The following is a 288,358-nucleotide window of genomic DNA, read 5'->3' as shown; positions in this document are numbered from 1 at the left end:
ATGAGTTGAGGTTTAGTATGGGTAAGAATGTCCTGCAATATTTTTTCCCTGTATTAAAAATTCGAAGGGCTACTTCCGGTTAGTTCTAAAACTTCTCCAAAAATGATGTTACATGCGCAATAAATTTTTGTTTGTCATGTAATATGAGTGTAAAAAACATTTTTTTATTTTATAAAAAAAATCGCTTTGTCAATTAAAAAACGAGATAAGATGAAATGGCAAAACGAACCGAGAGAGAGAAAAAGAAAGAATAACTACTTTGGACAAAGAAAAAGAAGAATCTAAACAACAAAATTACATTTTTGGTGATTATAGAAGCAATTTGGACTATTATGAACGCCAAATAATCAAGTATGCCAACCAGCAGTACAAAGAAACAATACCGATCCCCAAGAATCAAGAAAAATTCTTATTAGGTATGGTCTTTCAGTTCGTTCTGCACCAGCATATGGAAATGCATTATTAAGAGATCTGAAGCTAGCTACTCCCCAAAATTTACTTTCAACATCGTAAGTGGTTAGACAAGACAAGAAATATCTAAATAATATTAATCAAATTAATGAGGAAAACAAAGAATTCATTTACATCAAGTTTGATGGTCGCAAAGATCTTACAAAAACCTTGTTCTGGTCTGAAAGACCTGAAATATTTGAGAAGCATAACCTAGTAATTGTAGAACCAGATGGTAAATTTCCCCCTATTTCTGGAACAGCAGAACACATTGCAAGAGATTTATTTTCTTCAATTTCTGAATCTGGAAGTCATCATTATATCAGAGCCATTGGATGCGATGGAACTGCACTAAATACAGGAGACTTTATTCGTTTAGAGAAGTTACATATATAAATAAACATTTTAGTTTATAATTAAATCCCTAAACTAAAGTCAATACAACAATTAATTAGCACGGTGAGTCAAAAGATAATTAAAATACTCCGTAGTCGTTTATCACATTTCATAAAAATCATCAATAAAATTAGTAAAATGATCTGGTAGAAAACAAATGAATAAAAATTATCAAAATCATACAACTAAAAAAAAAGTAGGATGGAGACAAAAAGAACAACATTTAAGCATTAGATGAACAAAACTTTTTAAACCGTCTGTGGATGCGTATTAGACGGCGAAGAAACGCCATATTGTCCTTCGAACCATATGGATAGTAGCGTATCAAATCCCTGTGTACTTCCACGTTAGATTAGAAGAATCCGGAATTTTAATGGCAAAGACAGAGTATCTTGCAGCAGTCGAAATAAAAATAGCTCTAAATTCTTCATTTCGGATAGGGTCGTCTTCTGTCAGCTTCTCTGCTATCCTACTTCTACAGCTCGAGAGAGTTAACTCTATGGTGCGAGTTTTTGTAGGAGCACTCGAAATATTTGAAGTGAGCCCGAATAAAAGAATAGCAGTCACGAATTTATCACTTATTCCTGCTATGTTAAGCAATATGAATTTTTCAGTATATGTAGTGAAGGGCAGTCTGCAAAAGCATGAATAATTGTATTAAACAATTTTCCACAGTCCTTGCAAGGAGCATTGAAGAATATACATCCTGAAGATATTTGAAATTGCGAAGTAAATCGCTTTCCATCTTTTACTTTAGAAATTGAACCCATGATTATCTTCTTCCATGAAATGGGCAGGCCCAATATTTTTAAGAACTTGTCGCAGATTTTGTCAGCTTCCTCCTTATAATTTAATGCAAAAGACATTCTCAAATGCCATGGAATGGGCATCATGTGATTGTCTGCGGCTCTCTTTAGTGGATAAAAAAATTTTTCCCACAGTTGAACATTGAGTCTTTGCTCAAATCATGAAAGGAGATAATACCCCTCGATAAGGCTAACCATTCTAATTGTTTTGGTTCCACGAGGTTTTTAAAATAAAACTTCTTCTTACAGTTCTGTCGCACCACATCAATGGTGGAGGTGGATGAAAATGAGGGTGTTCCTTTCCAAATAATCCTATGTGCTGCCGCTAAAGATGGAGATAATTCCACCAAGTGATCATTTATAAAATCTGTTCCCAGCATAACCCATGTGTACATCGGGTGAGAGGACATAGTGGCTCGCCACTCAGTCTCTGGATGTCTTGAAAGGTCAATTATAACTTTTTGATAGACTTTGGGCAGTATTCTTGAGAGCAGAGATAATCCTCCACCCACAAGAGATCTAGGTCGTTTGATTGAGGGTAAATAGCTCCTATGAAAAAGCATATTAAGCCAGGACTCTTCTTCTTCAATTGCTCTCTCAGCGAGCCAGGGAATAGCTGTTGCCTTATATAGTATATTAGGAATAATTAAGAAATTATATAGGTCAATCCTCTTCTGAAGATTGAAACTTCTCCATTGGTAAATGGAAGAACACACATACTTTTTTAGGAATGTCCAGTTTGAATAAGAGGCACCTTTTGAATCCCATAGAATTCCCAATATTTCCACTGTGTCCTTAATTGAACATCCGGCAATTTGAATAGCCTTACATGGGCTCCATTTACCAATAGGAAGAACAACGGTCTTTTTATAGTTGATTTTCAAACCGGACCTCATTTCATACTTTTTTTTTTTTTCTGAAGTAGTTCAAAATCACTTCAAGTCTTCTAGTTAATTGAGCCTCCGACTTACCTTCTAACAACAATGTGACGTCGTCGGCATACATATCGATTATATGTCTCGAGGTCCCAAAATCCACTCCAAACCCCTTAAATTTCTTTATAATGGAATCTCCAAGATCTTTTAATGCAGCAACGAATAATAGGGGGCTGAAGGACAACCTTGACGGCAACTCTTTCTTAAGGTAATTGGGTCGCTTTCTCCCTCCCCCATCGAAATAGTTGATGTGCCATTAAATAGAAGAGCTCTAATGGGATTAAAGAATTATTTTGCAAGAAGTCTTTTAACTGCTTTCAAAATATGACTGTGTAGGACAGAATCAAATGCTTTGCTAAAGTCCACAGCTATAATTGCACCAAAAACTCCCTTTTTACGTATAATTTCAACAGCAGACTGTACATTTCTTGAAATGTCTGAAATCTTCCTTCCCTTAAAGATGCCTTTTTGTTCTTTCCCAAGTTTGGAGTTCAAAATGGGTTCTATTTTACAGGCATAAACACCCGAAAGAATGCGACAGCTCTCATTGAGTATCGTGATTGGTCTCCAATTGTTGATATCGGTTGCCACCCCCTTTTTTGGGATTATAACTACCTTGGAGGCAGATAATATCCTTTGTTATGGATTTTTGAAAGCTTCCTCCGAATTTCCATAGACTTCCCCAGTTCAACTAAATAGTGAACAACCTCATCTACACATTGGGTGAAAATCTTCCCACCAATGCCATCTGGACCAGAAGCTTTTCCATCCTTAAAATGCTTTGTTATGTAATTTGATATAACATTTTTGTGAAGATTGAATGTTTTCCTAACTTAGAACGAGGAAAATTAGCTCTTTCACCCCCAACAAGCTTTTGGAAGCGCCTATGAAAGAGTTTCAAAATTTCCTGTGTGTCAGTGACAGTTTTTCCCTCGTCAATGATTTTCCTGATTAAGGTAGTTGATCGGCCTTTCGGGAACAATTTTTTTAATCTTTTAGAAGTGTTTGTTTCTGAAAAATTTTTATCCTTAAACTCCATCTCAACAATCTCCGAAGTACGATATAAATTGGCAGTATCTGCTGTAATTGAGCGTAAAAAGAGAGATCCGTTATTCAAAACATCTTCAAAATCCTTTTCAAATGATACTGCTCTCTTCCTTTTTCTTCTAATAAATTGTATTGTTGTGAATTTAAAAGTAGAGTTAAAAATTAGCCATTTTCATTGATTAAAAGAGTCCATGAGTCAAATTTGACTTTAGTTCTTTGATAAAAATGTTATCTATCACTATCCACATTGGGGTCTTAAAACGTTTCCTTGAATGCTATTGTTGAATATCAATTTCAATCATTTTATGATCAGATCCCGGATGAGGGCGATAGAGTGCATTGGTTGTTTTTGACAAGATAGAAGAAGAAGCAAGAGCTAAATCGATCCGTGAGGACTTTTTCCCATTTCTCCAAGACACACTATCCTTTGGGTTAAAAAATCCAATACGTCAAGTTCCATGATAAGTTTGGGTCAATATTTGAAGATTAGGGTATCGAAAATTTGATTTATATAGATCTACATTAAGATCACCAATTAACAGGATAGGATACAAGTCATTTTTGCAGACGTTAATGATTGCCTGAAAGAAGGTAAAACATTTAATATTCGGTCCATAAGCGTTGACTAAATAGAAACCACCACTTACTGTTGAAATAAATATTTTATGCAATTCCCCCCCACTAGAGAATTATTTTACGCAGATGGGATTATTGATAGTCGTTGAGACCAACGAAAGTATTCCCCGATGTGTCCCGTCTCCTGTGAAAAAGTGATGATAGTTTTTTGGAATACAAAATTGGCACTTAAGTGAGCAAGACTTGGAAGTAGGGGACTTCACATCTTGGAGGCAGATAATATCCGGTTTTCTATAACTTTTCATAAGAGAATGTCGATAAATTCGATCTCTTCCCCCCTCGTATTCAGTGACAGTATTTTACCGATTCCCATATTAATATTTTGATCCCTAGAAATAGCTGGCTTGAAGAAATCGATTTTGGTTTGCTCCTTAAAATACATCATTATTATTATTTTATAATAATAAAATTAAGGTAAAATAAATTTTTTTAGCAGCTTATTTGGAGTTTGTTCTTTCTGTGGGGAGAGACCGGAAGTTGAAGAAGATCTTTTTGAAACCGAACCAGACCTTGTCCTAGAAAGTAAGATGAGGTCAGGATTTAGTTGTGGTTTTTTTTGGCTTGCATGCAATGGTTGATGAGTCCATATTATTTTGCTATGAATTTTTTATTCTGTCTTCCTTTTGAACACCCGAAGGTGCTATAATTTCTTCAATTGTATTCCCTGAGGTGGAGTCAATTGAGACAATATTCTCTACCATTACCTCCGAGGGAACAATGTTATTTTCATTAAGTAAAGGACGATTTTTTTTCAACAGTTGATCCTTTTTTAGGGCCTTCCTTGGTTTCTCCACTATATCTTCCTCACATGTCATTTCTGGGACATTATCAGAGTTTTCAATATACGTTTGTACTACTTTTTCGAGACATGATATTTCTTCTCTTGATTCTAATCCAACTGTTGCTTCAGAAATAATCTCCTCTTGAGGAACTTCTTCATCCGGAATAGGTGGTGAACTTAACAGGGAGTCATTTGCCTTGCTTCTTTCAATAGCATGTTTTAGCACATTAACGTACTCTTGAACATTTAACCTGGCATTGTTACAGCCATGTTTTGTATGTCCAAGGCCAAAACAGTTTTGACACAGCAATTTAGCTCCTTTAAATTTCAACTTAATGAGGCATCCTTGCAATGGAACTATCTGTGGTATGGTGACAGGGTCAGTAATAATTTTGAATTTGCGCTCAGCCTCTTCATCGGCTGGATTCTTCTTTGGGTAATGTCCAACTACTTATCCAAGTTTTTTTAACCATTCAACTGCTTTAGCTTCATCAACTCTTTTGAAGGTGTTAACCATTGTGATGATGACCTTTCTTTTTGAAATAACATCAATTTTGTCAATTCCTTTTAATTTGATATTTACATTAACAAGGGTCCCCTCCATATTTTTAACTCTAAATGAGTGCATTTTCTTAACGTCTTCAAGCCTTCCTCTTACATCAATAGGAAACTTTGTATAAAATCCGGCTGATTGAACCCAAATTTTCGGATTCGCTCCGGCAATTTCGTGCTCTTTGAATACAAAGAGTATCACCATATCATAAACATCAATGTGTTTTAATCCTTCTAAACGAAAGGGTTTATCTGCATCATCTTCAAGTAAAACAACAAATGCCTCCCATTTATATCTTCTTTCCCAGTCAATATTAATTTCTTCAATCGCCTTCAAATTATTTCCTTTCCTCACAGCTCTTGAATTAAGTATGCGAGGAGTCTCCCCTTCAGATGGTCTATCAGGCGGGCGCCCTGACATTCTTAGCGTGATTCTTTTGAATATAGATCAAATTATAAGAACTTCTTCTCTCACAACGAGATGTTGTTGCAAATTCATTCAAAGTTAACTCATTCGGTCCACACCCAGAAGCTACACTTTTAGGCACTTTATTTGACTTGGACAAAAATACCAGAAGGACAATATAATCATGAAAGACAGAGAAAAAAGAAAAAAAACTGGATTAGTTAGGCAATATATTCGCCCAACTGATTACATAAACTTCAATGCAAAAAGTTATTTGGAGTTAGTTGATTTATCATCGATTCCAAATAGTTTTTTAGCGGAACCTCCTTTAACTTTTGATATTAAAAAAGAAGAATTTCTGAAGAGCATTGAAGGAGAACTTTTGGATTTACCAGACAACTCGTGCCATTCCCAAAATGTGGAAAGATGTGTCGCATAAACTACTAAAGAAGCTAATATAACAGCGGATGAAAGAACTAGACATCATAGATTATTAACAATTCATCATTCAAGATCTAAAATATCAAATAACTTTCAAAAGTCAGATTTTATAGCTTTAGATAGTGATAACTAATTATCAATGTTACTCTTGAGATCCTTTTTCGATATTTTTATACACATCAAAAATAATATTATCTTATATGTTTTATTATTTTTTAAAAGCTTAGAATAAGAATATAACTTATATTACAAACTTTCTTATATGTGTATTGTAAATAGTTTAGTTTACTACTATTTGTTGAAAATAAGTAAACCAAGGACGAAGAATTGCAAAGCGCTTTATATTTAGTCTGCACTATATTTCTTTGATAAGGTCCACTAGTGTAGAGAAAAACATCGTTTTTTAATTAACAAAGCGATTTTTTTTATAAAATAAAAAATATTTTTTAGACTCTTATTACATTACAAAAAAAAATTATTGTACATGTACCATCATTTTTGGGGAAGTTTTAGAACTAACCGGAAGTGATGACTGGAAGTAGCCCTTCGAATTTTTGCTGCAGGGAAAAAATAGAGCAGGACATTCTTACCCATACTAAACCTCAACTCATGGTGGAAACATATTATGGATTAGTAAAAATTGGTTTGGTAAGACAAACTCTATTCTACATGTTAGCCCACACATCTTCAACAGAGGCCTTTAGAACTTCAACACTTGCATGATGAGTTAAGCAAGCCTTTCTCTCCAAATTGTCCTAGATCCTATTGTGCAAAAGCAAAAAATCTGGAAAAGAAGGTGGCCATATTGACCAAGGAATAAAATCGTCTAAATTCATCTCACACCACTTTTGATTTTTAGCAGCCTTGTGGGCTCGTGCTGAATCTTTTTACAAAACATAACTTCCCTAATGATAAGTTTGATTCAGCCAAGCTTTACAACCTCGTTCATGACCTTCAGATCTGTGTTGATTTTGAGACCCTTAGGGAACTAGTACGGAGGCATTACCTTCCCATCAGATGCCACCACACATGACCCCAAAAACCGGGTGATTTGTCATATTGCAAGGGGGAACCTCTTATGGACTTGTGGCCAAATAACAATTGTTTTTTTGCATTTGTGCCCTGGTCAAACGTCCAAAACTTATCATCACTAAAGATGAGCACAACGTTAGAATTTTTCTTTATCCAGCTCAGAAGTATTTTTCCTTTGGTCACTTCATTGCCATGATTACATTGGGAATGAGCTGCCGATCCCTTCTCTTGTAGCCTTTGAGCCCTAGGTACCTTACTGCATCAATTGTAGTCGTCTTGCACAACCTTGAGGCCTTTCCAAGGTTGGTCATTGATATTTCGGGGTTCTCATGGATTCTGCCCTTGATCTCAGCCAACTTAGGTTCTATCCATTTCCTATTGTGTCCACTACTACCTTTTTTCCTGAGAAGGCAATTTCCAGACTTGACCATAGTCTTGACTTTATAAAGAAAAGTTCTGCAGCACTTCCTCTTGTGAATTATCTTTGAGCTTGACAAATTGGCTCCTAGAAGTGCTGCAACTCTTTCCCTCTTTGCTTTCATATCTCCAGGCTGAAGCTTGATATTAATTAAATTAATAATAACAAAATCAAGGTCTTTACATGATCTAAAAGTTGAAATTAAGTTACCCTTACCAAACTTGTTTTTGTAAAATAATAAAAGTATGGCTCAAGAACTCGAAACTTGATTCTTCCGACCATTTGAACTTAAGTGGAGCTGGTGGCCATATTCTTTTGCCGAAGGAGACAAAAATAGGGGCAATGTTTAGCTAAATTTTTACTTTAAGAGGAGTACTTCTCAGCCAAATACATTACTAACCAAAAAAAAGTAGACTGACTTTGGACAGGAGTTCCTCATTAATAAAACATTCCACATAAGCTTCAAGGCAATATTTAAAAAGCGACTTTTATTTTCAGTTAAAAACATATAAACATTGAATTGTAGCTCTTATGGTTCTATCAAGTAGTTAATATGCTTCTTCCAGGTGATTTATGGAGCTATTTCCAAATTGATATTTTATAATTCATTTATTTCAAGTATCAAAATTAATATAAATTCAGAATTATTAAAAATATTTGGAAGAAGATGTCCATGCGATAACACTTCTATTTTTCTATGCAAATATAGCATGCATAGTATTTTGTATCTTGTTTACAACATTAAACCTGTTTTTATGATGTATTTAGGAATTTTATTGCCATTTTCAAATAGCAGACATGTCGTGGGTAATAACATATTCCAATGTTACTCGCGTTCTTTCAAGGATTATATTTTTATTTAAAAATTAAATCTAATATTGTTGTTAAATAATGAATTAATAATATTTCCACTGAGTGCTATTGCCCCAGAAAGTATTCCAAATACTATTTTCTGACAATATTCATGATATTAATGTTATAATTAAGAGATAGACTCAATCAATTCAATTTTTTTTGGCCCAGTTATATAAAAATAAAACTCTAATTCTCAATATTACATATCTTGATATTATTGTATCGGATTTTTTACAATCTAACAGCAGGCTGCCTTGATTAAGCTATTAAAATGATCCTATTCAAGCTAAGAGTGAATATTTAGAATAATTCCAGTTTTAGTCGCAGCAAATATGAAGTATTTATTTCAAAAGAAAAATACTAAACAAAACTTTTTCACTATTAAGTTTTTTGGATTTTCAAACATTAATGTCATTTATTTATAGTGAATTAAACTAGTTCTACAGATTTCTACATAAATATCAACATTACTTAAAATTTGGTAAGCGTTTCAGTAATTATTATTATTAGTTCATATATTTTTTATTTATTAAATGTTACGATGTTTCCATAAAAACTCAAAAAGTAACTCATATGATAATTTCAACATTTGAATTTTGTAGATTTATTGAAATGACTCATACTACCTCCAATAAAAAGGTAGAAGATACGAAATTCAAATTTGTTAAGGATAATTACTCCAACTTTCCAAATAAAATAAGATCTTTCTATTGGTCATTTTCTTTTTAACTACTTATCTCCAGTAAAAAGAAATCAATGGCAATGTCAAAAGGAATTAAAATAACTTTTTCATTTGAAATATAATGACTTTCCTGTCAGTTTTGACCATTATAATAGAATATTAAAAATGGTTCGAAGATAAGTTTTCCGATATGAGGAGTTGTACATTAATGGAAAATTATTCAAACTGGTTTAAGGAACAAATTTTTACACTTTCTGATTCAGATGATTTAAATATTAAATCCCATGATATTGACGTATCAAATCAAGAAAATTCGAATCTGATGAACAAAAATATAACTAATAAATCTATTGGCACACAGAGCAACATTGTGGATAACTGTGATAAATTAGAAAAATTGATTTAAAAAAAAGTCATTGCAGAATAAACACCGTAAATGATTGACTTGTAAAAAAAATAAGAAATAAAATAATGAAATTCAATATGTTAAACAAGAACCTTTGGATGAAGTTTTAAAAGTTAAAGAATTATAAATAAATTTGATTTAAACTTTAAAATGTGTTGGACCATCGAAGACGGATAAAACTTCCAGTAATACTTATAAGTCTTCAGTCCGTTTAAATTTGTATACGTGTATCATAATTCAAGCTCCTACTGCTAATGTTTCAGAGATTTTAAAATAATTCTTTACACTTAAAGATAACATATGTTTGCCTAAAAGAAATACTGTAGAAAACTTGGTCAGAGAAGTAAGTATTTTGTCAGATTACTTCACTCCCAAATTTTTGATGGAAACAAATAATGTTACCTTGTGATTATGAAAATATCCATACTACTACCATCTATTTCACTAGCATTCTTAAATGTGTATCAGCTGCTATAGATGAATTGCCAAATATTATGCTTAATATATTTTGAACACATAATATCTGCAAACTATATATTTCAATCACAGGTTCAATATACCAACACGTAAGAAGAACGATAATTCATAATATAAAAACACGATGCGGATCGTTGTCCTTCAAACGCATCTGCCATTAAAATTATAAATTTGGTGTGGTGTAAAGCTTTAAATGAATTTAATTGTCATTATGAGAGTTATGAGAAAGCCCATAATGATAGAAAAGTGAATCCAAGAGGATTTATGTCGTTTCTATAAATAAATAAACTCCCTTTAACGTGTATACCTAGATACAGAGACAATTGCCCAAATATCATATTTCATATCGATGATAAACTTATAGTACATATTGATAAATTAAAAACATTATTCAATACAACTTCTGTCTCTACGATCCAAAGAAAAACAATTTCTATTGACTTCAACAATCCAGAAATTATTAACCCTTCGATTAATTGGAAAATTATTTATTGGACCATGGATGAAAAAAATTTATACATTGAAAGACAATTACATAAATCATGTTGACGGCTGATAATAATTGTTCAAAATTTGGTTAAGAGATTGAGTACTCTTACACTATCAAAATGTAATGATAAAAACTTATTGAAAAACAAATTTTACTTTTTTGGGGATTTTTTTTTTTTTTTTTTGACAATGGCACTTATTAAAAACAAAATCCATAACAACTTCAAATATATAATGTTTGATTGCATAGGATCCATTATTGCTGTATTAAATAGACAATATGGAAGTAAATGACACAATTAAACCAGATGTTTCTTGAGCAAAAACCCATAATATGAATGCAGAAGGAATTATTGGCCAGTTTGGAGCACTAAAAAACGTTCTTTGTGCATCAATTATTCAATTTTGAATATTTTAAAACTAATTGGGTGGATGAAAGAGATAAGTTAATGGAAAAAGCGATTAAATTAGGACGGAAAAATATAAACAGATTAATTAAATATCATATTTAGTTCAATCAGAAATTATTGATAGAAGCACGGAAAGACAATATTGCTACTTATGAAAAAGAAAAGAAAAAATGCGAAGCAAAAAAAAAAACATCCTGATATGACTTTATCTGAATTTCCATATCTTAATCATTCGAATAAGGAAGATTTGATTTCAATATTAAATGGGAGATCCATAGGTGAGCAGGGTACACACAAATGGATAAGAGATTGTATAAATCAACCATATAACTTCAAAATACAAGAATTTTGAAGAAATAATATCCATTTATACTGTCGCTTATTGGGGATTAAATGAGGTGTTTGAGAATGCTACAGACTATGAAATTCCCACACATCCATTGGGGTCTTATTTTATGTTCCATGAGTTAGTGCTTAACTCCATATAATAAAAAAATGTCATTCCTATTTAATATTGAAATATAAACCTTCCTTATTTTAATCAATAAGGTGTATTTATCCATAAATGCAAAATATGAATTTATAATTATCCAGACATAATCTGGTCAGCACATCGAATCTATCAATTAATTATTGTTATATTCTTAATTTCTAAAAAGGAGAAGTTATTGCTCCCCTGTAAGCAAGACGCCAATCCCCGTGTATCGATTGCCTCATACAGCCGCTTAGTGTGTTTGGCATCGGTTTCCTTCTTGATGACCCCATAATTTACGCAGCAATTTTGTTTCCTATATTTCAATAAAGGGGAAGGATGTCTTAAATGACAGGGTTCTGGCTTTCTTCTAGCTGCTTTTTCTTTCGATTAAGGAGGATATACTTATTAATTTTTAGCTCGGCTATGCCAAACCGTCCACAGGAAATTTTAGCGTGGAAAAAGTCTCGAGGCACGTCTTTGGGGAGGTTTAACCATTTTCTAATAGCCTTGCGAGGCGAGACGTCTGCAGCCTCAAGGTCTGCCATAAATGCTTTGCCTTGTTGGAGGGTATTAGCCTAACGTGGCAGTAGCATGTCCAGAACTTCCAAGAACTTCTGAAAAGAAGTAAGAGGGGATTCATCGATGTTTTTTTTAACTTTTCGTCTATACCCTTTTGATTTCCACAAGCTCCACGCGAAACGGACTGAGCTTAACGCCAAAGTATTTGTAAAAACCATTAAGTTTAACTTCTTTATTAGAAATCCTTAATGTGGATACCTTGTCTAGAAAAAAGCTGCAGTGGTCGGAGGACATGCGGATATTTATGAAGCTGCACTATACAAAAATAATATTTATATGTTCAAAATAACGTTAATTGAGGTTGATTGAAATTTAGAAGTATATGGAGAGTATTTAAGAAAATACTCAGATTTTTCGAAGAAAATGTTTATTTCAATACTTTAGGACCGTTGAGTTACGTCTAAAAATTCATCAAAACTGTTCAAACTTTTCTTCAATAATTTTTTGTACAATTAGGAACCATTTTTCAACCTAAGTCATTTACTTTCCAAAAAAAGTTGACTCTATTATCACCCTAGTCCTCCTCTTTGCCCTCTTCTCAAAGATTTTAAACTATTCTGTCCAACAAGTTTAGTTTTTTTTTTACCTTTCAAGGGATCATCAATTTCAATATCATGCTTTTTTAAGTGCCTTGCCATGGTCATTTATACAGACTTGCAACTAAATACAGAATTGCAGTAGTTTCAAACTAATTGATTAATAGGTAATAATAGTAAACATAAATAATACTTCCCGCCCCAACCTCTTCCTTCAAAATTATAAAACGTCACATCACATAAGTACGTCATACATAAAGTTATTGTTGTATTATAAAAGTATAAAGTACTGTATGATCACTTCATGTTTTCCTTCTTTATAATAATAAATTTGATTTGATTTAATATCTCTGACAATAGTTGACATGAAATAACGCCATAAAAGCGCCCTTAAGCAATCTATAGTTATCTATGACCTGAACCCCGACATTTTTTAGCCCAATCCACCTCTAGTCCAGGATATATATATGGATTATTCATCACAAACTCCACCTTATAAATGGAATTTATATCAATTCAATAGAGATAAGTTATTTTTGAGTTATATACATCAAGGAAACTGAAGGACTCTCATCAATGAACAGTGAGAGACGTTGCTATGTTGACTTCAGAAGAAAATGACTCCCGAATTTCAATGAAGGATGATAATTCTTTCTGTTCCTCACTTGGGATTTCAGTCGATTTTTCTGTCTTTTTATGTGACTCATTAACTCTGATGTAAGTGCTCATGAGTGAGTTTAGTACGAGACTCATTTTTCACCACATTCATCTCAGAGACAACTGGCTCGCAGAACCGTGTTGATACGAACATTCCACAAACACAAAGATCCGATTGCTTATTCCGATGACTAAATTCATACAACGTTGATGAAATTAATCAAAAATATATTAAAACAATCTATATAGGCAAACCTATATTAAGTATGCTTAAAAATCAATAAGAAATTGACTTACTTCATTATACAGGTTTCTGTAAAATAACATTTTCTATAGACTTTTGGATAAGAGCAATTATGAATCAAAACAACATTTTCGATGGAACCAAAGTCTTGTTTTAATCTGGATTTATTTATATAGGTTGATACATGAGGCATAATATAATAACAAATTCTAAATTGCTTTCCTTCCCCAATTGAAGGAATTTTTGTTTTTTTCTAGAATTGTTTTTGGTCATTCGGGCAAATTATGCAGCAGACCAACATTTAATTTTTGAAATTTTTTGTGAATAAGTGACTTTTTGAAATTTCTTTAAAAAAAAAATCATATTTGAAATGTAGCCCTAAAACAATTCGAATTTTCTTTGAATATCTATGGTTTTCGAAAAAATTTGGAAAGAATTTTATATTTGTAATTTAATTTTTTGTGAGTAGCTAAGGATTTTTGAAAGTTTTTACTAAAATCTAAGCACCAAAATAACATATTTATATAACTATATAATCCTGCTCACATTGTCTCATCATAAAATATAATTTAAAAGATGGTAAAATCACATAAAGAAGAAACTATCATGAAAATGACAACTCTTTTTTTGATAAAATTTTGCTCCTGGACTACTTTGAAAGTTGAATATAACTTAAATAGAACCAATAAATCATTTCGAATCATACATCATCAATTTATATATTGTTTGGAATTGTTAATATTGAGCGATTTACTATTAATCATAAATACGACTTCTTTTAAGAGCTAATTAAATGTTAAATATGTCAGTACTGATTGAACAATACTATAAAAAGGGTGTGCACCTTAATTCATAATTAATATGTACACATCTGGGAAATGAATTTATAACACCCATGAACTCAACAATAACATCAAAAATATACATAACGAATACTAAAATATCGAATCATTTTTCTGCAAAATAATTTTTTGATTTCTTTTCATATTTAATAAAAAGTTAACATGATGATCGGTTTACCAACTATATGTACATTTGATTTGGACATTCGAGATAGGGAAAATTGATTTTTTATTTTCATTTATTTGATATATCATCAAGAAAAAATGATAAAAATGTATCCAAATGATGATTTTTTTTCTAGGTGCAATCTCAGACTAGATTATTATTACTGGTTTTATGTTGTTGTTTTTCTCAATTGAATTGCAATAGTCAATATCTGTAAAAAAGGTACTGTAATATTTATTATAAAATTCTTTTTTTTTTCTGAAAAAATTTAATCCAACCTCCAGTGTATTCATTTAAGCTGAGTAAAAAAAAAAAAATTACTAAACGGTCTTGAATTTTTTTTTCTATGCAAACATAATTTGTATTGCGTCAACTTAAAAAGATCTGGGACAAAAATAAAAAAAAGGAGAAAATCTGAATTATACTACTTATTATATATAATTATAATCTTCATAAACTCAGTCACGGGCAAGTAAACTTATCATTTTACCTAGTTAAGTTAAAGTAACTTCAGAGTAATTTAAGTTAAATTAACTCATGCAACCTTAGTTAAGTTAAAATTAATTTTGATATTAAAAAAATAACTATTTAAGTTATACTAAATTTTCTAGTACAAATCTTATATTCTTTAATTGGGGGACAACAGCCATTTCAGTCAATACAAAAGCAAGCTAAATGGATTTTTCTCAAAACATGCAGCCTGGATTAAATTTGTATTCTTCGACAAATTATTCCCCATTTCTATGAACAAATTACTATTATTAACCCTTTCAGTGTACTGCAAATTGTATTTAAAGTAGCAATAATTCATCGTGAAAATAAAAGAATGAGTAATTGATAGCTTTTATTTAAAAGGTCTAATAAATAAAATGAAGGTTATTAGTAATTAGTAATAAATAAATTGTCAGTTCACAACAATCAACATATATTTTGCTATTTTTAAGTAATAAAGTGATAAATAAACGCAAATTGAGAGTTTAAAACTGTTAATAGCTAAAAAATTTAACCAATTAAATTATCCCATAAATTTGAATTTAAAAGCCTATAATTGATCCAAATATGTCTTAACATTGAAATTGAACCTATTTCCTGCTAATTGGTTTTTGTTCAAGTTTTTTTTTTTGTATTAACTCCCAACATTTATTATTATTTAAGTGCAAAGGAGTCTGCAGTTGGGTTGGGCTAGAGGGCCTTGATTCCTCTCCCATCCTCAAATCAAGATTTTTTTTTAAAGTTTTCTCTTCACAAGTTTGTATACTAATTCTAAATAAAAGTCATTAAAAATTTTAACCCTAGAAAATGTCTTGTCTATTCTAAAAATTAAACCCTCTTTAAAATAAAATCCTGTTTACATAGTACATACGGGATATAGTCATAAAAATTATGTGTATTATGCCCATGTTAAAAAAAAAGAAACCAAAAAACATCCTGGTAACTCTAAAAATTTGAGGAGTGTCTTAGATGAGAGCAGCTTAGCTGTCATAAAGTTTCATTAGATCAACTACAAACAGCTTTTACAAGGAAGGTACATAGTTATATATAGTAGAAAAGAATTTATTTTCTCGGGAATTAAATAATAATGGCAAAAGAAAAGACACAATTCAGTTACTACTCAAAAAAAGAAGAAGAAAAAAAACACTAGGCTCAAAATCCTTATGATTGGCATAACACCTTTGTTAATAAGCTGCATTTTATATCATTTTGGTGGCATAAGAAAATTTTTAATCATTTGTGCATGGGCCTTCATTAACACCTTTGTTAATTTAAGCTGCCTGTTATATGATTTTGGTGGAAAAAAAGAATTACTGTTTTAAAGAGGAGAACCTTCAACATCTAAAAGAGCATTAGTCTGGGACAATATTACGATTATATTTATATTCATATCGATATTTTAAAAAAATTTACACCAAAGACAAGCAATAATTTATACTTCAGGGGTTTACACTTTTGTATTTTATAAAGGTAGAAAAGTTTTTTTTTTTTTTTTTTTAGAAACTACTCAACTCTAAGTATAAGAAAACACGTTTTACAATTAAGTATTAAGCTACTTTATCTGACATAGGAATGGTCTTTGAAGTCCATATAAATAATGTACATATATTTTCTTCCTCTACGAGGGACAGAGTATCGAACCAAAGCACATTGAGTTTAAGAGAATAATTTATCCCGTTGTCGATTAAGCTATGTCACTCTATTTTGTTTTTTCATAATGGAAAAATAGATGCTTCACTTTAAAATCTCTCGTTACTAATGAGGAATTCTAAATGTTCTTAATATTAAAGTTTTAAGAGCTCAAATTCAAAACATATGCAAGAATAATATTAAAAATTAATTTTTTATTCATTCACGTACATAATATTATTTGTGATTTTATCTTAATTTAAAAAAAAAAATACTTCAGATCAACACATAAACCCATTTACAAATGTACTATTCTTGTACATTTATTATTTCTAAGGCTGACAAGGATATTTTTGGGTATCAGAGTTATTAAATTTCATATTTGGTATTATATTTGAAAAGTTTTATTTAAAATAGTTAAATTTTTCTCCTCTTAATAAATTGAAACTCAAATACCAAAGGAAAAAAGAGGACTTCTTGTGAAGAATTACAATCATGAGAATTTTAACCTGCGAATGAGACCACACAAAATAATAGTTTTTTCGAATAAAAAGGGGGACGTTGTGAAATTGTGAACCCCAAACACAATGGAAAAACCTTATATAACTTTGTTTTATTCTTTTGTTGCTATTAAAAAGGTGTCTCACTCTACAGATCCAAATCCCCGAATGGAAGGGCCAAGGAAAAAAAACTTCAGAAAATAAACTAATCTAACAAAAAATTAATCATGGAGCACACTTCCTTCACTCGCAAAGTGGAGTAAGGGAAGGCCGGTAAAAAGTAATTTGAATTGAATTTGAGTATATTAAGAAGAACAAATCTTCAGCAGCTCACCCTCCACTCAAGAGGATAGAGATCCGAAGAGCCTGATGGCCTCTTAACAACTGAAGATACAATATCATTTTTGAAATTAATACACCCCCTCCTTTCCCCGTTACTCATATAAAAACCACGCCTGAGATGTCATCATTATTATTCATAGATGACTATAGTAACTTGTTACAACTACGCTGACAAGCAATGTTACTTATGATCAAATCTTACATGAATTATGAGTCGATGAGTAAAAATGTGAAAGTTGTCTAAGACTTCGTGAGTATAAATCAGAAAGATGCGTGCAGAACTTATGAACGTTTAATGCGTCAAGTATATGGTCCACAAATTGACCGGCGAGGACTCACTCATTGACAATCTCATCTTAGGATGTGCGTTCATTTTAACACTATGTAGATTTGCTGAATTTTTGCTCAGGACTGAGAAGGCTAATCTCAGGGTTAAGGCAACGAAAACAGATTTGTTTACACCTAAGACGAACTTTCTAGGGGACGAGATAGGGGGAAGACACCTTGCTCCGGCTGATAGGTTAATAGAAGCTGTTCAACAATGGCCTGTTCCTGCCAACAAAAGAGATCTCCAAATCTTTTCGAGCAAGACCTCTTATTGTCGAAAATTTATAGCTAATTGTGCTAAATTAGCCAAATCAATTACAAACCTTCTCCGCAAGGAAGTAGAATAGCAATTGTCTAAAAGTCAAGAAGAAGCGTGTAAAGATTTAAAAGAAAATTTATTAATAAAACCTTTATTAAATACTCCTGCCTATTCTAAAGAGTTTATTTTAGAAACATATGCTTCAAATTTTGCCACTCGAACCGTACTAACACAAATAGATCATGATGGTAAAGAACATCCAATTGCGTACGGTAGTAAGTCCCTTAATCAGTCACAAAGTAATTATTCTGCGACGCACAAAGAATTGTTAGCGCTAGTCGAATGTGTTGGAACATTTTAAATATTTTATTATGGGAAGAAAGTTTGAAGTCAGGACTGATCATCAACCTTTACAATGGTTTATGAAGTCAGTGGCTCCTACTGGAATGCTTCACAGATGGAAAGAAAGGTGTATGGAATTTGAATTTGAAATTAAGTATGAGCCGGGAAGAGGAATACGAATGCTGATTATTTAAGCTGAAGACCTGATCATCAAGGAGGAGCATTTGAAGAGAAGAAAGAGCCAAATGAATATGATTTCAAAATAATGGAAGCAATAGGCAAGCCAATTACAAATATTGCGTCAGTAAAAACTCGGCGTAGAAAGAAGGAACTTGATGAAGAAGAAAGGAACAAGGAAATAGAAAAACAAATGGCTCAGATTAATAATAAGGGTGAAAGTGAGACTCCAGGTAAAATTTCTACAGATCCATTTAAAGACATTGATTTTTATAAAGAACAATGTAAGGATAAATACATTAAATATGTTAAGGGTTTATTAAGCAAGAAGAAAGAGTTAAAAGCAATTCAGTTACAAAGAAAGAAATTATTGTCTCAAGATGTAAAGGCTTATCTTAGGATATATGATCAATTATGCATAATTGATGGGAACATTTATATGAAAGATAAGGTGAATAATAATTTAAGAATATGTGTACCAGAAAAAACTGTACGAATGGGTATTCCAGCTATACATTTACATACTTTATCAGCACATCCTGGGATGACAAAGTCAAAATTGTTAGCTAAACAATATTTTCATTGGCCAAATATGGATAGAAATATTGAGTATGAGATTAAAGGATGCAAAAATAAAGATTACTGCCATACCCTATATACAGTTTTCAAATTTTTGTCTTACAATCTGTCCCTGGGAGAATCCAACGTTCCCATTTTGGGAACATACAAAATTCCGATATCAAGAAATATTTTCCGACAAATATTTGATCATTATGTATAATGAGACTGAAATAAACTAATTTACAAAGTTTGAACGAAAAAAATCCATTATTTCAGTCAGCGGATACTAAATGGTTAAATTTCAAATTGTTGTATATTTTAGTTTTATTATAATAACTTTTCATTGTTGTAGTACCTAATTAACAAATTATTATATTTCACATGTAGAACATTATATCTGAATGTACAAGGATCCCGTCATAGTTTCAACCATTGAATATATTCAATGTATATATGGATGGATAGATTCCCACCAAAGGAAAGAGTCGACTCTACTCTCGTGTGAAGCTTAAGGTTTTCTTCTTTTTCTTAATAAAGATCAATCTAAACAAATGAAAAACCCTTTTATATTTATAATTTACTCAAATATTTTTGCAGGTTATTTGCAATATATTATTATTGTAGCTTATATATAATATTCATGTTCTGATAATACCTAATACTTTACTTTATTTATGTCACATCCAGTCTTTTATTTTATTCAATTATAATTGTAGTTTCTAGAAAAGGATGTATGATTTGACATTCAGCATACATATTTTATCGCTTACGAACAACAGTTTCTTTTTTTTTAAACAAAAAATGCATTATTTCCACTGAGCCAATAGTTGATTTGTTATTTATATAACTTGCAAGAGTACTCTTAATGACTATAGATTAATTACAAGCAGCATATAAGAAATTTTATTTTTTAGACAAGTTTGAAGCGAATTCAACATAATATTGTATTTTATATAAATCCTTAATGCAATCATTTGTTCTCTATTAGGTGGAATTGATCTTTCATACATGCTAATAGCATACTCCTTGGATAATGATATCTAAGATATCTTAAAAATAATAACCAATTTTAAATTAGAAAACAGAATAACTAATAATACTTTGTCATGAAATGTACTATTTTTTATTTCCATGGGAAAATATATTAATACTAGCTTTTATATCCTAATATTATAAAATATTGATAGTATAGGTCATTTAAAATCACAATCAAAACTTAAAAATAATTTCCTGGAATACTTTCAAAGTAAGAAGGGCCTTTTTTATTGCCACAACATTCCTGGGCTATTCCTTATCGACCCGATGAAGTGAGGTTATAAATAGATTGCTGAAAGAATAGTCTAAAATGTGTCCTTCAACAATTTAAATATTTTTGGTACCCTTCCAATTGACATTCTGTTATTTTTTCTTAAGTGTATGCAGACATTCAGAAAGTTCTGGGAGTAATTCAGTATGATAAAACTATCTTTGTTGACCTCAAAATGGTGTGTCTCCTTCTAGGCCAACAAATTGGAATCACCAAATATCCCTGTTTTCTTTTTATGGGACAGCAGAGCTAGAGACCAGCATTGGGTTAGAACCAATTTGTCCCCGAGACTAAATTTAAAACCTGGAGATAACAATATTATTAATGAGGCGCTAGTTGACAGGGAGAAAAATATTTTTCCACCTCTCCACATAAAAATAAGACTCATTAAACCATTTATTTAAGTTCTACCCTATGATGGAGGACGCTTCAAACACATAGTCTCGAAATTTCAAAAACTTTCAACTGGGAAAATAAACTTTTATATATTTGATGGGCCAAATATATGAAACTCATCAGGAACGAAGAGTTGGCTAATAAAATGACCAACAAGGAATAAATGTTTGGGTTTCTTTCAAAGATGTGGTGGATAACTTACTGGAGAACCACTAAGTCACAATCTACTAAGATTTAATAAATAGACTGATTGAGGCTACAAAGTCATGGATGTAAAATGAGTATCAAAATGCAGTTTCTTCATAGCCACCTTACAAACTTTCCAGATAATCTTGGTGATGTAAGTGATGAACAAGGGGAAATATTTCATGAAAATTTAATGGTAATGGAAAAACGCTATGGGAGGAAGATGGAATGTCCATATGCTGGCAGGTTATAGCAGAAGAGAACACTTTAGAACTTTAATTTTAGAATCAAAAAGTGATAAAAGAGTTTATAATTAACCCATTAAGACCAAAGGTTTAACATTTTCCCTGATGTTGAACAGCTCCTTCTAATGAACATAAGATAAATTTAAATAAAAATGAATCTGAAAGTCTCAAAAATTACAGACATATTTTTTTGACTATTACTTAACAATTAAGTCTTAACATACAAAAAGTATGCTTGAAAATTTTTATAGAGAAGACTTAAATAGTTCACCAAACAGGAAATAATTTAATAAAGCCTCCACCATATCGAAATCAAGATACTTAGAGACAAGGTAGGTCAGAGACGCTATTTTCATGAAAATTTTATTGATACACACTCCCAATTCTGTGACGTCATATAGATAAAATATCTCTTATAAACATAAACAATCATCTTAACTTATGTAACTTCTCGTGGCAAATTTCCCTCTTTGATTATAATATTAAATATAAGAACATAATATATATTAAAGTACACTGTGAAAATGAGTTACTTAAACTTATCAAAAAATATCTTGGAGACTGAGGATATAACTCTTGTAAGGAATAATTTATTAACGAGTGGATTTGATCTTCCAAAAGGTGGAACCCTAACGAAAGAACTTTTTCAAAATGTTTTAAAAGATCAATCACAATGTGATTTGACGCCATTACATTTCCTTAAGCCTATACATATTCATTGCAAAGGTCACGATCGTCAGCGGGTGTACTTGGCAACTCAATTACTAAGTCATGAAGTTTCCAGCTTCATAAGACTTAAATGGCCAGACTTTGATAAACAACAGGATTTTATCAATTTGATTTTCAGTTGGTACAGTGTTTGCTCATCGAGAAAAAAGTATGACACAGAAAAACTAAAGTGCGCTTATGGTGGATATCATTCCATTGAGCAAAAAAATATTTTAGAAAAAGTAATGGAGAAAGTAAAAAAATGTGACACTGAAAAGCATAGTTGGCCCTTTCAGAGAGGGATGATCATTACTTCTAAAGATCTACTTCTTATGTTTCCCTACTTACAAGATAAATATGAGGTAGAATTTATAATAACGTCTCGATGCAATCAGGATTCGCTAGAAAATTTGTTTTCTCGCTTGCGTCAAATAGGTGGTTCTAATGAGCACATTAGTCCAGTAGAAGCTCTTAATCGCATTCGACTTTTAATACTGGGTTAGCAAGCAGAATTCGCTGTTCCCAATGCTCCTGTTAAATGTAGAAGCACAATTGAAGAAACTCTAAGATATGCCTCCCTTGAATCAATTAGAACCTACATCTATCTCAAAAGAAGAGGAAATTGAACATCATAACTCGGAGGATTGCATATCTTCGTCAATGGCTCTAACTTTTGAAAGGGAATCCTAGATTGAATCTTTTCCTTTAACTCAACCAGATGAGGCCTTAATAGATCTTGAAAAAATAGGTGATTAGATAGTATTAGATTCAGACTTGGAACAAAATTTCATGGAAAGTAGGGTTTTATTTATGTTTGTGGATGGATTGCTCATAAATTTCAAGATAAGTATCCGGAGTTAGGGGGAAAACAGCTAATTTAGAAATGTCTTAAGTATCTCATTGGTTACAAGTTGTTTGCAAAGGCGGGTTAAGGCAACCTTCCGACCTATTAATATATTCTCTTAAAAATTGTAAAAATTATTTTAATTATTTCACGGAGATGCCATAACAAGGGGAAAAAATATAATTAAAAGACTAAATGATATTTTACAATCTTCAAATGCAAAACAAAATACCTACAAGCTTCCAGCCGAAGTTATACTTAAATATGCAAGGATAAGAACTTTCATTCTAATAAAAAAATTAAAGAGAAATATAACGAAGAAAAATCCAAAAACCTATGTAATAAAACTGAGAAATTTTTAAATAAATTATCAATATTTGTAAAAATTATTATTATTCCCGGCCATACATTAATATAATTGTTAATGATATTTTTCCACATTGTAAATATATCTAAAAAAGTAGAAGTATCAGTACAATACTATTATCCCCGTATTTTATTAAGATCGTTGTTGAATCCAGTGCTATTGTTATATGGAAATTGGTTTTTAGGAGGGATGGACTGGGGATAAAGAAGTGGCCCAGGAGCTATTTATGATTCATGGACAGACCTACCAATTTCATATGTGATATATTAATAAACAGAGAAGTCCACATCCTTCCAGAGGTATTCAAAGAGGATATTGGATATCGTTGAAAATATTTTTAAAACTCTTGATGATTGTTATTACTTATTAGCAGCCTTAAGGCTTTATATAGTGAACGTGAGATGAACCAAAGCTATATCCAAATTTTACAAGTCTGAGTGCAAATATTCCAAGGTAATGCGCTTCCAGATTTCATAACAAATTTCCATTGGAGTCCAGTCCATTATATGTTCTTGATAAACTCAGATGCGAATGAACCCTTTCTTCTTCATTCAAGATATCTTCTTATCACGGGAATGAAATATATATGTGATTAGTTATCATGAGTTAAGAACAAGGAGTAAAATTTTTCATCTCTATCACACCCCTGATTGACGACTGTAAGGCTAAATCTATCCCCTAAGTAGTTAATTTACTGAAAAAGAAAGAATATTGGTTTCGGAAGCTTCCTGATCTTCTTAGGAACACCCTTTGGGTCCTCGAAATACGGGTAAATATCACAATTTAGCAAACTATTGCACATATTTGATATAAGGATATTTCTCTTACACCTATTGACTATTGATATTATTAATAATCATAATTTATATGATATATTAATAAGTATAATTATTATTAATGAACTTGTAAACAGAAACAGCTCACTATATTATGATTTATTCAGCTAGGGAGCGCTTTTATTTATCGACTTGACGTCATATCTGCCTGGCGATGTTAAAAAAATGATGACTGACCTACCTTGTCTCTAAGTATCTTGATCGAAATGATATTTTGAAATAAAAAATGGATTTACTAGTCTCAAAATTTGTACATATATCCCTTCGTTATTCGTCTGTTACAGGTCACTAATTGGCAGACCGCAGTCGAGACACAAAGGTAACCGTAATTATAAAAAGGTAACTATAACCGTAATAAGCTAAATTTCCCTTTTCTGACTGAAAAATAGATAGCAATTTATTGTATTTTTTTTTGTTCAAATAAAACACTTTTTAAAGGATGCACATTTTTCAAAAGCTCTTTCTTATGAGTTTTATTTTTAGTTTAGGAAATTTTCTGTAACCGTACATCTCTCGAATTTTAATTGAATACCCTTGTTCGAATATATTGGATAAAAAGGTATGCCTAAAATAAAAGTAAAAAATGTTATCACACTACGTTAAAAATGTTAAGCCCTCCATTTTTGAACTTGCTCTTATGAACATAGCTACAAATATTTATATTGAAAGTACTTCATATCTAAAATATGTATATAAAGGTATTATCACGATCATCATGGGCGTCCTTGGCAAAAACAAAAGTTCAAATAAATGAAATATTCATGGAGAAATTACATGTTTAAACTAGTATAAATATCGATGAAGAAAAATCTACACTTCAATCTTAATTATTTTACTTAGATGCTTCAGCGCGGAGAAATTAAACTTAAATAAAATTAAATTATTTCATAGTAATTATGACACATAACGTAGGAAAGTATAATTAGAAAATAATAGATAAATTAAAAAAGCAGAATATATCATAATTATTCCATCAAAATATACTCTGGGAATTCTGTATTGTTTATATTCTATTTTTCTATATAGTTACTAGATTTGTAATATGTTACTACCCAACACTGGAAATGTACAAATAGGAACAATATAAAAACTACTCAAATATTTAAGCGAAAATGATAAAAATGTCTTACCTGAACTACAGGAGTGTTTTATGTAAAAAAATATGGTTTCGATTAATTAATCATGCTTGAAATGTTGGTTCCTTGGATGCTCCAATGAAGTCCAGGAATTAACTCGATTTATCCTCTTTTTAAAATTAAGTTTTCCACACTTCGATTCATTAAGTCAACTATAGGTAACTGACTCCTTTTCCTAAAATAGCTGATTGTAGACCCCCCACCCCCCTCAACTCTAATAGTTATTTAAAACTGAATAATTATTACAATATAAATTTATAAATTATGACAACATCTTTGATGTGGGTTCTTAACAATCAATTTTTTTAATATATTTGAAAAGGTTCCGTCTGTCATAGGTGTAGTGAATTAGTGTTAGAACGGTCCTTAGAACTGTCAGTACTGACCTAAAACGACGTCATCAGGGACAAAAATTATGGCTTATATGTAGGACTGAACTGGAAGGTCTTCAGTCCTAGGACCGATACCACACTTGTACCCGTTGTAATTTGAGGGAATTAATTAAAATAAATTGGGAACACTTATACAACGACGTGACATATATGCGACATCGTACTTAACGTACTTCATTTTTGCATGCTTTAATTTCTATAAGTTAAGTTAATAATAACCCATGGGGTACCCTATATACAAGGGTGGTCTGAAAAGTTTCCGAACTCAATGTGAAGATAGCAGCACTCGTCAATAAAAGCTTGTCACATCTATCTGGCATCTGTTGACAGTTACTCACCAAAGTTTCAGCCATTTTGAAAGTTCAGTTGTTATGCAACAATCGATTGAGTAGAGTTGATGAGTGTTTATGTGAAAATGGAAAAAATCGAGTATCGAGCTGTCATTAAATATTTGTTTTTGAAAGTGTAACCTTTAAATAAGCAATAGCAGACATATATAGGCTTTTGTGTTAAAAATTGACGCATCTAAGTCAATCTAACATGGAGTAATTGAGCAAGAAAATGTCTCATGAACAATTATATTTCAGAAAAAAATGCCAAGAATGGGTAACAGGGATGTGAGCATCGTGTGGGAAAATGTGTAGAGTTACAAGGAGACTATGTTGAAAAATAAAATAAAAAATTCAGAAAAAAATGACTTTCTTCTCTGTTAAATCGGAAACTTTTCAGACCACCCTATTATATTCGATTTTACAAAAACCGAATTTCACTGTACCTTCAATCAAAGAGTTTTTTAAAAATAGATGGTAAAAAATTATTCTTACATAATATTTTAGATTCATATTTATTCTAATAAAAGGTAAAACTTGATAAATATTATATTTATAGACTTTATGTGACATCTATGCCTAAGCATTACAGTGCCTAGATCAAAGGTTACGAATGTAACACGTCTGAAAATTACGTTGTTGGAAGAAGGAATCCTGCTGCTTCCCCTTCGATCCTCTGTAGCACCGTCTCCCCAGAATCGAGGGATTCTTTTATATAGGGTATAATCAAAGATTCTGAATAACAATTTGTTTTTTACAATTAGATGGGGCACGTCTATATGAAAAATAAGGTAACATTGAAAGGTATGGTTTAAAAGTTTGTCCGCACGCTTATTTTATGTATCTACCTAAAAGTTGGAGACAGTGAAAGCGGAAAGTAGAAATTGAATTATCACAAGCTTTCAGCAGTAAGCGAAGCGACGCGAATCATATTATTTCCATTGCAGAAGGAGGAGAGAGGGATTTAGAATCTTTTAAAGTTATTTGGACAATTACACCTTTCACAGATCGACTCCGAGTCCCTCTTACCTCAACCGGTACTCCATAGGAGACAAACTCACAACTACTCCGGAGATTTATAACTGAAAAGGTTGCGATGGTTGAATCTTAACCTTCCGCTTTCAAGATACAAATAGAAAATGACAAGCGGACAAAGTAATAAATCATCATTCCTACCTTTCCTCAGAAAATAGTTATGATGTCCGTGTGCATATGCCAGTGATTCCCAATCGGAGTACCCAGATGCATTTTTCATGATTCCGTAAGGTTATTAAAAAATGTATTTCCTAAGACTAACAATCCTAGCTCCAAATACTCGGAAAAATTAGTTTCCCCCCTCCCTAAAAAATGAATACTGGGGTCCGCGCTGATGAATACGTCTTGTTACGGAATTCCTTCCACCACACTTGCACATAGACTATAATCACTTAACTCACTAATAAGCCTTAACATAGCACTATATTCGTTAACACACAAATTATATTCGACACAACAAAGCCCAATTATTCACAATAACTATATAGGAGCGTAGCAAACCACCACTAAAAGAACACTAAAAGACGTACTTTGATAAAATGAAGGGAAAAAAGGAAAATAAAGAAACAAGTTGATCTGTAGGAGATTAATTTCACTATTTATAAGCAAAGGAAAGTGATAATTAAATATTAGGCGTATGAAAATTGTCGAAACCCTCGTTAGTATATTTAAAAAAAGTACATGTCGGTGATATATTAATTATTAATCAATTAATAATTATTTCCCTCCAATTTGAAAATTTAAACTTTTAGCGATCAAGGAGCAATAGCTAAGCCTTCAAAAAGTAACTAAATAAAACCACATGTCACATGATCAATATTTGTACAAGGTAGTTCTTGTTGCCACACATTTATTTATTTTTTGTCTGCTAGGGGAGTCAAAGATACTTTAATATTATATAATAATTTTTGTCCACCTTTTTGGAGTTGTTGCTTCATTCAGGGAGAATGTTCCTTAGCTTAAAATATGTTTTTATTTACAAAAGCTGTCATCATTATTCTTGTATTCTTTTTTATCATCACTCCGCCATCATAAAGTCAATGGAGTCCAAAAGTAAACTAGTACTGTCAAAGATTAAGGAAGAACTTGTGAGAAAGGATATCTTGCCATAGACGAGACTACAGGTAGATCCAGACATTAATTATTTTCCCATGGATACGGAGCATGAGGACTTGCACTTGGAACACGAAAAACCCAGTACATGATGACTCTGGACCCGAAAGACCACAAGTATGATAACTCGAACTTGATTTAAACACTGAAACTCTTTACTCTTTTCTTTCATTCTATTTAGTATTTACTATTTAGAATGAGTAATTAATAATTATTTATGGAGTTTGAAGAGGATCTATAATGAAGATGCAAAATACCTAATTGGAATTTTGAATATAGGTAGATACGAGTACATTATTATTTCTTAATATTTGGTTTCTTATATTGGCTGTACTATGTAGGTTTTATTGATGATAACCTCTACAAAAATTGTAGCGGCCTCATTCATAAGTACACATTTAAGTTTAATATTTTTCCTGCCTTAGACGAAAATACATGATGATCCGGACATTGATTGTTCTCCCGTATACCCGAAGCATGAGGACTCGAACTTTGCCTGAACATTGAACAAGTGGACTCAAATACAGCTCTGAATATTGCATCTAATGGATCTTTACTCTTTTTTTTTTTTTTTTTCTTTGGTTTTACTACATAACCGATACAGTTTTTGACTGTATTTAGAATGAATAATTGTTTATGGAATATGAAAAGGATCTAAATGAATATGCAAGATAATTAATGAAAATTACGAATATAGGTAGATACGAGTATAATATTAAAAATATATCTTAATATTTGGTTTCTTATATTTATTGTATTATATAGGTTTTATTGATGATAACCTCGACGAAAATTGAAGAGGCCTCATTCATCAGTTCACATTTAAATTCTGCTTACATGTTTCACTATAAAAAAGGTCTTATATGTCGTGAATGGATAACGTTATTGCTGTTGATTTATTGATTGCATCACTGTCTTCCTCCGTACCATTGAGACTGAATTAAAGTGCTCGGCGTAGTAATCAATCGTTTTCGATCACCAGAATTAAGAAACAAAAATTTTACTTGGTATTTTCGAAGTAACTCGAAGAGAGAGTTGCTATTCTGTTCAGACCATGAGCAAAACAAGTGACATTCGACATCATTTGGAAATTTTGCTTATGGTTTTTGACTGATTTTATACAATAAGCTGTGCCATCGATAATGAAAAACATAAGTAGCTTGCCACAAAAATCTGATTCAAAAATGTTGTTAATACTTTAATTGTTCTATTTTCAGCCTTCTTAACATCTTTCAAGTTTATTAAATAAGGGCAACCTAACAATGACGATATAGAGAAACCATCAATACTGCAGTCATTAATCATAGTTTTGTCCAAAAAAGAAGATTATCATTTCCTACAAGTTCTTTCGTAATCTTTGACTACACTACTTTACTTAGGAACTCCAATTACTTTGTGATGGTGTAGCAAGGAGGAATGGCATTGGCAGTATAAAGTATCATAAATTTTACAAAATGGGATGGCTATCAATATGGAGTGAGACATTGCAGGAGACATGCATCTTGTTCATGTCTTACATAAAATTATATTCTTTCAATAAAGCTTCAAATTAATATCGTCAATACAGTTTTTTTATGGTCTTGAAATTTTCTAAAGGCTTGGATCCCAAAACCACAAAGGCCACGTCACAAAAATCTTAATGCCTTACCAAAAATCTATACTTTTTCTTCTTCTTTATCAGCGAAAAAGGAATTAAAATTATATATAACAATCATTCAATGAAAATTTATGTTTTTTTAATGTCAAAAAATAAAATTTAATAGTTATATTTTCTTGTAACATGCATAATATTATATTTAAAATATGTTAGAATTCTTACATATGAAAAGTATATAATATTGAAATTGTAGGTCCAATGCATCTCAGAATAAATGCACGGAAAAAATTAAACTCCCTATAAGCGCTATATTTTATACAAATCAAAAATTTACATAATGACACGCTATAAAATTAACATAAATTTTTATTTTTAAATTTGACAGCATTTTTATTTAACTTTTAATCTAACTTCGGTAATCCATCACAATTTTACATTTAAAAAAATGCAGTATAATTTTTTGGGGTTTTGATGATGGCCATGGAATTGTTCTTTGACGTCCTCCATAGTATTGAATCCGATTCTTGGCAATGATAATTTTATAATAAAGAAGCTAATATGATAACAATATTTAGATGACATGTCAGTTGAAATTAATTTAATATTAAGGATCAATATTGTCTACTTTTTATCATACCTTTATTGAGAGTTTTACCATTTTAGAATACAAATGATTTAAGACTTGATTTTTTTTTCAAATTTGAACATTTGGTAAGTCATTCAACCTTAATAAAAACTGAGTTCAGTATACGTTATCACAGCTAATCTGTTCTCCTCTCAAACATTCTTCAATTGTCAGGGTACTACGTTAATTTTCGCTTTTTTTAAACACACAGGTGGATAGCATTATTTTCCACTCTGATATATAACTATACAAATAACTAAGAATTCAAGCTTTATCTGAATTAACAAGGTAAATTTTGCCAAGAGAAGAAATATTTAATTTGGTATAGACTTCATCTGCGGTACCATAAAAAGCGACAACTTGCGTGGGGATAAAAATTTAAACTCCACGACGAATTATTCACACTAAGAAGTAGATAGTGTAATGGTTTCACATTCGGTCATCTTGTTAACAGAATTAAATGTGAAGATTCCAATAAACTTAGTTCTTACATTATTATTTTGCTATTTTCTTATCATTTTTTTATGTAATAATGATTGAAATGTTTTAATAGAAAATTATGTTCATATCATTTTTTTAAAATCAATTTTCCCTTTTTAAGGAGGAATATGTAAATAAGAAATATTAGCCGTCTAAAAACTTTTATTTTTCAACATATTATCTATCATAACCATTCATATTAATAAGCATCAGCAGTACCACTAAAAACATATTTTTTTATTAGTTATAACCAGACTATTGAAAAATATTTATGTGTAGACTATATCAACTCTTGAATTACGCCTATGACGACCATTTAAACAAGTTGAACTAATTTTGAAGTTAATCTTGGAAAATAAATAACGAAAACAATTTTTAAATTACAAGTTTCTACCATTCTTAAAAAAATATGATTTTTTTGTCTGACGATTTTTTTAGTGACCAAAAGTGTTGGGATGAGTAACGAGTAAAGCTCGTAATTCCTCGAGTTGTATTTTGTAATGATGAATATCTTTAGATTCAATTCAAAGAAACTTCAAAGAGACATATTAATCAAGTAATCATCCATCATCCCTTCGAACCTCTCTTTCTTAATTCTGTATTAACGTTATATATATATAATTTTAAATCCTTTGGCGAAAGGATGACACCTAACTTTAACGGATAAAATGTTCGATCCAAGGTGTTAGGTGGTGAATGATAAAGGTGCATCTCTCATGTCGTTTATAATTTGACAGAATTAAGTAGGTCCATTTTAATAATGTAACAAATATATGGAAAACGCTGGGCCGTACTTATATTTTACTCTCAGAGACCAAGTTCGATAGGAGCATGGGTTTGAAATCAAATCAAAATCATATCTATCAACTAATTCAATAAGATGAAAAAAATAAAATAATAGAGTACTCATAAATAACGAATTTAAATTTAGAAAAATATAATTAATGTTCTAGTTATTTTTAATTGTTCAATTAATACTCAAACAATGATATTATTATTTGGTTACATTTTAAAAATTGTTTTCAATCAAACAACTTATAATTAGCTCGTATATCACACATATAGTAATTTATTTATTTTGTAAAGATCCTACATCTTCGCAAAAGTGATATTCCAATATGCTAACAAGTAATTTAGCTGTTTAAAAAATGATTCCCGAGTCAATAACATAAAAGTAAATTTTTTTTTTTTTTTTTAAATGTTATTAATAACTTTATATCATTAACATGTTCGATGGGTATTAATCCTGCCTCAGAATTGTACCTTTGTTCAAGAGAAAGTTATGGAGAGCAGTAGAGGTCTTTGTATATTTGACATTTCTACTTGGTTTACTGTTGATTGGAGAACGAAAAATTATCCATCTATTTTCGATTAAATACATTTATTCAAAATTTTGTTATTAAATTATGGAGGTGTTAATAAACCGAAAGCATTCTAAACTATGCGAGAAAAATTGTAAATTGAAGAAACTGAAGAAAGCATCTCATTAATCAAGAAAATTCTAGCCGAGACTCCTGTTCTTGCCCACTACGATCCAGCAAGCCCATTGTTCCTCTCTACTGACGCGTCCCCTCTGGGACTTGGAGCCGTCCTTTTCCATCTCATTAATGGCTTGGATCGTCCCATTGCCTTTGCTACCGAAAAAACTACTCCCAAATTGATAGAGAAGTAGTTAGACTTAATCGTTTCGAACTTTATCTTCTAGGTAGATCCATTAAAAGGGAACCCAAACCACTCCAATACATCTTGAATCCACAGAAAGAATTTGATAAAGTTGATGAAAAATGATTAAAAGACCTATCTTAAGAGGAAGTACTCTACCATCTTTAGGATTAAAAACAAAAGTGACAAAAAGGAATTAAAAAAAAGGGAATTTACAGTCATCGATTGAAAATGTTTACGCAAAACGAAGTCTAATTTTCTTGCTTTTTGATACAGTACACATTTTCAAAAACTGTTACAACAACTTTTTAAAACAGAAAAAATTGCTTTTTACCCGATCTAAATGGTGACATCACAAAAATGCACCTTTTTTGTAAGGTCGGGTAGAATTCGGGAAAAAACCCTTATCTCCTGGCATGAAAAAGTTTAATAACCCTCTTGAAAATTTGACCGAAATATAAAACGATCACAATGATGCTCTTCATCACATTCAACGTAAAAAATTTCTAGGAAATATAGGTTTTCCGCTATTAGTTTAAAAAATTATAATTAGTGAAAATATTATTTTGGATCTTTTTGTTAAAGATATAATTTTTTAATTTATGAAAATATTGAATAACAAAACATAGACACTAAGAAAAGTAAGTCCTATACTGATTTGTTTTTAGATTTCAATGCCTTATTATTGGCATTCTGGAACTTATCAATAAACCTTATACCAATTAGAATAGTCAACAAATTCTTACATTTTTACTACATACCTAGATATTAAGAAGTATATAATTGTAAGATGTGTAAATCGTAGTAAATAAATCAATTACCAAATATTATAAGCCTAAACAATTAAGACAAAATAAAAATATAAACTTAAATCAATGAAGCACATATATAAATATATATTTACATTACACCATTATTTACACTTGATAAATAAGAACATTACAATTGTCAAGGAACATAATCTATTATTTAGTGTCAATGAATATGAAAAATAATAGTTCTTGTATACAGTTTTGTTACATCGTAAGTATTTAGTATAATCTGTAATACATTAATTGAATATTGATGTGGAAATCCTAAATCCTCACGATCGAGTGATATTTAAATACAATGATAAGTGATTTAGTAATTCAGAAAATGATTCACTAACTTTTAAAATATGTTGAAAGAAATTCATATTTTTCAATATAAATCTATTAAAGTTATAAGATCCCCGATAATTTATTAATATATGTATCATGTAAGAGTTCTCATAAACTATTTATACATATAAATATGTAAGAAGAGTTTGATAAAGTTGATGAAAAATGATTAAAAGACCTATCTTAAGAAGAAGTGCTCTACCATCTTTAGGATTAAAAACAAAAGTGACAAAAAGGAATTAAAAAAAAGGGAATTTACAGTCATCGATTGAAAATGTTTACGCAAAACGAAGTCTAATTTTCTTGCTTTTTGATACAGTACACATTTTCAAAAACTGTTACAACAACTTTTTAAAACAGAAAAAATTGCTTTTTACCCGATCTAAATGGTGACATCACAAAAATGCACCTTTTTTGTAAGGTCGGGTAGAATTCGGGAAAAAACCCTTATCTGCCATGACATCATCTCCTGGCATGAAAAAGTTTAATAACCCTGAGTCCATTGTTAAATGAGTATCGGTGACAAGTCCAGTATAACACTTATTAAAAAAAAATTATTAACCCACTAAATTTTCAAAAGTTTCAATTTTGATTTCACTTGCATCAATAATTATGGTAGCATTCGGATAATTTTCTTTAAATTGCTGTGGCATAGTAGCCCGATTTTTTTCTGCAAACAGCCAAAAAATCAATTTTTTCCCGCTTAAAAAAACTACATTAGGCATTATAAAAAAAAATGATATGGTTATCCTATTAATGTTAAACATAGTTGCCAAGAATGTAAACGACATGTTATGCTTCACTTTAACAAGGAAGAGAAGGAGGCGATCAACTAATAGCAAGCCTTCTATTTTTTATAAATTTTGTAAGTTTGTATGGAAACAAAAAAAAATAGAATTATTTAAGGTATAAATTTATAAAAGAAAATCGATGTGAAAGTTCTAGGCCACCCAGGAATCTACTTGGGTACATTTATCTTGCCTATTATTCCATAGAGATGAAATCAAGCACAATAAGTATTAAATATTATCATTGACAATAACAAAATTGCTGGTACAGAAACCAACTTCAACAGTACAACACCTCATCTTGAAGTTGAAGATAATATTGAAAATACGTAATTGTAACTATATAATTTTTTTTTATTAACGTAATAATAATTTCTTAATGGAGAAGAATGTAATTTAATTACCAATTCCCTGAATTGGAGATTGGCAATAATTTATCAAATTTGAAATGGTAAATTGTAGCTCTGTCATTCTGCTACAAATTTGAATGTGGTCAACCCATTTCCTACAACTGAAAATGTATCAACAGTCCAAAATGATAGTAGTACCAAAAGTTCGAGAAATGAAGATACATGTATGATAAAAAGATATCGATTAATAGGAGAGGTAAGTACTTTAATAAAAGGATAATAAGAACAAAAAACAATTAAGATACTTATTAAGAAATCATGTAAATATAAATTGATCTGACTAGTATAAAAATCTGTATAGAAAATTGATAGACCATGCGATCAAGATTAGATCAAGTGTCAGAGGATGAGAGCCCTATAACTGCCGAGCTACGACAAGCTCACAAATTACTTGTCTCAATATATCCAGATTTGGCCAGAATAATAGATTTCAAAAAAGGATTTCAACTTATAAAAAACGGTAAGAAAGACACTCAAAATTGTGTTAAAACTACTTGGAATTTTATCCAAGCTTCTAGGAGGGTGGAAATAATATTAGTATCTAGCAGGAGAGGGGCTCTTTCTTCCAAGCTAGATGCAAATTGTAAAAATACTGTTTTATTGTTAATTTTTTTAAATAAGGAGTCATTCGATTATACAGGACAGAAAGCTTTATTAAAGTAATAAGTCCAATTGATGAAGCAACAAGGCCTTTATTAAATGAGCTAACTTTGACACTTTCTATCATAGCTCCATTGAAGGCAATACTTCTTGAATAAACAAAAGAAAACATGAATGAGATTGGAAACATGAAGAGAGTCATCCACGAAAACTTGAAAAAATGCTAAGTTTTGGAGGGTGAGATTGTTCCATTTAATCTTGCCTGTATGTTGGATCCCAGGTTTAAAGCAGTTCCATTTTTATCTGAAAGTAATTGACAACCTACAATTCAATCAATAAGACTAAATAAATGGTAATTCAAGCAGTAAGTATTTAATTGTATTCCTAATTTCTTTGATATAATAATTAGTCTTTCAAAACACTTATCATGTTATATTTAAGATAGCCTAAATTTTATTTAAGAAAGTTCTTCCAAAATTAATGGCCCCCCTAATTTAAAAAAAAGAGCATATTCTGGACTATTTGAATAGTTTGGATGCAATTACATCGAATTACAAATTATTATCGACAATTAAATCTCCTTTACATATAGCTAAAGAAGAGATAAATAAATACTCAGCGATTGATCCATTACCAGTGTCTGAAGACCCTTTAAACTGGTGGAAAAAAAGATCCCCTGAATTTCCATTCCTGGCAAGACTAGCAAAATTGCAATTATGCATCCTTGCAACAAGTATCTTTACTGAAAAAGTTTTTTCAAGAGCTGGGGATATTGTCAAGGCCCGGAAGAGTAGCCATTTATCCAAGCACATAGATTAGCTCATATTTTAACATAAAAATTATAAATTTACAAAAAAAATTCAATGTTGAGAATATGACATATAGTCTTACACAATTTGTTTAATATATTTAAATGTGTTGGTGTAATGTGTATATGGCATATTTAGCATATATATACTAATTTAATTTTATAAATAATGCACAAATAAATTTGGAAAAAGTAAACTTACGGTATATACCACATTTTCGTAAAGAGACTTGGAGTATTTCAGATCTGGGAACCCAATTTTGTATAGTTTCACGAAATGTAAGATAAACATTATATTACATATATGAATATACAGAAGAAATTAAACATTTATATTATATTTTCTGTCAAATAGAAGATATATGTATTTAACTTCGTCCAAGTCCAAAAATAAATCTACATTGAATGAAAATAAAAATAAATGTAAAAATAAATACATACAAAAAGAAGAAGATAAACTTTCTTTGAAAGATATAATTTTATCATTTAAAAATGATGAATTCACTAGAAAAAACATATTTGAAAACATTTTTTAAAAATTTAATATCATGTTATAAAAATAAGATAGTAATATTTGTTCTCATACTTCCAATATCAACGAAACAACAATTATTGTTGATTATAATTCCTCACATTTTTCATCAACAAAATTCGAGTCTTTAAATTCTTTCAGTACTGATTTAAAGCCTTCAACATCTTCATTTACTCATTATGAATCTCCTTCGTAAAGGACGACTCATATTAATGATTTAAATTCAAATTATGAAAGTATTGTAATTTAATACTATTTTAAATTTAAATAATTATAATTTCTTAATTATTTTAGATTGTGTAGAGTCATTAGGTCCGAGTACTTCTAAACGGAAGATGTTGGTAAGTCAATTTTCTGTTATAGGAAATTTTTTGGACAATAACATACTATTTTTCCAATATTAAGATCTATCGATCCATTATTGTATCAGAGGTATTTGAGGAAGAGTAAAGAAACTTTCGACGTTCTTCTGTCCCGATAATAAATAGAATTATTTAAATAAATAGCCATATATATTTTATTAATTAATTATTAGTTACTCCAAAAATGACAAGTCGGCTTAAAAATAGTGACAATAAGGGCATGTGAAAGTCTTGCTTTGACATTGAGATAACTTGCTATTGCTTCATCACAGGTTTTTATAAATAACAAAAACAAATTTATTTATTAAATAAATATGAATATGTTCATACATTCAAAATTATAGAGTACATGACGATTTTTTAGTTGCTTAAAGTAAGGTAAATTAAACTGGATTGCCACGTGTAGAAGAAAATGATATGTTCTTAAGGTGTTTTATGAATATATTTTATTTTTAAACTTTATTTATAGAGCAAATATGTCAAATTTACCAGTAGTGAAGAAGAATGGAACTTGATTAGTTAAGAGATTTATAATCCTTTCATAACTAAATTGATAAAAATAGGTGCAATTGATGAGGAATACATTACAATTCAAACTCCATGCAAATCGGATTCCATTTAGTATAACTATAGAGGGAGTCATTCGATTGTCGTCATTATACTTTGCAATTAATTAATTATATGTATTATTATATTTTAATCATTGGTTCAAGATCATGGATGTAGGGGATTTAGGTCGTCATAGTGATGGGAGTCTTTTGAGGAACTCAGCACTAAGAATGCCCGCTCAATGGAACTTCACCTTCCCAAGGTTTTTACCAAATATTAATAATAATGCTAGGGCATTAGTATTTGTAGGGGATGAGGGATTTTCATTGATGCTTTCACTTTATTAACAGCTAGGTAATTTAATAATAAAAATTTAAATAAATGTAATTAATATAATGACTACTTTCAAATAGATGGATAATTTTTCTTTCTTCGATAAACAGTAACCCAAGTAGAAATGTCGAATATACAAAGGCAAGAGATATCGGGGTTTCACATCAGACTGTCCAGAGAGCAATAAAAAAAATGGGTGAAAAGAGCCCTGTGAGGATGGAAAGTCTACTTTTAACACCAGCAATGAAAGAAACACATCTCCTCCGCTTATTCTACATAACTTTCTTTTGAAAAAAGAAATTTATCCTCAAAATCATCTTACCGAGACTGAAAGAGTAAATGGGCAAATTGTAGAGGGAACATGGAGAAGGGAAAATTCTGAGGCAGGATTAATAACAATCGAATATGTGAATGATATGAAGTTATTAATAACATTTAAAAAATATATATATATTTTTATAGAAAGAGACCATTCTTGACTCCAAAGTATCCACTATTCTACATATAATAATATATATTAATTATCAATGATTGTATCTACTGCTCAGTTTTATTTTTTTTCAATCCTACAAAAGGACAATTTTTTGTTAATTTTAAGTATATGAACCACATTTTTTAACATTTAAATTATATTATTGTGCCTTTTCGTGTCAGGCATCTGGAAGCACTGCAATCACAAGTCAGCCTTTTCGATCATGTGGAGGATTAATCAACAAGGGGTACACGAAAATATCTTATTTCCATTGCAGAATAAGAGAGAAATCTGGAATCTTTTCAAGTTATTTGGACAATTACCGCATTCCACAAATCGACTCTGAGACACCTTCGCCGATCCTCCATAAGAGACGAACTCACAACTCCTCCAGGTATTTATAACTGAAAGGTTGTGATGATTGAATCTTAACCTTCCGCTTTCGAGATGGAAATAGAAAATGAGAAGCGGCAAAGTTGTAAACCATAACTCATACCCTTCTTCAGAAAATAGTTCTGATGTCTGTGCACATATACCAGTGATTCCCAATCGGAGCTCCCACCTGCATCGTCTATCCGTAAGGAAATGAAAAAATATATTTCCTAAAAATAACAATCCTAGCTCCAAATACTAGGAAAAATTAGTTACATGAAAAAATTTGTCTTGATGAGTATTCCATCTTATATTTTTGTATAAAAAAATTCTCAAATGGAAATTTGCGTAGAAAATTGCAAAAAAAGAAGAATAAGGTTTTGAACAAATTTTGCAAAAATGTAGTAAATAAGTATTTATTAGCATTGTAAAGAGAAAACACAAAACTACTAATATTTTTTTCGTACAACCCAAAACAAAAAAGTTATGGAGAATAATGACGTCCAAATAAACTACCCTCGATAACTGGTTCATTTATGCAAAATTTACAGAAATTATGTAATAAAATTTCCGGAAATTGATTTTTTTTTTTTTTTTACAGTTTGATTCTAAAATTTTATGTACAAAATTGTTGTATTGTGGCATTTCTTCTTAAAAATTGAAGTTTGATAAAAAAAATGGAAAAAGTATTCTGAACATGACAGATATTTCAGTTAAACATTAATTTTTATGTCTCATATTTATATGCAAACATATTTTCACACAAATTTCTACAAACTATATTTAATCTACAAATCCAAAAATAAACAGGAAATCCATTTTTTTTTTTGCACCTGAAAAAAACAACAACAACGAAAATGTAAGTTTCATCGATTTTTTATTTTGCTCATAACTTTTTTGATTTTGAATAAATTTATAAAACATCCTTATTTGCAAAGATTTTTTATTCTTTGATTTAAACCTCTACCCCCTATCTAGTCTCTTTAAACTTTGAAAACAGTTTTTGTGTTTTGGGTATAGAATAAGCCCCCTTTATAAAACCCTCATTCCCGAAAATTGGAGCCCCGTCTTAGCCTGACCAGGTTCAAAAGAGGCACTTCTGCAAAGTCTCCTTGGTACAACAGTTTGGGCACCCATAAATGACACGTGCCCACACAAACTCTATTTCATATATGTACAAATAAACAATACCTATTTATCACACTATCGGTTTAAATTGAATTAAAATACACAATTCCATATATCAATATATTAATTAACATTTTACGTCCAAATGTACCAATGGTCCTTTGTGAATTGTGTGTTCGGCACGTTGTCCTTGGATTTTTTTTTTCTGTCAATAGACAATGACAGAACTCTCAATGAGCGTTTCTTTATCACCCTAAAAATAGCTATATATGTTAATTGTTGTGAACTGAATATTCAATTAACAATTGTCAGTTCATACAATTGCTTATTAGTTATTACTAATAAGTAATTACTATAAGACAAACAAAAATTTTATAAAAGTTTAATAACATTATCAATATATATAATTAAATAAATTATCATTTTATTCCTCACTATTCAATTTTTAATCCTTTTTTACTCTTCATTTTTTTTAAATATAAGTTATTTTTATATCTTTTTGAATATTATTATTTACTTCAAAAAACTAGTTGTCTTGCCATGCACTTGAAAATTTGACCGAAATATAAAACGATCACAATGATGCTCTTCATCACATTCAACGTAAAAAATTTCTAGGAAATATAGGTTTTCCGCTATTAGTTTAAAAAAATTATAATTAGTGAAAATATTATTTTGGATCTTTTTGTTAAAGATATAATTTTTTTAATTTATGAAAATATTGAATAACAAAACATAGCCACTAAGAAAAGTAAGTCCTATACTGATTTGTTTTTAGATTTCGATGCCTTGTAAATATTATGGCATTCTGGAACTTATCAATAAACCTTATACCAATTAGAGTAGTCAACAAATTCTTACATTTTTACTACATACCTAGATATTAAGAAGTATATAATTGTAAGATGTGTAAATCGTAGTAAATAAATCAATTACCAAATATTATAAGCCTAAACAATTAAGACAAAATAAAAATATAAACTTAAATCAATGAAGCACATATATATTTACATTACACCATTATTTACACTTGATAAATAAGAAAATAATTTTAATTGTTAAAATCATATTAATATGCTTTACAATTGTCAAGGAACATAATTTATTATTTAGTGTCAATGAATATGAAAAATAATAGTTCTTGTATACAGTTTTGTTACATCGTAAGTATTTAGTATAATCTGTAATATATTAATTGAATATTGATGTGGAAATCCTAAATCCTCACGATCGAGTGATATTTAAATACAATGATAAGTGATTTAGTAATTCAGAAAATGATTCACTAACTTTTAAAATATGTTGAAAGAAATTCATATTTTTCAATATAAATCTATTAAAGTTATAAGATCCCCGATAATGTATTAACATATGTATCATGTAAGAGTTCTCATGAACTATTTATACATATAAATATGTAAGAAGAGTTTTGTAGCTTTGCTGATAAAGATATCTAGAAAAGGGAACCACATTAAATTCATGCTCCAGGATTGTTTTCTACTTTTTAATGACAGAAGAGACAATTCCGATTAATTTTTTTAGTGTATGAGAGATTTTGTAGTTTGAATATGTGAGAACAGAAGTGACTAAATTTGTAAAAGTCTCAATTTTGATTTCACTAGCACCAATAATGACAGTAGTATTTGGATATTTTTCTTTGAATTGCTGTGGCATAGTAGCCCGAATTTTATCTGCGGTCAGCCCAAAAATCCATTTTTTCCAGATTAAAAAAAATCATGAAGAATTGTAGAAAAAATTATTGAAACGGTTATCCTATGAATGTTAAACATAGTTGCCAAGAATGTAAACGACATGTTATGCTTAAGTTTAACAAGGAAGAGAAGGAGACGAGCAACTAATCGCAAGCCTTGCATTTTTTAAAATTTTGGATTAAATTGAAACAGTAAAAAATCGAAAGACCACATTTCTACTCCACAACATGTTTTAAAGTCTTGTCACTAAATTCTTTATTGAAAAACGATTTTTAAATTTTTCTTCTGTTTTAATATCCACCGAAATTCCCATATTTTTTTAGTGAACCTTGGACATAGTGGTTACCATTTTGGAACTACTGGGCGGGGCGTTGAACTGGTATGATACATTTTTATCATCAAAGTGCAAAAAAAAGAGAGAGAAAAAAAAAAGAAGATGGGTAAATGAGAAATAGATTGAAATTCGCCATCGGTTTGCGTAGTTCTTGAGGATCTCTGAAATTGTAAAGATACACATTATTAATACGTAAATAAAAAATTTCTAACATATCAATTATACCAGTATTAAATACTTTTTAAATTTGTTGCTTTGTCAAATATACGTACACACTTGAAACAACTTTTTTGTTAGTACTTCCAATCTCTTCTTCATTTCTATTCGTTTCAAGAAACGGTCGTGACGCTCTTTATCACTAAAGGTTCTGGGATGGACATTGAAAATAATGTTGGAAAATTGTTAGGATGACCGCGAGTGGGATTGTAATTACTGGTAATAAAATGTTTGGAACATACAATAATGAGTCTTCCACAAAGTCCCATCTTCATTCACCCTTTTAATAGCCTTGAGCCAGAGTTCTCTTTGTCCCATATTACTAAGTGGAAACAAAAAAAAATTACACTTTCAAGCCCTTTTCCATCACCATTATTGCATCCCACGACGGAATAGTAACAATAGGGCTTCTTTTTACAATTCTGAACACTCTTATGATCCGGTTGACTCTTATTACTTAAATAATATTAAATTTTGAGAGGTCAAGATCAAAGTTAAACAAAATGGTTTTATTTTTATAATGGTCACAATTGTTTCTCTATTGTTCAAATTCTTTACTTTTTGTAAAAAATATATTATGGTTTGATTACTAAATCATATAGAGACTGTAAAGCAGCTTTGTGCGCCACTGGATAAATTGTAGTAATGTAATGTTTAATTTCTTACAAATAAATGTTTTTATAGAAAGGTTTTGTTGTTGTTTTAGAAAGTTCCGAGAATTTTGTAAGTACAAATTTGTCAATATTTTATTTATCTATTTAGATTAAATACATATTCAAATTAATTTTCACGTGCAATAAAAGAATATATAAAAAATATTCACGAAATAAGTTAATATAATTTCAATGTTGTCAGTTACTTTGTGAAGGTGTTTTTTTTTACAAAAATGTCAATAAAATGAAAAAAATATAGTTTTTAAATTTTTATAAATTATTTTGATATCTTTTTAAAATTTCTTGTAAAATCCATAAGGTCTATTGAAAAGTTAAATTTCTAAAAAATATATATTATTATTACATTTTCAATGAATCAGTATATTTTGACCATAGAGAAAGAAATACACTTTCAAAGATATTTATAACACATATATTTATAAATATCAAGGATTCTGAAAAAAAAAGAAAAAAAACTACAAATTGTGTCTTTAAAAATTGAATAATATACTTAAAAAAATTGTGGAGTGACTTATTTTTATCAGGGAAGACCATGTGTAAATTTTTGCAACCCTACGCTACAGATTTAGAGAGGTCTATCTTTTTAAATACTCGGATTAAATTTCGAATCTTGTATTTTTCTTCTTCAGAACATTTTTTGACACCCCTACGCCATGGCTAGCATTTTTATTTTTCTCAAATCATAATAGTAGTATGCAAATTTCATTAAATAGCTTCTTTTTAACTAATATTTATAACAAATTATCCTCGGTCTCCTCAAACTATACTTCATAGCAGACCTCACATATTCATTATTACCGAATGCTTTAGTCGTGTGATTTTCTTAGGCCTTAATATTCATTGAATAATACTCAAAATTTGTTTTCTCTAATTGCTACAACCGAAGCATATTTTGAAAGAAATGATAAGTCTTTCTACCAATAAAATGTGTATAAAATTCTTAGAATGGCGTTGTAATAACTGTATCACTCTTAAATACCCTGTTTATTTAGTTTTTTTTCGTCATCCATATATTGACCTAAAAGTAAAAATTTTATTTTGTAGTTCGAGGGAGAATATATATTTATTAAAATTTCGGAAAATAGTTGTAAAGAGGAGGACATGTAAGGCTGATTTTTGTTAATTGTCTATCAAATTATTTTAGAGGAGGAAAAGCTTTCCCTGAAAGGGACAGGGTTATGTTATATTAATATATATATTTATTGCTGATTACTTATAAAACATATTAGTTTTCAATATTTCTGAAAAGTAGATTTTCCTTTAAGAAAATGATGTGATCAAAAATACAATCCTTTTCTTCTCCAAAACCATTATGTTCATCATCTGGAGAGAGAGAAACATAGCAATTTATAAATTTGTTACAAAGATAAATGGCGACTTTCTACACCTTTAACACAATTAGAAAACTATGTTACACATTTTATCTCTTGTATAGATATATACATTTAAAGAGCTACATACATACTTACATATGGATGTAGGCATTATGCATGAAAAGTAAATTAAAAACTATTCTTCAAATGCATACGTATATAAGGTGCGTTTTAAAAAACGCAGTTAATTGGCAATTTCTTGAAAAACCCAAGACATATGACACCAATTCATACTACATGGAATAAAGCTTAAAAATATCTTTAAAATAAGGCCACATTAATTGGGATATGACTTCCAATTGGCTCTTTTTATAAGAATAATGTTAATTTGGTATTATTATGGGATGCAAAGAATATTGCATGCTTTTACCATATAATAGGATGTATCCAGTTGAAACTTTAGTCGGAAGGGAAAGCTGTCAAATGCCATTAATTGAACCATTCTTTGACTACTTGAGTCTAACCCCGATGGCGCTATAAGACCAATAAGGTCCATTTTCTGTAATACGTTTAAAATGCAATTTATGAAAGATAACAGTTCAGCATAACTGTTAAAGTCACGGTATATCAAAGGGAATAATAGCAATGGGTTCAAACGAGGTTAAAACGTGAGCGTGTTGCAACTATTTAAGTTACTTTAAGTTGAGAATGAATTCGCTTTATAGGTCTTAGGGTTTTTAACAAATGACATATTTTCGTACATTGGGAAATCATGAACTTTTATAAACAAGTATATTATTAATAATGAATATTATTACCGTTTTTAATGATTGACTGTTCTTATAGATCATAGATTAATATAATACACAACATACTTATATATAAATTATTCGTATTTCCCTTTGTCTTTTCAGTACTTTACTAATTCATTAAACATTGTTTCAATTTTAATGGTATAGTGCTGTTCAAGGTTGTGTCGCTACGGGTTCAGCGGTTCTATCGGTTCTGGCCTCAGTTCTTTCATTTCAACAGTTTCAGCGTCTCAATTCAGCTTTATCGGTCTTGGTTCTTTTTTATATAGGCTCAGTTTGTTAAAAGGCACATAAAACAATTGGCGTTGCTACAAAATTCGGGCCCAGGAAATCATATTAGATACAAACAGGGCAGTAGCTACCTTATACACAGAGCGCATAGTGCTCAAAGTTCCAGCAAGGGTCACGAAAAGTTATATAAAGGGGGCCTCAGCTTAAAATGTATAAGTGTAGGGGGGAGATGGGCATTTTAAGTCTGGGAAATCCTGGCTATAGATATATTATAGTTATCATATTATAGGGCCCCACAAGCTTAGTAGCAGACCTGGATCCAAATTCTACCTCACCCCTTCCCTCTTGTATTTACACAGTCTGGTGCCTAAAATAGCTTTTCCAGCTCTTTAAGAAGCCCTTACTTATTTGAGACTCAGATACAACACTATCCCCCTGGCGACGTAAAAAAATCACTGAAAAACGCTACAATTGCACAAAAAAAGTCAGAAAAGTGACTTATCTATTAAAGCTAATTTATTTTTTATAATATATATATTCTTTTCTTTATAGGAACAAAAGCACATAAACCGAGACCGATAAGCAATATATAGCGGCCTTGGTTCGACTTTGTAGGTTCCAGCTCTAGCTGTTTAAGAACCGGAACCGCTTAAACCGCAAGACTGCAAAGGACACAACTTTGGTGCTGTTCAATAAAACGCTACTATGTTCTTACGGGCGTACATACTAGGGGTTATCAAAATTTTAAAAATGTTTTTATTTCGTTATGGCGGTATTGCAAAAGTGTTTTAGATTATGAAATAGTTTTGTTGAAATTTCATAAATTTTGCCTTACATTTTTGGGGCCAACATCAATAGTAAAAAATTGGAATATTAAAGGTTTATGTCCATAAACTAGATAAATTAGACAGAAGTAAATAAAATCATAGGAAATATATTTCCAGTTTATACTTTCTTGTACAATACATAGGACATTAAATAGTAATTTAATTTGTCTTCCAGTTTTAATGAAAAAATACTAGAATTTTGTTTTTGGCCGGCCAAAGTCCATAATAAACAAATCAAAGGTAAATATATAATCTACACAGTGATAATCTTCAGAGCTACTCAGGTAGACTCACTATTACAGTAGCTTTTTCTTGTGTAGGTATGTTATCTTCTTCCTCTCTGTTTCTATAACTGGTAAACATTCTGATTTTTTTTTTCTTAATTTAGCAGCTCCAGTAAAGTCCGAGCTTAGTCTCTTTCAGCACTCTTATTATTAGCATTGATCTTTGATTTGGAACACATACAGGACGACAAAATTTATCCACTCGATCTTTTTTTTCGTTAGGTTATTAATATCTAAGCCCATTAGTGTAAAGACGTGCCAAGAATCGCATGAAACTAATTATGCAAGTGTTGTTAATCAGAAAACGTCGTTCCCCAAAACCTTTATCAAAGTATGCATGGCTGACCTGTCTGTCACTGTGTTCATATTTCATTGCTATGAGCCTCTTAACCAAGTTGTGTTTCTCACTTGATGGAGTTAAATCACTGATTAGTTCAAGTGGTGCCATTTCTACGTTTAACTACCACAAATGACGAGATAGAGAATGTATGATACTCTTTCACAGTTGAATTGATTACCTTATATTGTAGGGATTTCTTGTACAGCCACAAATCATTCCAAGGAGCATCTACGGCTGTGGTACATATATTCCACCAACCACTGTAGTTAAAATATAAAAAAATGACAATCACACTTAACTTCTAACTCTGATATTTGGTATAAATAGTTCCAGGTGACAAAATTAAGATAATGTGTTGTAAAATAACAATTTTGATTGAATACATCAATTTGGCTATCCAGCAGGGCATGTGAACTTCACCAGGACGCTTGAGGCTAAAATCCTTATTGCAGAGGCCATATAAATAAAAGATGGACAACTAAGAGAATTCCATATAATCATCACACTGTTTAGATTTTGGCAAACTAAAATGCTTCATTTCTCCATTCCTGTATCACAGTCTTAATTTCATCAATTAAATTGAATCAAAGAGTGTCAGCTTTTCTTTGCTGAGGTAGCTCACACTTTCAAAAATGTTATGAAATTGTTTGAAGACGGATACTTCTGATGATTTCGACGCTTCTATTTTCCGGTCTTTGAATATAGATTTTGCTCAGAGTAATGACCGTCGTAAAGCCTATTGAATATAAATACAAGGAACAGTCTCATGACCTGTGTTGGACATATTTGGGTCAAACTCCATCGAAACAACATATTTTTCACATTTCCATAGTGTCAGCATTTCCATGCTTTTCTAAGTAATAATTTCTTTTGTGCGTTGGTCAGTACCTGTTTTGTAAGATTGGAGCACCATGGAGTGAATTTCCTACGCTTCCACAATCGCTATGGTCAGCTGCTCATCATTGACATTCTTATTTGTCAAAGTAGACATAAGTTTTGAATCCAACTAAAGTGAAGTAATTTCTTTCTCTCAGTTCCCTTAAGCCAATATTTCTAGATTAGTAACCATATATTTCTTACTAACTGAAAGTAAAACAACATATTTTTGAGGAAGTGCAATTTAACAATAATAATATTACACACATAACTCTTGAAAGAAAAAAAAAAAGGAATGTTTTGCGTTGCTTATCAAATAAATATGAGCATATATTATAAAATTGTTTTTTCAAAATGCTTAATGTTGACCCGGTAGAATTTAAAAATATTTCATACGGTTTGTTTTTATTATACCGCCAGGGTAATGTTTTTTACTTGGGGTTTCTGATGCACTCTAGTACAGACGCATTTTAACTGTATTATATTAAACTAATAATAGATACTTTAATTTACAGCTCCACTACGTTATAAAAAAAAAGTAATCAGCCCATAAGGTAATCCCTAATTTTTTTTGACAAAGAAAGTTGTACTTTATAAAAAGCAAGAAAAAAAAATAGTTGATAAAAAAAGTTTCTGGTCTAGTCCTTTCCATAATAAAAATCTACGGACACTCTAGTCATTTGCGACATTTTTATTTTTAGTTGCAATGTACCAAAATACTGATAATTATATTGGAACAAAAATATTGTTATCGTCACACCACTAAAAGCAAATAAATATTTCAAATTACAGGGATATTTGCAAACTATTTTCTTTAAGAATAGATAAAGTAAAATCCAGAAATAAGAAATTTGGATGCAATAAAATACACATATTTCAACGTTCTCATTGACACCAATTTTTTACTAAATAAAATACTTTGCATAGAAGAAACATTACATACAAAATTCACATGACGTCAACTTTTTCTTCCCTTTTTTCGTATCAACTTCATAGGAGTTAATGAATGCTCATGATGATTTTTCTTTTTTATACGTACAAAACATAACGTCAACATTTTTTTTACTGTATGTTTATTTTTAAATTCATGGCACATTCCTTTTCAATCAATACAGATACATATCATGAGTGCCCCCGAAAAATACTTTCTCTGAAAGATAAGCTAAAAATCCTCGATGATCTGTAAACAACAACATCTAATCAAACAATGGTTGCTTCAAAATAGGAAGTTCCAAAGTAACATATTTGCAGAAACATTCAAAAATTGTGGGTTTATACATAGAGGGTAGGGCAGTAAAATTAATTAATGTTTATTTTCTCAATACTATCTTAGTGATCATCACTATTTTTAAAATAGGTAAAATTATTAATGTATTTCTAAACCCATCTTTTGAGTCCACGTTTTGCTTCTCTACCCTTTATATATATATATATACTTTGGATACATTGACAATTCGGATATATTCAACTTGTCATCTAAAAAATAGTAGTTTTCTTTATTCAGATTTGACTCTATTTGCCAAAACTCTCTTAATATTTAGTATGATAATTAAAATATAATACGTATTCGTATATATAATAGTACAACAATTAATCAAAGAGTGAAAACCATTAAGAGAGTAATTACTTTTTTTTTCTGGGCACTACGTTTATTTGTTCCTGATTTTCGTTTATTTGTTTATGTTAAATGAAAATTTCATTTAAAGGTATTGCTTCTATTGTAAATACTATATTACTTTTTTGTTCTGTATTTTTAGGAGCAAATTGGATTTTAATACAGTTTGTAGGTACATAGTATATAGGAATACATATGTAATTGACAATTAAGGTTTAATGTAGAATTCATCAACTGTTAACTGATCACTTTTATTACACTCCCTATTCCTCCTAGATTCACCAATTTCCTTTCTTTGTGAGCGCTTGATATTATGCATTTACCTTCCCTCATGAGTCTAACTATTTCTCTTTCTTCCTTCCTCTGCTCTCTAGCACACTCTCTCCTCACCTCTCCCTCCTTTTATTATAGTACGACCATACGGAAGCTCTCCTTAGAGAACTCACTCCAAAAAACAAAAATAAGTTCATATACATGATATATATATATATTATGATATTTGTCTAAAACCACTAGTTGAGAAGGTTTTCCTGCATTATGAAGAAGACACGGTGTGAACATTCAATCGAGCTTTTTAATCATTTATAAATAATCGCTTCGTTAGGTAAGCAAATATAATGTGATGCCCATCAACGAATTATTTTTCTCAACATTGATTATGCATGTACTTTTGCATTCTTCCACAAATTATTTTGATTAATCCTTTGGGGGCGAAGCAATTTTACTATACAGAGTAAAAGTTCATATGCACTATGCAAAAATTAGAAATTGATATATTCTAATTTTTAGGCCATAAGCTGGGAAAAATTAGTTTTCATAAATCAAATGAAGGTTCTTCCCTATAGCTAAAACTCTTGGATACCTCAAATCATACCCAAAATTTTATTAAAAGCCTATTATTGAACGAAGTTGGTCAATAAATTATTCGGGTGTATATATATATATGTATTTTGTTATTGTTCAATATTGTTTTTCTGTTAACTCAGTATATGCATAAAAAAAATTAATTAATTCTCAATCAGAACTACTCAAATTACAATTAATGGAGTTAACTTCGAATAGATTATTTTGTCCATTGATTAATCATTGTATGATAAGAACGATGTCAAAGAACAAGAGGTTGTACCCGGTTCAGACTCAGCGGCTCTATCGATGCTGGTCTTGGCTCTTTCATTTCAACAGTTTCGGTCTTGGATCTGCTTTATCGGTCTCGGTTCCGGTCTTCGGACTCGGATCTGCTTTATCGGTCTCGGTTCCGGTCTTCCGTCTCGTTTCTTTTTAATACAGGCTCAGTCTGGCAACAGAGACTTAAAACAAGGTGTGTCACTAGAAAATTCAGGCCCAGGAAATTATATTAGATACAAACAGGGCCGTAGCTACCTTATACACAGAGTGCGTAGTGCCCCAAGTTCTAGCAGGGTCCCTGAAAACTAAGGTTGCTTAAGACAATGACTTTTAAATTGAGGTCATGAGGGGAGGTTAGGGAGGGGGCACAGGAAGATGGAGAATTGAGGATTGCTTTCAGTCTACATATATATACAGTTGTTTTGTATAAAGGGGCCTCAGCTTAAAATGTATAAGTGTAGGGGGGAGATGGGCATTTTAAGTCTACGAAATCCTGGCTAAAGAGATATTATAGTTATCATATTATAGGACCCCCGCAAGCTTAGTAGTGGACCTGGATCCAAATTCTACCTCGCCCCTTCCCTCTTGTATTTACACAGTCTGGTGCCTAAAATAGCTTTTCCAGCTCCTTAAGAAGCCCTTACTTATTTGAAACTCAGATACAACTCTATCCCCCTGGTGACGTAAAAAAATAATTGAGAAACGCTACAATTGCACAAAAAAAAGTCAGAAAAGGGACTTATCTTTTAAAGCTAATTTATTTTTTATAATATATATATTCTTTTCTTTATAGGAACAAAGGCACAAGAACCGAGACCGATAAGCAATATATAGTGGTCTCGGTTCGACTTTGTAGGTTCTGATTCTAGCGGTTCAAGAACCGGAACCACTTGACCGATAAAGGCAAAACTTTGAAAGAACATCATCAAAATGAAATTGTATAAACATATATATTATGTAATTAATAGAAAAAGTGAACCTACATAATGAATTTTTTTTGTTCCGAAGCACAAATATATTTTTGTTTATCATAAGAGAAACTGTCTCATATGTAACACTATATAACATGAATGGCATGTATAAAGACATAGTGAAAACAAGTCGTTAAATTTTGATCAAAACTTGGAAAACTTTAAAAAAATGACTTTTTTATCAAAAACTTCAAAGCATATTTATTTAAGCTTTTATCTCTTTTTAAATGTGGTTAATATTTATGTATAATAGTTTATTTACTTAAAAGATAACGTTTGAAATATAAAAAATTTTGAGCTAATTTTCTAAATTATGAAATATATATATATATAAAAGTCTTTTATTGCGCTGATTTATATTATCAATGTTTCAATTGATTTATCATTTGGATTGATTATAGCTTGTATATTGTGCCACAATGTTCAAGGAGGAAAGTGGGGTTAGTTGAATCACTTTGTAGAAGTGATAAATAGATATGATATTTTTTTCCACTCCTCATCTTTTCGGAACATAATTTCATGGCTCATACCTATAGTTAATCGAACTTAAGTTTTAACATCAATTTTAATGTTAGCAATTTCTTGGTCCAAATTGAGCCATACTTGGGAAAAGTTGACGCAGTGGTGAATATCTAAGTAATATTATTTTTCGATGTAGTTGAAACAAAACTATTTTTACGAAGTGTGTTAAAAAAGTAAGGTGACTTTTCAAATTTTGCAGGCAACATACATTTGTTATGCTCGATTTATTAATTTTTTTATGTTAGTACACTCGCTACGATAATATACTTATTATTTCTGCAATAAATATGTTTATTTTGTTAATGAAAGGCATAACAGTTAGAAGTATTTTGCATTTTCAGCGATTTTTTGATATAAATAACATAGATAAAATAATTTTCATCAAATTTTGTGTAAAAAATTTAATTAAGTGCTCCAAAAACACTTGAAATGTTGACAATGACGTACGGTGAAACTGTTCCGCGTAAAAAAATGTTTACACATAGTAAAACTCTTCCAAGATGGCCAGGCAGATGCCAATTACGAGCCTCGCTTTGGAAGCCCTAGTAGATGAAAATAGTTAAGCAGTGAATAAAATTGTTTCTGTAAACCGTCGAATCACTATCAGAACTGTTGCTGAGATTATTGAAATATCAGTTGACGTGAGATATAATTTTTTTTCGAACATTTAGGGTCTGGGACCAATGTCAGCGAAGTTTGTTCCGAAACTGCTTAATTTTTACTAAAAGAATCGTCGCACTTTTTACAAAAAACTACACCACATTAATGCCGAAAATACCGGAAAGTGTTTATGAGTAGTGTTTAGAGGATTGAAAAAGTTTCAGCACAAGTGTTCAGTGTTCTGAAGAGAATTAAATTGAAACAACATAAATATTGATAAAAATAAATACTTTTCCTAAAAAAAAATACAAAGTCCCCTTCTTTTTTGAACACACCTCATATATCAAACTACTAAACTAATAAACATATTATGTTCTTTAGTAAATATATTCTAAATTTTTCAAACTTATCTTCATTATAGTTTTATCACAAATTGGTAATTAAGACTATAGGAATTTTGAATTTTCTTTCTGGCATTTTTCGTTTCATATTTTTTTTTCATTACTAGAATAAACTAATTTGTTCTGAGCTACCCTTTGACTCCAAAGACTTTATCATTGAATACTTAACAGATAAATTCCATTTGATTCTTAAATTAGCCACAAATAGTGTTGTCTCAGTCCTTTTTTTTAATCCAGTCTAGTGTTAGGACTGGTCCTATCAGTCCTTGGGATATGTCCTTTGCACTGACGCAAGGAACTTTTGCTTTACACTATTTTGCCCCAAGAATATTTCACCTTTATATATAAGTACATACGGATCAAACGTCATTGTTGTATATTTTTGGTTGGAATTGATGTTGGGCTTGAACTGTTTAATCAAAATATGTAACTATTATTACTATAAAAAGCATTAAATGAATGTTATAATTGTAGAAAAATGATGGAATTATGACCCAAAATTCCAATACATAAAAACTGTCAAAAGGTAAATTATGTAATACATTCGAAAAAGCTACAAAATAGGTAATCAAGTTCGAATAATATGAAACAATTCAAATATGTAGTAGAAGTATATGTACATCACTTTTTCGTTATCAATATACTATCATTAAAAAATGATGGGTTATCCATATTGGAAAATACTAATGGCTTGACGAATAAGAATGATATGGTGCAAGAGCATAATTCTATTATTATTCCAACAGAAAACAACCATTAAATTCAAAAGTAACATCAGTCTCAACCAAAAATAAACAATACCCACGTATAAATCTCATTTATTTATATATTAAAGCGAAATATTCTTGATGCAAAATAGTTTAAGACAAAGTTACCGGAAACCTTTTAAACTATCAGTACTAAAGAAAAGTAGAATGATTTCATCAAGGACCAAACCTTTATAAGTTTTAAGACTGAAATGAATCGATATGAGACTGAACTAGATGAAAATGCAGTCTTTTTTTGCTTAATAAAGATCAACACAATACTAACCACAAATAATTATTTATCTACAATAAGTATATTATTAAATAATTTAAATTAATATTTTAGTTTGAGAAGAAAATTATTGAACATTAAAAAAATTACTCCGAGATTGTAAATTTAGATAATGAGTCCGGCTTTCCTGTACTTACCAACTTTAAAGAACCGAAGCAAATAGATCACTTATAGGTTATTTATTTCCACTACAGTGCTACAACACAGCTCATTTTAGTAATTGAAGAACGCCTAATTAACGCTCTTCCCCTTTTGAGCAAAGCATTGAAATAATTGTATTTAAGAGAAAAGTGTTTTTGGTAGATAAGTGCTCTTACTTTTTTATGCCTGTCTGAATTATTAAAGAACCAACTTTACTTTTACTGAAATTGTTTTTAAAAAAAAATATTATAAACAAAAAATTCAATTCTCCTACTTCTTTTAGTTTTTCATATTCATATTCATATGTTTATAAATAGAGTTGTAAATTCTAAGGGTTTTTTTAGTGGGCATATTTTGTTGTTTAATATTTTTGAAAGGCTGTTTTCATAATTACTTCGTTATTGAGGAAAGGATATCTTGGTACATATAACTATAGTAATGGGACCAGTCCAAAAAAATATGAATGCCAATGTGATTCTAGTAAAAACTCAATTCTTTAATATTTTAAATAAAAGTTAAAAAATATAATTTTGCAATCAAGGGCGTCCATAGGATTATATTTTGAGGAGGGGGGCTTGTTTTTTTGATTTTTTAAATTTTTTAATCGGAAAATTAAATTTTTTTTCAAAAATCAACAGCTATTAAAAATAATTTTTTTTTTGAAAAAATAGAAAAAAATGTATATAAATTGAAAAATTAAATTTTTGAAAAAATTTTTGAAATTTGGAGAAAAATTTCAAAAATACATACTTATTAATAAAAAATTTAATTTTTTGGAAAATAGAAATTGTGTTCCTGTTCTTTTGGAAACGAAGTATAAGTTTAAAATCAAGTGAGAAAAGGGAATCGACGGCTGAGACCAAAATACATAGCGTATTTTTGTATAAGAGAGGTAACGCCGTCCTATATCCTTGCTTGATCCAAAGTAGGATTTGAGCTTATTTCCTTCATTTAATAAAAATGCTGCTTTCTTCCCAAATATTTTTTAAGTTGTCAGGTTTAACTTGAAGATTTTCGTAATATAATCTTTACGTGCCCAAAAAGCTTTTGACTTACAATTCTGTACGTAAAATATCAGGGGCTTCTACACGGGGTGGGCTGAAGTAGATGTAAATATCCAAATTTCTAAAACAACTAATTTGTTTTAAAAAATGTATTTTTTTGTGTGAATAGTAATGGATTTTTGAATTTTTTTCCTATAAATTAAACATTTGTAATTATTTTTTCAAAAAATTTATTATTTAATTTTTGAATTTTTTTTTTTGAAAAATTAAATATTTTGAATTAGTAATAAATTTTAGAAGTTTTTTACCAAGAAAAATTAATATAATCCTGCAAGTGCCTTTGCATATTATAAATCATAACTTAAAATAGTATACCTATATTAGCCTAATTATCCATCTGTCAGATCAATCATACAATATTTTATATATATTTTTAAAGCATATTATAATTATTTTCTCTCCTCAAAATTTAAAAAAGGTTATAAAGTAAGAAAATTAACTATTTATGTTCATGATACTTAAATTATTTGGCTTTATTTATGAAAAAAAAAAAAAAGAAAAAGAAGAAGAGTATATTATTGATTAAATTTAAAAATAATTGAATTTTATCAACTTTTAAGTTAATGTAATTTTTCACACAGGCAAAATCTAAATATATTTACCTTACATGTATTTTATATCCTTAACATATTGAATACTGAGGAACTACAGGGTTCGTTTGAAAAATCCCTGCAAAGTTCGAAAGATGGCATTTCTGACACGTATCGAGCTTATGTTTAGTTAGTAGCATCTCTTGAAAGAAAAAAACAAACTTTCAGCAGATCGGTCTATTTCTTTTTGTTTGACATTCGATTTAATCGTTCGGAAAGATTAGGGTGCCTCTCTTTTGAATAATCCTCATCGACTATCTAGAAAAGGGTTCATATTATTCATCTTTATTGGACCGTTTGAAAACTGCACCCCAAGAAAAAACTTCAACGATTGGCCCACAAAAAAATCATTTTCCATCTTGACAATGCACCAGCTCACACCTCAGCAGTTGCAATCGCAAAATTAATGAAGATAGGGTTCTAACTCGAGATAACCCTAACACTAGAAATCTCAGGCACATTCATATTTCCGTCATCCAAATCATGGATTTTATGAATGATTTCTGGAGTAGTAACCTCAACAAGGTGCCCATATTCCCACCCATATTTTTTTTGAAACTTACTTATAAACAGTTCTAATCGAAAGTGAAGCGTCCTCATAATGTTTTTCAAGCTTTTTTTAGTCTCCTGAGGCGTTTTGGCTTTCATAAAGTAATGCTTAATCAACATACGAAATTCTTATTCGTCCATTTTTTGAAAATCACTCCAGTCCTTCGATTCAAACGAATGTCAGACAGAAAAAAATTGACCGACCTGGCCGAAAGTTGGCTTGTGTTCTTACACTAGATGCTACTAACAAAACATCATCTCGATATACAACAGTAGGACCAACTCTCGAATCCATCCCTTTCATATTTTATGGACTGTAGGGTGAAGCCGGGGCAAACAATTTCTTAAGTTTTTTCAAATAACACTTTACATTTTTTTTGCACAGAAGGGCTGATTAGGACAATACACAGTACTGTCCTAATCAGCCCTTCTGTGCAACCTCATTGAAATATATTAATATTTACCATGAGCACAAAATCACTGACATTTTGAAAAAATTAAAAACAAACTATAATATCCTTTTTTTTCTCTAAATATATAATTTTAGGACTTACACTACATTTTTTAAGGGTAAGGAGGGCCTAAGTTTTATTTTATCAGTCCCTGACTTTGATCAAAACACCCTTTTTTTAGCAAGGACATAAAAATTGGTTTCCCCCATAAATATTTTTTCTTATAAAGCGATGATTTTTTTTTCATATTTGTTGATTTGGGGGTGGGGGGAGGGTGCTACTTCCCCCGCTGCAAACACCTCTGATTTTAAGTTGAATAATGTTTTAAAACAATTGATTCTTAAACTAAAATATAAACTTACCAAGAAAATTATTAGATAGATTCAAAGAACCAAAAAATGATTTTATAGACTTTTGTCACTTTCTCCAAAATTTCACCGGCTTCTGCTTGAGGTCAATATTCGTATTCATAATTTAATGAAATTGAACAAACGTGTATATTAAAACAAAACACAGTACCAAAAGATACTGCAAAAAAAAATCAATTTAAAAAAAATATATAAAAATATGACACGCTAATTGTTAAATATGAGGGTTAACCATACAATCAAATAATTAAACAAAGAAACAAAAAAAACTTTACTTTTGGCATTAATACAGATGGAATTACTAATGTCATAATTTCCTACAAAAGTATGCTTTATTAATACGTTCCACTTCTATCATTTGTAGTATGTCAAAGTATGAAAATATAGGACAAAATTAATAATTCAAAGGAATTACAACTTTTTTAACTTTGATGATTTAACGTGATCAAATGGTAAAATAAATGTGGATCGTATTTATAATGACTGAACCTCATTTTCTCTCTCAGAGGACAAAATAATGTCCTTCAAACAATATTTATTGATGATATAAGAATTAAAAAAGTAAACAAAACAAATATTTTGAAATAAGTTGATGATTTTTTAAAATCTTTTTTCATAAATATAGTCATGAAGGAAAATATTTCATATCCAAGAGACAATTATTTTGCTGACTTTATACATATTTATGCAAAACGAATATTGATTATACGTATAAAACAAATGTATGTTTCCTCATAAATAGTTATGGCTCACAATTGTTTCCTTTCTAAAACCATTAGGAAAATTAGAAGGGGTTTCTTTTATGATACCCATCATTAGCGCAAGAGGATAATAGGTCATCGCAATTTAGTATAATACATTTGTAGACAAACCTGTATGAAGAGTTATTAGTTACTTTTGTTCTTTGCTTCGAACAAAAAGTCCCTTAGGAATGTTAACTTACATTTGTATATACGTACATGTTTTCCATAAAAATAAATACTAAAAAATAAATTTAAAAAATGTTAAAGCAATATATTATAAAAATATATGTAGGATAAAATGTGTATTTGTTTATTCTTATAAATAAACAAATACATACATTCATAATGTCTAGTAAAGGAAATCGTTTGTATTTTTTAGCTCATCCGTTTATTTTGGAATGGGTAATCCGAAGAATGAATATTCTTTTCCTTACTTGTTATATTAACTACCAATTAGAGAGCCTCCTTACCTACAACATTCAATTATATTCTAAACCAGATTGAGCATTTGTATGCGCTCATAAAGGACGGAGAGTAACCTTGAAGATTTGGTGCAGAGTTATAATTGTAAGCCCTTGTTGGACTCAGAGTAGAATTGGGGATCGACATTGGAGTAGGCATTCTTGCTAATGTCCTTATTAATTTCCTTCTCCCCCTTCTTCATTGCCACAGCTGATTAAATGAAACGTCATGACAGCTAAGCTGTCTCTTTCAAAACATTTTTTCAAATTGTCATGCTTATTTACGGTTTCTTTTTTTAACATACCCAAATACAGACGATTTTCACCACTAATAATATCAATACAAAGTGACAAAGTAAAAATAATATATGTAGAAGTATGAAATCAGTATTCGTATATCCCGATTGGGATACAGACAATGTTTCTTCGATATTATTGAGTTATATCCGATAAATAAGCATCATTTATTGGTATATTTATATACATATAGGTATTACCTAATCTCATTATGTATACAACACATTAGAGTGTATTATACATTTTTTCTTTCTTCTTGGACTATTGGATTTTGTTCTTAGCCCAAAGTTACATTAAATATAAAATAATCGTACTTATTAATAGTTGAAAGGGGGACTTAACATATTTATCAGAGAAAAATACATTTGCTAAAATATTTAAAAAGCGTATCAGAACCTTTTTACAAATTATTTACATTCTCGATTGAATTGCATTTTGTGTTTTATATACATAATGATGATAAAAAGTGAACTACAAGTTATATAAACTGCTTTCAAGTCTCCTTCATTTCACAAAGTTAATTAACTAAAATTAATATTTGGAAAAAGCATTTGTATCATTTTATAAAAATACTATGGGAGCAGATGGTATTACTAAATTAATATTTTTGTTATCTGTTATTGTTTGTTATTTAATTGAACACTTAACACGTATATCGTTCCTTGTGTAATAGAGTTGGTTTTTTTTGAATAAATTACCTATATACAAAGTTTCAAATGCTAAAATTACAGATTTGGATGGATGGAATTTCAAACTTTTAAAACTGCAAATAGTTAATTGTATTGTAGTTATAACTCTCTATCCTAATCGATGTTTTTTATTTGTCATAGTATGCAGTTATGCATAAAACATGTCCTGCTGGTATGCTAATATAAAACAAACTCAAAATGACCATGGTAATCCTGATAATTTGAAGAATATTTGGGTAGAGATAAGCTTATATCTCATGACATTTTATCATATCAGCTGCAAGCTGCCGTGAGAAGAAGGAAATAAACACAAATCCCACCCCGTATTATAGCAAGGACATACCTTAAGCCTGAATTACTCCGATGTGGATTCTCGATTCGACTCCTGGTCTAACAACGACATACATTTTTAACTCCCGAACAAAGTCCCATTCTTGTTTTCCATATTTCAGTAGCATGCGCAGTAGTTATTACTTCATACTTAGATGTTCTCTCTTTTATAATTAAATAATCATAATTTTAATAGCTTTAGAATATACAAAACCTGATCAGATCGCCAACTATAAAAAACCCATCCCGCTCTCTAGGACATATTTTATACACCTCTGGTCATATACATTGTGCGTAAATAAGTTTTAATAGAATCTTAAATACTCTTGTGTTTTTAGGTACATAAGGAAAATTTGAATTGATGAAAAGGATTATGGTTTCATACTTGATAATTGTGTAGAGTAGTACTTGACACGTTGATTACGAGTCTAAAATTTGTTTTTGTCTTGAGTAAGAGGTCAGTTACTCAGTATTATTCCTTTAAATTTTTGTGATTGTTTTTAAACTTGAGACATTAAATCTAATGATATAATTTCTTTGAACAAAAACTTAATAATACGGATCTTAAATCTTGGATTTTACACAACGATAACGTACCATCAATTCAAAGCCAAAAACTCAATAAATACGATCGATCAATCATTATATTCTCCTGATTTAGCTCAGTGTGATTTTTTTTGTTCCTCAAACTCCTTAAATTGCCACTCCTTGGAACTTGTTTCGAGTCTATTGAATCCACAAAACAAATTCGTGGAAGGAGCTAAAAGCCATGCCAATAAGTGCTTATTAAAATGTTTCGAGGACTGGAAAAAACTTTGGCATATATGTATTGCATCTAATGGAGATTACTTTGAAGGCAACAAAATAGATTTTAATGTTTAAATATGAAATTTGTATTTTATTTAACAAAATTCCGGTACTTTTTTAACAACATATATTATTAAAACTACAATAGCTCTACTTCTAACGACACATAAATACTCTGCTGCATTGGAAATTATTATTAGAGTTAGTTTTCAACTAAGAACTGTTATTATGTTCCCAAAAAGATACCTTTGGTTTATTATGTACCATTATAACTTTTTTGCCTTCATTTACTATTCAAAAAAATATAAAGAAATACACATTTTGTCAAAAAATTTGTTTTTATCAGATGGTTGCACTTTTCATTTTGATTAATGGAATAAAATTATTTATAGTAATTTAAACATATTCTTGCATTTCAATATTTTAGAACCGAATGATAATTAATTAATTATTTGTCTAATTATATCCTATGAATATGAGTCGTCAATATGGTCTTAACTATAGTATATGTTGTAAGAATACTGATTAAATAATAATTTAGAAGTGAATTTATAATAATTTTGGAAAATTAAAAAATCTACAATTACTGAGTGGGGACCCAAAACTTTGTGATAGAATGATAAAATTACAACAAACATAATTATTATTAAATCAAAGAAAAATGTTCTACTGATATCTTAATCATAACACATTTCCGTACAAAACAATTTTTTGTGAATTAGGAATGACAGAAATACACTTAAGTTAAATAAAAATACATCAATAAACTCTTGCGTTGAAGAAACTTCTTAGTCATCCCCAAATATAATTGGTTAAATAATTATCAATATTTAATTGTATCCTTTAATCTTTTATAACAAAGAGAGATAGAGAGAAACGATCAAATATTTTGTTGTTCTCTACAAACGTTGCCTTATTATCTTTTTCAATTACAAAGGAATGCACGACTTAATAAAACAAAACTTCTATTCAACGTGCCAACGTTTATTACACTAATAAGTTGACAACTTTTCAAACAAAAAAAATTCAATATAAAAAAAAAATCCTAAGTAAATGTTTTATTTATTTATAATAATCAAAAAATTAAAACTAGAATGCTTAAATGGACAACTTACTACCTACAAGTATGGAACCCAAAAAACTTTCTTTGTTGACTTGTCTAAAATCATTCATATTAATAGTGTTTTGTTGTTTTCAATACTTTTAGGATGACATGCACTTTTATGAAAATACTATATGTGAATACGTTAATTCTTTCGCCTTTTGTATATATCTAATAAAGAAGCATAACGTAAGATCTTTAATAAGTTAAAAGACTGACATAAGAAAATAATGAAGGGAGTGAACAAAATATTAGTCCTCCTTCTATTCAGTAATATTTTGCTATCAAGTATTAAAAAATAAAATCCATGCTTACAATTAATGAATAAAAAACATATTTCACTAATGAAAGAGCTTCGGTTTGGCTTATTTAAAACAAGGAGTTGTCTTAATACCATTATTTCATTAAATTTATTTAATCATCTAACTAATTGAGCATGAGCGTTGTTTGCTTTGATTAATTTGCTTAAATTACGACCGAAAGTGGCACAGCCGTGAGGGAAAATAATACAACTCCCTGAATGATCAAATTATTTAAGACGATCTTTATTCTATCATGCAGCCTTTTCTCCTAAAGAAACAGAAAAAAAAAGCACAAAATCAATTGATAGTTAACCAATTATTTCCAACTAAGGCATTATTTTTAAATCAAATTTGTGAGTTATAAAAAGTTGAAAAGAACTCATTTCAATTCAATCAATCAACGTTAAAAATACAAATTAAAAGAAAAGAAACATCCACATCCACAACCGACATCACAATACAGTGTATATCTATTTATTTCCGAGGTTCTGCCGTGTTAATATATTTATTATTTGTAAATTGAAAATTAAAATTGGGGTACAAGGAAAACATGCTTATTTTATTTGTGTTGCGTACGTACACGGCCTTACCTCACTATCACAAAAATACACTATGTATTTTGTTCTCAGCTGTCAATTCTCTCGTCTCCCTTGATTTCATTCTATAGTCTTTTTAATAAATAAAGTTTTAAGTTATGCTATACTTAGGCTCCGTTTCCAAAAGGACAGGGCTACATTTTTTTGTTGATCCCTCGTTGTTTATATAATATATATACTGACTATTTTCTTATTTGTATGAAGAAATTTTGGCTATCATACCTAAATACAATTGTATAACTACTATTTTAATAAAATATTACTAAGTTATATTATAATACAGTATCGAATAAAATACTATGTAGATTTTAACAATATGTAATTCCTTTTAAAAATGGTAAAGAAACAATATGCCAGTGACAGTCTGGGATTTAATACGAGATAATTGGCAGTTGGTACTATTGACTTATTTGGCTAACTACCAGATGATTTAGAGGCTTTTTTCTGGGTTTTTTTTTGGAGGAAAGGTTGAATGATATAATAAAGGTAATGACATGCATATCATCAATCCACCTGGTGGATCATTTTTTTAGTTTGGTCATGCTCTTTTATCAAAATATCTGGGATGAAAAAATACTTTAATCTAATTTTTTAAAAAGGGTCCCATTTTATGAAAACTTGTGTTGTAAATTACTTGGATATTATTTATAACCCTCCATCCACAAAGTTAATGAGTGAAGATTTATCTTTTAGATTTTATTTATCTTTTAATTGTCTAAATTTTTTGATTGATTAATTTCTTAATATTTCATTATATTTTACAATTTATGCAATTTAGCGATCGAATATTTAATTCGACTGTTAATAATTTATGTATTACATATAAATTACGTTGTAAGAGTGTCTTTATAAATAAAAATTTGAAAAAGAGGGTTTTAGTACCCCTTACTACATTTGGTATGTATATATATCTATTTTCTCTTTAATAACTATTTGGAATCTTCATGTTGAATGTTCAATAATTATTTGTACTTGGTGACGTATTACACTTATTTATAGTGACACACCACTACAAGATATACTCGTATACATATGTCAAATTTTGAATGAAAAATGATTTTGAATCGATACATGACACTTGAATACATGAGAAAAAATATTTTTATTTGTTCCTGAATGTGGACTCTATGGTTATTTCTAAATCATTTAAAATTTAGGACATTAGTGATGAACAAATAATTATTCTATTTAAATTAAGTAACAACTGTATCCACTTTCCCAGATCCATGTCACTTTTTCTATCTTTTTCACTTAATTTTTAATAATTATTCACAACCCATAGGTCTAAGCTTAAGTACACATTCGCAATTGTAACTAAACCCACCAGTGCTAAAATGTTATTTACATGTAGAGGAAAGGGGGGAGGGGATAACGGTAACATATGGTGGTTATTTTTTTATTTCATTTTTTTTTTTTTTGGGGGGAGGGGAAGAGCTTTTTTCACAATTTCGACAAAATATTTTTCATAAACACTATTAGTTCCTTTTTTAGAGGAGAAAAAAATCTTTTTTTTAACTCTAGCGTTACATTTTTTTTGAGCAAATAACCATTTCCCCCCCAAAACATAAGAACATTTTAATTTCTTTATATAAGAGGAAATTTAATACTACGATAACAAAAAAAAGTCTGCAATAGTGGGGGGGGGGGTGTACAAATTTGGCCCTTGTTCCCTTTGGTTCCGACACCTTTGACTTCAATATATAAAAAAATATCGAGTTGAACACAGTAACTATCTCCATGAATGCAATGGTTAAAGATAATATTGCTATTTTGAACAGAAATTAAATTAAACTGTATAATTGTAAATATGAAATTAAAATCATTAAAATAATGTATCGTTTAAAAATTTTGTTTGAAATTATAATTAAAAAAAAAAAAAAAACTCTCTTAATAACTTGATTTAAAGGAAATTACAAGGATAACAGATAAAGAATTAGAGATAAACATAATACTACATCACTTTCTATAAATTAATGGTCCTATAAAAACTAATTGGCTCTAAGATGTTTCTTAATTCAATTATTATTTCACCATAGACAGTCAACTAGCTAAGTTCAATAAAAATGTATTCTTGATATTGCAAAAAAAAAAAAAAAAAAAAGCTTTAAAGGATTTTTAAAGATCTTATACAATCCATATTTTATAGATATTTATCAGTAAAAAACAAAATTTATTTATTTATTGTAATCAGTGCCAAAATATAAAATACTGTTTCATTGGTATTTTTAAAAACATTACATAACAAACTTTAAACTACACAACAATGATCAAATAAGGAGATATTAAAAAAATCCTATATAATATTGCTCAATTTTGAATAAAGGTTTTATAAATTGAATTAGAGTACCAATTTAATTTTGTGATATATTTTAAAATGTTCTACATTGAATTAAATTATAGCTTTGTACGACTGGGGCTACAAAAAACCTTTGGAAGTTGATATGTATTTAAATATCTTCTTTTGCTGTAAATGATTATGGAAGCATTCAAAGGTAAAATAAACACACTTTTATATTTGAATGGTTTTAACTTTAAAAAAAAAAAAAACTATGATTAAGTTTTAAAAGCTGTTCAAATCGTATAAAGACAGGTATATTTTTGTTGAAACTTGAATATGAGTCACGCAATTTACAAATAAAAACTTACAAGTACACTAAATTACATTTATTTCTGAGAAGATGAAATAAAAGTTGGCAAGTATTTTAGAAAGGACAATTTACTTAAGAAAACTTTAGCAAAAATTTAATTGATGAGGTGGAGAACTGATTTGAATAATAAAAATACATAAGTATAACCTTTTATATATTTTAAATGATATTTTGAGAAAGAAGAAAAAAGCAACAAGTTTTCTTGTAATAAATTTCTTGAAACGTTAGGTTTTCATCATTTTTCCTCTTTTTATATGATTTTGGACGAAAATAACAGAAAATGAAGCTTATTAAATTCAAAATAAAATTAAAAGCTGAAATTATGTATGTGTATATTTCATTGAAAGTAAACAATTATGCGAGAAAGGAACTTTAAGGGTATTAAAACCAGCTTTTTCTTTTTTGAAGGCTTTTGTTCGGGGACTAATAAAACCTTTGTTGTTCTTCATTCTTTTGAAAAAAAACCTCTTTTGAAACGTTACCTTACCTTACATTCGAAACGGTATATTTATAAAGAGGAGTCCAACTCAGAAGCAATATACGTAGATTTAATTCCATGGCACAAAATCATTTGAGGTAAACTACTGAATTTCTTAAAATTTCTAAAATCGAATATTAACTGTTAAACTATGGAATTCTTTTAAGTATTTATCAACTTTAAATTCTTTTGTCATAAAAAAATTACAATCAAATCAATTTTGCTGATGTACTTGATTTTTGATGTAGATAGTATATAAACAGCTGCTTTAAATTAAAATTAGGCAGGAATTATCACGATGTTGATCCTCAATTTTACTTTAATTCCAACAAAGACTTACATTTATAACTCTCAACAGCTCCTCAGTGAAACTCATGTGCACATTCACTTTATATTTAAATGTTCTCTCTTAAAGAAAAAATGATAAGAGCCTTGGAAAGTAAAACACAACTGTTTAGGCTGTTACTAAAAAAATATTACATTTTTTTCTTAAAAAAATTTACTCACGAATATCCTTTTTGTTCAATTGTATCAATTATACTCAACCATTAAATGACCTTAAAGTAAACAAACTTTTAAATATATTTCTGTAATTCCCTTAGTCAAAATGTGTCTCAAACCTACAAAATGAAATAAATGGTATAAAGATTCAAATGATCAACCTTTTCAATCTTTTTAATAGGTAATACAAACTTATCAAATTACTTCAGTTGTAACTGGGTTGGTATAAAATTATTTTTAAGGGAATTGGCCAAAAAATAGTACCTCTAAAACTAATTACCCAAAAATGTTAAACTTGAGGTTTGGATTTTAAAAGAAATAATGAAGATTTTAGATGTAGTGTGGTTTGGTAGAAAATGGTTCTATGTATAAAATTAATTACGAAATAAAATATATTTAATTAAGGTAAAATTAAGATAATTTTGCGTTTTTAATTTCTTTAGTGCATTCTTTGTATATCGTATTATTTAATATATTGAATTATTTTAGCAATTAGAGCAACAATTGTTTGATTATTTTTTAATTGGTTTATGAAAGGATATATTTATCTTTAATATAAGAATAAAAGAAATTTTTTAATCTAAAACATCTGCACTTTCAACAATTCACTCAATTTATATAATCTGTTGTGTAATTATTTTAATTATATTAGAATATACATATATGTGGCCCGTCAACACAAAAGTAAGTTGAAATGGTTTTTCTTAAAATTGAGTGTAGATTTACATTTGTGTTCTTCGACGAATATTTTTCCATCTATATTAATAAATTATTATTGGTATTAAATCTGTTGAGATGCTGCAAATCACACTTAAAGTAAACAAAATTGATCATCACATTAAAATAATGAGAAATTGATGGATTTTATTTGAAATTTGTACATATATTAAGTAAGAAACAAATTGGGATTTAATCCTTTGCTTAATTTTTCTTCAGGATTGTTTTTATGTTGACGCACCACATACCTACATTACATCATATTATTATATATGTCCATTTTTTTGAAAAAAAGATAGCAAAATAAAAAGGGTTCGATGCCATACTTGACTAAGCACTGTTGCAAAAATCTGTCTCATAAATCATCTATTTATGACATTGATTTATATTATAGATATTTTCCAATCTATTAATTATGGACAATTTAATTATGTTTATTTTACAAAAAAGGATCTGATATTTGAGATTTGTGTACTTACTAATATATTGGTGTATTAGGTGCAAACCCAATAACGTAGTTGATGATAAAACTTACTAAAGAATAATCCTTATAAACTTTAAGAATTTTTTTTTGTTGGCCTGGAGTTTGGGGGGCAGGGGTTATTATCCTCAAAGTAAAGACACAAAATAAGCAGAATCAAATTTGAAAACAAGCAACTAAACATTCAAAATAATTTAGGTTTCCGAAATAATGTATTTGCATATTTAAAATTTCGTTTATCATTAAAATAGAGAAATTACCATTCATGATCAATAAAACTTCCATCCAGAGCTCTTGATATTGTTTAGTCCATTTTTTCGTAAGCTTTTAATGATTTTAACAAGCATAAATCATTTATATGGTACTTTTACTGCTAAAATACATTGAAGCCTAGGCTTAACGTTTATTGTTACAATAAATAAACATATATCAGATACCACTATTTTATCGTCTTTATTTATTTTAAGCTGAAAACTTAATAAGGATATTTTCAGAGAGTATATTGCTCAGACCATCCAACGAGCTTGGTGCAAGGCATCGGGAGGTCTAAGTTTTTTTTATGATTGTCTCTACCTAAAAATATCATATTATAATGTAATCATCTCTCACATTGTCTTTTGATAATATTCTAATAAATATTCAATTTCCGATACTGAAAGGTTACTTTGTACTAATGATTCAAATGAGTCTATTTTGAAGGAATGTATATTTTTCCCATTGTATTTTAATTTTTGAAAGAGAGGAATATTTTATTTATACAAGTTAACCCATGTTTAAGCGTAAATTAATGTACTCCAATTCATGTGAAATTAGTTTGAACTTGTTTAGATACAAATCAGAAAAAAAATAAAACAGATCGTATATTATCATGGAGCTCCTAGTCTGTAATTGACTTTCAAATGTTAAAATCAAACAAGGTCACAACATTTCTCTAATTTGAAATTTAAAATGTAATTTGTAAAACCTCACTCCCTTCCAAATATACTAAGCCTTATTTGAATCCTATTATGATGAATTAAAAACTATTATGAATGAATTCTGGAAGATAAACTCAACATAATCACTTGATATAGACTAAGGTGGACTGGGAAAGTTGAAAAACCTTTTATTGAATTACTTGAAGATACTTGAAATTAAACAGACCAAAGTTTTACAAAACATACATACATCTATTTTCTAATAGAAAACGAGTTAAAATACATTTATTATAAGAATTTTTATGCATAATCTTCATTTGAATGTAAATTTACTTGTCCACCCTAGGATCAAGTCATCAAATTGACTCTGTTATCGTTGTCTTAGAGAATTTTTTTTCAAATTTGAGTAGCTGTGGTCAATTAGGAAAAATGGGGGGGTATGTATTTTAGATATTTGGGAAAAAAAGTTATGTTATATCTCTTGGGACACCTTAATATACATATACTACATCACCCAAAGAAATCCCCTGTCTGACACATATATGGCAACATTGTTGGCCAATTCAAATAAATTTTTGTTTGTATTACCTTCAAACAGTAGTTGCCTAAATTTGATTGCATTCTGACCGACTTTAGATGTTACAGTCGTTTTAGTATTTTTAAAACACTATTTGATGAATATAGTAAAATTAAATAAACTTTTCAAAATCTGTTAAATTTTTTTTTAACAGATAAATATTTTATTTTTGGTTGTTTTTTATATTTACTAATGTTATGCTATACAAATGAAAACGCAAAAACAAGATTCTAAATAATTTATCTAGCTTATTTACAATTTTTTGACCATACATAAATTTATTTTTATGAGTTTAGAAAAATATACATATATACACTTATTTATATCCCAAAATATGGCAACATAATGGCATAAGAGAAAAATAAAAATGCATTTCTTTACTACTCTAGAAAGCAAATATTTTCAATGTATCTTTCACAATAAGAGTAATGGTATTTTTTGAAGTACAAGTAGAAAAGGATGTTATAATTTCAAATAAAGTCAAATTTGAAAATAATAAAAACACGTTTATAGTCTTAAAATACATCGCATTAAAGAAACATGAAGTAAAAAATCCGCATAAAGTCAAGTTTGTCTTCCATTTTTTGATATCAACTTCATAATAATTCCTTGGAATGAAGAATTCCCATGATGATTTTACCTTTTTATGTAGGTACAAATTGTAGGCTGGCGCCAACATTTTTGTTCTGAATGTTTCTTTTTAAATCCTTTTCATTTTACGTTTTAATCAATACTGATACATATAACGAGTCCCCCCTGAAAAACCCTTTACCTTAAAGATAAGCTAAAAATTCTTAATGAACTGTCAAAAACAGGATCTTACCCAACACAGGAACACAGAGCTTGAAATAGATAGTTTTAAAATTACTTATTTACATAAATATCAACAAATTGTGGTTTCTGATACATTTTTGGATATAAGAAAAATCCAATAGTAATCAGGAAACGACTATTTATTGATTTTTCTAAGACATGAAATATTACACCAATCAACAAAAGTCATATCTAATTTGAACATCACTTGAAGCGTTAATTGCAAATTTATAACTCCTTTTTTTTATCTTGATCAATTATCAAGCCATTTTTAGGCTATAAATTGCTTTAGCTAAGTCATTTTTCTTTTTTTTTCTTTTATAAAATTAAACGGCTTTGTTATAAAAATAGAAATACCTATGTGTCAAATCTTAAACATGTAAATGATAACATTTTATATATTTTCATATCAATCTTAAGTTTTTTTTTAACCAAACATCAAACTCAAATCAATATTGCTATTAAACTAGATCAACTGAAAGTATTGAGAAAAAGGTGGACTATACGTTACGAAATTAAAATCGTAGATATTACTCAGCTTGATAAAGCGATATTGAGATTATATCTTGTCAATTTTTCGTATCAGCTTAACCCACGGATGAGACAAGATGAATAGTATTTACTAATTAATGTTAAAACGAACACATATCTGTTTAGATTAGTCCAAATAACTTTCAGATCTCATATACTTATATATTTAAAAAAAAGGTATTTATTAATATTGTTGATCAAGTACACATAGATTTACAGCAATTTAAAATATTAAAAAGAACTTATTTACTATAAACATAAATAAATATCGGAGCATAAAATTAAACCATCAAATTAAGGCATAACAACAATAAAAGTATCAAAAACGATTAACTTATTAAAACATAATTTTGATAAAATAATAAAACATTGCTGTAAAACTCTACAATTTATGACGTTAGTCTCTTTTATTTTTAATACATACTGCTGGGCAATCCCCTTCAACGTAGAATAGTATCAAAGGGAATCAGATATATGATACGTAATTACATTTAAGACATAGTCCCAGGAGCTTCCTACCATGTTTAGGATTTTGCAGAGGCAGATATAATTATGTCCCTCAGATCTTGTCTGTAAATCGTTAAGTATTAGAGAGCTTTGAAACAATGACATAATTGCCTTTTAACAGCAAATACTTCGTGACTTCTGATCATACCTTGAACATATCTCTCCATAATTATCTCCTATGTGGAAAACTTATCTTGGATTATATTCAGAGCTTCTTCTGTGTCACAATTGTACCTATGAATTTCACCAGCTGTTTTTAATTTTTGTACCTCACTTCAATAGCAGCTAGTAAAGCCTCCCAATCCTCTGTCAATTGATCTTGAATATCCTGAACGTTATTCCTCGACTTTTTTGTAATAATTTTCTCGATGAAACATACAATAAAATTTAGGCTTTTATTTCCCTAAAGTTGTGCTCTTACATATTCAGGCTCAATGACAAAAACTCTTGAAGTATTGTCCCAAAGGGGCATAGAACGAATAAATGATTAACAATATTAAAGAGGTTCCCACTCTATTTGAAAGAATTATTAAAAATGAGGCAATCTGTTTATATTTTACTGAATACAAATTAACAGAATTTAATCCCTGATAATTCTTTAACTGATTATATGTATTAGTAATTCATTGGTAATGCGGCTATAATAGGTAATTACTTATTATTCTTTATAAGTGCTGAAATACAATACAATTATACTTTCCTGATAATTGAAGTATATCAACTTACCTGTCTATTAACTATCCCTACTCCCCTTAATACTATTTTCAAAAAAGAGTTCCGAAGATATGACTTTTTCAAATTGAATATGGACCACAGCTGTTTCTAAAATTACAAAAAAAAGAAGAATAAAAAAATCTTCTCTATGCGCTAAAAAGTCGTGCGCTGAAGGAAGAAGCAAAATTTGCTTTTTCTGCCAAAAGAGTATTAAAACTTTGACACTGTCCTATTCTTCAAATACTTGCAAAGTATTTGAAGACATTCTCAGCAAAATAAAAGAAATAATTTACTTTCCCAGATGTCATCAGGTTCCGATTCCAGAACATTAGAAACTTTCGTAGAAAGGGATCACTTGATTAGTTAGCTAAATATTCTTAAAAGCTATTTTTAAAATAATAATGTATGAATGCATGTCTCAAATTTCAGTAAGGATAAATTCCTGCCTCGTAAACTACCCTTGAATATAAAAATTATACAGACAACAGTTCGTATTTTTAATTGTTTTAAGATAAGTTTTTACGGCACACAGAAAGAACATATAACTAAAAATATATCAATATAATATATTTAAGTTTTTTTCATTTTTTTTATTGGTATATATTTTAGCTTAACAAAAAATTGTAAAATGGATAAACAAAGTTTGGTTAAATGGATATTTAAACTTTTTAACCATAATTATTGAAGAAAAATAACAATTTTCTTTGTCAAGTGTACCTTTCCATTTGACAAATAAATTTTATTTTTTATAGACATAAAACAGACTTAATTTAAATTACTATAAATAACTTTGCTAACTACTTTAATGTAAAGTACGGTAAGGGGTTGAATGAAGAAATCATTACATTACTCCAAAGAAAAAGTAAAATTATGTATTATAGGTTAAATAGACACAATAATTATATTTTTAAATTATATGATATATATATTAAGAAAGCAAAGTTATGTCTTTTTGATTATCAGGGGATTAATCATTTTAAACAACGACCGTGTGTAGATATAGGTCAGTACATCATATTAAAAAAGAATAGGAAGGGTGTAAATATTTTTATTCGTTGTTAATCCTCAGTATTTTTTAGCGGGCAAATTTTGTTGTCGTTGGCTACCTTGATTTTTTAATAAAGTGATATCATTATTATTTCATTCTTGAAGTGATAAAATCTATGTGATAAGTAGCTAGGTGTGAATGAGCTCATGATTAGGGATGAAAATCCTTTGCACTTTTGGTATGTTAAATAAATGAACGGAAAATCAATATGGTAAGCCTGACAATGTCTTTAATTTTTTAGAGGAGAGAAGCTTGACGTTTAATTAGATCAGGCACAATCAGCTGCGACAATGGAGGAGGAGGAAAGGAAATAAACAAGGACGTTAGCAAGAACTACTCCTATGTCGATTCTCTATTCTACTTTGAGTGCAATAAGGACTAACGATTAACAAAGCTCTGAACAAATCCTCAAGGTTACTCTCAGTCTTTTATGAGCACACAAGAATGTTGAATCAGTTTTTGAATATAATTTAATCTAGTAGAAAAGGAAGTATACTACTCAGGAGTTAAATAATAATGTTCACAGTTTCAAGTAAAAAAATTCCTTTTTCAGTCTGTCAAATACAATAAAACAGACTAGCTAAAAAAATGCATCCAATTTTCATCACTACATAGACAGGGAGCAACCTCTATTGAACAACCGAAGATATCTATTTTATTGGATTTTATCCTACACCAATCATCCGATTTTGATAAAAACCAATGCTAAATGAAAGCTGAATAAAAAATATTTATTATTATTCAGTATAGTCGCCTTTGGTGTCAATAATAGTCTCAACTCGACCTTGGAAGTGGGAACAGGTCTTGAGGAAAGTTTTCTTTGGGAGATTCCGGAATTCCTTCCTGATCCTGAAAATCATACTGGAGTTTTGGTTGCAGAGAAATATATTTGTTTGTCACTAAACTGTGCCCCATTTAAAGAAGTGCATGGGGTTGAGGTCTGGTGAGCTTGGAACAATGGTCCAACAAAGTTAAAAAAAAAAAAAAAAAAACGACAACCAGGTCAATGTTCTCTTTGCTGTGTAGCATGGAGAAGAGTCATAATCACCAATTGATATTTAATAATATTTGAGAAATAAAAAAATCCTCAATCATTTTACAAATTCGTAAAAAAAGAGGAAACTAAAAAATACAAACTTGGAAAGTTATATTTTATACCAATAAAGAAAATAAATATTGTTAAAGCAAAGTTTGTAGGTTTGTCGACTCCTAATAACTCCGAGCAATGCCAGGTACTACCGCTAGTAAATATATAAAGTGACTGCTATTTTTATTATTCACATTGTTGTACAAGAAACAAAAATCAGAATTATAAAAGTTAATGCTAAATTTATAACTGATTAAATCTTTTTTCTTACTTTAAAAAAAGTTAACAGATCTCATTAAAATAAGTTTGAATGCATTGCTTAAGTCTTGAAAATAAAAAAGTATACATTTTGTAAATAGTATTAATCAAATATGCAAAATAAGTACAATTCTGTAGGTGGTTTACTACATTTGTTAGGAGTGTACACGTAATTTATGTTGTATTTTAATAATATAGACGAATATTGCAAGAAGAGTTGCTATTTTGAGACTTCTTTGATCAACTAACAAAATATATATAATTAACATATATTAGCTATACATTATATACATATAAGGGCGTTAAAATCAAATCGGTACTTACGTGCACGGGCAATTTGTTTATGATGCAGCTGTCTGATGGCGTCTCTGTTTTCTTTTCTTTTTTGATAAAAATGTTTTTGCATCAATAAACTTTGGTGAACTTTTTGGCATAATAGCGACAGCTACTCCAGGTATAAAGAAGATTGAATTTACAGAGGAAGAACGGTGCTGTACTGTGTTGATGATTTTTGTCTACAACAACAGGGATATTTATAATCGGGAGCTTTCTAGAATGACTAGCGTCCCTTGAACCGTGCAAAAGATTTGTAAGACTTTTCTGCACCTTGTTAAGTCTCCGACAGGTCGCTGAAGTGACTGAGCTATGGCTTCATTGGAAGAAACCCAGCTACGTTGAATCTAAATCAAATCGAACATCACATGCCATCGAGGACTCTCTGATTGGCCTCTATCAAGAAGACAATGACCAACATGACAAGAAACTACCTTGTCAACGTATGTTACTCATTCTGGACCTGGATCCATCTTGTGATTAATGCTGGAAGCAGAAATATCAAATGAGCTCTTCTTTTACATACATATGTCCAATTCCAGCCAATTTTTAAGTCCATCAGTGAAAAATGTGACCTTAGTGACAATTTGAAAAAAATGCGCCCATTTGACCTTAACACGAGTGTTGTGGTAATCCACCTTTAGAGCTCAAATATAGTAATTACAATAATATATTTTTTTTAAACAAATCAAAATAAAATTAAATAACTCTTTTGCTGAGAAAAACTTATTAATTTGTAAATATTGGACTATTGAAGCTTGATAGCTATCCGAGAAATGTTTTATTTTCAATGATGATTTTAGTTTCCTTTAATTCTTGAGAAGAGAGCATTTAATTATAAAGTTACCACGAGTGTGTGAGTCATAAATGACAGAAAGTAACACAGACTATTGTTTGGAAAGTTTTAAAAGGAAGTCTTTATATGAATCAGAGTAGAATTTAGGATTGAGAGTGGATACAGTCGGGTGTTGGATACAGTCTGGGTTTTTTGATTATTCATTTCCTCGTTTAGATAATCATATAAAAAGTCATACCAGCTAAATTTCTCTTTTTCAAAACATAATTCAAATGGGTATGGTGGCCAAATTAAATTTCGATTTGTTTACGCACCAACATGGCAAATTTTATACAAATTTAGTTATACAGATCGAAAACAATTTTTTTAAATTTAATCTCACACTTTTATTCAGTATTTTTTAATTATCTCTAAGTATAGATATCCACATAAATTATTTGTCGTTAGCAAAAAGAAGAAAAAAGGTGTCTCACAAAATGAAGATTAAATATTGTATGTACATCCAAAACTTCTTTGTAATTTACTTTCTCTTGATAAAAATCTAAAAAAATCTTTTGCACTTTTCATTGCTGTCATTTATACTTTTCAAAGTTACTTTGATACACACATACAAGTTTATATATCATTGAATGCACATTTACCATTTTTTATGCATGGCTTTTACTTTCTTTTTTGTGCACTCTAAATTGGGATTTTTAATATTATTTCTTTGAAATAGGTGCAGTTTAAAAATTAAAAAAACATCAAATTCAAAACGGAGAATACTTATAAATAAAACTACATCAACACATGTCCTTTATAGTTATTTAAATACACAAATAGGTTGATATATACGGAATGCAACTATTTTATAAAATAGATCTTTGAGCCTTGCAAAACTTGCATACAAAGTTAGGACGTTCTTTCTTGATTTGGCGGTTACCCAGAAGTGTGAGGCGAAAAAAAAAAAAAAAATGGCGTCGATCAAGAAAGTTGTTAGCTAATCACATAGAAAGATGAATGGAAATGACACCTGTATGAATATAAATGACAATGTAACTTTCTATAGAATATATTTGTATTAGTTTCAATAGAATCGTCTATCAATAGAAACGTCGTAAGTTGGTAACTCAACGTGGCGCAGCCGAAAGAGTAAAGTTCCTTATCCACGAATTAAGGCACTTGAGAACTTTATGGGAGGAGTGGAGGCCTTAACATTAGAGAAAAGGACCCAAGATATGACGAATAAAGTTCAATTCATCATGTCCCAAGTCAAGGATGCCTTACAAGAAATGGAGAGGGGATTCAACTCTGAGTTAGAATGGGATGAAGAGGAGGCCAAGACTGAGGATATTTTTCATGACAAAGTCACTAAAACAGTCAAAGTTTTAAGGTTATCGATTCTAAAACTCTCAAAAGCTTTCATAAAACCAAACGAAAGAAACTCCCCTCACGTCCCAGAAGTGAAAACTTCAAAAATAAATAAAGATTTGAACCCAGAGAAACTCAGGAAAAACTAGACACGTGCAGAATTCAGATGATGGTGGAAAAGTTTCGAGCTCTTCTATTCTACAAATAAAATGGGTCAAATGAGCAAAGTAGAGCAACATGGAAATATAAAAAGTTGTTTAGATTTAAAATTACAAAGTATATTATCATTCACAACAACTCCATGGTCGATTATGATAAAATCTACAATTTTGTCATCAATAAGGCATACGTACTAGGGTTGGGTTTCGATCTAGAAATTTTTGCTTCGTTTGAATAACTATAGTATTTGTTGGGTCGATAAATTCGGTCTGGACTGGTGATATAGATAAAAATAGATCTCAATCGGTCCCATCGAAAAATTGGTCTCATTATAAATTGTGTTCTTGGTCACTTTTAAAGATAAAAGTCGAGGACGTCATGTGCGTTTCCAAGTTTTGATCATCGGTACAATGACATCACACAATACTTTATATGTCCACAACTGGGGATGGCTGATTCAACGAGGCAAAAAGGTAAATTCGTTGCAAATATCCTCATAGGATCATCATTTTCTTTATTAATTAAATGACCTATAAGAAATGCTGCATATAGAGGAGTTTGATACCCAACTTTTTCAATGTTAGGTATCTCAAGTTTGTAATTAATTCCTGGGAGCCGATGTCTAATTGACAGAACCTGTAAAGTATAGAATCATGAAAGAGGCTGAAAAATTTATTTGATTGCATAAGAAGTGATAACAAATAGAAGTCGCTTTCATATTTTTTGGAAAATTGAATAGTTTTCAGCTTTAAGAATTATAGTAAGATAAAAAAAAAAAAAGGGTGTTGAATTAATTGCTTGTTTCCACCTAACTACAATTACTTAGTTGCACATAAAATTAGAATAGGGGAAATAAAATATTGTAAATAAATTTTCAATCATGAATCGTGAAATTCTTCTGATTCCTGAGATAAGCCTTGACATTCTCGAATATAAGATTTTTAAAATGAAAAAAAAGAAAAAAAGAAAAAGAACCCCAGTACCTAATTTCAAGAAAATAGTTTGTGATGGAAAAATCGTAACTAAAACTGATGATATTATAAGCTACTTCCATTCTGGATTCCACTCACTTGTTTGGTCTGGAAGACTGATTTTCCAAAAGGCAAAAAATGGAACTGAAACATGAACAAAAAGTGTTTACTATGGAGAATATCACTCAAAATTATAAAAATAAAAAATAGTAAAGTTTCAAGAGTATTGTCTAAATAAAGCTTGTACTTTTACTAAATATAAGTTTGTCAGAGTACTTATTGCATAATATACCCGTATACATACAATGATATTCAAATTTTTATAAATTAATCCACTGATGATTTGAATTGTTGTTCTATGTTTTAAAAATGATGAAAACTACTTTAAAATTTAATATTTTCAATTTCTATACATAAAGCTATAATATTAGCTATAACAATCTCTAGATATAATATATTTTGTAGAAAAGTTTTGATTGATGTAGAACAGGATTAAAATAAATTTTTCGTATTCTAGAAAATATTTTATATGTAATAGATTTTAAAATAAATATCTTCTGAATCATTGAATGAAAATGCAAATATTATAGACTTCTCAATTTGGCAAAAACAGTCTATCTGCTTAAATGTACTTATTTATCGACATAAATTTAAAAAAAAACTGAAACTAAGGAATGAAATTTATAACTTATGGACCTAAGGAAATTACTTTATAAGAAACCTAATAAAAAGAAGAAAAAAAGTAGTATAAAATTGTTAAATAAAGCTATAAAATAAAGAAGGTAAAATATTAAAATGACAAATTAAAAAGCAAAAAAGTAAAGTTCTAAAAATAGAAAGATCCTTGAGATTTTTCATCTTTAAAAATGCTAATATTATTCTATGAACAAAATACAATCTTGAATTAAACTTTTTTAAGCTATCCAAACAATATTCTTTTTGAGTCTAAATAATAGTTTTTTATAAAAAAGTGAGATATCAACTGGTAAAGTTGAAAAATATATAAATTGATAATTGAACAAGCAATTACATAAGTTTTGAAGATATATATAAAAAATAATTTTTAATAAACTTGAGTATCAGTTATTGGAAAAAATTAGTACTGTTTTAATAAAACTAGTACACGTAGTTTCAATAAGAGAAAAAGTTTACGTGTCAGAAATAAGCTATTACACTGTGTAACATCATTTTCGCCTACCAAATTAAACCCACGTGTTTTTTTTAATTTGTCAGATAGAGTTACACTGATTAAGTATAAGTTAAAATTATAGTATTGAATTAACTCCATCTGACAAAGAAATTTTTATTTGAAGTACATATAGGTATAAGAATTTTCTAGGAAAGACCATGGCGCAAACCTACCTTAGATTATAGTTACGATTCAGAGTATTATTTTGGTGTGAAATAACTATATACATAAAAATTAAATTAAATTATAAAAAATATTTTGACTTTCAAAAGATATATTCATATTATTTATTAAGTTATCTTGAATTCAGATTCCCCACAATGTGTATTAATCATTTAAAATGAAGTATTTTGTTTGGAAGCGAATATTTTTTCAATTGTTTTATATTTTATCTTATACTAAAGAAAAAAACTTTATATCACAAATTAAAAAGATTTGCTGTCATAAAAAAGTTTAATCTTGATTGATTTTTTCAGTTTGACTTTTAATTTTCTTAAAATACTAAATAAATAAGTAATATAAGGTTGCGTGGAATGTTTATAAATAAAATAAAATTTCAAACGAAATTTAAACTGAAAAAATCAATTAAAATCGACTGTTTTCAAAATATACTCAATATAATTATTTTATAGTTTTAGCTATAATATAAAGCAATTGAAAAAATATTAGCTACCGCTAAGTGATATTATATTTTACTTAATTTTGGTAGGACATTTTGTAGGAACTTTATTTAGTATAACTGAATAAATAATTTGTTTTTCGAATTCTGAGATGGTTTTAATTAATTTGTATTTCCATTCATTTTCATCTATATAATTATTTCTCATAATTTTAAAAATATGATTTAAAAAAAGGGCTTTGAAGGCCAAACGTACTACAATTGAAGGGGTTAATGGTCATTTTTGTATTATACGGTTTAAGTAATAATGATATATGTTGGTTTTAGCCATTGGACGTTCCAAGATCTAAGTTTGGTTGCATAGTGTACAATAAATCTCACTCTGTTCAAGGAGGACCTCCGTGCTCAGCCTCAATAAAGCAAATAATTAAAAATGACGAAATCTAACAACTCTAATCCTGTGCATGTTCGTAAACAGCAGATCTTTGATGTCTAAAAGCAATATGTACAAAATATAAAGAATATTGATGAACACGATAACTTTTTAAGTCATCGAATTAATCATACTAGACATGAAAAGTTTAATGTGGTTACATGAAAATATATTATATACTTTTTGAATAATTGTAGAAGAAAATGATCAGTATATATATAATCAAGTTAGTGTGTGTGTCTTTTATGGTTGCTACACGGTTGGGACTAGGAGGGTGAAACTTTGAATGGGTGCATCTTTAGAACTTGTTCAAGTTAAGACGGGAGTGCCGATTTTCAGAGGGATGGTCATACCAGGAGGCTTATTATAAACCCAAAACAAAACAAAAAAAAAAAAAATTTTTTTTTTGGAGCTCAAGGAAAGTATGTAGGGGGTTAAGTTATAAATCAAAAAGTGACTGGTGTCTCCAAAAACAACTATAAAAATTAAGAATTTGTTTAAATTTAAAGTTATTTGAAAAAAATAAGAAATCGTTGAATATTACACTTTCCCTTTTTTTTCAGGTACAAAGAAATGGATTTTCCAATTGAACATTAGATTTGTAAAAAAAATTATTTATACAAATTTGTATGGAAATTTGTTTGCATATACATTTGACACAAAAAATTGATACTTAACTGAAATACTCTTTATTTTCTGAATAATTTTTCAATTTTTTTTGATTTGGCATTTTTTTGAAAAAAAACAAAATGGTCTTTTCATATTTAGAAATTTTTTCATGCATATATGCTGTTATGTTATTTGAAGTTTAAACCATTTAAAAGATATATTCATAGTAACACATTTCATATAATATACAGGGGAGGCATTTTATAATGCCTGTAAGAATCCAATAACACCCTCCCGAGCAATTTTGGGTAACCCATCGCTAGTTATGCATAAAATATATAAGTTATAAGGATGACATTTCAAGGTCTTTTCACAATGATTACATACTGGTAAATAATGGAAAAATAAATATATTTACAACTTTTATTGCGCTTTATTTTATGAACACTTTATATGTTTATTAATTTCAAAATCAATAATCTCACACCAATAGAAACCACAAATATATAAATTATTTTTTTTTTGTTGCATTCTTAAAAACATTTTTTTATGAAAAATTCAACCAAAATATTATATTTGACATTTTTATCTTACACTCCTATATATACAACTAAAAAAACCTTTTTTATAAATTTTATTATATTATTTTTAGCTGTAAAATAAAAGTTATTTAAATTAAATTATCAAATTGTAGATATTTATAACACAATTTTACACTATTATGTATTTGATATATAAAAAAATTTCTATATTCATCACCACTTTAATTACTTTTTTTTTAGAGAAGATACGAAATAGTGCATAAAATTACAAATGACAAATAATTATGATTTCTATCATTATACAGATAGCATATATGCAGTCATATTCAATTATAAGAAATTCATATGGAATAAAAATACGCTTATAGACAACGTTATCTCAAATACCAATTTCTTTAATACAAAAAAAACTTATATGGAAGAAAAATGTGGTATAAAATCACCATAAAGTCAAGTCAGATTCCTCTCCCCCTCCCCCTTTTTTTTTTTTTTTTTTTTTTTGGTATAACTTCAAAGGAATTTTAATGGAAAAAATTAAAATATAGAATTCCCATACGGATTATGCTGTACAAATTTAAAGATCTTTTTTTGTTTCTTTTGAAATTAATTTCACATTGCTTTTCAAGCAATATGAATACATTTCATGAGTTACCTTCAAAAAAACTAATTATAACACAATAAAATTACTAAATATATTAAATAAATATGACATTTTAATAATAAAAACTATGTTGTTTTAGATTATTTACATAAATATCTAAAAATGGTGGTTTTTTATATACTTCAGATATAAGAAAAATCCAGATATAGTTACACTTTTCCTGTAAAATAACAGTTTCCATTTGCCAGATTTTACATTGTTTTCTTATATGAACAATTAACAAAGATCTGATTTTCCTTTACGTAACTACAATTGAGATATTAGCCTAAATTGACTAAGAGCGATAGGAAGGTCAGTTTTAAAGAAAAATAACTTTCTTATAAAATTATTTGTTCGAAATTTACTAATTTAAACTCCACTTGTTAATGAAATGATTTCAAGATACTGAGTCAAAATTAAACCTAGGGTTTTATCACCATTTATATGAACATACGAAATTTTCCGTAAACATAAGTACCATATGAAATTCAATATATTAGTTTACATCCACTCTTAAAGTATACAATAAATATATAGATACAAAAACTTAATGTGATACTCGTAAACAAAAATAATAAATGTATTTTAATGTATATAAATATTTTATAAAACAACACAGCAAATATTTTTGAAAAAAAAAAAAAATGTTATACGTTTCTTTATGTATTAAATATTATAAATATATATAAGATGATAAATGAATATTTTAATACGATGAATTAAATCACTAAGAATAGGTCAGTTATATAGTAACTTTAGTATTCTTTAAAAAATTATAGAATTTAAAAAGCTGTATCTTAAACTTTTATGATAATTGCATAAGAACTCACTTTTTTTTTAAATTGACAATTTTCAAAACTTTGAGGCCGTTGAGCTACCTCTAAATATGCTTTAATTTATCTACAACTTTGCCAATTGTATTTTAGTATAAATAGAAACATATTACGGCAACCCGAACATTTCAAAAAAATAATAAGCACCTTAAATATATAGATATATCATGTGTAATTTGATTATATATCTGACCCAAATATGTTTTTACATTGTTACACAATCTTATTTAAATTGTGTATATGATAAATTAGCTCTCAAAAGGCAAAGATAAGATCCTACTCTTTTATTTACTGATCGATCCAAACTAGAGTTAAATGTACTAATCTAGTCATTCTATAAGTATTTTAATTATGTTATTTTCATTGACTCAAATATTACTGTTTTTCATAGGGATCAAGTAGTATTTATTTACTTGAGGTCTTATTTCATATGATGAAGTAACATCAAGATTTTTGGAAATGCGTCTATTTTACTTAATAATTATATAAATTATGAGTCTTCAATATGGCGTCGATTTCAATTAGGATGCAATTTATGACATATTTGATAAATCTGCTATGAATGGGTATAAATAATAATTTTATAGATTTGTGGATATTTAGAACACAATTTAGCTTGTGCATATTTGTTTAAACACTTATCATTTTTTAAATTTAAAGCATGAATATTAATTTAAAAATGTGTTCAAAATGTAATAATTACTTAATGAAAATAATAGAGTAAAAAAACTTATACCTTTCAATAATTATCACTTTACCAGAATTTTTTTATAGATATACATTATTAATATATATTGATTGTGTAATAATAGAAAATAGTAAATTTTAGATTTAACTTAATAAAACTACTTATAGGTAAGAAGCAGAATGTCTCTAGTTGTGAAGCTCATTGGATTTAATGGCTCTGGTACAGGAGGAGATCGCATTGCAAAGGCAACCTTCCGAGGTAATAATGGTTCTTTTTTTTAATTGGGTATTTATTAGATCATTTTATATTCAATCTATTTTTACGTGAAATTTTAAATAGAGTTTTATCCAATCTAAGATTTATCTATAAAGCCATAGAGTAAAAATATTTAAATTATAATTTATTTTAAGAATAAATGTATTTGACTTCACTCAAAAATTTAATTATTTATCTTTTTGATATAAACAATTTGTTAAAGATAGCCTTTAATTTGGGAACTATATTATGGATGGAAAATGCTAGAAATTATTGTTAAGTTAACTAAATATGTAATATCAATTGCTATTTATAAAAAAAATATTTGTTAAATTTGGACTTGATGGGAAATAATTTTTAATTTTTGAAATTTAAAAATATGACGAAACCCAATTTAAAAAACGTTATTTTTAGATTTTACATACGTTAGGGTGAAACAATTTTTCTTTTAAATACGTATTTGTTCGACATAAAGTAGTCTCTTTTATCAATTAAGTATTTTTATGAAGAATATACAACTAATCATTGAATTGAAAAGAACGCAAATAAAACTTTAAATTCTTTTTACTTTTTCGTTGCTAATTATTGCTTGTATAAAAGTATTATTATAACAGTTGTCAATGAATATTTACCAGCACTAGGAATGACGTTAAATATAGGAATATAACGATGGATAATAATTGAATAATCTAAATCGATCTGTAATAAATAAGGAATCAATGGCAGAAAAAAAAAAAATCAAATCACATTATTTTTACTTTTTATGTATTAGATTTACCCAAACAAATGCGCTCAATAACGTTACTAGAAATACAAAGAAAGAGAGTTATTAAATTAATCTGCTTGTGTGCCCTTCGATTCACTGGTTGCCTAACATGTTATAATAATATTAATGGAGTTACGTGTCGTACCCATTTCACAAATGGCCAAATTGGGAACCCTGTACAACCTGTGTCTCTTTTTTTTATAAGATACAAAAACCTGTTTGTTTTTTTCTGACAAAATTTGTCTTCAAATTGATATGAGTCTTGATTACGCTTACAAAATTTCATTAGAAACTTATTTTCTTTAACTTAATGTTACTTTGAAAGTGTGTTTATCCACTAAAGAGACCTAAATCTCCTTTCTTGTGTATATCATTTTTTGAACAAAATACGGGCAATCTTCCACGGGGAATTTTGCCCAGGCCAGTTTTCCTAGGACCATGTTGTGTGTATCAAATTTTGGCCAAATTCATATTTTACTTTCCGTATACGACTTTTGGAGGGTGAATTTAATAGTTTTTGAGTTATTCAACAATTTTTGAATTAATTACCGAGATTTCAATGTGTGTTCTTTATGCGTTCTTATTATTTTTGAGTCCAACGATGAATATTAGAAAGGTAGAAAGTAGAGAATTAAAATTGTTTTACTTTGTATCGAAAATGTCTTGATTGGTAATAATAATTTTATAATGAAGAAAAATTATATCCTCTAAAGTCTAAAAAATTTAATATTAATTTATCTACTGGCTTAGAATATGAAATACTAGCGGAAGTGCCCTGCATTGCCCGGAGTAATTAGGCGTCGACTAAAAGACACTTTTTAGTAATATTAAAGAAAGTAACTCCACAAAAAATCCTCAGTATTACTCTCCGTTTTTCGTGAGCACACTCACACGTTACTACTCAATATCAATTCATATGACGTGTTCTCTCGTCAAGAATAAAATGAGAACTTTAGTCTTAAGAGCGCTCACTTATAAAAAAACAAACAAAAATTAAAGCATTTTAACATACCAGAGTTTATATTCAATTACAATCTTAACGTATACTGAAAATGCAAATAAAAAAAATATATTAATACAACTACATTATTATTTCTAGTGTCAAAAATATTTATATGATTTACATTATGGGGTACAATATACAGACATTGTACCCTGTATACACGTCCGATGCTATACACACTCGCCTGAAATATTTCATTAATAACAATATATTGTTATTTCTTATAGAGAAATATGTTCATGATATACATCACTATATGCAGTTATACATGTTAGGATATATTCAGACAAACAGTAAGACTAACTTTGCTTTGTTAATATAGAGGGTGGACAAGGTAAATCCAGAATAACTTTAACATCTAATTATGAGACTTGTATAAGAGATAGAAAGATAATTTTAAAAAAATTTGAAAGCCACATTAAATTTAAAATGATTATTTATAATAAAAACCTTCGTTCTACATCACAATCTGTACACTAGTCAATCCTGAGGGCATTTTTGAGGATCCCTTTGATTTCAGTCCTTGGCCAGCCTAGCAATCGGTGTATCTGGATGAGTGTCAATTGATAGTTTCAAGCCAGTTATGAACCTTTTAATTTAAATTTTATTAGATCTTTTTGAATGAGCTGATCTCTTAGTCTTTCCCTCCTCATCTAAGGCTTTAATCACGTCATAAACTGTTGATTTTGGATATTTGAAGAAGGAAATTATCTCCTGTACATTGTGTCTGTGCGTCGAGATTCGATGAAGGAAATTTTCCTGACTATTTCCATGCTTGAACGACGAGATACTCAAAAAAATCTGTCATTAAATTCGACAGCTAACACAATTAGCTTGTAATTTTTTTATAGATATTTCATCACAAAACCTCTCCAATACTCATAATTAGCCGTTAAAGTTATTCCGGATTTACATTGTACACCCTGTCGATAATGATAAAAAAGTGTTCATTTTCTTCACTGATTCGTATAGGTATTATCATATTAAACATCTACAAAGTGCAAAAAATTCTTAACCCTTTACACCCTGAATAACGTTTCATATGGAATTAAAAAAATTAAACAATAGTATAAATAGTTGATATTTGTAAAAAAAAGTAATAATAAAAATTTTTAAACATTTTTTTTCAAAAAAAAAAATTAATTTTCTGTGAATATGTGATTTTTTTCCAAAAATTATTATGTGACGAATTAGTCACATACGAGAGTAAAGGGTTAATATCTATTTTAATGCTGCAGTGACTAGACACTTCAATGAATTACTTTCGTATAGATTTGAAGGGAATTAACAGAGTTTTCAAAAATGAATTAATAAATTAACTTACTTTTTCTCTTTTTAATTTTTGTTTTTAAAGCTGTATGTAATTGTTTTCTGAAGATTTAGTCAGAATTTTACGACGGTACAGTCTTGTAAGTACCGGATCTGAACAGCGATTTTTATTCAAAAGATGTCTCCGATCAGAATTAACGTTATTATTCATATTACCCATCATAACTCATGAACACTCGAGCAAAGATTAATCATTTAACTAAAATGTTAGTACAAGTATTCTATGACATCTTTAGATTACGTATATTTGAAAATAGTCTGTATAAGAATATATATTGGACATACATATGATCGTAACAGTGGATTTTTTGGATAATATTTATATAAATGTGATGTCTCTATCCCATCATTCCTATTACATATTCTCTTATATATAATCATTTGTAGTCTATTCAAAGCATTACAATAAAATTATTTGCATATTGTAAAATAATTTTTTTCTAAATGTAAAGTTGATATAAGGAATAGAATATATTCTTAATACAGAGTTACGTTTGTAAATACATGATTTTTTTTTATAAAATCGTTCTCTAAATATTTGAAAGCTATTTAAAGAAAATGTAGCTATAATTTTTGAGGAAATCGAAATTTTATGCCTCACTTTTTGAGTTGCAATTAGTCAAAAAATAACTTAAAGCTTAGAAAATTTTATAATTACATGACTAAATGATTTTAAAGTTGTTACAAAAAATATTCAGAAACGTAAATTTTATAATGATTTATATAAGTATTTCCGTTGTTGAAATTAGTTAATTTGTAAATAAGTTATTTTTTTAAATAAAAAAACAAGCCTATCAAATTGACTTTTAAAAAAATAAGTTTTGTAGAACTAAATATAACACTATGCAACAAAAATAACTTTTTGGAAATTCCGTCAACTGTAATTAATGTTTATTAATGCTATTCTGGAATGTGTTTATCTATTGTCATTATCTTTTACTTTCATCAAACTCACTTCGGGTTATCACTTTGAATCAGACTTAATGTATACTATAAGAACATGATTTAAAAAAAGTTTCAAAGACCAAACCTATTAAAGTTGAACATTTTAATGATATTTTCGATATCTATGGCTTAAATATCAATATTATATGTTCGTTCTTTCTGTTGCATAGTGTTATCTGTAATAATTATTACCTCCCACAGACAAAGGCTTATGTTTTCACATTGTTTATAATCAGGATTAACAATTCCATTGATATTATAGTATGTAAGTGTTTAGATTTAGAAAATGTTATGACTTTCATTTAAAAAAAAATATATATATGGATATTTTTCAGATCAAATTCCCAAATTCAGAAAACGATCAAAATATATAAAAGGCCATTGAGGCCAAAAAATAAATTATACATCCCCAATTAATTGTAAAATGGTCAAAATATTAATTTTCTTTTCTAGAATAAATGTTTTTAAATTAAAAAAGATGGTATGATACAAAATAACATCAATGAAAATGAATGGATTTAAATTTGATACAAAAACAGTAACCATTTTTTTATTTTTCGTTGATTGGAAAATTGTTTTGTTATAAAAAAAGGAAGTGTTTTTATCAGTGCGAGCTATATTCGTTACAAATACAAAGTCTACATTGTTATTTTCTTTTTTTGAGTAAAAACGAGCCATTTTTTCTGATAACATAAAAATAAACTTTGAGAGATTATGTGAAGTTCCACAAAAGTTATTGTTTCAAATTATATTTGACTTCTTTGTATTTTATCTAAAAAATTACTTTTTAACACAAGGAAAAAACTTTATGTAGAAAATACAAGCAAAAACATTAATAAAATTTACACTTCTAGGTATTTGTTACCTTAAATTCATTCTCGTTACACTCTCCAAATCAATAAATATAAACATCAAGGAAACAGCTTCCAAAAAAAAACAGAAAAGTATTTTGACAAAAACAATTATGTCATTAGAAGTGTGCAGTCCAATAAATAAGAATTAAGAAAACGTAAAAAAAAAAAAAAAAAATCATGTAATAAATAAACAATTTATTTTTATATATTTAAGTCTTTTTATAATTATATATTTTTCAGGGAATACTTGTTTTCTTCTCAGATATGGAATTTATTCAAAAATATATGTTACATATGATTTTCATTTTGAAAGCTTATAGAGTTGTATTGCAACTGTAGCAAGATTAATGAACATGTTGATATATATGTATTTCTATTTTGAATTATTCAATTCACACATATTGTATTTTGCATATATGTGGGCTGATATAAAGAAATATTCACATCGTATATTTATTTTAAAATTTGATTAACTCCACCTATGTATAAATGTAAGTATGTGTAAACAAAAATACCGATAGTTTCAATTTCAATATATACAGATCTAAATTTATTTATACATTTACAAATGTAAATATTTTATTCGCATTTTTTTATATATTTATAAATGTAAATATTTTGTTCGGATTTTTTTGTACTTTTACAAACTTTAATTTTTTAAAGGAAACATGATCTAACAAGTTTGCACTAGTCAAATAATATTGTTTACCAGCGTACAAATATTAATCAAAAAAAAAATAATAATAACAGTTTGAGAAAAAATATTAATATGATTTGGTGTAGTCCTGGTCTTGTGCCCTAGGATGGAGTCCTGTCAGACAATGGTTTTTTGCACCATTGTACTCAAACAACAACACCGAATAATGGGTATTAGATACCCCCCTTTCACTATTTACTTTTTTTTTGATAAGCTAGGGTGTACTTTAGCTCTTTGCTAAACCTTATCTAAAGTAACTTTCCTTATATATATAAAGTAATTCTGTTTTTATCTCTTTTTTAAAATGAGTTTACTTAAACGCCTGTCACATTTTATTTAACATTACATAATGTTCAATACAAATATCAAGTACGTCTTTATTTTATTGACTTCCTCGAAGGGAAAGAAACAAACTCCGGCTCCAGAGTGTTTTTATTGTTTTTCTTATTTTCAGTTGTATAAAAGAATATAAAGTGTAAAGTATAAACTATTAAGTCGTGATTACGGGGTGTGATTATCGTGTCTTTGAAGTTCCAGATGAAATCAGGGCTATGACAGTACTCCCAAAAATCCTCACATCAACTTTTCTAGCAACCAAACTCATATGTCAGACAGTAGCTGACCTTGCCAAGTACATGCTGGACGGAGTGGATGAGGACTTCATCTACGCCTTGCTTGCCATGTTCCCATCAGATAACATCGTAGAAAGATTCAGCAGATACCGACAACTCACCTGAGGAAACTACCTATGTCAGATGAATTCTGAAAGCAGGGAAAAAGATAAAGTATCTTGTAAAATTTGACGGCAGGGCCATCTTAAGTGCTCAAGGAGGTGTTGGCTGATGTTGACATGGAAATTATTCTCACAGATTGGCAGGCTTCAGATCTGGAGACAATGACCACCGAAGTGAAAGGAATGCATTGTATTTCGTTACATTGTACATTGCCTCACTCATTTTTACATTTTTGGATGTTGGAGACTCTCCACTTGACACTGGTATTAGGATCGGGGCAGAGTCTGAAGAAGAACAAGTCGACCTCAGAAAGTATATTGACGTCATGAGCTGATGAGGGCTACCTGCATCAACAGACATGTTCCTCACCTCTATCTAAGCTCAATCTCTGTTCAGCCTCATCAACAGCAAAGAGCAACAAAGGACTGCCTCCTACACCAAACCCAAAAGCTTCTTTTGAAGCAACATTATGTGAGAAAATTCAGGAGAGCTCAGATACTGAAATTGAAGTAATGTTGGACAGAGAGTGTATAAAGGGTCAACTATGGCATAGAATTCTTTGCAAGATTTCACTAGTGCTTTTCAATGCAATGGGAAAGATCTTGGTCGTTCAACTCAAATTGTAAAATATGACAACAGAACCATTTTAGGTCATTATTTAAACCTGCAGTTGGACCATGCTATCCCAAGTACCGGGTAATAAGGTTCATCAAAGCTGCATTGGTATAAATGAAACTAAAATGGTTCATAGTTTTCATTTAGCTACTAATAAGGTAATCATGCATAAATAGGAGTAAATATATGATAAAATGGCAATCATAACGCGAGTTTCAAGAGTTTGTTGGATCCATATAGACTAAACCGCTTACTTTGCAAACTTTGAAAAATCTAGGGAAAAATTCAAAGTTATAAACGGTTTGGATGCACTTCCGACAAATTGAGGATTTGGAAGCCTCGTGACAGTATCAGAAACATCCACAATGCCATGGTCAATATTACCCCAATTAGTGTTTCTCATACAGAGCCATTTTATGTATTTTATTATGTTATTAAAACATTTGTAATTATAAAAAACTAACGATTCTACAACATAATTTTCCACAGTGTATTCGATATTTACAACTTAATCTTTGTTTGCACAACAAATTTCACTCACAAATAGAGATTAATTAAAACATAAATAAAAAATCGTTGAAAAAAGGTGAAAAAAAAATACTTAATCTCTTTTTATGATTAGCAAAATTAGCTTGAATGGAATATGGTTGAAAGATTATGTCAAAACAAAGTAATTAGAGCTAATAGTAAAGTGTATATTAATGTTTATCATTTTACACAAAGTCCCATATTAACCTATACTAATTATTGAATATTTACTAATGATCTTTTTTGCAAATATATCAATAAGCAATAAAACTATTGTCCAACGAAAAAAATTATTGAAATTTTGGCGGTCAAATACAAATAAAGTTAAGCGATGTTTTTAAAACAAGGGGAAACAAATGTTTAAAACTTAAGAAAAATTAGAGTACATAAAATTACATTAAAGAGTATTTCGAATTCACTACACAAGCAAAAACAATGTTGTTGGATCATTTTGAAACTAATTAATCCATGTTTATTTACTTAAGTATTATCCACCAGGGAATTTTGCCTATGATCAATTTCCCCTAAACAATTAGATAAATATCATTATTATCCTTAATATAATCTATATTATTAAAGTAAAGTTTTTTTTTGTATATTTGTTTAGGGAAAACTCATTTTTAACAATATTGTAATATATATTAATAAACAAAGTTTATTATCTGTTTGTTTATTTGTCTGGGGAGCATACATTCCATGAGAAATTTTGAGGAAAAAACAGATTAGACAAAAAAAAATTATGTAATATTTTTGACAGTAGACGAGTTCAGATTTGAAACTTTTAATCTGTGACTAAATCCCACTCTGAGGCTTTAAAGGTCAAGACATTATTATTTTGATGAATATTTGATTTGCAATATATCATAGACCTAAACAATAATGAACAATTCTAATACAGCATGAATAAGCTATTAATTATTAGCTTATGTCACGTGTTTTTTTTTACTTTTGTTATGTAATAAAAGTCAAATTATGACCTTTCTTTTGACCTTAAAATTTTCAAAGTACATGATTTTTGATTTTTTTAACCATGCAACTTATTATAACTTCAACTCTTTTTTTTATACTGTAAAGTGTAAAATTCATGGAATTAGAAGTAATAGTGTGATTTATAAGAATTATAACTTCTTTCTATACTGTATTTTCGTACATATATTATATTTCCATATAAAAGTTTGACCTTCATGGGATTAAAATTTGAAAAAAATGAAAAACGATATAGCTAACTTAAATTTTGATAAGAAAATTCTTAGCTTTTTAATGATGGATTATACTCGCCTATAATTTTTTCAATCTACAATACATTGTTAATCAAATATTCATGAAAATGCTCTAGCTATTTCACATTTGTGGCCTCAGAACTTAGGGTTGAATAGGTTAGATCCAAAATTTCATCTCTAAGCTGTCTTTTGTTGTTAATACAAAATATTACATTTTGTCAAATCCGTTTCCTCGTAAATATTTATTGTGGAAAGATCCATACATAAAGTTGGGGAAAAGTAATTTCGTATTTGGTGCCCCTTTTTTTAAATATATATATCCTGTTTACTATTGGTCATATCGGATCGAAAGATAAGGCGTGGTAAATGTGTACATGTATTCTTCAAACGCTTTGGGGCAGTAATGCACTCGACCAGTTCAGCCGTGAACTGTTGTGCGTGGAGTATGTTGGTCTCAAAGGAAGAAATTCGCTATATTTTAAATTGTAACTACCTGAAAGGGAAAAACGCGTCGAAAGCAATTAAGAAAATTAGTGATGTATATGGGGTCGATACTCTATCAGTTTGTGTTGTACAACAGTGTTTCGAGAGAAAAAAAATCCGCTCAATTCTGTCCTTTACTGTGAACAACTCGACCGTTTGAAGCTGGCGATCGAACGGATGTCGCCTGCATGGTTAAATTGGAGACAGCAAGACATCATCAAGACAAGGCCAGGCAGCACACGTCTTTGATGGCGCCCGAGACTCTCTGGGAGCTCGCACAAGAAGTTCTTATGCATCCACCCTACAGTCTGGAACTGGCACCAAGTGACTACTACCTGTTTCTGTCTACATCCAACGCGCTTGCAGGTACAAATTCGGCCTCAATACAGAAATGTGAATATTGTTGATCGAAGTTTTTTGCCATTAGGGACAATGACTTCTACGAGAAAGGCAACATGAAGTTGGATTCTCTTTGACAACAAATTATCAAAGAGAACGGGGCATATTTGGCATAACAATTCTTTTAAAGCATTGGAATATGTGAAAAATACGAAATTACTTTTTCTCCGACCTAATATATCTTATATTTATAAAGCAAAGGTTGTTAGTTTCTTTATTTGTCATTTTAGAAACAAGTGTGTGTAGTTTAAGCTCAGTACGTCATATTTAAATTAAAATAATAATAATAAATCATGGTCAGTTATACATTGGATAAAAAAGTTGAACTGAGATAGAAAAGCTAGTAGATATTTATAAGTTTATAAGCAAAGTTTTTTTTTCTGTCTGTCTGTTGTTGATGCGTAATAACTCTGAAAAATACCAATAATCCGGCAAATATATGATAAGTTACATGTTTACTTATCAATGATGTGAAATTGATAATGTGATTGAAATGCATTTATTGGAATAGTTTTACGATTGATTTACATTCCTATCTTTTTTTAAATTAACAAATTCACTATGAATTTGCTGTTCAATTCAATACAATATTGGTTATAAAACCATAAATATATATATATGAAAAGAGTATTACATACATGCATTGTAAATATGTAATCATTGCATTGTAATAAATAATTTGTCATTAGTATAATAGTATTATATTTGTATGCATACATAGAGAATTGTTTTATATGGTATATTTTTAAAAGTGTAATATAACATAATTATTATTTAATTCTGTTTTTAGGTGTTTCCCACATATCAAAAACTTTTGAAGATAGGGATGATTGGATTGATATTGATGAGGTAAATAATATTTCAACTTAAATGTACTTTCATTGTAATTATAGGTTTTTTTATAAAAGGAACGAAGCTTTATCAATCACTTGTAATACAGTAACATTCATGTACAAACAATTTCGTTTACTTTATTACATTAATTCCTCCACATTAAGCAATTTATTTTTGTCCATGACTTCAAACTAACTGCCTAAAATGTTGCTTTGAAATTATTTTAGTCTTAAAATACATGTGAGCTGATAGGATGTTGAACTTTTTATTTATTTCATAATAAATTAGTTTTTATTTATTACGCTTAGAGATATCCTTACAAGAACAAAGTAAGAAGTCATTCCTTAGCTATAAATTGTACCTTTTGTTGCATTTTTTCATTGCAAAGTATATGATTTATGCATTTGTATAATTGTATGTTAAATGTAAATGAAAAAAAAAAGTAAATATACAACACAAGCTGCTAACTTGCATAATTTTTGTTAGTTAGGGTATATTCTCTATTGCAATCACAAACGTATTTCAAGGTTGGGAGGTTGGGATCTTCATGAAGATGCTCGGAATTGGAATAGGGCGTGGGAAAAATTGAAAAAGACGGAATTGACTCAACCAACACAATAAAACAAAGATGTTTAGAGGATCAGTAACATTTAATTAATTTTGTCTCCATTGGAGACCTCGTCAGAAATAATAATACAACAAAATTCTTCAATTCCCGAACTTTCATATAAAATAAAAACATTAAAATTTAAAACTAGGAATATTTAAAATAATATAGCTATAATATTTACGAGTACATTCTTAATAAAATATCGGAATATTTTCCTTGTACAAGATCTTAACCTCACATAAATTAATGTTTGGAGAAAAGCTGCTTCGATTTTAGGACTATTGCACGTGGTTTAAGTCATATTTTTCCCATCTCTAGTCTATATATGATAAGTAATTATTATCTCTTCTAGGACCCATATAAAATATGATTAATTACTTGCTACAAATTTTAAATCTAATATCTACAAGACACCTAAATTAGAAGATACATTTTAAATAAGTTAGTCAATCTGTGAATTTGATAAAGTAAGTCCATGAAGTTACTTTTAATTAACTAAACGAAGTAGATTGAATTTTTTGAGCTAAAATGCTACTTTATTCAAGATGTTTGACAAAGCTTTATTAGTAATTACAAAACCCTGCTGTTCGTATTTTTTTCAAAAATTGTCGGTATTTTCAAACACACTATTTAAAGAATTTTTTTTTTCGTTTTTTATACATCATGAATTAAAAATATTTTGAGTTTAAACCGATTTATGTTGTTTTAAGCAATTGGATTGGCCAATTGCAAGTCCACTTCAAAGAGACGAAAACATATCAATACACATCATGGCTTTTAATCGATTTCTTAACAATCGATTACTTGGGAACACAACTTTTAGTTTACACCGTCTTTTGGATCAACCTACAGTTCAACTTGCAGCCTCTCTTTTAGACATGAATGGAATACCTTTAAAAGTAAGTTGACACATATCTTTCTTTCTTTCAAATAACATTTTATTATTTAATTTAACCCTTCATTACAATCCTGGAATCTTTGGAAACCTTAGTTTATAAAAAAGAAGTGTATATTCTCGTTAATTTCGTGTTTTTGACTATCTTTTAATGTGAATTCCTGCTCTCTTTTTATCCTTTTTTATTTAGTTTTTTTTTAATTATCAAGTATTACATAAAATATTATCGATTACAAAATTTTACTTCTTAAAAAAATCCATATTCATTTCTAGTAGTACTTGACAAGCTGATCACGAATCGGTAATGAGTTTTTTTTTTTTTATCAAATCTGGTTTTCGAAAAGTCTCCATTTTAAAACTTAATAGTATTTTTGTACTTTTAATAAGTTTTAGCCAACTTTGTATTATTAAAAAATTCATAGTTCATACAAAAGTTCATTTATACTTTGCAAAATTTTATGTAGATTTTAAATATGTGCTTTTTGCTTGATATGTGATCATCAAATCCTGAGGAAATGCATTTTAAAAGATAAAACTTGCAATAACTAAAAACAACAACAGTACTCTATTAAATAATGGATTATATAGTACATTTTCATGTGACGCCACCAAAGTTAATGTCAGTCATTTTGGAGGCCTAAACAACTAATTTTTATAACAATAAAAACTCTTGCATATTCATAGTAAGGAAAACTATTGGATGTTAAAATGGACCAACAAATACATACCTTACTGTCTATCGAAAAATTATCCCTTTATTGACTAGTCTTATTATATATCTGACCATAAAATTTATTAAAAATATATTATTGCATCGTTATACAATCTAATTTCCATAATGTAGATAAAAATATTATAATAAGAGTTGAAAGAATAAGATATTTTTGCAAATTATTATAACTTTCTCAATCTGAATTGATCAATAAGAAGAAATGTACAAATTAAAAAATTTAATAGGGATTTTTCAGATCTCTATTACTTTGATTATGTTCAAATACTACTGTTTGTTATTGGGATCAAGTAGTATTCAATGCTAGTGTTAAGCTTTGTACATTCTTAAAGACAATAAATGGACTTAAATCCAGATTCTATTGATAATTAGTTCATTTTATGTAGTATAAATATCAACTTTAATCCCCCAAGATGCCATATCCTTCAATTATGATACAATTGATGCCACCTATAAAAATGTTCTACACCCGTGGGAGCTTTATAAAATAATGATGCTATTTATAATTGCTAGCCAAAAAGGGTTAAGTTGAATATTCTGATGATTACGTAATCCCATATAAAATATAAGTACATATTTGATTACAACATAAAATTTAGTAAAATTACAACTAACATTCATGTTAATTAAGGATTTTTTACAAGCTCAAAAGTTGGTTTAAACTAAAAAAAGGTAAAAATAATCAAAAATTATCATAAACCAGATATTTAATATGAAAAAAACTAATTACAGAATCGTGACCAGCTTACCTAGTACTACAATAAATGAATATGCAATTATCGTTATTATTTTTTACTTGTGTTTCTTATTTCTTATTCTCTTGGCTCTTTCTGAAGAAGGTATTCTAAAAAAAAAAAAAAAAGTGTGTAACAAGACACTAAAGAAGCGAAAGAAAAATATTATATACAGAGGAAGTTCTACAAAAACTTTAAATAAATTAAGAAGTTTTTTTAAAATCATTGGTTTATCAAGTCTTGCATGTTTATTTTCCCTTAAAATTTTGTTCAATGAACTTAGTTTAGTTGATATCTATTTATTTAATCAAAAATAGTACAATCAAGGGCATTGTACATATTTGCTAAGGATTACAATATAAAGCTTATCACAATTACCATCATATTTGAAAAACTTAGAAATTGTATATCAATACACATACGTATATTGATGTGGAGTATTTTGTTATGAGTAATCTTTTTCAAAAATTTCTAGGACTTTTTGTTTTGGGTTGTACAAAATTCCAAAGAAAAATTACACGTTAGGATTAAAAGTAAAAAAAGAGGATAATTAATTTGTTTGATTTTTTCCCCATGTGCCTTTGAATAAATATTTCAAAAAACTATTATTTATAAACAGAATTTGTAATCATAACAATAATGATATATTGTTTAACATTTGCCAACACTGTTACATAAGGGTCGAGTTGATAATATTGACATAATATGTCATTAAAAACCCTTAATTGGTCTTAAAGTTTATAAACTATCAACGTGAGTGACAACAAAGTATGTTGTTTTGACATCTAATTATCAAATAACAAAAAAAATTACCTCAATAGATTTTTAGAGGTTTGGAACCTCTAGAAATATTATAATTTGAACAATTCATATAATAAAACCGATCCCCTAACAAAATTTATAGTAAAAAAAAGGAAAATATCAATGTTTAATGTGATAAATAATTTAATAATGTTATAAAGAGTAATGTATATTATTATGTAGAGTTTGTCTACTTTTTAGCAATTTAATTAAAAATATACACAAATAATTGCGTTCCAATAAAATTATATATTTTGGTGTAGGAATGAAAGGAACACAATCCATTTTATTAAAAATTAAATCATATATTTGAAAGATACTGTTATGGTCCAAGAGTTAGCAAAAAAAGTCTGATTGTAAGATAATTTTATTGATAGAAAGTAGAATCAAATTGTAATACAATATTATAAATAAAAATATTTTCCTATCAGACTAAAAATTATAAACATTTCGAAGGTCCTTACTTTATAGAAACATGGATTACTCTTAACTAACTATCTGAAGATGGACTCTAACACCAAATCTTATAAAAGGAAATGACAATATTTATAAATTAATAGAATGAAAAGTGTGTGTTTTTATAGAAATGAGTATAATAAAAGTTTTTGGCTCGGTTTTGTTATACAGATTGGAGACTCAAAACTTGCATTAACATGAATACATTACAAAAAAATGTGATTTTTATGGAATCACGAAAAGATAAGTCCAAACCAATTTTTGATATGATTAAATACCATATTTAGATTTATTTCTATTAAATATGGCCTCCTTCACAAGCAATAACATCCTCAGCACACCGACGAACAGATTGGCAGTTTTTGACGATAAAGGTCGTGTCCATGTCGTACCACGCTGTCATGATAGCAGCTCAGAGTAAATTCAAATTTAGATGCGGCAGACACTTTTCTCCAATACGTTTATACGTTTTAAAGTGCAATGTACAGGAGCTTTGCACATAGAGATAAATCAAAAGGCACCCATGTTGTTTCCAACATGGGTGCCTTTTGCTTTCTTGGCACTGAAAACAACAAAGAAGAGATCGTACACGTATTGTCTTATGCTGTTGATCTGACATTTTTATACTTGGAGAAATGTGATAAAAAGCTAAAATGTTCATGTTTTTCATTTGTCTTTTTGGTTGCAAAATTAAACCTTTTAATTAAAAATAACCTGAATAAAATTGTAATTGATTTCTATTACTAGTTTTGGTACTTCTCTATATAATATGACTTTACTTCGTGCAGATAAATTTAAATAGTAAATTAGTGATTTGTTTGAGACAAATTACACATTTACCTACTCATTACACTTGATTTGGTTTGATTATTACTACCAAAGAAAAACACATGTTAGAAACCATTTGGCATATTATGAAAACTTTAAAAAAATTACACAATATATGGTTCCAATTTCGTTATCTGAATATAACAAGTTTTGTATTCGACATCAACCTAATGTCAGACAAGTTGGGAAATTTTGAAAAGAAGTTATAGACAATATTTCAAAATAAGATACAAACTACAAAGAGATACACTAATATATATCTATGTTCAAGTTTAAAAAAATTGTATTAAATTAATTAATTTGACAAATGCAAACATAATATTGATTTAATTAGATACGAAAAAGTTTTGTTTTATCAAAAATTCAATTTATGCATACTTATTTTTTAACCATAAAAAATTATAAAATCATTAAAGGAGGATATAAGGTTAAAACTGTTTAACAATTCAAGTTTTCGTAAGAATATTTTTTTATTAATGTTTTCCCAAAGGGTTATTTAATTAAAAAATGCATGAAGGAGCCAAAAAGATAATTGTATATTATAAGTATAAATTATAGTAATAATAACGGCACTTCTTATGTAGAGTATCTAATGTATACTTTATAGCAATTTAATTAAATATGTACATGTATAATTGCGCTCCAATAAAACTGTAATAAATACACAAATGTAATTTTAATTGAATATTTTGCTATATTACAAATATACATAGGACAAAACCAATTAAATGAATATGTTAAAATTATTTTCTTTATAAAGACCCACATTGGCAGCCTAACGTTATTAGACATTAGTGTTTAATTGTACATATATGGCAAATAACTAAAATCGACAAAAAATATTTATACGGCTTATTAATTATAGTACAACTCGATTAGTTGATCGAAATCTTTAATTACGTTTTTCGTATCCAATCTGGCTTATTATGAATTTTGGATTCAATTTTTTTTAGTATTTTACAGTTTTATTGGTTTAAGACAACCTTTCAGTATGAAAAAAATCAATAACTAACATAAAAGTGAATTCATTTGGTGAAAATTTTTATGCTGATTGTAAATATCTGCTTATGCCATGCAATTTTAATCTAAGAAAAATACCATATTTTCAGAATTTTGATAATAAGAATTGACATAACAGATTTTTCAATTATTTGTATGTGAAAAGATCTTTTTGGAAGTGTAATTAATTAGTTATGATAAAAGAGACTATTTAGTTCTAGAAAAACAAATTCAGTTGCAATGTTGAATTGTTTCAATTTTATTGATAAGGGAATCAAGTAAAACTTGATGAAATAATAAATAATTATTTACCTAATTATATTTGAATATAAATATAAAAAATTATCATGGAGTTTTAAATGTTTTAACAATTAACCTTGAAATATTTGCGCTTCAAAAAATAAAATCAATATTGCTTCTTAACATTCTAGAAACATTTAAAAAAGAAAAAATCTATATAAGTTTCTTTGGGATAAAGACAATGAAAAAACCAATTAATATTAAAATGGAGTATTTAATTGAATTAAATTTTTTGAAAACTAAAATTTTGTTGATTTGTTTCATTAACAAAGAATATTTTTGGCATATTTTCATTTATTTTTAAAGTGATATTCGTTTCCCAAAGTATATCATTGTTTGTATTTATTAAAACAACTAATGAATAACATTTATATCATTACCAAAGGTTTAACAGTTGTTCTATCATGCATAACTTTCACTTTAAAAGTCTAAGTCTTCCTTTCAAATTACTCAATATTAGTCTTTCAATTATACGTCATCTTCTTTTCTTACAATTTTCAGGCATCTATTAAACTTGAAATGAGTTATTACTCACCTTTCTCTTATGAAGATGATAGCGTTGACGAACTAGAAGCTGAGGACGACGATAACATTAGATCCTATATAAGTGATGACCTTTCTGATAATAAAGCACTCGTCTCCATTGAAAGAAATATCGCCAATATAGAACGGAACTTTAACCGACGTCAGGATGAAGTAAGATTAAGTCGATCTTCGAGTTTAGATCATGGCTCTTTTACTGAACAAAAACGAAAAAAACCTTTTTCCATCATTAAAAAAAGGTATTAAATAGGTATGAGTAATTCATTGGGTATTTACTTATATTTATATTCATAGGTCAAATCCTCTTAAAACTGTCCGAAACGTCATAAGAACCATGGGCGTTGTTAAGGGTTCACATGGAGATGAAGAGTCTCTTATGAATAGAGATAGTGACTCTGTTGGTGTTCCTTCGGATATTGAAGCTAGTTTTTCGGAGGAAGCCCCTCTCTTGGAAAAACCATCCTTCTCTAAGGAAATTATTCAGGAGACAAACAAAAATGAATCTATAAAGCAACGATCGCAATCGAAAAGGTAACTTTACTCATTATAATAGTATTACAAATCATCATGTATTAATGTGCATGATTTAATATCAATTATGATCATCAATTATGTTAGGGGAATATACTATTTTAATGGGGAGAGAGCATTCAAATTTTCCCAAATATTTGTGACGTACATTTTTTTTTCAATAGTGCACTTTTTATCATTAGAAAGATATATAAATATTAAATACAAGGGCATTGTAAATACTAAATGTGATGTTCATATTTGCTGCATAATAATTATTTTAACAATAGTCCAGCTACTACATAAAGCTATGAAAAGACAAACAATGAGACACCAAAAGAAGATAGGTAATAAAACAATCAAAACATTTAAAATAAAAATAGAAGATACATGGAAATCCGCAACTAGTTTAAAAATGATGGTGTGAGTAAACAACATTGTGTAAAGGATTTTTTGCCTTATACTGTTTTGCTTTGTGACATTTTGCTTTAAGCAATGCTTGAAACCATTTACCCATAGGACATTTTGCCTTAAAGCCATTTTGTATCAAAGATATTATGCCTTAATATTTGAAATAATGTGGTTAAAAATGCTGTTATTGTATATTTTTGGTTGAAATTAATGTTTTATTTGCATTTTTTAATCAAAATATGTAATATATATAACTGTAAAACATATTTAATAGTTTTTTCTGTTGGAATAATGATAGAATTATGCTTTTTCTTCATATTATACTTTATCCCATAATGTCTAATGATAAATTGATTAGCACATTTTCTATTCGAATCGTTGTTCTGCTTGTTAATTTAGCTTTTTTCTAATTATACTAAATTTAATTCCTATTTTGTCTCTGGTTCAACCTCATTACATAGCGAGATTTGAATATTATGTATGCATTGAATTTTTTCTACAGAAAACAACCATTTAATTTATTTTATAGTATTATATATAATTTTTTACTCATAAATAAACAATTAGGACGCATAAATCTCATTTATTTATTTATTAAGACGAAGTATCCTTGAGGTGAAATTGTTTAACAAAAAAAAAGTTTAAGGCAAAAGTACCGAGTGCCAGCAATGTTCATTTTTAATATAAAATATCATTTATTCTTTTCCCCTTGTTTTTTTGTTTTTGTTTTATCTCCACTTCCCACTCAAAAAAAAAAAAAAAAAAAAAAAAAAAAATTCTTGGCTTTTTGTAGGATAGACATTCCTTGATGTTCTTTTTTTTTTCTTTAAGAAAAGACGTTTGTTTATTCCATTTTATTAAAACAAAAGTCAAATATAGGTTTATATGACCTTTTTATAAATATATTTTCAAGAGCCCTTTCTGAATTACATTTTTATTTTATTTTTAAATTGCTTTACTATTATTTTATAAAATTTCAAATAAAAGTTATAATTTTTACAAAAATTGTGAACACAATCCGATGAGAAAAAAATAAACAAATAAGAATACAAGATATTATTAAGCAAAGAATATCTCACTATAAAATAATCAGCATAGTCAAATATTTTATTAGAAACTTATTTATAAATGTTTTAGTAATTTAAAAGTACAAAATAGTGTTTGGGGTTGGTTTTTTTTTTCTTGTTTTTTTAAAATTTAGTATTCCATTTTAGCTATTAATACAAAATAAGATATATTTTTAATTGGAATTTCGTTTATATTTCATTGAAACCGCCACGACTACTGTAGTGTCCATTTCTATTCAAGCGAATCGATATCTTGGAAAAGGCTACAAAAAAGTTACTCATATTTTTGAAAAGAATATCTGGTAACAAATATCTAAGAAGTATTCTATCTTTGAATATAAATTACTTTGGATGCTGCTACCAATAGGATGTGTATTAGGTGCTAAGGAGCTTACCTAAGGTTTAGTTATTTACATAGGTATTTAGTGAATAAAGCGAGGAGTGTATATTTTAATACTGTTGGGGGTAATTTAGTGATAACCTTAACATGGACTCAAGTATTTATAGAGTTTGGGTTTAGTACTGGCTTACTTATTATTGTATAGATCATATTCATCCTGTGATACACGATACGCACACATGATAATATGGGCTCTATTCTAGATATAATTCATCAACATGATTATATAAAACCTCTCACTCAGGGATAAAACGGATCCCATTACAGTAGTTAACATATGTATATGTAATACATACAATATTAATAATTTACGATTATAGACGTATTACTGAAATCACTTAGATAATAAGTGTTTCAGCAAAGAAAATTAATACAAGAAAGGTATAAACAACAATATAATATCGATCAGCCCAATCACAACGATCTCGAATGCCACTACTTTTCGATTTCGAATAACCCAAATACTCAAATACAACATCTTTCTTGTCCGAATATTATTAGTTTCTAAAGAATTAGGGGGAATTGCCCTTATCTTTATCGTCTTCTACGCCTACGCTCATGATAAATAAATAGTTTTTTGGGATTGTATTTTGAATGTGCTTTATATATTTGAGGTTAGGAATGAGTATTATATAATGAAATTAGTAAAAACATTGATTATTTTAGGAGTGGAAGATTAATAAAAAAATTGGTTTTTTTAAACCTTTCACGATCAGTTATCTACCAGAGGTAGTACCTGGCATAGCGTATAGTATAAACTATACCTAAAAAACCAAAGGTTCCGTTTTTGCTGGTCTCCTGCTTTATAATTTGATAAATTAGCCCAAAATCTGGTACGCTTAAAATATAAACTCCTGGATGACTAAAAATCAAAATAAGTTGGTATAACCCACCCACCCTCCCCTCCCTCTCATCCTTAGGGTCAAGAAAGGCCAGTTAGAAGCATTTCAATAGCTCCATCGAGCAGAAGTAATTATCGAAATAGTAAAAAAACAGTAATTAATACAAATAAGGGGAATATAGGTATTCACTCTAATAATATCCCCAAGCAACGTATACTAGAAATGGTCCCAATAAATTTAACATCACCTAATAAGGATGAAATCTCCACCAAATGTAGTAAAAAGATTGCAAAATCTCCGATAGCCCTAGAGTGAAAACTCCCAAGGAAAGGGGGAGGGGGGTGTAAACAGTTCAACCAGTCCCTCTCCCTTTTTCTACTAAAGCTTTTATTAAGAATAATCTTAATGAAGGGATAAGGAACCAATATCTCCTGTTATTTAAACGTTCAGAGTAAGTAACCATCAACAAATATTCAGTTCACGACGAATCCTCAGTGTTACTTTGATAATTGTTTAAGCACACTCACCATTAGCTACTCATTACTCATGTGTTCTCTCCTCGAAAATAAGAATAATAGCATGATAAAATAAAAATCATTGCTAAGGCTGCCAGCAACAAAAAAAAAAAAAAAAAAAAACTCGGAGGCTAAAGACTAAATATATGTACTCCCCTTTTTTTCCTCTTTTTTAAATGACGTGATAACCGATGAACTAGGGACTACTTTAGTATCTATTGCAATCCCTGCTTGAGCTTTAGCTATAAACGCTTGTTACTAACTCTTATTCAAAGTTACATTCATTTTTTTTATAATTTACTTCTTTTTTCTTTTCTTGTTCAGCACGGGCCATTTTCTTAAACAACATGCTACAGACTGTCACACAACCTTGTGTACATATATATATACTTTTTGGACCGTGTTCACTTCCTATTGGACATCTTTATTAACATAACATAAAGAAATTGTATTTGTATTTCTGGGATTTATTTATGAGCTACCTCACATAAAATAATCAAACATTTCATTTACAGCAAATACATTTTATTATACCCAAAGAATAAGCTTTCACGAAAAAAAGGAAAAACCAATATGTTACGTTGCATAAAACAAAGAAGGCAGTGCTAATAAGAACTTACATTTGTTTTCTTAGGTAAACATTCCTATATGTGTATTGCATATAGAGGAAGTTAAGGGATCTACTAAGTATGAAAAGTTTGTTCATTTAATAAATATAGGGCATCAAAATCAAATCGTTGCTTGCCTGCACCAGTGATTTTGTAATGATGCAGCTGTCTTACAGTGTCTCTGCTTTTGTTGGCAGAAACGTTGTTGTATAAAAAGTTTTTGTGAAGTTTTGGACATCATAGCAACAGCTGCTCCAGATTTAAAGGAGATTGAATTTATAGAAGAGGAACGGTGTTGCGCCGTGAGGATGGTTTTTGTACACAACAACATGGAGATGTCAAATTAGGAGGTCTCAAATGTCAAATGTAGGCTCTAGAAAATACATTTTTATTTTAATTTTTGCCCTCCAGGACGATGGAGTCGATCAGGGTCTTCTTGGTGGTGTGAGGGCCTCTATTGTCCTTTGACTCAATATAGGTCCACACAAAATAATTCATGGAATGTAGATGTGGGAGTTAGGATGTCAAATATACTTCGGTGTTCAGGTGCATCCTTCCTTGTGGTCACTCCCCTAGGGTCCTTGGTCTCCGCCAGGGCCCTTCTTAACTCTGCAACCCTTTTTCTGTCGATTCCTGTTATCTTTGATACCTCAAGATTGCTAATATCTAAATCATTGTTCACTAAAATCCTCACAATAGCAAGCCTGTATTTTGCTTCTGGAAATGTAATAGGCCTGAAATCTTCTATTATTGACTCTTTCGGCTCTTTCAGCTGCTAAGTGAAACGTTAATTGTGTATATTTCAACACACAAAAATTATTACAAAATTTCGTCATCATATATCCAGGAACAATCGGGAAATATGAAGTGCAGGATTTTGTTTTTACAAACTATACATTAGACTCTTTCAAAATTACAGTCACAATATGATTTTAAATTTAAAAGAACATTTTTTGTTACTTTGGTTAGTTTAAGGTAATTTAGATAAATAATATTTATGAAATGTTGTTTTTGACAGAGCACATAAGAATTTTAGATTTAGGAAATTGGAGATATGAAAACGGTTCTAGATTGATTTATATTTCCTTTATTTGTTGAAGGATTATTACAACTCCAATCTGAAATTGCACAAACTAGATAACAATGATTTCATTCAGAAAAAATAATCAGACAGGTACTTTTTCTACGAAAATGTCATTAAAGTTCAGTTGCAGTTTATCTTCTACGTTGTTTAGAGCAAAATGCTAATGTATTCATATTTCCTTTATTGGTTGACCGATTATTAAAATTCCAAATCGAGATCCAACTCTCACACAAAAGTCTTGTATAAAAATAATACAGTTTAAATTAATAAATATATATTATTTCCTAATTTCACTTGTAAAAAACCATTAATTATTTGCTTTAAGATATGATATAATATGTAAGTAGCTAATATGTTAGATGTAACATATTAAATAGTTAAATATAGTATATGTTTTTGCAATAAAAAGTACCGAATAACAAACATATTCATATTAATTCATAATAATTTGAATATCCCTTTTATCTTAACCCATTATGTTAGAGACTAAAAAATTATTTACACACGTCAACACTATTGAAATGATAATTTTTGTAATACAAATTTATTTATATGTCTCAAAATTTATACACATATTCCTTTACTATTGTAATAGTAGTAAAAACATAAATACATATAACATAGTGAGCCTGTAAAAATAAATTAAAAAACCTGTTGCCCATGTTGGATAAAATTTGATAACAACTCTTTCTATTGAAATGATGTAATTTAAATAAAAAATTGAGCATTAAGTAAAGTATGTCTTAAAAAATAATAAGTTTTCTTATGTGTTGAGGCCCACCGTATTTTTTATTAAAATCCCATGAATAAAGCTACGTATATAAATTTTTAAAGTACTTTATATCTTAAGAGGAATAAAAAAGTATATTATCTCGATCATCATAAGTACAAAAAAAATTGTATATTCATAGATAAGTTTAATGTTTAAACTATCAATAAGTTTTCATACAATTTTTTAGAAATATAACTTTAGATTGTAAGTACACATTATTGAACATACCTTGTTTACCTCCAGGTGTTTTAAACTCACATTTTTCTTTTTCATATAGTACATATGTAAGATTAAGTTGATCAATACTGTTGAATTACCCAATAATCCATTATAAAAACAGCACTGAGAGAATGCAGGAGAACTTCAATATATATATATATATTTCAACGTAATTTTATTACTTTCAATATTTAATTATTTAGTCATGAGTTTCTTAGAAGTATTACTTCAATTTGTAGTATGTTATTCTATCCTTTTCGAGACTTTTTCAACAATCTCTCTACATTTGTATTGGTTTCATAACATATACAGAGTGGGGATTTTAAATCTGGAAATTTTAAGGATAACGTATAAATTAATTTGTTTCCCAAAATTATTTCAGCATTTATTTTGCTCTTAAATATAGTGAAGTGAATCGCTTAAACCAACCCCTTCCAGCTTCAACCACATCCTCGAACCAGGCCCTGAAACTTGCACAACCCTTGACAAGGAGCTCCTTGTCAATGTTGGGGACTGCCTCGACAATAGAGCCCCGTCAAAAGTCAACAGTGTTTTGTGCCCGTTTATTGGACTATCTCTCCAAGATGCCTCACAAGTAGTAGTCCAAAAGGTTCAGATCTGGAGAGCATTTCCTTTGGCCAGAATATAAAGGTCTTTAAAATGTTGGTTTTTTTCTGGAATAAATCCTGTTCCAATTACCCCCAATTTGGACAAATCATACCAATTTAAAATTCTAGCATGACACCGTATCTACTAACATCAGTTTAAGTTCCCTAGAGTTATTATCTCTGGGGTTATTTGCGTCCTTGGGTGTGTTCCTGGTTCAGAGGCACAGAATAATAGCCACACGGTGTTCGTTTTTGGATGATATCACCAGGATTTTGTATTTATACTTAAGCTTTACTTAAACTTGTCCGCTAAATCTGATGAACAAACTTTCTTTAAAAAAATTTTAAGGTTGAAAAAATATTGAGGTATGTGATATGGATATAAAATTTCCAACATGTATGTAGTACTAATAAAAAAATACTTTAAATGAGGATAAATGCTTATATAACCAATCATATGGATAAGAGTATCTCATTAAAAAAGGATACTTCCTTAGCAAAATCAACAACCCCTTACAATTAAAAATTTAACTAGAAAAAATTATGTTCAAATAAACTGACTAGTAGCCCATTTTGTTTATTTAATAACCCTAAAAACTGTAACAAGAACTCATAACTTCTTACCCTAGTTTGGAAGAGGTGTTTTTCTTCTTCTCTGTGATAAACAAAACTTTCACTCTATGTACACACAAATTGGAATAATATTTTCTTCATTTACATATTATGTTTTTATGATAAAATGTTTTTTTGTTTGTGGTACTTTTTTTATATATTGTAAGTTGACAATATATTTCAATACATAAATACAAATTAAAAGATAAATTTTCACTTGAATATAAGTACCTTATACAAACACGATTGAATAGTTCGTATATATGGCAAGATTTCATAAACTTTCATCCAGTTCTACCTATGTACATACTTAAGACATAAAAACACATGGTACAGAATGTATTAATGGCAAGATGATAATATAATAATGACCTTTCAATATAATTTTTTTTTATAATTCCTCATATTTTTTTTGGATATCTACGGATGAGACGGGGAGAATTGAGGCCGCCACAGTTAATTTTTTTCTGCTGATCCAAAGTCATATAAATCCTTCAGCAATAACTCTTATCTGCAATTTCTTCATTTGAAACAAAAGGAGCAAGTACCTTGCTTTTTACAGTCACTACATCTATAGAGATTCGAGTAAAATGATAAGATTTTTGGAGTAATATAAATGTAGACATGGGTTACCTCTCCATTCTCCTGTCTTGACGCAAAACTTTTCATATAACTCTGAATATTATATTCCTTGGCATAGAAGATACTCTTGATGTTTTTTATTCATTCAGCTCTAATTTATAATTTATTTATCTGCCTTCGTTTTTATGGCAATCCTCTTGAATGTCCAGTCTACTATCATTCATCTTTTTTTAACTCATGAGGACAATTTATTTTCTTTCGTTGTAAGAAAATCCGGCAATTATACTTTCGCCACCAAAAAGGATTTTTGAACTTTCCTTGCGTCGGAGGGCCAAGCATGAAGAAAGTGTTTTATTCTCTAGCAAGTATCTGCATTCGTCAATAACTTTTTATATTTCGTTATGATTGGAACTCCAACGTTCCAACACTTTAAGGAGCTTTTTTAAATTTGAACAAGAATATCATCTAGTCTACTTCCCATTTGTTTGCCCAATTTTTTTTAATACTTCATTTATTGATTATTCTTTTTATCGAAAAAACTTTAGTTTTCAAGTCGATACTTAAAAAAACTCCCTCTAGTTCGCGCTTATTTTTAAAATTTCGTAACCATTATAATTAAAGTTGGGACACCTTTAATCATTTAAATGTGTCGAATAACATTTATACCTTATAAAGTTAAGATTGTTTGCTCTTTTATTCCAGAGACTATATTTGAATAAAAGTCAACCCCGTTCTTATTTGTGCCACTTATAGCAAAAAATTATCAAGACTTCCCCTGAAAGGTCAATGTCTACATTTATGTAATCTTCTTTGCTATCGGACACGATAAGTACAAGCAAAAAAGATTTGTTCATTAAAAGTAAAACTACTTGACATCGATGGGATGCATTTGATATGATAGTTGACTAAAAAAAGATTGAGTTTAAGGCAAAAATTAAGATTTTTTTTTTTGAAAATGGGAGCCTCTTATTGGATCCTTACTAGAGTAAGGATACAATTTCAGGAAAGCTTGTAGATTTCAAATGAATTAAGATCGAAGGCGCCCCTTTTGGGAGAAGCAATCGAGTTTACAATTTAGGCTCGACATAACAGTTTTCATTATGAGCTAAAAGGGGGCTGTAGTTGTTTTTTCTTATTAAGTTTATTTTTTTAAAGTTTTCTTTCTCCCCACAGAACAATATTTTTTTAAAGATATGGTCTTTTTTTTATTAACTATTACATAGTACTACAATTACTATTCAATTAATAATTAAATAAATAATCGAATGAATTGAATTATAAAAATATACATAAATATTTTAGTTTAAAATGAAAATTAAATATCCAGATATATACCAGTTCTTCCGTTCTTCTTTACTATGTCTTAATTTCAGAAATTCTATAAAAGTATGAAGTATCCATTCAACAATAATGAAAATTAAAATTTCCTTTATGAGTCCTCTACAGACTTTCTACGGATTCAGTGTCGATGGAGGTATTGCGACTGAATTCTGAGTTTGGGAGCACTGACGAGTTTTATTTTTTTAAGTACTTAAATTATAAGTCTGCACTTTTGTTTGTTTTGGTTTTGTTTGTATCAAGACAGGAACGACAATGTCTTCCGGATCAGATAATCTTTGTCCTTTCAACATCCCTGGATTTTGAGAAACAGTGATATTATTGTTTTTTTTTATTTTTAGAGTATGCGTGTATGATTTTGTGGATTCCCTGTATTCTCTTATCGATACCTTTTTCTTGGTATATAAAATATTCGCATGTTTAAAGCGAAAGTAATTTGAACTTTATTCTCTTCTCTGTCGTGACAAATTTTGATTATCTGACCACGGAATAGAAGAAGGGTCGGTAATTTTGGAAGAATGCCCTTCTCATTCAATTTAACCGTACTATTACCAACCGGTTGAATCAATACTTTTTGTGCTGGGTATTTGCTAAACTGTTCTGATTCGTCTCCAAGCGAACATAGCGTGTCATTTTAATTTCTTCTGTAAATAAGCCAAGAGTATTCTTGAGGCCGTCCTTTGATACTCTTCCCACACCGGAGGGCCTGTATCTGAAATATTTTAGTGCGTTGAAACTCCAAGTTATTTTTAACTGGTTATATCTATAAAGAACATTTTTTTACTGGCCTTTTGAATATACTCTAAAGGCAGCTCTAACCTTTCAAGAATTTTCACAATTTCAATGGTTATTTAACTACTACTATCATTGCTTTTCCCAGAAATATCTCTGATGTAAAGTGGGAAAGATCGTATTCTGGTATCCCTAACTTCATAATTGCTATTTCGACCACATCAAAATCTAGAAATTCATCCTTTGTAGGAAAAGAGTTATCTTCTTCTCCTACGAACAATTGAAAGAATTCCCCAAAACCTAGATCCACCACAAGTTGTATTTACCTCTTTATTGAGATCATCCCTTTTATCATTTTGAAAGGAAACATGCACATTCTCTAAGATCGGAACTTCAGTTGAAGCATGTTAGTCTGCTCTGCCATCTTGGACAAGGACTGAAAATATATCACTCGTATTTTTTGGATAAGCCAATGCTTATAGTGAATCATTACATGGTACTTTGTTTGAAAGTAGAGTGTTGTTAAGGGGTATCATTCCCTGCCCCTGTGTGGAAATCTGACCGATGAGTTGAGACACGCTATCCCAAAAAGCATACTAAGTATTGACAAGTTAAAATTTACATTATAAATAAATTAGTCAGTAACAGAGGCTCTTCAATATTATTTTTTTTTGTTAGTAGAAGTTTGTAACAAAAAATAAAAATCCTTTTTGGCTATCCAAACTTGTATTTAAAGTTCCTAATAACTCATCAAAATGATAAACAAGTGATTTTCATACTTCGAGAAATAAATATTAAATTTTTTTACAAAAAAAAGAACAAGAAAAGAAGAAGGTCTAAGAAGTTCACTCTCACAGAAATAAAAACAAAAACCGACCGAGAGCGTGAGTGGAACATAAAGGAAAAATATCATTTAAAAAATATACCTTCAAGTATTCTAGTTTTCAAAAGCCAAAGACCCAGCCCTAGGTAGTATTTGAGAGGAGCAGAAGATATTCCTTTCTTCACTTTTTGATAACAAGAAAAAAGACAAAAAAAAAAGTCTTTGTAACTTCTGTTGGTTCATGGATTCTTTATTCATGTAAAAGTAAGGTAATATTGATAGGAAACACAAAAACTATATATACATGTACAGTTATTAGAAAGAAGAATAGAAAGGCGAAAAAATATAAAGAAAAATAACAAATAATTTTATATATCTAACATACACATAAACATCTAGTTTCAAGCTGAATACTAAGTAGATCTATTAAATAAGGAAAATAAAAAAAATCATTAAAAATAAATAAATACTTTATTAAATTTCTAGTACTAATCGTTATGAATGGTAGTTAAAAAAATATATATATTGATTGAAAAACATTTTTTATACAAAAAGGAGTATTTTGATGAAATTTTTGGAGAAAGAAGTAGGTCAAATTACACCAGAATTAATTATGATAAAGTACTCTAATGGGTGCCATCTGATAACCTGTCATTTAAGAATTCTAAATTTAGTGTTAAGTTTTTGTATGCTGATATTAAACTGCTTTGAGATCATTATGGTTTCATTTAATTCTGCCAATTTTTTGCTCTGAGCTGATTTCATAGTAAAGTATGATAAAAATCGGCTACATCCGGTCCTAATTTATTTTGTTTATTAAAAAAAATTAGGGAAAGAAACGTTGTTCTTAGACAAGGGAGAAAAAAAAATAATCGGCTAAACCTTTAATTTACGTTGTACTAAATATTAGTCAACATAAATTTCAATTTTCAGTCTTACTTATGGTCTAGTACGAAATATCGGAATAGAAAAAAACATCTCTTAAGAACGAACAAAAAAAAAATTCCTCTCATAATCAAACTGCCTCCTATTGTATTTCATCTTCCTACCAAGTTTTACCAAAATCGGTTAGTAACTTTTCCCGTAATCCTGCTCCCAAACAAACCGACCAAAAACATATCTTCTGTTCAACTTTGTTGGTGGATATACTAACTATATGATGAATATTCATGATTTTGACCAGTGCATTTATAGCTTACAACGTATGTGGAGTTTCCAAGAGAAACTTAAGTAATACAATTTGTTACATTTAATCATGCGAATCAATTATTTTAGAAATTAAGACTGAGAGAATAAAAAAACAACCTCAAGATTACTTAAAATCCTTTGAATTTGCTTAAAAATAAGGTGAGTGGTAAAATTTAAGTTGATTTTGAGTATAGAAATTAGATGTGGTAACAAACATAAGTACATAAAAAAAGTATTATAAATTATCTTGTTTTAGAAAAAATTATCTAGATAACAAAAAATATATAACTTTTGAGATTCGTATCTCATTTCAAATTTATCGTGCCATTACTAGGCTGTAAAAAAATAAGAAAAGTCATTCTTTATTTTATATTATATTTTTTGAATGGGACTTTCTAATATATATCAAATTTGAAGACTGCTTTTTCGATTAGGAAAATCAAAAATAATGTCTCAAAAGTTGTCATTTTCATCTATTATAATGTATCAAAGGAAAATATGACTGTAAATGCATTTCACAGGGGAACAATTATTGCGTCTAAATTTCCACCAATCAAGCCAAGAATATATTATTAATCTTTTAGCTCAGAATTCTAAACTGATTTCAATTTTTATCTACGTTTATTTGCGAATACACCCCCATAAAAACATTGGATAATTTGAAAAATACAAAGTGGAACAAAAATCCTAGGAGATGCTATTATTTAAATAGGTATTTTTTAAAAATAAAACATGGAATCTTTTTCTATAATATAAGCTATGATATTTTTTATGACTATGAATGATAAATAAGTGATAAGGGTCTTAAGAATAAGCTCTATCTTACAAGAACTTTCATAAACAACTTATTTTCACTCAGTAAAATGGAATTTGTATATCATTACAAATCATTGTTGAAAGAATTCGTATATATATGGTATTAACACTTCTTATGAGATGATTAACTATCTTTGAATATAAATTACTTAAATAAGCAGTGAAGCAAAAAAAGTTTATATAAATATTTCTTTCAAAAGTAAGAAAAAAAATACTTAGATATATTAAAGTGTCTTGAATTAACCCCTCTTATCTTTTTATAAAATCATTAAACTAATTTCTTTATAATATTTTCAATTTTCTAAATATTGTAATTTTTATGAGTTTGCGGTTGAAGTATTTATTTTTAGAATTAAAAAAAAAAGACACTCAAGAAATTCATTCATTAAACCTAAGTTGTATGACTATATTTTACTTATAATTATATAAATACTTGCATATTATATGTATGCATAGTTGAAGCCAAATTTTATGTATATATACCTTATTTAAATAGCAAATAATATATAAGAATTATCTAAAAAATTTTGGTGAAGATGTATTTGAAGAAATATAATTAAACATATTAATTTACAATTTCTTAACCAGATTAAGCCTTACAAAAAAAAAAAAAAAAAAAAAAAATACTCAAAGTATGCATAAAATACTAATTGAATAATTATCACTTAAATAAACAAGAAACAAGCTATTAAAATATAAAAATGTAAAAGTAAGAACAAAATTGTTTATAGCTTAACTACTAGCTCGTTTCTTCTAAAAAGTTTTAGTATCTTCTGGAATATACAAAAATGTCCAGATGAGTTTGATGGATCTAATAATAACAGAGGACCAGTCCAAAAAGCCAGTGACAGTCTTAGAAATCTTCTATTTGAACGCTCCGTGTCATACAACCGCCGGAATTAAAATTGTACAAATATTCTCCAGAAGTATGTGTTCCCTTATAGTTATATTTTTGCTAAGTACTCTAACTTTAGTTTTAGAAGTAGGATTTTTATTTTTCAATGACACACCGAACATAATTATTGCCTTAATTATATCAGCATTATTGTCCTCCAGACCCCTCAGGTTTTAACAATAAAAATGATCTCAGAGTATGTGACGAAGGACATTCCGAAAAAGCTTGTTTGATGTTGTTGAATAATTTACCACAATCTTTACATGAAGTGCTGAAAACATCATTCCTGTGCCTATTTAAAATTAAGCAGTTAATTTTCTTCCATCAGTGAAGTTGATTTCGGTCTATCATATTTATATTAAATTAGAATTAACTTCAATCAAAAGTAAAGGATCATATCGTTACCAAATACTCCAAAAACAACAATAAATATTCACATGTGAATACTCAGTACGCACAGAGTCTTCAGATGAGGAGGACTGATCTATTTGCTTTGTGTATGAAGTATGTCTTGTTTGAGCCTTGAAATAAACTCTCTTATTATGTCAACGGAGGAGTCTGACCCATACCCAATGTAGAGGGGGGTTATCCCTTAGTGGTTCGAAGGTCAAGCTTCAGAACCACTTATCACTGGCCTAAAGCAAAGTGTTGTAAAAGCGGAAGGAGCTTTTGCTCTTGTAATGTGCTGAGACTGAATTTCATCGGTTAAGTTTACTCTCTCCTAACAGCATAAGAGGAGAAATGGAATGGAAGGTGAGATGAAGGAAAGTTATTATGTTCTAGAGGGTAGTACTGTGAGAGGAAGATTCATTGACTATTTGGGAGAGTTCAGCAGGTTTTTTTTTGTTTTGTTTTTTAAATGTTCCTTTAGTTGACCAGATGGAGTAGTAATGATTAAGTAAACATTATAGTATTAATAATATCTCCAGAGTACATTGAGATACTTCACTCCTTTTGCTATGTGTCTTTCAGTATTTTATCTACAAAATGACCAATTGTTTGATGAACTCTTTGTTTCTCAGTAGAGGCAAAATGTAAATCTATTCTACGTTTTATTGGTAATTAAAAATAAAAGCAGCAAATGTTGAAAATTTAAAATTTCAGTCAAAAGTTTAAGAGCCATTTGCTCAGCACGTCCTTACCTGTATTATATCAGGCAACTTTTCATCCGAAAAGAAACCCAAAAAAGGCCCGAAATCATATGGTAGTTAGCAAAATAAGTTCATCATATCAACTGCTATATATCTCTTATGTACTTCCATTCCATCACCGTCATTTTAATTATTGACAATTTATAAAATATATGTATATATCGTAATATTAATATCTACAAAGTATTTTATTCTATACTGTATTATAACATTGCTTAAAAATGTACCAATAAAAGCGTAGCTATACAAGGGATCAACTAGAAATTATATTCCTGTTCTTTTGGAAACGGAGCATAAGTATAGAATCACCTATTACTTTATTTATTAAATAGCAATGGCGTATCAACTGAGAATCGACAGCTGACAACAAAATACATAGTGTAGTTTTGTGTGAGCGAGGTAACGCCGCGTCAAATGTTACTTTTTTTAAGCAAATTAATTTATTTTCTTTATTTTTCAATATTTTGAAAAAATCAAAGTCTCTTTTTGTTATTATCACACATGGAATTCGAAATGGTCGAACAGATCAGTCTGAATTTTAGCTAGTAGACGTATTAAATACCCAAGCAAGTTCTTATGATATATTTCTTTGGCCTTTGATGTCATTAAGAGGCTGTTTTTAACCAAAATAAAACCTCTTTTACCTTCTTTTTTTTATATATACACTTCTCTTCTCCCTCTGTCTCTTTCTACAACCATGTCTCTTTCTCTCTTCTTCTACATTATTTCCATTCCACTATATTCAACTATGCAACGTTGGTAATCTCTGCTTGTAAATATGTAAAATAAACCAAATTAAATACATATATAAAAGTGTTGATAATTTTTGGGGCTAAGAAAAAATCAACTCTTAACTTTTAAACATACAAAATTTTGACTAAAAAAATTCGATTAAGACTTAGGAACACCATTATAATGCAAAAATGACAACATTGACATCTTAATTGATCCTTAAAAATCAAACTAACAGATCCCACTAAAAATAGATCACCTTACTAAACACAGTGAAGTAAAAATTCGGAAGAAAACGACCCTTATTTTAACATTTGACATTAAAACTATACGTTATTAAATATAATAATAAAAAGCTATTGCTTCAAGTATAAAAGGACTTTAACGATCACAATATTTGCGATTTTTTTCTAATTATTTTGAAAATAAGTTTAAAAAACCACACATTTATAGTTTAATAAATTTATCTCATAACCTCAAGATTTTTACCATAATGAATATGAAAACAAATTGATGACAAACCAGACCTTTTAAAAGCAAATACTAATTTGAAAAGGGAAAGAAAATTACTTATGCTAAATTTGAACGCCTTTGATTTAAAAACAATTAAAAACTATTTACTATTCATTACAATACTCAGTATTTGATGTTTACATAACACATGGTCTTGCAAAATACCTACGTAAAAACATAAATGGACCTATGTTTTGTTAAATTTGCCTCATTTTTATTTAGTGCCAACCTTCATCAGACGGCTGTCAAAATTTAATGACAATTTGTTCTATAGTTTATGAGTTATTGTGCTAAGTGTGACGCTAGTTTTGTTATTTCCAAAACAATGCATCAAAAACAATTTTGTATTTTAATGTTACACTGCTTCTGGGAAAAATACTGTTTCAGCTAATCAATACCTTTAAAATTGTTAGGGGTACTCCGGTCCATTAAGTGAATAAAAAAAAATAGATAATAATATTAATTTAAAAAAACAAACAATTTTGAACGAAAAATAACGTGTTTTCTTTTTTAAGCCGGAACTTTCTAGTCGATTGTTACATTCAACCCTATATAAGGCGATCGGACAAAGAAAATTTTATTTAAAAAATCACCGATTAGTGCAAGTTACCTCTCAAAGCAGGTTTTTCTTTTTTTAAACTAATCTATATTAGATTACTGGATATGGGATCTTAGATCGATTTCACTTTTTAAAAGACATGCCATTAAGTGTTTATAAAAGTAAATGAAAAAAACTAAAAAATAAATAACTAATAGTAATTTACTAAAAACAGACAATTTAGAAAGAAAAAAAAACATATTTTCTTTGTTCAGCGTTGGACTGTTCAGCCTACATGTTATTAATTAATATAAGTAATTTTTTGGAATTAAAATATAGTTAATTTATAATTTGATTTTGCCTTTTTTCTAACTCAAAAATTGGATTAAAACTTAAAAATTACCTTGTGAACAAATGTGACAACATAATAAGAAAATCAATTAGAGGATCAAATGAGAATTGAATTTGGAATTAAAAAATAACGTGTTTTTTATCAGAGTATTGTGTACTTCTGTTGTATTTTATACGTTAGATTCTAATTATATGTATGGAAAAAATATTATTTAAAAAGTGCTGAAATATGTACAATGTGCAGCCTTTGAAAGCATGCACAGGACATGCCTGAAGTGTTTAGCGGCAGCTAAAATAAATGGCATCGATCAACGAAGTATTTAATTCACAATCGTGGAAAAGGCAGATTGCTATTGCTACAATCCGCACGGAACTAGATAATTTTAAAAATTCTGGAAGATCATGTCAAGCCCTGAATTGAGAAAATTGAAGATGTGACGCAATCTGGAGGAATTCTGGAATCTAATAAGGGAGACTATCATCAAGGCCTACTTTCGTTACTGAGGTCGAATTAAGGCCATTTTTGTTCCCAAGGCATAATATTGACAATAATATATATTTTTTATTCAACTTTCATTATAGGTACATTGGTTTTTATCAAAATAGGATGATAAGCTTAGGAGAAAATGTATTTAAAAAAATTAATTTTTTTTTTTGTTAAATAGATATCTTATCTTGCATATGTATTTTAATTTAAATGAATACTGGTTTATTAAATAAAAGTTATCCTGGGAATTTTACAGAACTAAACATAACTCTGCATAAATAAAAGATTTGAAATAAGGATATTTAATATTTTCTAACATATTCTAAGTGTTTAAATTATCATTTTATGCATGTTTAGTTCATTAACTTAATTTTACTATGTAGATATATGCAAATGATAGCTTAAGATACATGAAAAATGAACAAATATACAAACAATAGATGTAAAGTTGGCATATTTCCTTTATAAAGTCAATCATTCCTTGAAATCCGTGTTGTTATTTATATACATTGATTGTATTAATGTATTTGATCAATTTAAATTGATGAAGATCTAATTGGCACTTTCCATCAACGCTTATAAATAATAATAAAGAAAACTAAAATTAATTTCGGTCTTTTAAAATAATATTTTAGATATAGGGAAATATTTTTCCAAAATGGGCAATCTCAGCTGGTAATCTACATTATAAATACAGTATTCATTTTACGGCCGTTGTTTAACATCGAAATTTTAGAACCAGCAAGAAATGTAGAAGAGCAGGTTGGACGATGCTAGATTCTTTGGCGGTTAGGAATAAGTGTTTCACTTTTAAACTAAACAAAATGTAAGGAACAAGATCCTGTGATGATAAGGCGAAAAACATGACGAAGTCTTCTTTATGCAATGTCTTTGGGTAAACACGATTTATTGAGGGTTTTTCTTTAATATCCGTGATTTTTTTTTCTCATCTTCTTGAAATAAACATTTGATTTGAGATCCTCAAATCTGGAAAAATAACAATGTATTTTAGACTACTTTAAAATGTTAATACGTATTTTCTTTAGTATAACCTTTTAGTTGAAGTAAATAAAGTTGTTGTTCTTTCAGGAAAAGTTTGTTTTCTCAAGTTTTTTGAAATATCCGAAAATACTGTTGGAACACCATCATATTTTAATTTATATCGTTTAAGTGGACTATATATTTTTTGCCGAGTTGAATTTGTATGCGTTCTTTCATTATTAAAAGCTGATATAGGAAAATGCTTGCTACAGATTCTTGAATATTGATTTGACTCCTCGTTTTTTCTTAGATGGAATTGACCCATACTTTAATAAGTTTAGGATCGTTTGGAAACTTATGAAGATAATATTTTTCTTCAACAATTTCTTCCTCACTATGATTTTGATTAGTTTTTTCCTTAGGATAACCAGTCCTACAGCCTGGACAACAGCTAAACATTCTGTATAAAATAATAAATGCAAAATATCAATTTTTTAGATGAAATCGTAAATAAACTCATTAAATAATTCCTATCAAAATGTAATACATATATAGGTCCCTAGAATGGCACACTGTATGTATATTATTCTACAAATTTATAATTACCAAATAAAAGTAGATATATAACAATTAACAATTGTTGAAAACAAAAATACGTTAATAACTTTAACCATGAAGTCTGTAAGTGCACAAAAAAACTAGAATAATCACATGGAATGAGTTATTCATTTCTTCTTTGCAGTGTTTAAAAAATCTTCCATATTCATTTCAGTGTTCCCTGAATAAGACAGCCTTCTTATTTAAAAAATATTTACATCCTGGATTACAAAGTTCAACCTTTATACACGATTGATTCTATATACAGACGCCTCCAATATTTCATTAATACGACTACATTGTTATTTAATAAATCAAAATATGTTAATATGTTTTAATTCTTGGAGCACTATATACTATATTTTTTCTTTTAAATTAAATATATATTCATATTTGACTTTATTTTTATCTTTTCCTCTATGTAAGTTAATCAAAAGCCATTGTTTTATTGTATACACACATCAACAATTCAATTTAGCTTTTAATCTAAATTAAGGATTCTTCAGTTGAGAGAAAAAAAACCAAAAAAACACTATAACGATGGCACGTAAAAAGAAAGTGGATGAAATATTATATTGAAGAAAATGTTATTGCAATTAAGAAAAGTAAAACAATGAAGCAAGTCAAAATTACTTTTTTTTTTAGATATAAGTCTCCAAATTCGTAAAATTAAATATTGTTAGTACTTTAAAAATACACTAAAAAAATACAATTTTATATCTTGAACAAAATGTGTTCTCAAGTAAAAGTTATCTTTTCTATTTGTTTTGTTATCTCTACCAACAAAGTTAAACAGAGGTTATGTAATCGAGGCAAATATTTGTCCGTTTGTGAGAAGGATCACAGAAAAACTACAGACTGATTTGGGTACAACATTGTAAGGAAATTAAATAACTTAAAAATTATCACACGTGATTTTCCTCTTCTTTTTTATAAATAAGAGCTTCTATAACAAAAATAATCATACCTCCATTGGTCGAGAAGCATACATTCTTTTACTATTCTCAAAGTAAGTTTTCCAATAAATAATAATTACAATCAAATCAATATTTGTCATCCATGTGTATAAACCGAAGTTTGTCTGTCTGTCTGTGTAGATGGAAAACAGTCTCAGAGTACAATGTCAATTGTGCCCCTGCTGTACATCGTAAACATACTTTGATCTAATATAATTCGTATTAATGAACTATTGCAGGCGTGTACAGATAGCATTGGACGTGTATACAAGGGGTGCTAAATATAGGTAGTTAAATATGATGTATATCATATTTTACCTATTCAAAAATTTACTTTTTTGAATTTTGACAGGTTTCCGCATTTTTCCCATGCTTTAAGATGTGAGAAGGACGAAACTCATCCAAGTATGCCCTATACCTTGCTTCATCGGCCTGAAAGTTTTTCTAAAACGCCTTTTTTCATGATTTTGCCCAGCTTTTGAACAAAAAATATACATAAATCACAGCATTTAATGTCAAATAAGATATTAAACTAAAATATAACCATTTTTGCATATATATTATTTTATTATCTAAGTGACAAAATTGCCCAGTACAATGAAGTGAAAGAGAAATATCTATGTACACGGGACCGCAGTACTAAAATTATGTACTCCATTCAATCAATGTTATTTTTCTCTTATATTTAGCCATTTTGTACAGAAAATATATAAATATTTTCGAAAGATTATACATAGCTCAATTTCTTATCTAAGAATAATTTTTCTAATACCAATTTGAAAATCAAAATGTCTATTATTTTAAATGAACCTATCAAAATTAAAAAAAAAAAAAAAAAATGAATAGGTCATATACATATTTTTCGTCTATGACAAATTTAGTAGCAGTAATGACATATCGTCGGGGTGGGCATGTAGCATGGAACATCCAAAACTGCTTCTGTTTGTTTTTGTTATTGATCTCTAATATATAAATGCATTTTCAGTACATATTAATATTTGAATAAAATTAAACACTGATATGTAAACAAATTACTTATCACAGGGGTCCTTTAACAATGATACGGGGATGTTTGTTTTTGTTTGTGAGAGTTCGAGAGACTTGAGTACTCATCAGTCATCCCATTATATTATTTATTTTTTTCTCAAACTCTTATTATTACTCTTTCATTCCTTAGGATAGAAAACATTTGAATTACTTTATATATTGAGTAGTTACGTTACATTGAGGATTTCTTGGGGAGTTAACTTCTATATTACTCAAATAAAATTTGTATTTTAACTGATGCCTAATTACTCCGGATAATGACGGTTATTTTCTAACTATAAATTATTAAATCTATTGCATTTCGAAGTCTCTGATTAATCATTATCAAAAATAGGTTTTACGCTTTCCTCAAAAAGCTAAAGAATTAGAAATTATCCTCTTCTTTTTAGTTAGATCATTCATTCTATACTCAATAAAAGTATAAAAGTAAGCATCACTATGATTTCCCTTGATAGCTTTTGAAAGCACAAAAAAAAGTAATCATAAATGGTTTTTTTATAATCTTGTAGTAAGCAGTGATTACCTTGTCACATATAACTGTTCACATTTTTTGTCATTAAATTTACGTGTAATAAAAAAAACAATAATTCAAATTTTTTACAGAGAAAAAAGAAGCTTTCACACTTTTTGAAGCATGGTAATTGCTAAAATGTTGAATTTCAGGTGAATTTATTAATGGGTTAGGCAATAAAAATGTATTTTCATTTTGGCGAGAACTTATATTTTTAATTCACCACGTGAAAAAGAAGGAATAATTAGATTTGTGATTACGAATTGTGCAAACATTTAGAGATGCTATTCTTGAAAGAAAAAAAAATGTTTATGCGGGATAAATATTTTATAATCTAATATTTGTCAGCGAAAAGTTTTATATTCAAATGATTTATTTACGAGTATGTACATAACAATAATTATACAGTAAATCATGCAATGTACATATTATTTGGAAACATTTATTAAAAGTTTTGTTTGAATAAAATATGTAACTATTCAATCCTTAAACTATGAATATTTAAGTATTTGAATTTAATAATAGCAAAAGTTGTTAAACATATTTAAATAATCTTGAGGAAAAAATCAATAATATAAATTTTGTCAATAAAATGTGTTCTTAAATATTTGCTTTCTTCCTTTTATGCAACATCTGCTAGATATTGTCAAAAAAAGTTAAAAAAGTATAAAACCCTTATTTTTTAATCTCAAATCATGGTGCATTAACAATATTCGTGAATTAAAAGTAAGCTATTGATTATTATAATTATTTTCTCATACCCCCCCCATTCCATTCCATTTTTTAAGCTATAATAAAGAAATTACTTTGTTTTTTGAACGAATCAAATAATAAGTATATCAATTGAATTGTTAACATAATAATTATTATTTTTGATATGTTTGATCTATATATAAGTTAAAAATAGACTACATAGATTGTACATACAATTAAAGACTTGAGAATGTCATTGTACAACTCAATTATGTAATAGTATTAGTTGGAATAATATAACAACATGTACCTAAAATAAGAAAGTGTTTATTTGGATATCAAGATCTATATATCTATAACTAATTTTATGTCAATCAATCAAAAGTTTTTTTTAGAGTTACTGTAATTTTATGGAACAATAGCGTCCTTTATTCTTTTTGAACTTCTCTTTATGAAACAGCAAAACGTAGAAAGCCTTCCAATCAAAAATTTATATTATTTCTATGGCATTTGTATGAAAGATTTACATTAATATATTGGATTACAAGATACTTATTTAAATAGTATTTTTTCTTACCACAAATTCTAAATTTCGATATGGAACTGACGAATAATAATGTTTTTGATTGGTGGATATTTTACTCCATAAAGGTCAACTAGTCTTACTTATGAGAGTTCTGACCCAATACTTAACTACCCACCTTATTAAGATGAAATGCAGTGTAATTAAATGGTAGTAGATTTATATTTAACTTTCGGTTTATGAACATCATTTTAATATAACACAATTAGGGAACTGGGTAAAAAAGAAGACCCAAAAATTGAAGGCTTTTAATTATATGATATACAAATTATATGATTATACATTCTCAAGTCTTTAATTGTATGTACAATAAATCTATCCTATTTTTAACTTATATACAGATAATGGTATAATTAATGATTAAAGACAACAAATATTGATATTGATAACAATTGTGTCATTCTAATTTAGCACTCGTAAATATAAATTAAAGTTCGAAAAATAATTGTTTGAATATAAGACATTTAAAAATAAAATCCTATTTTAAAATAATCTTAGGGACATGAGTTAGAGTTTTCAACAAAATATAACTTGTTATTCTTTTAGTAGAAACATTAAATTCTTATTTTTGATAAAAAGTTATATGAAATATTGATTACTTTTATATATATATATATATACTCTTCATTTATTGTAATCCAATATCAATGGAATAAATTAATAAAGAAAATGTAACCAAAAGTGTAATAATGATTAAAAACAACAAATATTGATATTGATTACTTTATACAAATTTTGGGAATCAAAGTAATACTGATCAGTTTTTGATGAGGTTACAAGTATAATACAAAATAGTAGCTACAATATAATGATTTTGCAGCTACATTTATAGGCATCAGTCCTCAGACTGAAAAAAAGAGAATCCAAGAAATCCCAATGAAAAACCAAGAAACGACTTTTGACCAAAAAAAAATATATAAAAAAATCTTAATAAATGTATTATAGTTTCAAAACTAATTTTGTAATTTTCTCTTATTCATCAGACGTTTCATCACTACTATTTTTATATATACTTTATAGTCAAACTTTAATTTTGAATTAATGTCAAATACTTACTTTTATGACAGACAAGAAGTCATTTAGCAAAATTTAGTTCATATATGAGATTAAGACAATACTAAGATTTCAATTAAAAGAATTTTGAATTAAAATAGATTAGTTTTGTAGGATAGAGGTAATTTATTTTGTAATTCGTTCGAAGATTGTCTAAAAATTTCATTATTAATCAGAAAATGATATCACACGTGTTTTTATGCCATATAAACTATTTTAATTATTTTTGTTTAACCTGTTTCTCTTGAAAATATTATGTTTAAATGAAATACAGAAATATTGAATATGCGGTATTGATCACACAACCGTTGCATCTCTCAATAATATAAATATTAAAATGTACAGATTATATACACTTTCAATAATCAAACTAATTACATAAAGTATAACATATTAATTTTTAAATAATAACTCTTTCTCCTTAATGAACAGAAACAAGCAAAGTTCCAATGCTGTATCAACAAGCCTGAGGGCACAGGACTTCCAAGTGTGTATTACAGTAATTGAGGCAAGGCAACTTGCTGGGCTCAATATGGATCCAGTGGTATGTGTTCAAGTTGGAGATCAGAAAAAATATACATCAGTCAAAGAAAGTACAAATTGCCCATACTATAATGAGGTAGGTATTGATGTAATGATGTACATAAAAAGCAGAGTAGGGATTAGTAAGCCATGCATTAAATCTGCTCGAGATAAACTTTTATACTTATATTATTGTTATTTTACATTTGCTGGAAAATAATTTACCCTAGCTATTAAATAGATTCTTTAAATAATACCTATATGAATTCGGAGAAATATTTTTTTAAATTGGTATTTAATTATTTTCCTATTAAAAAAGTAGTATGCAACATTAATAGAATTTTCTAATTTTTAAATAACAAATGATATTTTATTCATCTTCATTTAAAACGCAGGGCATTAACACTAGTCTGACCGTCAACGACAGGCAAAATGTTCTGTCGGACAGGTTAATACATTGTATATGCTGTCCGAACAGATAGTCAATCCTACTTCATGCAAATTAAGTTTGTTTTGAACACAGCACAGTTTTATTATCTTATAATCATTGGTGCTTTATTCAAACCAATTTGCATCAAAAGACATTATTTTCTGTTTATCACTTTTGCCCATGCGTAAAGAACAACTTACACATCTGGCATATTTTCTATGCGTAACAGAAGTGTATACAGTAATCTCAAACTGTTGGACAGGTGCCTTTTGGGTAGGATAGGAAAAGTGTTTTCCTAACTTGTCTTACAATATAGGTTAGGGGAAAAGTTAATGTATAGCCCTGTAAGTTGAGAAATATAACACAATCATGCGTAAAAATATATTTTAACAAACACAAAAACTATAGAGTACATCCAATAGAAAATCGAATGATTAGGAGACATATTTGCTGGAAATGTTAAACAAAAAAGAGAAATTTAAGACGTATCTCTAGGAAACTTCATTTAATGATTTTCAAAATGAAAAAATATACTAATGAACTACAGTCAAACCTATTTTAAGCGATTGGCAAGAAAAACTGAATAAGTGACCACATAGTGCAGGTGATCTCTTAAACCAAGCTATTCTTAATTTAAAAACTGGATATGGTATCTTAGTACAATGTCACGCTTTAAAAAGGAAGTTGTTAGACCACTTTTAACCATATTTTAATGAAACCAATAGTTTTTATTTTTAAGAAATAGTTGTTTATACATTCTAAATGGGTGATTTCTAAAAGGCTGACGTCTCCTGAAAATTATTGAGTAATAATATTAAAATTTATTTTTTTAAATTTTCATAATCCATATGTAGAGAGGTTATAAAATATTTGACATATTTCAACACCTTTTTCTATTGAAATGATATTTTTTTAAACAAAAAAAAATCCTTATGTCTCAAAATTTGTATACGTATTTTCTGACCGTTGTTATAGTAATATAGGTAACATAAAAATATGGTATATTTTGACAAAAAATTAAATAAATTGTTGTCCAAATAAAATTATATTTGATAACAACTCTTTTCATTAAAATGTTGATCAATAAATCCCAAATTTTGTACACATACTCACTAATTGCTGTAATATAAAAATAATATGATAAAAAAAAGTATGCCAAAAATAAAGTATCATTGTGCATTGAGATGTCCCATATTTTTTTATCCCATGAATTAAGTTACAAATATCAATTTTTAAAATACTTCATGTATAAAGAAGAATCAAAGATATATTGTCTAGATCATCAAAAGCTTCAATAGTAAAAAAAAATAACTTAAAAAGATTTATATTTAAACTGATTTAAATACTGAGGTGTTTAAACATTCCCAATGGCGCCAATTTTTATAAATTGCCAATAAACAAATTATTCAAATTTTTGAGCATTTTGATTATTTTTATAATTTCTTTAGGTTTAAAATCATCTTTAAATGTAAAGAAATACAGAAATATCCTTCAAAATAGACTTACATTCTCCAAGTATACTAATTTATTTCAAAAAGAGTTTTTTATGGCATATTATGTGATTCTCCATTATTGCGAAGGATGATATTTGCATTCAACCCTTTCTCTCATAACTTTTCCGAGGAGCAACATTTCAGAAAATAGTCTCTATTATGAAAAAAAAAGGATTACTTACAAAAATTATTGTGTTAATATGTGTTTAAATATAAATATTAATGTATTTCAACATCGAAAATACCGGATTTTACCTGTTTTACTATTGTTTCAATCCTTTCAGTTTTAATAACCATAATATAATTTTGTCTAGGAAACTATAAGTAAATTATTTACATACTAAAATAATCAAAAAACAGTATTTTATTAAATGAAAGTTATTTTTTTATGTAAGTATAATAATGATTATAGAATGTTAAAATATAACTATTTTATTTTTTTAGCAATTAAAGACTTCAACTTCATAATGTTGCTTGAGGGCAACATTTTGTAATTCTTTTCTAAGGTACAATTTTTTTTTCCTTGGGGTATGTTTCTTATACTCAAAACATAGCAAAAAGAAAGATAATTTTTTTTAATAACCTATTTTTAATTCATGAGAGGAAGGGTTAAAATCATCCTTTTTTAAATATTTTTATTCTGGGATAAATTACCAGACTTGGCCCCTCCACACTTTTCAATTAATTTTTTACTAAGTTCATTTTCTGAAAAAATTGGGGTTAAGCACTCATTTTCTTACATTCAGTCGTTGATTCCTCCTAGCTCCCCCAACCTGATTCCCATAAATTATTTTTTCTAAAAATACCTTGAATCATAGTTCAACAAAGCTCTTTACAACACCAAGAAGTCTCTAATCGACTCAATCGTCCTGGAGTTCAAGAATTTAGGTCGGGTTCTAATTTTCAAGGGAGGTACGTGGTTCAAGACTCGAATGGAACCCGTTATTGAAGAAAAAAAACTATATGATAAAATAAACTTTTTTATTTTAAAACGACAATTATATTTCTATTTTTATTCATGCTTATAATGGATAAGAAATAAAACTAGTTTTAACTTTTTTTCAAGTACATATTTGTTAGTTGTAAATTTGCATATTTCAATATAATTTAAATTATATTTATGAGACGACTTATTTCATAATAAATGTAATTTCTTTTGTTTAGATATAATTTCTTATTAATAAAATGTTATTAATAATTTCCTTAAGGAAATTGTGTATACATCTAAGAATTTTAAATTACAAAAGAAAAAAGAAAAAGAGGTTTTCATTAAAAGAGATTATGTTTCATATAAAAAACTTCAAAGTATGTAGATAGTTATACTTACATATTTAGTAGTATAATGTACCTCCAAGGGCTCTATTTTTAAATTATAAAGGTTTTAGAATTTGTACATAACAATATTTTTTTTTGAAAACTAATATATTGATATTTAGCTGAAAGTAGGTACTTTAGAGAAAAGTATTTTGGGATAAACAACTTTATGTAGGAACTTGGAATAAAAAATACAATTCTTCAATATAGACTAGGGGTCTTCTAACCTTATTTTTTCACCCGAGTATCCCTTGAACTAAAATTCTCCGAATAAAGACTTGTAACAAGGTATGCAATTCTTAAAGCTTATAACATTCTAAACCTGGTCAGAAATCAATAACTTCTTTTCATTTAAAGGTAAACTTAGTAACTTTAATCCTCTGCTAGTGAACTCAGATATAGTTAATATTATCCTTAAGACTGCCGGTCCTTTTCCAAGACTAAACTAAACTGGACGGCACTGTAGTTTTCTGTCCTAAATAAGGACTTACACAGTATTAAATTTAATACACCACAAGATTTATAAAAATGCTTCTTCCTCCTTTGAATCTACATTGTATCGCCAATACTTTTGAGTTTACTCCTACAAAAAATAAATCTGATTATATGCAATTCTTTATTTATCCTGATATTGCCTTATTTAGAATTTATTCATATATTTTGTAACTTTAATTAAAGTTGTTGAATTTAATTAAATGTTTGGCTTAAAAGTCGTTCCTTTGTTTTGTCTTTTTGATTTCTTGGATTCTTCTTTTTCCATATGAAGATTGTCATAGCTCATAATTATAATGGTGTAGTAATTTTGTAGTATAACACTATGAAACAAAATGAAGGCCTTGGAGCGCCCACAAGGTGAAACCCACATTTGTTATTATTATTTAAGCCATAGCACACGAATATGACCATTAAAACTTTCAAATAATGTAGATTTGGCCTTTAAAGCCTTTGTTTAAAAAATCATGTTTTTAGGGTACAGCTACAATTTCGTGCCATTTTTTTGGCATGAAATACCTATATAGATGAAAATTAAAGTAAATAAAAAATTGATACTAACATTCAGCATTTGAAAAATGAAATATTTTTTTCATTAATCTTGATTACAATTAATAAAAAATGTATATATATGTATAACCCCTATAAAATCTAGTAAAATGAAGGACCTTACATAGAAACAAATATCTTTTTTATTTTTGCTTTGAGTGTCTTATATCCTCGCTAAAGTTTTAGAATAGACTTTACATTTTAATTTTTTAAAAACTGTATTAAAATAAAGTCCATTTTGATTGATTTTTGGTCTATTTTGTTTTAATATTTATTCAGGAATTTGTATAAAATAAGCAGGTTAGATTTTCTTGAATATCGATTATGATAATATTCTGTGAAAAAAAAAAGTATTCAAGCGTTTTTCAACAATAATATAAACTATAATGATTAAAAATTTCGAGATAAGGGGATTAAAACAAGTTAATAGATATATTACTGATTCAATTTTCCTGTCCGGCATAATATTGTAATATATATTGTCACGCAACCTAAACAGGTTATTTTATACAAAATATTCAATAAAGAGGAAATCAAAATATACCAAAAATCAATATATGTGTTAAACAAAGTAAGTTATGAAGTAATATTCTATGCTCATAGCGGTCAAAGAGTGTTGTTAGCACCAATACAAATATTAATCACGTGTTCTCTGTCTCCCACTAGGCTTATCTGTTATTTATTAGTAATGTAGCATACCGTATCATCCAAAAGTTTTACTACTAAATTGAACAAATTAAACAGTTATATATAATTTTGTAGATATTTTATATTCAAAACATTTTTATTAATTTAATTTATATCAATGACATTAAGTATAAATAATTTTGAATATAATCACCGAAGGCAGGAATAACTTCTTTCATATGATGCCGGAATTTTGTAATTTTGATGTAGGCATCTGACATGTAAGTACACTTCTCATTGATAGAGTCATATATGACCTTACCATGTGGTTGTCAAATTCTGCAGGCTTGGATTTTTATATGCCACCAGATACTATACTCCAGGGGAAAGTCCTATGAAAGTTTATTTTTTCACCATATCTTACTTTTTGAGCTCGTTTACTTTGATGCCCCTTGACACGGTATACTTTAGACATTGATGCCCATGGCCATTTCCGGCTGATATTTAAAGTCTTTGACTACAGCTTCAGTAGTAATATTTCTTGGACGACTACTCCTGCGGATTTTATTCGAGGTCCGATTTATAGGGCCTCATTGACACAATACACGGTTGATTTTGAGTCATATTTAGCAGCAATAACTGTTTTTGAGGACATTCCACCGGCAATGAAGGTTGCAATCTTTCGTCTTTGGTTTTTTCTTGCCATGATAATAAATTTTTATATTTTGACTTAAATATAAGCAAAAAGAGGATATTCCAGGCTCACTGTATATGTGGCAAAACTTTTGTACGACCAAGTACGCATATCATTAATGAATGTTCTTTTCTACGTCTATATTAATTGATCATTATTCTGAGATGTACTTAGTACCTACTTTCGATTGTAGAATTAATCATATCAGAAAAGATTGATTCATTCATTCATTATAATTACAAAATACATTCATAAAAGTGGTACTTAGAATAACTTTTTCATATATTAATAAATATTTTATATCAACATATTTCTATAAAAAGGAAAATATCAAATAATAAAAATAAAACATGAGGAATATCATATTCCTTATTAGTGTTGCCAAAGAAAACAATTTTTTGTACCGGCCCCTGTATCGAAATTGCTATTAGTATTTCCATACTTGAAGTTACCTTTTTTAATAAAAAAATAAAATAAAAAAGTGTAATTCATAAAAGCCTGGGGTTGGCAGGGTTTTTGTTTTCGGTAGTGTAGTTAATAAATAAATATTGCCAAAAAATGGTTGGACAGGATATTTGACAAAATTAAAGTAGTAAAAATATAGCTTTTGAGTTTTTATCTGTGAAATTTATGAAAATCAGTTATTGCTTTCCATTTAAAATATACAAAATTCATTTTCATAATTATTTGAACACAAATAACTCCACTGATAAATTTGTGCTAAATTTGGTTTTATTATATCCGGTGTTATTCAAAAATCTTAAATTAGTGCAATCTATTCAAATCGTATAAAAGAGACTGGATTTTTTTTTATGGAGAAACCAATATATTTATTACGTTTGCAGAAACTCCAATCACTAACTATTTTATCTTTTAATAATTATCAAACAATATATGTTATTATTTAAATTGTGCAATTTTTTCATTAAATAACTATCCCTCTAAAACGTCTCAATGAAAATTTATTTAAAAATGGAACTCTATTTTGGAGAACTTTCACTTCCAATATTGTTAATTATTTTTAAATTTCTGATATAGTGGAGGAGGAAGCTCAAAGGAAAATTGCAGGAAGGATTAAAAGATTGAAATTAAAACAAGCACAAAAACCCTCAAAAGTTAAAAAGATAATTTATAATGTAAGGTTTTGACTAAAGCCGACGATATATTAAAGTGTTTTCAAAAATATTTTCAAGCCATGATGGACGGGCAGAGAACTCGCTTTCCTAATTACTGTAAGAAATCCTAAGCTCCTGTTTTTACTTCTGAAATAATATTAAATTACATTAGAAATAACTTTAAGAACAGCAAAGCTACTGGTCCTGATGGAATTGAAGGGAAAGTTCATTCTCTGTTTAAAGATGATCCTTAATTACTATGGGTTGGTAAATCTATAGAAAAATACAGGAAACTTTTTAGTTCATCCTCAGAAAGAAGAATAGTATATTAATTTAAAAAAACCGAGATGAGATTGACATTGGTCACTGGAGGCCGATAACAGTGCTAAATAAGACATATCGAATTTTATCTGGAGTAATTCCAAATCAGATTCAGCCAATATTGAATGAGAAGATTGATACACATCAGAAAGTTTTTTCTAAAAGGATGACAGGTCTCAGATGTCTCTCGAAATATCAAAAATGCGATCCATTTTGTAAAAAGTAGGAAAAAATATGTGCCCTAATCTCTGATGATTTTCGTAAGGCATTTGATACAGTAAATACACAATCTCTATATAACGCTGAAATGTCTTTCCCAGCGTTTTTACACCCCTTTTCTATGCTTACTTTTTATTGGGACCTCAACAAAAAAAATCTGATAATGTTAAATGGAAACTGTTGTCCAGGATGCCCGACTGCTCCTCTATTGTTCGTTATGCCCATAGAAGAATTAACCATACAAATTAGGCAAAATTATGGTGGCTGTTGTATTTTATTTGATGACAAGCCCCATGTAATTGATCTCTACACCGTGACATTGCTTATAGAAAGCCACCTCATCAACCCAAATCATTATGAGAATTGAGGCTGTTTTTTCTTTTTCAAGAATGTACAAAGAAGTCTGGGTTAGAAATTAATCAAAGAAAACCGAGGATTCTCCCATTAGGTGAATGGAGTCCTGTTATAGGATCAAAGCTTGTGGGTTGAACTATCATAGGAACAACTACTGTATTGAACATTTAGTATGAAAGTCAATGGGAATCTGATTCAAATTGGGTTACACTTAGGGCAAAAATATATAAATCAATCTATTTTCGTCGAAATTTGAATATCCAGACCCGTATTGACTTTTATAATAGATATATAATTCATTTAGTCCTCTACAAGGCATCAGCTCTACCATATTGGCAGATTTGTCAAACAAAGAGGAGAGCAAATTGACATTGCGTTTCTTTCAAAATACTTATATTCCGGCTCTTTAAAGAATCAGAAAATATCTTGTTTTATTGCTTTTTGTAAAAGGAGTTTTGTTGTTAGACCCTGTATTTATAATTCTGCTTTTAATTTTCCATTATCATTTTTTCTCAAAAAGGCCAGTAACCATGTTGATGAAATAATCCATGATATTAACCGAGAGAATTATTTTTTTTTCGTTGGTGACCAAATCTATCATTCGTTAACTCAAACCGTGTATAAACAATTTATTTCTAAAAACTTTACATATTACAATCTTCAAATTTAAAAACAAAAATCAGTTACAAAAAGAAGAGGTTTCGTGGTTTAAAATGTTTTTTGTTTGTAGGAGTGAAAATACTATGATAAACTAAAAAAAATTAGCACAAAATAACTAATGCGACATTTCCTCTCCTCAAACAATAATTTTTTTGAATTACAGAACCTCTTTATTTTAACAGTGTGAGTTTTTGAGGTTTGAAGATAATAGTGTGCAAAGTTCTAAGAAATAAATTGCGTGGACACGCATGATAAATGTGTTAATCCTCCTTTATAAAGTTTTGCATCTTTCATGATGTAATAGAAACAGTATATCTTCGCCGAATATAATTTAATTTATAAGTCTATAAAGTTAGATACAATGTTAAGTTTTATTTGCATAAATATAAAATTAAAAAAAACTTTATCACATAGAAATAATTAATCATTATAAAAAACGGAATTTATTTATAGGCTATTTTTACAATATTCTTTATATATTCAATTCCTTTTCTGTTACTTGCCTTTTCATGATATCAACCCTGTTTTTCATTGTTCATGATAGTTTGTGTTGTGCCAGTCCTTATTAATTCAGTACAGTACAGTCTGACGACCGATCATATAAGTAATAAAGACTATCGGTCTAACGGATGTTTAGTTCTATGACTGATTAAAAAAAAAAAAGATGTAAAGTTGAGTGACGTCATCTAGGATATAACTTTGTAATTTTTGGGACTGATATGCAGGACTGAACTAGACCAGACCTACAACCGAAGAGGAATTGCCCCTTCTGTGGATTAGAAACCGAGACAAGCAGACACATGTTCTACAAGTGCCCATTGATTCCAGGTATTAGGGAGGCCTATAGGAGGAATATTCTTGCGGAGTACAGGGTGAAACTAGACGTCCAAGACTAGCTCATAACGACATCAATACTCTACGTGATCCGGTGCAGAGGGAAGGGGATCCTAGGTTGTTTGAGAAATAAATGGAGCAATCGATCCGTATCCTCGGATACTTCACAGATCCGGCTTGGATAGGGAGAATTGACGGACGAATGTGTATAGGAAAAGATGGATGGATGGTGGGAAACAAAATATGTTATAAAAGTGTTATGTATACTTTACACCAGGGGTCGGCAAACTATGGCACGCGTGCCAATGCTGGCACACAGAGCCATATTCACTGACACGTGCAAATTAGAACATATTCCTGAAGTTTGTCTGTTTTTTTACCAATAGTGTTGATAGTGGCTCACTCATTGATTAGAAATGTTGAAGTTGGCACTCCATGTCTCAAAGGTTACCTACCCCTGCTTTATACTAATTGTTGGCTTTTGAAATGATAGTTTTTATTCATATGCTTACATTGCCTATATACGATCTACCAGATTTCTAAAAGGAAGGGATGAGCGCTCGCTCATCAATTCTCCCTCTTTTCTTTTTTTTCTCCTTTATCTTCTTTGTTTTTCTTACGTCAGAGGAAAGGGGAAATATAAATTGTGTGTATAATGTTTATATTAATTTATATTAGTTGATGTTGTAATAATGGTAATAAATATTATTTTTTTTAAATTGTTAATGCATCATGATCGTTTGTGGAGGCCTCCAATTTATTATATAATTCTTCCGCCATCTTAAAGGGTACTTCATTCTCAATCAATGCTCCTGCCATTTTGTGTACTGATCTATGCATATTTTTACTCAGTAGATATTTTGTAAAAAAATATTAGACTTTTAAAATTACGATTTTATACTTTATAATACTTTTAATAAATAACTTTATATATTAGGATATTTTTATATTAAAAAATTAACAATGCATTGGTTTTTTTAACGTCAATATTTTTTTCAATTTATACTATATCTCTTAGCAATACATATGTGATTTTTTTGTTTTTTTCAAATGGGAAAATATATCTTGAATATAAATCTAAAGAGAATTATTAAATTGTGTTTACTAAAAACTATATTCCGTTGTTTTTTCAATTGGCTTAAAAATAGGGAAAGAAATATAAAGTCAATATTTGACAGTGTACTCCTATTATAATACATTAATATATGCTCATTTCAAGAATCCAATATGAGTTTTTTCGTATCAGATCTTTTTTTATGGATTTTTAATTTGCCTTTTTTTTTTCAATTCAAATCATTTCCTGAACAAAGAAATTCAAAATATTCTAAAGATATTTTTAAGCAGAAATAATACATCATTTTTTCAACTTTTAAGTTGTAAAAAAGGTTCTTATAAAGCAACTATAATACTTTAAATATTTGTATTAAAGTTAAGGATTTTACCTTTATTACGTTTCTAGAAATGCAATACAGTAATAAAAAAAGATCAAAGATTTATAAATATATTAAATTCAATCAATTAATGTATCTTATGTTTGATTATCTTAATTATATTTCAGTATTTCGTTTTTGACTTTCATATGGCTCCAGTCATGCTCTATGACAAGATTATTACACTTTCGGTAAGTTTTCAAAAACTATTTTATGTATTTATATATTTTTGTCTCTACATTGTGTTTTTCTTTTTTAAACACATTTGCAACAAAATATTTTAGAAAAATAGAGAGGAGAATGTTGCATGAGTTTGTTTTCTTCATTTTTTGCATAAGGATATTAACAATATGCATGCTATTTTTCATAGTAGGTGGACATTTTTTGTTCTACGTCCTAACATATGTATTATAAAAGTACTCGTGTACAAAAACGTGCTCAAATTTTACTTCTTAAGAGTAAATTTACTATTAACTGATGCCAATATATTACAAACGTACCCATTTTCCAGTCAGAAATAATTATATCATAGTTCTCAGAGGTGAGAAAAGTTGGCTTTTATTTAGTGATTAAAGCAATGTTTTCTAGGGGCATTTATGAGATAACCAAAACCTTCAGTAACCCAATGAACAATTTTTTTGACTTATTTAAGTAAATATAACAAAAATACAATATTTATGAATTACTTTTAGCACTATTGAGCTGTGGTGTACAGTTTGAGAAACATAGGACTTTAATTTAGGAAATTTCAAGAAGAATAAAGCAGTGTATTGTACAACCTTTTAAAGACTCGAGTACTTTAAATCCAATTATTAAAAGAAGAAGAGAGAGCATTATATATTTTCCACTTGAATTATATGTATTTCTACATCCGTACTTTATACCAAAAATGTAGATTGATACTTTTTCCAAGATTTCATTTTAAAGTAAGATGCATGAAGGCATTGCCCTTTTTGTAAAAAAAATAGTACAAATATAAGAGGTTTATGAATAGATTGGTATATTATAAGACCTTTTGGTAACTGTATGTATATAAAGAAATCGAAAATAAAGATGTTAATCCTTATAGTTTGATAAATGTTTTGAAGGAGAGCAGATCAAGTAATCACGTTTCATTTTATTATCTGCAAGCAGCAATGAGAGGATGCAAATAAACATAAATCCCACTCCATAATATCTAAGAAGGACATAGTCAGAAACTACTCCAATATCGATCCTCAATTCTAATGTGAAACAACGGGGACATACACTTATAACATCTTAAACCTTTAAGACCATAAAGCCCATGATTATATTTTCATCAAACTTTTTAATATTTTATAGTCAATGGGAAATACAAAAAAAATATAAATATATATGTATATTATATCTAGGTTTCCAGACATATTTTAGGGCAAAAAGACGAATAAATAATTTTACACAAAAAAGATTTTTAATTCTTATAATTATTTCCTAGAACATCAACATTTTCTATATTTAAAATACATATAGATAAACTTTCAATCATAATACAAAATAAATAATCAACTTTTTTTTTTGAGCATGACAATCACCTAAACAACATCTTGATTTTTGTCCAGAAACAATAGCTAAAACACTTAGCATGTATTACGTTGAATATGAGTTTTATTTTTTATTTTTTAATGTTACAATGTCTACATTTCACTCTTGTCGATATAATTCTTGGTAGGTGGAGTGGAATAGATTTAGGAATGATTTTTCGGGGTGATGAAATAATTTTGAACTCCAATAAACAACTACATATATCCAAGATGTCAAAAACAGCCTTAAATAATAACAAACTCCCTCCCCCACCCCCTCCCTCGATGATTCTTGATCCAATCAGCAACAGTAACAGTCTTTTGATCCAAAATATCAAAACCTCCACAATCAGAGTTTTTTATGTATATCATGGATGGATATGGGACTAATATTCTAGAATTTTTCCCTTTTTTCTTCTTAGAATAGATTAAACTAGATTGTAAAGTTCTAAACTCGTATCACTTAAAGTCACTCAGGGTTACTCTCCGTCTTTCATAAGCAACCACACTAGGTGTTACAACCACTTATAAGTTTTGTCCTCAAGAATAGAATAAATAATAATTGCAACAGATAAAAAGCATTCTTCAGATTGGCAACTACAAATATCTCACTCACTAGAATAAGCTAAGAATTTACAACTCTACCTATGGTTAATATTGTGTCATACATATGAAGATGGTTTACTCAAAATATTTAATTCTTTCAAATGAACCAAATTGAAATATTTTTCTTAACTTTTATTAGAACATCCTATTTGTTATTAATTAACTGTCATCTATAAAAATATTTATTATCATTTTTATGAAAAATTGTATGTGATGTTTTATTTTTTATGTTCCTAAAAAGCCTTTGCATCAGGACCCCTTAACAAATAATAAAGTTATGTAACGCAAAATATGATTGCTATAAGGGATCTTTTGAGTAAATATTTTTATTCAAATTAATTTTATTTTTTTCATTTTGTACTTTTACATTCACAACTTAAAAATTTTATAGAAAAATGAGTAGTAACTATTTAAAATATGTTAGTCAAAAATAAGAAAAACTTTTTTTCAGAGTTTCAAAGCATATTTGTAGAACCTATTTTTGTAAGTATTATTGAAATACCTCTCTTCAATAATACAAAAGAAAAAAATGTAGTAGGTACTTGACGCAATAATATATTATTTTATAAGTACTACAGCACGTTTTTGTGAATTTTTCATTTTAACTATTACAAAAAAATATATATAGATATATTTATATACAAATAGGTTTTGGGATAATTCTAAATCAAATTGCTTGAAGTTTTCCACCCGATAACCTTTGAAATTTATATAATTTAGTATATATACATATCTATTTTTACCTACAATCTCTAAATCTGTATATTTGTTGAAATCCAATTATTGGTTATAGTAATATGGTTTCCTCTATTATTGCAATTTTAGTAAAAACTGTGGTGTTCATACCCAGAGTTATTTATTATTTGTTTTTTCTATTATCTCATTTTATCTTTGGTCTTGAGTTTGATTTCGTGATACAAGCTTTACCTTGGTCCAATTGGACTTATTTTTTAGCACTAAGTATGAAGAGTATTAAAATTTTCATCTGGTAAATATTTCAATTTGAAATGGGTTGCAGTCTGTTTATGGCTCCCACCAGAAATTCCAATATTTCCCTATGCTCATAATTAGATTACATTACGTCGTAAATGTGTTTGTTTATCGATGATAAAACTGAAAAAAATAGCTAAAATATTTTCAAAATAGAATAGAAATTTATTGGTTGTATGACACATTGCCCAAAAATTTTATTGTCAAAAGGTATTTTTTGAAAGCCATTTTGCCGTACAAACACTGTCAAATGTACACATGGTGAACAGAATGATTTCCGAAAGACCCATTTGCAAAAAGAAAAAAATAATAATATATTTATGATGATTCCCATTCATTTTACTTCAATTTTAAAAGATAAAATATTTAAATATTATCTACAAAGTTGCAAAAATTAAATGTTGATTATTTAATAATTGATTCATTTAATAATGATGATGCTTTAAAAATTGACTCAAATTGCTTTAATACCCGTTGTAACAAAAACATGACAACCGTCCAATTAATAAATAAATTAGAAAGAGAAAACATTCTTATAAATAATTTTCTATTTACAATCTAGAAAATGGAAGATTTTTGCTAAATTGTTTAAGGAAAAAATCAATGGACAGTGGGAATAAATCAATAATTTGGGTCAAATGTTTGAAATATCCTATGAGCCTGATTAAGTCTTGATCGACACTCATCTATTGTCTCTGACTCCATAATTCCCAAGATATTTTGGTCATTGAAGTAAAATCAAACTTACACAACACAAGGAGTATAAGTCCTTGCAAAATGCAATGCAAAAAATATTCAACTTATAAATCTTTTGAAAAAATCCAAATTACTCTGGTTTTTTTTTTTGGTGAATTTTGGAAAATAAGGTTAAACAAACATACCCCATAATAATGTAAATCATTTGAATAATTCATTAATAATTAGTATGTGTATCAAGATTTTTGTATCATTTCATTTCATTTTTTTTACCAAAGCTTCAAGAACAAATGAAAATAAATTCATAATCAGAAAATGTACTAACTTAAGGGATATTAATATTTCCAGTGAATTTTCTAATGCTAAATCCAACATTTTCTCCTTTTTCATCATTATAGTCCATCCAAACAGACTCATTTCATTTAAACTTTTATAAGGTATTCACATCTATACAAAAGAAATGGATTATTATTTTATTGGTTAATGATACTTACTTAGTTCAGGACCTCTCCAACTGTTGAGAACCCATAAGAAGTGCAGAGTATCTATAGAAGAAGGGGATAATTAAATCATCGAAATTGTGATACATTTCTAAAAATTACGTTGTTATTATGAGTCCAAAGTATAATTATATTCTTTAAAAACCAATCCCTAATTGACACTCAATTTTGTCAACAAATTATATATTTCTATGATTTATTTATATAACTTTTTTTTTAAATTTAATGAAAGCACTATTCCTATTTGCTAAGATACTATAGGGTAAAATAATTTTCCTTTAAAAAAAAATAGTAAGGATAAAAAATCGATATGTACACTTGAGCATAACGAAATTTTTTCCTTCAGTAGTATAAGTTATCTCCAAAAAAGATTAAATTTTACAGAATAACTGTTTTTTATGTGCTTTTTTTATATGATGAAAAAAATGTTAATAATTTTTATATCTTTTTTTAAAATAATATCATTTCTATTTCAATTGTCTAAGAACAATTTTATAATTTAAAAAAATAGAAATGCACTTGAAAATAGGATTTTCACCATAAAATGAATTTAAATTCGAAATATATTTCAAATGTAGTGGAAAGGCATCGTAAAAAATACATTATTTTTTTGTTCTGCTATGAATAATTCCTTATTTAATTATTTACAAAGGCTATTCATTTGTTAAAATGTGTTCAAAAATACTAAAAACATTTTAAGATTCGTAATTCAGTGTGAGCTTGTAAAAAACAACAAAGTTCAAGTATCAAATCCTTTTTTGTTAAGTTAAAAAACATATAAAAAAATGTCAAATCAACATATTTGTATTGATATTGCTTAGATTTTTCTACTATGGTCAACTTTTTTTATAATTTGGTATTTTGATAAGAAGCACTGGGTAAATTTCTATCAACAAATGATGTTAATTTGTATATTTGATATCCTAAAACTTACATAATCTGTTGATGAAAATTGCAAAATGAAAGTTGATTCTACTCCTTAACTACTAACAATTTAATCATAATTGAAACCTTACTTCTATTATTTTACCAACTGGGTAAGTAGAAGTTAACAATGTCAAGCATCGTAATACTTTATTATTATTACATAAGGTTATCAGATATCATTTGAACTATGAAGTACATTATCATAGTTCTTTGTTTACTTGAGTTAAATATTGACTTATACATTTAAAAAAAAAGGAAAAGGGCATGGAAATATTAAACAAAATGGAAATTATATTTGTATTGTTTATTAATAAGTTATACTTAAAATGTCGGGGAATGGTACACAGTGCAGAACCTCAGAAAATGTGTAGGCTCTTTTCTTTGTTTCCTTTTTGATTTTTTTTTAATATCAAATTTCCATTTTTAAGGTAATAGAATGCGGAACTCTTTTATTTTATTTTCAAATGACGTTTAAAAAAGAAAAACAAATTCAAACAATTTTTTTTTGACAAATGATATACATTCATATTTCAAAGTGTTTAGAAAGGAATATTTTGAAAAATCAACCTTTTTTTAGAAAATATCAATAATTTATTTATGACTTTTTTCTATTTCTTAGTGTTTGTGTCGGATTTGCTCTCTTTTTAGAAATGTTTTCGATTCCACTTAAATACAATGGATAAAAATTTGTTGGTAGGTAGAGCAAATTTTTGAATACGAGTATATATACTAAATATTATACTTGAGTTTTTGCAATATATCTGCTTCGTTTTTAGCATGTAGTAATTAAGTTGAATCGAAAGAATCTCTAAAAGTTTGTGTATATGTTTATAATATATTACAATTTAAATTAGAAAAATTTGAGTGAAACTAAAATATACATATTTAATTTTTTTAATTCAAAATATTGACCTCGTGACCTTATGGGTAAAAACTCATTTTTTGGCTTATACAATAAAATACAACAAAAGGACAAAACAACTACCTATTAAATGGTTGTTAAAGTAGATCGATATCTTCAAAAACATTCAAAATACATCGATGTAAAAATAAGGTAGACCGCGTGGAAGCCTCTAAATCCTTAACCATAGCACAAAAAAGTCTGAAATTTTGGATTTTTGAGTTTTAAACTAATATTAATATATGTGATCAATTTTGTATGAAATAGAAGATGGTGCATTGAAAAATGTTCTTTTTCGGATTGATTTGACTTAGAATGACCCAATATTGATGAATACATCAATTAGTTCAAATTATATTACAAATAATAATGATATATATTTATAAGGCAAAGTTTTGTTTGTTTGCCCTAAAATCATTTTTGAATATGTGGATAATATAAAAAGGTGGGTTCATTGGATTGATTAAAAATGCATATTTTCTCCTTTTTTGTTACTATTATTATACTTCATTCTTGAAAAAATTTGAGAAAATTAAAAGAATAATAATAACAAAAAAGAAAAACAGTGTAGCAACGAGCATGTATAACTTAATCTCAGCGCGTCATATTAAAAACTTAAAAGGGATTACGGGAGTTTAGATTGAATAAAAGGACATAAAAGACTACTTGTGATAATTATCAAGAGCAAATGGCATACAAAAAACCATTAGCATAATCGAATGTTTTACTCTCGTTGTTAAAATTTTCGGGTGATTTTGAAAAAAAATGAAAAACTTTGGGTAATTTATTTAATGATATAAAACCTTTTATTCCTTTTGAGTTTATGATTTTCTTGTCAACAATTCATAAAATATAAATTATAGAATTAATTTGAATTGCCATTGCAATAATTTATTTAAGGATAATTAAGTGCGTAGTATATTTGTCCTTGAACTCAATTCTATATATATATTACAATTGAAAGAAAAAACGAATTGTTCGTTAGTTTCTAATAATTCTAATTACATATGTTCGCTATTGCTTTCTTATAATAAAACATATCTAATCAAAATTGTAGTTATCGAATTTTCTATATATGAATATATATGGTCTATCATAAAGATAATTATCTTTTTATACATACTTTTTGATCAGTATGTATGATTTATTCTATATTTATCTATTATTTAGATAATCAAAACCGTATATGAATAACTTTGGTGTTCGTGGTAAACTTATAAACAAGCTAACTAATTAACTTGAAAAATTTAGAGACTGAATTTGTGGCTTCCCTTCTGGTAACCTAGTCAAAAATATAAATTTTAATTTTTTTTTGTAATAAGCCCTTAGAATATAAAAATAAATTTGTTTATGTATATTTTAATGTAGTTTTTTTTATTAAGGCTCAAAAACATTTAATTCATTTAAAATATGTAGGTTGAGGAACTGAGTTTTACATAACATAAATAAACATTTTAGTTTAAAATTATTCCCCTCCCGAAGATTCATTCAGTACGTGCTGATATACAGCAATAAAAAATTCAAATAATTAATAAAACATGATCAGATGTGGAAATATAAAATAGTCATAGAATATGACGAGTAAAACGAGCATAAATAATAAAATATTAGAAAAAAAAACCCAGCTAAAACCGAGTCAAAAGTCTAAAATTCACATTCAATACAATTACTTTCCAAAAGTTTCATAAGATAGGTGCATAACTTGTTTGCAATAAGGGCTTTAGCATTAGACAAAGCAAAATCTAATGCCTTACTATTATCAGAGGAAGTCTTGCTATTTGATATTCCAAAGATTATAAAGGCTTTTGTTAAATTTGATTCGATGTTTTGTTCCTCGTTGACATTCAAGGATATGGCCCTCTTTTAAAATCCGAACATAAAAAACAATTAACAAAGGCATGAATGATAGAATTAAAAGTTCTCCCGCAGTCTTTCCATGGAGCGTCGTAAAATATAAGATTTGCCGATATTTGAAGTTGTGCTGTGAACCCCTTGCCATCGTTTATGTGAAACAATGAGCCTTGAATTTTCTAGTGTCAGGGTTTAGGCAAGTCTAAAAGATTCATATAACAGTTTCTAAGCTTATTAACCCCACTTCCTAACTGTTGCTCATAACATATTTTCAAATGCCAGGGAGACGGAGAAATGTGGTATTTTGCGTATCTTTTTAAAAGAAAACTAAATTTACCTCGTATAAAGATTGAAGAGGGTTGTTTATCAAGATCATGAATTGTTATTATATAATCGTATAAGGCTAGATCCTCCAGGAAACGGGGTCCCTCTGTATTTTGGAAGAAATATTTTTTTGATGTGTTCTGGTTAATGATGTCAATCGTTGTATTGAACTCATATATAGGTGTTCCAGACCAAAGGATACGATGAGCAGCGCCCCATGATGTGGATATTTTTCCGACAGCTTCATTAGATAGAATAGTTCCCATCATAAATTATGTGTAGATTGCTGTATTTGATACAATTGCTTTCCGTTCAATATCTGCATTAAGAGTTATATCAATAAATACTTTTCGGTACAATTTTGGAATTATGATGGACAACAAAGTTATTCCCCCACCAATGTATTTCCTCGGTCTTATAAGATTTATGATATTTATAATTGAAAAGGGTTTTTAGCTACACATTTTCTTCCTTAATTGCTTTTTTCAGCCAAGATGGGTAACGAATAAGCTTTGTATAACACTAAGGGAACAATGTGGATATTGTAAAAATCAATCAGTCTGAGAATATTAAACTTCTCCAGAGCTACAATTTTGTCAGAATTGGGACAGCCTTTAATTTTAGTCGACCTATCTGGACACCATGAACCAATCGGGTGGATGACAGTCTTATCTTTATTAATTTTTAAGCCAGATCTGTCTGAGTATTTCTCAAACGCATTCAGAAGAATTACAATTCTCCTGATTAGTTGTCTATCTGAGTTTGCTTCAACAAATAGGGAAATATCATCAGCATACGCATCCAATAAATGGTTATTGTTGTTGAAAGAAATTCTAAAGCCTCAATATTTTCTTTGTAGGGACCTACAATTACTGTTTGTAAATTATAAAAACGAAAATTGATTGTTTGCTACCTAAATAAACTAGAGGTGGATAAATTACGACCCGTTGGATGAATGTGGAGCCGTCAAAAAGCATATATTAAGTGCTATACACGTTAGTCAAGTTAGGTTTTTATTATTTAAATACTTTAAAATGTAAATTAATAAAATAAATAACCATTTTTCAAACCGTTCTCTTCAACTGAGATAATAATATTCATTTAATTGGTCACATATTAACAATAGCAAATATGAATTTAACCATTCCATCTTCAGAACACTAATAAGTAATTATAAAAGTAGGAAACCGACAGCTGAAAAAACCCCACCATTGGACTTGTTGATAAATTAAGCTTACCATAGTGATTTTTCTCTTATTCTAAATATTAGATTTTGGCTATATTACCCTATTAAATATTTTAACTAATATCACTTTAAAATATGTGGGTTTTTTTTAAAGGGTTCTTTTAAAAATTACAATTTCTTTTTTGTGCCCTATTGAATGAAAAGTTTGCCCAAACTTGAAATTCGTTGCAACATTGTATTTCATTTTGAAATGAGTTTGAAAATGCAAAATATAAAAAAATTGATTTGTTTATTAGTAAATACCCTTCTATGCATTTACTTTTGAGTGCAATTTGAATATAACCACATCTGAATATTATACTTTCATTTTTAAACAATAAGACCATATTTTATACCGTTCTGCTAATATACTTAAATAATGTTGATGAATACTATATTCATATAATATCCATTAATACTATATTAAACTTTAACCCAATAATCGTACGTGAGACGGTTTCTGAATACATTACAATTGCTAAAAATAGGAAATTCCTTGGTTATTTTACATTAGAGATCCAGCGACAAAAAGTCAAATGTAAAGAAGATTCTTATAATTCACCTTCCTTGTGATGTGTTTCCTTCATGATAATATATCATGAAATATACTCCCTCAATATTAATAATATATTTTATTCTGTTTGAAAATATAAGTAAGTTTTTATACTCAATCTAATACAAATTGAATTTATGTGCAAAGAAAAAAAGAAATAGAACAAAAGCAAATTTTATTTCTTCGGGCGATTTTATTTTAGTACCAATGAATAGAACCATTTTTTGTATTGAATTAAAAAGAAAAGGCTTAAATTAAGTATTTCGGGATTACGTTGACATACCTCAATTTCCGAGTAAGTTTCTTAGAGTTGCACTTTTGTGGGGTAACCACCTATTATTGCGTCATAACAAAAGGTTTTTTATGGGTGTTGAGGTCTCTCAATCCTCAGTGCAACTCATTTTTTGAATTTATAACCTTGAATTAATTTTTAATCTTTATTAATGTTTTTCTAACATTTAATAGTCTTAAAAAAATTTTAATGTTGTTAATGGTCTTAGAGCTTGATGACTAAGAGTATTTGACACGTATATCGACAGTGGCATATATTTATATGCAGGGCAGTGTTGTTTAATCAGGAACAAGTTTAAACCCCAATATCTTGGCAACCATGACATCTATGTTCTATAAAAGTGTGTTCATCATACTTAGCTGACACGATTATATATGTCACATCATAGGTAGATTATAAAAAAAAATGATAATAAAACCTCCATCTTCTAAATATGTTACTTCAGCAAATGATCACGAAGGATATAAAGAAAGTCTCACTGAGGAAAGTTGAGAAAGACAAAGGAAGTTATTTTTTTCTTAACATGGTATAAGAAATGAAAAAGATCAATATAGGGACCTCTACAAGAGTTCCCCCCCCCCGTATATATCTATTTACCTAATAAATGTTGGTTGATATCTTGAATTTAATTTAAAATTGCATTTTATAATTGTTGTTTAAGCAAACACAAAAACTCTGAGAATCTTTCAAACTTCCACTTAATTATTACTGTACTTTCAAAATCAACGAAAAATACATACCAGAAATACGGTCGGGACCATGTGAATATATCCAATTTGTTTTTAACCAGCAAAATCTACATAACTCTTGGTTAGTGAGTATTTGGGAAGAGAAACACTTCATTGATACATGTTATTATTGATCATATACATGAATATGTTATTGATACATAAAATTAAGTATTTCAAAACACTTGAAATGTTGACAATAGCATATGGTGAACTGTTCTGAGTAAAAAAAAAATGGTTTACAAGCGGTACGAACTCTTCCAAGATGGGCAGAAGATGCTAAGAGCACCACTCTGTACACCAAAGCACGTCAAAAATAGATGAAAACGTTGAAGTAGTAGAGTTTTTTTGTTTTTTTTTCATATAAGTAGTGAAGTTTTTTATTTATCAGATAAGTTTCTGAGGTAATTGACTACAACACTTTTTCTTGTTCCCAAAACTAAAGGGACCTATGAAAGGATGGAGATTTACAATGATTGAGGAGATAAAGACCGTATCAATGGGAGATCTCAAGGCTATACCGAAAACTGCTTTGAGGATTAGAAAAAGTGTTGACCCAAGTGTATTGTATCTAAGGGGGATTACTTTGAAGATGAAAACATAAATATTGATGAATAAATTAATATTATTTCCTCAAAAATACAAATTCACCTTACTTTTTGAACACACCTTGTACTCCTACATTTATGACGTTAATCTCTCCTCAAAAAAATGTTGCAATGCCGGACGATCCTTATCAACGTTGTATAGTATCTGAGGGAATCTGAAACGTTACCAAATTAAGACCCTAGAGCTACCTAACAAACTTGAGATATTTAGGGAAAGAGCAGTATAACTCACAGAGGCAAATATATATTTATTGCCCTCAGATTTTCCGTGCAAATTGTTACACCATTATATATCTTTGAAGAAAGAAAAAAAAAACATTCCTCTACTTTCTTGGGATGATTTTCTTGATGAAATACCGAATAAAATTTTGTCGTTAATTCCCCACATGTCGTGCTCTGCCATATCCATGCTGAATGATTATAACTTTTGAAGTATTTTTAACTAAAGGAAAGACTTTTTTTAAATAATTTTAACAAAATAAAAAATGTATTTTATAAAATACTATATTTCCTTTAAATAAGTAATTTGAAAAAATAAAGCATCTATATGCCTAATCATGTGTTATGTGTGTATATCACTTGAATGTAATATTAGATTTCAGTAATAACTAGCTGAAATAAAGGACTAAATAATAGTACAATAAAGAGTGGTAATTGTAATGCACTCAGACATGCTTTGATAGTTGCAATTAGCACATAAGCAAGGAATCTATTATTTTTATTTATTATTTTACAAAGGAATAAATATTTTTTTTATACTATACATATGTATGTATCTTAATTATATACGCATGAGGAAATAGTATGTATACAAATATGATGATATCGAAAGGTATTCTATTAGTTTTAATTATTTATTGGGTTATTATAGGAGCGCACTAATATTGTCATTCAAACATATATGAAGGAAATATAATAAAAACCCCTATCATTTCTAACAAAGATAATGATAAAATATAAAGCTTTATTTCGGAAGAAAAGATATAGAATAACAAGAGATTAAGGATAGAACGGATTCTATTGAAGGCATGGTTATTATCCAACTTTGATATTTATGTCTCAATGTTTTGAATTAAAGCAACCAATCATTATCTACCTATTGGACCTAAGTTAAAGAGTTTTCTGTATTATAAATAAAGGTTTTAATGACTGGGGAATCTTAGGAATCCTGGAATCCTGGAATTTTAGGGAATCTGGGCTCCCCAATTACTTTTTTAGTAGTAGTATTTATTGGTCTTATGGAGATTCATCTATTCTCAGAATGGATTTACATTAACACTAGTCCGACCGTTCGGGACAAGCAAATTGTTCAGTCAAACAAGTTAATACTGTCCGAACTGACAAGTGATCACAATTGATACCAAATAAGCTCGTTTTGACCTGTGAGATTTTGCTTTATTTTAACACATTTACATCGTGCATTACAATGTCCTGCATATAACTCTTGCACATGTGTGAAGCACAACTGCACATTTACAAAGTGTGATAAAAGTGTATCGTCATACTTTAGAACAATTTTTTTTTGTACCACAGTTAAAATTATTTTTTTAATTAATGTAAGGCCCTAAATCAGGGCTCCAATCAGGCACCCTAAAAACACAGTGATAGACTGCTTAAAAGATGTATATAGGTAGTAGAGTATAAATTAAAAATATTTCAGCAAAGATCTGACTAAGGTATTTTACACATTTCTATCTACATATCGATTCTATGAGCATGTAAAGTATAGTCATCACTTTATGGCATGGCTACCTATTATAGTGGCTATTATCAACCCTAATTTGCCAGTTACTCTTTATATGGTCAAAAATATTACTTTAACTGATAATACTGATTCATTATTATTGTGGGATCATAATGAGATAATTGAGAGGGATAATGTTTCCCGTCAAGCAGCTATATACCTAACTTGGGATGGACACTGTATATGTAGGTGTATCTATGCTTGGCCCATGCCATAAAAATCCTTATCTTTCTTATTTTGTCTTTTAACCTAAATATGTTTGGGATTATTGAATAATATGTTTATATTTGATATCAAAAAATGGAAAAAATAAAAAAGTGCGTTTATAATTGTATCTTCGTATTTGTCACTTTATTGCAATACTTTATAACAAGTATTAACAAGAATCTAAATTCATAATACCCTTTTCGTAGAAGCGCTTGTCCCTATTGAGAAAGTAATCAGACAACCAATATTCACAGGCCTCTATTGAGCCAAAAAAAAATCCTCCAAGCGCGTGGGCCATATACAGAAATAGGTAGTATTAAATTGGTTTCAGGTCTGAACTATAGGCTGAATAAATATGAACTTCCTATCCAAGCTAATGGAGTTTCTTGGGCGTCCTCAAAGATTTGTGCTGCCGGATGTAATCTTGATGATGTCTTGTTGTCTCCTATTTACCAATGCCGGACGCTTCTGTTCGATCGTCAGCTTCAAAAGGTCGAGTTGTTTAGCGTACAGTGCAGAATTGAGCGAAATAGTTTCTCGAACCACAATTGTGCAACACGAACCGAAAGAATATCGCCCCCGTAAACATGGCAAATTTTCTGGGTCGCTTTCGAAGCGTTTTTCCCTTTCAGTTACTAAAAATGTAAGCTATGGCGAATTTTTCCCTTTGAGGCCTCCATACTCGACGCATAATAATTAACGACTGAACCAGTAAAGCACAATAATTTAAAAAATCGTTTGTAGTATCCACTCACATGTGCCCAATCATATAATATAGATCATATATGATCTGATGTGCCCAATAATGAACAAGATATACTTATTCACAAAAAAGGGGTGGGAAATACAAAATTACTTTTTCCCCCACCTAATCACTCAGCGGCCACCAAGGACCACATCCAATTTCGTTTATTTTTTGCATAAAATTGCTACATTTGAGAGAATAAGTACGAAAATTCAAGAACATAAGGGCATTTGATGTATATGTATGTAAATATATACGCTTTCTTAATGGCCATAAAAATACTTTCAGAAAATAAAATAATTTTTTTTTAACATTAACTTCACATGTGAAGATTTTTTTTTTTTTCACAAATGAAATATGGGGGAATCATATTGAATCCTTAACGATGATAAGCATTTATTCTTGAAAAAAAGACATATAAACCTTAATGTATATTAGAGTGATCACTATTTTTAATATGAAATAGTATGAATCTTTAAAATGGCTGTGACAAGTTTTGAAAAAACTAAGAGTTAAGCCAAAAGTATTTTTTAATCCAATCCTGAGACTTGTAATATTCATACTTTAGAGAGTTACCTTCATACCCATCTTTTTTTTATTTCAAAAAAGTGATCACTCAATTTTACAAAATATACATTCATGTACAATGTTACATATTTGTTCTAATGATTTTTACTTTTTTAATCATATTAATTAGTCATACTTAAAGATGCTTTAAGGAATTAGGTTGCAAGACAGTTAAAATAATAAAAAACAAGCAAAAACGTGAATGTTTACTCATTCAAACATCCTTCATGAAAAAATAGAATACAAATGACTAGGACTACGAAATTCTTACTCCTACCAAAGACATGAGACAAAAAATGGACATAGCGCAAATACAAAAATTTAAACTGATATTGCCCATGTTTTTCGTGACTACAAGTAATATGGTGTATAATGTCTGAACACCTCACTCACTTTCTAGGGAGAGGGCCTACCCAAGAATAAAAAAATTATGGCTGTCCGAATTGGATCCAAATCCATTGCAAAATTGCAAAACATGGTTGCAAAGGTCATTTTTGAAAATATTAAACTGCACAAAAATATTCCATATGCTGCTCTTAATGAATTTCACTTTTTATCATGCGTTTTGGGATTGTTCTTTTGTTTTTATTTTTTCATTAGATATTTATTTCAATAATTTGTGGGATCCTATTTTTTGATTATGTTTTATAGGTGAGGTTTTGTTTTCTCGCTTCACTTTTTTCGTTTTCTTTTTAAGATTTTTTTATTTCTAATATGAAGCATATCTTGACGCCGGATCTAGTAACAGGTTTACTCTTTTTCCCGTAACACCCCTGGTTGTTTTTTGTTTTTTTTTGGAGGGGGAAGAAAAATTATTAGTGATGGAGGGATGTACTCCTCGCTTTCTTGCTCAAACGATTACTAGTGATAGATTATTATTTAAAATTGTATATTACTAAATATAATATGTACACAACTGTAATATTTATATCTATGTTTATAAGTACGAGTAATAGTTCCCTTAACGTAACTATTAAATCAGATAAAGCTGTATATATATGAAAGGGAGATAGCGTGTGTACGTACTTTATGCGTGCCTCACCATTGGACCTAGGAGGATGAAATTTTGAATGAATATATATGCTTGGAACCTGGTCAGGCTAAGACAGGGATGTCGATTTTTGGGGGTGTCAAGTAAGAGGGCCTCGCTATACCTAAAATACAAAAACTATTTTTTTAATGTTCAAAAAGACTAGATAAGGGGTTGAGTTGTAATTCAAAAAGTGATTAACGTTTCAAAAAATAACCATACCAATAACCAAGTTTCCTAAATTTGTTCATAATCAAAAAATTTAAGGGCAGCAAAAAAAGAAATCGGTGAAAATTGAAGTTTCGTTTTTTTTAAGTGCAAAAAAATTAGCTTGAAATGAAATGTTGGATTAGTAAATGAAATAAAATTTGTAGAAATTTGTCTTGAAATTCGTTTGTATATAAATTTGACTCATAAAAATTTATGTTAACTTAAATATCTGTCATTTTCTGAAAAAAATTTCAATTTGTCTCATTTTTTCATCAATCGTCAGTTTGGACATAAAATTTTAGGCTCAAACCATAAGATAACGTATTTTCAATTTCTAGAATATTTTATTAAATAATTTTTGCAGTATTTGCAAAAATTAACCAGTTATCAAGGTTATTTTTTCGACAACATTATATTTCATAACTATTTTTTACAAGTAAGAGAAAAATATTGGTAGGTTTGTGTTCCTCTTTAGAGTTCCAATAAATTCTATTAACAACTTATTTTCAAAATTAGTACAAAAAAAAGTTTTTTTCCAATTTTCTTCGCGAATTTCAATTTTGAAATTTTTTGAAGTAAATAAAAATTCTCATTTCTCATTTAGAGGATTTTTTTAAGCATTTTTGCTGGTATGTTATTTTAAGTTTATAACATAATTTTTTTTTAGAAATTGTAAATTCTTTTTACATTGAATTTTCTTGAGTTGATAAAAATTACGTTTTCAGAATTTATTGAGGCTATTGCATATTTTGGGTCCCCATTCTCCATATTTTTTGTACAAATTAACTCAAATATTTAGTTGATATGAATACATTCAACATAATCAAAAACGTTGTTTAACTTCATGATCTTATTTAATGTTTTAATAGTGTTTTATAATATATTTCATATACAAGAATTTTTGTATTTGTAGCTATAAAAACAACAACTCAATTTTTTTTATTAATGTACAATAATCAATTCCATGTCCAACAAAATTGACTCACTAATTTAGAAAAATAATACTACGTGATCTTCATTATTTATTTAGAACAACATAATACGTAAGCCTATAATTCTTGGTATTCTGTTTTTTATCTTATCCAAATAAATAGATTAGTTCGACGAAATTACAAAAAACGTGTTAGGTTTAATGTATTGAGTACGTGTGTCCATTATGATATATATATAGAAGTAAAAATGAATTGTGAAATTTAATTTATTCGTTTATTAAATAAGTATTATATCAGTTCAATTTGAAAGGGCTGTTTAATTAGGTTTGCATGCATTTAATATACTTTCATTAAAGTGTTTTATAACGAGATTTATTTTATACAAAAAGACGCATAATTTCACTGGCAACATATTTGATTTTATAGTTGGGGATAATTAGTTGGTTAAATAATTAGTTATTACCAAGGTTGTGCCCTTAGCGGTCTTGTGATTCTAACGGTTCCAGTTCTTGAACCGCACGAACTGGAACCGACAAAGTCGAACCAAGACCGCAATATATTGCTTATCGGTCTCTTTTCTTGTGCTATTCCTATATAGAATATTATTATATATACATTTGATATCATTGTTTTGCCTCTTGCATATTTTTCAAGTCTCATATTTGTATATTGTATATATATACATTCCCTATCCGCCTTATTTTATAATTTAATATAGATTTTTATCGTTAAAAAGTAACAGAATCCTTTCTTTCTTATCTAAGGAAACAAAATTTAAGGATAAAATATAAAAACATATATATTAAACTTGCATTAGTTATGTCTTTTTTCTGTCAAAAAAGACATACTTTCATATATAAAGACATTTTCGATATTTCTTATTATAAACTTTTTTCGTTAAAATAACCAATATTTTAACCTCATATACAATTGAGTACGTACATACATTAATCTAAAATTTAATATTTAAGGTACTTCAAAGACATTTCCTGAGGACAGGGAAAATATTGGGAAGCTTTAAGTTGGATGTAGCTACGGTTATGTCACAAGAAGGTAATTACAAGATTTTATTTATATTTTCATACGTTTTTTAGCTTTCTATTTTATTTTATTAAAATTGACTTCTTTTTTTTAATTTGAAGGAATTCAAACTAATATTATTTGTATACATCTCTTTCTCAGTTAATATTTACTTGAAATTTCATGTTAGATATTTTCTTACGGTGTCATTCAGCGTCAAAACGATAACAAGGGTTAACCACATATCTAAAAATTAGTTACAGGATATGGATACTACTTATCCATGTTGAAAAACTATTAAAAAGTAATAACAATTGATAAATGAACTCCAGATATGGGGATTGAAAGTTAGCAAAATTAAATATATTTTCCTTTGAACTCTCCGTTAGTGTTCTGGTATATTATACACCCAGAGATTCATAAAAATGTTACTTATTCTATTGCATCTATATTTTAAAGGCAATACCTTACAGTATTCTCCAGATATACATTATATCTAATTAAAATCAATTTTTTATTTATATAGATAATTTTTTCAAGTTTCAAAATTACATTTTAAATCTTGTTGTTAAGATTATTTTAAGATAATATTTCATTTTTTCTCAATGTCTTATACCCATGTATAAAGTATTTTTATTATTTTAATTGATAGTTAGAATGGCCAAATAGATAAAATAGTTTTAGAAAAAAGATACAAAATTTAAATGACATAATTATTATAATCTTTCAACTGTTTAATATGTAAATAAATAAGTTTTTTTTACCCACTTCACAAACTACGCATTAAAAAGGATTTTCCCAAACTGATAATTTAAATACACTCTCACTTCTAACTCGCTGAATTATTATTCAATTATACTCAAAATTTGTGTGTATATTTATAAAAGTATTTTAACTCTATAAATGTAAAATATTTAAGCCTTTAAAATTATGTAATGGAGAGATACAATATTTTTGTTTACGGAATGGATTTTTTTTGCATTTACAGATAGATAGAAATGTATCATGTCGGCGACACTAACGCCATATATTTTATAAATGAAAATAATCTTTGGAAGCAGCAAGGATTTTGGTAAAATTCTAATACCTAAAAAGTTGAGAGTCATTATAAGCCTACAGTAAAAGTACTCCAGACGTTCTTATGAACCCTTTGATCATATTACGAAATCATAAGAAAATATTGCTGATTGAGCTTTTCATTAACTCCATTGATTCGTGTCTTCATTGCAATTAAACAAGCCGACGAAATAGAAAAAATACTTTTCTATAAATTTACCAAGTTCATCATGAGAAAAGCTGTAATGTGTAATTAATCTTCGAATAAAAAAATGAAGTTAGTTTTTGAATTAGAAATTTCTATACTAAAGAAATGGATTGATTTTACTTTATCAAAAAGATTAATAAAGACATCTTGAAAGTGAAACTGTGTTCATTTAAGAGAGAGTGTATGGGTAGAACAAATATTCAAAATGTTTTTTAGTTACTTCATTCTTCTACAGTGTCTGTTCTACTATTTGTTGTGTCTTTGAGCTAACAACTTTCGCTAATACATACTTTTGATCTACTTTACTGACTTCTACTATTAGAATCTATTCAATTGGTTCTTCGATAATTTTGAATTTACTAATAAACAAAGAAAAAGATGTCCAAAGGACAACCATCCATTTTCAAGTATACATTTAACAAATATTATTGTGATTAAACCTAAACTTTACCCCATGTACATTGTTGTGCACATTACAATGACTGAGAATTGTATTATTATGCTTTTTTGCCCATCATCACTGGTATATAAATCCTTCTGAAAAATTTACTTTTATTTAAACTTATATTTGAAGACGCATCTTGAAGTAGGTGAACTTAATCAAAAATAAAAATACAAAAGTTTTTTAATGTTTGAAAAAAGTACCTATCTACCTAGAGATGTCCTTATACTAGACAAATTCCATTAGAATTATTCTTTATACATAAGTAACATATACTAAAAAACTTCTTTCGGTTTTTCATTTATAAATAGAACCTCTAATTTAGTTTCATGTTTAAAAACATAATATTTTTTATTGAATCTTATAACTTATACTTGATATTAAAGTTTTGGCTCACGTAAATAAAAATAAAAAAAAAAAAAACCCTGAAGATATTTAAAATTAGCTTGCAGTAATTTTTTACACACATTTTCAATCCAATTTAAGACATGTGGTAGAGCAGGGTAGAAAGTTAAAAATATTTTTTCTTAACCAATATAAAAGTACTTAGCTACATTATAGTTAAATATTCAAATTAATAATTTAAACAGTTTGACACTGCCTCTACGTCAGGACCCGACGTTTGTTAAAATTAGCCACTAGCCAACAGGGCTAGTAAACAAATAATTTAATACTCTTGTGAAAAAATTACTAGCTCAGAATACCACAAATATTGGATCTTTTTTTAGACTAGTATAGAGGTACTTTTGTTTTAAAATAGGGTATGTTTTGGGACGACAAAAAAAAATTTTTTTTTTTTGTAAAACACAATTTATACAGATAATTAATAAAAAGTACAAACAAAAATTCAACTTGTATTAACAATTATTATTCATGAATCATGTATTTCAGCTTCTTGTTCTTGTGCATGCTGAATATTTGAAACGTGAGAAGCATTTTGAGTAGGCCTTCGCCTTTGTATCCCTCTTGGGAAAATATCAAGATCTCCAAGTACTACATTATGCCCTAACTGAATATACAATAGCTAAGGCTTAACCTTCTTATGATTGGAAAGAGCTCATGTAAAGCAACAGTGTAAATCATACTACAGTTTCAGAACCACTGTCTTTCAGAATAAGTAGTACATTTAGATGTCCTACAAAAAGAAGTAATTAAAAAAAAAAAAACATAAACAGTTGAAACTCTTTAGGTTTTGTTCAATTACTCGGAGATGACTCGGATCAGATATACCCAATCTTTATACAACAAATTTAAATTTATTTACTTAAAGGCTAATTGATTAACTACAACTTAAGATAAGTACTTTTTCTGTCATTTACATTTAACCCATTAGTGCAGAGACTCTAAAGTATTTTACATATTTCAAAATTGTATTTTTTAGATAAGAAATGATTCATATATCTCTCAAAATCTGCACATATTCCTTGACTGTTTAGTAGTAGTAGTCGGTAACATAAAAATATTGTATACCTGAGAAGAAATTTACACAAAATTGTTGTGCAAATTTGACGACAAATCTTTCTATTGAAATGATATTTTTTCAAATAAAAAGTTAATCTATAAGTGTCAAATTCTGTACACATATTCTCTAACTACTCAAAAGCTAAAAAAAGTAAGTTGAATAAAATTAAAATTATCCTTATACGTTCAAGCACTTCATATTTTTTAAGTTAAATCTAATGACTAAAGAAAGAATCTATTTAAAGAAAAAACTAAGTTTACCTATAAGAAAAGGAAAAAAGGATGTTGTTCATTCTTCAATAGGTTTTGGGTCTGTTAACATCTTCCCGTAAAACCAGAATTTTTGTCTATTTTTGGTCTAAATTGATTTTAAATCCATAATTTAGTTAATATTTATAAATTTTAAATATAACTATAACATTTTTTACTGAGATAAAATAGAAACAAAACTAAAGGGTATGGATATTAGACCGTGAAATGCCATGGGATTATAACAAATATAATAATCAGAATAATAAGACATAATTAAATAACTGGTTTATTAGGAGAATGTTTTGTTCTATCCTTAAAACAAAAATAATTCTCAATTTTATATTTTATCATATATGTATATAACAGTGTATATAATATACTCGTATATTATATACATACATCATATATCTATGTATTGTATAATATATGCGTACAGTACTATACAGACCATATATCTTATTGTAGAATCAAATAAATTTTATAAAATTAGATATACTCGTATGTGCATAGTTAGCTTTCAAAAATGATAAATTCACATACATATGATAATATTAAACCAATCTATTACTGTAGATTAGGCTGGCTCTTTAATTTGTATATTTTATAACATTGAGTGGTTAAGGTGTCCGTTTGATAAAAAGTGAAACTAGAATGGGGACCCGGTAGAACCTTCCCCTAAAATTACTTTCTCTAAAAATTAGTATTCCTTTCGTCTGAATTTTATTACTCTAAAGTTCATAATGTTGAACATTATTTGACCTTTTGGGCGATGTGACCTTGATATTTAGTGCCTTTATTATTTCTACAAAATGACATTAATTTGAGTGATGCATCTCAATTTGTAATCAAAGTTATTGTCAATTACATTTTGCAACAAGCACCAACTCTTGTAACGCCCGTTAGATAAAACCCACATTTATTTAAACTATCGAACACAGAAATATTCTTTCAAATTTTCAATTGAAGAAGCTTTAGCCTTTAAAGCCTTTTTATGAAAAATCACATTTTCAGAGTATAATGTCGATTCAGAACCATATTTCAAAGTGAAATAATCATATAGACGAAAATCGAATGAAATAACAATTGATTAAAAACATTCTTGCATTCAAAAGGTAAAATATTTTTTACGTTATTTTAAATACAGTTCATACAAAATCGATCTAAAAATCAAGTAAATGAAGGGTCTTATATTATTCAATTGTATTATAGTATAGATCAAACTAAAGAATATACTTGATATTATAACCTTAAAAGATTTCCCGTATATTTTGCCTCAAAAATATTAATTAATTATTACAATTACTCAAACAATCGAATTATTTATATTTAATTTTGAAACATTTTCACATTACTTTACACTGCTTATTGATTACATATTCTATAAAAAATTTATGAAAATCACCTTCTTTTTTATGACAAGAAATTTTTTGTAGTTGTATAAAAAGGATTATAGCTTATTTTTAGCTATATTAAAGGAATCAAAAATAACATGAAAAAATCTTTCATTCTATATATTATCCTTCATTCTACTAAATAGTGTATGTTATGTTATTGTATTGTAGGGACTGTATTCAAGATAACTTAATAAATAATGTATTTTTTTAATCATGGAATTATTTTTATCAATTATAATTACTTTAAATTTATATATAAATAGTTATCCCATTCCAAAATGTAGCTCATTTTCGAAAATATATTGTAAAAACGTGTTTTTTACAAAAAGGCATTAATGGCTAACTTACTGCGATTGAAAGTTTTAATGGTCATTTTCGTGCTCTATGACTTAAATAACAATCATATATCTGGATTTTAGCCCAGACTTTTAGTTTAATCTCTAAAAAATTATCAAACGAAGTTAAAATAGAGCAATTTATGATAAATAAATATTTTAGATGAATAAACAATCTTATAAAAGAGTTAATATATGTAATTTTCCCCCAAAATAATTTATTATTATTGTTGTTGTACTGCGTATACCGTGTATTGTTTTTGTTTTTTTTTCCTCTTTTTGTATAGCCCTTCTCCATCTCTGAACCTGGATCAACTTGGTTCAAAATATAAATTTCTTAAAAAAGAAAACCACATTCAAGAACCAGTCTAATATCCATTAATTGAAAGTCGAATTCATATGAAATTCTACAATTTAAAGTTATACATAGATAGAAGTATAGAAAAGCAATATGCACGTTGGTATAGAAAACAAGCTGCATAATATATTTCTCTGTATATAAGTGTAGGTTTATACATACTTAGTTTAAAACCAATGATAAAATATGTACATATTTACGGAACAAAAATAGTACTAACATATTGATGAATGACTAAAGTATAAACATCATTTATTGTGAAGATTACTTTTGGGGTAAATATTTAATATAAGTAGGATACAAATAAATATACGAATGTATTGCACATTTATTTTTATTTATATACATATACTTATTATGATTGGGACGTTACGCTAATTACACGGTTTGGTACAAACCACGATAGACCCTTCAAAGTACGGGGTTTGGTACGGTATAATAGTTAAAAAAATAATTAATAGAGTTAATTAAGTTTTTCATATTTTTTTTTTCCTGATATTTGATTCTTTATTAATTTCTTTTATGTTAAAATAAATTATTCCTAAATATAATTAACTTCCCTAAAAAGATAGATGTAAAATATACACGGCTTATAAAATACCATTATTCATGAATTTATAATTTTTTTTGCAACAAGATGAGGCTGTCTACATTATCCAGTAATAAACTAGATCGATTAGCAGTCATAATATTGCCAGCTGTCGGGAAAAAATTGATTGATACATATGTATCTATAGCTGTTAAGCTAAATTGGAAAGATTGGGAAATTTATCTAAATTATCCGTACACCAAGCCATTAAGTTTTCGTTAACTAATATGCATTTTATCATTTTGCTTCATAGAGAAGCTTCATATTTTGCTTCATTTTTTTAAATTCTCACTTAGATTCGTGAATGAAAAAGTACTCAACTCGTTCATTCAGGCTTATTGTACAATCATATGTTAGGTGTAGCAAAAAAAAAATATTATTATTTCAATAGAGGGATTTAGTAATGTGTATCACTCGTTCTATAAGTTTGATCATTTTTCACTAGATGTTGTTAAAAAGATTAGATTTCTTATTAAGAAAACTTGTAAAGCAGTTTGTTTGTCTCCGTAATGTTTGAACATGTGTCAAAGATGGACACCAGCAAAGAGAAAATACGCCGTATTTGATAGTTTCTCTACCATAAAGGCAAAAACACCAGCCAAGAGGCGAAAAATGTGAATAATGATTACAGTCCTGATACTGAAATAGGCAATCACGCGGTATTTTGGTTTCGAGGATTAAGTTCCTGTAATTTTGATATAAATGATGAACGAAGCTCCCGTATAACACATTTTAAGAAAATATTTTCTGAAACTTTATTACATCGAATTTAGTATACATCAATAATTTGACATGGTCCCTACTCTTTTTTTTATTTGGTATGTATTCAATACTTAAATATCTTGAAGAATACGGCAATAAACTATGTATGTACACTTTAAGATAGTATTAAATTCATTATCTACATTCTATATATTTAAATCGTACCATATCTGCTACGTCAAATACCAATAATTCACGCATTATAAATTCCCAATAGTGTATGAACAAACTAAAAAAAAATTCTCTGAAAGATGATGTGAAAGTCTGTAGCTTGTTAGTTATACTAACTTTTTTTTAAATGGGGCATGTGAAGAATGATTTTCAGAGCGCCCCCTATGTGAATAACATACACCTTCTAGAAACTGTATTATTTTGTCGCAAGACGGCGCAACTATTAAACGTTTTCTATACAAATTTATATATGTAAAAAACGCTCATATACCATTCGATATTTCTTTAAAGTTGTTTGTAATAGTATAACATACTTTAATAGCTTAGCAATATTTGATACTGAAGTTTCTGAATCCTATACACTAGAAATTTGACCATTTTTGGGATCAAAAATCCTATAAATGCAATTAAATTTATTTAATCAATGGATAATGGAAAGAAATGCAATTTTATTACATATGGACCTTCTTGTTATGCAAAGGTATTGCATTTTCGAAAGGTGATTCAGCTACTGGTTTTTAAAAAAATTTCTATAATATGTGCTAAATAAAAAAAATTATAGATTTTTTATAAAAACTGTAGAAACAGTTTTTCAGTTGCTTTGAAAAATTAAATTATATTTTCTTAAAAACATCTCCAAAATCTCGATTTTATAACATAAAAATAAAAAATATCAATATACTTTTTTTTTTTGCTTCTTAGAAATTTAAGGGAACTCTGATTTTTAAAAATATGAAATTAATAGGATTGAAAAGTAGTCATCAATATTTATAATACCGTTTGCAAATGGATATAAATTGTGGATGTTTCATATTTACGGCATTTTTTCCTGTTTATTTTGCTATTACATCAATCATAAAATATTTGTAAATTATTATTTAACTGAATACTAATACTAAACTTTATATACAATTTAGCCTAGTATTTCCTTATTTCTCACAAAGTTTTAACCATAAATTATTTTAATTGTTGCTGAACCAAAAAATTTCTCCACATGCCATATCATGCAATGCATTTTAATATATTTAAACTTTTAAACAACTATCTAAAAAAAAAATAGTAAAACCATTCAATTAATTACTTTCTTGTCTTACTAGATCATCAATTTTATCATAAATGGGCTTTGTTGACGGATCCAGACGACATTACAGGTGGACCAAAGGGGTATTTAAAATGTGATATTAATGTTATAACAAAAGGAGATGCAGTGAAAATCCCTCCCAAATCTGAAAGAGATGAAGATGATATTGAAGCGTAGGTTTTGTAACTTTTTTACAGCCCTTATGTAAGAATTATTTCAAATATTTTGATTATGTACAGAAATCTCCTATTGCCTGATGGAGTGCCTGCAGAACGTCAAAGAGCCAAATATATTGTGCGAATTTATAGAGCAGATGGTTTGCCACGTATGAATTCCTCCATAATGGCAAATTTGAAGCATGCCTTTGGAGGTCCGCCAAAGGATTTGGTTGATCCGTATGTGCAAGTCTCTTTTGCTGGATTATGCGTATGACATATTTTTTTATTGTTCAAATACTTGAATAATCTACATATTTATGTTATAATATAGGGTAGAACATCCGTCAAAAAAAATTCTTATAGCCCGGTTTGGAACGAACAAATTGTTTTTACGGAAATGTTTCCTCCTTTGTGTCAAAGAATCAAAATTCAACTCAGAGAAAGTGATACTGTTGGAGACACAGTCATTGGAACTCATTTCCTCGATTTAAGCACAATTTCGCATGATGGAGATAAGGGATTTCTTCCTACCTTTGGTCCAGCTTTTGTCCATCTCTATGGCTCAACGCGAGATTACAGTATTATCGATGAACATTCAACTCTTAATGATGGTCTTGGAGAGGGAGTTTCTTATAGAGGAAAAATTTTGATAGCTCTGAAGGCAGATATATCGGATACAATTGACACTGCACCTTCAGAAGTTGAAGTTGAGCCAACACAAACTATAAATGAGAGCTCTTACGGAAAATTAGATGAGTTCTTTTTATTTGGTTGCATCATGGAAGCTACAATGATAGACAAAAAATTGGCAGACAAACCAATCCAATTTGAAATATCCATGGGAAATGCAGGAAATTCGATTGATGGTCACATTAAATCGAGTAAATCGCGTTCTGATATTGATTCTGACAGTATAAGTCTTCATGAAGAAACAGGTAAATTAATAGATATATAATTACATACCTTGTGTATATATCACATAAAAGTGTATTTTTGTTTTAAGCTGGATCGATGGAATCGTTAAATGTTTCATGGCAAAGTACAACTCCTTCACTGAAGCCACAAACTCATGATCGCTTATATTACTACTTGCCTTATTGGGATGATAAGCCTACCACGTATATACGTTCAGTTTTTCCAGATCATCGAAAAAGAATGTATAATTCGAATGCTATATCGAAAATTGCGGATAAATTGGTGCGTTAAAATATTTATTAACATAGTAAAATTACATATTATATCTTTAAAACTACAAAAAAAATAATTTTGGATGCATTAAAATTAAAAAGTAGCTAAACAGGAAAGTTTCGTGATACCAAATGTGCTTTAAAATTGAAAATGTTGATCTTAGGATACTATAAAGTAATGCGGGAACTGCAACTGATTTTTGGTGATGTAAAATCTGTATAATGTTTCGCAAAAAATTATGTATATCATTAGTTGGATTATTTTTTAACACATTAATTTCTATATCATATCCTACATATTTATCACTTTTTTACTTTTTCTAATAAAAAAAAAAAATTGACAGTATTCAAAAGTAAAAATGTGTTATCACCCTAGTGACATTTCAAGTCTGTACAACTAAAATCCCATCTTCCAATTGCAATTTTTATACTTTAATGAATATCAACAGATCTTTAAAAATATTTTTACATATATCAAAATAGGAAGAAAATCTTCGAGAAGTCCATAACATGATTGAAATGGAAGATCCATGTACGGAAGAAAAATTAAAAAAAATATTAGAACAATTACAACAAGGTGTACAGTTTGTATATATTTAATTTATCCTTTTTTACTCCTTAATTTTCTCTGATAAATAAAAAACTATAACAATTTTTCAATTAGCTTGTACTAAATATGGAAATCTATGTAGAAGTACAAATTCTAGTTTATCAAATCAAGGAAGAACACGACTTGATCGAGAAAGATCTAAATTATGTATCAATGAATTAGTAAGACCAATAAAATGTTTTATATAATAGTAATGAAACTCAAAAGCTGTTCTACACAGGAAAACATTGGGACTCTAGCAAGGCAATATAAAATAGTCAAAAAATCAACAATCAAGGAAAAATACAAAATGACCTATGGACTCTTAGATCGACTTCGACAGCTCATTGATGATGTAAGTTTAATTTTGTTTTATAGATAAATTGATTTATACAAAAATATCAATCCCACTAATTTCATGCTGAAAAAGTTTATGTATTTGATTAAATTATTAATGTTGTTATTATAACATAGTGATATCAAATGGGATACTACTTGAAATAATACAATTTGTTTTTTTATATTTTCTAGCAGACTGGATCAGTATTTATTATCCAAATTCTACATATTTTATGCTTAAAAAGACTGTAATCACATCAATGAATAATTATTATCTGTCAAGGGATATTTATCCCAGAAAAACTTGCAAATTATACAATAATGAGGCGAAAATTGATTCTAGAAAATATATTAAGATTATTATATTAGTAATACCAGTGGGAGTACCCGGGATTACTCCGAGAAATTAGGCGTCAATTAACTTTGATTTAATAACTAGGGATTTTAAATTGATCTAAATCCTCGTGAGTGTAAATCAAAAAGAATACTACATATATGTTGGGAAGTTTGATAGATGACATATCTGCGGACAGAGTTGACTATCAAAGCTATAGTTCCCCTTCCACTTCAATACCTTTGAATTTTCAAAATAGGGAGAAATAATTAATAAAAGAACTAATATACTTTTTTTAAATGTATGCTCGCAAGAATTTTGAGAATTTTCACATCCCTATTAATGATATAGATTTGTAATTCCCTTTTTTTCTTAATAATTAGGATGCGCTTAAATTTACGTCATTTTTTTTTTTTTTTTTTTTTTTTAATTTAATTTAAGTATAGTTACTACTTTTATGAAACATATTTTACAGTCAGAGTAAATGGTTAAAAACTCAATCCTAATTGAATTTGAAGAAACTTTGTTACCATTGTAAATTTTTATCTGCAATGCAGGTTTTAGTAAACAATAAATTGTGTCTTGATCGACCAGTATAATCAGAAAAATTAAAGTAATTTTTTTTTTTTCAAATAAAAAAAAAATGTAATATTTCTTTTCATTCAGATTTATTTTTAGGTACGTTCAGAATTATCCTAATTTATTTAGCTGAAAATTGACTAAAAATTTCCTTTTGTATCTAGAAAACAATATATAAGCATTTGAATAGGTTTTTGTTTCAAACAGATTTTAAATAATCTACATAAATTCAACAAAATTTGTCTTTGGTGACAGCAAATCTGTGTTTTTAATTTTTTTATTTAAAATACAATTTCTGATTGATTGAACCTATTAAAAAGTTATACTTTTCAATATAAAGAATATTCTTTCAAAGAAACACAAATTTAAATTTAAAAGTTAATGACATTTTATCACTAAGTCCTGATTTGAGATCCAATCAATGATTTCTAATCAGTGGTGTATAAAATATGTCCTACTGTATATAAAAATTAATGAAAGGTAAAATGAAATTGGTAGTTATGATAATTTGAAAAGAAGGTTTGTGAGGAGAGAAGCTTAGCTGTCATGACGTTTTATTAGATCAGTTGCATGCAGTCATGAGAGTAAGGAAATAAACACAAATCCTATTGCATGTATAGATTCTACTCCGAGTCAAAAAATGTCTTACTCTTATAGCTATTGATGAAAATTGTGTGTATACCTAATGGGCATATTAAAAAAAGAAAACCGACAATCAACATTTTAACTCTGACAATTTGAAGAATGCTTTGGAGAAAATCAGCTGATCTTCTCCAAAGCACTTTTCTGTTACTTTCCGTCTTTTATTAACACACACGAATGTCCTATCAAGGTCGGAATATAATTGAATCTATTTAGCAAAGGAATTTCACTATTCAGAAATTGAATAATAATGAAAACCGCTAAAGAAAAAAAAAATATTCTTCATATTACCAATTCCAAAAATAAATGGGCAACCTAAGAAATACACACGATTTACATCACTGTTTATAACAGTGTTTGAATAATAATAATAACAGGTTTAGAAAAGAAATAAATATGTTTAGGTAGCAACTACAAAACTAAAACTAAAAAACTACAGCTTAATAAGACATACTTTATAACACCTCTTTAAATAAGTATCACTGAAGAACTGCTAAAACCTTTATAAAATAATTATTCTTTTTTCAATGTACATTCCGTGTAGGATAAAGATAAAAACTTTCAGATGGTAAAAACAAACAAAAACTGCTGGAACATATTTTTTTTAAATCTAAAAAATACAGAAAGTTAGGCTTTTTTGTACTGTAAATGTAATTGTTTTATTTCCATGTACTTACTATGCTCATAGCATATATACTAGGGCAGTTTGTTTTTCAACTTATTTTATAATTTCGATTATGGCTAACTCAGAAAAGTTATTATATAAAATTGCCTATGCAAAATTGAATTTTCTTACGAGGACATCTTTAGGTCACACATTTCGATCAAATTATGAAAAAAGACAATAGACACTAAAAATACATTTTTAGAACTTTTGTCTCCTTTCAAACTTTGAAGGAGATGTGCTGATAAAAGATTACATTGTCCGTAAATTGAACTTTGTATAGGTTTGTAGGTTCTTACCATACCTCAACTTTTACAAACTAGCCGGGTTTTTTTTATTCGAAAAAAATAAAAAATTGAAAAACTAACTACCCTATTATACACCTTTAATTCTTTTAATATCATTACTATCATTTGATTGTAGCCTCAACACGCCATTCCTGATATATTCATTTGGTTGATATCAGGCACAAAACGACTCGCATATCAACGTATTCCATCAAGAAATATAATTTATTCCATGGTGGAGGAAGAAAAGGGAAAAGACTCGGGATGTGTACAAACTCTATTTCTAAAGGTTAGTTTCATTAATTATGAATTTAATGTCCCCCTACCTATATACAAAAACATTTACCAAGTTCTTTTAGAATATACAATTTTTAAACCCCTTTTTTTATGTTCATTTAACATGTACTTATCATAATTACATCAACTATGTGACAATTTGACGATAGTAAATAAAATAGTAACCCGTCCAATAAGATATACTTTTTTACACCTTTTTTTCTGTCATTAATATAAATTAATGTGTAGAAATGAATATCATATGTTTATCATTTATTATTTGACATTTATTGTAAGACAGTAAATGCATGTACATTGAGGATCAAAAATATTGTTATTTTGGAATACTAAAATGAGAAAAAATTGGATGCAAAAACAATGTTACAGAGTTTGATAATTCTAAAATTCAAATATAGTCTATGTACAATATAATACTTCAATCAAATTACTCAAATAGGGTTTCTTTTATAATTTACATTTATATATTATTATACCATTAATTGATAGAAGTATATACAATGTGGACATACTTCTATTATCTTGAAATCTTTTGGCTATAAATGTAATTTGACAGAGTGATAAATAAAATTAAGTAACGTTATTTACACATGGAAAAATATCTTTTTAGTACACAAATAATTTACTTATATGAAGAAAAATACATATAAATTAAATTAGAAATCAATGTTCTAAATCGGCTTAACCTTTTTACTTTAATTCTCCAATTTCAGAGTCTCAATATTCAAAAAAAAATTATTACCTTTTTTTATGTTTCATTTATTTATATAGTTTGTCTTATATATATATATTAACTTTATTAAACAATATATTATATCCTCCACCCTTAGATTAAAGACCAACTTTTCTAAATCATGAACAATGATAATATTTTTGATCAATTAATTACTAACTCTCCATTACTTTTCCTCCTCCAAATCCTCATCTGAAAACTTTCTTTGAGATCTTAACCACCCTGATACAAAAAGTCCTGATTTTTAAAAATATTTTTTCTTTCCAATGTATTTTAAATAGATTTACCAAATAGGTTGTATTTATATACATTTTTTTAAGTTTGACTTTTATTAATATAGATCAAGGTTGTCAAACATACGTCTTGGTTACGTATACGGTCCGGTCCGCCTAGAGGCTTGATACGGACAAGAAATTAATTTTCATTATTAAATTAAATTAATGAATTCAATGTATTTTTTTTTAAATTGGTGATTCCCCTATGGTCTGCAAGGGGCACAGTGTTCTTGTACTCGTAGATAACATGAAAGCAATTATGCGGCAGAACTAACGCCAGTAGGTATTAGCATTTGAGTCTGTTTTACATCCGTTGGTGGCAATAGTATAATTAATTTTTTCTTTCACCTCGCACCCTCATCAGCAAAATATATTTGCTAATAAGGAAAAAAGTAGACCAAACCTTAGGATTTTTCAAGAAAAATTGACATTTTCTTATATGTTCACAGGGGCGAAAGGAAAATCTGCCCAATATTAACACTTATGTATTACGGAATAAGTAAAAATATATTAAAGTCTACCACTACAAAATATGGGTACACAAAATACGAGAATAATATAATTTAAAACAAACAAACAAAAAACAACAACTATATCATCAATGCTCTTGTTTTCATCATCAGCGATCGATTTACTAAACATTTAAGGGTTGAGTAGAACCAACGATTCGTGGAAAAATTTAACATTGTCTTCCGGGTAGTTCATTTCTCTATCCTCTTAACGGGGAATTCATAAGGAAAAGACCTATTGAAGAAGCAATAAAAAATTGCCTCAGAGAGCGAAAGAGATTTTTTTTATTATTATTTAATTATAACATTAGTTATGCTTAGCTAACTAATGACCATTCAAAGATGTATTTTACTTTTCATTGCTTTAGTTTAAGATATATCACTCATCCAAAGATCCATCAAAATGCTAATTTTTTTATTTTGAAGATATCAGAATTGAATTGAGTTACATATCGAGTGTTTCATTTCTTAGTAGGATATCCGTCAATAATACAACATTTTTGGTTCTCTCGAGAAAATATATCAAACTTATACGGAGATGATTTTTCGTTATACAATAGCATGTAATATGTGGAAAACTTCGTAAAAAGTAAAACTAACTTTAAAAGAGTTAATACTAAATATCGACGTATATTACTGAAAATAAATTTTTCAGTAACTTTATATCATTGAGTTTAAACAAAATATACTTTTTCCAATGGTCAACATTTGTCAATTTATAAGCTTTATAGTAATTAAACTATTTTCCAATTCAACCTAACTACTAATATCAGCAATATATGTACATTTTTTTTAGAGAATTGAGCTAATTTGATCAATATACATATTTTTATAAAGAAAATATTTGTTTTTTTAATATGAATAGTGATTTTTTCACAAACACAAAATAAGATCTAAATGTATATATATTTTTAGAATCATATACGTATTGTTTCTATACTATCAAAGTAACTTATCTATTTGATACTAAAAAAATAGAGATTAATTTACTCGTGTTTATTTTGACCCCTTTCATGTCCAATTCCAACATTCAATTATAATTATCTGTGCACGGAAAATTGACCAGTACACAAATTACCAAGGTTGAACCTTGGCTTTGGGGGAAATAGTTCGTCATTTACAAAAAAAAATCAAGTTGGATAGTACTTCAATATATAAACATTGATTAATTAGTTTCAAAGGAATCCAACACTGTATTTGCTTTCGTGGTAAATTTTAAAACGCAAAAATAGATAATATATGTTTTTTATTCAATACCCACTCAAAAGAAAAGGTCTTCAATGTAGTTTTTTGTGTAATTTGAATATAACTTAATATATTTTTTAGACTATCATTTAATACTTATAAATAAAATTAACTTGTTGGCCTAGACATTGAAGATGGTGGACTTTCATCCACATTTCGATGTGGGATTGCATTTTTAATGCTCTCGATGACACTTCACAAAAGTGGTAGATTAAAGAAGCAAAAGGTCATTAGGCCAGAAATCAGCAAAGTTTTGGAAGCACTTCCTTGAGCTCTGGATGTCCCATTCCCAATGTTTTTTTCATTACTTGATATTGCGGACGGTCCTCACATTGACTGCGATGACTTTTTGGGGTTTATGTGCGTCAAGCAAGTCGGATACACGATACCTTTTTGCCTCCTGTTCACAAAAACTGCATAAAAACAAAGCTTATTTATAACACAATCACATGATTTAAAATAATTTTACTCTTTCTTTCCAAATATTACTTCTATTGAATGCTCATATTTTGAAATCCTGTTGGACTCTTATACCAACATTACGTTTACAAGAATATTGTTATTGATAGACACGTATCTAAGAAATTTGTCATTTATCTATTTTATTTTATTTTTCAAATCGAAGATGACTAAACTAAAATCCATGACTAAAATAACTAAAAAAATTATCTGACTTCCTTTAATAATCAATAGAATGTTTTCAGATGAATCCAGTATCATCGGGGCGAAGGAATTCTATTGCTAACAGCGTTTCAGACTTTGTCGATCCATCAAATTGGGTACCTATAATATTATAATCCTTAGTAGTTTACATTGTTTTCATTATTTTCTTCATATTTTTTTTGTTTTTTTTTGTGTGTGGTGTATCTCATTTTTAATTCTTATACAAAAATAAGAAAGCATAAATGAAGCATGATTGTGCACTTAAAAAGTATAGGATCTATAAGTATTTCAACAACCCTCCTTCTTAAATGCTTAGTTTTTAAGTCTAATATAAAAACTCTATTTTAAGTAAGTGATAGTGTTTGAATGAATCTACAGAGTAGATCACATCTAACAGTTGTTAGAATATAGTTTAAAATATGTTCAGGTAATGTAAATTCCTCGATACACATAGATTGCACAAAAACTACAAGAAATATATGTAACTCTACGTTGCAACTTTTTTGTGTATCTTGAAATGTTCAAAATAACTGAAAGGAATCCCACTCAATCATCCCATCTTTATTTAAATAGACACATAAATTAAACTTTTTATAATTTTATAGAATATGAAGTATTGATTAGACTGAATTGATCATTATTGAATATACATTCATTACAATTAGTGCTGGATTGATCTAAAACAAGATTGCAGTCCTATTAATTCAATTCTAATAAAAATTGGACACATTATGTACATATAAGAGATTCAAATCTTAGTATCACTTGACAATTACACTTTTTATTAACTATTTTCGAAGACAGAATGTAACAATGAGGGGGCATCATGATATGTTTGAGAAACTGCTTTTCAATTGAATACTTTATATGGAGGAACACATTCTCATTTTAATCATATCAAGTTCGTCTTCCAAATTCGGTGTATTAAAGAGTGAGATAGATTACTATTGACTACATCAACTGACAATGTTAAATTAAAAATACAAATATGAAATATATTCAAGTCTTGACTCTGTTAGTCTTTTTATTGTTATAATTATCAAATATGAATTACAATCTATGCCACATATTTATCTTTTGAGAATTAAGAGGCGAGCGATTCCTAGTTATGTAACTCGTGTGTATTATTAAGCTGGCCCGTTTTTTTAAAATTGGCAGTCTGAATAATGAATTTTCTTTTCCTCATTAAACATTAAGGACGCAATAATGTAAAAATACTGAGTTACATTAGAGATGAAGAATTAATTATTATATATTTGATTATGTACGTTATGTGTTTTAACCCTTAAATGCTTTTTGTTGCACATAACAGGTGGTCCATTGAAATTTGAATACTTACAAGTTCAATAATAAATGAAGTTTGAGTGATTGAAATTAATTTATATTTCAATTCATCAATGCATAAATAATTAGAGTTACAAAACAAAACAACTTGAGCTCTCTAACTTATGTAAAAGTCGAGAAAATCACCCTTAAACGTTATCGACGAATTTCCATTTACGTACTCCAATCAGTTGGCCGTCTCCAGGACCACCATCTAGTCCGTCAGCAATTCCAAAATGTTGGAGAGATAGAAAGGCTTTGTCTAAAAGAGCCAGCTGGACACGAATGAGTTAAAGAAAACAACCTAGGCCCCTCAAGTCCATGATAGCTCATGCAAGAGATATTGGGATTTCACAAAAGACTGCTTATACAACCATTAAAAAAGTGGGTGAAAAGAGCCTTGTGAGAGGCCCTTTTGACACCATCAACGAAAAAAACACATTTTCTCCGTTACAAGAATCTTTCATGAGTCTTTTTCACACTTTTCCCCTAAACCCCTGACGCCGACCTCCTCTACTACATCTTTTGGGTGCATGTTGAGGGGAAGGACTGCACTGTCTATGATCCAAACACATAGGTCCTCAAAGCCACTATCAGCCAGCACTGGGATGCCATGACAGAGGACAACATCCACAGTGAATGCCAGACCTTCCACCATCGCCTGTAAACCATCAATGCCACTTAAGGCTGCTACATTAATGATAAAGCGAGCTCAAACACATATCTACTTATATTATCAAATTTGTTAACATGGTACTGTTAATTAATAAATCATTTCTTGTTGAATTTTAAAATTCAGTGTTCAGACTTTAATGGACAACTCGGTATGCAACATACCAAAAAAAACTTTTTTCATTTGAAACAACCCTGTTGGTAAATGCTAGTAGATTTTAATTTTACCTTCTATCATATAATACGCTAAGAAAGTAATTAAACACAAAAAAATTTCTTTTTTTTCCCGTGATATTATTTTTATGAAACGTTTTTCCTCTGATAAAATTATTTTCAGGCCAAAAAAATGAATAATAATGATACATTTAAGGGTTAAGTGCTTCTATAAACCTTTGCATTGGCATGAATCTTTTAAAGATTTCAATTTTGTGTCTATTCCTTTAGTTTCTACATGTTATATAAATTAATTTTTTATATTAAATGAAAAAACATCAGAATCGAGATAAACAATAATCCAACTATATATTAATGTTTGTAAACCTAAATTTTTACATCATATTTTAAAAAAATTGTTCAAACAAAATATACACTATATTGCTTAAATACTTTTATCATTTAAATATTGTGCAAGTCTTATTGGTAAAGACTTATGAGGTAGGACAAAAACTTATTCCATTGTCGAGGAACTGAAGATTTGAAAGCATTTTCCTGAGGATGTTCTTAAAAAGAAGCTTGACGTATGGGTGCCACACAAATGGACGCAAAGGAACACTTTTGATCGAATTGATGTTTCCTACTTTTTGCTGAAACATAACTAAATCGATCCATTTTTGAAATACATGATGATTGTCGATGAAAAATGGGTCACATACAAGAACAACAGCCGAAAATGATAGTGGTCGAAGCACGTTGAAGTGGTAGAAACGAGCCGAGCCCGGATTAACATTAAGAATGTTATGCTTTGTGGGTCCGGTAGGATTGTAGGAATCCCGAAATGTGATACTCCCATCGGGCAAAACACTCAATTTGGACTTATATTGTCAACAACTGAAGCAGCAATTGGCCATAAGCGGCCAAAATTGGCCAATATAAAGGGTGTTGTATTGTATCAAGACAACGACATGCCACCCACATATTTAAGGTAGTGCCAGAAGCTCCAAGAGCTTAGATGGGAGGTTCTATATCACCCACCGCGTAGTCCAGTCCTGTCATCAAGTGATTATCACCTTATCGAGATTTTTTTTAATTTTCTTGGTGGCACACAACTGGCCTCAAGAGAGGCTTGTGAAAATGAGCTGGTAAAGTTTTTACCAATAGGGACGAATATTACTTCAATCGCAATATTATGAAATCGCTTTCAAAATGGACAAAAGTTATGCAACAAAACGGCGCATATTTGATCTAAATCGGATTATCCTAACTATGTTCATAAAATAAAGCGAAAAAATAATAAAAAATTTAATTGTGTGTGTGTCCTTTATGAGGTGCCCAACCGTTGAACCTAGGAGGCTGAAATTTTGCATGGGTGTCTCTTTTGAACCTGGCCAGACTAAGACAAGTGTGTTGATTTTTAGCAGTGTCATATAAGGAGGCTTATTCCATACCCAATACACTTTTTTGTGGAGCTCAAGGAAACTAGATAGAGGGTTGAGTTTTGAATGAAAAAGTGAGTGACGTCTCAAAAAACAACTGTACAAACAAGGACGATTCATAAATTTATTCAAAGTAAAAAAAGAAGTAGGTAAAGAAAGAAATCGTTAAAAATTGCAGTTTCGTTTTTTTCACAAGAAAAAAAAAGGATTTCCAATGAAATATTGGATCCTTAGATAAAATAAATGTTGTTAAAATTTGTCCCAAGATTTGTTTGTGTATAAATATGACACATAAAAATTGATGTTTAACTAAAATATCTGTCATTTTCTGAATATTTTATCATTTTTGTCCTTCTCTTTTTTTTTATTTCAACAAGAAATACCACAAAAAAGTACATTTTGGATATAAAATTTCGACATTAGTCTCTATAACTTTTTTTTTTGTAAGTACAAAAATAATCTGGTAGGTTTGTGCTTTCCTTTACAATGTTAATAAATTATATTTTCCATTTTTTTTTTTCCAAATTAGTGAAAAAAAGTTATTTGTAAGTTTCATCATAAATTTCAATTTGAAAATTTTTCGACAAGAATAAAATATGGAATTCTCATCTAGACAAATATTTTCATGAATATATGTTTGTATATTATTTGAAGTTTATAACACACTTATTTTTTTATTCATAACAATACGTTTCATATATATATATAATACATATACAAGCGCTCTGTTTTAGTGTTTTCCCGCACTGAAAGGAATCCATTAAGAATAAATAACATTGACCATTGTCAAAGTCATTTACAGCTCCCGCCTTGATCCGAGCAACGCGTGGTAATCATAAAATATAAGAAGTTAAAGAATGCAAATAAATAATGAAATTCCACATAAAAAATAATGAATAAAAAAAATTACGAGGGTATGAACTCAGAAAAAGTTTCACAGCATTAGTAGTTAAAAGATGAGATGCACTAGAGAGCGTAATGATCAAACTACTTTGGTAGAATTATGTTATCTAGACTGAATTTATTGTTTTCTTATATGATATTTATTTGTTAATTTAGAAAAATTAGTTTTTATTGTTATAGAACATGGAAATACAACACGTAGAAACATGCTAAAAAAAGGAAATATCTTTCCTTAGCACCGTGTCAACTCGCCCCATTCTCTTTTACATACTGTTACAGATGCCCTACTGTAGAAGTATATTTATTTAATTAATTATACTATACGAATATTTGGGATAAGACTTTTTTTTTTTTGTATTTTTTAAATAAAGAATGTAATGATATTAAAAAAAGTAGTGTTAATATGTACATAGAAGATTATTGTAAAAAATCACATTTTATGGCAAAGGCCTCTATTTATATAGAATCAATGGCAAAACATAATTACGTCTTTCTAAATAATCATAAATACCAAAGTTTATCATTGAAATATTAAATATATGCAAAGAACAATAAATAATATACCTCATTCACATTCAAAGTTAATAGAAATACAAGTTTAGACCATCATGTAATTGAGCTTGCTAGAATTTTCAATCTGATGTATCGTACCGACTGCTGAGCAAGACAGGCAGATTTTGACAAAACACACAACCACTCATAGTCTATGACGTCACTATTGCTAGAATTTTCAACTTATTGTATCGTATCGACTGCTGGGCAAGAAAAAAAGATTTTGACAAAACACGCAACCACTCATCTACTATGACGTCAATATTAAAAGCGCGGTGGAAGTCAAGCATCATTCGTACACGCGTTATGGTATAACCTTGTATTTCTGTTAACCTTGATTTAGAATAAGTTTTTATTCACCCCACATAAAAATATACTTATTAAGTTAAATAAAGTACCCAAAAATATATTTTCGTCTCTTTTACAGAGATTTCATAGATATTAATATCCATAACTAAATCAGCAGTAGAATATACATAATATATACTAATTCCACTATTCAACGGTATTTTTTAGGATTTTTTGGTATACGTTTCAGTAGTTTCCGAAGGTATAAATGTAAACATGTATATATATTTCTTTTTTTTTTTTTTTTTTGGGGGATTAAATTTTCTGGATAAAAAATACAAAAACCAGAGGTGTTCACAAAAAATTCAAATTTTAAATATTTTATAAAATTTATTCAAAAATCCATAACAATTCACGGAAAATTAAGCCATAAAACACGAAAATCACCATTAAAATGTTCAAAAACAATAAGATTGTCCTTAAAGCTTTTTTTCAGTAAATGTTTCAGTACGTTTTTAGAGTATAGTTAGAGGTGTGGGCAAGGTTTTTTTTAGGGGCTTGGTTTCTGGAATTTTGTAGAATTTTTTTTTAGACAAATATAAAATATCCATAAATGTTAACACAAAACTATATTTTTTGGAAATTTTTCAAAAATCCACAGTTTTTTCCCAAAAAAATAAATTTTAGGGGAAAGCAAACTTGAAAAATTAAATATTTTTGAAAAAAATTTCATAAATGAAATTTCAAATTTTAATTTTCTTCGAAAAAAAAATTAAGAATCCACTATTTTTCAATAAAAAATTCAAATATTTAACTTTTTGAAAAAACTCATTTTTTTCGAAAAAAAATTCTAAAATCCAAAGCTACTTACAAAAAAAAATCGAATATTAACTTTTTTTAAGACAATAAATCTTTAAAAAAAAAAATTAACACGATTTTCGCGTAAAATTTTTTCATCCTGACCAAAAAAAGTTCTAGTACAATGTAAAAATTTCCTAATTTGGGAGGAGGGGTTTCGATTTAGAGTCATATTCTGGCATACTTTATATTACAGCTAAAACTGAATTATGAAACTTACATTAAAGCTAAAAAAGATTCGCCATCGAATAAAAGTTTGATTTCGATTGATTTATTTCAGTTTAAAATTTAAACTTTTCATGAAGCATTTAACAAATAAGGAATGTAAGGTTACTTGAAAAAATGTTCTGAAATTAAATATAATTAGGACGATTATTTAACAAATTGTAATAAATAATAAATATTTTAGATTCAAGAATATTAGTTCCCATTTAAATATTTTTCATATATCCATTTTATTTGATAAATATTTATTAAAGATTAAGTTATCTAACTTACTTATTTATATTTAATTTTGGAACTTTTATCTCAACTTTTTTTTAAATATTGAATAGGAAAAGTTAAAGTGAAAAATCAATTAAAATCGATCTTTTGTTTACAGCAAATATTTTGAAGCTGTAAAATAATTTATTTTTCGAATGATGGAATGTTATTAATATTTTTTTACCTTTAATTTCCATCTACATAGTTATTTAACGTCAAAATATAACTCTGAATTGTAACTATACCCTTTTTTTAAAAAAAAAAGGCTTGAAAAAGACAAACCTATTATAGTTTATGGTTTTAATGGTCTGCAGCTTACATAATACTAATAATACATGTGGGCTTTAGCCGACAGGCGTTCCAAGACTTGAATTTTGTTGAATACTCTTATTTATTCCGAATTCGTACTGACATGTTCATTAAAAAAGTAGTATACAATAGGAGAAATTCATCACATTAGAATGTAAGAAATGAAATTGCATGATCCTAACAAATCAAAACAATTACATTTTAGCATGTAAAGTGTATGTAGACCTATTAATTTGCATGAAAACACAGATAATAAGATAATTTACAGATATGTTCGAATGGAGTTTTTTTTTTTTTTTTTTCAAAGTGTTTTTTCGACCGAAGAATATCATATATTTTTTTTAATTTTGCTAATCGCTTGCATTTTGGACATGTTAAAAAAAAACAAAAATCAATATGGTAACCCTCACAATTTGAAGAACGTTTTGGAAAAGAGCAGCTTCACTGTCATAATGTTTCATTAAATCAGCTATAAGCAGCTGTGACAACAGGGAGGTTGAAATAAACAAGAACATATGCAAGAAATACTCCGACGCCGATCATCATTTCTACTCTGAGTCCAACAAGGACTTACAATTATAACTCTGACACAAATTTGCAGGGTTATTCTCTGTACTTTATAAGCAAAAACACAAATTCAATCTAGTTTTGTATATATTAGTGATAGCTTGTATGCAGTAGAACAGAAAGTTCACTCTTCAAGAATTAAATAATAATGATAGCAGCTTAGGAAAAGAAAATTTATTCTTCAAGTTGCTAACTCCAAAATAATGGGGTAGCTAAAAATGCAAATGATTGTAGGGGTGTCCCCCCAAATTTGATTTTTGTTTACTAGAAAATTTAATATTTGATTTTTTTTTTCTAAAAATTTAATATTTAACAAAAAAAAAAAAATTCTACAAATAGCTATTAATTTTTGAAGCTTTTCTCGAAAATATTTCATGTTTGAAATGTTTTTTCCAAAAATGGAATATTTGAAATATAATTTTTGAAACTTTTTTCCAAAACCTTTAATTTTTTGTGAAGAATTGTGGATTTTTTTCCAAATAATTTAATATTTCTTTCCCAAAAATTAAATTTTATGTTAACAGCTGTGAGTTTTGAATTTTTTTCCAAAAAAAAAACAGCCCTTCGCAAAATGTAATCATGCGGACGCTCCTGGATTGGCATCACCGTTTATATGCTCAAGTACAAAAACCACTAATTTGATGGAAATATCACCGTGTTCTTTTCATTCCCGAATAGTTCACCTCCTCTTTTAATCCAGAAACAAGTTCATTCAGAAGAAGGCCTATTCTTTGAATGTTCATCCCTCGGAAAATTAACTATGATGGATCATTTTATTTATTAAAAAAGTTAATACAAAGTTTAATCAATCATAATCCTAGAATGAAGTAATTTAAATGAAACCTTGAATTTTTTAAGCTTTACAAACTAATTTATTTGACTCATAACAGCTGACTGCAGTTTATCTGCTATATAGCTATAGGATATTTTTGTTTCACAAAATAAAATATAATCTACTAATATAATTATCACTCCGTCTGACGATTGCCTCGAATTATCTGCACTTTTAATTTTAATTACTTATTTACTAGGATAAAAGATTATATCTAAATGATAGAATAATAATAAAAACCTGACACTAACCGTTTTAAAAAGAAAAAGATTCACTATAGCTTTATTTATTTGGTTATGGTGGATGATAAGACCAAAAAATACTTTATTATATGAATAAAAATTCACTCCAAAAAAGAGGGACAGTCTAAGTATTGAATTCCTTAACAATGTGTCAAGCCAATACAATGTTATATGATGTTCAAAAAAATTGTATTTCTGATTTGATTATGAGTTCCTTGGATTGGAAAATGTGTGTTTTAAGAATGTTTTGGAGTGTCAATGTTTAATTTGGATAAGGGGTAATATCTTGGATTTCTAGCAAGTTTCCTAAAAGGGGGCAGGTGTCAGACACATTCACCTTGTAAATAGACATTGACACAATATTGTATGGATGTAAAATTTCTTATTTTTAGTAACAAACTCTCATATCGTTTTATTTTACGAACATTTGGGATTGCGAGCCTTTTTAAAACATGAATGTTGCACATAATCCAAGTTATAGAGTATTTGAACTATATATTTCTGAACAGCTCATATATTTATATACTTATAAATAAATATTTACAAAAATTATGAGTAATGAAATATTAATAAAAAAGCCCATTAAATATGCATTTCATTTACATAAACGAAAAATACTTTTCTGACAATGAAAATATACATTGAAAGTTATTTTTAAAAGTAAGTTAGTTCAGTGTTACCTATTTAAAAGTATGCCTTCAATAAATTTAGAATTAGTATATAACAGTACCTTACTCACAGTTTTGTTATTGGGGGCTTGGTTGGAATGACTATGGATGACTATGGCCCTTTATAATAATCGAATTATGAGGACACCTTAAAATATTTTATCTTTGGTTATATTAACTAATTTAATGTTATGAAAATCAATTATAAAATTTGAGGTCGGTATTACTTTGTTAGAATTTTTAGATTTAACAATTTTCTAAATTCAAAATTATCTCTTTCTATGCAGTTGAAGAAATGAGTAATAAAGTTGTCATCTTGGCAAATTTATAAAACGTTATTTGTCTTTTCCAAAAAAATTAGGTATTTTTTCAAATGAGAAATTTATAAAAATAAATCTGTCATAATTGCAAAGATTTGTCACCCCCGCCCTCCCCCCAGGGGGTGCTTATTTCTAAATAGAAGGTTCACAACTGAAATGAACATTAAATTTTGCAAAAAAGTAGCTTACTTTTCAGAGTATATATATATATTCTTTAATTTTCAAAAATGACATTAAATACAAAGAAAATGTAAAAATAAAAAATAAAAACTATGTATAACTAAAATACTAATAATTTTTGCATGATTAATAATTTGTTTCTCATTCCTTATTTAACACAATTAGAGTAGCTTCAAGAAATTACAAAAGGACCAACCCCAAATAGCTTTTTAAAACTTTTTAATCAACTAATGCAACTCCTTTATTTGCAAATAATAATAAAAATAAGTTATTTTAATGAATATACTTAAAATTTAGACCAGAAAAGTTAAACATTTTCTCAATTTATTGGCAATTTTTTTATCCAAATTTGAATTTATTGTATGACAAAAGACATTAAAATTTTACACTACATATGAAAAAATTAAATATAGTTTCAAGGTAAAATATTTATATATTTATATACATAATCTTCTTTACAAATACGGTTTTTTTGATTGAACATGATTATGATCGTTAAACATTATAAATTTGTCGTTTTATTATCGTTAACTTGATGCAAAAGTTATAAGTGAAATATGTAGACATACAAAAAAATGTTGTGATTAGTGTAAAAAACTTTATGAACCACAGTCTTTATAAAAATAGGGAGGGGGGGATGGACTCACTTATTATCTGAAGAAAAATATTTCTTACTATAATTGTATCAAATTCGGAGAATGTGGATGAAAAACGCTACCTAATTTGACGTGGAATATTCTAAATAGAAAAGTATTGTCTAAAAATGATACAATCATATTTGTAAGAAAATTAGGATTTGAGGATTGTTAAAAGCTTAAAAGAAGCTAATTATAATTCAGCTAATTAACGTTTAGAACATTGATTAGAGGAAAAGAGGCAGAAACATGGACAGATGACAACAAAATACACGGTATATATTTTTGTTAGCGAACCTACGCCGTAATATCCGTAATCAATGGACGTCTTTCTATATATATATTTTATTTTTATTTTTTGGGTTTAAAAAAGCATGGCTTTAAGTTGTTTATACATTTTAGAGAAAAATTTAATCTTATGTACGAATCTTCAATAGTACTGATATCTATAAATATTTTCAAAACCGGTTCATAATAACAAGTATCAAAATTGTTTTAGTTACCCGGAAGAAAAGGCACTGGCTCTGGAGGATGGATGATTCAAGCAAAATTACAAATTTATCTTTGGCTAGGCTCCACTAAACATAAAAAAGCATTTCCTAGTGGTATTCCTTCTGGATTTCAAATAACAAATGAACTACTTAATGCAGAAAAACTAGGTTTATCTCCACCACTTAGTATTCATTATACAGAAAAATATGTAAGTATATTATTTCATTTTTATTTATGAATATTGTATATATATATATATTTTGGCTCTGTTAAAATTATCATGCTAGGCTATTTTTATTCCTCAGTAATGATATATTTTGATCCATAAAAATATTATTACTCATATTTTTCAGTGTTTTCAATTACGAGCACATATGTATCAAGCGCGATCATTAATTGGATCTGATGCATCTGGCCTTTCAGATCCCTTTGCAAGGGTCATCATTGGAGAGTATTGTCGCACAACCCAGGTGATTAATAGACATTTACTATTTGAGTAATTATTTGAGGGTACAAATAAGATATGCATATAAATACAGTAATACTTTTGATGAAGTGTAACTTAGTAAGAAAGTATTTCGGACTAAAAGTACCCTTTTTCAATTTTTTTTTGTATTGAAAGCAATTATCTATGCTGTATCTAATCACATCCAATTTACCTCAACGACACTCATGCGAGACTAATTATGTTTTTTGTCTCTAAACTGTTACAATCAAAGCTAACCATCATTGAATAAAAAATAAATTTATTATTTAGAGTCCTTTTTTATGAGTTTGGATTTACATGCATCTTGGATGAAACTATTAAATCCGATTAATAAAATATATAAACTCTTACACATACCATATGAAAATACCAATTGTTTTAGGTTATTGATGAAACATTATCTCCCACTTGGGATGAACTTCTTATATTCGACCAGATTGTGGTCTATGGTAGAAGAGAAGATATTAAACTAAATCCACCAACAATTATCATTGAAATATACGACCAAGATAAGGTAAAAAACGTAATTAATGACCTTGAGTACTTTAAAACAACTTATACGGTAAGGTGGGAAAGGCTGAATTTTTGGGAAGATCCGTCGGAAAGCCATGGGTTTGTCTGATCGGTTCATCAGATTACCAAACGCCTAGCTTGGAATGGTTTCAGATTTATAGAGGGAACGAGGAGGCTGGTGAACTTTTAGCTGCTTTTGAAATGTTTGAAGTAAGTTTTTTTAATAATCAAAAATAATGTATATTTAAATATATATAATATTTATTGAAAGTTGGCTGAAGTGGCAGGTCATGATCCCTATTCTAATCTATCGGAGCCCAAAGATAATGGGCCATATATTGATTCAGGACCAGTTCTTCCAGTACCCAAGGGTATAAGACCCACTCTTGCCAAGTATAGGTAAATTATATCAACCTATAAATGATTTTAATTATTAATAATTGAGCATTTTCATATATTTTAAAGATTTGAAGTATTGTTTTGGGGCCTTCGTGATGTAAAACGTGTCCATTGGTTAACAGTTGATAAACCAAGGGTTGATATCGAATGTGCTGGGAATATAATACAATCTTCTGTTATAACAAACGCAAAAAAGAATCCCAATTTTTCAACTACCGTTAAATTTCTTGATATTGAGCTCCCGGAGCAAGAAATATATTGCCCTCCTCTCACAATAAGAGTGGTTGATTGTAGAAGTTTTGGACGCTATACTCTAGTTGGAACTCATGTTATCAATAGTATTCACAAGTTTCTGTATCATCCAGTTACAAGAAAAAGTCGAGATGACGCAGATAAAAGAAAGAAAGAAAGTTTACTTCGAAGTCAATATCAAGGTAGAGAAAATAATAAGTTTTGCTTCCAATAAATAGCTCACTTAAATTTAAAAAAAAAAAAAATTGTGACAACTCAAAATAAAAAAAAGAAGTCATAAAGTAGTAAATATACAATTTCTATACCTTAGCTGTGAGAAATATTCATCCTTGTAAGAAGAAATCTGATGGATTAATTTATTGGCGACAGGCCTCTGCACCTTCTGTTTGGTCCAAAGCAGGTTTGAGTTTTGTAACTGGATCAATGTGTTATTTTTATTACGTGTATGTGCTTACCCTTTTTCATCACAGTGTATAGGTATCAATGAATAATTTTAAGGTATAAATTATTCACAAGGAATACTGTAGGTAGAGAAAGAATGATATGATATTTTCTACACGAAAACGTTTCCATAATAATAATCACATTTATACATTTTTTTTTCAAAAGGTGCCAAAGTTTAAACCCTACCATCAAAGGAAATATATAAAATAATTAATTATAATGATTAGGAAATTCAAATGCGTGCTGTGATTTATCAAATATGTTTCCTTTTTCTCAAAATTATCGGATGTTTTGAACGTATAATAAATCACGCAACATCCTTAGAATATTTTTGAAGCTGTTGCCTTTTACGATATTCTTTTTACCAAATACTCATTTAATTATGTATATTATATACATATAATTAATAAACAATCTTTCATATATTTTGAAAAATTAGAGCGTTAAATTATTTTTATACATACCCTTTTAATCTTGATTATGGTAACTATATATAAAAAGTTGCATTACTCATAATAAAAAAATTTACTCAGTAAAATACATTCATTAGGAATTCTGAAAGATCTATTATAAGTATTATAACCTCTTAAATCACTATTTGAGAGCATTTCCGGTATTTTAGAATTAAGGGAAATTCAAATGGGTCTACTACACATAGTATTACCATTTTTATCGCCATCTCTTTTTGTCTTACATAGTTAGAGGATGAATGAGGGGAGAGAGAGTAGGTCTATGAATATAATATGTTTTTTTTTACATCCGGAGAATGAGCCTTGTGTGTAGAATTAATGACTGATATTTACGAAATATATCAACACATTTATTTAGTCTGCTTTTGTAAACATATTTTAATCATAAAAAACAATAATAAATACCAGTTTGATCACGTTCCCTTTCTTGCTTGATCGAAGGAAGCAAAGCAAGGTCTATATATATTTTTTTTTACATTAAAAGCAAGAATGAATGACATTAAATACTGTAGTATAAGAAGAAGTAAAAATCATTGATGTGTATGCATGCAAGTGAGCTTCAGAGCCGATTTCATTAAATGTAATATGATGTTATGTATTTGTACGTATGTTATGTAGCTTATGACTCCTCACTAATAAGTAATAATAATAAGGGAACTAACTTGCCCTCTCATACCAACTAATGGAAATTTCCCCTTCACATATGTTGCTCATAAATAAAGCAACAGAAGAAACTACAGCCATCATGGAACGAGGAGGAGAGTCTAAAAATACACAAGTTCTGCTACTAGTATAACTGATGAAGAAGTAAGGAGAATAATGTACATATACTGTACGTACAGAGAGAGAGAGAAGAGGTTTGGAAGAATGCCAAGGGAATTTTGAATGAGCTATCATCATCCCCACTACTGAAGAAGGGTTCTACGCAGTGCTCACATGTGTTCTTTAAATAATAATAATCATTATAAATAGATATTATTTCTAAATTGATGAAGGGTTGCAGGACTAACACGTGACACTCAATATTATTTCCCATCATGATCAAATTGGTGAATACTAGAAAATTCCCTTGGGAATTTACTCTCAAACAAACATGAATCATCATCGTCCATCAGTCAGAATGATCGTGATTGAGTTTAATTGGATCTAATTTCTTCCAATAATATGTATGCTTGCGTACTCCCTTATATGTGTGTTCCTTTCTTATCTCATAAGTCCTTTAAATTATCTTGCTGTTTATTAACTGATAATGTTTTCTCTTTAAATATTATGGTGTTGATTAAATATATGATCTCACTCTGCATAATACTCATATATATACTTACATAGCTAAGCAATTCATAAATATGGCTCAATAAGTGGGATTGATCTGTTTTCTTTATTTGAGACTGACATAAAAGACATAAGTCAATCTACAAACAGTTTATATTGTACTTATAATATGCTAATTCAATTCATAATGAAAATTGAAATAAAATAAACCATAAATGTAATTATTTATTCATTTTACTTTCAGATCTGTCTTCATCCCTCTTACCATCCAATCCAAATTCAGTCTCCAGTTTGGAACTTACTCCACTTGTGCCCAAAGCAAAAGACTCTCTCATCACTTTAGACTATGTTAGAACCCTGATAAAGCATATAATTAGAGTAAATTAATCACTGATACATATAATGTTTTTTTTAATAAATAGGGAACGTATGCCATCCCAAATGGATGTGGGTTGGACATATCCAGTTCAACAGACAATAATAAAAATAAAGGATCACATGGATTCAATAACCAAAGTGGTCATCAAACCGATGATTTGATCGATGATGATGAAGAGTCCCTTGATTGGTGGTCCAAATATTTTGCTAGTGTAGACGCCATGATTGAGGTTTGTTTGATTAAACCATTTTAATATCTAAAGAGTTACTGTGTATATTTGATTAGGAGGGTCGTGTCAAGAGGGGAGGAGATCAAGAAAAAGGTGAAGAGCCTCACCAAAACTCGACGAAAGACTCCAATCTGTATGGCCTTCTTGAAGAAGAGCCTAAAAAACGTAAATATGGTGGGATCATGAATGTAACAAATGTAGCAAAATCTGCTGCGAACAAGTTTAGTCCAAATAGAGCTTCCCAAATCCAACAACAACGTAAAAAATCTAAATCATCGATTGCATTATTCAAATTATTCCCCAATGAACTGGAATCCCAAGTGGGGCTCGATGGATTCACTGAATGGCTACAAACTTTTGAGTTGTACAGAGGTAAAAAGTCTGAAGAAGAATTTGAGGATGAAACAAGAATTGTTGGGAAATTCAAGGTTTGCTTCAAATTTTATAAAAATTAAATCTACAATTTTATATTTATACTTATATTTCTCTGCGCATTAAGTACATCATACTCTGTAGAAATTAGATTGTACATGCATAGTTTTATACACATACATGCATACAGAAAGCTCTAAGAAAGAGGCAAGGAACAAAGGGGAATCTCTTATTTTATTCTATGAATGTTGTATATAGGTTGCTCTATTGGCACTTTGCCTATTTTCTAAGATGAAGTATGTAGAAGAAGAGCAGGAAACCTCTCTCGAAGTTGGGGAAATAAAAGAATTCCTTTTTTCCTCTCTCCACTTAATATTTTTGCTCTATTTTTACACCTGTGACGAACAAGCTTGTTGGCTTTCTTCTAATCCCACATATACACGAAAATACCCTTCATAACTAATCAGTAATACTATTGAAATATATATATATATATACCTATGATGTATATTGTAAATATAATATCATGGCATGATACCTTTTCAAACATTTTCCATTTTATTATAGGGATCAATTAAAATATACAAGCTTCCACTTCCAAAGGATTTGGATGATCATACAGTAATGGGGTTTGATCCTCAATTCGGATTTTTCCAAGGTCTACCTTCTAATGATCCGTTGCATGTTCTTGTAAGGGTATACGTAGTAAAAGCCAATGATTTACATCCAATGGATATCAATGGTAAAGCTGATCCCTACTTGGTTTTACAATTGGGTTCCAAAAGGACAAGTGATAAGGAAAACTACATTTCGAAACAGTTAAATCCAATATTTGGAAAGTAGGGTTAATTCAAAATAAAGGCATAGATACAATAACAAATAAATCTTTATTTTACTCCTTCTAGATGCTTTGAATTTGAAGCCACATTTCCTCAGGATTCCGTTTTAACAGTACAAGTTTACGATTGGGATCTTCTTGGCTCTGATGACTTGATAGGAGAAACAAAAATCGATCTAGAAAATCGATTTTTCAGTAGACATAGAGCCACATGTGGTCTCACAAGCAGATATGACACGTAATATCAATGATCTACTTTTGAATGTATTAATTACTTAAATGTATATATTTGTATTTCAATAGATGTGGCTACAATCAATGGAGAGATCCAATGAAACCTGTTCAACTGTTGACAAAACTTTGTAAAGAGGGTAAAGTTGACGGTCCACATTTTTCAAATATGAAGGTCAGAGTTGGACAAAAAACGTTCACTCTCCAATCAAAAGAAGGGGGCCCTTTACAAAATTGGCAAACTAAAGGTAAACTATTTGCATTACTTCTTAATTGCATTATTAATTATATGTTTGTTCTAGTATCGGAGGAGCATTTAGCACTTGCAGTATTACATCATTGGAATGAAATCCCTAGAGTTGGTACATATCTTGTACCCGAGCATATAGAGACTCGAGCCCTTTTTAATCCTGATAAGCCAGGTATAGAACAAGGAAAACTAGAGATATGGGTGGATATGTTTCCTATGGATATGCCCCTGCCTGGATTACCAGTAGATATATCACCACGGAAACCCAGTTCCTACGAGCTAAGAGTGATCATCTGGAATACTGATGAAGTTGTTCTGGAAGATGACGCTTTTTTTTCTGGTGATAAAATGAGCGACATATACGTCAAAGGATGGCTGAAAGGACCTGATGACGCTCAACAGACTGATGTTCATTATAGATCCCTAACAGGAGAAGGCAACTTTAATTGGAGGTTTCTATTTCCATTTGAATACTTGGCAGCAGAGGAAAAAGTAGTCATATCAAAAAAGGAATCCATGTTTTCTTGGGATGAAACCACAAGTAAGGTCCCTGCTCGATTGACATTGCAAGTCTGGGATGCAGATCATTTTTCCAAGGATGATTTCTTGGGAGCTATAACAATGGACTTGAATCGCTTTCCACGTGGAGCAAAAACAGCTAAGAAATGTACTTCAGATATGCTCAAAACGGATGGAACTGTACCAACTATTAACCTCTTCAAACAAAAACGAACTAAGGGATGGTGGCCTTTGTACATTAAAACTGAAAATGAAGGACTATTACTTCAGGTTGGCGAATAAAATATATCCTATCTTTAAATTTAGCAATTAAGGAAATGTATATTTCATCTGTATGCATCGGCTAAATATATATCTAAGACATATTTATTTGTTAAGTGGTGCAAAAAAAATTGTAGTCTCAGGAAATTTTGAAAAATATTTAGATCTATTAAATTCGTATTCATATCAATAACATCTAAATTATATTTGTAAAATATACAACTATGCAGTACTGATGACACAAAACTAATCTTGATTAATTATTAAGGGTAAAGTTGAGGCTGAGTTATCACTCCATACTGCAGAAGAAGCTGAAAAAATGCCTGCAGGTCTTGGCAGAGATGATCCAAACGGATTAGAAAAACCAACGTAAGGATATATACACTTACCATATTATCAGGGCCGTCGGAAGCTCTCAAACATTGGGGGGAAGGGACACATTTTTTTCTTATCGAATAATTGTTTCAAAATATAAATTTCAATTATTGGAGGCACGAATGCCACTTCCGACGGGCATGATTATATACATAATGAAATTAATCACGATTATTGTTCCCATTTAGACGACCAGACTCATCATTCATGTGGTTTGTGAACCCCATAAAGTCCATACGCTACATTATTTGGCACAATTACAAATGGACCATTGTCAAATTGATCTGTTGGATCGGTCTTTTATTATTCTTAATTCTTTTTTTTTATGCCTTACCTGGCTATTCTATAAAGAAAATGCTTGGAGCTTGAAAAAAATGCATAATAATCCTTCGTCAACATATCAAAAAAAATCGCTTACCTCTCTTTCTACATAATAAGTTTTTTGTTTTGTTTTTTCTTATAAGGTTTTTGATGTCTACCTACAAGACTATTTCTTTTTTTTTTTACATTACAGAAAAATAATTAATATATAATATATATGTAGCATTAAGAATCAGAAGCAGTTTTGAAATTAGATATTTATTTTCTACCTGTAATAATATTTAAAAAGTATATATAATAATAATATTTAAAAAGTATATATAATAATAATATTTTTCATGTAAATAATATAATTTTAAGCAATAAAGGCCACCACTTCTAACTTTGAAACTCAAAGTCATTCCATTTAATGTACATATGGGGCTTACGGAAGGAGAAAAAGCACACATTCCAGAAGAAAATGGATGTCATAAATTATTATTTTTTTTGCTCATCAAAACAGAAGAAGCATTTGTGGTGTAATGGAGCTGCTAAAGCCATTGTTATCCAAACTTATTCAAGGCCATCCACAGGGGGTGGCTAAAGGGGCTTTACCCCCTTCCCTCAATCTATAATTTTTTTTGTCTTGTACAACCAAAGTTCATAGGTTAGTTTGAAAAATTTCTTGTAGACTGTATAAGTTTGCCTCCACATAGTTTATCTTTCTACTTCGAAATTTACAGTTGAAATTCAATTATCGCAACCTTTTATTAATAAATAAATAACTTGGATAAGTTAAGTGACTCAAAAAATACATTATTGGAGTAGGAGGAGAAGGATCTTGATTTTTTTTTTTTTTTGAGATATTCAGATAATTAGCACTTTGCATGATCATGAAAGTAAATTTGATCTCCGGCCTCATCCCTGAGTCCACGAATCGACTCTGAGTCATTCTTGTTCTCCACCCCGGATAATCTATAAGAGACACACTAACAACAACTTCTTCCAAATAATGAGACCTTCCATCTACATTCATGATCCTCCATAGTGCTAATTATCAAAATATCTCAAAAAAGTCGAGATTCCTCTCTTTGTACCCAATAATAGATTATCTTCTTTAACTCCAGTCGCTTCACTTAGCAAAGTTAACTCCTTATGATTAAAAGGTTGCAATAATTGAATTTTAACTGTCCGCTGACAAAGTCTCTCATTTGAGATAAAATTGCAAACTGATTGCAATGGCAAACGTGTAAAACAAAACAAAACCAAATTATTTTTCTTTAAAAAAAAAAAACTTGTGGACGCCCTTGTATTAGATTGAGGACCATCACCCCAAGAGGAGGGGGTTAGTAACACCTTAACCCCCTCCCCTGGATTAAAGGAGTCCAAAAAAGGTGTCAGTCGAAAATTTGTTCTTTAAAATTCAATACATTCTCTTTTTAAAGAAAGATTATTCAAAAATTAAGTATTTCTATAAAAAACAAAGATTGTACCTAATCCTTCCATAAATATTTTATTCGGAAAATTTGATGTTAAACTTTTTTCTTAAAAACATCAAATTACGAATAAAAAAATAGCTTCGTGTGAAAAATGTCAAGCCAAAACGAGTAAAAAAATATTCAAATTAAAAGTATCTTGTCTAAGCCCCTGGATTCGACACAATGTGTTTGAGTTGGAAAGAGGGGTATCAATCGAAAATTTGGAAAAATATTAGAAAATGGCTTAAAAAAGTTCATTTCAATCTTTTCTGAAAGAAAGAGTATTAAAAAAAATTATTCTCAATGAAAAAGAAACATGATTTTTAAACCCTTAAACGATATTTCAGTCGGAAAATTTGGTGTTAGATATCATTCTTAAAAAATAGGACTTTTTTTTAAATCTACCCCCCTAAAAAAAAGATCCTAGCGACGACCATGATAGGATATATATTAAGAAGAAATCAATTTGAATATACATACATACGTACAAAACGATATTTTGGTGAATATAATATGAACTACAATATATAATGGAGCCATTTTCTTAGAGAAGAAAAAAACATATGGGCACAATATGGCTCTCTGTGTATTGGTGGTATATGCTCATCCTTCGTTTCTCAACAAAAACACGTGTGTCGCTGTATATATGTACATACGTACGTTATGCTTAGATATATTTATATATGTAACATAGATATATAAGATAATATTCTATCTTTATTTCTGATCTCATTAAAATACTTGTAAATAACTATACATGTGACCTAATAATTAGTTACTCACGCGTTGATACATAAATACTACCCAAATAGTGCAAAAAGCCACTTGTAGAAAATAAAACAATATAATAATTGCCACTACATGAAAAATGCAGATGAGTTACAAAAATAGAAAAAAAAATACGTGAAACAATAAAAAGTATGATTATGTTAATGTATTTTATTGTACATTACTCGAAACAGATTAACTCAGCTTTTAAGAGGGGCTATACATTTTCGCGGAAACTATTCTCAATCAGGTTTTTAACTCATTTTAATGATTAATTACTAAGAAAACGTAAAGGTGTAAAAAGTATGTCCTAGAAAGCAGGAGTAGCTTGTTATAGTTGGTAATCTTAGCATGATTTTTTTTGCTCTCGATAAATGCAATTCTTTTCTCCACTTTCCGGATTTAAGAGTTGTTTAAATGTAATTTATGTAACACATTTAACTTCAGATTACTTCATTGTACTGAATTAGGCAGCAAAACGTGGATTGTTAACTATTGTAAATTTTTTCATTTATATAGGAAGGTTTGGTAATTATTTTTTGACATTCTGGTTCAACTTTAGTTTCAACGCACAAACACACTATTTATCAGAATTGGAAAATCGGGTCTTTTTTTGTTTTTAAAACGGAATCGGCATCGTGAAAATAAGATGTAATTTTAGATTATCCTATTCCAATTCTTATTTATTATTAATAACACTGTCCAACAGCAAAAATGGTACAAAAGCAGTATATGCTCAGTTTCATAGATTTTGATACCTCAATTCCAAATATGGCCTTATTTTTTCTCTATTACCGTCGTGGCCTTCAGAAAAAGGCCATACATTTTTTTCTATGTCTTGCTATTTTTAAGATTCAAAGCTTTTGTAAGCGTTTGTTGTTGAAGAATAATGATACATTATTGGATTATATTTTAAAGCCCAATGTTGAAAAAATCCTAAAACTATTTTTAAAATGCATGTATCATGCTTATAACTCGAGCTATCATTGTTTAAAGTTGAAAATAGGTACTTTTGATTTAGAAACTCATAGCTTCAAGACCAATATACCTATTCAAAAAGTTTAAAAGTATCTCATTGAAAGTATGAACTTTTTTTTTTACAGAGCCTCTCCAAAAACACTCTATATTGTTCTCATTTTGAGAGTAGGCTACGACAATATTTCAAGGATAAAACTCATTTTTGAAATATTTGAAACTGTTTTCTACACAATATTAATTTTTCAATTTTTTTTCCAAAAAACTTTTTCAACCCCAAGCTCACCCTCCCCTTCTAAATAACTTTATGTAAGTAGAAATATGATAAATTGTAAAATAGTCTAAAGATTGTTAGCAGTGTTATGTCGTGATCGGATGAAGAATCGGGATTTTTTTTTCTGAATCGTTGCATCACTTACAAAAACCTCGAAGCGAGATATTACTATAACGAGTGCAGATAGACTTGATATTTAATTCAACATTTGCCTTTTTAATGTGGTTGTTTTACCATTTTTAGAGTTATAGAAAATATAATCTGAAGCGAGCGCGATACTTTTTATAGTTACACCCTGAACAATATACATTTATTTTCCAAAGTTGTTATGGTTATTCTTTAATTCTCACAATGGTAACATCTAAGTATAAGTAATCACAAGTGTGTGATAGTAACACCGAGGATTTGTTGGCAAATGATAAGTGTACGTCCTACTTAGACTTTGAGTAAAATTGAGGGTCTACATTAAAGTAATTCCTGCCTATATCCTTACTAGATGCGGAATGGAATTTGTGTTATTTTCCTTACTTCCATAACTGTTCCGAGCTAATATTATGACCAAGCATTATGGGTGTATCAATAAAAGAAATCTGACAATTTGGGAAATGTTTTGGAGGAGAGCAGCTTAGCTGTCATGACGTTTTATTAGATCAACTACAAGCAGTTGTGACGAGGAGGCGATGGAAATGAACAAGGCCATACAAAAGAATTACTCCGATATCAATCAAGGACTTACAATTTTAACTCTGCAACAAATCCTCAAGGTGATTCTCTGTCTTTTAGGAGCACTCACAACTGTCCAATGCGGTTTCGTATACATCAATGATATGTTGTTGTATGTAGTAAAAACGGAAGTTCACTCCTCAGGAAAAGCGGCTGATGCGTGTGCTCTTTCTTTAATAGGTCGTGGGTGTATTAACATCTCCCTTTAGAAGAAGAATTATCGCCTATCTTTGCTGTAAATTTATTTAAAAATGCATAAAAAAATTAATTTAGATGAATTTAAATATAATTATAATATTTTCCCTGTGATAATACTATTTTAAATGTAGAAGGTTCCCCTTTTTATGGCAGTAATTAATTTATCCTCCCCATCATATAACAGGCAGCTGATTTTAATAGGGGCTTAATGCAGTAATGCCAAATGGCTCGCTCCCACCTTCTCCTTGCACTCTTATACAAATCCAATCTCTAGTTATTACATCTAAGTAGTCACTTTTTAGTTTCTTTTTCGGAGCATACCGGCATGTCATATATTCTACAACTCTTACCATTTTAAATGAATTGATAGATAAAGTTTTTGAATAAATGTACTTATTCGAAAAAAAGAATTATTTTTATTAATATATATATATAGGCATGTTTTATTCAAAATAACTATACAATCAAGGGGGGAAAATATTTATTATAATTAATAGTAAATGAAGGGAAAAAAAGTTTCATCGAGTTGACAAAAAATAAAGAAGAAGAGAGAGAAAGATAAAGAAAGAAAGGCGAATAAATATATTCATTTATAGATCTGACTAGTCACGACTTTGGTAATTCGAAAAAAAAAACAAAGAAAAAGTAATTTGTTTCCTTTAATTTTTTTAAATAAACTCGAATCATTTAAACAAAACAATGGAGAGCTAAGTGTGTTGCAATAATAATTTCTTATTTTGTATGCAACAAGATGATTGTATAAACAAAAAAATAATAGAAAAATATTTATACATAATATAAAGATTAACGAGAAAAAAGGTAAGAATATATTTATAAGGTCGCGATCTAGCTCTTAGTTGTAGTAATAAGTTGGTAGAGATTGTGCAAAAACAAAAAAAAAGAGATAAATTATATTATTTATATATATAATTATTTGATTTAAAGCACCCAAATATTTTTGTATTAGTTATGGCACGGACATTGCACGGACTGTTGTTGTTTTTATTGATTGTGTGTGTGTATTATTATCATTGAAAATAAAACTAAAGGAAATAAAAAAAAACCAAAAAAACACTTTACATAAATAAGTGGGGGAGGGGGAAAATGTGTGAGAAAAAAATCCTTTCAGAGTTGACTTTCTTTTAAACTTTTGTCTGTTTCATCACTTCAAATGAAATTGTAAATAAAGGAACATGGTAGTATAATTATCTTTAAGTTTGTTTGTTTTCAATAGAAAAAAAATTAGATATAATTTTTTATAAGTTGTCGTAAGATGTGTGTGAATATTGTCTATAAATAACATAAACTAATTTGTATATATTATATATATATAAAGATATATAAATGATAAATATTTATAATGGTAAATAGTAATGATAAGAATGAACCATCAATGTATAATATGTGTCCTCACATAGGCATGATCAAACAGCCAATGTAACAAACAAACATATTTTGGGCATAATGGTCATAAAGCACCTAAGTTAGGGGAATTGATGGGCGGCATATGAAGTGTGTTGTCGATCAATAGTGCAATTAAATATGTATAGACAGATATAAACAAAAATAGAAGTAATTATTAGCTAATTGGTGTCCCTCAAAACTCATCATGAATTGAGAGTTTGTGAGGGGTAGGAAACACTGACGTTAATGGCTGCAGCAGCAGCAGCAGCCGCGGCAGCTGCAAAAGAAGACTTATTTACACATTTTTCCATGTGTCCCTTCAGGACATCTCTCCTTTTGAACTTCCTTCCGCAGAGGCTACAAGGGTAGCTGGCCGAGATCCCACATTCGTAGCGTTGATGTCGAACAAGTGTGGCTTGATGGAGGTAAGAGCGAGTACATCGACTACAAGCATACTTGACGGCGGGGGTCGTGGTTGATGGGAGAGTGGCATTGGATGCACCAGAAAAGGATGAAGAGGACGGCGTTGTTGTATTTCCAATTTGTGAAGAGGAGGCGGCATCTCCAGATATTTCCATTGGAGTTCTACTTATTTCCAGATCCGAACGGGAAAGGTTTGAATTGTTATCTCCATGACTTCCTCCTCCTGGAGTAGGAAACATAGAATGTATATCTCCTCCTATACAAACAAATAAGAGAAAAATTTTGATTTTAAGAAAAAGAAAAGAAAATTATTCCACAAATTAAATTGATTTTAAGTCTTCTACGTAGATACATAAACTTTCTTACTTACGATTTATTAGAAGTCAACTCCCTGTTCACTCTACCCTTTATCCCAATCTTTAACTTTACCCCCACGCCACCACATAGAAAAGCAATATATTTATGTAAAATAAGAGTGTGATTTTTAAAGGAAAAAAAGAACAGACGTAAGACCATCACCAACTTATATCCAAAAACCACAACCATAGAAGCAACAAGTAGGTATATATTTTATAGTATGAGTATAATAGTAATATTATATATATTTTTATCAATTATTTAAAAAAATTATACAGAAATATTTTTATTATATACTTATAGATTAACTATTTTTTTTTTTGTTTAAAAAAAAAAGATAACATAAAAAGAGTCAAATATATACACATAAAAACGGGCGTATATATACTTTTGTGACGTCAATGGAGGGGAGAGAAACAAATATATATATAAAAAAAAATAAAAAGAGATTTAATTGAGTAAGTACTTGATTACTTAAATATCATGAGTTTTTTTGTTTTTGTTTTTTTTAAATAATAACTATTATTATTTTCAATAAAAAATGTATTGCAAAATAATAAGCTCGAGAGATATTTTGAGTATTTTTGATGCATATTAGTTTTAGTTTCGTTCTATTCACAACTGCGGTTGAAGGGAGTAATATCAAATTATTGCAGGACAGATTTCAAAATGGAAATCTACATTTTCCCATTTCTGGAGGGAAAATAATATAGGTATAATAAGAATAAAAGTAATAATGACTTTAGTTGTTTCATATACAGTAATATCATTTTTGGGGGATGAGTATTATTCGTAAGAGATTTTTGTATGGTGTTGTGTAGTAAGTATTAGGAAGAAGATTCAAAAAATTTAAATAATATTTAAAAAAAAAAAATTAAGTACATAATTAGCATGTTATAAAAACAGTTTCTTGAATAGTGGTAATAATATCATGTTTAAGTACATAAGAGATAAGGCACACTGTAATAAGACGGTTTATCTTTCTTTTAGCACCGCTGGGTTCAGCTTGTAATCGATATATAAAAAGTTATTTGAGCATTTTAAAGGAAGTTTAAAGGTTGAGGAAGAAGAATTGGGACGACGCGGGGTTTGGATTGTATGAAACATGGTATTAAGCTGCAAAATGTTTTAATTTTTCTTTCTTAAAAAAGGGATGGGGATGGAAGTGTTGTTTAAAAAAAAATGGATGCACATTTTGATGTGGTTCTGTTTGCTGATTGGATGGTTTGGCTCATGATGAGTTTTTGATTCGTTTTGTTTTAAGTTTTCAATGTGCTTCAGTTTGTGAATTAAGCAAAAGAGTTGAGGGAACAAGATTAGCGTTCTCTTCCCTTAATCTACTATTGGAAGACAAATCTCGAGGCTCTTCATAATCAATCTGAGGTTCAATGATAGACGGAGGACTATTACTTCCGTTATTGCTGTTACTACTGTTATTATTATTATTATTGTTGTTGTTTTGGTTCCGGTTTCTACTAACAAGAGCAATATTATGAATTTTCTTCATGTGAACCTTAAGATGGTCTGTTCTTTTAAAGATTTGACCGCATTGAGGACAAGGATGTGGAACAAATCGCCCTTGATGCTGATGCCGGACATGTCGTAGGAGGGTACATTTGAGATTAAAAATCCTTGAGCAAGCAGTACAACGGAATTTAAGACCGCTCGGGGTTTGGCACATCGTAAAGACGGAGTCGTTGTTGGTGAATCTCTTTAGTCTATTGGGAGGCGGATTGCTTCCAATGGTCGTCCTAGAGGAAGGGGGTGGTGGAGTAGGCGTGGCCGACAGGGGAGTGGCAAAGGGTGAGTGAGCACTCTCCGAAAATTCTCCTCCCAACAAACCCGACCACCCCACCAATCCAGTGTCTGCAAAAAGAAGGAGACACAATCAGTCATGGATGGGGCAAGGCCAGAAAATGTCAAAATACAAAAAAAAAAAAATCCGTATAGAAAAAAAAAACAAATTAAAGTACGCTTAGCCATTGATTAAAAAGAAAAAAAAGATATACTGCTGCTACTAAGATACTTTAATATCTATATAATTTTTGAGACGTTTGTCAATATATGTAAGTTAATTGTTTGATTTAAAAAAATTCTAACTATTTGGATAGATCTTTTGCAAGTTACGTATATATGATTTTTTTTTTTAAAGAATAAAAAATACCTGAATTGTCCTTAAAAATTTAATTTTATTCAATAAAAGGGAACTTGTACGCAAAAAAAAAAAAAAAATATCATCATCTAAGATTCTTGCCTGGGAGTAAAATTTTAAGAGAGATGTGGGTTGAGAGATTGGGGGGGAGGGTAGTTGAAGGAGTTTGATTGGAAGGAGAGTTACGGACAATATATGTAATATATATACATATATATTCCATAGACATATTTTTACGTATTTGTAAGTGATAAAAATATGTGTATATATAAGTATGTATTATATTGTTGTTGTTGACTTCAAATCAAAGGATTAAGTGTGTGTGTGCATTATTGTAAAATAATATCAGCAAAAAAATGAAATTTAAAAAATTATAAGCAGAACAAAAAAAAAAGAAAAGAGGGTTGAATGCTTTTGCGCGACTTTTCCTCCATAGCAATTTTGAATAGAGTAAATACGCAAAGTAATATTTAATAGAAAAAATGTGATATATGAACGAAATAGTTATATAAATATATGTGAAAAAGATCAAGTGTATTCACAAGTTAAGAGACAAAACAGGCATATAGCTAGAAATTTTTTTTTAATTTTGGGTTAAAGTCTTCATGTATTATTATTATGAGCATGTATTATTTATGTTATGATTAAACGGAAGTCAGTCAGTCAGTCAAAGAGAGATTTGGAGGAGCAGTGTGTTACAATATATTATATAATCTTAAAATTTAATTCATAGACGGTGATTTTTTTCTTCTTCTTCGTATGGAGGAAATTCAAGTATTATAAGAAGCATTTTTTCCCTTCTTCCATATATATATTTAAATAACCCTTATGAATAATTCATAAATGCTAACAAAGTAGATAAGTGTAAAATGATACTCTATTTTCCTACTTCTTGTATTTAAGGAAACACAAATTAAATACGTGAGACTGTTTATATATATAATTTTTTTAAAAGAGCCTCCTTCAAATTCATAAAAATGTCTATGCAAATACTAGGGCAGTTTGCCAAAAAAGTAGCATCATGTCAATCTGTTATAATACATAATATGCTTTCTACAGGTAAAATAAATACACATAGACCATACAAGTATATAATATGTACTAAATTAAGAAGAAAGGTTTTTTAATATCTTCTTCTTTACTCCAATTTCCTATGAAACTCGAAACTCGAAGGAGGAAAAGGGGGCCTTCTCTATAATTTATTTTACTATATGTAGCAATAATAATCAGTTAACCACCAAGCAGTGGCAGCCAAAGAAACGGCCATATTGAAGGAATAATTATTAAATATTTTCCCTTTATTGAATTAGAGAAAACGCCTCATATGCCGTGCGGGTAATTAAGTGCTTCTCTCCCATCATAGTACACATACACACCACACTGACTTAACCTACTACTACTACTACTATTACTACTCTCTTCTCAAGAAAAGAAAAGAAAAGAGAGAGAGAAATTGCACTTCATAATGAATTTATGAGAGGAACAAGGTTCAAAGTACATACATAATACAAAGAGAAACAAACGTAATTTCATAATCATATTTGGTTTATGAATCAATGTAGAGCATAAGGCAGCTGCCAAGACAGCCTCTTGAAGTTACATTAAACTACCACGAGTCCCCACCACCCTGATAAAATTATGGATTGATATTTCTTCCTCTTGTTCTGCAATATATACAAAGTGATGATAAGACATCCATTTTTATGTTTATGTATTTACTTAACCAACCAGGGGTCTCGAATATTGTTGGAAAAGTAGAAGGAAAGAAAGAAAAAGGGAGTAATTGATAAGGGGAGCTTAACTCAATGTTTAAAAAAAAATTGGTTTATCGCCTTCTGAACGGCGTTTCTTATCTATTACAACAACTCGTGGTTGATAAGTAATATGGATTAGTCAAAAGAGTTTTCTCTCTCTTTTTTCTCCAACACACATGAACAAGGAGGGGGAAGTGTGTGTAACAAGTGTTTTATTATTAAACAATTTAGTGGTATAGATCCTGGTAGTATATGAATGTATGTATTATGATATATCTAACATAAGTTGAGGGCAACACAGGCGGAGTAGAGTAATAATAACTTTTAATAAGTTCATTGTTAAGTCCCATATAGAAGGGGGGAAAAGTACAGAAATGACACGCACAATAAACTCCCCCACAAACAGTATAAAATAATAAAATAATTTTGAACAAAATGAAGAAGAAAAAAAAGAGCTTCAAAAGTAACTGAAACTTGATCCCGAGAACCAAAATAAAGACCCTTTGAACTGACTTGTTAGTAAATTAGTAAGATGTTTGGTTGTTTTATAATTAAAAAGACAAGTTATGCAAGAAAGAAAGGAAGAAAGATGTGTAGAATGTTGTAGTAACCAATATGAATGTAAGTCATGCATGGTGGTAGCTTACCTGAGGAAGACCCCGATCTTTGACTAGGATTATTAGAATTGTTTTCCTCGTGTTCATCAGATATTACAGACGACATGTCTTCTCCTGTCCACGGATTGATGATACCTCCTTTTAAAAAATAAAATTCCATGAGTATGATAATGAAACCATAATTGTATTAAATATTCACCTGGTGCCATTTCTGTTGATCCAGGAGCAGGCATGGAAGGCTCTTCATCTTCACTTTCTACTCCATTAGCGTCGAGATCAGCAATATCCTCATCTGGATCGGTTTTGCTTAGAGAATGAGAGAGATTATTATTATTAGCTGGACTAGCACGATTTTCTTTTCCAAGATCTCCAGCATCTTCATCGATTTTTAAATCTCCTTCTTCGTCGTTTTCAATGAAACTATGGTTTACTCCAGAAGAAGGGATATGAGGGACAGAACTCACGGGAAGAGAGGGAGGAGGAAGAAGAACATTGGAAGACTTGTTGAGTAGCCCTCCGTTTTTGGCATGAAGGTTCATTTTATTCTGCTTGATAGGACTAAGATCCTTATCTACGGTATTTCTTCTTTTCTTCTGCAAGTTTCCCAATGGAGGAGGAGGTAAATGAGGAAGACTGGGGTGGCGTTGAGTTGCAAAATTGAAGAGTGGATTAGGATGATCCGCCATTTTAGCCAATCTTGCAGCTAATATTCCAGAAGTTGGTGGGGGTGAGAGTGCCTTCTTTTCTTTCTTTTCCTTAAGTGGTTGTGGAGTAGAGGCATGAGACGGAGGAGGAAGAGATCCATCACTACTATCATATTGGTGACTTGCTCCTTCTGCAAGTCCACGAATTTGAAGAGACTCTGCAGTACGAATAAAAGAGGGGAGCATATGTTGCGGAACATTTGCCTCTCCTTTATACATATATTCCACTAAAGCTTTCAAATTCTCGAAATCAACATTTTGCATATATATGACTGGATGTTTTTCATTTGCTGCACGAAACATTATCTATAAAAATTAAGATGGAAATTAAAAGATGAGAAGAATAACTAAGGGAATAGAAACCCAGTTCTTACTCTAAAATAGGGAGAACAAGCTGACAGAATAACTTTATGAGCCCGAAGAAACTGTCCTTCAGCAGTGAGGGTTACATCAACTAGGGACTCTTCTTCCAAGAGTGTGTCGAACACCGATAAAATAGTGGATCGGTGATTGTTCCATTTCAGACAAAATTGTTGCTCAGTGCCCATACTGAAAATATATTCAAGATAATCATTCACTTTAGCCTTTAGGAATTCGTCTCGAGGACGAGATTCATTTAATTATATGCATTCAATGCTTACCTCAAAACTATTTTGTTTAATTCCTTCTTCTTCTTCCTGAAGGAGTTGTTGGTCCAAGACTGTTAGTCGTTAGTTATTATTGCTGCTCTGTTGTTGTTGATCTTCGAGCTGTGTTTGACGTTTGTTGATTCCTTGGAAGGGGTTCCTAGCTGGTTAAGTACTTATGAAGGACTGCTTCTAATCTTTTTAGGGTTTTCTTACCGATGGATGATGTTCATTTAGAGGATCCTCAACTGAACTCTTCCTCCTTTTTTTTTTCTTTGACTTCCTTTGGCCTCCTTGAAAAGTCGACAAACGGCGTAGTGAGTTTCCTCTTGGAGCTAGATAACAAAATTAAAAAAAAGGAGAGCGGCGCTCCACATGTAGTATGTAAGTTTGCTGCTGCTCTTTCCTTCTTATGTACGCACAAAGGGGAGCAACAACTTAGTTCTACTACGTACTCCCCCGCGCCCCATCTCATATAACGGAGAGCTTCTCTTTTCCCTTTTATTTAATACATACAGACCGACCATAGCAGTCGAGACTCACATGTACAACATATCTACTTAGGACTTGTAGTTTTTTTTATTCTTATTTTTACATACAGCCATGCAGTGGAGCACATAGGATGTCTATTTCAAGAAAAGGCTGTTTTCTTTAGAAGTATATATGTATATGTTGAAAAAAAATCAAGATTAGGGCGTTGGCCGGAGGGCGGAACAAAAGGGGAAAGGTGCCAAGATGACGCTATCCCTTCTTCTAACTTCTCTGGTCTACCTATAATAAACTTAGCAAACAAGACATATTTGAATGACAAAGGAAAGCTTTTTTTAAATGTATTAAATACAAAATCAACCTATTGCCAGAAAGGAAACACGTTCGTCTTAGAAGCTTCGTGATTCATTAATTATCAACGTTGTAAGAAATTTAAGAGTAGGGCTCAAATGAGATTTAATAGTGGCTATTTAAGCAATGAAAAATAGTTTATGTATTTAGTATATTCATTATTGTTCCAAATATATATATTAATCATAGACTGATGATTCAAATACTATCCTGGTAAATTATTGTATATATATGTTCATTTATGATGGATGATTCATTGTCGGATAGTGGAATAATAATACCTGGATGTTTTATAGTAAAACAATGCATTTATAGAAAGGAGTAAGTACATAATTATGGTATGTTTTAGTACATACTTAAAAAATAGCCCTTTTATTTACAATTCAAATATTCTAAGAAACATCTTTAAAAAGTCAAAAATCTGTTTGAATACTGGTTTACCCCTCTTGTTTTTCTATCCTTCCATTACAACAGCATTGTATACTGTCTATACTTATGCTATATATGAATTCTTCTAAGTCGGTTTCCTTTTAATTTATCTTCTAAATTTTAACCCAAGAAGTAAAAAAAATAAAGAAATAGTGAAGGAATACATCTGGCATGACTCCCTTGAGAAGATGAATTAGAAACAGAAGGAAAAAAGAAGAAGAATCTGAAGCTAAAGAGATGTTCACGTACATCACATCCATGTTATATTATTTATACATATATTACAAATTAAATCTGGCAGCACTTTTTTCTATTTTGATTAATAATAATGTATAGAGTTACTTGCATCCATCCTGGCTATTGGAAACAAATGTAACCTTACAGCAGTATGATTAAATTAATCAAATCATGTCAATTGACTTGTAAAAATATAGTTGGAGCTTTTTCATGTGGTTGCAGGCCATTTAATTATAGAATAAGTAACTACTTCATATGTGTAAATGTAAATAAGTAATGGAATAGCACGCCGGCATCCACCTTAAATAACTAGGAGAGGAGAGAAACAGGGGGAAACAGAACACATAAGAGGTTCTTCTTATTCTTAGTTACCTGCTGCTATTGCGTCTGCTGAACCAGAGATCTATACATGCAAAAAGATAAAAAGAAAGCAAATAGCTTCGAGAAGAAGAAGGGGAGGAAAGAAGCTGCTATCATCTTGGTCTAAAATAGGTAGGAGAAAGGAAGTAATAGAAGAAGAAGAGGGATTGCGGCCATATTGGATACAAATGCAACAATACAACCTTGAAATAACTTATAACATTAATAAAACAAAGAAGCTCTCTCCGGCCCTCTGTGCTTCTCATCTGTTGGAATAAGTTCCCAAGAGACGTGTTCCTCCTTAGTTGCGCATACGCGCACGCTATATTAAATAGGCAAAAAAGAGAGAAAGAGGGATGCTACTGCTCTTCATATGTAGCTTCTCCAGCCAGCGCTCATTATAACCAAACTTGAAATTTAAATGATGTTATATTATTATTATACATTTCTTGCCATCACTCCTTTACATACTTACTTAATTGATTGATAAACCCTATATATATAAAAGCTATGGGCTGTTATAACATATATATGCAGTGGGTTCAGTATGATGAGATTTTATAGGAGGATAACATACACAGTACATTATTAATAATAAGCGCATACTACTAATATCTAGGTCAAGGATCAATGACAGACCTTCTTCATTTCATTGTATATATGTATGTAAGTTCTATGAATGATGATAATGATTCTTCCACCAAAAAACTACAACCCTAGAAGGAATAAAAAGACAAATACTCATTTTGGGAGATCAAACATACGTTTAAATATCAGCACCAGCCATGAGTAATAATATTGGAACAGTATTAATAAAACACATATAACGTAATCCCTTTCTAGGCAGCTAAACAATGTAATTTATCGTTCACAAGTGTTTCTCTTCAACAACCAAAACTCCTCTTTTTTTTTTCAACACTCGATGTATTTAGTTAGTTTGTATATATATATATACATATTGTAGATGTTCAACGTCACTCCGGATGGATATGTATGAATAGAGTGATAGTGACATATCCACACAAGTGTAACTTTACCATTTCATTATATAACAACCTTTAACAAACACAAAAAATCACATATTGTAGTAGTTGAAATAAACAAGAGGAGCCAAGGATGGCTCAGAAAAGCAATTATATCCTAGACATTAATTAGAACATTTCACCTTCTACTCGAAAAAAAGGTGTTAATTTTCTATAGGGACTGATACATCATTCTATATCATTGATAGCTAGATATATATTATTTTAATATTCTTTAGTTCTTGTTAAAAAAAAGAAAAGATCATATAACAACAAGATCACAGGTTGACTCATCATCCTTCCGTTTTATTTTTACTTATTTTTGGTTTACTACTATTATTATTATTTATTTCGTCTTTACTCTTGATGTAACTCTATACGTGATTATAAAAAAAAAGAGAATTTACACTATTCGTTTACAATAATAAGAATAACAACAAAAAGAATAAAGGTGTTAAGGCTTTGAATAATTACATACAATACAGGGTCGATCTCTCAATAACAAATGCAGTAAAGTATGTGTGTATGTATTTAAAAGTGTGGATCTTTTTTTTCTTCCTTTATATTCCTTTTTGTGAACGGAAATCATTAGACTCGTGCCGGAAAATAATTCAATAATACCTTTCTGATGAATGACACAGTTATTATTATCTATGTACAACAATCATAGCACATTGATACATTTTATTTTGATCGTATCTATGGTGTGTACAATTTGGAACTTGTATATGTAAACTGTACTAGTTGCAACGAAAAATCTGAGATGAAGGATTTACAGTACTTTTTGGAATGAGAATCATGCAAAAATTCAATATTTCCTGGATGATTCATATATTAATGGTGCCATTTTTGGGTATTTTAATACAAATTATTCAAATATACGTATTCTACGGCACATTATAAAGTTCAAAGTCCCACAGTTATATTTGTCATAAATACATAGCAACCATGTAATATTAATAGATCAAAATTAAGTGAGAATATCCAAGGGCGTCCACAGAAAAGGGGGGGGTATAGCCTCTCTTCTAAATGAAGGAATTTTTGTTCATTCGATCAAATTCTAGGGTGGAGAAAAAATTTAATTTTTGAAATTTTTTCAAAAAATAAAAAAAAAAAGATCCCCCCCACCAGAATAATCCCTGGTATCAATTAATGTTTATTAATTAGAATGACCAATGTTCTAGTCGAATAATTCATTTCAAGACGAAGAAATTGCAACTTGTACAATTTGCTTATACAGACATGCTAACTTGTACTCAACATGTACATCACTTTCATCAAATGGAGGTTGAGTGAGTATGTAAGTGATAAGATCTCTGCCTTTTACTTCCTTCCCTGATCTCAGCTCCCTCCCTCATTAATTTTTTTTTTTCTTATGGCTGAAAAAGAAAGATGATTTTGAAAAAATGTTATGTTAGGATCCAGGTGAAAAAGATTTCTTTCTCCTCTCACCTATTTTACCATCACAAGATGGGGGAAGGGGAATATTATATTTTCCCCCTCGCCTTTTCTTGTCTCTACCCATATTCATATACCTACCTAATGTTATGTCAATTAAGGAGTTTCTTCGTTACGCTATTTTGTTGTATGTTATATCTTATACCCTAACACATAATATATTCAAAACAGCCCAAAAATAAAGAAGAAGAAGAAGATGTAAATAATAAGCCCTTACCCGGCTTAAAAAACAAAGAAAATACTTTGGCTCTATACCAAGAAAAGGGCGAAAAGAGCAAAGCTTTAAAGAAATTATTTTTCTCTCCTCTTAGGCATATCATTTCCCATTAATTGAAATGTGACCTTTAAATAGCCAGAAATCCCATATTGCATATTTGTCATTATATAATATAACGTCAATATTGTAATATGATGTATATTTTTTTCATCTATATAATGATGGAAGATCTAAAAAGAGGTTCCGTGCTTTTTTATTAATAACAATGTTACGCATTTTTGCATAAATCATGGATTATTTAACATTGACTAATCCATGCATAAATACATAAATTTGGTTCCATGGGACTTCTTGATGATAAATACATACAATGACCAGATGGATCTTTTTAAAGATATTATTTGACTCCTGTGTTTTCCATCTTCTTATAGTTATATACATATATATTATCTCAAATTTCAATGTATTATCTGTTTATATATTTTTTCTTAAAGAAAAAGAGGGTAAAGAAAATGTGCGTGCGTGTATTGATCCAAAATGATGATATTCTTAGAACTTTAAATTCAAATTTATTATTACATATTATAATAATATTTTGTATATTATTAACATATTACATACATTGAAAATCAGATTACATTGAACTACAATATATAAAAATAAGGTTTTGAATTTGTGCAAAGATTTATTCTTCTTTCTGTTCAAACTCTGGAGTTCAATGTATGTATGTACATTTAATAGTTCTAATCACTTAATTTTTGTTGCGATAAGATCCCTCCCTTCAAATATCAGTTTTCTTTCAACAACAGTAAGTAGTAATAACCATGTAATTGATATGCGATAACAGTCCAACAACTATTCACACATATAGTGCTTCCTTACGATAGTTATATTGTATATACACACGAAGGTAGCTATTAATCTTTTATTTATTTACATTTGAGAGTTCAAACGAGTGAGTGGCATTAAATAGGTTAAGCAGCCATTCTGAAATTATTATAATTAGATATACTTTTAAAACACACGGATCTTTCAAAAACTCTAATTGATATACATTTTGAAAATCTATATTGAATATGGACTATTTATACACACAGTTCAAGCCAAACTTGTTTTCAGTAGAATTTATATATTATTAAATAAAACCCATAAAAAACCATATTAATTAACTTTTACAATTATACATAAAACATTTCTGCATTTTGTGTTATTTATCTGAAAAGTTGTGAAAATCCTATTATTATTCGAGGGAAAACACAAATAATTATCAAGTCAGCATGAGATCAAACAAGACCTCCATTGGAAGGAAGGGTCAGTAATAATTAATTAACATTGAAATAAACGTCTTTAGAATATATAGTGTTATTTGACTCTATTTTATCTCTCAGCCTTTCCTTTTAAAAAAAGGCCAAAATCAGTTGGTATTTACTATTCAATATTACCAACTGCGGGACTTTTCTTTATTTAATAATAGGGAGCTATTAATCATAAACTATCAAGATTTAATTATAGTTCTACCAATGACAACTATGGTCTCTATATGTCCCTCTATTTCTCTATTAGTTGAATCAATAAACATCTAAAATGTAAAAATATATAGATGAGACAACTTGGGAAATATTTCGAACTAAATTTTAGCTGTTAACAAACATGGATGTAGTAAAGTTTATCTGAAATATAAATATAAGTATACAACATTTGTAAGATACGGAGAAAGAAGCTTAGGACATCCAATCTATTTTTATAACAGTAGAATTATTCTACCCGAGCTGTATGCTCAAAAAGACGCCTACTTCACAATGACAAACTTACCATCAAAAATAACTTATCGCCTCTATATATTTATTTCTCGATAGTCTAAAGCACAAATATATAGAGATGTATTGGTCCGCTATAGAACTTCAGATCGGTCACGTCCCATCCTGTCTCTAAAATTGGTTCATGAAAAAGCTCCAAATTTTATAAGGTCCCCTACAAGATATCATTTGAACTTAAATCAGAGTAAAATATTTCAGTGTAACAGTTGAATTAGTTTTGTAAAGCTTCAAGTATCTTTAATTGATATACATTTTTGGAAGGACAAATTGCATGAAAATAGTACATGCCATTCTTCTTACATCATTTAGGTTTAATTAAATTATTAATTATCATTATAAAATTGAACGTTAATAATTATCAAAGATAGCCAGGATAAATTGCTGATGATGACGATTTTACGTCTGATTTGGATGTGTTCTTAAGATTTAAAACAGGAGTGGATTTGAAGAAAGGTCAAAATTTTGGGACTACTAATAAGTTTTTGGATAGTTTGAATGAATTATGATTGAATAAAAATTTAGCCCCTGTAAATCCAGAGAGTAATGGGAATATTATTATTGTTTGATACATAGCTGTAATTTGAAATGACTATAATATGGAATGCAAATTTACAATATTATTTTTATCCATGAAATAATTTTTTTTTAAATTTAATACTAAGGTTTATCATTTCGTATTGTAGTATACATACTAATATCAACATACGAATAAAATTTGATAAGGCAGAAATAAACTATTTCTTATTTAAATAGTAAATAGATAAAGAACCTTCATTTATTTCCAGCTCCCCTTCTTCACTTTGTAATTTACGTCTGTAGCAAACATTTACATAAACCAGATTACTAAATTATTTTGGAAATTTCCAATGCACAGATATCATTAAAAATATATTAAGGAACTTTCAAATATTATTAATATGAATTACATTGCAAATACTGTTTATTTTATAATTACTAACCTCATATCAAATTACATTGATCTTTGTACCAGGCTCCGAAATAAATTACTCGTATTTGCATTAAATAATATTTAGCTTTTTTGACACTATCAAGCTAATATAGGTATAACAAACCTGTATAAATTATTGATCATAGTCGAGTTATCAATAATACTCTTGGTTATGAGAGAAAACACTTGCCAAATCGAATTACAAAATAATAAATAAAATAAAAGGCAATGCAATTAAACCCCTTATTGTTACGATATAATATATTAGAATATCTTTAACAGTAGTGCTATTTACATTGTACTATTCAAACATAGCCTTTTATCATAAAAAGTTGTATACAATTCATCGTTGCTCTGGCATTAAGGGGACTTGCACATTGATATTATGTATCTTCAATAGGAAATAACATAAGAATAACTTAACTTATCTAGAGTTTAGTTCTGTTATGTTGAATTACCATAATCTTTTACTAAGATCCAATTTAAGAAAACTCAATTTAAAAATAATAATTATATTCTGGATTTTCTTTCGAAATCCCAAAAGAACATATATTTGGCTCTGAGGACTGCAAGGGTTATGGTTATTTTAAACATGTGTATGCCTTCACACCAATTTAATAACGATGAAATTCAGAGCTCCTGAGATGATTATCGACAATGTTTATCTTTCTTTACGCTGTTAGGATCACGGGTTGTTTCGAATCACATGTTGTTCAAGAATTTGAAATGAGTTATTGGAGAATATTTCTATAAACATCAGAGCTCTAAGCTAAAGGTCCTAAATAGTTTCATTATCTTATTAATGAGTTTTTATTTACTTCATGAATAGCTAGTCTTAATTTCAATCAAATCATCTTTAATTTAGAGTGTACCATCAACTTTTAAATTATAGTTTTACTTCTGATTTTGAATTGGTTTTATATAACTATACCTAGTTCTGTGAATTTGTGTTCATTTTAAAAAATATACAAAAAGTAAAAATAAATTATACTTATTATTGATATATTAATATATTGACTATATTATTTTCTTAATAAATGAAACGTTCAATTAAACCAAATTACAACATATTTGAATATACACCTCATTATTAAAATTTTAAATATTTTGCGGTAAAAGACAGCGATTGTTGTAAAAAAAAAAGGCCTAGCTTTTTTTTAAAAATTGTATCTAAAGTTGCTATATGTGTAACATTTTTCCCAAAAAGTAACACAAATCCTAGTCATAGTCTTGCTTCAATAATTCAATCTAAAAAGTCAGCTATGATTGCCTACAAGCAAAAAGAAAATCTCAGGGATCCACTTTGTCGCTCAAAAGTTTTTTCAGAGACTCCAAGTAGACCATCATGAAGTGTTAATGAAGTGTGTTTGAAAAAGTGGTTTGAAAATGGAAGTAGAACCTATTCTGTTATCAAATCATCGGCATAGAAACTGTCTTATGGGATTAAATGTAATTCAAATTTGGTTTATCTGATCACTTGTACGAAATGCTCAAAGTAATATGTAGGCCAAATCAAAAGAAGATTACAAGATCGGATAAATGATCACATAAAATATGTTGATAAATGTTTGGAAGCCAATGGAATACTTCAATTCGAGATGAAATAAGAAATTCAATATGAGTGTACAGGTACTAAAACAAGTCCGGCCTATAAGATCTGATATGATACAGATGCTTTTGGTTCGAGAAAAATGGTTGATCAATCAATTTTAGTTCAAAACCTCCACTGGAATGAATATACATTGAATTGTACGTTTATTACATTTACTGCAAAACAGTTTCATATAAAAAAAATCACTTTTTTTTCGTAATATAATTATGAATTTAGGCATGTGTTGTTACGATCACGGACAATATTTCGATTTTTTATTATTATTAATATATTAATGCACTCATATATATTATTTTAAATATTCCTACTTTTAAATTGTGATGTTTTTATTTTTTGTGAAAGACTGGTAATTTAGGAATCTTTTTATATTATTATTTCAGAAGAGGTCTCCATTGGAGACGGAATCGATTAAATCTTACTGATCCTCCAAACATCTTTTTTTCAATGTATTGGTTGAGTCAGGTCTGTTTTCTTCTTATGTATTTTTACGAAGGAGCTCAAAATGTTTACCTTGTTGAAAAATGCATGGGAAGTCTAATTTTAAAGAGGTTAATACAATAAGGTATAATTTATTTTTTTTGATGTATAAATTGTAAATCGTATACAGAAATAAAATATGGATTGACAATTATTATTGAAAATGTTGGAAAAATACTACATACAAATTTCTAAGGATAACTTAGATCCTTTATTTCTAAAATTATGTCTTCATTTATTAGAAATCTTGTAGTCAAGGATAATTATTTTCGATTATAGCTATTTCTTGGTTTTAATTTAAGCAATAACTTCTTGCTGAATTAAAATTGGATCAATATTTGAGCTGAATAAATACTTATTTGCTATTATTAAAAGAAGAGTGTACTTGATGAAAAGTTATTGAAGAGATCCTTTCATATATCTGAAATAGAAATATTAGGTATTTAATTATGAATAGTACAGAAAACTCTTAACTTTTTTAAAATTCAAGTTTTATAAAATATTTTCCTTTTATTATAAACAGATATTCCATGAATCAGAGGACTTTTTTGGCAAATCTTGGCAAGTCAAAATTAAAGTCTTTCAACCTTATTTCTCATATTCAATCTCAAGTAATCAAATGAATCCCTCGAGTCCACACCTCTGATATATCGATCAACAAAGTAATTTTCAAGATCAAATTAAATTTTTTCTCTTTCCATATGTTACTATTTTATTTTATAATTACAATCTGAAAGATATTGACAAGTGAAATATTGTCTATAATATAATTTTGAATATTGTTTTTAGGGGAATAAAAAAATCCTTATCTTATTAAAAGATCTTTGGACTTAGAATGGGGAAGTTATTGCTTTTAAGGTTAAGGAATTATTCAAATAAATTTAAATTTGCTTCAAATTTTTATTTATTAAAAATATGATTAGAATAATTTTGAAATTATTAATAAAAACTTCTGAGAAGTTTGAGATCGTTATAAACAAAATTTACCGGACCGACCGGAATGCACTCCCACTCTTCAACTACAAAACCCTATAAATATGGGTTCCTGCACACACTTAGATTTTCATATAATTAAATTAAATTTTAAATGTTTAATGGCCTTCAAACTATAAAATAATCTACATAGTTTCACCCTCAACATTATAATATTAATATGTAGATTACTATATAAATATTTTTTAATACTTCATTGTCGTGTTTGGTTGTGATTCGTTTACTCTTTTTACAGTAAGGAAGTAAAAATGTACAGTTTAAGTTATTAACCTTCATGAATGTTAAGAAGAGGCAGTTTTCTCCATAATTATCTCAGTACGGAAATGACACTATCTCTATAGTATTTTCCTATTGAATAGTATGAGTGGTACTAAGAAAATTCTATTTTTTAACTATATGCAGATTAGATACCCCCCACTCTAAGCATACCATTTATAATCCTTTGACATCAATATTTGAGAAATATATGGAATAGTTATGAATGATTACGGAAACAATAGCGTCATTCATATTCTCGGCATGTGACCTCATTTAAGTCAAAGAACAAAAAGTATTTATCACATATACTTTAGTATGGGGAATGGAACTATATATAATATACAGTCTACAACAATAAATAAGTTGAATCGTTGATTAAACACATGAAATTTACAGAAATCTATTTTGGAAATATTACTTCTATAAAAACAATGATATACATCATGATCATTTCCATTGAATATACGTTTTTATTTATAGAAACATCCATAAATATTTTCGATATATTTCCTTCCAAATATTGATAATAATTCTAAGAGTAATTACAGCTGTAATTATAATATATAGCTCACACTTAACGGGGAAAAAGTTAAAGAAACACAGTTTAACATCATCATAATCAATAAAATGAAAAATAAGTTTCGTGAGTGTTTAGTCACTAATATTCCGCCAATTTCCTAATTTGATAAAATTAAGTAAATAATAAAATTCAATCTGTTTAAATAAATAATTAGTACAAATTGCAAACAAAAATTGATACGAATAATTTGAAATGATGAATTAACAGTACTTGTAATGAACACAATGTAATAATTGAATATTCCTTTAAACCAGATGTTAGATATATTAATGGCGTAATTTTTTACCATGTTGATGAAAATAACTAATTTATAAGTATTTTGTTGTACATCATAAAGTTCAAATGTCCACAGCTATATTATTTATAAATAAATAGTAAAAAAGTTATTATAATCGATTAAAATAGAATGATGACATCAAATAATAATTGATAATCAAAATAGCTGATGTTGTAATTAAATAAGGTGCTTTAAGACGCATACTGTATATATGTAAATAAACTTTATAATATTCTGTTCTATATTTAATATTGCTATTGAATCTAGTGAGTAGCTTAGTGAGTTCAGAAAATACATTATTATTTCTAATAGGAAGTATCTCCATTTCTTCTATTTTGAAATAATAGAACAATCAATTATTATTTATGAATAAGATAAAATGCACAATAATTGAAAGCAATATTAGTCATATTAAGGCACATCATGTCTTAATCAAATTATAAACTTTGGCACATTTGAAGGATTTTAAATAAATGAATAATATGATCATGCTATGATAAACTTAGATATAATGAGTAATAATGAATTAATCATTGAAACAAAATATGACAAAATCAAATGGATTGAAAGCTCGTAACAACTATATAAAAAATATTCCAAAGTAATTCTGTATACTCTACTTTTCTAAAAGCTAGAATATTCAGTTATAAAAATATATTAATTTAGTTAATAACACAAACATTGAAAGCGTTTGATGAAGGAAGAAGTGGGAAATTACATGTTTTCATTAATTCCTCTTGTTTGAAAGCCATTTTTCTTAAGGCGCTATTGTTTCATTTGTAAATGAGTTTGACACTTGATTTTTAGCCGCTTTTTGTCTTCTGTAATCTGGTTTGATGATTCCTGTCAGGATACATCCCAAAATAAGTACAATAATCAGAACACCATTAGGAATGAAAGCCTTGTGTGTGAATTCCAAAAGCCGCTCCGCTATGAGAGTGCATATGATGCCAAATATTTGTGCCGAGGCATTAAGAAGACCACTGGATGTACCCTCTGACTCAGGATAAGTAATTTCTGCTGCAAATTCGAATCCAATAGGAAGATAGCCCGTCATAAAAAACCTTGTTTGAGTACATGTAAAAATGTTAATTTGAGCTATTTCATTATCAATGCCTTACCCAAGAACTCCTGCTGTGAAATACACGATTTCTATGTGTCCCAAATTAACTGTAAATGTAAAAATTGTCATTCCCATAGCAGTAAGGATATAGACCGCAAAAGTAGTTGCTCTAGAATGAAATATTTATATGAATTAGAAAATCAAATATATCATAATTACATAATTTGATATAAAAACAATATTTATATAAACAAATATATAAATATACACGTACATATACATAAAAAAAATGAAATATGCCTATGTATATAACAATTTACTCTCCTCCGTTTTATTAATATTTTTTAATATTGAACTTAATAAAACATTTTAAATACGTAAATAAGACCAAAAGTATTTATTTATATTTATGTTATAAATTTGTTTATTTATTATTTGGCAAGAGCCTAACAATAAGTATTATATATTTTGTAGATTTTTAATGATTAAATATTAAAAAGATCATTTAAATTAAAATTTCTTCTTTATTTATTTGATAAAACTTATTCAGTCATTTTTGTGAAATTCAAATATATTTCCTACCAAAATATATAAGAAGTTATCTTATATTAAAAATGTATATTATAAACCTGTCGGTTCAAATATCAAAGATAATACCAAGGGGACTAAATATACACCTTGGGTAATACTAAGTACCTTATAACTTTAATGACAAATACTCATGTTCATTTGGTGTAACGAAGAAAAAATGTAGGATATAAACAATATTAAAAGTTAAAGAAAATTCATTGTGATTGTGATGTGATCTTTATTGCATTTTGCAACCTTTCCTCCTAATTATGTAAATATTTGACAAATTCCCTTTTTTAACCAATGTTTCACAACTGTTGGAACCATTACAGAAATATATTTAATGTACGTCGCTACCTTTATTGTCTCACACAACCTTTCCTCCAAAAAGAAATAGAAAAAAGGCCCGAAATCATCCAACTACTATATGTATATATCCTATGTACGTACTTCCCTTCTATTACCGTCATATTATTTCTTCATCATTATTAAAATGAATTACACATATATATATATTCGTAATATAAAATCTATATAGTATTTTATTCGATACTGTTTTATAATATTGCTTAGTAATATACTATAAAAAGCGTTTATAAATATGATAACCAAAATTTCTTCATCTTGTTAAATAAAATGGCTAATATGTATATTAGCCATTTTATGACGAAGTATCAACAAGAAATTGTAGTCCTGTTATTTTGGAAATAGAGCCTAAGTATAGCATAACTTATTAATTTGTTTATTGATCAAAAATAATACATTATGAAATAGCCATGACGTATCATCAAGCGAGTGAAGTGAATCGACAGATGACAACAAAATACATAGGAAGGTGACTTTGATGTATAGGGTATTTTTGTGTTAGCGAGGTAACGCCCTGATAGAGGCAACAAAATGGAAAATATCTTGATCTAAATTTCAGTTGTTGGCAAAAATGGATGTAGTAGAGAATTAGAGATGCTACTAAGGACATTCATACCCAGTTCTCTTCTTATAGCAGGTGAATTCGTTTACTCGAGCTTTATATTAAAAAAGACTTTTGCTTTGTAATACCTAACTGCCATAAAAATTAAATTGTCGTCACTATCTATTGTTTTTTCTATGGTTGGAATAAAAAACTATGTTTAAAAAATATAATCAAGAAATTTATAAATGGAAAAGGCCATAAAAATAAAAAGATCCATAAACCTTTTTGAAAAAAAGATTATTTAAAAATAATACAAAAATATTCTTTAAAAAACGTCATTTAATGAAATATGCATAACTTTAATTAAAAAAACCGTTTAAAAATATATCTTCTGAAAGATTAAAAAAATAAGGGGTACCCAATCGAAAGAAGATCTGACATATATTTCCTAGAGAAAATACAGGATACCAAATTTTTCTAACAAAGAACTATATTTATATTTTCTTTAGAAGTATACTATAAGTTACACATGGTCTTCCCTGTAGAAGTTCTCTACGACTGCCTATAAGACTTAGTTCAGAAAAATATACGTCATTTTCTTGACGACATTTAACATCCTAAATCTTTTAATATCTAAGTTGTCTTACATTCGTACATCTAATTTTTTTATTTATTTTGCTCCTTTCAGTAAACCAATCCCGCTAATCTGATAAAAATAATATAATAACATAAAACATGTACATATAGAACATTTTGTACATTGAATTTTTTATGGTCGCTCTAGTAGAAAAAAACTTTAGTGCAGCCAAAAATATTAATTTAACTTCCAAAAAGGAACACTCTACTATACAAGTGTATACAAGGCTATTCATAAGTTTTAAAGGTTCTAGAATTGCTGCAAAAAAATTTCAGCATTTAATAAATGAATTTGCTATCTGATTAGCTTAAACTCAATACTAAATCAACCACGACAAAATAAATAAAAAAGGATTAACCAAAATTCGTCTTAAATTTACAGGAGACTAGGTGACTCGATAAGACATATGTAGTATCATTGAATATACAATCCAGAAGCTTCATAACACTAGTAGCTGTGATAAAAAGGCCATAAGTGGCAGTCTAAATTCAAGAAGAACCAGGAGGAACAGAAAAGACACAATGAAATATTTAACGTAAAAAATATCCAAAATGTCGTAATAAGTTGGAATTTCGCAGGCTGGTTTTGAAGCACTGGAAAATGAAACCTTTTAATTTTCGTTAGGTTAAGAAACTCACAGAGTGTTAACGAGACAAAAAATAAAGAGGTCCGTGAAATTGTAGGAAATTTGTACGCAAAAGCTCAGCAATGTTTTAGTGACTCGAAAACATGAGATATGATAACAAATTTAACCTTTTATCTTTCCTTTGTTTAACCCCTCCTTAATAACAAAGTAATAATAATTATTTAATTTTAATTTTCTATCATTTTTTTAAGTAGTCCATCCATTTTGCGCTCGTAAATTAACCAATCGAAATACTTACTTGTATAAATATAAGACATCGACAAATCCTTATTTAAAAAATATTAACAAAATGAGTTTGGTGTTTTTTAAAAGATATAATTTGTTGTTCTTATATTAAAAATATTTAACTTTTGATACAAATTTCTATGAAATATTCATTACTTTATCAAAAAAAATATTGACGATTATTGTAGATTTAAAGGAATAGGAAGTATTTTTATAAATCTTGTGGTGTATAATTCAGTTCACTACCGAAGGATTAAAGAACATTCTTCTGATAACCAGAAAATCATTTTTCAGAAAAATAAAGCTCCAATATATAATGGTCGAAATTCTCAGGAATTCCTTCCCTCGAATTTAGATCTCAACCCCAATTATTTTTATAGAGTTATCTGTAGTAAAAGGCTAAGGTAATTCCAGTTAGAATGGGGTATATTTCCTTAATGAACTCGAAGTAGCATCAGTGGAACTTCTGGAAAGAATACATACCTACAGCATACAACTCTTTCCACTCTCGTTCATTGGATTGTTAAAGTAATTTATAAAATATATTAGGTTATATAGTCTAGAACATACGTTTTAAATATTTTCTAAATATAATTTTGTCTGATATATTATCGCGTATTTAATACAATTCAAACTTATGAATATCCTGTACCTGGCCAACCATTATTATTTACTGATTTTAACAAACAAAGTATTGAAGTCCATGGTAAGATCCTGGGTGAATTGGAAAACATGTTTACCAAATCTTAATTATTAATTGAAATCCAAAGAAGATGTTGTAGTCAATGTATTCACCCTTAGAATTGATGGTGAGCTCCAGGTGTTGGTGGAATCTGCTGTATTACCTCTGCATGTACTCGGCGCTCATGGAGGACCAGGTTTTGTTAACAGAGGATTTAGAGCAAGGATGCTGTTGTGGCATCTCCTGTAGGCCTTGGACTCTACGTGAGCCTAGATGGAATATTCTACAGGATTTAAGTGGCGAGAAGTCCTTTGCTCAGAAACGCATGTTAGCCTGGAGCTATGGGCTGGTTCTCTATCTTGTTGGAACATCCAGGTATATTTACCAACGATGGATTTGATCCATGGGATAACTTTGGTGTTCAGAATTTTGACGTACTCATAAGCTTTCAGCCTGTATCCTTAAGGGATTCATGTCCTTCCCATTGGATGCAACCAGGCCTAACACCATCACTGAAGCAGGGTAATGGAGACATATCTGTGCTCCTCTGCTACATCCCCAAATGTCACTACGCGATCATTCTGCCTGTTGATGACAGGTTCAATAGTAAAAGCCTTCTCATCAGAAAAGATCACAATGAGTCCACAGGTTCCCTTGAGATGGTCAAGATCTTTATTGTATGTTCCACACGGATTTTTCTCTGCTGTTCCGTCAAGAAAGGCCGAGGAATAGGCCACAGCTACTTTCCTCCTGCCTTTATTAGAGCCCTGCACACCATATCTTCGAAACTGTGCTTGCTCCCAAATGGCCTTCTGGAACAATCCAGCATGGAGGAGCACTCCGATCTAAATCCTCTTAACGTACTGTGTGCTCATGGTGGCGACTATGATAATGTTTTTCGTAGCAATTGACAGCAAATTATTTATTCTAGAACATTGTTCATCGAAAGATTGTAAAAAATGAGTGTTAAATTTTCAAATTTTGCATATCATAGTTAAGTTCACTTCTAGGCAAATGTTAATTATTATTTCTAGAATAGTTATTAATTATTATATACATTTAATTAATAACTTTATCAGAACAACTAGCAATGACTGACTACGAAGTGACACGAATTCTAAACGGAGGCCCTTGATTAATATAAATATCCAAATGCTATGTAGTACCTCTTTGGAGCTTATAATATGTAAAATCAGCTGCTTTTAATCATACAAGAGTATAAACTTATGAAAATTAATTAATGCAGCTGAAAGGTAAATAAAATAAATCTTTATTTATTTCAAAAAACGAGCCGCGTAAGGAAAGGAAGATAATTGTTCTCTCTTTCAAAGTGAATATAGTTGAATATATATATCTTCATTTACGTATCATTACACACCTTCATGAAACATGGACTTTTTTATGTAACAATATTTTAAATATAAATCACCCAACCTTGAGCAGGTATACAACCTTTTATTCCTAAATTATTATTTTTCTCTTTAAAGTAAAGTTATCATTCTTTACTTACTATAATCTATGATTTTTATCTTTGAGAACAAAGATTTTAAACACTAAGCCTTGACATAAAAGGATTTATTTTACAATTTTTTGATGGACTTATAGACGGTGTAAACTAAATTCAGGTTTAAAAATTATATCACTAAAAAAACGACTCGTCTAAGAGCAAAAAAATATATTGTAATTATTAGGTTGGGAAATATACCTGATAATATATTTCACATTTTTTGATTTTGTTCAAAAAGCAACAACATATATTTGATGTTTTTGAGAAAAATAACATTTATTGAGTACTTTTTGCGAGAAAATGTTTGGGTTTGGCCCTTTATAGTATTTTTTCCATTTTTTCATCGTTGAACATGTCTATAAATGACCAGGGAATTTTATCACCGTACTAGTCCTGCCTGCTCTGTTTGGTTGATCCAACCTGTCCAATCTAACTTGCTTTACTCTTTACCAAAGCGACCAGGTATTCAACTTTAATTCTTATTAGCGATAATACTTTTTTATCTAATATAAGGGCTAAGTATACCATGAATTTTTATTTTTATAAATTTACAATTACCATAAATTCCCCCCGTTAATTGAACTCACAGGATGAATTCTGCAAAGAAAATAGAAAATCCTTTGGCATCAATGATATGAAGATATCATTGAAACCTTTAATTGAACATTCGAAACAGAATGAGGCCTACCCTTTTTGAATTAACTCTGTATCATATTTACATACTTAGGTATGTCATATAAACTTACTTGTAAGCATGAGTTTTGTCTAAAATGATGCCACAAACCATTGAGCCAACCATTCCACATAGAACGATAACTAATCCAATTCTACCAGCGTCTACTTCTGCATCCTATATAAAAATAAATAAAGATATGAACATGTATTTAAGTTTTTCGATATTTTCCCTTGATGTAAATAATCACAGACAACCAAAAAAAGTATCAAAAATTATCAAAATATAAATAGCTTCATTATTTATATATATATACAGCATACGGACGTTGTTTAACAACGAACTTTGAGCGCCTGCGAAAGGGCAGAGTATCCTTGAGCGGGAGGGTAACAAGGTGAAGTTACCGGACGGCAAAAAAATTAATATTAAATTATAATAATTTCCTTTTTATTTAGCTTTCATTTGGCATTGGTTTTTATTAAAATTGGATGATTAGTTTAGGAGAAAATTTATTTAAAAAAAGTTTTTTTGGTTATTTAATAGTGGTTTAATAAATATATATAATAAAACATTTTGCAGGGCTTCAGAAATTGTTGGTGGGGCTTGAATATCCCTCCCCTAAAAAGGGGTGTGTTACAACTCTGAAGACAACAAACATTTTTATATGCTTGATGTACCTACTTGCTTGAAATATATGTAAAATAATTACCTTATAGTACAAAACAACAACAGAATTTAATATGGTTGACACAGCATAGAACACGCCAACATTGAGACCATAAGTGATGAGAAGGAGTATGTAGTTTTTATTTGTAATAAGTCGTTTAATAGAGCTTAAGTAATCTTCTTCGGCAAGAGTCTCAACTGCTGCCTTTTGTGCAGGAGATGGAGGATTTAAGGGTTTGTCAGAGAATGCTAAAAAAAAAAAAAAAAAAGAAGAATAGAAATCACGAAACCTTCGTCGTTAACTAACATGTACTTTATATATGAGTGTAGATAGATATGAACAACAAGAAAAAAGTGACTACATAAAGGGAAAAATCGATTTTGTTACAAACATGCTCATATTATCACAATATTTCTACTATATACATAGAGTAGGTTGGACAAGGGGGTTCATAAAAGATGCACACTGCTCTCTTTCTTTATTCATATAATATGTAACCAAAAAAGATGAAAGGTATGATCCCCAAGGGGAGGGGGGTGCGAGCTAGTAAGTAACATCGATTTTCTCATCATTTACGCTTCTATGATCCTTTGAGTGAAATATAAAGTATCTTTCATAATTTTTAATAGACATACATTTAGTTTTTTATTAATAATAAATGATGTAGTCTATTGAGTTTAAATTGGAAATTACTGTGAGCCTTGTATCGTATAACTTTAAAAAAAAATACACTCATACTTTATGCCATGTACACTATACAAGTTACAACCAAGTAGTTTGAATAGATCAAAATGGAAAGATAGTATTGCTAATCAAAATAACTGGTACTTTTACAATTAGGTATATATTCTTGATATAAGTCAATTTATAAATTGTACAGTATGATTGTACAAATTACAACTTGTACAATAAAAGATTAACATCTAATTGCTGTTGAAACTTACTGAAAATTTATTCAATTTGACACATTTACTGATAGATAAGTAGTTTTTGTGATCTTACAGAGTGGGGACCCAAAAGTTGAAGTAGCATGACTTAATTACGAAAAACGTGGGGATTTCATCATTGGGAGAGAGAGAGAGGGAGATGTACCATGACGATTTATTTTATTATTTAATGTCATTTTTCTTTACGTGTTGCCCATTTATAAATATGATGAAAATTTGGAATTTGAAAATACATAACTTTGGTTTAAAAGATGAGAAACAAAAACCCATTTTTTAAATTTAAAATTTTAACGCGTATTTTACAAGTACAGCTACCCCAATTGAGCTCTGGTTCAATCAATCCCGGTTTTGTTATAGTACAAATGTTTATTTTAAGACTAATAAAAGCAAACCTTTACGTGAGAAAATAATAAATGGTGTCTTTATTAGTTATGTATATCCGTGGAACTAATTACCCAGGCTATTCGAGGTATTGCTGTATTTTAATGGAAAAACGACTTGCACAAAATCCCCACATGTTTTATTGAAATTTAATTAGTATATAATTAATTACTCTGTGAAAATAGTGGGCTTGAGTAATTTTGATTTCATAAATTTACAAGATAATTTTATAAAAAACATCATGAATAATAAATATTCGGGTTTTTTATCAAATCTATTTACAATAATTGCTCTGGAGGAAAAGTAATTATAAAACTTTCCATTACCATGTCAACTCTAAATGTAATATACATGAGTAATGAATAGATATACGTATATAAAAATGGATGTTTTTAAGATATTTAAAAAAATGGAAACAAGATACATACCAAATATAATGACAATAAGGAGAACTGTTGTGATGATAGCGACTGCCATAAACATTGCAAATAAGTCATTCTGAGTTGTTACAAAATTAGATCCCACAGAAGATCTTATAAAGGATGCCGGAAGAACAAAGCCTAGAGCAACACCCAACTGTAATAAAATGATTATTAAATATTAGAATATAAAGAAGAAAAAGTTTTTTAAACAAAACTAAAATTCATTTATATAAAAAAAAACCTGTCTCTTTCATTTCAACTTATTTTTCATCTTTGCATTATATGGTGTATCAAAATTTTTGACAGTCAGGTTAAAGTCATCAAAACATAAATAAGTAAAATAATAAATGCCTCAGATGATAAATGATTAATTTTTTTATATATAAGTAGAAATGAAAGAACATCATACCTGATTTCCGAAAACCCCTATTGCACAGGCTGAAGAAACTTGATCTGCAGGGAACCAAGTAGCGGCTAATTGAGCTGGAATCCCTAGTATAAATATTTGAGAAATGGCCACTATTGTTTGCCCAGAAAAAAGAAGAGTAAAGCTCGAGGGATGAGTGGCAAGGACTTTGATCCAACTGCCGAGACACGTTCCAAGAGAACCCAGTAGAATTGATTTACGAAGGCCCTAATAGACGGATTTGATGAAATTATTATGTGTATTTGTATGTTGAAAAAATTTGAATAAAAAGTTTGTGGAACTTGTGCTCCTTAATTAAAAATAATCTAATAATATGAGAGAAGAAATATTAGGGGAAAAATATGATATACATATCTTTTCTAAATAAACATAATTTTAATTTTAAATTACTTTTTAATACCAATATTTTTAGTGGAAAATATTTATAGAGCCTTTGAAATTAAGAAAAAAATATACATATGAATATATATATGTACAGTTTATATACTAGGGTTTCTCTCACGGGATCCCAGGATTTCTCAGGGTTTTATACCTATGGGAAATTCTTGGGAGATCTTGCATTCAATTATTTCATAATGTAAAGCTTATTGAATTATATATGTATACAGAGGGCGGCCATTGTTTAACAACAACTATTACCACAATTGACGGCAGTGCATGCAGGAAGATGTTTGTTGTTTTGGCGGTGAGTCAGATGTGTATGGCATTGGTTAATAAAGTTGCGATCCTTGCAAGACGAAACAATGCTGAGATTGCAAATTCTTAAGCCTGGAAAGGTTCTTTGTCTGGAGAGTCAGAATGGAGCCAAAAGAGTCTAGATGTGATTATGAATCAACAGAAAAACGTGCTGATCACAAGTTGAGGTCAGACTAAAGGGATAATCAGTTCATTGTATATTTGCAAAAATCATTGATGATGAGCCACCCAAATCGATTAAATTGGCAGGGATTTATTGGAAGATCAAATCACGTCATGGACTCAGGAAGCTATAGCTGGGACACCATTATTTTGTCAAGTAGACTCTGCTCTATGCCACATTGTAAAGAAAACGTTGACCTGGATGTTGGATTTCTTTTTGAGTTTGATGGACACAGTGTTTGTCCTCCATGCTTGGAACCTGCCAATACACTATTATCAAGACTAGCTTCCGTTTTCCGAGGTCAATTTGAGGCTGTTATTGATCCGAAAGGGCTATTATTTGAGTAATAATATTTTTTTATCTAGCTTTCATGTAGTAGTAGTTTTTGTTAAAATGGGATAGTTTAGGAGAAAAATCATTTACAAAAAGTCGCGTTGGTTGTTAAATAATGGCAAACCCCTGTATAGTATGTTATAATAACAATTATTATTACATGTTTTTGAAGCAGTATGAGATGTTGCATTTCAGAGGTCTCATATTTAAAAAAAATTTAAGATTTCAATATATTTTAGTTATGCAGAAGTGAATTTTTGGCACCATGGGTCGAACTGTGTATTTCACAATTATCCAACCCCCAGCCCCACTAAAAAATATTTCGTTAGCCATTTACTATTTAAGTATCGATTGAGCTATTAAAAGAACCCCAGAACTTATGGTTTCTAGAAAAAACAAAAAAACTATCAGTGTTAGTGATAAAAGGACTAGTTTAAAATACATCTTTTATTCTTAAAATAATCAGAATAATAAAGATAAAATATAATTTAACAGTATGTATTATTTAACATATGGTTCCCGGGATCCCCTAATTCAAAATTTATTTCCCAGGGACCCAATATAGACAATTTCCCTGGAAATTAGAAATTATTGTACTCTCCATACAACACAGCTATGAATAATACTAAAACAAACTAGAATTCAAGTCCATGTTTTCATTTGATATATATGATTATATTTATTTGCCTTTTTGACGTAATTAAAATCAGAAATACTATACCAATTCTTTATTTTTAGCAATGAGATTTATCAAATTACTCATACTTTGCCATAGGCTATACTTATTAGTCAACTTTCTATTTTTCTATTTCTTTTCCCGTTATAAGTGCTCTGGTTACGTTTTCAACAATTTCATAGTTGAGAATAATTGGTTAACTATTACCTACTGATTTTGGACTTTTTTTCTTTTTCTTTTACAAAAAGTTGGGAGGGACAATATAGGTAACGACATGATACTTTAAGAAGTTTTTGAAAAGTTACAAACTACTTTTGTAACTCTTCTTGAGAAATAATTTCGAAAAATATTTTGACCTCGCAAATGAGACATTTCCCACATAGAAATATTCATGGCATCATCTCAACCTTTCCTTCAAAAATATATATAAAAAAGGCCCTAAATTATGAGGGGTACTGCACACATTACGTCACTCTTTCCAACTGTGGAACTCTCTTTGGTTAATATTAGGGATTTTGACTTCTTTATTAACGCTCAGAATACTATTACGTTGTAGATCAACAGCTGATAAAAAAGTATGTGGAAGGCTTATGTGTTGTGGATTTATCAGTTTGTTCTCTCTTATAAAAAAAATGGAGTTGGAGGTTCGTTAGAAAAATATATAATGGATTATATATTTAAAAAATAAACTACTGAAATTCATCACTTACTGATGTGTTTTCGTTTTTGTTACATACTTAGTTTATGAACAGTTTACTTAACTGGGTAGAAACGAGCCTTAATATAATATTGTGATAAATACGCACATATAAAAATATTGCTTTAGATTATGTGTACATGTTTTGACCTGAATAGATGGTTCTTTATTACTAAGTTCTCACATCTGGAATAAATGTCTTGTTTAACAGGTGCTGTTTTTTCCAGCAAAAGAGAAGGAAAAAAAGTTCAACAACTTTCACTTTGAAAAATGCGTCCCCCTTCTTTTTTTATTTTATTGAATGCTATTACTTAAAAGTTAAAAAGAAAAAAGTAGAACGTTTTCAGTAAGAAACAAATAAAAGCGCCATCCCGTGAAAGAAAGCAAATAATAAAAAGAAATGCCAACAGCTGAATAAAAAAGGAAGAGAGGGATAATTTACAAAGAGAAAAAGTAGATGAACAAACCTTCTTTTGTAGAATCCAAGACGCAGGGAATATGAGTGGTATATAAGTGGCCATAAAGATGATGGAGGTCCATGAAATAGCGAGTGTCCCTACATTGTAGTGTTTCTCAAGGATACTTGTGATAATGACGAGTTGTGTCCATTGAAAAGCATTTGAGGCTGAATAAAGGACAAATAGAGCAAGAATTATCCATCTTTTTTTGTAAACCTTGAATTCTTCGATGGGAAGGGATTTTTGTTGCCCATCTTCTTCCTCCATGTTGGAATAATTAGGGCCTAGGCCTGTATAAAAAGGAAGATAGAAAAAAGGAAGAAAATATAATCATAAAAGAGTAGAAAGAGTTAATGCGGATCAAATAATAATAATAGCTGTTTGTACGTGGCTCAGGAGTGAAAAAACAACAACAACAGCTCATAAATAAATAAAAACTTTGTAACTGACAACCATTTACTGTTAAATAAATAGAGTACTTAAATACCTGTTGATACCCGTCAAATTCAGTGAAAAAGCCTCATTGGATTTATTTTTTGTTTTTCATTTATCAAATACAATACATGTATGTAAGTACATACATATTAGTTAGCAGCTGTTCCCTACATGCCCAGCCCCTTCTGCCCAAACGAATAAATAAATATGTAGAAAGCAATTTTCTTATTATTATTGAAATGGCACAATTATATGTATTGCTTGCTTTTTTTTACATTTAGTTTTTTTCTTCATCTAATATAGCTCTCCTTCTTTTCCTTTCTTCCTTGTTTCTTAATGACAAATCCTGTGGTTGAAGTTCTTTTCAGAGAAGAAGAAGAAGAAAGACTTCTTGTCATTAGCAGGTGTTGGCTGTTACTTTTTTATTATTATTATTGCTGTTGTTGAAAGAGAAAATCGAGAAATACATATATTGTACACAGAGGTGAAAAGTAACGAAATATGTACATATGAAGAAAAAATATTAATACATACACAAAACGATTCCCCAAGATTTAAATTCACTTGCACTCATATTAAAGTTCCTTCACTGTATCGTTTCACATACATACATAGTTGAGAAAATACTTGGAATGTAATGGTATATGAAATAGAAAGCTCTCTGTTTATATTGTATTTTTTTTTACCTAGTTGGCTGACAATAAAAATACTTGTTGACAATTTATTATAATTCATATTCTTGTTATTTTTTTTGGAAATCTATAAAGTGGAACAAAGCTACCTAAGATTGATGTACTTTCATAGATACCTAAATATTTTGATTCATATATCAGAACTGTAAGTAAATGTGGAATTAAGAGGAGTAGAGTGGATTCAACTAATTAAATAGTATGCATATGAAACTTTATAAAGTTATTTTGTGTGTCTCCAAACAAAAAATCCTAAGATATAATGTGCTTTTTATGAGTCTGAATATAATCTTTATTATTCAAAATAATGATTTTGTTCAAAAAAATCAAAATCAATTAATAAATAGTTATAAAAATATTGACCACTAGACAACAATTGCCAAAAAAATTAATAAAAGATACAAACCAAGAAATAAATACAATATAGCATTGGAAGACTTCCTTAAAAACCAAAGTGTTCATTGCAAGCATAACTTGGCTTATTTTTTAAAGTGTATATTCAATTTATATCTTATGCTTCCCAAACATGCCCAAAACTTGTTTCTCAGCTTCACAATTGGAAGGGTCTTTAGGGCAGAAACAGTAGCCTCAATAGTTCTTCTTATTTTTGGACATTACCATAAAAATTATTCTCTTAACAGAAGCCTCTGAAAAATGCTTTAATAAGTCCATATTTGGATGTGAGGTCCTCTTTGTTTCCCTCTCCAAAATAATCCATATAGAAAAGTCAAGTGGACTAAATTATGGCTTGGAATCGGGCTATATCTCATTGGACCAGAATCGAACCATGTAATCTGCACATAACTTTTCGCACTTGGTGGACGGGTGAGAGGGGTGCCGTTCTGGGTCTACAACTAGTTACCCTCCAAGTAGTTGGTCTTTAGCCATGGCAAGATAGTGTACCTAATCACATTATAATAGGCCTCCTGGCCGATTTTCTGTCCCGCCTTGTAAAAGAACGGAGGCATCTTTTTCCCAACAGAGGTCACAACTCCTATGACCATTGTTTGGGCCTGATATTTGCTGTGGTAAACTCCTTGGAGTTCTTCTTTTGTTTCTGCAAGCCAGCAGTCGTTTCGGTGGTTGTAGAATTGATTTACTGTGAAAATCTTCTTGTCTGAGAATATTTTCACAATTGACCCATTTGCCTTGATTCATGTAAGGATTTTCTTTTTACGTCTAAAGCCTCCTGGATTTCATACCCTCTGTCTAAAGGTGACGTGGGGTCCTTGTGAAATAAAATAATCCCAAGTTATGCTTTATAGGCCTCCTGATAGCCCTAGGAGCCACAGAGAAGTCGTTTGCGAGGCGATTCATCTACATTATATTCTTCTCCAAACTTAACAAGAACTTCATTTCACCCTTGTAACTATGCATTCTACCTCCTGAATACCTGGAGAGGTCTTTTCTATTTTTTAATCTTGGCTAACTTGAAAACCAGGCTCCTATAATACTTAACAATGTCCGTAATCTTCATCACATCAGCTCCAGTATATAGGGAATCTGAGATGCACTGCCTTTTTGCTTCGCATCTCACTCATGATGATGAAATTACTCAATGATTACTATAGTTTATTTATGTAAAAAGAACGGCAGAAACATAATATCGAAAAATATTCACTAATTCTTTTTATAGTAACGAGGAAATAAATATTAATGAACATTCCACATTTTTCTGCCCTACTCTGTATAAATCCAGAAAAATCAAAACACGACAAAAAAATAAGGTGATTATAACAATCACCTAATTTTTTTAGTCGTATTTTGATTTTTTGTAAATTGTAAATTTGAGACAGTTTTGAACAAAACTTGATGTGGATTCGGAATTTGGGTCTATGACTCATGTCGAATCATCCAATACTGTAAAACATCTTTCATCTTAAATTTTTCTCCTCCTCAAGAAAAGATAAAGTTTTTTTTTTCATATGCTAGAATGAAAGGGTTTTTCATAATTAATCTTTTGTGTTTAAAAGATTATTAGCTGTTAGCAGGTATATTTATATTAATAAGATTCGATTTTAATTGATTGAGAAGAAATCCGTCAAAGTTTATATTTTGAATATTATATAAAAATTCAACATTTTATATGTTATAATATGTAGTTAATTTAGAATTTTTATGAAATACTATACATATTCATGGATGTTTTTTTATAGATTTTAGCATTTAAACTCAAGTTATTTGTACCTTCATAAACAATATGTATGTAAAGTACTACTATATAGAATCAGGTATAGAACCTTTTAACTTTTTAATTGACTATAAACTATCTTATGACAAGATACAACTTTGGAAAAATACGTTTTATAGTACATGCATAAATCCTTTTTGTATCATGTGTCTTTTAAAAAATAATTTATGAACTCGTTAGTTATATCCAGAATCAATCAATTTCAATGCATTCTTTTTAAAAGATATTCTATCTTCAATTCAAAAGTTAAGTTCTTTAAAATGTACATGATAGTCATAAATGGGCTTTTTTTATTTCCCCATAAAATTAAAAAATATATATATATATATCTTTGTGAGTTTTTTCGTCAGTTGACTTTTTCTGATTTAAATGACTGGACTGGAAGTATGTATGAATTCAATAGGAAGTTAATGCACAAAAGTACCTAAGCATGGCCAAATTTTACTTAGTTGTCATAAGTTATGTCAAACTTTTCCATTTTCTTTTAAAAAGATGTGGTTTTGTGCGGACAACGAGCTCTTATACGGCCTAAGATATATAACAGATCAAATAATATAAAAGAAAAATTAAGAGGGAATGTGGAAATAAAAATCATCAATAAACATTCTAATTTGAAATTACCCATCCCAATTATAGACCACTATCCCATTTGTATTAATTTGAAACATAAAATACTGAAAAACAATTTTTAAAAAAAGAATGTAAATATCGAGAGAGTAAAAACAAACACTTAATAATTATAACCAGTTTCTAAAAGCAAAAATACAGACATAACCGAGTAACATTCGCAACTCGTCCACAGCTAAAAACCAGATTAAAAGAACGTTCATAATAATAATATTAAAATACCCAAAAGACGTTTTTCATTTCATTCGTTACTTTTCCAGAATCTATCTATTATTGTCTTTAGTTTAGGATAATATCTAACCAATCAAGAAGGAAAATATTGAACCAAATTGGAGGTGAATTCCCAATCCAAGGAATTTCTCCTAAGAATTCGCAAAGAAAAAGTGGCATATTTTGCTGCCGATAAAATGATTACTTTCCTAATTTCCCCAAATCGCAGTTCCTTGCCATAAGTAAGTCAACTTGCTATTTATAATTTACTGCACGTTTAGTTCAGTAATTAATGACATAATAGGTTTGTAAATCCTAACCCTTTTCTAGTGTGCAAGTGTTGTTACTGTTGGCAACCTGAACAGTGCGTTCTAAGCTGATATCATTGTAATATATATAAATCTCTAAATGCTTAAAACAAATGAATTAGATTGGATATAACCATCTACATAATTTATATATAATTTGAAAGCTACATTAAATGGCATTCAATTATTTTTATGAGATCCACTTCTCTTGATTACCTTAGCCACACGTCACCAGAAGATTTGGCAGGCCTAGGCGATTTTATGTGGATCCAGCTTTGCTATTGTACTGGTTCTGGTTTTGCATTTTTAATTTAAATTCCCTGAATGAATGGAGTAAAATTACTCCGGCTCACAAGGCAGATGTCTTGGCCACAAAATTTTCTCACTTTTGGAGCCTGGATAAGATTTCTATTTTCGGGGGAGAGATCATTCATATTTAGAGGCCCTGAAGAAGTATATTACACTAACAGTGGTAAAGCTGGAGACACATAATGTCACCCGGGTCTTCAAAAGTTTCATGCGCCGTGTGACCAGGGTTATCAAGAGAGGCAAATTTCATTATGCACTATTTGAAAGTAATAAAATGTAGCTTTCAAAAAAAAAAAAATTATGGTTCTACCCCATCTAGTTTCTTCGTTATAAGCCTTCAAAGATTTTCCGTAGTTATATGCCCTATCTGTAATTTTATTCTTAAGGAGAGAAAATATAATTTATCAGTTTTACTCTCCGTCATTCGTGATCACACAGACTTGAAGATAAACTTTAAACTTTTTAGTGTAAGTCCATGTTGGACTCAAAAAAAAAAAAAATTGAGGATGAGAAAATGTGTAATTCCTACCTATTTTCTTGCTTGATAAGGAGTGGGACTTGTGTTTATTTCCTTCATTTCAGAGCTCTCGCAGCTAATTTAATAAAATTTCTTGACAGATACGATGCCTTCCTATGAAGAGTACTTCAAACTGTCATCGTTAGCATGTTATTTTTCCTTTCTTTTTTCATGGCAAGATTGATTACGATTTACATCTGTAACTATTATAAAATATCCTATTCAATATTGATTTCACACATCATATAGGATACTTTGACGGGATAACCATATATGTATATACTATTAATATTACTCCAAAATAAATGTTTTTTATTAAATAATTATTTATTTTCCAAGTAACTTTATTATTATACTAGAGGTAGTACCCAGCATTGCCTGGATTAATTAGGCATCGGCTTACATACACATTTTTCTTCAATAATATAGAATATAAATCCTTAAGAACCCCTAAGTTTTACTCCAAATTTTTCATAAGCACACTCACGCGAAGCTATGTAATAATTCATAAATCATGTGTATTATATCTCAAGAATGAAAGAATAACAATAAGAGTTTGACAAAAAGAATTTAATATATTGGGATGACTGATGAGTACTTTAGTCACTAATAAAACCAAACAAAATTCATGTAAATATACCATCGTTTTTATTTTATTCAAATCTTATCATATACAGAATATGAAAATAAATCATATACATAAGAAATCAATAACAAAAACAGTCAGAAAAAGTTCTCTTGTAATAAAAGCACACGCCTGCAATACGACTACATTATTATTTCTTATATCACAAATATATTTATTATATACATAATGGAACACTATATGCAGTGTACCCGGTAACTCGTTTCCATATATTCATACAGATGGAAAGACAAACTTTGTTTTATTAATATGGATAGTTAATGTATTGGGGCAACACAGTTTATCATGTATGTACATATATAATCTTATAGGCATTCATAAGAAACGCTAATCGCTTTCCTTTGAATATACCATTTACAAAGACAAGTAGATTTTCCTTTCCTTAAGCTTATAGGTTTCCCAAGAAATTAATTGGTATGAATACTTATTGAAGATCTCTATATATTGAGAAAAAAAACCTTACACAACATCGTTATGAAAAAGTATCAACACAACAATTATACAAAATATCATATCAAAGCATTGGAAATGAAAGACCTATAATTTTTCATAAAATGTTACTTTTATTGATAATACCATAGATGATTTGACTGGCAAGAACATCGAATAATTAATTACTTTTTATACAATGGTTATAGAAAAGAAACTTTCGATTAAAAAAAAAAAAAAAGTTTTCTTAATCATCATATTTTTTTTGTTAACAATACCTATCTTTTTTTTAAGGTTATGCCTAAAAGAAAAACTATTAAAATATGTAGATTAGTGACATCATAAGTCATTGAATTTTCAAACTTTTATAAATAAATGTATATATTTATACATTATTAATGAGTTATGGAGCTGATATTTTTTCTTATTCAACAGGGGAATCTATTTTTATATAAACAAACTATAAATAGGGATATGTATAACCATAAATTCTTAAAAAACTGTGCTCCCTGTTCTCCTCTTACAAAAAAACCAAGTTTGAATACATAATTAATACACTAAATATTAAATTTCAAACATTTATAATTTGTTTATATATATTTGGGCCAATGGGTCATTCCTTATAAAACTTATATTCTTTTTCTTCATCTGATTTGAATAAAATTTGGCAGATCAAGTAACCTATTCTTAAGAAACACAAAAATGAATTGATATGAAAGACTAGCTCTTTAAAAATATAAAAAATAGTAAATGGTAGTAAACTAAAGATTTAAAGTTTAATTTGTATGGTCATGAATGGTTTAGGTAGAATTAATCCCTTACCAAAACCAATTTTTCTACTAAGCCATTTGTTGTATTAATATATATATATATATATAATTATACTACTTATAGTTAATCAGCTAATTCAATCAAAAAACCATACTTTTTATAATAGAATAAAAAAATATTAAAAGATTTTGTTGCATAAATTAATAGCTATCATATAATGAATACTATGTATCCATCATATGAGTTGTTTAGCATTGTCTAAAAAAAACTATTGTAGGAAAAGAAAAAAATCTTTAAGAAGTTTTGAAAGAATTTTCTCTTAAGTTGATTTTTTCTTTTAGTTTTTTTTTCATTAGTTGATAATTGCGGGGAACACAAAAAGACGTATACTCTAATTATCTCTCAAAAACAAACTAAGAATGAAAAATCGCTGATATTGCTAATATTGCTGGTACGGTAACGGCGTTGTACTGCAATTCAGTTCGGTACGTATATATTATTACTTATTAAAAATTTTGATATTAAAATAGTTTATTTTTTCGTTTTATTTTTTGAATAAATTTAGATAATGAGGTAAAATTTTAATCCATAAGAATCCTTTTATTTAAAAAAATAAATAATTGATGTATTTGTTTATACAAAAAGAGATCATAATAAAATACATCCCAGTTGACAAAAACCCAGTAGTGTGGAGAGATATATTCTAATTTTCCCAATGTTTTCAAGTTACCTTCACGATCCTTCCAAATTAATAAATAATAAATAAATAATTTCTTCAACTGGCGATATTGTGACTGCTAATCGGTTTGTTCATTACCGGAAAATGTAGACAATCCCATCTATTTGCCAAAAAAAAATTAATAAGTAATAGTATTATATGTATAACTCATGTATATTTTATTTCTACCTTTGTTTTTAGAGGAGTTAAGCATTTTAAGAATAATTTATTTTTGGAGGGAAAAGAAATTATTAAAGAATCAAATATAAAAAAAAAATTAAAAAACTACTTTAATTCCATTAAAAAAACAAACACATTTTACTATTAGACTGTACCAAACCACGTACCGTGAAGGGCGATTTGTAGTTAATTGTGGGTTCAATCTTTAGTCAAGATACTAGGACATGCTGTGGACATGTATACCAACATAGTAAAAAATAAACTTGAAAATCCAATGAGAATTGAGTTCATAACTAGAAAATAACGGTCTTTATTTTATCATAGTGGTATACATAAACGTTTGATATTTAATTTATATGATATCAAGCCTACTTAATGGTGTAAATAGACTATTTTGTTAATTTTATTTAAGATATGTATATTAATAATACAATAAATTAATTATAATGTTAAGTTGTTTTATAAATGCTTGTCAGTTGCATTTCTTTATGAAATCTAATTTTCACAATTAATGTGTATCTATCAATAAAATAGCTTAACTCATTATGAAATATGAAAATAATGTTTTAGACAATTTCAAAAACTTCCATGCTCTTAAATAATTTTATTGGATAAAACAAAAGATCAAAGAAGAAAAATAAAAAGTTTAGTGAAAGAACATTTGTCTTCAAGACATTTTTGAACATTGAGTGTTTCAAAATGAAATTATTTATTTGTAAAAATGTTAGAAGAGTATTTTCAAAGGCCAATTTTATTTCATTACTGGGGTATAAATGAAGAATAGGCCAATAATGTTACTGTCTACAGTCTCAATATTTAATTTTTACTAACTTTTCTATATTTTGGTATACACATTCGCTGGTGTAATGATCAACAAAATATTTTCAGCTATATCCATTTATCCTGGCACACAAAATCCAAATCAGTTATCGATTCATTTCTTATAGCACAAATTTAATTGCAAACAATGATTATTTGATTAATAAATCACTTATTTAAAAACACAACTCCCATATAATGATAATTAATTTTGTTGATAAATGAATAAGTACTGTTTGTATGTTTTCAACTGTTGTTATTATACATACACATACTCGTAATATATAATTAATACATCTAATAATTAATTGGCCGTTATTATTATAGTTTCATTGTGACCTTTGACATAAAATTATATTTTTGATCATTTTGATATAATGTTTATAGTAATTAATATCTAAATATCATCTTGAATCTTAGCTTTGATCATAAATTAAACGTATAACTTAAAATCCTTTTTGAAAGTTATCTAATAACATAAATTATGAATGAAATTAAACTCAGTTTGATTCCTTGTTGCTTAAAACCATATAAGTCATTTTAAACATTATGTTTTGACAATTGAAAAAAACAAAAACAAAAAAAACAATATTTTAAATCTGTTGGCACACGATGAGCAGACAATTTTATAATATAGAGGATAACTCACGAAGAAAGCCTCGTTGTTATTCTCCGATTTTCATGAGCATACCTAATTGCTCAAAACATAGATGCTGTCACCTCAAGAATGAAAAAATAATTATAACAGTTTGAATTTTTTTTAATGTGACAATAAAATTATACTTTTCCAAAAATCATTTAACCCTCAAAATATTATTTAGTTGTATAACAAAAATGATATTTTATCAGAAAGAGTGGAGCTGAGGTTAAAAAAACCACGAAAAATAAGCATGATAATCCTGATAATTAGAAGAATATTTGAGAGGAGATCAGTTTTGTTGTCATAACGTGTCATTAAGGTATCTCTGAGATGCGAGAAATACACACAAGTCACATTCCATATCAAGCAAGGACAAAGTCAGGAATTACTCCGTTTCAATCCTCAATTATTCTCTGAGTCCAACAAAAAACTTACACCTAAAACTCCCCAGCAAATCTTCAAAAAATTTCATGAGCGCACACTCGTGGATACAGTTTATTCTTAGATGTTACCTCCTCAAGAATGAAAGAATAATGATAACTGCTTTACAAAATAATATAAAAAATCTTAAGGATGTCAACAAAACATACTAACTTTGGATTTAAAACCCTAATGATACCCCAACTTTTTCCAAAAAAGGATATATTTGATTTGAGTATTTTGTATTGATCCAACGAACAGAAATTTGCAATTTTATTGAAAAATATGTATATTTGCTTTGAAAAAAAAAAAAAAAAAAGTCGAAGATTTTCTTTTTTAACGTGACAAAAACACTATGTAAATATTTCAATCTTGGATTATTGAATGTGCTTAATCTTAGAAAGTTATATTTATAGTTTTTGTAACTTTGTGCTCAAAGTAAATATGAATATTTACTTAAGGTTTATTTAAGGTAGGAGTAAAACTAATTTCGTATTTCTCAATTTATTTCAATGCTTTATAGGAAGTGTTACAATCATCCGATTTAAGCCAAATATGCCCGTTCTGATCGATAACTTGTTGTCAATGAGAATGCAACTTCATAATATTCTTATCGTAGAAGCCTTGTCCCTATTGGCAAAAACTTGGACAACCAATTTTCACAGCCCTCAATTGAGGCCAAATGGTAACCCCAAGCGCTTTGGATATAGACCGGAACAGGTGGTAGTCACTTGGTACCAGGTCTAGACTGTAGGGTGTATGCATAAGAAATTCCCATCCGAGCTTCTGGAGCTTCTGGTACGTCATCAAAGATGTGTGCGACCTGACTCAGCCTTGATTATATCTTGTTGTCTCCTATTCACCAATGCACCGATTCTGTTCTGTGGCCAGCTTCAAACAGTCGAGTTGTTCACAGTAGAGGATAGAATTGAGCAAGGAAAAAAATTGCTGAACGACAGTTGTGTAACTCAAAACGAAAGAGTATCAGCCCCATATACATTGCAAATTTTCTTGGTGGCTTTCAACGGGAAGTATAAATGTAAAGTATGGCGAATTTTTTTCCTTTGATACCTCCAAACTATACGCATGATAATTCACGACTGAACTGACCAAGCTCAATACTGTCAAAAAGCGTTTGCACTATACGCCCACACCTTTAAAACGCTCTATCGTATCATCTGATGTGACCAATAATAAAAAAAAGATATATCTTAGTTTAAAAAAAGGACAAAATTACTTTTTCTCCGACATAAATGAAATTGTAACAATATATTCAGTGGGTTCAAACACAGTAACCAAAATAACTTATTTTTTTTAAAGTTAGAGAATAAGCTTTCAAGATGTTTAAACTTTTATTTATTGTTATGATGAAATGACAATAGTGACATAAGTAATACAAGAAGAAGTAACCCCAAAAACTGAATTGTTATCCAACTTATTTTAAAATTTAAAACTTTAGAAACTTGTTAAAAATTTAAATACATTGGAGTTTTTCATTTCTTTAGAAGGTTCATCTAAACTATTTTTTTGTAAACTGTTTAAGGTAGATTTACTTTTTGAATAAGCAATACAACAATGAATAATTCTTAGTAAACTAATAAATTTTCTTCATTATATATAGCAAGAAATTAAAATGAAGAAATCATAAAGTTCAAAGGAGTTTGTCAATATTGACATGTTATAATATTATTATTATTTTTTTTTTTTTTTAGTTTTTTGACACATACATCTTTTAAATGTCTTTGAAATGGAATAAAAACATAAAAATAGTTCATAGCCTCTTAAAAATAAAAAAATAATTTATTTTATTTTATTAAAAATTACCTTGTGAGAAAATTCCTTTGATGATTTAAAAAAATAGAGCAAAAAAAAAAGAAAGAAACTGAAAACAAAAAGTTATTGAAAAAAGTTCAAAATTAAGTTCCGACTCAAGTTGTTTTAATATTATCATTATATAGGTACTTATTTTGCTTTGAAAAAAAGTAATACTTGGAAATTTATCATATCTATTTATAAGTAGACATTTCAATAAACTTATATTAAACAATAAGGTTTTTTAAGAAAAAAAGTATTGAGTTTACAATTTGCAAACATTGAAAAAAATAAAGGTGCTAACTTCAAGGATTTTAATTAAGCAGTAGGTGCATAGTACGCTGAAGTGATGCCACTAACACATTACTTAGTAACGCGTTACTCTAAACAATTACTTTTTTATAGTAGCGAATAATAACACGCTACTATTTACAAAGCAGTATTCAGATTCAAGTTACTTACTATTTTTGTCATTTTCCTTAGAAAGTAAGTAGTATCTTCCGTTTAATTAAAATTCCAAAATTAAAATTTTTCTTGAAGTATAATGCTCTAACCCCATCGAGTTCTCCTGGGTGCGGCTTTTTAGTCTAGGCAGTTTAATTTCAAAAAAGTTTCGGAGTAAAATAATCTATTGAGGGAAGAATATGTATGAATAAACTACTGGTAAAGTGAATCACTATAAATCAAGATTAGTAAATGAATGGCGTTTGAATGAGTTACATGGATAGCAGGTAAATGTGAAAGCTATCCAGACTCATAGGTGTTAACTGATTTTTTGTAACATTCTTTGGCGATTATAGTGAAGATCAAAGAGTCGTTTTTACTCAATTGACCAACACTGATAGATCTAGGCTCTTCAAAATGGTTTCAAATTTACCTTGCTTCCTCAAGAAGTTTATTGAATCATAGCAGCAATTCAGGCCTCATGCCTACTTTCAAAATACAGTCTAGCTACCTGAACCATCTAAAAAGTGATCTCGATGATTCAAATGTCATCTTTCTTGCTAATTTTACACAAAACTATTTTTTTTTTTGTGCTAAATGAAGTTCAGAGGTTTCATAAGAAAAATTCTATGTGTTATTGCCATTCAGTTGTCCTCTACTTTATGTCAGACAATGTTATTAATCATGTTTCCTAAAAGATTATTTCTAATGACAACACTCACGATGTACTCTTTGTTTATAAAGTCATCGATGTCATCTTGAAATATTTGAAAGTGAGATTACTTGGTTAGCAGTTGTTTGTATTCGCTTACTGATGGTTATGCAAAATAGCAAGATGCTTTACATCCTTTGCTAATTTAAAAGTGAGTTTAGTATCAAAGCTTAGTAGAATTTCTTTTCTACTTCTTATGGGGAATCCCATGCAATGTGTTGGGCGGTACTGTCTAACGCTGCAGAAAGTTTAATCAGGCCCGACATCAACCAAATTCAATCTGCAGACATGAACATAAAAGTCAAGTCCTTATACCCTAATGGTCCATCAAAAAAATTCCATTGGCCATTCATTGGATGTATTTTTTTTTTGTTCAAAGTTTTGATGCCTGTGACTTTAGTGTAATGACAAACGAATTTTATCAAATGTTGCAGCTTAAATACTTATTTCAAACAGAAAGTTTTTCTTCAAAATCTTGCAGAAATTACTTGAATTTGTCTCAGAAAAGAATTTTTTTAATTAGATTTCACCCTGATCTTACTTTGAGATATGGACCGCAGAGGAGGGTGCGGTCACGGAAACAGAAATAGTAATTTTTATAGGTAATGTCTTTATTTATCGGTGTTTTTTTTTAATTTTAAATTCTACATCAAAAAATGATCATACTTGGCAATTTTATTTTCTACGAGTACTTCTCCAAATATTGCCTAAATTAATTTTCCGATTCTTATGTGAACCAGTCTATATTTGGAAAATGGGATTTAACAAAAATATCAATAACTGGGGAACACCTGATGTTAACGATTTCCAATTTTGCCATAGGAGTTATTACAATAAGAGGTCAAACATATCTAAAGATGAATAAATTTAAACACCTATTCGTAAATTTGAAAAAAATTGGCTGATTTGAGATGGAATGGCCATGTGGCAACTCTGGTACTCTGTTAGTGCTTATTTTTAATTATGAAATATAAACCGGTCTTGTAGTAAAAGTCAGTCTTGATCTGGTCCCACGTTATTTTTTTTAGAAAATAAATTTGAAGAAAAAAAACACTTTTTTTTGTTGAAAAATAAAAGTTTTTTATGTATTTAGAAAGAAAATTTTTGTTTAGACCGAAATTTGGTCTCGGTCCTTGTCTCAACACTATTACTCAGGTATCTATCCTCATTTGGTGAGTCATTTTCTGCTTTAAGAGATTGAATAACAGTTGTTATATAACAAATAATTTTGGTCTTTTCCTCAATTTTTTTTTTTGTGGAGACAATACACAGACAGGAAAGAATGATACAAATGACTGAAAAAGTTTGAAGCAAGCATATAGTCAATTTTTAGGGTGAGATAGATATACAAATAATAATTCCATCACATTTTGAAACATTTCATAGTACAAGTTATATAATCAAAGAATAGGTTAGTTAATGTTTAATAGAAAGCATATTCAATATAAGTAATAGCTCATCTACAACAGTTAGATATCACAATCAGATTACATTTGGAAGGTGTAATCTGAATAGTGTAGATGCAACATTATAATGCTTTTTATTCATACTGATTGATACTGTATGATTTATGTATGATCAACTTTTTCATGGAATGAATTACATTCATACTTATGTATAATTAGAACAAAAATATTTTGAGGTTATAAGATTAAGGTCAATATAAAATTTCATTTTCAAACAAATAAATTATTTCAATATTAAAATGATTATTTTTTGATTAAGTTATGTTAATATTTAATGCATTAAATTATTTATGGCATTGACTGAGTTAAGATAAATATGTAATATAATGAACAACTGTAGAAGTTGGAATAAATTGAGTTTTTAGTCTCAGAGTACATAAAGTTGAGCCAAAAATTATTCGTACCCTTTCAATATTTGCTATATCTATATCGGAAATTTTGACAATCATTATTTCTGATAATATTCTTTTTAAAAATGTTTTTGATAATAATTTCTATTGTTTGTTTAAAAATATCAACTTATTATATAAATATTTTTTATGCTTCGAAAACAATTTTTACTTGTCTCAAAAGTATTCATACACCTCAAAAAAAAAGGCAAAATAACAAACACGTATTTTTTATCATGGTGAAGTCTGGAAAGATTAAGGGACTTCAATAAAGTACTCGAGAGATCAAGAATTTCTTTGAACAATCTTCTAAGGTATAAAAAAAGTGTGATGAGCCAATTTCTTATTAAAAAAATCAACATTACCAAGACCAAGGATTACAGTGAGGACATCCGCCAGCATGTAGTCAATTGCCATAATCAAGGTGATAGCTACAAAGACATTTCTACCAAGTTTTCCATCCCAAAATCCTTCTCTGTCCAGTACATCATCACCAAATCCAAAAGAACAGCCCATGTCCAGAATCATCTTCGACATGGTATGAGATCAATGCTGAGATCAACACAATTTTTTTGTTGGAATTTTTGTGAAGCTATTAATAGTTTGGGGCTAAGCTGTATCTATGTAGGTGTGCACTTATTGAAAAGGTATTCAACATCATATTTCGAGTTTTCTTCATGATAGGTCATAATGATTGATACAAATCCGGTGTATTTTTAGCTCACCCGTTGGAAAACTGAAAAGTGAATTTTATTTTCCTAAGCTGTTGTCATTATTATTTAGCTCCTGAGGAGTGAACTTCCTTTCTCTACTACATTCAATTACATTCAGAACCTGATTGAACATTTGTGTATCCATTTAAAAATGGAAAATAACTTTAAGGATTTTTTGTGGAGTAAGACGTTGTCAGACTCAGAGTAGAATTGAGGATTGATATCAAAGTAATTCTTGCCTATGTCTTTCTTTATTGCACACAACTGCTTATGGCTGATATAATAAAAAGTCATATAACTAAGCTGCTCTCCTCTAAAACATTTTTCAAATTGTCAGGGTTACCATGCTGATTTTGGTTTCTATTTTTAAGCAATCTCAAAATAATCTGGATTAGCCTATTTCCTCATAATGATAACACAAATTAACAGATAAACAAGAAGGGAATCCTCCAAAAAATTGTTCAGGTACAGTCTTTCAATATATATATACTTTTCTGATTTTAAAACCTCCACAAAAGTGGAATTTATTTATGTATAATTTTTGTATTGAATTGATGTTGTCAATTTTTAAAATGCATTAATTAAATTTATATGTACGAGGGAGGGAGTTTATAAAAGAAATCACTTTCAATCAGGATACACAAATACTAAAAAAAATAAATGTATACATATAATAATCTGTAAGATGAATGATAGAACCACTCTTTCTTTTTTTGTATAGGAATATATTTACAAAGCAGTTTCTTTCAAGAAAATTATTATTATTATTTTTTTTTTATGATAAATTATCTTCGTTTATTTCTTTAACGCTAATTTTCTTTCTATGGTAGCATTATAGGAATAACATTCCTTTTACTGAAACTGTATATATATATATAAATCTCCTTAATAACTCGGTACTTTTTCATATATTTTATTACGCGAGCAGTATATTTTTTATAATTATAATATAAACTTGTATAAATTGAAACAAAACAAAAAATCAATACAATGTAGAACTTACAGTATCTAAAAAGCTCTTTTTTGGATCAAGAAAACAACAGAAAAACACATCTACTTTGCTTTTAAGTAGATACATTATACAATGTCAATATAATATCACTTCCTAATTAGTGGGTATGTAATTTGTGTGTGGTCTTGATAAATGGATGACCTTTGTTTTACTTTATCTCAAATGATTAGAATCTATTTGTTAAATGTTAATAATAAATATTTTTTAGAAATAATTCTTCAATTCTATGATTTGACAAAAGGTTTAATCGTTTTAGGTACTGTTTTGATAATTTGTAAGGGAAAAATATAATTTAGCATGCTTCTAAATATATAGTAGTTAAATATCGATTATAAACAGACTTTAAATATTCTAACTAACCCTTATCGCCAAATTGCTATCACGTACGTAAGACAAAAAAAAATTCATAGTAACGTTAAAAAAAATATATATGCACTTAAGTATGTGGAGTACACAAAGTTTATATATACATAAATGAGATTTAAAAGAAAATATGATTCAAGTGGATGATCATCATATTCTATTTAAATTTCCAAATTTATTAAGTTAAAGGGTTATGGCGTTGTTGGTAATTTCATTATATTCTTCGACTGATAAAAAACCATATTTCTAAAGTTTGAACATAAAAAAGATGATTTGTGTGCGTTTTAAAATGGGTATGCATAATGTCAAATTCAGATCTTTAGTTTTGTAGTCTTAATGACGACTCAAACCCTATTAATTTTTTAGGGGGAATGATACCGATTATTTAGGGGTCAAAAACCGATGACCCATTAATCGGTCAAAGTTTTTTTTATTGAAATTAACCTTTAATATCTGAGTAAAAATAATCAAGAAATGTGAAAGTATGGTCTTTCTTGTAATAGTACGTATAATTTTCGTTATCTATGTAGCAATGCAAATCATATGTTAATATTCTGAGGGATTACATCGTACCATACTTTATCTGATAATTTTTTAATGGTGAATTCAGTTTTAATTTATAGATACCCCAAGTATTTTTTATTGTTTGACAAAATAGTTAAAATTGATAGTTAAAACTGATGTCATATACTTTAAATGGACTACCTTAATTGACTGTGCTGGTAAAAAATATTACTTAAAAGTAAAAGATCTTTCAGAAATGGCCGAACTGGACCCGCTTGGGTTTTCAATAGTAAAATAATTGAAGATGAAAAAACTAAATAAACAAGAATCGCTGTAAGTTAAGAAAGCTTATGACCTATTAAAATCATTTAACCCTATGTGAGTGAACACCTTCTGTGGCGTAGTTAGTGAAAAAATAAAATAATATTATTACATGGTAAATACAAATTATCGAAATTATAATATTTTCTAAGCTATTTCACTCATTTTGTAAATGTGAATTAAAATGCTTAATATATATGAGCACCAGACTTTGAGGGAAAATACACTATCATTTTTAATTAATATGTTTTGATTCATATTCTTATGAAATAAGTAGATACTACTTGAATGCAATAAACAGAATAACATCATACATTACGCACACTCCTCACATCAAAAAAAGATAAAATAAGTATCTAAAAGGGAACAAATTAATTGAATTCATCAAATCTTAATTATCGATTGTAAAATATTTGAATAATTCCTTAAAATGACATTATTGGAACAAGAATAAAGTTGAACTTACTATTATTGGACATTTTAGATGCATATCTACATATTTATAGATAAATGTAGTTCAAAACACTTTTATAGAAGGCGGTGTACAGAAAATCCGAGTTTACTAACAAAGGGTTAATGTCATTTTTTACAGGGAAAATATATTATCAGTTTTGTTTTCGTTATTTTAGGAAAATTCAATATTGGGAATAATCGAGTACGTCTATTATCTAACAATAAATATAAAACTGCTTAAAAATTGGTCAACTTGATCTTCTAATCTATAAACGTAACGGTCAAGTTCTATATCTTCAATATATCATAATTGAACAATGAAGAGCTATTGAGTACATTTTATTTTAAGACTATTTAAGATGATGAATATATGTTCAAAGTGTGTAAATATTTTTTCAAATTACTCTCAAAATATATATAATTTTTGAAGGTGTCTCCCTTTATTAAATTATTTTCAAATGACTGGGATCATATCAAAAAAAGACAAAAAGATTTGAGATATATTAATCAATATTGTTTTTTTGACTGTACGTAACAAAAATGTAATAATGCAATCAGAAAAATAAATAAATCCAAGACGGGAATATGAACAAATATATACATATACAAACATGTGTATTATACAATATACATATGTACACAATTGAAATATAATAAACTTAAGAATATGGCTTTTTATATCAAATTTCAATTTAAATCTCTCTGTTTCTCTTAGTGTACGTCTATATAATATTTATTATATAGAAGTTTCTCTCCAGATATACTGTTTTCCCGGGATGTCAAGAAATTTTAATTTAAATAAAATTTTCTGGGAAATATTTTCTACACCCTAGAAATCCTGTATTTTGTTATTGAATAATATTAGCTTCATTTAATACGTTGTGTCCAAAGTGACCGACCGATACATACAGTGCAGGTGGCCCACTGGTGGGTTATTTCAAAAATTTCAGTAACTTCAAAAACATTGTACAGACGTATTTTTTTAAATTTTATCACCTTTATTTTTTGAAACATATTGATTATACATCTGAATGAAAACAATCAGTATATTTCGAAATTCCATGAATACGGCAATAATTTCAATATTTACGAGTATTGACATTTTAAACTCACGTTAAAGATACGTACCTAGTGACCCTCGCACGTAACGAGTTAAATATATAATTAATGAAACTAAATTTTAAATACACAAATAATACTATAATAAGACTAAAATTAAATTGAGTTATGTATATCTCAATGTGTACAAAAGTTATGGTCGATTATGCATTTTGTACGCTGTGTTTTAACTTGACATTTGACCTTGTCTCTCAAAATTTAATGGCCGTTTACTGAGTCTGTATATACTCTTTTTAGCAAGTTTGATCAAAATCAATCTGTAACTCTAGTCAAAATCCTGGTGACCAACAAACAAGCAAACAGAGGTAAATATATAACTTCCCTTCAACTTTGTTGGCGGAGTTAATAATAATTATCACTTGGGTTAAAGTTTGTACGATTTGTGCTTTGAATTACTTGGATTCTAGTAAACCACAAGGTGTATTTTAGACCTGGGCTGTGTATTTCACATTTGTAAAACTCGCAGCTACACCATAACTTACGTTCTAAGTTAGTTTGGCATGTGGGTTGGATTCAGGGTTTTGGAATTCCAAAAACGGGAAACATACGCTTTAGAAAACCAACATAGGTAAAATTAGTGATAATGAAACAATTAAGAAAATGAGAATTCATTAGTAGGATTAGCTTATAAATGATTTTTTCTTTAAAAAATATAAAAAGCAATACTTATACTTTGCAGTATTTATTATTTCCTCACGGAATCCCACTTCACGACAATGTCCCGGGAAATTGAGAAACTTTAGTACATATATATGTCAATAAAAATAACATTAATACATTTATCATTGAATAAATAATGTTGATCTCTTATCTATGGAGTAAAAACAAAAGAAGATAAATCGTGTATAAGTCTCCTCAAGTACTTTGATTTTATTAGATCAAAGAGTTATATTGCACAAATATATTATAGAGTATGTATTTAATAATACTGATTTTATTTGTGATGATTAAAATAAAACAAGGAGGATTGACTTATATACATATATATAAATTTAAGTATACAGAAACAAATTGACACACATCTTAGACGTACAGAGAGTTATAAAGCAACATACATTTTTTCAAACAAAAAATAAAGTGACAGATTTATAATCAAATAATAGTTTGGGGAAAAAGTAATTTCGTATTTCCCATCCTTTTTTTTAACTAAGTATATCTTGTTAATTTTTGGTCACATCTTAACTTACGATATATAATGTTCCAGAGGTATGGATTTATAATACATATGCTTTTTGTAAAATATTACACTGGCCCAGTTCAGGCGTGAATTATTGTGCGTCGGGTATGAAGGTCTCAAAGAAAAAAAATTGCCATATTTTACATTAATACATGTTGAAAGAGACAATGAAAATTTGAAATGTATATGGGGCCGATACTCTTTCGGTTCATACTGCACAACTGTGGTTCGACAGATTTTGTTTTTGTGTAGTGAATGATGCACTGGGAGGCATATCGTCGAAAAAGTCGATAAAATCATGAAAAATATCGAGATAGTGCGACACATTAGCAATCGTAGCATCGAATAGTAGCTGAAATTTGATCATAAAACCGTTTTGAACCACTTGCAGAAGGCTGGCTACAAAAATAAACCCGAATAGAAGAAGAATCGTGTTTCATCAAGGCAACTCTAGGCCGCACACATCTTTGATGACAACCGAGAAGCTCTGGGAGCTCGAATGGGAAGTTCTTATGCATATATAGTCTGGACCTGGAACAAAGTCCCTACCACCTGTTCCTGTCTATGGCCAATGCACTTGGGTGTACAAATTTGCCCTCAATGGAGGCTTGTGGAAATTTATTGCTCAAGTTTTTTGTGCATACAGACTACGAAAAGGGCATTATGAAGTTTGATTCTCGTTTGTAACAAGTTATCAATAAGAACGGAGCATATTTAGCTTTAACCGGATGATTGTAAGACTTCTTATATAAGTATTGAAATAAAGCCAAAAAATTAGGAAATAACTTTTTCCCCAACCTAATAAGGAACTTATTATATCATTTCTCTGCAAATAAATATGTTGAATAATTATAGAAGTTATATCATAATACATAATATGTAATAATATATCCTTTACTTTTCATCTTAAATCATTATTGTCCTATTTTTTGAAAGGGATGAGAGGAGAAGAAAATGAGTAGAACACTAATTAAAAATGTAATAAATAATTCTTTAAAGATCAAAGTCGAAAAAAAAAGACGGGAAAAAGATAGTGATAACGCCTTATCTACATAATATGTATATTTCTAAGAAAGTTATTTACCTTTGCAGAATGTTTTTTTTTCTTCGTGAGGTTGTGTTCGTCTCTTCAGCAATGGAAAAAATTGGTTTTTGTAGTTAGGTGATGAAGTAGGACATTCAAATAATATAACAGGAGTTATGAATATTTTATATCTATCTATTGACCTATTGAAACTTATTTGACACTACAAACTATGACAATAGTTATTCTTGGATATTTTTTTTCTGTTCACTCTCCCTTCTTCTTTTTAGTTTGATTTTGATATATTTAAGTATGTCTGTATATGTAATGTATTTCGCGGACAAGGATGAAATAAATTGGAGTATATACATTGTAGTATGGATTGTGTTGAAAAGAGTTTAGAACGAGCCTAGGATTTGATTCCCTTTTTCATTTACTCCAATATCCGGGCTATAATTTCTGCATTACACTTTATCCAATCTATACAATGATTACATACATACACACATGGGAGGTCATAGAATAAAGGCAATTTAAAGCTTTTTATGAAATTGGATGTATGTGTTGTACATAGATATAAGACTTGTACGAGCACACTCATTTCATACATATACTTATCATGGCTTTTATTCATTTTAAATACATATGTAATAATATGTAGTTACTATACAATAATACAGTTTGTAAATATAGACAATAGGAAAAACGCTTCGTTTTTCCTTATGCTCCCCATAATAATAATTGTTTGAATTAATAAATAAAAGACATGCTAATGGAGCTCCAAGGCTTTTCTTGCGCACAATAAAAACTTTTCTTAAGAAATCACTTACATTCTTATAAAAGCAAGTGAAAATGACAAAGTATATTGATGAGAAACTCATCGTAGAATAAAATAATTGATACAAACTTTACTCAAATAGTTTGTATGTACATATACTTGAATCTTAATATCGGAGTAGAGTTATTTGATATTTTAAGTCGTCTTCTTAGAGATATTTAATCTTCTCCAGATATAAAGAAGATTTAATTTACAGACAAGGTACGGTGTTACGCCGCGTTGAGGATTTTTGGCCTCCCAGCATGGAGATTTCAAATCGAGAGGTATCAAATGTGACTGGATTCCCATCCAAACTATGCAAATATTTGCAGGTCTCTTCTGGAGACGAATGACTCCATATCTGTCATCAGATACAAAAAAAATTGGCCAAAAAAGTCTATACAAACGAATGTGGCCGTCCAGCAGTATAGATCTTAATTAGATGAACTATTTCTAGAGCTACGTGTAATCTAAAACAAATTGAACATCTCATTCCAACAAGGATTCCGTGACTGTCTCCATCATGGAGAGAATTACCAACATGTCAATGAACTACCTCGTCATCTCTTGCTCCTCCTTCAGAGCCTAGATCCGGGATGTGATTGATGTTGGAGGCAAATGAGCTCTTTTTCAACTTTTATATCTACAATTCAAGCCAATTTTTAAGTAAATCTGCCTGAAAATGTGGTCTTTGAGAGAACTGAAAGATTTTTGAAAAAATGCACAAATTTGATATTTATACTCTGTAGATCTACTATGATAAGCAGCCATCTTGTGAATTAAATCTGCTAAGTAATAATTCTGAGATATGTGGTTATACTCTTTGAAAGTTTTAGTCGTTTTAGTGTAGACTGACCATATGAAAAAGGTATGAAAAACAGTAGTTTCATAAAATAGCTGAATGTAGATCTCAATTATTTAAATATTTTTTAACTCTTAATAATAATGCCAGTGCAAAAATAAGGGTTTTTTATTGACCATGGGGAATGAAAACAGCTTTCTTACTTAAGTTTGATACCTTATTATAAAATTTGACATAATTACATACAAAAATTATACGAAAAATTCAGATACGTACTTTTTATGATTTGTAATTTTTTTTAAATTTTTTGAGGCACAAAAAAACCATTCTTAAAAATAAAATGTAATTCTTTTTTGCAGTTATTGCAGTAAAGACTACTAAAATGCTTATTAAGTCTTTCAGATAAAATTTTATTTATATAAGTAAAAAAATTAATGCAATTTGATTTAAATAAATAAAGTGTTTTTTTTTTCAGAAAAAGTCCCTTTTCCATTTCGTAATTGAAATTGATGTACCTCATCCTTTGACCATATAAGTATATATTCATTTCAATAGTGTATATACATTTTTTGGGTAAGATTTGTTGTCAAAAAAGAAAATTCTCTTGCTACTTTATAGTTTGTTTCACTTCTTGATGTTAGTATATTTTCTTCTTAAAGTTGAAAATGACATAAATCATTCTATAAAAAAAGATTTAATAGAAAAAGTGGTATATTAATTTCTACTTCAATCCCATTGTAATGATTGAGAATCTTTCTTAAAAAGTTTAATTATATTATATTAAAAGAGAAGAAATTATTGTAGTGTTTTTTTAATAATCAATAGTGGTAGAAAATAATAAAAGCCGCTAAAATATGAGTATTTAATGAGTTGCAACTGCAACACAATAGGTTCCATGGACAATCAATAGAATAGTGTATGGAGGAATGGTACATAAGTTCTATACTTTGTACATATATCAGATGAGCTGAAAATTTTATAACTGAAACTTAAACGGCTGTAATTTAATTAAATCATATGATTTTTAGTTAATATCAAGCTTGAAACGATATAATTTCAAGTTTGCCTGCAATTAGACAACGGGTTCGTGAGATATAGAATTGTTAGTTAATTTTTTTTTGTTATAATTAAAAAAATGGATTAAAAAAAATTTCGTTTCTTGATGAAGCATTGTTTTTCATGAAAAATAAATACTCTGAAAGCTAAGGCGTGGCTTGATAAACATTATTGGTACTCTGCACAGGAGGAATTAATCCTTGAAAAGTGTTTTTCTGAATTTAAAAGAAGCAAAATGAGTTTCGATGACAATGCACGCATTGGGCGTACGAAAGAGGTAGTTACTTACGAAAATAAATAGGGTTGAATGATCGTCAAGTTGATCGATATAGTTGACCCCAGAATCGGCAATGATTCAGATAACTTTTTTAGTGAAATTCAAAAGTAGTAAATATCAAGGTTAATAGAAATACAAGGTTAGACCGTCACGTAATCGGGCTTGCTAGAATTTTCAATCCTATGTATTGTACCGACTGCTGGGCAAGATAGGCTGATTTTTACAAAGCCCGCAATCACTCATAGTCTATGACGTCACCAATGCTAGAATTTTCAATTTAATTTATCGTACCGACTCCTAGATAAGAAAAAAACATAATAGGACAAAAGACACACAACCACTCATTCACTATGACGTCAATATCAAAAGTCATAGTGAATGGAAGGCAAACATCAATCGTACACACGGTATGGTATAACATTGTATATCTATTAACCTTGGTAAATACGATTTTTTGAGCTATATTTGAATTTAGATAAAACATGGGTCCATCAATACACTCCAGAGTCCAATCTACAATTATCCGAGTGGACTACTCGCAATAAGCCGGATCTAATTTTTGGAAAAACGTAACAGTGTACTTGTAAGGTTATGACATCAGTACTTTGGGAGGTGCATGGAATAACAATCATTTATTACCGCAAAAAAGGCGAAATTATCAACTGCAGTTATTACATAATTTGGAGGGTTTGATGGATGAAATCCATAAGAATACGACCCCATTTGAAGAAGGAAAAAACTAAGGGTCTAGCGATGCGTTGGGATCGGCGAAAGTTGGACTTTTTTGAAGTATCAGAATCTGATATCCGAATTCGATTAATATTGCCGATTCCACTGCATTTTCATTTATGTAGGGTGTTAAGGGGAAAAATCGTGTTCAATTTATATTATTTCAAATAATGGAGGTGAGGTTTATTTTACATGCCAATAACCTTTACAACCTTCAAACATATCCAAATTTGGCTTCAAGACCTTTTTAAGCAGTTCAAATATTTTTACAATTTAGATTTATGATGGCAAACTAACATTGACTCCCTAAGGGGTCAGAATTATGTGGAAAAAGAACCACTTGAATTGTGGTTGTTCCTTTGTACCAGTAGTTCCAACATAATAGTCTCACGCATTTGGCGTTATATTTATTTAATTTTTCTCTTTGAAAAACAATTTAATTTTGAATGCATTTAATTGAGATAAAATCTCCAATTCTCAGGCAAATTCAATATAGATTCGTATTCATTATTCAATAGACCTTGAGTTGATAAGGTTTATATAATTTATATGTGTTTATATGACACATATTTCACAAAAAAAGAGATTCTAGAAAATTGCTTGTAAATACCTGTCATCCCCACCTTCGTCTATTGAAAGTGGAAGGACCATTGAGTAATGCTATTAATATATATTCGCCAACCAGGAATAAATTGACTCCTGAACACAGAGTGGAATTAAAATTTATAAATTTAAGTTTAAAATTATTTACAACTAATTATAATCATATTTATGATTGATATATTTATGTATTTTCTTGCTAAACCTTAACCAGATCATCATCAGAAAAAGTAAATCATTTTTTATTTGCTAATGAAATTGCTTTATGCATTATAAAGAATTTGAATCAGTTTCGGAATCTTCTATAAAGATGTTATCAGAATTGGTTTAAATTTTGGAATCGGTACATCACTAGAAAAAAATGTTATACACTGTGTAACAAATCCGTGAGAACGACGGCAAAATTGTACTGATTAGAATACAAATTGCTTCCTCCTCTACTATATACTATAGATCTCGCCAATAGGGACTTTTTCCTGTTGATAGATTTCAAAATAATACTCCCTTAAAAAATAGAGTTCATTAAGATGTAATCGCCGAAACAGAGCCTTATTTTGAGATAAAAGATGAATCGTACAAAAAAAAAATGCATTGGAAAATTAAATTATATAATCTTTGTATCACCCTCAAATTTAACTACATAGAATAAATAAATCAAATTTTTTCAAATAAATATGTTTTACTGTCTTAGTTTACAAAATTTCAGTCAACCTGTTAGTGGGCGGAATAATTATTTGAACGACAATGAATTTTGATAGTTTAATGGTGTGAGTAGTCTGAAAATTGGAAAATTATGAGGTTTTCTTTTATAACTCACTATTTGAATACTTATTTAAATTAAATACTATTGAGCAATTTTGACACTTTTTGTTTTTGGCTCTTGTTTGACCCTGATACACTAAAACGTAGCATCATATACTCGCTATTGTTTTAATTTATTTTAAGACTGCACCAATCAGGAGTTTTGTCCACAAGTAATATTTGAATGCGACTTGTCATTTGTTAAAACTATCTTCTTACCCAGGGAAATGTTTGAACAATTAAATAATCATAACCTTCTCAGCTGTTTAATTATACGTAGATAAAAGATCACTGATTATAAATCGGGTAAACTCCCACTCACAACCCTTTCCAAGGCCCTGCCTTAGCTAACAAACATGATTACGGTGAAGTTTAGGTATATCAAATAGAAACTAATTTAAAATTTTAAATAAAACATAAAACGGGAAGAATTGTAACACTCTTAGAAACTTGCACCTCAGTGTTACATAATTATTTCAAAATTCTCCTTCAAAAGTGAGTTATAATATATGATAATATAATATAAAGATTCAAAGAATTTAGCCTTGACCACAGCCCGAAGTATCTCTGGAAAGGATTTGCATGCTGCACGTACCATTTCCGCAGGGATGGAGTTCCAGGAAGCCACCATTTTGGCCTTCAGGTCGTCCAAATTCTTGCTGGGGGTCACACAGGCTCTGTTCTCAAGAATAGACCACATGGACTATTCCAAGGCGTGTAGGTCAGGAATGCAGGGGACCAGATTGTCTTGTCTTTAAAGCCACTCTAATTGCCCTCACACCACCGCTGCATCTCTCTGGATGTGTGGGAAGGGGTACCATTCTGTTAGAAGGTATATGGCTCATTCTGGAAGTGCTGTCAGGCCCACAGAAATAGACCTTCCTCAAAGGTGGTTGCTGATGTCTCCTTGGTATTAATCTTTACCCTGGCCAGCACTAACACAAAGTTTCAGTCACGGCCATACAAACCATCACAGACTGTAGCTTCTGTATTCTGTTGACTCCATGGTCACCCAGCTCACCTTTTTCGGTCAGAATCCGATCATTTTTGGGGGTGGAAAGCCTGTTCCACAGTCAAAATCTTTTCATCACTGAGCACATTGTTGAAGCCGTATCGTCCTCAGCTTCTGAAGAATGGCATTGCTTCTCTCAAGTCTTTTAGACCTGACCTTGCTACACAGGTGCTGTTGCCTATTCAATTTGTAGGGATACATCCCAATGTTATCTCAGATAAGGTATCTCATTGTTGCGCCCATGTTGAAATCCTTGGCCATCTTGGTGAGGTTCCTCCTGGGATTTATTGCAATTCTTGCCTTGAAGACTCCGAGTACTCTTTTTGACCTTGGTCTGCATGATATGGGTCTTTACTTTATATATTGAGTCTCCTCGTACATCTAAATGGTTCTCTATTAAAAAAATATATTCACATTCTTGGATAATGCCGACTTTGAGACTCTCAATATTTGTATGGCAAATTTTCTCTAACTTTGACTCCAGATATCCTTGAACAATGTATTTAATCAAAGAGATTCAAATTTCGGATCGAATGAGTTAAATTGCCAAAAGTTCATATTTGATTCCAACCCTTTTTGAGTCTTTTTTCGGTCTGACACTACTACAAGTTTTTGGTTTCTAACTTTCTCTTTTTTAAATCTTGGAGATGATTCAAATTGAGGCTCTTTTTGAGGAAAATTAGTGGAAGTTTTCATTCGGAGCTTGAGATTCCTCTCCAGAACATTACTGATGCTGCAAATTTCGAATTCATAACTGAATTACCTTCACGTGGTACATCTTGATGGTTTATTCTATTATTTTGGTGGTTTAATTGAACGTCGAGATTAAACTTTTTTCGTTGGAGAAGAAAATATCTGTCCCTTGTTTGATTTTTTTTTTTAAATTTACAAGCCCTCCAGACGGACGGCTTGTATTATTGCTTTTTGAAAATGACGATATTGTAACTTAAAGAACTTAATTTTAAAATACTCCTGGATGATTTGGAGCATTACTATCTCAGATTCAATTTTAGAAGCAGATGTTATCTGGGTTCCTAGCAATTCTGGCACCAATCTTTCGAACATTCTCAGGATTTCATGTATTTCGGAGGCTTTAGTTTTTTGTTCGATAATCATTAAACCCATTATCCTTGAACCATCGAATGACTTCATAGATGAATCATAGGGAAACAGTTGTGCTCTAATTTTTTATAATATTTGGTTTAACACCTTTATGGTAAAGCTTTTTTTATTGAAGCGAAATCTCAATTTTGGCAACCAAAATAAATTATTCAACGGATAAGTGCTAGAACCTATATAATACAGTTTTAATGAAACTTTGTGCATATTGTTTATTCTATGTTCGAAAAAGGACATGTTCTCACCGTTCTGGTTCTTTTATGTAGTTTATTTCATAAAAAAATAATTGAAAGTACACCAAATCAAATAAGAGTCAATTTTACAAACATGTGGTCAAATTAAAAAAAATAAGTATGACTTTGATCGAACATAAAAAATTTAGTGTTAACTAAAATAAAATCTTTCGTAGGAAAGGCACAACGAAAGTTTTTTGAAAGATATTTCAATATAAACAATTCAGCATTTCCGATGGTTGAATAAAATATTTTGATTCAAAAGTCTATTGGCCCACTGCCAAGCATAAATAAAACATACTTTAATAATATAATTTATATTTCGTATAATTATGTTATTTTTTTATTTATATTTTTTGTATTAACATACAAACATAGTATATACGCCAGGTATAAAAATATCGTTTATTTGATATCTTTTATTCTTTAAATGTAATTAGATATAACTAGATACAATAATTACTATACATACAAATGATATGAAGTATAAAAACATGATTATATTGAATAAGTGATGTAGGTTAATTCACTACCAGAAGCTATGAACTGTTTGTAAATGGATGATGCACTTATCAAAATATTAAAGAACACGTCTTTGGATTCTATAAACTGCAACAATGTTCTTTTTGTCATATTATGTAAGTGGGTACAAGTAATATTTTAATTTTTTGTAGTATTTCTATTTTTGAAAATGTATGTACGTTGTCATGAATTTTTATTCATAATTTAATTATTGATCCTTTTCCTTATAATTTTCTAATTTTTTGGAACAAACAAAAAAAAGATTGAAATTTAAAGTTAAGCATGCATCCTTTTACAGAAAGTCCGTTGATAGAAATTTACAAAAAAAAAAACCTCAAATATTACAAAATAACATAATAATTATATTAATAAAATGATTTATAAATACTATTTATGACATGTTGCATGTATTATAAAGTATAATTTAACTATAACTATATCAATTATACGTTTATAAATGTATGTACATACAAGTTGGGGATTTTAAATCCGGAGCAAGTTTAGTCCTCAATATCCTGAGATCTATGTTTTTGAAAGTGTTCTCATCAAATTTAACTGACAAATCTGAATGAGGAAAAAAACAAAATCCTTGAGATGTCCTCCAAATACGAAGGCTGTGCTGCCATTATTTTTTTACTCTGTGACTAGCACGCACCCAAGGAGATTATTGAGTGTACGAAGCTGCTCAAATCAACTGTTTACGATGTTGCCAGGGCTTTCAAGGATTCTGATTGGTAGTGAACACCTCCAAGGAAAACTCAGGATCGTTTTGAGAGCAAAAAAAGAACTCAAGACTTCCTGGTCAAAAGAAATGTGAGCTCCAATCTCACTGGATCTGAACTCTTTGGAGACTATGTTTAAGGCATGTTGGAGAGAGAGAGAGTCCAATAAACGTGTAAATAACACGTTTGCCTCATTGCATGATTCAATTCGCGAGGCAGTGGCCAACATAGACTATTAGTTCCTAATCAAGCCCTTTGCCAGGTTGAAGGCCAAGTTGGAGACTGTGGTTGAAGCTGGAGATGGTTGGTTTGAGTGATTGACTTAAATATGGACACCTATTTGTAAGAGCAAAATATTTGTGAATTATTTTTACGAAATAAATTTTAAAATATATCAGCACAAAATTTTCTAGATTACAAATCCCGCTCTGCATATATTAGTATTAGGTTTTGGTTTGAAAATCTTATACTGATCTAAAACTGTTGTAATTTTAATTAATTTGGTTCAATTTCAGTTGGGACTAGTTTAATTGTAAAGTCTAAAAACGTCTTTTTGTTTTAGAAAATAAATTTGAGAAAGAAATTAACATTTTTTTAGAAAAGAGAATTTTGTTTATGTGCTTACCTTTTATAAAAAAGGAAATTTCGTTTCCCAGTCTAGGTCTGAACCAAAATATAGGTCTAAATTCGGTTTAAAAAAATTACACAAGACCGAATTGAAAAAAAATCGGTCTTTGACTGAGTCCTAACACTAATACACATAAATGTAGTTTGGTTAGTAAAAAAGCTATAATTCAACGCATATCATTAAAGTAATTCATCAATACCTATTTCCAAATGAACTAGAATGAACCATTAATGCTACATTTTGTGAATATTTGTTTATAGAGACACTCTTTGAGTTTGTAGTGTTTTTATAACAATTATCTTTAATTATAAAAAACTAGGGGTTTTGCTATATTTAATTAAAACTTACTTTATAAAAATGAGAGAAACAATTGATTAAAATTTTAATGTAAAAAATTAATTAAATATGTTTATTTGTTTCTCGTAGGTAACAAGTGAACTAAATTGAATATTTAATCTACTTAATTAAAAGATGTTGAAGCATAAAGAGATGAAAAAAGGTCTGAAAAAGCTTTGACTTAAAATTTATATTTGAAGTAACTGTTATATGTACATACATAAATTAGATTTGAGAAAATACGTCTTAATATTTCATTTAATTATATTCTATCAATATATATATAAGCATATTTGTATCATTTTTCAGCAAAAATGGGGTTTTACTAGATAAAAACATCTATAACATTATAAAAGTGTAAGATAGAAATAATGATATAACAGTTATCAGCTTTTCTTAACTTAGATGGTTGAGTAAAATTACCTAGATCTTGAAAATTTAAAATAATCAAGAATAAAGCTTTTGTATCACTCAAAACAATGCTTCCAAAAAATCATTTACATATGCCCATCTAACCACCGCTGGAATACGAATGCTCCCCGTCCCCAATATAGTAAATTTAAATAAGTCATAAAAAATATACGTTATTATGTTGAAATATACATATATAGTTGATAAACATTTTTGAGTTTTTTTAACGCAACGATGAAAATTTTGAATTCGCCACAAAGCTTTCCTAACTCTTTTAGTAACAGTAGGTAATCATTATGCCTCCATGGATTACTTTGGAAAGGATATGCATGTTTGTTGACGATAACAGAGTCTATGATATTAATTCAAACTACTGACTCTAAGTGAGTATTCGTATGAGTATTTGATTTTCATAAACTAGGTTTATATACTATTTCCTTTTTTCTTCCTTTGAGGAAGAAATACAAGCAACGAAAAAATAAAGTCGGTTTCTGTCGAGTATCTTCAATTTTGAAAGAACTTTCATGTAATATTCTTGGCATTCTATTTTACACAATTTTTTAAATACAAGTAACACACAAAACAGGGAAAAACTAATAAGAATTCCTTTTTGTAGTAAATTATACAAATATATATATAAATATTCTTGTAACTTAAAAAAAATTATAAAGATGTATCCACTATCAGGTATTTTTACCCCAATGGTTTCGGTAATTTTACATTACTTTTTTTTTTGCCACTTGATTGAGATGTTGTTCTCCTTAATATTTTTAATAATTAAAAAAAAAAACATGACAATGACCTTTCTATCCCTAAATTTCTAGTTTTGTGTCTTACAGAGTGTATTTTTAACAATTTTTTTTCCAACATGATTTAGTGTTATTTTTCTCCTTGAAAGATATAAGTTTAAGAAAAAAAGCATAGAATTATAGTATGTAGATAAAAGTTTATAGATTCAAGAAATATTTTTTAATTTATTTATTAAATATTTGTCACTCGGAAAAATGCTCTTTAAGTGCAAAAAATTGTTTTTTTTTCATCTTTGAAAGACTAAAAATCCTCAGAGTGACAAAACTTATAGTTTGTATCAAAGTGAAGAAGTTCAAATTCCAAATAATAAAAAATATATTAAAATAATATTTTTAAAGTTACTTAAGATTTGTTGCTTGATTTTTTTATTTTTTGTTAGTGATGCTTTTGATAGTATATCAAATAATGATCTCTGTAGACTACAAAAACATAATTTTTTTTTACCGTAAAGGTTATTTTCATGTTTCTTGAGGTAAATACAATCTGTAATGCAACCTTTCGAGCCAGGGGCAAAAAATTATTGTCTTCTGTAATCTCTGTTTTTCTCTGTTTTATAGAGAATTGCTCTAAAAAGAGTGCAATTAAAACCTATTTGACAAATAATAAAGGTAATAAAGTAAAGAATAGTTTGAGAAAAGGGAATTTAGATGTCCAAAAATTGGAAAAGTTTGAAATTTTTTGTATAATACATTAATCAGATAATCCTTTGAACTTTTACATTATGCAAATTAATTGCTATTCTACATATTATGTATTAAATTAAAAATTGAAAAGGTAAGTATCATTGCTCTATTTCTGTTACTCTTTTTTATAAACATTTTTTAAAAGCAGAAGTGTGAAAACTTGTTTCACCTAGAGTCACGAGTCAATGCCCTATTCGCATAAAGGGCTATATAATCTTTAAAATTCCATTTTTTCTACTATAAAAAAAAAAAAAGATGTGAGATCATAGCGGTAAATCGAAATTATTTCGGCGCCACTGGTTGTTGCTCCAAGGTTTTTTGAAGGGTCGTGTGAGATCCCCTCATAAGACTCTCCGAAAAGCCCAGCGTTCCAAAAGAGGTGATCAGTAGTCTCACTCACTCGCTTCATTACAAAAAAGGCAGATACTCCTCTAGTCATTAAAGAATTTAGTCACAACCTTCAACGTTCCCGACAAATCAATTGTATGCATTCGTTTATCCGTTAGGCTCATAATTGAATTAAGGCTGAAATAATTAGTGAGACTCTCAACCTTGGCAATTGCTACTATAGGGGCTGTTTGAACGTGAAATAAAATAAAAATGGAGCTTTATCAACAATAAGGCACATATGGATTATATTAAGTATCTTACAATTTGTTTGAGTAGGTTTAGCCTTTAGTCATTTAATTTTTTTTTTTTTTTTTCTTTCTTTAAAGCCTTTTTATAGTTAGTCATAGTTTCCAAAAATAAGGAAATATTTTAGAAAGATCAAACTTGAAATAATTATAGTAAACTTCATATTGTGCAGTACTTTTTGTTTTACTTATGTACAACTTAGACCTTTATTAATTGCTGGTTAAGTAAATATTGTTAATATTTGTTAAAATGAAATAATGTTATTCTTCTATGTACAATACATACCTGTTTATATTTAAAAAGACATATACCTACCTATTGTATTGAAAAATATTTTCTATTTTGAGAACTCTTAAAATATTGATAATTGGTTTTAAAAAAAAACTTTGCAAAAAATTTCTATTTATTCTTATAGCTCATTGCTTAAAGTTTTTTTTTTTTTTTTGCTGAGAAGGATCATGCAACATATTATTTTTATTAATAACAAAAATAGATTATATTTTTAACTTTGAAATACATACTTTGAACAAGTACTTAACTAGTTATATTATTAAAATAAATTTATTTTAAAGTAGTTCAATTAGAAAATACTTGATCGAAATCTTATTAGTATATTAAAATATTATATAAATGAAGGGAATTTTTAGTTGCAATATTATAGAATACACTTTTTATACTGTTGTTTAAAATCTGTTCCAAAGCACTATTGAAATGATGTTTAACACTTTTTCAGTCTTTTATAAAATTGAGAAAAGTCTTAATTAAGGAAAATGTATACTTGAAAAAAAGATAATTTTCGGATAAAATTATTCAAATTAAGTATGTGAGTATGATTGATGGTGATAACAATTTATTGTATCCTGGGAATGTTAAAAAAGAAAGAACCGAAAACCAATATGGTCACTCTAACGAGGGAGGAGAGCGAGATGGAAATAAACCAGGACATTGGCAATAATTAATCCAATGTCGATCATCAATTCTACTCTGAGTGTAGAGGGACAAACAATATAACTCTACAACAAATCCTCAAGGTTATTCTTTGTTTTTTTTTGTTTTTTGGACACACGAATATTCAATCAGGGCTGGAATATAAATAAATGTAGTAGAAAAGGAAGGTCACTACTCAGGAGTTAAGTAATAATGACAAAAGCTGAAGAGTAGAAAATCTGAAGCCTAATTTCTTTTCATATAAAACCCATAAAATATGGTAATTTGTAACCTTTAAATTACAATTTATAAGAATGAAATGATTGTATTTAAAATGTTAATTCATATTTTAAATCAAAATTAAATAACTTTTATGTATGTAGATATTGATTTTTTTTTATATTAAAAAGTTGGCTAAAACCTATAAAAAGTGAAAAAGTTCGGAAAAAGAAGATTCCATACGAAAAAATGATTTACCGATTTGTAATCAGCTGTTCAAGTACTGCTATAATTTAGAGAACAAATTGTTGACTTTTGTGATAATTCCGTTTTTCACGTTTTATAGATTTGAATAGGCCTTTTGAAGTTTAAATAACAATATATATATATTTCTAATGTTTAATATATCTAGAAGATATATTTTCTGCAGCATTATTGACAAAATTGCTACTTTTTAGACGTAAAATTCCTCTATATGGTAAAGTAATTATACTTCCGTGGAAGATTTCATAAATAAAAATCTGGAGAAAATTACTATACTAAATAAGTAAGCATGTGTAAGCTGTAAAGAAAATCTTTATGATATCCATAATTTTTAATAGAATTTATTTTACATTTTTGATTTCTTTTTCTATTCATGTTTATCCCTTGACATTTAAAACAGTTCCTACATGACGTTCGGACTCGACGTTTTCCATGATTTTATCCGAAGCTAAGTAAATTTTGTCTTACACCATTTCCCCTACAGGATATTTCCCCTTAAGTTTGTGAAATTATAGGATGTTCATTTGGAATTTTTTAAACGAAATATATAATGTGTAGTACTATAAAAAACATTAAACGGTATTTTTTTTTGTCGGAAAAATGAATTATGCACCAAAATTTCAATGTATAAACAAAAAAATATGTCCCTAGTAATGAATTTGAACCGGAGATAAAGTAAGTTATAAAATGACTTTAATAATAAGAACAAAAATAAATAAACAAAGCCACGGTTCAAATATAAGAATTTGTAATCACTTCTCTGTTAGTAATTATTATTATATATGATGGATTATTCATACTAAAAAAGACTCATGGATTGACTAACAACCACAATATGAGGCAAGATCATAATTCCATCATTATTCCAACAGAAAACAAACATTTAATGAATTGTCTATTTATGTACAAAAAATATTTTGATTTTTTAGAAAATTCATTAGGAACATCAATTTCATCCAAAAATGAAATGTTTAAAACTCATTTATTAATGCGCAATATCTTTTAGTCAAAATGTCTTAAATCCAAAATGTAATGAGGAGAATTATTTTGAGGAAGTCCAGAGGAAAAAATAGTTGAAGGCAAAATTACCAGGCACCCTTTTTTCCACATTTTCGACATTTGGCCTTTCGAAAAGTGGTGCATCTTTACGTCAAAATTAACGGAATAGAATCAACAAAACCAAAAATTGCATGTTTTTGGCTGTTACATTATCAGAACCATAATCACTATTCACATTTTCAGCCATTTAGATTCCGTTTTTACCTTTATTATAGAAAAACTGCCAAATATGGTATATTTTATACATATTTGCTGGTGTCCATCTTTGACGCGTGCTCAAACAATGCATAGTCCAATAATTACAAAACTACCCAAAAAAAAATTCAGTATGATATCTTTTCTTTTTAACGCAATCCACTGTACTCTGACCATACATTTACAACGCGAGATACACATTATCATCTATTGGAAACCAATTGCTTTTTACTATACCTTTACAAATTGATAAATTTTGGAATTTTTACATACTTTGATATTTTTTCACAAAAAATAAATCAAATCAATATGGTCGTTAAGATTACTCAAAATTACCTAAGAATCTGATTTGATTGACTATTCTAAACTAATAACAGATTCAAAATTAAGGATTTTATAATTGTTAAATTATGTTATCTTTAACTTTTTTACTAAGATATAGATATTTATTATTTCACGTCAAGTAGGGATTTTAAATTGTTTGAAAAAAGTTTGAGTGTTACTTTTTCCAAAATACCACGTACATAGGAACAATTAAGATGAAAAATTAAATCAAGCTTTTTTAGCTAATTTGTAGGTCTGTGATGGTTGAACTTTGATAAAAAAATACTTCAAAGCGGCAGATTTGATTTTTCATGTTCTGATTCAGCTACATATATTACGACGTAAATTTTATATAAGATTCATTTAACTCACTAACATAATTTCATCTATTTGTAATGTTTTATAAATATATATATTTGTTTGTCCACTTATATCGATACAAACATAACATTAGAGTTAATATGAATAAAATAAAATGAATGATATATCATTCAAAAACTATTAAAATTAAATAAAAGTACTTATTTAATTATCTCGAAGGACGCTAATATATTGTAGCTATCGAATTTCTATTGTATAAAGTTATTTTTCACATAAATGTAAATAGGTAGTAGGTATTATACTAAAATAAGGACAATTATATACACAAATATATGGGGTTGTAAATTCTAAGCATTTTTAGTGTGCGAGTTTGTTTTTTGTTGTCAACCTAAAAAGTTTTTATATATTCTAAAACTGTTATCATTATAATTTATTATTTAGGATTGTCAGGGGCGTTTTCAAAGGGTGGCTGGAGCAAGGTTAATTATTAAGAGGAATTGTCTCCAACTCTAAATCCTTCATTTACTATAATAATCAAGAGTTATCATTTGTATTCCAATAGATGATGTTGATGTTATAGCCTTTTACATTCTTTGGTTTCATTTATCAATATTAATTATTAATTACTTCATCTTCTTTAGACATCTTTGCATTACCTTTCTATAAAATCCAATTTATCCTTTTTTTTGTTTTTAAAATAGAGTTACGTTAAGATGTATTCATGTACCATTATAATTTATGTTGAATTTGGTTTATTTTAACTAAATATGTTATTATTTGTAGACGATGCCGCAACACCTGCTTCATTGATATCTTAAATGAATTAATGGATAATAATACTAACTAATATATACATATGAAGATATATAAAACACTAGATATTCCTATAAATAATTAATTATATGAAGTAATCAGTCTTAGAAAAATTGGATACCTCGTGTCTAAAAAAGCCATAGAATTTTTTTGTTATTTTTGACTATTTTATGGGTCAACAAGTTTAAGCCATCGGTGTTGACAGTTGGTTATTTTTCCAACGAGTAGCTCATTTATAACATAAAAAATGTTTTTTTTATCTTTTGAATGGTGAAAAAATAAGTAAGTATTAGGGTTACTCATTTCCCGGGAAATATATTTCTAGATATCGAAATCCCGAGAATCATGAAAATCACGATAGTATTTATTAAAATACAGTGGAATTTAAGCATTTCTTTTTTATATTTCTTAAAGAAATTATACATTGTAAGCTAGTTTAAAAAATTAATTCTCAATTCTGATCATTATCACTAATATGCAAGGTTAGTTAGTTTTAGATAGAGTCTGCGGCTCCCCTCTTTTAAATCCAAGGATTTGATCAAACTTGTAATAAAAAAACTGAAATGGCTAATTTTTGATGAAAGAAGAGGTTTTATATGGGCGGGTCGATTACCAAATTTATCATACTGTACACTAGGGGTATCATGAGAACCAAAAAAAGAGTCATCACGGGTATAGGCATATGTAAAGCTGTCACATATAAATATAAATCCTTGCAAAAAAAATGAATTTCCCAAGGACCCCAATCCGACCACTTTGAAAAAAGCGTCCCCCATTTAAAAAAAATGACTTTGTGTTTTACATAATATATTCCTTAAGTGTATTCCTTCACTTCTAAAGCATGGTAAACGTTGCACGTCCTTGTATTTAGTAAAAGAATAGACAAATAAAGATAAAACTCATTTATGAATCGGAGAAAAGTCAAAAAATATGTTTTGGAGGAGAGCAGCTTAGCTGTGACAACTTTTTATTAGACCACCTACAAACAGCTGTGACGAGTGGGGGAAAAAATAGACAAGGACAAAGGCAAGAATGACTCTGAGGTGTATCTTCAATTGTACTTTGAATCCAAAAAAGACTTACAATTAAAATCCGCTACAAAAACTCTAGGTCACTCTACGTCTTTTAGGAGCACACACAAAGGCTTCATCAGGTTTGGAATATAAATGAATTGTAGAAAAGCAAGTTAACTCATCAGGAATTAAATAACAATGACAACTCCTAATGGTAAGAAAATTTACTCTTCTTTTTGCCAAGTCTTAAAAGCGGGCGAGCTAAAAAATACACTTGATTTTCATCTTTATCTATGATATATGCCAAGCTTGATACTTTTCTTAAGTTTCTTAACAGTAGTAATACAAAATAGAATTGTTAATTAATGGATTCTACTAGCGTTACTCACACATTCACAACACTAATTACCAGAGCTGTGGAGTCAGAGGAGAAGCTTGATGATTCAGGTAAGGATGAGAAACAAGTACGATACTGTACGTACTATGATTTTTTAAGTTTTTAAAGATATCAAAGGCAAAAAAGAATTTTGATGCCAATTCTTAACAAAAATGTTTTTTTTTATTTTATGTTATTGCTGTGATGTGCTTAATTTATTTTTTTCAGGAACTATAGCATCAGCAGATGCCTCTGCACTATTTAGAAGATCATGGTCAGCCACAGCTTCTGTTGCCCAATTTGGACATGTCAAACAACAGGCAATAGCATCTTTGGACAGATTTATCATAAAACCTTCAGTCTCCCCAAAGGCTAGTCTAGATGAAGAAGTTGCTAGAATGATATTTGCAACAAATTCTTGATTTTGTCTTGTGTAGCATTCTCAGTTTCCTAAATGGTCAAGACACTTAGGCCGGGTTACATTCACCTTCGAGACAAAAAAAAATCCTGTTGAATATTTGCCTATGATTTATGAGAAGGAATATGAAAAGCGTGCAAATCACCTGAAAAATATAACTATATGTCTAACATTCATAATAAACGCATTCTTTTTGTTACTTTAACAACATCAACTGGCCGTATTTTTCTAATTGGCACTGTAGACATATCAGGCCATCCTCACACTGCTGGGTACCGTCTACAACTTGCACAATCTTCTATCAAGAAATGTGAAGATAATTTTGATTTTAGTGTTGGTAGTATCGTGACAGACAATTGCAGTAAAAATTAGCAAAATGCAGAAACTACTAGGAGAATCAAATGAACATAATATCCTATGGTTGTGCAGCGCACCTTCTAAATCTACTGGCTCATGACCTAGAAATTGATAATTTAAAAGAGTGTGTTTGTATTTTATTCAAATGTTTCAGGAATAATCATCATACAGATGCAAAAACACCCGTCAAAAAGGTGATCAGCGTCTGATAATGCCCCAAGACACTAGATGCAACACTCTGTTAGACTGTCTCAAGATTCATGTAAACAATTGGCCAATTCTAATGAAGATCTGTGAAGTTGACAGAGTAATGATTGATCCACCTGTAAGGAGTAAGGTATCCAACATTGAACTGGAACGCTCAGCTGAGGAGCTATTGGCTCGATTACAGGCAATAGCTAAGGCTTTAGATCAGGTACAAATGGGCAAATGTACTATTTCTCAAGCAGTCAATATTTGAAAAGAGTTAAGAGACCACCTCAAAAACAACAAGCAAGCGGAAAAACTGGTGAGAAAAAGGTATAAACAGTTCATTACGACGGCTCATATTCATACTAACATGCTTGATCCTTCACTACGGGGGAAGGAACTTAATGAAGAAGAGATGTACATATATGGCAATGGAATATGCCAATGAGAAATATACAGTACTTGTTCCTATCATCATGAGGTTTCAGGATAGATCACCTCCTTTTCAGTAATTTAAGTTTACAGAGCCTCTAACCAAGGCCAGGTTAGCTACTGAAGGGTGGAAATCTCATGCGGGTTTTATGGTCAGTCACGGCAGCAACATTCTCTCTGCAGTTTATTAACTTATGCCTTCCGTAGCATCGTCATCTGGAGTATAAAAAGTCTTCTCATCTTTTAAACTAATACATTCTAAGCTGAGGAACCGTTTTGGTACGGAGAAGGCAGCTATACTTGTTTTATTTTTTAAGTTCATGAAGAAAACAATTCTAACAACGATGATGTATAATTGAAAATATGTTGTAACCAATTAATTTCAGATGAAGTAATTTTTTTCTTTTGTATTTATGTCAGCATGAATAAACTCACAATGAGGATATATCATAAAAATATAGTAGACTTAGTTAGAATGAGAAGAAATCTAACTTAAAATGACAATATATTTAATTTACAATTAAGGTATAATAATTTCAGTTGTGTAAGAAAACTCAAAAAAAAAAAAAATTAAAATGTACAAAATATACTAAATTTAGAATAAAGTACAAATAATTTCAGTTTCATTAATAAACTCAGAAGATATTTAGTCAATAAGGATAAAATATACTTGATTCATAATCAAGAAATAATTATTTCAGTTGTATAAGTAGACAAGGTAATTTTTCTTTAATTATGTTGTCTTAAAAAAAATATTCTGCATCAAAATGTCTATTTATCTTTTACATTTTTCCTGAATCTGTATTGATATATAACAGAAGTCTGATTTAAATAATAGATTTTATAAAAAAATCTATTTGATTTAAATCTTGATTTAACAAGCTCCAAAAACCCTCTCGAGTCCACATTTTGCTGCCAAACTTTGCATAATGTAAAGGCTATACTTTTAATCAAAGAAAAGAGGACAAATCTATTATATGTATCTACCAGCATAGTACCTACTAAACTTACTTACAAACAAACCCCGAAAAAGGATAAACATATACATTTTACCTGATGATTTCCAGATACATGTAATCAAATAATTAGTATCTATTTTCTGCTATCGATATACATAAAACCGGTACGATGTAATATAGATATAGACAAATGAGGCATAATTAGTGCCTTTTTCATGTTCTATTTCATCTTAGTTGATTAACTTTTGTGATTATTTTCCTCAATTACCTTTTATAGGGTTGTAAATGGTAAGTATTTTCGATATGTAAAAATAGAAGAGACCAAAAACAAGCATGATGATCAGGAGAATTTGAAAATTTTTATGAAAAAGAGCAACTTAACTGTAAAGCGGATTGAGGTCCGAGTTCTGGGGTCTCCAAAAGTTAATTAAAGTTCTAAAAAAAACTCATATACAAAATTGTAGATGTTTTTGAGTACAAAATGGTTTCTTCTCATTCCCTTTTCACTTCCTCAACAGCAGTTTTGACCACATTTGACACTGTAGACCGGTCTAGGAACTTCTTTTTAGCAAATTCAGTGATGTACATAGGTGGGATGGCCTCAAAAGAGTATTTGGCAGTAACTGGCTTACCGCTTCTAGGACGATCCTTGAGACTAAGGGCGGTAAATGGTGTGGAAATTTACCTCAAGGTGCTTGACGACGTCTATACGGATATAATTTCAAAACTCCAACGGGTTTTTTTATATCTGCCAAAACATGAGATATATTTGTTTGCAATATCTTGTTTGAAAGATAACAGCTAGAGTTTTTCAATAATGTGCCCAACTTTCTGGTTGAAGCTCTCTACGCCTCTAAAAGATATAGTTAATGGAATAGTGAAAGACTTATTCACACCTTGGTATACATCAAATACACTGAAGTACTAAAAATGAGAAACAGTTTTCTTGCCATAGGGGATAATGTGAATTACTATATGTAATAAGAATATACTCGAGAGTTTCAATGAAGGACTATGGATCGAGGTTGACAAATCTTTTAATATTTATCATGTGGTCTGTTATTTGAATATTCCTTCTATTTATAGCACTCCTCAGTTAATACTTCGTTCAGTATTATTATGAGTTAGGATAATTCCAGACAACATCAGGAGCAACTAATGTATTTTTGAGCCTCGTCCATAGGCTCAAAAATATACGAGGTGAAGTCCTGCCAGATATTTAGGAGCATCTATACAATGAACGATCCCTCCATTAAAAAAGATGAGATCCATCGAGTCAGACATGATAATCTTGTACAAAGGGAAGATATTCCTAAACATAGAGATCAGAGCAGGAGGTGTGTGGCTAAGATATCCATATAAAAATATATTAATTCATAGGAATATTGGGCATATGGAGATGTATATATCCAAATACATTGTGGCGAGATATCCTTCCAATCATCAATGGTACTAATTAGTAAATCACAATGAACACACCACACCACCTGGGTATTAACACGAAGTTGAAATTATTTTCTTTTTATTTTCCTTTGACTCTTTTAGCCTATATACCATAGTCAGCATTATCTTCCTTATTGTTTTAGTATTCAATGATTAAGCATATACTTCACGTTTAGCCTTCCGTTAGTGAACTGGGATTTTCTGTATTCAAATTTTTTAAGACTGTTTCTATGTCTGTTTAAATTACTTACACTTTATCCACATAAGTTCAGAGTAAATGCAACATTTCTGTTATAGTAATAATGTTTTTCAATTATTTATTCGTGCATTTTGTAATTTTTAGAAAATGAGTCCTAGGTCCGATACAACACCATCTATGGACCAATATTATATTTTTGAATAATATTATAAACAGGTATTATCTTGGCAATCACGAAGATATTTACATTTAGTGATAAAAATTGTTTGGATTTTGGGTATTTTAAAAAAAGAAACCGAAAATCAAGATGATGACCTTTACCATTTAAAAAATGTTCTGGATGAGAGCAGTTTAGCTGCTATGAAGTTTCATTAGAGCATCTACAATCAGCAAATGTGATCAGAAAGGAATGTGAGAAAGAAATAAACAAAGGATATTTGCAAGAATTATTCTGAAGTCGATCTCCAATTCTATTCTAAGTCCAACAAGGACTTAGAATAATAACTACCGAACAAATCCTCAGGTTACTCTCCGTTTTTTAAGAGCATACTCGAATGTTATACCAGGGTTTGAATATAATATAATGTAGTGAATAAGGACTACTCAGAAGGAAAATAAATAAATTCTTCAGATTATCAATTAAAAAAACAAAAACAAAAAAAAACGGGCTAGCTAAAAAATACAGACTATTTACATCAATATTTATAATTTATTTATAATTAAACCAATAGAGAGTAAAAAGGGTTTCGATTTGTTGTCTTGATTATTATAAGTCAATTAAATATGAAGTTCTCAATATAAATAAATTTTGTGACTCAATGGTGTAAAATGTAATGTGCAGAAAGTTCATCCCGCTCTTTATCATCGGTGGAAAATTTAAAGGAAGGAGAACTATTACAATATAAATTGTTTTTGAATAAATTAATTGTGATCAATGGTTTTTTTTAAATTTTGAAAAAAATGTTACAATCAACATCAATAAATGATTAATCAATAGATATTTTATGTACCTAGATAATAATTTTAGTGCAAGAAAAAAACAAGTGCTACACTACAAATAAACATCAAAATTAAATCGAGTATTCCTAAATTTTGTTATGTCTAATCAATTAATTTGCATTGAGAATGATTTTTTTTTAATTTATAAATTAAAATAGGTTGGAAATAATAATTAACACATTTAAAAAAATAATTTTCAAAAAATTAGTTTCTCTCAATACTTTACTGGTGAAATAAGTACTTTTTATATTCGTGAATCGTACTCTAAACCAAGGAATGATTGAATTAAACTCCTAAAGAGAAGTAGCAAAAGAATAATACACTCAAACCCCTATACAACATGGTCGCAGAAGTGTTTTGTTACAGGCTGGTGACACTCTTGATATACACTAGCAAGTCAAATGAAACGAAATTCGGATGTGTTTTTTTTCTGTAAATAAGTGGTAGAATCTTCGTTCTACCAATTTTATTTCTATAATCGGGTGATTGTTGATGTTGGAGAATATAATTACCGATAGGTTTAAAATAACTCTAAGGGTGTCAGACTGACTCATTGCTCTTAAATTGAGAGAAGATAATGATTTTAAAATCGAAGCAATAGTTGCAAAGACACTCACAATTATTTACGCATGTAGAACAAAAATAAGTCCTCTTCCTGCAGTTCGAAAGAAAACAATCTCGAGTTATATTGAAACAATGGACTTTTAAACCGAACAATTTTATATTTTAATACTGTAGTTCATCAAGGGAATTGCTACCCCATCCTTTTAATATCCTTTAATATCTTTAGAATCTTTGATGTTTTTTTGAATAACTTGAGTACACTCTGTTTTTTATTGATTTTTTACAAATTTAGGTTAATCATCATTATTGGGAATTTTGTGCACGAGAAAGGATAATAATAATTTTAAAAAAACCAAAATACTTCTATCTAGTGGTGTAAATCAGATGGCATGTCAGTATGTTTACAAAAATGGGGAAATGACACCCTGGCGATTAAGAAAGTGCTTGAAGGGGGGCAGGAGAGCTGTTTAGCTGTCACCACGTGTTATTATTATTAATTTTTTCATTGTTCCTTTAATTGTTCAGCTAGAGTTGCACAGATTAAGTATAAGTAAACATTATAGTATTAAAATTATGCCATCATATCTAGAAACTATCATTGAAGGAATCATAGGAACGACCAAGACACAGACTTAAGTACATTGAGTTTCAGAGAATTATTTCTTCCTAGTACGTTGTCCAATGAGCTACGTTGTTCGTTTAATTCTATTAGCTACAAACAGTAATCACAAATCCTACTGTATATCTAACAAGGAAGTGAGCAGAAATGACTCCGATGACAATCTTCAAATCCTCTGTCTTACTTTCCGTCTTAAATGACCACATAGACTCGTTGTTTCTTTAGATATGCTTTGATAATAGCTTTAGAAAGTAAAAAACACTGCAGAGATTGCGAACTACATATTTTTTTTTGCGTGTAACAGCATATTTTTTTACAACTTTACTTATATGGAAACTTATATCTAAAGGGAAGGCTTCTGATGAATTATTAAAAAGGATAAATGAAACAAGAAAAGTTGAAAATTATCTCCACTGAAATACATCTAATTTAATATGAAATGCATCATTTGAATTGATATAGAGTTGATATTGATATTGGTTCAGTGTTCTTTTCTCTGTTATATAAATATTTCGAGTACATATGTGTAGCTTCTTTTATTTGAATAAAATGTTTATTTGTGTATGCCTTTCTGGGTTTTGTATTCATTAGCTAACCTCAAATATATTTATTTTTCATCCTTCTTCTTCCTCACAATCAACACATTCTTCTATATTTTATATATATTTTTTGAGACTTAATTAAATCGCTTTTACAAAACTAGAAAAATAAATATTAATTAACATTCATTGCTTTCTCAAAATTCGTTTAAAAATATGAATTGAAGAAAAATAAATGTAGATGGTGAAGTGGCAACTAAGTTCATGAAACAAGAATCCTCTGTATAAACATAATATATTGATTATACGATTACACTACTTACAAAACTTCGACTTTGTTCCACTCTTGTATTTTTATGGTTGCCTTTGATAGTTTTGATTTCGATAAACATTAAAAATGACCTTCAGAATCTGTAATTTGAGAGTTTTTTTTGAAAATTACTTTTATTAGTGCTATTTGGGTATTAAAGGATATAAATAAATGAACAATGCATTTGATTTAGTTTCGAAATAACTTTATTGTAGAGGTGAACATTCCACTAATCGCAAATCCGCTAGTTAGCGGTCTACAAAAAAATTAGCGGAATACCAAATTGTAAGAATGTTTATATCATCATTACTAATAACTTCCTTAGAGATCTACTGGTTTTGGAAGATTTGATATTTGAGCCTATAGTTTCAGTAAGGCTTTAAGTTTGTTCTCAATGGCTCACCAAAATCTAATTTTTAAATGGAGATATTTATAGTCCCAATGCATTAGTTCAATCATGTCCTCTTAGTTCCACTTTCACGAAGTCAAGTGAGGAAGAATTATCAAGGTCTATACATATAAAATGTAATGAATACAAAAATACTCACAATGTTTGAGCAAAAAAAATTAGAGTTTAGAGGACCTCAAAGTTTTGAGAATTGCTGATATAAAAAAAAGTGACTTCTCTCTCAATTTTCGTGAAAACGGTTCATGATACAGATTACTTAATTTACGCTCATAAATATTAATGTTGTTCTGATAAAAAAATATTACTAATATGAATTATGGTGCAAAATAGTTGAAGAGAAAACATAACGTGTTGTTCACAATTTTTTGCATTGCCCCCCTGCAATACAAGGTTCTTCGTTTTGGTTGTTTCAAACCTTAATTTGGGATGTAAAATTAGTCTTATTTATCGGCGCTTCATAGATGTCCCAAATTTCAAATTTGTCTCTATGAAGAATCATAGCTCATATGCATATCTGGAGTACTTTTGTTTACAATTTAAATCCAATCAGATTATAACTCTTCTTGTACTACAATTACTAATAAAATAATTGAATAATATTTAGTTACGAATAATACTAGGCAATACTTTGTAGTTTCCTTAAAAAGTTAATTAGCACAAATGTTAATCTGAAAAGAGATAGAAAGAAGAACGTGGATATTTTTAATAAAGGAAAAGTTAAGTGGGATCACAGTTTATTCGAAATAAGTAGTGTAAATATCAAACTACAAATAAAGACACTATAGAAAAATCATCACGATCTCTAAGTAAGTTATATCTTAATGACGTATTTGTTACCAAATTGACTGCAAATAAATTACTTTCATCAGGAATGGATTTTGGATTTTTCATATATCATCACTTTCAATTAAAAAGACTATTCAGGAATCATCAAATATTACTGTTAAAGAATTATCAAGTTTTTGGGAAATGTATGTATGGGAGATATATCTTCTCCTGAGGATCTTCAATTAAAAAGATTCCAAAAAGGTGGCAAACGACACTAACTATGAGCTTGAAATAGTAAACTTTTAAATATATTGTCAGTTTGTCTGATATACGACAAGAAATTATGAATTTTGACAACAAATACCTTGGATTCTTCCAAGAGATGATTATGAATGATTTTTGGAACTCACAATAATATTTCTTAGTAGAAATTCTACAAACCGTGGAATTAAATTTATGTACCTTTTCCAATGCACTACACTTGTTAGTCGTTGTTGAAAGTTGAAAGTTGTTGATGATCAAAAGATGTATCCGGCTACGAAAAAATAATTATATCTAGGCTACTTTAGTATTTCAGAAATATTACTCAGATAAGAACAAAAATTACTTTATATGCACTTTATATTTAATTACATTATATAGTTAAAGTTGAACAATTATTATAATAACGTCCTTTGGATTTTGTTTCATTGTTTTATTAACTATTCCATCTATTAATATCAATTAAAGTGCCAAAAATACTTGTATGAATATAAATCAACTCAAAAAATAAATTTTTATTTTATACTAATCTTGACAACATGAGTTTTGGGTTTCAACAAAATATCATATCTTGTTATTATAATAAACCCATTTAATTTATATTTTAAATAATAGATTTATTGTTATATTTATTACATTATACGGAGTTAAAACTTAAATTAGTACTCATAAGTCTTGACGAGGTTGCATTTATTATATAGAATAATTACAAATAAACTACAACATTATATTTATGTAGCTAGCGTTGTAAATATCAGTTCTCACATTTAAAAAATAAAAGAATCTAGTAAATCAAAAGGAAATAAAAAAATTAGGTGACTATTAAGCAAAACAATTCATTAAATTCACTAAAACTCGATTAAAAATACCTAAGTATACAAATAAATCCTAAAAAAGGCATTATTAACATGTTTAAATAAAAATAGATTTAATTTTTCAGAAGGATACTCAAAAGAGTACCCGCTACATTCCTCTAAACTATTTTGCCCGAGGAAAGTTTGCCTTAATGCAATTTATGCTCAAGGACATTTCGCCTGAAAGTATAAAAAATGAGGTTTATTCGTTGTGATAATTTATTTTTGGTTGAAATTGATGTTCCCCTTGCATTTTTTTTTATCAAAATATGAGTAATTATGAGTGTTACTATATAACACATTAAATGATTGTTTTCTCTTGGAATAATGATGGAAGTATGCTCTTTCATCATATTATTCTTGTTTGTCAATCTATGATTATTTTCCAACATGAATTATCTAACATGTCTAATATTAATTAGACAGAGTGTTGATAGGCACTTCCTCCGTTCGAATTGTTGTCCTGTTTTTTTATTTTTCTTATTATAATAATTCTATTAGGTATTTTGTCTTTGTTTCAAAATCAATATATAATGAGATTACTATAGCATGTATGTAATGAAATCTTGGGTGCAATTATGTAGTTATATATTAAGGCGAAATATCTTTGAGGTAATGTGGCTTTCAGACAAAATTTACTATGGCAGAATTGTTTAAAGCAAGATGTCCAGGAAAAAACGGTTAAAAGCGAAAGTACCGGGCCGTGCAGAATTATTTACTGATTTTTGTTCAGAACATATCGCGGACAATAATGACAATTTATTCATACATTTTTAGAATAATAAAATAGTTTGTGATCAAATTTAATCAATGTAGCCACTATTTGAGTCAATGACACTGGTCAGGCGACGTCTGAAGCTGCCACAGACTAGGTGGATGTAATTCGCGTCCATGGAGGCCCAGGCCTTGTTGACAGCAGCCTTTAAGGCATTTATGTTCTTGTGTCGTTTTTTGCAGGCCTTGGTCTCCACGTGCGCCTAGATAGAGAAGTATAGTGGGTTCAGATCTGGGCTCTGAGGGGGCCAGTAGTCCTTGGGCCAAAAGTTCATGTTGTCCTTGAGCCACTCCTGAGCTTTCTTGGAAGCGTGGGCGGTCGCTCCATCTTGTTGAAAACCCCAAGGAGAGTTGCCGACTATGGATTTGATCCACGGAAGGAGCTTGGACGCCAGAATCTTCACATAATCCTCCGCTGTTAATCTGTAGCCAGTGGGGAACCATACCAGCTTCATGGCCTTCCCGTTGGAGGCCACGAGACCCAACATCATCACCGAAGCAGAGTGCTTTGTTGTTGCCACATAGCAGTGCTTATCTTGCACATCTCCAAAGCTCACAACACGGTCATTTTGCTTGTTGAAAACAGGATCGACCGTAAAAGTTTTCTCATCTGAAAAAATGATGATGCGTTCAGATGAGCTCTTGATATCATTCAAGATTTTCTTGGGACGCTCAAGTATGACTTCTCGCTGACGTTCAGTTAGCAGAGGGCGTTCAATACGCCTCAGGGACTTTCCTCCAGCCCTTTTTAATGCCCTTGAAACAGTTGATCTCGACGTTCCCATCTTTCTGGCCATGTCGGCAATGGACCTGTTGGGAGTCCTCTTGAACACTGCCATTACTTGCCTTGTTGAGACAGTGGGCTTCCTGCCAGCCCCAGGGGAATGCTTGAGATCACCCCCAGCCTCCAAGCGCTTGGAAACGTTGTAAATTGTCTTCAACGAGGCCCCAACCTGTTCCTTAATGTTGTTATGAGACACTCCCGCTCGGAGGAGGGCTGCAATTTCGATCCTCTTTGTTTCTTGATTGGACATGGTATCATGTGCGGAAGTTGTTACGCTCTCACAGGAAGGATTTTTGTTTATTTTAACAGTAAAAATACGAAACAATCAGATTAGTTGCCATGAAACCTCTTAAAAAGTATATTTACATCATCGGTAAATAATTTTGCATGGCCCAGTATATATATATACCAAACGAAAAGTATAAACAATATAGCTTAAATTTCAAGGAATAAGAAGTATTTTTGTAAATCTCGGGGTATATAATATCCCAGTTCACAATCAGAGGGTTACAGTAGTAAAAATAATATTTAATAATATTTTAATGCTATAAAATACTTAAAACTTGTAAACAAATTATATGCTAATTAATTTCTGTATAATAATTAAAATTTCCTTCAATGTGAAAAAATATTTATATTAAAACTTGATCTACTTGTATAATTAAGTATACATATAATAATAAATGATTAAAATACTAAAATTATCTAGTTGTTTTTTGTTTTTGTTTTTTTCAACAACGTTAATTAATGCAAATATTTTAAATGAATTCAGTTTTGAATTAAGTATTCATTGCATTTTTTTTTTCAACCAAGATTTGATTTGTGTAAACAGTTATGCACCCCTATATATATTCTCCCTATTGTTTTCATCAAAGTAATACTTTGAGAGGGTAGAGAAAACAGGATACATAAGATAGGAAGTAAACACTTAGTCGTTTTTTTTTTTTTTAAAGTTATTTAGTTTTTGAAACTCCAATTAAATTAATTTCAAAATACGAGTGAAGAGGGGAACAGAGTTGTGTACACATTCAAATCAACATATTATACATAGAAATATATTTGTACATATGTATAGTTGAATCTGATGTTGAGTTATTTGTATAACTAAAAAAACAACTTGAAAAGATTAGGCGTTGATGAAGAGACACACTTTGCTCTGATAATACAGTAAAATATGGTTTAGATGTGGATTTCAAAAGACCACCACCATCCGAACCTCATTTTGCCAACCCCGAAAGCTCTGCAGACCCTATTTTTTTACACCGACATTTATTCATAACTAGGGTTAGTACCCGGGATTTCAAAGAGTAATTTGGCGTTGGCTAAAAAAACAACAACGCTTTAATAATATTAAGATAGCTCCTCAAAATCCTCAGTGATACTAACTGTTTTCCAAGATCCCGCTCAATACATATACCAATTCATATGTGTTCTGTGCTCGAGAATGAAAGAATAATAATAAGAGTTTGAGAAAAAAAAATAATATAATGGAATGGCTGATGAGTAATTGATCTGGATTTGATTGTGTCGTAATTGATATATCTGACATGATAATCTATACAATAAAGATAACTCAATATACACACATGAGTTTCAAATATATTTAAATCTCATGTGTGTATATTGAATTATCTTTATTGTATAGATTATCATGTTTTGGCCCAAAATTAAGCGGGGTGGCCTAAAATCCGACACTTTCTAGCCTGACTTAGCCCAAGGACACTTATTTTCTAGTCTGATACACATCCAAATCGGATATAAGTAATTAAGATAGAGTAAAAATACAATTATAGTCAACGTTCTCTAAGATAACAATTTTTTACTACATAAAATACTTTGCAAAGAAAAAACATACTTAAAAAAATGAACTGATGGCTTATAAGAGAAGATAGAGGTAATTTTGGAATATGCAACTCTATTTTGACAAACTTTCCCATCCGACACTGTTAATTGTATTATAACTTCTGATATAGTGGAGGAGGAAGCTCAAAGGAAAATTAAAGCAGAAAATGACCCTAGTGAAAGAATTAAGAAAATAAAATTAAACGAAACACAAAATCCCTCTTAAAAAATTAAAATCTTTATTTTTTAACGGGACCTCTATACGAAGAAAAAATAAATCCTATAATGTAAATTAGAAGCTGTCATCGAAGATCTCTGACTGCTTCTCTATTGTTTGTTATGGCCATAGAAAAATTATCCATAAAAATTAAGCAAAAGTATGCTGCCTGTGGTATTTTATTTTATGACAAACCACATATAATTGATCTGTAAGACGACAATGTGACGTTGTTTATAGAAGCCAACTCATTCTCAGCTCAAACAGTTTTTTAGAGTCCATCTCTTATACTTGGGCAGCTGCACAAATAATTATTTGGCACGGGGATCCTATCTTTGATTATACATCAATAGAGGATATCGTGAGACAAAATGAATGAGAAAATATTTTTTCAAGGGTTTAGAAAATCCTAGAACTTAGAAATTAAAGCAATAAATGGTAATACAATTACTGTTCATGACGTGAATCCCATTACAAACTCCCTGTTAAATAATGGAAAAATGGAAAACCTTAATACCTTAAAGGCAACAATTTTATTCCACTTGCCAACAAAGCAAAGACGAAAAAGCTATAAAAATAGGCCAATACATTTCGCTCTTTTGAGTGCCAAAGCTCCTATTGCCAATGGAGAATCAAATACCTCGATACAACGTAAGAGAAATAGAATAGTTTTGTCCTTTATAGCAAGATATGGTGCTTTTTCTTTAAAAAATTCCTGGGACATTTGACATTGTCAAATATAAATTGTCATTTTTGATCGCACAAAAAAAAACAAAAAAACATGCTAAGATGACACACAAAATTGTGAAGCGTTCCACATTTTTAGCACCACTAGGTTGTGATCTAAACGATAGTATTACTTAAATCCCTGGATTATGTGAGTAATGTGCCATTTTGGGTATGCACATAATTGAAAAAAGAAATTATAACTATATATATGACCACTTTAAAAACAATTGTTCGGAGGTATGAACGCTTTCATCGAGGGAGACCAATGGATTTATAATAAATTTTTGGATTAAAAATGTGTCCGTCTCAGACAATCAAACAAGCAGAAAAAACTTTGTTTGATTGATATGGATATATAAACATATATTTACATGAATTAAGGACTACCTATATGTTTTTATACCTTATTCCTAATTATATTCAATACTAATTAATTGCAAGAAATGTTTTTCTAGAACTAGTAACTTATGTATTTACTTAAAATGTTGTTTGGTATAATTGTTTTTCTCTAATAATTAAGACAAGTCAAACAAAACACTACTATAAAATCTATAAATTGTTATTTTAATACTTTTACTTTTTACCAGAAAAGTTAAACTATACATAAATATATAATATGTAGGTGGATTGCAACTATTCATGTATGTTGTTTAAGGTTTTGTACATTACAAGTTTTTATGTTAGATGAACAATATTTACATACTATAATTCATAACTTTTATTTAATTTATTCATCATTCAAATTTATAGCTTTATAATTATATACCTAAATGTATATTATATTTCAAAAGGATAAAACAGCTTTTGATCTAAACAATTACAATTACTTTTTTTGAATAAGGTGTCTCAATGTTTTTCCAATCCAGAGATTGAAAAATCCTTCATTTTTTTATGCAACTTCTTGTTAAATTCTTAATTTATCACATACAGGGTCATAAAACAAGATCTATAAATCAGAACTTATTAACTTTTGTTTCAGAATTCTCTTCGAGGCCGTTTAGCCTCAGTTCTAAAAGTCTGACAATTTTGTACTTGACACCATTTGAAAGAGCTGACAAAAAGCTACAATTTGATGTTTGTTTTGTTTTTGTACAATCAAAGAATTTCCAGCAAAAATCAAAACGGCAGAGGCTGTGCGATCTCATCCCCGCACTCAGATTTACCATGACAAGAAAATCTTCACAGGGAATGCTTTTCTTAACAGGAGAAATGATCAGTTCTTGCCTGAATCAAGAACTTAGGTCAAGGGAACCACCGGGACCAAACATCCTGCTCATATCATGGTCCTTGGCGTTGTGGCGTACGACGGCAGCAAGATGCCTCCCTATTTATTCAAGTCCGACGAGAATGTCAACAGGGACGTCTACTACAAGTTCCTCAGGTACCATATCTTATTATGGTTGAAGAGCACGATTCCTAGGGGCAACTAATTGCTTACCAAGAAGGCACCCCGGAATACACGTCCAAGAAGATGCAGCATTTCTGCAGGGAGAACATGGCTGCCTCCTGTCCTTCGTCCTCACCTGACTTGAACCCCTTCGGGTTGAAAAATGTTGATTTACCAACTTTTCATTCATAGTTTGCCATAAAAATGTCACAAAATAAAAATATGGAGAAGTAAAAAAGGCTTTTAAAATTTTAAAATTTTTGAGTTCTTACCCTCAATGCCATACCATTTTTTGCCAATATTATTTTGCAATGTTGCACGTTCTTTACATGAGCTCTTTTTAAAAATAAGTCAAAGATTCAGAGAGAAAGACAGCACATTCTCTATGTCCAGTTTAGAGAATTTAAGATATCTATTTTGGCATAGCCAAAGAGTGGCTAACATTGTGCACATGACGATTGAGTTTTTGAGGAATTCAGAAATAAAGATTGGGGATTTGCTTGTAATGTCACTGCCGCCTAAACATAGATTTCACTTCAAAATAGAATACTTAATAAGGTGCTATATATTTTCTCGCTGCAAAAAATAAAAACTCGTGCATAACTACTAGTCGGGACAGACTTCTTTTAAGATCCCATGAAGTACTGGAGTGATTCCACATGAATGGAAATGAAGTTGTCTTATAGTTTTGCTTTTTAATTTAAATCTGTATCAGATTTTCGTTAAATGTTATCATCTTTTTTCATTTACCCATGCTAATTTTTTTATTTATTTGAACAATGATAAATAATTGTCACAGTTGTTATATTAATTAATTAATATTATTTTATGATGAAGTTGCCATATGTATGTTTTTTGGACTGTATAGATTTATGAAATTAATCTCAAGAGAATAAAGTGATTATTTATGTAAATAAAAAAATTTTGAAAAAAAACTTTCAAAATCCATTGCTGTTCGCAGAAAATCTTAAATATGAAATTTAATTTTTTGGAGAAAAAATGAAAAAATTCATAGTTATTTACTAAAAATTAAATTTTTTTGAAAAAAAAATTGAACAATTTAATTTTTTGGAGAAAAAATTTGAAAAGTTAAATTAAATTTCAAATATGAAATTTATTGAAAAAAAAAAATCAAATATATAATTTTCTGATAAAAAGACTCAAATCCTTCATTTGAGGGGAATTACTAAAGCCCATTCCAGACCATCCCCTACGGACGCCCCTGATATATTTATTGTTTAAAGTTTTAAAATATGTTAAACTTGTTTGTGAAAGGCACAATTGTTAGAAGTATTTTGTTTGTTTGGCGATTTTTTGCTAAACGTCCTTTTATAGGTTGAGTTGGACAATTGGGCTTCAATTTAATAACCACATAGCCATGATTCGTCAACAGTTATGCCCCTTTGAAGCAAATCAGTATCATCATTGTCGTCTGTCAACAACTCATTAGTGATGATTATGTAACGATTCTTTATGTCAAAATGAAGTGTTTTTGGAACAAACTTCTCTGACAATCGGCTTATGCACAGAGCAATTGAAAAAATTCCAGGCACGAGCCAACTGGTATATCAATATCCTCAACAACTTTTCTGACAGTCAATCGACTATTTTCATAAACAATTTTCTTCAGTGCCTCAAGGTTTTCAACGTACTTGAGTATCCAGAGCGAGACTCATCATTAACATCTTCTTCGCCATCTTGGAATAGTTTGTACCACTTGTAAATATTTTTATTTTTTTACTCAGATCAGTTTCAGTGTATACCACTGTGGACATTTCAAGAGTTTTGGAGCACTAAATTTCATTTTTAGACAAAGTTTGATGCCAATTTTTTAATCCATGATTTGTCAATAGCAAAAAATCGCCAAACACGCAAAATATTTAGAACAATTATGCCTCTCACAAACAAACTAAACATATTATATATCTTTAAAATATAAATTTTTGTTCATTTTCGAATGTTATAACATATAAAAAATGTAGGATATGCAGTCCCCAAAATTTAAAAATTCACCTTAGTTTTTGAACACGCGTACTTGCGTTAGAAAGCAACAGAGGGTTGAAAATACTTTGATGTCTAGTATATTTAAAAATATGATATTTTATACGCGGATTGCTTAATATCCTCTCTATATGTAAAATTAAGCATAAACATGAACACGTATGATTTCCCAACAATGATTTCTATGAAAAACAATTAAAATAATACAATAACATAATAAATAAACAGAGCAAGTAAGAGGCTATCATTTTACTTACTTTTTTTCAGAAAAATTATTTCAAGAGGTCTTAGAGCATGTTTATAATATAGCACTATAAAGTAAAAGAAAAATAATTAAAAACTCTTCTTAATTGTTAATAAGCTTCATATTACACAATTTATCCCTTTATGTACATATGGTTACATCTATGAATAAATATAATACATGAGGAGGGAGAAAATAAGTAATGAGACAGATCAAATAATTTGTTTTTGCTCTTATATCTATTTTCTAACAAATTTTAATATACGATTCATTATAGTAGTTTTGTAAAAATATATATACAGGGGGTCAGCTCATTAAGTGACATTAAATTTATAGGCTTAATTAAAGAGTATCTAGTTGCCACACATAAAATACATCTTTATTAGAGCTCATCATAGAGGTGTAGCACCCTTTCATCACCAGAATCAAGTCCTCTGGATTATTATTTCTGAAGCGTTGTCGAGAAAAGAACTTGTACGACACGTCAGCCAAATGTTGAGGCCCTGAAGACCTCATATGATTGGGCCTTAATTGTTCCGGAATAAATAATTCATGACTTGCTATGTATAGCCTTCAGTCTCTTTGGAGAAAGATGTGGTAGCAGAAAGCCAAACATTTAGTTATGAATTATTTATGTATATATCTAAATATATACATAAATAAAAACTTCTATGATTATTATCAATTAATTAATTACATTATGTCAAAGTTTTATTTCATGTTACCACTGTTAATTTATGAGTCGGCACGTGTATGTAAAATACTAAAATAGACTATCTGAGTAATTTTTGAGATTATTTTTTAATAAACGTTATGTGTATATAACTATCAAGTTGCATTCACTTAGGAAACAAGGATCTTATTATCATTTAAGTTAAATTATCTTCTTCTCTTGGAGGCTACTAATATTATAATGAAAATATATTATTTAAATGATGTATGTAAAATCATAATCATAGAAGAGCAGCATCACCCAGGGAGAAGCGCTTATATTAGTTAGGTACATACATTATCTTTTAATAAAGTCCCCAAAATTATTAATTTAATACATACTTACTTACTAACAAGTTCCATTATTATATAGATAGGTATATTTACGTGTATTTAAATAGTAGTATCTCTACATTTTGAAAAAAACAAAAGTGTAATGCAAAGTTATATTTAAGAAATATTTTAATTAAACCCGCAGGTGTTAATTGTCTTAAAATTTACATTTGTTTGTTACTGTAAATTTCAAATATTTTATTTAAAGGGAAAACATTTATAATTATGAATATTTTTAAGCAAATCTTACTTATTGAAATTAATAAATCCAAAGCTCTCTTTAGTCAAATTTACTTTGATTAGTAAGACATAAATGATCCCAAATGTTCTAATACCTCCTCTTACAAATGATGCATTGTATTGCTTCATACCCTGGGTTGTTTAATAAATTTGTTCCATTATAAATGAATGACACAGACATTGTTTTTGAAAATAATATCTTTTAAAATAACTGATATTTTCTTATTTGAAGAATACAGATCGGTTCAAGTAATCGAGAAAATTTCCAGATCTCCAAGTACCTTTATTATTTAAAACTACTAAAATTTGACAAGTTTTGACTGAACGTTAAGCAAAGTTTTGGATGTCTAAAAAAATATTTATTATCTAAAGATTTTCTTTTATAAAAGAAATATCTGATGACTTCCCCCAACCCTCCCTATCGTTAACATCTGCTATCTATAGTTTGAAAACCACTTATATCTATATCAGGTATCCTCTTATAGAAACAAGATTTCAAAAATCAACATTTGTCCACATGGAGACGAATTGCAAAGGGTGTCTGATTTTCTCCACGCCCAAATAAGTGTCATGAAGGTCGTAGAGTACTCTTGGATTCTTTTTTACAAGATTAAAAGCGTGTTGACTTCTGGTCAGAGCCTTTAAAGGTCTCCGGATAGCAATAGATGCTGGAAAATTGGGATGATGGTGGACGTGGGCACCAGAAGTCAGGACAAGTCGATGAGGGAACATGCCAAGGCTCTCCATGTCAGTAATTGGACTGTAATAAGGTTCTTTTATATGAGGATATCAAAAACTGATTCAAGAGAACCCATGACCAAATGGGTCAAGAGAGGGCACAAACTTTGGATTAGGTTAAAGTAAAACAGATCAAAAGTTCACATTTGTTCACAGAATGTTTCTCCCTCGACTATTCCATTTTGGACGTGGTCGTGAAGAGAGCCTGTGCTATCATTCACAAATATTTGGACGACATCAAGGCCTCCGTTGTACCTTAGTGGGCTGCCATGTCTGACGGCTTCATCAAAAAGTACTGCGACACATTTAATCCCAGGTTGGAGAAGATGGTAGCAGCCAAAGGAAATCATTTTTAAAAATAGAAAGGTATAAAAAAAATTAATCAGTGATAAAGCCTCAATTTTGTACTCCTTTTCATTCTTGCAATAGTTTACCCTATTTGTTAGCTATCAAAAAAGTCCAATTTTTCATTAGCATATACCTATTTTTATCAAGTCCAATTTTTCATTAGCATATACATATTTTTATTAAGTCCAAGTATTCATTTTTAATAAACGATATGAATGTAATTTATGCAAACCAATACTTATAAAAATAAACACATCCTTTTTATATATTAATTAACTAATGCCTATGGGCTAAAATTAACTATAGCAGCAAATAGCAAAAGTTATTTGTAACGTTCAATATATTTAATTTTGATTAATGAAAATGTTCGTACAATAATCCTTGGCTATGAGTAGGCACATATAATATAATATATATAAATTAAATATAACTTTTTCCAGTATTTTTGGTGACACTCAAAGCTTGTTTTAATGATCAATCTTTGTCCTAAGGGACATATTTTTATTTAGCTCATGTGTTTGTTTATTGTTGAAATGTTCATATTGTTCAAGTATTCGCATCTAAAATAATTATGTAATTATGTCATCGTAATTTCTTTAGAATTTGATCATAATTGGTTGTATCATAGCTAAACTTTTTGGCAAGGTTGAGGCATAAACGGTCTCGCAGTTCAAGTAGTTCCGCCAAAGTCGATAAGAGACCACATTATATTGCTTAAAGACCTCGGTTTTTATGATTATGATCGTTAGTTGTATTTTTTGGTTTATTAAAAAACTTTTAATATTCCATCTACATAATATTATGTAAATACAACACGTTGTTACTTTTATTATATCACGCAACCTTTCTTCAAAAAAATAAACCAAAAAAATCTAGCTTGTCAGGGCCCTATGATATGATAATTGTAATTTTTCTTAAACCAAAATTTCTCAAACTTTACTACGCCAAGGTCCCTAACACTAATACATTTTTAGCTGAGGCCCCCTTTATAATATTACAAAATATTTGTACTATGTATATGTAGACTGAAAGTAATCCTAAATTATTATTCTTCCTGCACCCCCATACTAGCGTCCCCTCACGGCCCCTTTTTGAAACCATTGTCTTAAGTAACCTTAATTTTCGGCGCCCTTGTTGAAACTGCTGCGCTCTGTTTGTATCTAATATAATTTCCTGGGCCGAATTTTCCTGCGATTCTCCTTGTTTTAAGTGCCTGTTAGCAAACAGAGATTGTATAAAAAAGAACCGAGACCAATAAAGCTGAACAGAGAATGAGACTGAAACAGTTGAAATGAAAGAACCGAGACCGATAGAACCACTGAACCTAAACCAGATACAACCTTGTACATGGATCTTGACTCCATATTAAAATCCCCATGCAGAGAAATCGATGAAAGCCATTTCATAGAATGAAAACTATGCGGAATAAATTCATCTATATTTGATTATGATTCACTAAGTACTACTTTCAGTGAGATTCAATCATTACCAAAACACAATAATGAACCATCATCAAGAACTAAACGCTGGATAAAAAAAAAGGTAGGGGAGACACTATTTGTGTTTAACTCAATTACTCTGAGCTGGTTCAACTTATACTCATCCAAATTTTTTCACGACATATGTTTGATTTTGTTTCAATATTAAATATTATACCAGTAAATAGCATAATATTTCCCAGGGGTGGGCTCCAGCAGCTGTCCCCCCCCCCATATCGAAAACTTAAATCTTACTATTTTTTCCCGAAAAATTAAAATTTTCTGTGACTACATATAAATTTTGATTTTTTTTTAATAGTTGTGAATTATTTACATTATTTTTGAAAAAATTTAATATCTTAAATTTCTTTTTTGAAATATTTTTCCAAAAATTTAACTTTTTCTCAACAGCTATGGATTTTTGGATATTTAAACTACAAAAATTGTATTTTGGGGGTTTCAAAAAAAATTCAAAAACCAAGCCAACCCCTGAAATATATTTGTTGTGGACGCCCCTAAATAGTGTTTTTGTCGAATTGTACAACTTTTTTCGAAGCCAGAGACAGCTTAAACATTTTAAAAGTCGAGTTTAAGGGTTAAAATAAGAAAAATAGACAAAATAGCATTTTATGAAAAATAAATAATCAGTTCTTTCAAGATGTTGAATAATTGACTTTCAATTTATTATAGCAAATATAATTAAATCTATATTATGAATCTCATAAGTATTTTAGATCGTAGAAATTCAACCTCAAACATTTATTTGTTCCCTGTTCTGTCTAAAAACTACAATTGATATAAAATATTTTAATATTAATCAGTGATGTGTCGCAAGTTGATTCTTGTGTCGTGATTATTTTCGAGTTTCTAAAAAAAATAAAAAAAGAAGGAATTACAGGTTATACTCGTCACTCGCTTAAATACTCGTTATTTGCCTGAATACTCGTTACTCATTTTAACATTTTTTGCTCCCTAAAAAACATATCACTCGAAAAAATTATATTTTTTTAATAGAATTATTGAAAGAATAGATTGTTTTTTATCCTTGATCGGAATCATAGCTACTTTACGATCAAGCAATTTCTTTTCTAGGCCTACAAACCTTTTTTTTCTGGATATAATATCATAGTTGTTAAGTACTTTTATTTTTTGATAAAATATTTTAAAGCTACTTCATTGATGTTTTCCAAGTGGTGTTTGATTGAAGCTGTGCTGTTGACCCAGAAACTTACCTTTTTACTACATAGACTGTAAATGTGGTATAATATTTTTATCCGTCTTAGATCTAGTAAAAAATTCTAAACACTGCTATTTTTGCCCTTTCACTTTTTCAAAACTGGATAAAGTATAGGTAGATGGAGAGGAATAATTTCCGGAATTTGAATTAAAACCTGGTATCACTGGCATATGATATGAAGGTTTGTTAATTTCCTAATCTTGTGTTTCAACTAGAGATTCGAAAAGATAAACAGGGCTGTTAGAGTCACATAGGTCGTCAACTTCATCATTACTTTCCTCAAAATTAAAATTCTGAATGGACAATTTATTATTATTATTTATCGAACACGAATACTTATTATATTTCAATCTGTAAATTGATTTCAATATATAACTACTATTTACACAATAAAGATAATCATAGTTACTAAGTTACAATATATAATACATATAGTATTTCCTAATACTGAAATGCTGCAAGAGGAATGGGGATTATGTTTTAGCTTAAATTTTGAACGGATAAGCCAAACGAGATTTGAAAAATCGAATTTATGTTTGATAGTGGCCGCTACCTCATTCAATTATAAAGATTCATTAATCTATATTAATGACGACAATTTTATTGTATGTCTATTGGTCTGAGGGGGACGTTTGAGTGTGTGCTTAATAAACTGCGTAATTCCAAGCAATGTTAAGTACCCCCGCTATATTTGAAACATACAAACAAAGATTACTTTTTAAAATGAACTAGGTTAAGAGTACACATTTAAGAAAAGTCAACATAGTGATGTCTCTGTGAAAACATAAATGCTAAATTTCACAGAGAAATGAAGTCAGTCTAGGAAGATTTACATGTTATAATAGGCTCTAAAAAGAAAAACAGAGCATCCCAAGTCTAACAGGTTACAAGGTTCAAAGCAACACTCGTCTTTTTAACCCCACCAGTTTTTATTATCTTTTTTTTTTACTTCATAAAAATCGAGTCTAAATGTACGACTTTTGCTCGTGGCACATAAATAATATTAATTAAGAAAGAAAAATAAACATTTAGAG

The 288,358-nt window shown here is 29.0% G+C and overlaps 3 protein-coding genes and 1 long non-coding RNA gene across 11 annotated transcripts; 2 read left to right on the top strand and 2 right to left on the bottom strand.

Annotated features, from left to right (window-relative positions):
* Positions 1-28,428: 28,428 nt before the first annotated feature.
* LOC121122200 (uncharacterized) lies at positions 28,429-30,007 on the top strand. Its single transcript, XR_005865737.2, has 4 exons — positions 28,429-28,519; positions 28,666-28,937; positions 29,006-29,395; positions 29,458-30,007. It is a non-coding gene; the product is annotated as an uncharacterized lncRNA (long non-coding RNA).
* A 19,828-nt stretch (positions 30,008-49,835) lies between these two features.
* mfr (ferlin misfire) lies at positions 49,836-189,470 on the top strand. 2 transcript variants are annotated; one of them, XM_040716615.2, is made up of 33 exons: positions 49,836-49,938; positions 83,089-83,179; positions 93,540-93,598; positions 94,904-95,092; positions 100,438-100,718; positions 100,774-101,010; positions 125,127-125,313; positions 135,877-135,939; positions 153,897-153,978; positions 162,071-162,227; positions 162,294-162,480; positions 162,544-163,147; positions 163,216-163,409; positions 163,883-163,976; positions 164,064-164,170; positions 164,230-164,343; positions 166,970-167,122; positions 181,476-181,676; positions 181,822-181,938; positions 182,338-182,469; positions 182,523-182,678; positions 182,740-182,867; positions 182,934-183,301; positions 183,430-183,519; positions 185,550-185,653; positions 185,728-185,913; positions 185,970-186,341; positions 186,853-187,124; positions 187,191-187,361; positions 187,427-187,602; positions 187,657-188,393; positions 188,653-188,753; positions 188,948-189,470. In XM_040716615.2, the coding sequence occupies exons 2-33, from the start codon at positions 83,101-83,103 to the stop codon at positions 189,126-189,128; spliced, it is 6,279 nt and encodes a 2,092-aa protein (XP_040572549.1). In that variant the 5' UTR covers positions 49,836-49,938; positions 83,089-83,100; the 3' UTR covers positions 189,129-189,470. The 2 variants fall into 2 exon arrangements, with proteins under 2 accessions (XP_040572549.1, XP_071746024.1); XM_071889923.1 differs by lacking the exon at positions 183,430-183,519.
* A 4,401-nt stretch (positions 189,471-193,871) lies between these two features.
* LOC121122255 (uncharacterized) lies at positions 193,872-202,053 on the bottom strand. 4 transcript variants are annotated; one of them, XM_071890155.1, is made up of 6 exons: positions 201,729-201,961; positions 201,528-201,672; positions 201,261-201,435; positions 200,382-201,192; positions 200,213-200,320; positions 193,872-195,558 (listed from the first exon to the last, which is right to left on the bottom strand). In XM_071890155.1, the coding sequence occupies exons 3-6, from the start codon at positions 201,432-201,434 to the stop codon at positions 195,083-195,085; spliced, it is 1,569 nt and encodes a 522-aa protein (XP_071746256.1). In that variant the 5' UTR covers position 201,435; positions 201,528-201,672; positions 201,729-201,961; the 3' UTR covers positions 193,872-195,082. The 4 variants fall into 4 exon arrangements, with proteins under 4 accessions (XP_071746256.1, XP_040573175.1, XP_040573173.1 ...); XM_040717241.2 differs by having other exon boundaries at positions 201,528-201,676; positions 201,729-201,919; XM_040717239.2 differs by lacking the exon at positions 193,872-195,558 and adding an exon at positions 196,241-197,525 and having other exon boundaries at positions 201,528-201,676; positions 201,729-202,053.
* Positions 202,054-213,076: 11,023 nt separating this feature from the next.
* On the bottom strand, positions 213,077-247,835 carry HisT (Histamine transporter). 4 transcript variants are annotated; one of them, XM_040716337.2, is made up of 9 exons: positions 234,680-234,896; positions 234,016-234,141; positions 225,828-226,108; positions 222,778-223,002; positions 222,375-222,522; positions 220,661-220,866; positions 220,025-220,128; positions 214,160-214,270; positions 213,077-214,102 (listed from the first exon to the last, which is right to left on the bottom strand). In XM_040716337.2, the coding sequence occupies exons 3-9, from the start codon at positions 226,083-226,085 to the stop codon at positions 213,796-213,798; spliced, it is 1,359 nt and encodes a 452-aa protein (XP_040572271.1). In that variant the 5' UTR covers positions 226,086-226,108; positions 234,016-234,141; positions 234,680-234,896; the 3' UTR covers positions 213,077-213,795. The 4 variants fall into 4 exon arrangements, with proteins under 4 accessions (XP_040572271.1, XP_040572269.1, XP_040572270.1 ...); XM_040716335.2 differs by lacking the exons at positions 234,016-234,141; positions 234,680-234,896 and adding an exon at positions 247,297-247,835; XM_040716336.2 differs by lacking the exon at positions 234,016-234,141.
* Positions 247,836-288,358: the final 40,523 nt, after the last annotated feature.

The sequence above is a fragment of the Lepeophtheirus salmonis genome, chromosome 7 (genome assembly GCF_016086655.4).
Source record: "Lepeophtheirus salmonis chromosome 7, UVic_Lsal_1.4, whole genome shotgun sequence".
Taxonomy (NCBI): Eukaryota; Metazoa; Arthropoda; class Copepoda; order Siphonostomatoida; family Caligidae; genus Lepeophtheirus; species Lepeophtheirus salmonis.
This window is presented reverse-complemented; position numbering and strand designations above follow the sequence as displayed.

Excerpts from the sequence above, each read along its gene's own strand:
- mfr (XM_040716615.2), top strand. The coding sequence starts at position 83,101 with ATGTCTCTAGTTGTGAAGCTCATTGGATTTAATGGCTCTGGTACAGGA. Across the intron at positions 162,481-162,543 it reads TCTCTTTTGCTGGATTATGC|GGTAGAACATCCGTCAAAAA; the intron begins GTATGACATATT and ends GTTATAATATAG. Across the intron at positions 181,939-182,337 it reads AGTATTGTCGCACAACCCAG|GTTATTGATGAAACATTATC; the intron begins GTGATTAATAGA and ends CAATTGTTTTAG.
- LOC121122255 (XM_040717239.2), bottom strand. The coding sequence starts at position 201,434 with ATGGGCACTGAGCAACAATTTTGTCTGAAATGGAACAATCACCGATCC. Across the intron at positions 201,193-201,260 it reads CTTGTTCTCCCTATTTTAGA|ATAATGTTTCGTGCAGCAAA; the intron begins GTAAGAACTGGG and ends TAATTTTTATAG. Across the intron at positions 197,526-200,212 it reads AAGATCGGGGTCTTCCTCAG|ACACTGGATTGGTGGGGTGG; the intron begins GTAAGCTACCAC and ends TTCTTTTTGCAG.
- HisT (XM_040716335.2), bottom strand. The coding sequence starts at position 226,085 with ATGGAGGAAGAAGATGGGCAACAAAAATCCCTTCCCATCGAAGAATTC. Across the intron at positions 223,003-225,827 it reads CTTGGATTCTACAAAAGAAG|GGCCTTCGTAAATCAATTCT; the intron begins GTTTGTTCATCT and ends TCCGTCTATTAG. Across the intron at positions 214,103-214,159 it reads TTCACAGCAGGAGTTCTTGG|GTTTTTTATGACGGGCTATC; the intron begins GTAAGGCATTGA and ends TACTCAAACAAG.